Source organism: Patella vulgata, chromosome 2 (assembly GCF_932274485.2).
Source record: "Patella vulgata chromosome 2, xgPatVulg1.2, whole genome shotgun sequence".
NCBI classification, from domain to species: Eukaryota; Metazoa; Mollusca; class Gastropoda; family Patellidae; genus Patella; species Patella vulgata.
In genome coordinates this window covers 50,091,620-50,379,977 of record NC_065880.2, presented here as the reverse complement: position 1 = coordinate 50,379,977, position 288,358 = coordinate 50,091,620, and the positions used below count along the sequence as shown (strand labels likewise).

At 35.1% G+C, this 288,358-nt stretch overlaps 12 protein-coding genes, 1 long non-coding RNA gene and 1 other non-coding gene across 23 annotated transcripts; 7 read left to right on the top strand and 7 right to left on the bottom strand.

Annotated features, from left to right (window-relative positions):
- Positions 1 to 5,459: 5,459 nt before the first annotated feature.
- On the bottom strand, positions 5,460 to 42,802 carry LOC126811975 (5'-nucleotidase domain-containing protein 1). Of its 3 annotated transcripts, none has more exons than XM_050538070.2 (12): positions 22,938 to 23,366; positions 21,952 to 22,043; positions 20,572 to 20,643; positions 20,236 to 20,348; positions 19,806 to 19,888; positions 19,507 to 19,600; positions 17,930 to 18,104; positions 15,236 to 15,324; positions 11,672 to 11,793; positions 9,009 to 9,185; positions 8,359 to 8,545; positions 5,460 to 6,468 (listed from the first exon to the last, which is right to left on the bottom strand). In XM_050538070.2, the coding sequence occupies exons 1-12, from the start codon at positions 23,250 to 23,252 to the stop codon at positions 6,374 to 6,376; spliced, it is 1,614 nt and encodes a 537-aa protein (XP_050394027.2). In that variant the 5' UTR covers positions 23,253 to 23,366; the 3' UTR covers positions 5,460 to 6,373. The 3 variants fall into 3 exon arrangements, with proteins under 3 accessions (XP_050394027.2, XP_050394030.2, XP_050394029.2); XM_050538073.2 differs by lacking the exon at positions 22,938 to 23,366 and adding an exon at positions 42,597 to 42,802 and having other exon boundaries at positions 5,461 to 6,468; XM_050538072.2 differs by having other exon boundaries at positions 5,461 to 6,468; positions 23,274 to 23,353.
- On the top strand, positions 24,606 to 26,422 carry LOC126811979 (uncharacterized). The gene is made up of 2 exons (XM_050538078.2): positions 24,606 to 24,838; positions 25,413 to 26,422. Exons 1-2 carry the CDS (start codon positions 24,793 to 24,795, stop codon positions 26,312 to 26,314), a joined length of 948 nt encoding a protein of 315 aa, XP_050394035.2. The 5' UTR covers positions 24,606 to 24,792; the 3' UTR covers positions 26,315 to 26,422.
- LOC126813714 (U4atac minor spliceosomal RNA) lies at positions 37,089 to 37,215 on the bottom strand. The gene has a single exon (XR_007677039.1). It is a non-coding gene; the product is annotated as a U4atac minor spliceosomal RNA (small nuclear RNA).
- Positions 37,696 to 39,693, top strand: LOC126811974 (solute carrier family 41 member 1). The gene has a single exon (XM_050538069.2). It carries the CDS (start codon positions 37,816 to 37,818, stop codon positions 39,469 to 39,471), a length of 1,656 nt encoding a protein of 551 aa, XP_050394026.1. The 5' UTR covers positions 37,696 to 37,815; the 3' UTR covers positions 39,472 to 39,693.
- Positions 42,803 to 56,195: 13,393 nt separating the features above from the next.
- LOC126811980 (myophilin) lies at positions 56,196 to 67,833 on the bottom strand. The gene is made up of 4 exons (XM_050538079.2): positions 67,673 to 67,833; positions 61,354 to 61,505; positions 60,287 to 60,500; positions 56,196 to 57,106 (listed from the first exon to the last, which is right to left on the bottom strand). The coding sequence occupies exons 1-4, from the start codon at positions 67,724 to 67,726 to the stop codon at positions 56,930 to 56,932; spliced, it is 597 nt and encodes a 198-aa protein (XP_050394036.1). The 5' UTR covers positions 67,727 to 67,833; the 3' UTR covers positions 56,196 to 56,929.
- A 12,411-nt stretch (positions 67,834 to 80,244) lies between these two features.
- LOC126810011 (lysophospholipid acyltransferase 7) lies at positions 80,245 to 87,986 on the top strand. Of its 2 annotated transcripts, XM_050534908.2 has the most exons (7): positions 80,245 to 80,488; positions 83,046 to 83,172; positions 83,726 to 83,876; positions 84,260 to 84,411; positions 85,521 to 85,729; positions 86,662 to 86,835; positions 87,217 to 87,986. In XM_050534908.2, the coding sequence occupies exons 1-7, from the start codon at positions 80,277 to 80,279 to the stop codon at positions 87,560 to 87,562; spliced, it is 1,371 nt and encodes a 456-aa protein (XP_050390865.1). In that variant the 5' UTR covers positions 80,245 to 80,276; the 3' UTR covers positions 87,563 to 87,986. The 2 variants fall into 2 exon arrangements, with proteins under 2 accessions (XP_050390865.1, XP_050390866.1); XM_050534909.1 differs by lacking the exons at positions 86,662 to 86,835; positions 87,217 to 87,986 and having other exon boundaries at positions 85,521 to 85,733.
- Positions 87,987 to 88,097: 111 nt separating this feature from the next.
- LOC126810012 (40-kDa huntingtin-associated protein) lies at positions 88,098 to 107,691 on the bottom strand. 3 transcript variants are annotated; one of them, XM_050534912.2, is made up of 13 exons: positions 107,675 to 107,691; positions 107,248 to 107,354; positions 104,386 to 104,432; positions 102,062 to 102,134; positions 100,943 to 101,102; positions 98,611 to 98,679; positions 98,437 to 98,499; positions 95,812 to 95,869; positions 94,291 to 94,353; positions 93,895 to 93,986; positions 92,040 to 92,121; positions 90,169 to 90,215; positions 88,098 to 89,567 (listed from the first exon to the last, which is right to left on the bottom strand). In XM_050534912.2, exons 2-13 carry the CDS (start codon positions 107,304 to 107,306, stop codon positions 89,430 to 89,432), a joined length of 951 nt encoding a protein of 316 aa, XP_050390869.1. In that variant the 5' UTR covers positions 107,307 to 107,354; positions 107,675 to 107,691; the 3' UTR covers positions 88,098 to 89,429. The 3 variants fall into 3 exon arrangements, with proteins under 3 accessions (XP_050390869.1, XP_050390867.1, XP_050390868.1); XM_050534910.2 differs by lacking the exon at positions 107,675 to 107,691 and adding an exon at positions 107,456 to 107,657; XM_050534911.2 differs by lacking the exon at positions 107,675 to 107,691 and adding an exon at positions 107,466 to 107,657.
- Positions 107,692 to 107,737: 46 nt separating this feature from the next.
- On the top strand, positions 107,738 to 109,709 carry LOC126810023 (uncharacterized). Its single transcript, XM_050534938.2, has one exon. The coding sequence runs from the start codon at positions 107,848 to 107,850 to the stop codon at positions 109,588 to 109,590; it is 1,743 nt and encodes a 580-aa protein (XP_050390895.1). The 5' UTR covers positions 107,738 to 107,847; the 3' UTR covers positions 109,591 to 109,709.
- A 537-nt stretch (positions 109,710 to 110,246) lies between these two features.
- On the bottom strand, positions 110,247 to 117,883 carry LOC126810032 (intraflagellar transport protein 27 homolog). The gene is made up of 7 exons (XM_050534950.1): positions 117,728 to 117,883; positions 116,769 to 116,848; positions 115,824 to 115,883; positions 115,278 to 115,337; positions 115,016 to 115,133; positions 112,785 to 112,894; positions 110,247 to 112,525 (listed from the first exon to the last, which is right to left on the bottom strand). Exons 1-7 carry the CDS (start codon positions 117,762 to 117,764, stop codon positions 112,424 to 112,426), a joined length of 567 nt encoding a protein of 188 aa, XP_050390907.1. The 5' UTR covers positions 117,765 to 117,883; the 3' UTR covers positions 110,247 to 112,423.
- Positions 117,884 to 117,955: 72 nt separating this feature from the next.
- Positions 117,956 to 124,944, top strand: LOC126810029 (putative ankyrin repeat protein RF_0381). Of its 2 annotated transcripts, XM_050534948.1 has the most exons (3): positions 117,956 to 118,103; positions 119,345 to 119,428; positions 119,967 to 124,944. In XM_050534948.1, exon 3 carries the CDS (start codon positions 120,084 to 120,086, stop codon positions 121,035 to 121,037), a length of 954 nt encoding a protein of 317 aa, XP_050390905.1. In that variant the 5' UTR covers positions 117,956 to 118,103; positions 119,345 to 119,428; positions 119,967 to 120,083; the 3' UTR covers positions 121,038 to 124,944. The 2 variants fall into 2 exon arrangements, with proteins under 2 accessions (XP_050390905.1, XP_050390904.1); XM_050534947.1 differs by lacking the exon at positions 119,345 to 119,428.
- A 1,254-nt stretch (positions 124,945 to 126,198) lies between these two features.
- LOC126810020 (serine/threonine-protein kinase/endoribonuclease IRE1) lies at positions 126,199 to 153,525 on the bottom strand. The gene is made up of 21 exons (XM_050534927.1): positions 153,328 to 153,525; positions 152,878 to 152,986; positions 151,006 to 151,042; positions 150,730 to 150,872; positions 146,971 to 147,099; positions 141,744 to 141,845; positions 141,050 to 141,109; positions 140,745 to 140,931; positions 140,506 to 140,587; positions 138,925 to 139,063; positions 138,339 to 138,583; positions 137,777 to 137,885; positions 136,376 to 136,466; positions 134,328 to 134,457; positions 133,218 to 133,374; positions 131,885 to 132,078; positions 131,541 to 131,682; positions 130,660 to 130,787; positions 129,734 to 129,857; positions 129,327 to 129,394; positions 126,199 to 128,608 (listed from the first exon to the last, which is right to left on the bottom strand). Exons 1-21 carry the CDS (start codon positions 153,412 to 153,414, stop codon positions 128,429 to 128,431), a joined length of 2,643 nt encoding a protein of 880 aa, XP_050390884.1. The 5' UTR covers positions 153,415 to 153,525; the 3' UTR covers positions 126,199 to 128,428.
- A 241-nt stretch (positions 153,526 to 153,766) lies between these two features.
- Positions 153,767 to 181,167, top strand: LOC126810016 (testis-expressed protein 2). 2 transcript variants are annotated; one of them, XM_050534919.2, is made up of 9 exons: positions 153,767 to 153,856; positions 157,415 to 157,492; positions 157,879 to 159,058; positions 162,222 to 163,160; positions 163,581 to 163,801; positions 164,156 to 164,254; positions 168,067 to 168,273; positions 169,721 to 169,841; positions 170,287 to 181,167. In XM_050534919.2, the coding sequence occupies exons 3-9, from the start codon at positions 157,892 to 157,894 to the stop codon at positions 170,395 to 170,397; spliced, it is 2,865 nt and encodes a 954-aa protein (XP_050390876.1). In that variant the 5' UTR covers positions 153,767 to 153,856; positions 157,415 to 157,492; positions 157,879 to 157,891; the 3' UTR covers positions 170,398 to 181,167. The 2 variants fall into 2 exon arrangements, with proteins under 2 accessions (XP_050390876.1, XP_050390877.1); XM_050534920.2 differs by lacking the exon at positions 157,415 to 157,492.
- A 2,644-nt stretch (positions 181,168 to 183,811) lies between these two features.
- Positions 183,812 to 204,765, bottom strand: LOC126810014 (trinucleotide repeat-containing gene 6C protein). 3 transcript variants are annotated; one of them, XM_050534913.2, is made up of 18 exons: positions 204,508 to 204,765; positions 203,149 to 203,209; positions 202,230 to 202,287; positions 200,585 to 200,614; positions 199,768 to 199,805; positions 197,400 to 197,440; positions 195,730 to 195,788; positions 194,317 to 194,458; positions 193,988 to 194,116; positions 193,464 to 193,586; positions 190,195 to 191,978; positions 189,954 to 190,067; positions 189,059 to 189,184; positions 188,081 to 188,176; positions 187,899 to 187,956; positions 186,278 to 187,765; positions 186,067 to 186,128; positions 183,812 to 185,919 (listed from the first exon to the last, which is right to left on the bottom strand). In XM_050534913.2, the coding sequence occupies exons 9-18, from the start codon at positions 193,995 to 193,997 to the stop codon at positions 185,467 to 185,469; spliced, it is 4,314 nt and encodes a 1,437-aa protein (XP_050390870.1). In that variant the 5' UTR covers positions 193,998 to 194,116; positions 194,317 to 194,458; positions 195,730 to 195,788; positions 197,400 to 197,440; positions 199,768 to 199,805; positions 200,585 to 200,614; positions 202,230 to 202,287; positions 203,149 to 203,209; positions 204,508 to 204,765; the 3' UTR covers positions 183,812 to 185,466. The 3 variants fall into 3 exon arrangements, with proteins under 3 accessions (XP_050390870.1, XP_050390873.1, XP_050390871.1); XM_050534916.2 differs by lacking the exon at positions 189,059 to 189,184; XM_050534914.2 differs by lacking the exon at positions 193,464 to 193,586.
- A 16-nt stretch (positions 204,766 to 204,781) lies between these two features.
- LOC130010903 (uncharacterized) lies at positions 204,782 to 250,523 on the top strand. Its single transcript, XR_008786193.1, has 4 exons — positions 204,782 to 204,914; positions 231,453 to 231,569; positions 247,518 to 247,678; positions 250,215 to 250,523. It is a non-coding gene; the product is annotated as an uncharacterized LOC130010903 (long non-coding RNA).
- Positions 250,524 to 288,358: the final 37,835 nt, after the last annotated feature.

The following is a 288,358-nucleotide window of genomic DNA, read 5'->3' as shown; positions in this document are numbered from 1 at the left end:
TACTAAAGCTCTGATTATGAAAAGGAAGAGTCGCCACGATATGGCTTTGGGGTTGGGAGGAGGGGTTGGGAAGACACTGTCATCAATAAAAATCCGGAGGTTTCTGAGAATTTCCACATAAAAGCTGCACATTGTTGTGTTAACATCGTTTACAAACTGTCTCTGAATAAAATATATTTAAACCAACAAATTTTGTCGTTATTTTATCTGTTAGGCGTATTCTTGTGGTGCTGGCTTTACTTTTGCTTCCACAGTTGCGATATCGCAGTTTATATCCTAGACACAGCGTCCATTTAACCATAAGGGTCCATATTACCCCGTTTTACTTTACGTATTGAATTTGACCCTCAGTCCATACATGGACGTCGTGTTTTATCGTAGACTCGTGTCTATGTTTTGTTTTCATGTGTCAGTTTGATGAATGGTTTGAACAAATTGAATGTGTGTATTAAATCAACAGACAGTACAGGAACTATTGATGGTTTTACTGAAATGGGGTTGATGTATTATTCTAAAAGTTAAGGTCCCGTGATTTCGTAAGCATAATATACTAGACCACCATAAAACATTGCCCCCTAATGACAGGAATGGTGTTGATCATTTCCCGTATCGATTTCCAAGACAATTTGATTTCAACATTTGATATTTCGATTTGTTATTTGATTCATTGATGCTAATTCAGAGGTTTCGTAAACACGGCGGTCGTTCTATATAGACGGTTTGTTTACTTCCAATGCCAGAGAGAATTGTGTAGGCGTATCGTTTATCAACCGTAATTAAGTTTAAAATCGATCCACTGGCACTGTTCCCCAAAGAGATAAAACAGTCATAAAAATTCATTACGTAACTTTCTTAACTATCTCTTCAATTCAAGGGGAATATCCTATAAAAGAAGTTTTAAAACGCAAAGATATGAATGTGACTTTTCAAAACAACAGTAAATGGAAATAAGGCGTAAATAACATCTTAGTCCGGTGGCTGAAAGGGGAATCGCCACCCGAGCTGTGAATTTATGAGACCAAGTTTTTCTAGACCACGAGAAGGCACTTTTAAGGTCAAGTTTGAACCAAATCAACATGAACTTATTTCCTGCAAATTTCCCCCCCCCCCCCCAAAAAAAAACCCTGCAAAACCCCACCCCACAAATCAAAACAGTTGTCCGGGCCATCATAAACACTTATTCAATATATATATATATATATAACATGATCATCATTTATGTCAACACAATTCCCTCCCCTCCCCCGTCTGTATCTCGAAAACGCCCCCTCAAACGCCTGATCACCACCAAGATTCGGAATCTTCGCAAAAAGTTGGTTTACAAAAACTTAGTCTCGTGAATTCACAGCTCGGTTGGCGATTCACCCGCCCCAGCCCTCCCTTCAGCCACCGGACTATCTTGACTCTAACATCAAAAGGGCAAAGGGGGGGGGGGGGGATTCACATCTATAGGTCACAATAACCTATGCCAGGAACTTATCTGGATTTCAAATGAGGAAGGAACACTTGCTGAATATGATTATAGTGTATAGAATTCTGTTAACTTCGATGTGGTAAAATTGATGGGAAATTAATTCAATGACTGTAATCGATAAATACAACATCTGCAAAGTCGTGACAAAGTAACATCGAGAGCTAGGATATGAAGCTTCACTATGTCGACAGGATACTTTCAGACAAAAAAGAAATCTACAACCTAATACTTCTTATGTCTTCTTAGGAAGTCGACCACTTTTAGAAGAATAAGCATATTATGCCATATATTAATTCAAGCGCTAGATCAATCTATATCATACACTTTTGAAATGACATTAATTAGTTTCATGGCTGAGATAAAATTTTATGATAACAAAATATTCGGTTAAAATTTGGATGTTAAACATGCGCCTAGATATATGTCGAACTATCTAAAAGTAATTGTTTAATACCTTCCGTGCAAAAGCTTTTTCTATCTCCCGTCTCGGTTCCAACATAAGCAGAGGACAAATATAAATTGCACATTTTTCTTTTTGTAAAACATACTTAGCCCAAGCAGAGACTGCTCAAGGTCGAATTTACCCTCTCCTTCTATTGGAATCCATGTTATCGTGTCACAAAGCATTAACCAATCAAATCGCTTATCTCTGCTTAGCGTTGGCGGGAAATGTTTATCATCGAAGTCTGTCAAGACATTCAGTTGAGCCTCTACTCCAAGTCCAAGGTTGAACAAGCAGATTATTTTGTTCCAAAGTTTTAACCAATCAACTCGCTTATCGGCACTCAGTGGGGAAACAGCACATTCTCATCATCGAACTTAGTGAAGGTACTGAAACACTCTTCCAAGTTACACCGCTCTCGCCAAATTAAAATCAAAAGTTATTGTGTTCCAAAGTCTCAACTAATCAAATTGTCTATCTCTGTATAGCGTTAGTGGAAATTCTCATCTAACACTTTACCAATTTAAACATTATAACTCAATTTACAAGGGGCGTTATTGTCTTCAAATGTCTCTACTATTCAAATTGCTTATCCTGAGCAGAAAATATGCTCACCATCAAATTTAATCAAGTTCAAGTTACTGATTATGTTTCATCACCATCACTCAAGTAGAATCAAAGTTACTTGAAATAAGACTGATAGATTTACAGTTATGGATGATCTTTTAGAAATTTTCAGGCGCTCCTGTTTGGTAATGGCTAAAAGCTAAAGCCCATTGCAGATTTCTTCATAGGTCACAAGACGGAATAGAGTTAGGACACGTGAATGTTGACGAGATTGTGCTCTAATCCTAAATGCATCTGCAATGGGCCTTAGCTTTTAGACCTTACCCTCCTGATCATTCAATTAAGGACCTTAACAATACTGCCAGACACTTAAATATGGCGCTAAAACATTGACCACATCAAATTGATTACCTTCCTTAGCCCAAACAGAAAATGCTCATTAATGCATTCACCTACACATAAACACCTACACCCTGTTTGAACATGACAGAAACGTATTAATTAATGTGGTTGTCCTTTTCATCTAAATGTTACCCCATATGACACCGTAATTTGAATAGGGTGTGGGGTCGAGTTCGAGTAGTCCTATGCACGCACTTTAGATCACAAGGTCTATCCTTGAGTCAAGGAGTGAGGTTTCGATCGCAGGCTTTTACGTGACACAGAGTGGTGTCGCCTGTCCAACCTCAAGGCTTTTCTATGTGCCCTCCCACTGCTAAAGACCCATACTCAAAATCAAATTATAGAAATAAAGTTTACCATAAGCTAGTCCCGAAATGACCTTGTTTTGGTTGAATGGACGTTATACTCCATTTATCTCTTGGTTTCAAAATATTGTGTCCACTTAAATATTCACATCAACAAGCAGTTAACTTCCTGTCAAAACAGATCCATAATGTACTCAGATTTCTAATTCATGTCCATTACCCCTTAGCTTTAAAAACTAGCGGCTGCCAGGCAGGATACGCCCACATTTTCGAGAGATGGATAGAGAACAAGCCAAAAAGAAAGTGATTTTTCCTACAATCAAGGGCCATAATTCAGGAAATTACAATTCGATATGCGCGAATATCGAAAGAAACCAAGATCTTTGTGTTATTAACTTATATTTCCAGTTTGAACAAAATCGGATAAAAATTGTGACCTCTATAGGGTCCACAACCTTGATATACCATATTTTTACGCTATTTGAGAACGAACGGCGGCCATTTTGTCTGTCAGTTTTGGTCCGATTTTCACGAAATTCGAACTCAGTCGTCCTTGGGGTGTAACGGTGATATAATAATACGTTTTTTTTTAAATCGGATAAAAAAATATGACCTCTAAAGGGTCCACAAGCTAAAAACGCGATTTTTCGTACAATCAGGGGCCATAATTCAGGAAGTTACGTTCCGATATGCGCGAATATCGAAAGGAACCGAGATCTTTGGGTTATAAGCATACATTTCAAGTTTAAACCAAATCGGATAAAAATTGTGACCTCTACAGTGTTCACAAGCTAAAAACGTGATTTTTCGTACAATCAGGGGCCATAATCCATGAAGTTACAGTCCGATACATGCCAATATCGAAAGGAGCCGAGAATTTAGGGTGATAAACCTATATTTCAAGTTTCGTTGAAATCGGATAAAAATTGTGACCTGTAGACTTTTCACAAACAATTGTGGACGGGCGGACGGACAGGGGCGACGACAATATACGTCCACATGAAAATGTGGGCGTATAAAAACGTCAGTATGATTTCAAAATCAGAGAGGCACTTTCTAGAAAACGACTTACTAAATGGATCAAAGCAATTTTTTTGTGAACAGTATGTCGACACACTAGAAGCGCACTGCTGTGGTGCCGCCCCTCTCCCTGGAACAAGATTTTGGAACACCCACAGGACCCACTCTCTGGTTCAGACCGATTCCACCCCAAACCATTATGATTGGACCTCCCTATGAGTCTCGTTCCACGACACATTGGTCAGAATAACGCTGGCCACGTCGACGCCATATTCTGGTCCTGCCACCTGCAGTTGATACGCAATACCGACTCATCTGTGAACAGAACAGTTCTCCATTGCCCGTGTCGCCAGTTCTGGTGTTGTTGGGTAAACTGTAGACGTTCACGTCGATGGCGAGGGGTGAGGATCGGTCCACGGTAAAGTCTACGGCAATTGATGTTCTCTCTGGTGAGACGTCCGCGCACTGTATCGGTACTGATGGGTCTTCCGTGTGTTCCCACTGTCTGACGTGCTGTCTCAGATGCCTGTGTGAAGGGATTCTGCACGTGCTGTCGCACAACATGAAGGTCTTGTCGCCTTGTGGTAACCCTTGGTCTAGCAATTCGGGAGTGATCATCCGTGGTGTTGGTGGCCCGAAAGCGTTGTTGAAGCCTGTAGATGGTCCCAACATCGACCTGGAAGTGTTTGGCAACAACTTGGCCAGTGTGGCCAGCGTTTGAGTCTTCCAATCGCCTGGTTCCTCTGGTATATCAAAGTCGTGGCATGCTGCTGACGTTACAGTGTGAATGATTCAACAAGGTATGGGGTGCATTTTATAGGGCTGGTCCCGGTGAACAGCACGTGGAGCATGAGTTACATGAAAATCATAGTGAACACATTACCATCTCGGAAGTCACATTGCGTTTTTGAGAACATTTCCTGGGTTCAATTCTGTGTTTGGGAAGGAGCCTTATTGCACTGGTAAAGTTGGAGATGTGGTCAGAAATATACAATAAAAACATTTGGCAAGTTTTATGCAATGCGTCATATACCAACCGGACGTTTCTTTTGCTGCTTAGTATATTATGTTGTTTCTCTCCATTATACTAATTTTATAGGTTTACATAGACGATAAGACCTTACTGATGGCAAGTTCTACTAGTTAATAATATCAACTAAGATCAACATCTGGTAACTAATGACTAGAGTGTCAAGATCAAGTTTATAACAAATATTAATGTTCCTGTATTATTCAGTGTGTATCAATAATGCCAACAAGGCTACAATGATTACAAACAGACTATCATCTAATAAAGGCGGGTTACTTTGTAAAGTTTAAAAGTATTGCACACTTACTTACTTCACATAGACAATATGAAAGCAAAGACAATCTATAAGCTAACATATTGACCATAAATAAATGATAATATGATTGCAACAATTACTTCAACCATGTGACTGATGCCATACAGTCTGGGTCTGTGGCTGTCTGTTATTTAGAGAAATATAAATTGAAAAACACTGGATTGTACAAATATAGCACGACGTTTCTACAAATGTTCTCTTGTCAAAACTTCATGCTGTACGTGTATACAAACCAGTGATTGTTTATGACATAAATTTGTGTTGTGTTTTTTTTTATTGTGCTCAATCGCTAAATGCCACTCAAGGATTAAATAGAAATTGGTTGATGCCGAGATTCCATTACACTATATCTTTCAGTTTCCACACAAGTCTCTGGGGAATTAACATCATAATCATTTATCAGAGGTTAGAGCTGTATATTTCACTTTTTAATTAAAAAAGACAATAATTCAAAATCAAGGTTTAAAATATGGTAATTCTTTTGTGCATATTATAACAAGTCAATGACTAGTTAGGTGTACTAGCCCATTTTCTCTATATATTAAAATTAACAAATATATGTGTATTATACATTGTATACCATGATTTTTTAAAATCAATTAATATCAACAAACCTTTGATTATAACAAATCATATAGATAAATATAAATATCATTTTCATCAAATTTCTGTAAATCAATTACAGTTTGCCTTGGCAAAGTAACTGACAATATTATTCTTTGAGCTTTTCACAGATAGAGCACTTTTCTTGATCTGGGTCTCCTCCTTTAGCAAAACAGTCTAATGAGGAGTCTGTGAACACCACAGTATCGTCTAGTTAAGGTAACAATGAACTTGGAATACCAGGGTGAAAACCTTTAGTATTACCCTCTTCTGTTGTAAACTTTTGAAATTTATGGCTTAAAGGAACACCTGTAAACAGATTGTATACAAATTGACATCTTTAAAGATACATTAGGTAAGGTAAGATAAAGAGCTGGCAGTTCTCACTATAATAGTTAAAAACTAGATGATGTAAAGGGAATTTGCTGAAAATTTCTGTCAAACTGATCCACTCTGAACCGAGAATTTAGCGATTGAATTTTAGGCCTAGCCTCGATCATCATTACTAAAGTCGGTATGATAAAAAAAAAAATAACCTTGATTGTCAATTTTTATACATCCACATTCATAATTTGGATGTATTATGCCAGTGGGTGGCTGTGGGTGTGTGTATGTTTGTGTTTCACCTACAGGGCACAATTCTTATTGGATTCTCTTGAAACTTTGTATACTTATTCCTTATACCCTGAGGATGATCCCTGTTTTTCGTGCATGCCCGACACCCAGGAGCAAAACCACGCCCATTTTTTGTATTTGTTTGTCATATACAGGACCCATTTCTTAACGGATAATCTTGAAACTTTGGATACTTATTCCTTATACCCTAAGGATTATTCCTATTGTTTTTGGTGCATGCCCGACTCCCAGTGGCAGAGCCACGCCCACTTTCTCTTTGTGTGTTTGTGTGTCGCCTACAGCCCACAATTCTTAATGAATCGTCTTGAAAAATTTTCATACTTATTCCTTATACCCTAAGGATGACCGTTTATTATTTTTGGTGCATGCCCGACCCCCTGGCACAGAGCCACGCCCAATTTGTGTGTGTGTCTTTGTGTCGCCTACAGGCCGCAATTCTTTACAGATCCTTTTGCAACATTGCATACATATTTCTTACACCCTAAGGATGATCCTATTGTTTTGGGTGAATGCCCAACCCCTAGTGGCTGAGCCACACCCATTTTTGCTTTGTGTGTCTGTGTGTTGCCTACAGGCCATAATTTTTAATGGATTGTCTTGGAACTATTGATTTTGGTGCATGTCCCGACTCCATTGGGCAGAGCCACAGCAAATTTTTGTGTTTATTGTATACTGGCCGCAATTCTAAATGGTTCATCTTCACACTTGGCATATGTATTCCTTATAGCCTAAGGGCGGCAACTATTAATTTTGGTGCAAGTACCGACCCCATAGGCAGAGCCACGCCCATTTTTTTGTGTTTTGCATCTGAAGGCCACATTTCTGAATGGATTAACTAGCCTTCTTTATTTCAAAAAGTACCATATGAATTGAAGCAGGAATGTGGACGTATATTGCAGCGATAGCCATGCTCTCGTTTGATTTAATCATTAATGAACGTTGAGCTGCAGATAGGATTTCAATCCAGTAAATATCACAGGCTACTGATGACATTGAGAGTTGATTATGGTCTGGATAAGTTAATTAATGTCTAATTAATAATTTAAATAACATTTCAGGTCTAAAGAAAGACCTGCAAAAAGGCAGATTTAGCTCTTGCATAATGTATGTTTAAATGACAATGAATCAGATAGAATGGAAACAATTCTCATCAGAATATTAAATAGATATGGTCCACATATTTCTATATTTAATATAAATAATCAACTTTGAGAAACTTCGAAGCCACACTAAGTTTATAACTGCTTTCATAAGGTCAATGGCAGAACCTGAACAGAGCTAACAATGGTCAATTAGAAAGGGTTAGAGTTCATTTTGACACAAAATAAACAAATCTTACTAAAAACATCTTTTTTCAGCCTAGGGACACCATATTGAAAGATATGGAAGTATTGAGGAGGTCACAAACATATTCCTAAATTAAATGTAGCGCTTGAACAGGGTCACTAACAACTTCTTAATTTTGCCCGGGCAGCACTTTTCAACCTACTCTTTTTTCGATCCAACTGTCAAGGGTTCTTTTATGTGTACCATAAGGATTCTCCATCAACTTTTCCTACCTACCTGCTATATATTCTAGACTAGGAATAGCTATACATGAATATTTCGCTATAACTGATCCCCAAAATGTGTTCATTACTCTAGAACCATTATTTATACTTTTATCCTCTTTTATATCATGATAGAGAAATGGTCCCCATTCTTCTGTCAATAAATATTCAACTTCTTCTGGAGTTACAAATGAACTATGCTGAAAAAATAATTGACTAGTCTAAAAATGAACTTGTTGAAATATTACCCCCCCTCCCCACGACCCAGTCCTTCCTACTGTTTTGAAATAATCAATTGAACGTTTCAGAACTGAATTCTCTCAATCCTATGAACAGTGACTCAGGTATTTAGTGCTACATGCACATGCCAAGGGAAGATCTCATACCTCAACCAACGACAACAAGTGAAAATACAACATAATACCACGCAGGCTACCTCAGAAGTCGGGACTGACACAACTGTGACGGGACTGAATTGTGTGTCACTCGATTGCAAATTTTTTTAAATTCGAATGATCGGGACTAACAAATGGAGTATCTCCATATGTTGACATCTTTATTTAAAGGGAGACAACAGCTATTTACTACAAATAATTTTACATTGGGGGTCACACACACCAGATAATTCTGATGGATTATAAACTCTCTGAATAAAACTTCTACCTCAAATTTTGATCGTTTTTTGGATGGTTCCCCATCATTTTCATGACCAGGCACAGTACCATCAGAACACAAATACCCTTCAGCATCCATTTCTTCTAACAACAACACGGTAGCCCAATCAGCATAATTTTTGGATGGAAAACAATCAGCACATATATTATCTCCAAAATATACAACCTGTAAACAAATAGTCTTAACATAGACAACCAGTATGTAAATAATATGTTCAAATTATAGAAAACTTTCCAAGTGCACATATTCTTAAATCAACAGTATGGACAAATTTGTTTTCTTTTTTGGCCTAGCTTTCAAGTGGGATTTTATGAATAACACTTTGATCACATTCTGACTAGCATGATCTGCCTGATAATAAGTCATTATTCACAAGAAATTGTTTGAGAATATACTATTCAAAAAAAGTAGGGGATATTTGATTTTGGGGGCATAATACTAAAATATGCAAATGACTACGAAAAAAGTCACTATAGAACCTAACAGAAGAAACATTTCCAGTTACATGTGACGCCCAAACGCACCAGTAGCTACCGCATGGAATGCAGGTGATGCTTGGGATCATCATGGGGGTCCAACCCAAGATTTGCACGACTCTGACTTTGAATGTTACAGTCATTGTGGCATTGAATTCCAGGGTGGAAACATCAGTTTAATTGTTTTAGTGACCAGAAAACAAATTTTGATATGCGTCGGCTTACCCAAAATGAAAGGTTCCGTGCCCTTGGCATGCTACAGATCGGCACAACACAGGCGGTTGTGGCGCGGACGATGAATGTTTCTCAGTCTGTCATAAGCAGGCTATGGTCCAGATACCGTGATACACAATCTGTACAGGACAGACCACGCTCAGGTCGACCAAGGGCGACAACTCAAGCCCAGGATTGATTTATCCGTACCTTGGCCTTGAGAAATCGTGTCATCACAGCAAATCAGATCAGCGCTCGTCTTCAAACAGACACTGGTGTGAGAGTGAGTGGCCAGACGATTCGGAATCGACTGCATAGGGGTCACCTTCGCGCCCGACGTCCTCGCGCGATCCCTTGTTTGAGAGATCATCACATTCAGGCAAGACGTCGTTGGTGTAGGGATCGTCAACACTGGGATAATCGACGCTGGAGCAATGTGATGTTTTCAGATGAGTCAAGGTTCACTGTTGATTTTTTGGACAGACGTAGGAGGGTGTGGCGTCATCGAAACGAGCGCTTCCAAGACGTTAACGTCATCAGACATGATCGATTTGGGGGTGGTTCTGTTATGGTGTGGGGAGGCATCACTGTTGCTGGAAGAACGGCTTTACATGTTGTTGCAGGGCGTGTTACAGGCCAGTACTACCGGGACATCATCTTGGCAGTCCATGTTGTGCCGTTCGCACGACGTCATGGCCGCCGTTTCATCTTCCAGGATGACAACGCAAGATGTCACAGGGCCAGGATCGTTACAGGTTACCTCCAACAACAGAACATCACCACATTACCTTGGCCAGCACTGAGTCCCGACCTCTCCCCCATCGAGCATGTCTGGGACATGCTTGGACAGAGGTTACGTCAACGTCAACAACGTCCTGCCAATGTCCAAGAACTTGCTGCTGCGTTGCAACAGGAATGGGACAATCTGGACCAAAATGACCTTAGACGTCTCATTAGGAGTATGCCACGTCGGATCAATGCTTGTTTGGCAAACAGAGGAGGATTTACCCGTTATTGACTTGGTTGTGATGCTGTGGTAACTTTGCTGTTTGACCCCGGGTATCATTTTACCCTTATAATGGTCAGTCTGTGCCTTACTTAGTCTAACGATCATTTGGAATAAATCGATGAATGTGAACTTCATTTCATTTTGTCATTTGTTTCTTCGTCAGTTTCATTAGGTGACTTTAATAACACTTAAAAATCAAATATCCCCTACTTTTTTTGAATAGTATATAATGAGGGAGTCGAAAATTGCAGCTGAACTAAGCCTAGGAAACAGGAATTGTGCCCGAAAGTTTGACATTTTGTTGACAACACGTCAGAACAGTATACATAGCAACCGCAAGAATCCTAGACATCACATAGTTTTATATTATAGGGTATTTTTGAGGATATAATCACAAACTGCAATTGTCTGAACAAGAACTAGCTACAAAATTGTGAAAACGGTCTGCAATTAAAAAAATAAAGGCTAAGAACTTGCCAATGTTATAACAAGACTTTCAATGCAAAGTCCTCTTATTGCTAAGAGTTACGCCTCTTTCGTCTCGATTAGCAGGCCGGAAATATTTTAATCATGGTTGACACTCTGGCCCAAAACAAGACAATAGGACTAATTTGCTATTCTTTCAAAAAATATTGTTTTGGCGATATCTGACAACATTTTCTTTTATAATTCATTTACCATCGACTCAAGACTCAATGCTTGCAGGAAAAGGCGGACCATGTAAAAATGTTTCCTAAATAGTTTCGAAGAGAATTCTTAAATATTTGAGCTACAATATCGATAAACATGTTCCTGTTTCATATTTATCAGGGGTTTATTGTCCATTTAACCATGCTTGAATCATTAGAACAACTTGACGCTAAATGGACAATAAACCCACTCTAAATACAAAACAGGAAGTGTTATATCCTATGTGGGCATATGAAAATTGTCGTAGGTAGATGAATACTTACTTTAGGATGCTTTTTATTGGTTATATTAGCTATAAATGTCTGTAATTCTTTATGATTGCCCTGGCTATAGCATCCATCTTTCTTTAAATCTTGAACTGGTTCTTTTTCTATATTATCATCATCTAGTAAATGAAAACATTCTGTTATTAACAACTTTAATGTATATTTTTAGGCTTTCACGATGAAATAAACGGTGGAAGACTATTGTCATTACTGAAATGAAATTATTCTTCTTCTTCTATATTATTATTATTAATTTTTAATTTTTTTTTTTTTTGGGGGGGGGGGGGGAGCCTATATCTCGGCAACTATAAGGGATAGATATCTGAAGTTTGATTTTCTCTTGGGAAAATGGGTGGTGGTTAGTGCTTAAAGCTATATCAAGATTTGTGTGCATAACGGAAATGCGTTAAAATATTTAATGTGCACGAAAATTGAAAATCGGCCATAATTGTTTTAATTCTCAACTGATTTTTCAGATATTTACATTCTTGGATAGCCAGAGACATAGCTAAGCAGATAGCAATTCAAAAACGTTGAATTTAGAAACATAGAGGGATGTCTGAAGTAGTGTATAAAATTATTTTTGAAATTCTCTATTGACCGGAAGTACTCAAGAAAAGTATCCAAACTTTGACCAAATTCAGAAAAATGGGTGTCTGTGCACAAAATGCCATGTATAAATTGGTTGTTTACTCAGTAGTTAATTTTTTATATGGTTTAATAGCCAATTGAATTGTCTATCAGATGGTACTGAAGCGACAAGTTTCTATGACAAATTAAAAAAGTTACCTGACTTTGAAAAGTACAGGTTTTTTTTTCAGATTTAGACGCCTGTTTCTCGAAAAATCTACCTAATTTTTTTTTTAACTTCTTCTATAGAGAGTCCAATTGATATTCTTTAGTATGAAACCTTTTTACAACAGTCAGAAATATCAGGGGTAGCTCAAAAGGGAGACTGAAAATCAAAAACATTTTTTTTTACTATTTCGAGCAAGTTTAAATGCAATTTCTCGAAAAGTCCACCTAAATTTTTTTTTTATCTTCTTCTATAGAGACTCTAATCAGTATTCTTGAGTATGAAACCTTTTTACAACAGGAGAATAAAGGGATCGAGAATTGACAACAGCGTATTTCATTTATAACAGAAACGTCCCATGAGAGTGGATAAAATCGGTACGTATTGAGCATATTTATATAGAGAGCTTTTTTTTTTCAGTGACAATATTTGAACTACGAGTGTTTTACTGATAACCAAATTATGGAATTGGTTCTTCTAGAGTGAAAATACATCATTTTAGTAAGTAACAGTTTCCCCGGAAATTAATGTCATCACTTTATACCAGTGAATAAAGTCAGGGTTTGCTGCTAAAACTGTACATGGTGCCAACATTCTGCCAAAGTAGATCTATTTATTAAATATAAATTGGGTCATTTTTGACGAACATGAACATGAGACAAAAACTAATCTCAGATTGCCCATATCTCGGTTATTTCTCAACGGATCTTCTTCAGGTTTTCATTCTTGGATTCTTTGGGCGAATCCCATATGGGCCCTGACTGATGGTTTTTCCAAGTTTCATAGTTTGCTCTATTAATATTAACATCAAAAATTTGCAAAAGTTTTCTTCAGCATTTTTTCGACATTCAAGGTGGCATATCTGTGTCACTATTTAATGTATCAAGTTGAAACTTGGTAGGAATATTTAATTCCGATTTTCGAAAACTTTTTTTTGTATTGAACCTACTTTAACCCGTTAAGTGTGTAGTTTTTAAAATGATAACTACCCAATATTGTGTAATTAATTTTGACGAAAAACGTCATTTTTGGACCTTTTTATTCCTGAATACGAATGATAGTAGTCTAAAATCATATTAAAACTAACGGTAAATAGAGTTGTCTCCCTTCAATTAGATTTCCTCGACCAGGCCTACGCATTTAACGGGTTAAAAGGCAACAATTCTTAAGGAGTCAATTTTTGAATTTCGATTTGTTTACTTCCGGTTTCACTTCCAATTTTGTTTGACTTTTCACCTTCTAGATGGTGACCTAGCTTTTAATGACCCTTAACCTTTGTATGTATGATGACCCTAATGTCTACTAACAATTAATATAAAAAAGTTCAGTCATGAAGTATAACTTCCGGTTTTATTAAGAGTTCAAAATGACCGTTTTTCTACTTTAATAGGTATTGGATCTTACAATAATTCATGGTGTAACTTGATTGTTGAAGTGATAAGGCATGACCTGATGTGACATGGCATACCGAAACATGTCAGTACTCCTTCGGAGTTCTAGTGGTTTTTGGAGTTGAAATTATGAAATAAACAGGGCTAGAAATTCATGTGAATCTCCGAATCTAATTCACGCAAGAGCTTACGCTGTGAATCTACAAGGATTCGCGTAATAATTTTATAAAAAAAAAAAAATATCAGAGAATTTTCGAGTACGACTATTGAATGTCAGTTAGGTTCAGTGTTCTTAATCGGTTGTATTTTGTCAGCTATAGCCGATTGATATTTAATCTAGTCGATTGGTAAAACAATGTATTGGCCACTATGGTATCATAAATCAATCTACTTTTGGCTAAATTACAACGGGTTAATTATTACTTGTTAAAAAAAAAAGTGAATCAACTTGCTTGTTGGCTCCAACAACAGTCATACCTTGGTGAGAATCGCCCATATGTGGTTAATAATCTGAGTAATTAGCACATTTAAAGGTGATTTTGATAATTCGGTAAAAAAACAAAACAAGCTTGCTGATAATTCACAATAGGTTCAGTAAAAAATGGCACGTGGCGAATGAAGACGGTCTTGGCATGGTTTGCGAATCGCGCAACTTACATGCTCCGTCCATGTGAATTCCAGGTACCGGTAGATATTAAATAATAACTGGATCATACATCGATGGATTCACTGACCAGTTGTTAGGTAAATTTAAATTTGCATTGAATATAATCCCCTGATAGAACACCGAATACACAGAGAAACAGTGGATATTCCCCTCCCCCCAACTTCTAAATAGTGTTTACCGTTATGATTTTTTATTTTAAACACATGTTGACAGAGGTTTAATTTTTAAAATATTATTGAAGGCTATATATATCATAGTCTAACAGAATTTCAGTTACGTAATCATTGTGCTGTTTGTCTATCATCGACAAATGAATAAAAACTCTTGCAAGTTACGTGACTAGTTACATGATGGACAAATGACTACAAATTGTGTTATGAAGAAATGCTATGGGGCCGTATCAGCTTATTTTGGTTAGGTCATTTTCTGGATATCACTTTTGACACTATTTATTTACCAAAAATTCCATCTGATTGTTTTATATTTATCACTGTTGTTGTATTTTGGTGTTTTAAATTCACACAATAAACACTATTTTGTTTTTTAGACATTATTATTAATTAAGATTCTGAGGATTTGCGCAGATTCCATATAAGAGAATCCTTTTAGATTCTCACAAAAAATGACGAATTTCTAGCCCTGAATAAATGACATATAATTGAATCAAAATAAATAAAAATTTATATTATTCATAAATTTAAACTCACTTATTCTAAGAAATGGATGACCGTCGGTAAAAAATGCTGGTTTTCGGGCACGAAATACAGAGATATCAAAATAGGACTTCCAATCTTTCCTGCAAATAAAATGGAATATGTAAATAAAATACTATAAAATCCCCAAGAAAGTCTCCACCCATATATATATGATGGCATTTTGTCTGCAAATTACTGGTAAAACTTTATATCACACCATACATTAAAGATAGGTTGCCAGGCACTGAAACATACGCCCACAGCAGCTAAGTCGTCCGAGTAGTCAACAAGAGTTATTGCATATTCTTTCTATTGTTGGTAATGAAACATTTATAATACACTAAAATTTGATTAAGAGTAACAACTCATTAAGTAATTATCAGAAAATCATTAGAATTTGTTTGGCTTTTAGTTCTGCCCCATGCTAACATTTAGTATACGAAACATTTAATATCATGAATTTAGCTGTTCAAGTTATCAAAATTCATTAAAAATCAATATACTTGTTCGTTCCAAGACCTTAAACTCTGTGTATCAAGCCAAAGTCAATCGAAATGATTATATATAGCCGTAAACACGGTGTATAAATATAAAATCAATCGGATGACAACTATGGTCATAAAGTATCCATAAAAAAAATTTCAAAGTGATCAAGGGCTATAACTCTAGCAGTAATAATCAGAAATTGTTGAAAATCTATAGGATTCTTAGTCTCATGACCTTAAACACTGTGTATAAATTTAAGTCAATTGGAAATTCATTTTAGCCCCTAGAGCATCCACACGCTTTTTCAAACTGATCAAGGGCCATAACTCTGGCAGTAATTATCGAAAATCGTTGAAAATCAATAGGATTCTTCGTCTCATGACCTTAAATACTGTGAATACATCTAAAGTCAATCGGATATTGACTTTAGCCTCTAGAGCGTCCACAAGATATTTCAAAGTGGGCCATAACTCTGGCAGTAATCATTGGATATTATTGAAAATCAATAGGCTTCTTCGTCTCATTACCTTAAATACTGTGTATAAATTTAAAGTCAATTGGATATTAACTGTAGCCTTTAGAGCGTCCACAAGATTTTTCAAAGTGATCAAGGGCTATAACTCTGGCGGTAATTATCGGAAATAGCTGAAAATCAATAAGCTTCTTCGTCTTATGACAATAAACACTGTGTATAAATTTAAATTCAATCAGATATTAACTTTAGCCTCTAGAGTGTCCACAAGAAATTGCAGATCTTTATTTTGGCTTCAAATGTTATATAAATTATTATTTTGACAATTATTCACATGACAAGCCTATAATCAACTCTCTAGGTCATTGAATGGTTGAGATTTAAATGGATTGAAACACAATAGCCATTCAATAATATAATTTAAAGATAGGTTGCCCACAGTAGGTAAATCGTCTGAGCGGTCGACATGGGTTGTCGCATGTTTTTGTAGGTAATGGGGGGATTTTACAGATCAGTTGTTGTTTGAGAATAAAAAAGATTATAAAAAGTGAAACAAGGGCTTTAACTCTGGAAGTAATTTACAGAAACTGTTGAAAGTCAACAGATTTTTTCATTTTTCTAATTGAAATAATGCATATAAATTTCATACAGATTGGATGATAAGTGTTCACAAGGTTCTTTCTTTCACTAATTTAAATGATTTTCATACAGATTGGATGATAACTTTTCGGGTTTGAGCGTCCACAAGGTTCAACGAACTGAAACAAGGGCCATAACTCTAGAAGTAATTAACGGAAATTGCTGAAAATCAACAGGATTCTTTGTTTCCCAAATTTACATTATGTAAATAAATTTCATACAGATCAGATGATAACTTTGTCTGTTCACAAGGTTCAAGAAAGTGAAACAAGGGCCAAAACTGTAATAGCATACAAATTTCATACAGATCGGATAACTTTTGTCATTAGAGCATTCACAAAGTTTAACAAAGTGAAACAAGGGCCATAACTCTAGACGTAATTAACAGAAATTGCTGAAATTCAATAGGTTTCTTTGTTGCACTAATCCAAATGATGCATATCAATGTCATACAGATTGGAGGATAACTTTTGTCGTTAGAGCATTCACAAGGAGCACTAAAGTGAAACAAGGGCCATAACTCCAGAAGAAATTTGCAGAAATTATTGAAATTCAATAGGATTCTTCATCTCACTAATGTAAGCAACATATATCAATTTCAAAACAATTAGATAATGAATGTAGTCTGTAGAGTGTTCACAAGAAATTGTTGACGACAGACAGACCAAATGGCGAATAGAGGCTAGCTCTCGATTACGACAATAAACAATCTACGCCCCATCTTGTCATAATTACAAGTAAAGTAATTTGAATGAAATTTTCAATACATTCATTTTTCATTATCTATTTTTGACCTATTATAGGAAGCTTACATATTGCATCATTAATATAAATGCATTAACAATATTTATGGCATACCTTACTTGGACTTTTAATAATGACTTTTAATGAGCGCTTGATGTACATTTTAATAAACTTTATGAAGAATTAGACGTACAACACTTTCTGAGATAAAAATCACGGAAAAAGACGCGGGCAGTTGCAACACTTTGAGAAGGATTTGCAGCAAAATTATGATAAATTGATTACTTTGAATATGTTTTTAGTCCAAATATATCATCAAATCACCCAGTTTGTACCCGGGAATGTATCTTTAAGTATATATTTACCCAATAATAGTTTCTAACAGAAGAGAAGAAAAATCAATATAAGAACTTGTGACAAGAAAAACACATTTATTATTTTCCTTTAACTTCTTTAACCATGTTTTTACATCATCACTGCATTTCTCTACATAATTCCCTGGATTTTTCTTGATTCCAGGGAAAAACCCACCTGTGCCCACTAAAAAAACAAAAACAAGCAGTGAGGAAGATTGTGTTCCAAAAAGTGACATCAGCAGCATGCCACGACTCACGACAGCTCAGAGGAACCAGGCGCTTGGAAGACTCAACGCTGGCCACACTGCCCAAGCCATTGCCAATAACTTCCAGGTCAATGTTCGGACCATCTACAGACTTCAGCAACACTGTTGGGCCAGCAACACCACGGATGATCGCCCCTGAACTGGTAGACCAAGGGTTACCACAAGGCGACAAGACTGCCATGTTGTGGAACAGCACGTGCTGAGACCCTTCACACAGGCACCTGAGACAGCACGTCACTACAGTGGGAACACACGGAAGACCCATCAGTGCCGATACAGTGCGTCGACGTCTCACTAGAGAGAACATCCATTGCCGTAGACCTTACCATTGACCGATCCTCACCCCTCGCCATCGACCTTACCATTGACCGATCCTCACCCCTCGCCATCGACGTGGACGTCTACAGTTTGCCCAACAACACCATAACTGGCAACACAGGCAATGGAGAACTGTTCTGTTCACAGATGAGTGTCTGTATTGCATATCAACTGCAGATGGCAGGACCACAATATGGCATCAACGTGGCCAGCGTTATTCTGACTAATGTGTCAAGGAACGAGACTCATGGGGAGGTCCAAGCATAATGGTTTGGGGTGGAATCGGCCTGAACCAGAGAGTGGGTCCTGGGGTGTTCCAAATTCTTGGTCCAGGAAGAGGAGGCAGCATCACAGCAGTGCTTTACATCGATCAAGCTCTCGGACCCCATGTCATACCACATTTAGCATGTCATCAAAACAACGTTTTCCAGCATGACAACGCCCGTGCCCACACCGCCAGAGTTACTTGGGACTTTCTACAGCAAAATGGTGTCGGCGTTATGCACTGGCCAGTCCTTAGTCCAGACTTAAACCCGATTGAACATCTTTGGGATGAAATTTAGAGGAGACTTAATAACGCCGTACCAAGACCAAACACAGCCGATGGATTGCACCAGGCTTTTCTGTGGTTCCAGGTGCCAATGGCGTTCATCAATCGTCTGGTCCACTCCATGTACAGACGCTGCGCTGCTGTTATTGACACTCGCGGTGGACACACCAGATACTGATGTATAGACTGTGTACAGACTTGAAACCTTCTCGTAATGTCTTGGAATTGTGATGAATTAATCATTAATGTGTCAACATACTGTTCACAAAAAATCGCTTTGATCCATTTAGTAAGTTGTTTTCTAGAATGATTTGATTAAAGTGCCTCTCGGATTTTGAAATTGTACTGACGTTTTTTTTTGCTGATTAGTATATTATCCATTGCAATATTTTGTTTTCAGGGTACTAATTTAGCAATATAAATTATTGTTAATGTATGAAAATAGAACTTACATCTGAAAGCTTCATATGTGTAGGTGTTCATCAAGGCTTTCATTATATCAGACCATGTCTCCAGATATGAGTGTTTCTTACTGTCGGAACCTCCCTGAAAATCAAACATTTCTATAGTAGAATGAACAGGAGGGAATAGAAAATCTATTCTAATTTATGTGCTCTTACATGTACGTAGGTCAATTTTAGATTTTCCGGTCCAACATGACTACCACAGTTACCTTCATAATTCTGAACACTGCTATGTGAGTATTATGAACCCATAATATTTCCATGTTAAAAATGTAAATATGAAATACCTTTTCATCTAAAATATCTACAATTCGTGCCATGGCTACCAGACCAGGGATGTCGAAATAATTCTCAAAAAATCTGTAGTCCTCTGCAAAAAATACTCACATACTTAACACATACATTTGTAGCTAATGACCGATATAAAGCTTTAAATTCCTCTATATTGCCATTGTTAAAATTTCTGGCTAGAGATCTTAAATGGGTGATTATTGTTGGCAGTCGGAAGCAGCTGTTTGAAAAAGCTAATTGATAAAACAATAAACCAGCCACTATATGGCATCACCAATCAATTTACTTTAGTCAGTTGCAATCAGTTAATTAGTGTAATTTGTATACTTAGCTAAACTAATTCTTAACAATAACAGGCTACAGGTAATTCACTATTGTACCAGTTTGGGTACAGGTTATTTACCAATAAGAATTTGTCTTACTTACTATTGTTGTTTTTAACTGTTTTTAAAATAGTTTTAGAATGTTCAAACATCAGATCATTACCATAAATATCTATTAATTTATCTTTACTTATTGGTTTGGTACCATGTTTAGCCCTGGAATAACAAGTCACACACAATATGTTACATATTAACACTGCATGAGCACTGCATACCTGTAATGTAAGCAGAGAAAACAGATAGTGTGGACAATGCCTAAGAATAATGCTTCAATATCAGTTGACATTTTAGTATTAGTGTAACTGCAGATTCCTTGATCTTTCACAACTTCCACCAGTCATAAATTACTTACTGTATGTTTGATAATAAATCTACTTACATCAAGATTTCACCTTGTGCTCCAAGTTTTAAAATATTTCCTCTTTCAATATCTAAAACCAAACCTTTCGCTCTGAAAATATTGAACACATCACTCACATAAAACAAATTAGTGTGTTTTTGTTAAGTTCTTATAAGCCTTACATATTTCAACCTTGCACCTTTTGCATGCTTAACGTCTCAGAGTAGGCCTATAGTATGCATATTAACTTTGTACAAAACTTATATTATCATACAGGAGCCGAGGCGCAGTCATTGTTTTTTAAGGCAAGTGATTGCTCTCGAGCACCTGCCGCTCACCTGAATGTCGACCGAGGGAAGTTTTTTTTCCCCTCCCCTTAAAACTGAAAATCGCTCTCCTTTACATATATATATGTAGTCATTGGGGGGTTTATTATCATTTATGAAACCAGGAATGACCCCATTATTTGCAGTTATTGATCTTAGAACCATTTCCCATGCACATAACTAATCACTCTCCTTAATATCAGATCACTTTCCTTAATTTCTAAATCACCCTTCTTATGAAAACTAGGAGAGTTTTTTGAGGGGAGCGAATTTTTCAATTCATTGATTGAGGGGAGCTTTTTTTGGCTCTCCTCTGAAATACAAACAACAACGACTGGAGGCGGCTCGGTGAGTATGGTGCTGGCTCGCAAGTCTGGAGATTGCGGTTTGGGCTTCCTCTGGATTTTCTGGTGTGATTTCCCCATATCAATGTCTTGTCATTTGCATGGATGAATGGGCATGTACGGAAAAGGACCATTGACAGTTGGAATTCAAAATAAGAGTAGGCCATTGCGTCACTGCCCAAGCAAAATCTCTCCCGCATACCACACTGCATGATACATGTATATAGTATATGCCTACTTCATAAGCTCAGATTGAGGAGTAAAGTATTAGGTCTACATTAAACTTGTTACCAGTTTGTTCCAGAATTGACTACAAACGTCTTTGTATTGTTTATACATGTAGATGACTTCATGGTTCCAGTCCTGCATATCTATCAGAGCCAATAAACCATTACGTACCACCCCGTAGCTTAAGATCACAAGATTTGTGCCTATTACACATTCCAAAGTATAATCTACAAACTTTCGGTTCTAGAACATTCCAGTACAGTGCACCTATATTGTGGAATCCTTTACCCCATCACCTTTAAACAGCTTCATCACTTGAATCTTTTAAAACAAAACTTAAAACTCATCTATTTACCAGTGCATTTTAGCTAGAATGGATCCAGATATATGTGTGTAAATAGTGACCATAAAGTACATAGTACGCGTCTAGACCATGCATTTGTGGATGGATTGGCGCTTTACAAATATACATTATTATTATTATTATTATTATATTATATTATCTAGCATACCAAACTTACATAAAGTCTTTATATTTATGTAAATCATGCTGAATTCTTGCATCGTAACCATGTTCATTTACCAAATAATTTGATATCGAATCATAAGACAGCTGGAAAAAAAGCTAAGATTATTCATAAGCTCTATTTAATTTGCATAACATATTTCAAATATAATATTGCTCTAATCCAATACTTCTACCTAAATCAAGTAGGTTTAGCTTCTTAATAATCAACATGCAAATGTTTTGCATTTCTATAATCATAATGATCTTTAAAGTTACAATTTCATATTTTCTAAGAAAGTCAAAACATAATTATTTCTGTCTTTTACTCAATAGATAGGTTGTCAACTCACTATTATACGATCATAGGTTATCTTTCTCACACTTAAAAATCTTCACACCGGAAATAATAACACAATTACTTCCCTTGTTGTCCTATTCCCCACCATGGAATAGCTATCTTCAAACGTTTGAATATGAAGTTGAAAATGATATTTTTGCCAATTTCTCAACTGGCAATAGTGAATTATAGGATTATTCTTTAACAAGGTAGGACTGTTTAAAGATACCCTTTCTATTTTAGGGCTTTAATTATTTTAATACATTTTCAAAATATAACTTAAAAATATGAAATTGTAACTTTAAGAGGGCATATTTGCTTGACAGTTCATAGATAACAAACATCTTTACTTTGCTAAATCTTGACCAATCTACCGGTATTTGTAGGACTAAATATATTAATGCTTCCTATAGTAATAGTCATACATCAATTAACCATTTTAAGAAAACGATTAAGTGTGTGGCTCTTTCTCTTTCTTTTATGAATAACTTTCATAATAGCATTCTTAGATATTATTGTCATGTCAGACACATGACAAAGAAAAAGCTGCCTTCGTAATGTTCAAAAAACAACACTTGCAATCCTAACTATTAACCACGTGTATGCAGTGTAGTAATAGTGCCGGCAAATCGATCGCGCAAAAAATAAATTTAAATATTTACGTTGAAAACATTCACTAATTTGTATTTAGCCAGCGTGTGATCTAAGTCGAATCCATAGGCATCGTAATCGTTCAGACAGAAATATGAATCGATCCGGGGCGTCTGTTGCTGTTTATCCATTCTTGTGCTTATTTGACGTCTTGCTGTCTGTATTGTCCACACGTGCTCCTTCACTTCGATCATGCGTTTCAAGTCACTCTTGTTTACGAAACAGGCCGAGGAGAAATTATTCGTAGTGACTCCCAACCCCCCATTTCGAATCTGTTTAAAGAAATGCACAAGCATTCGAGACTGAAAAATAATCTTGCATAGCATAATAAAAAATCAGAGGTTTACTTTGAAACCAATAATTGTTTTAAGGGAAGTTCATCATTAAACGAAGTTTTCCAAGAAAGCAATAACAGCTCCCTCACGCGTCGGCCAATAAAAGGGAGATGATTCTTTCATGGGATCAGACTACAAATCTTTTGTCTAGTGTGGGTGTGGGGGAGATTAGCGCGTGTAGAGTGCAGTATCATAAGGCCTGTCATTCCGGTTGTAACAAGGAGTAGGGTCGCCTGTCCAACCTCGTGGGTTTTCTCCGGGTCCTCCGGTTTCCTCCTGCTAAAGACCCCTACGCGAAATAAAATAGAACCATGTGTTAGTCCCAAAATGACCTAGTTTGTGTCGAGTGGACGTTTAACTCTCTCTCTCTCTCTCTCTCTCTCTCTCTCTCTCTCTCTTGTCTAGTGAAATTTTACCTAGAATTTTTGTTGGAATATCACAGAACAAAAAATGAAGGGTAGATAATATCTTCACCTCAGTGATTAAAATAATGCAGGTTAAATAATAGGATCTCATTAAATGTGTTATTATATCGAATTAAAATTTAAGTTTATGCCATGATGAACATTATTCGAATATGTTTTACATGAAATGAACTGTAGTCAAACAAAACTGAGAGCTGGTACTCTGGCTTTAGACTAAATATATAACTGGCTACGTGTCCATTAAAAGCATAAGTGAAATAGCGTAAGGTTTCTCTTCAACTAAATCCGGCACAGTACTCGACGTACTTGTAACCGTAGCCCTTCGTCACACCCCACCCCACCCGCATATTTATGGCTAAAGGCCATTACAGGGTGTTCCTTGGTTATTGCGTTGCTATCGTTTTGGTGAATATACGGCCTGGCGAGCGTCTTATTCCTTAAGGGCCACACGAGACAAATAATCAATCAAATGCCTTTGAGGTTTGAGCCCGACCTGAAATAATGTCCTTAATAATCCAGAGAAGGCACCCCGCCAATAGTTTGTACATACCAGGTTTACTATTTAAAAAAAAAGATGGTACGAAGTCATGTGTTGAAATGTGAGTTATTGTAATTCATATAATAAACACTTCCCCACAATCCCCACAATTTAACTAGAATAGGTTATCTATACGAATTACAATAACTACAATATGACATGTTTATTGTCCATCAAGTTATTTGTAACAGCAATTCAGAACACGCCGTTAATTCACATGACGCCAAGACTTCCACGTTGGAGAAAACTGCGTGGATGGACAGATATCTTTTTTTATAATGATTATTTTTTGTAACCCCTGTAAACTGCCAAAACACGTCGCAAAATCCCTTTTTGTTAACCAGCAGATATATGCAATTATAACAAAGGGCCACCCGCAATAATTACTCAATTTTTAGTTGAAGTATTGGTCGAAATATTTTTCAAGTGAACGAATTTAACTGTCTGAAACATTCACGAGAGCGACCATCTGTTCAAGTGGTACTTGATGGTAGAAGACAACCACCATACCTATATATAAATAACACACGCGCTGTAAAATGTCTGTTACAGTTGGTAAAGTGTAGAGATGTTGAACATATTCTGTACATTAATTGCCCTAGCAAGCCTTTCAGGTAAGTACTCTTTACATTCTTGTTTTAGATTTAGTCCACCATCATCATCACTAAGAAGCACATTTAACAAATAAAGTAGGTCATTTCGGGACTAACATATGGTTTAATTTTATTTCAATAATTCGCTTGCGCGTAGGGGTCTTTAGCAGTGGGAGGAAACCGGAGGACCCAGAGAAAACCCACGAGGTTGGACAGGCGACCCTACTCCTTGTCACGTATACCCCCCCCCCCCCCCCCAACAAATGAAGTAGCCTAATCTAACATCTCCAATTTTTTCAACCAATTTTCAATGGTCTGTGTTCGGGAAACCTTTTATAAAAATATGAAAATTTAAGAAGCCTCTCCGTAGTTTAACTTATCAATTAAGGTTGTGCAAAAGCTTTAATTACATAAATGGTCAGACCTTTTCTAATCTCTTTCCGCAAGGATTAAAATTACTGTCACTAAAAACACAAACAATGTGTCTCCATGTTATTTTTTATGTTGATTTGTTCTAAACTGATTTGACCTTTCTGACAGTTAAATGCCGAATGTTTCTAACTACTAGTATATCTGTGATTGACACTCTTTTCAGGTGCTGCTCCGAGCAATCCTAAGGCCGAGTTATTTCCCCTGTCCAACATCCCTATCAGACAGGAGCTGAGAGCTGAATTAATTCCATTATCCAATATCCCTATTGTGAGAGCTGAACTGATCCCGCTAACCAACATCCCAATCAGAGATGAAGTAAAGGCTGAACTCACTCCTCTTTCCAGCATTCCTATCAGAGATGAAGTAAGAGCGGAATTGATTCCGCTTTCCGACATCCCAATAATAGATGGAGTAAGAGCTGAACTCATTCCTCTCTCCAACATCCCCATTAGAGAAGAAGTAAGAGCTGAACTAACACCACTATCCAACATACCTATCAGAGGTGAAGTAAGAGCTGAATTATACCATATCCGCCTAAATGCTGAACTGATACCTCTTTCCAACCTCCCAATCTTGAGAGCTGAACTAACTCCTCTTTCTAACATTCCTATAGTAAGAGCTGAACTCACACCTCTTTCCAACATCCCTATCAGAGATGAAGTAAGAGCTGAATTGATTCCACTTTCTAACATCCCGATTGTGAGAGCTGAACTTACGCCACTTTCCAACATCCTTATCAAAGATGAAGTAAGAGCTGAATTGATTCCACTTTCCAATATCCCGATAGTAAGAGCTGAACTAACTCCTCTTTCCAACATCCCTATCAGAGGTGAAGTAAGAGCTGAACTAACACCTCTTTCCAACATTCCCATCAGAAATGAAGTAAGAGCTGAAATGATTCCACTTTCTAACATCCCGATTGTGAGAGCTGAACTTACACCACTTTCCGACATCCTTATCAGAGATGAAGTAAGAGCTGAACTGGCTCCCCTTTCTAACATCCCTATCAGAGATGAAGTAAGAGCTGAACTCATTCCTCTTTCCAACATCCCCGTCCGAGAGTAATTAAGATGAAATTTCCAAAATAAAAATAAATGGCTATTTAAAATGTAGTAGTTGTCTGAATTAAATATAATCATGATACGCTAAAGATTAATTCAGATGAAATTTCCAAAATAAAAATAAATGGCTATTTAAAATGTAGTAGTTGTCTTAATTAAATATAATCATGATACGTTAAAATGTATGTGCATTGTAATTGGTAATTGGGTGGAGCCAGGAACTATAGGTTAAAGGCAAAGTATCAAAAACAATCTGTTTTAAAATAGATTTACCAGTATCACGAACACAACGACATTGAAGTTAGAGGGGAGTTAGATATTACGCGATAAAGAGCTCCATTTCTAGGAATACACTGTAGTTTGAACACTTAAAACGCATTACCACCCTGCTTTTCTGCCGCTTGCAGAATGCATTGTTATGCACAAACAATATAGTTTGTATAGGAATCCCACACTATATTTGAAAACAAACGGTACTGCTGACGATACACCGATCTGTGTGCTCTAATGATCCAGGGGGGGTGGATGGCTGAATGGTTAGCACGTGCGCGCTGTATCATAAAGCCTGTCAGTGAATCAACTGGCGTGGTTTCGAATCCCCGGTTGTACGTGACAAGGGTCGCCTGTCCAACCTCGTGGGTTTTCTCCGGGTCCCCCGGTTTCCTCCCACTGCTAAAGACCCCTACGCGCAAGCGAATTATTGAAATAAAATTAAACAATATGTTAGTCCCGAAATGACCTGGTTTCTGTCGAGTGGATGTTAAACCCCATTTCACTCTCTCTCTCTCTCTCTTCTCTCTCTCTCTCTCTCTAATGATCCAAATGTTAGAATACTCATTCACATATTTTCATACTATTTGAACTGCAATACAAAGGAACGAACATGTACTTCTACCCCAAGAAGGTCAAATTAATGCACTCTAATTAGTGTACCTGGTTGTAATGAAAAAACGATGCTGCGTAATCTAGACTCTTCAATTTGAAGTAACAACTAACACTCATCCTTTTAGCAAATCTGCAGACAGAAAGGGGAAATTTGTGTACGGCTACGTGGATCATTAAATGCTTAAAGCTACGTTCCCAGAAAAGTATTTATCGGGTGGTTATTTCTAATAAAAGTAATGCATTTTTTGTATATATGGAAAGTAGAAATATCCAATTTTACTAGAAAAATAATGGATTTCCTGAAAAACACTCATGGAGCACTTTCTGAGATAAAAATCACGGGAAAAGACGCTGGCAGTGGATAATCCGAGAATTTCATTAGGCTTCGATATTTGTAATAAATAGTCAGCGATAACGGCAGCATCGTCTTGTGTATGAAATGAATTCGCCTCCGACCTCGCACCCGTTGTGTCACGTGACACAAACATGACCTCTTTTGATCGATTTTTTTATAGCCGGCTATTCCCTGACAATTGCAATGTTTTGAGAAGGATTTGAAGCAAAATTATGATAAATTAATTAGTTTGGATATGTTTTTAGTCCAAATATATCATCAAATCACCCAGTTTATACCCGGGAATGTATCTTTAATGTCAAGTTGAAGAAAATGCACCAAAAATAGCCAAAATATCAAAATGTTCTTTGTAAAGGGAGAGGGGAAGCCCAGCCCCAACTCTTCCGTGATCGACAATGTCGTGGAAGCCCAGCCCCAACTCTTCCGTGATCGACAATGTCCACCACCTCTCCCATCTTAAAATACAGCATGACTTTATGGTGGCTGTTAGCGGCCATTCAAATGAATCTAAATCGTCGCCTTGTGAAGAAGTCGACAAGTCGACAAAATCAACCCGTCAACACGACAAAATAACCCGATGATCGTCGCCTTCATTTCGTCGACTTGTTGGGTCAATTCTGTCGACTTGTCGCCTTCGACTTATTCACAACCCGACAAGTCGACAAAATACAAATATTTCGACTTGTCGTGTGGCGACTTGTCGCCTCGGAAGTCAAACTCGAGCTTGCGCATTTGCTGATTGGATAACTTGCATGCGCACAGATTAACTTCCGAGGCGACGAGTCGCCGCACGACAAGTCGAAATAATTGTATTTTGTCGGCTTGTCGACTTGTCGGGCTGTGAATAAGTTGACGTGACAAGTCGACAGAATTGACCCGACAAGTTGACGAAATGAAGGCGACGATCGTCGGGTTATTTTGTCGTATTGGCGGGTTGATTTCGTCGACTTGTCGCCGTCTTCATAAGGTGACGATTTAGATGACATTTGAATGGCCGCTAACAGCCACCATATGGCGGGTTGATTTCGTCGACTTGTCGACTTGTCGCCGTCTTCATAAGGCGACGAATTAGGTGACATTTGAATGGCCGCTAACAGCCACCATATGACTTTAATATATGCAGCATTTCCGCCAGTAAATATGGTGCAATATATCGTTCAAATGAGCAGCAGTAAATTGGTTCAAAATTTCACACATGCCAATAAAAGTTGATATAATTTACAGGGCGTTAAAAACAAGACATGCATACAGTCCGAAATGACTGACACTTTTCCTAGCCCTATTATTGCTATTTTGAGGACTGACAGCTGGGTGGGGGAAGGGGGGGGGGGGTCAGAACGGTAATCCACCGATTTTTACGTAAGGTCTGTGGTCAGTTTTCCAAGTTTCGAAGAGTGTATTATATAGAGCATGTCTGGGTCGAAGGTAGAGCTTTATCTTTCTGTATAACGCATGGACGTCAACCATAAAAAATCGGATAAACAGGTTTAATTCATCTAGAGTTTTTGACAACATCAAATATACATTCAAAGAGAAAACAAAGCAGTTAGAGTGTTCTACCGTAGGACTAGTCAGAGCTTTACTTTTATACATCCCATCTAGGAGACAAAATATTGTGATGCAGGGAAATTGAAGGAGAAATCTCGTTAAGGGCTGTGCCCATGAAACCCTACATTTGGTTGTTTTATTTTTGTTTTTGTTTTTTGGGGGGTGGGGTGGGGGTTAACGCCAGGTGTATATCTTGGCCTTTCTATCTGGGCCTATGGGGGAAGTCCTGTGGTTAGAGTGGATAACGGGCGATTTTTGTAAAAGCAATGCTGTATTTAGTATAAGCTGTTGGATATTGTGTGGGGGGGGGGGGCTTTAACATCGACTAAATAGACACAAAGGAGATTGTTTCGGTAGGCCTACTAATATTTGGCTAAATTTTATTTAAATAATTCGATTGCGCGCAAAGGTAGTGAGAGGACCCGGAGAAAGTCCGCGAGGTTTGACAGACCACCCTTTTCCTTGTCACGTACAAGCGGGAAATCGAAACCAATACGCCACCTGACTCAATAACAGGCCTTATGATCCAACGTACATGCGTTCATTGTAAAAAGTTAACGTTGGGACACTTCGATCAGGTGTTATCATATTTGAAGTACACTTCAAGTACCATCAAGATCAACATTTATTATGATACTAATTACCAAATGTGCTTTTCACACAATCATTTTACAGTCATTTTATATTAGTTATGACGTGTACGTTTTTCGGCCAACGAAACCGTGTGTGAAATAAATAACTTTGCCCAGAGAGATTTTGTGAAAATTTTATTTGGTCGGATATCTTACACTTTAACATGTTATTTTGCAAAACATTTATTTTCCTTGTACTTATAGGTGAGTTAATTTATTTCACGTCTTTTTATATTGACCCTTAGTCCATGCTCCACTCACTTTTGAAACTATGTTTTTGTTTTACGACAGTCCTATAAACGGTAGTGTTTAGCTTCAAGTGTCCTGCACTGTCTATCAGGCCTATTTAACCATTATAGATCAGTAAAAGTTTGTTCTGTTTGTTTTGTTTAGCAGGGGATATGTTGTGTATAATTGCCCTTCACTTGACCTGTATGTTGCATAGCCTAGTCTATAATAATAGCTCTGGCGCATGACAGTGCAGTCCAATGCCTTAACGGATATGTTTTTCTTCATCTTAAACAATTGTTAAAGAGTCAGAGCACGATGTTATCAAGGCCCCATACCTGCTTTATCTTCTCTTTCCATTTGCTATGTTCTATTCACCAAGTCTTCCACATATCCATAGTTGCTTTATTCATCAACCTTTAGACACACTTAGTCAAGATAGTAGACATGGGGGTCGTGTCTAAGCAAGCGTTTTTCCGCATTACACGCATAACAGTTGCACTTTTTTCTTAAGTTGGCTAGGTGTTATAGTTTATTGCTCTTTTTAAGTCGAGTTCCAAAAAGATATATATATTGCTATCTACGCAATCTTGTACTTGTCAGTATTATATAACACATGGTCGTGTCCACAGAACATAATACCGTTGATAATATAAAACTTAATTTGTTTAATAGTTTCGCTTTCACATTGCGCTTTTGACATCTACCTTTTGTCATTCAACATTTCAAATTAGACTTTTCTCCTTCAACATTAATTGTCTTTTGCATCGTAACATTTTACACAGAACATGAAATCAAGCTAGTATGCAAATTAGTTCACACGGCACCTTTTTTGCCGAAACCAACCTAGCATACAATAAGTCACCACACAATAACCGGCTTACTTTGCAATCAGGCAAACTGATCTGCTGTGAATATTCGCTATAGCCGTTACAATCACTGAGAAGTAAATTAGCTTGCAAGCTTAGCTATTGTTCCTTCTGCAACACCGTGTCTCCCCATTAACACTTAATAGGAAATATGTTTTATCGGTACCCCCCCCCCCTCCATTTCGACAACATGGTACTAGTGATATGGTACGAAATGCCTAAATTACATGGTTGATTCCAGCAATTGGCTGTTGGTGGAGTTAAAGAATTATGGTCGTATATCAGGATGCATTTTCCCAAACGGTGGTTATGTGTATTCCATTTGCGATAACTTTCTTTTTTATAATCTTTCATTTAACTTTATTTAAATTGATATTTTGCAGGACTGTTTAGTTCGTGTTTGGGACAGATTCCTGCTGATGAAGTGGATCCTCTTTTTGGTATTGACGCCAGATTTGGACCAGATGGAGAGCTTTTAAATGAAAGGATTTCCAACATTAACCATGAGAAAGACAGACCTAAACCTACTTTGTATTTTTGGGATTCTGACTGTTACATTGTTGAATATATTAATCCATTTCTTCCTGACAAACCCAAGATTTGTAAAGTTCGCACGGATACTGACAATCTGTAAACTAAAGTACTCCATTTTGTCATTCTGTAACGAAATGATACCCCGATACATTTATGTTTAAAATATACTGTCCAGTCTGCTTCCGTTTTTTCTAACTTTTTAGGACATAAAACCCATTGTACATGAAAACCAAATCAGAGAAATCCTAAGTTTGATTTGTTTTACTAATGTACCTGTAAATGTAATGGGGTTTAACGTTCTACACTTCTGCACCGACTGGGCTAATGAAGACACTGTTCTTTTACGTATATACCAACGTGTACACGAGACCTCGGTATTTCGTCCCATCCGATCGACTATAGACACTGCCCTTTCAGGGCCCTCCGTCCTGCAACCAGAGATAAAAAAAACGAGGTCCGGTGTTCGGAATCGAAATGAAGTCGGAGCTACGTGGCTCCGTGAGTAGGACATGTGCTCGGTAACTTCATCAAATTTGGCAGGATTTTTCTGGTGGGGTTCACTCTTCTTGTCAGCGGTTTTAGGACGGAGGGCTTGACAATGGACAACGTGTAGTCGTTCGGATGGGATTTAAAAAAAAGAGGTCCAGTGTTCGTATTCGAAATGAAGTGAGAGCCACGGTGGCTCAGTGAGTAGGACGTTTGCTCGCTAACTTCATCAAAGTTCATCGAGATTTTTCTGGCGGGGTTCACCTTTGTCAGTGGTGTAGGAAGGAGGGCCTGGCAAGGGACAACGTATAGTCATTCGAATGATATAAAAAAAACAATTGATGACCCGTGTCCGTATTCGAAATGACGTTGAGTTACGGTGGCTTAGTGGGTAGGACGTTTGCTCGGTAACTTCATTAAAGTTCATCAGGATTTTTCTTGTGGGGATCACCCTTTTCAGTGGTGTAGGACGGGGGGCCTGGCAACGGACAGCGTATAGTTGTTCGAATGGGATACAAAAAACGAGGTTCAGTGTCCGGAATCCAAATGAAGTGGAAGCTACGGTGGCTCTATGAATAGGACGTTTGCCAGCTAACTTCATCAAAGTTCATCGGGATTTTTCTGGCGGGGTTCACCCTTGTCAGTGGTATAGGATGGGGGACCTGACAAGGGACAACGTGTAGTCGTTCGGATGGGATAAAAAAACCGGAGGTCCCGTGTCCGGATTCGAAATGAAGTGTTCAACTTCACCAAAGTTCATCGGGATTTTTCTGGCAGGGTTCACCGTTGTCAGTGGTGTAGAACGAAGGACCTCACAAGGGACAACGGATAGTCGTTCGAATGGGACAAGAAACTGAGGCCATGGGTACACAATGGCGTGGAGGATCTAGTGGTTTGGCGCGTACGAGTAAAATCACAAGGTCTGTCATTGATTCAAGTGCCCCGGCCCCTACCCCCATGAGACCGAGTAAGCGCCCACCCCTCCCCGACCAAGTTCCAGATTTCATATTATCTTCTTCTTTTTTTTCACACACTAAAACGTCGCACACTAGACTAAGTGAGCACGCAGAAAAGGGCACGGGCATCAAAAAGTATTCAAACTAGCTTTTTATTTCACAGAATCAAGGGATGAATAAACTATTAAACTGCAATATTTCAGAAGCCTCCTATGTTGTTATGTCGACATATATTACCATAGACATACCAAAAATATGGGAAAATCGTGTTATGTTAGGCTCATTGCGCACATTATAATTTCTAAACTAGCGTTCGTGGCTCCAAGATGGTTATATGTTCGAATTAACAGATACATAAGTTATGAACATGTTGCATTATCGTATTACTAGCAGGATACCCGGTTTCGCTCGCCCTGGGACCAAATTCACCCAGGGCCCAATTTCGCCTAGGGCCAAAATTCGCCCGTGGCCCAAATTCGATGGTCTAAAACATTCACGGGGTCATGCTTTTTAATTTGATCCCAGATACGTGGGGATGGAGCGTGGCGACAAAGCGTGATTCGCCTGGGGCCCGAATCTTTAAATCAATAATAGCATTATATTGTATTAATTAAATTATTAATATCTTTGGCTAATTATTAGATTCACACATTGTATAGAAGTCATGTCTCATATGCACTAAAAAATGATTGATAGTTGATACATAAAAAGAGTTATAATTTGGTAAACATTAGTTGGTTCTGTGGGAATGAGAATATCGTGTTTAACACGTGATTGGAAATTACTAATTGCATAATTTAGCTTGAGTAACCAATCACTATAATTAATTATGTCATCTTTGACCAATTAGATAATTAAAGGTCCAAAAACCCAAAGCTACAAGACCATCATAATTCTGGCCATTCGTCAGACAACAGTTGGATTCTAGAAGAAGAAGATCTCTATCAGCAGACTCGCCCCAGCGAGTCTGGCTGGATGGGGTTTGAGAGAATGACTTTATTATTGTAACCTACTTTGCTTATATCTATGCACCCAGCTTTGATATATAAAATGTAAAAACGAACTGTTGCATTGTTCTTCCTGGTAATACAAACGTCTTAACTGGGATATATAAAAAGAAGTAAATACACAACGTGAAGGGGGGGGGGGGGCAAACAAGTGAAAATACTAGACGATCATAAGGCTATTAAGATGTTAGTAAAAAAAAGATGCATGGGTTATACGCCGGATGTGGCGATCGGCTTTAGGTATAGTTCCGCTTTCCACATCTGACAAACATCCACATGGCGATGCTGGTTAATTTGATACCACATAATAATGTGGGGCTGGAGCGCAACGACAAAGCGTGATAGGCCAACATACACCCTTTGATTTAATTTATATAGATATCACCGCAAAGTTCTCACCAAACGGACACGGGACAAACTTTTTGGGTGGAAAAATTAAAGGATACGTCCACGATTTGGGGATTGAATGTTCAAAGGGTACGTCCACGTTGCATCAAAAACCACCTAAATAAGCCTAGGTGGCAAAAAAGTTATTTATTTCACAGAATTAAGGCATAAATAACTACTAGACTGCACAATTTCAGAAGCTTTCTATGTTGAATTTTCGATATACATTACCGTAAACATATCAATAATATCAGGCTCACTGCACATACAATTACTTCTAAACTATAGTTTTGATGGCTCGACGATGTTTATATCGTCATAGACCGAAGGCTCAGTGCGGGGGAGTGTACATCAATTAGGCACAAAACCAGACCCAACTTTCCTATAGTAAAATTTTGCGTAAAAATTAGCAGTAGGAGGAACCCGGAGAAAACCCACGAGGTTGGTCAGACGACCCTTCACCTTGTCACGTTCAAGAGGGCAAATGAAACCCGGCAACTTGAATCAATGACAGACCTTGCGATTTTACGTGTACGCATTAAACCACTAGACCCTCCCCCTACGTCAATATGTACACCAGTTCCTCAGTTTTTTGTCCCATCAGAATGGCTGTCCGTTATCCATTGCCAGACTCTCCATCCTACACCACTGACAAGGTTGAACCCCGCCAGAAAAATCCCGATGAACTTTAAGTAAGTGAGCAAACGCCCTACTCACTGAGTCACCGTATATAGCTCCCACTTCATTTCAATTCCGGACACTGAACCTCTATATGTTTTGTTTTTTTTATCCCATTCGATCAACTATACGTTGTCCGTTGCCAGGCCCTCTGTCCTACACCACTGACAAGGTTGAACCCCTACCAGAAAAATCCCGATGAAGTTACCGAGCAAACGCCCTACCCACTGCGCCACCATGCCTCCCACTGACAAAGTGGAACCAGGCATGAAAAATCCCGATGAACGTTGATAAAGTTAGAGAGCAAAGAAGGATTCGACTGAAGATTTAAAATCGAGTACAGAATACAATACTTTCCCTGCAAGAACAGATTAAAATTGGTTAAGACTATTAAACTTTCTAGAACCCCAAACATTTCTGTCTATTTGAATCTATGTTCAAATATAAATGCTGATACGGTAGTCAGTGAACATGCGCATACATTGCACTTCCGAGGCGAGAACGCGGAGGAGCGAAAGGTTGAGATTGTGACGAAGCGAGGGAGCGAGAAATCGAGAAATACTCAAAGGCGAGAAAGCGAAAAGTCGAGGATGTTCAAAGGCGATGATAACGCGAGGGGGCGAGAAGTCGAGTGCGAGAACGCGAGAATTTTCAAAGGCGAGGGGGCGAGAAGTCGAGGGACGAGGGAGCAAGAAGTCGAGGTCAAAATAATCTCGTTTCTTCTTGTTCTCGCACTCTCGCACACTCTCCCATTAAGAAATGGCCGCAATAGTCTTCCATAATAAGATTTACCGCCGTGTTAAAATCACGTTAAAGAAGACCGCGGTTGAAAACATATTCCATATTGTAAAAAAAACGTTTCGCTCTAAACCAAATTAAAGATCTATTTTAAATAACTACGAAACACATGGGCCTCAAAGAGAATGAAAGTTAGGGTATCGAAGGAAATTATGTAGAGATATTTACTTGACTAGTAGGCCTATATTTCTTTTGCAAATCTAAGGAAAACTGTAATTCTTTATAGTTTGAGTGTAGTTAAAGTCGTAGTCAGGGAGATGTGGAATAAGATTAAGTAAGACTACCCCTAATCGGATTTGAAACCGATTGTGTATAACAAGGTTTTAGATGTGTAGACTGCTTTCGCATTAGATAAATTTTAAATTTTAAATGAATGATAATATATCAACATACCGGTATCTTATAAAATTTATCTATACACCCATACATGGGCGTCTTACAATATAAAGACCATAATAAAATATTTATATACCAACCGCAATACGTAGCCTACACTATTCAATTTCTTTTTTTTAATTTTGTGGATTAGGGCGCAGTTTGAAGATACATTAGCTAAGAGTTGTATAAAGAGTTGACCATTCTTGCTATAATAATTCAAAAATAGATGATAGCCTATAAAAAGAAAATGTTGAAAATTTCAGTCAAATTACTTTGTTTTGAACGGAATTGTCACTGTTGGAAGTTTGGACTAGAAATAGGCATCAATTGTGTCTGCACCGTCTATGAGAATTGGCGATCGTTTGATTGACAGACGATACCTCCATCCACATATTCTCGATTATCAAGTAACATGCTCAATGGCAATGGTAGCCTCATTTGGCAGGCCTTTCATCACCAGTTTCCGGTGGTGACATCAGCGACTAATCGTAAACGTTAGCTTGGTCCGCCATTTATTGATTTAATTTTAAATGGACGACTGTTTAAATCCAAATTGTATCCAAGGCATCCGTGGGTCTACAATGTTGATTTTGAGCTTATCGTGTAAATAAAGGTCTAATTAATAATTTCTATAACATCTGAAGCCTAAATAAAGACTTGCAATAGGCAGATTTAGCTCTTGCGTAATGTATGTTTAACTACATTTCATGAATAATTTTATTGCATCTATTTTTTTCCAGTTTTAACAAACTTATTGCGACGTTTTATTATGACTAGGCGGGCAAATAATCCAGCGCCTTAACCCCTGAGCCACCATGTAACTGTAAACGCGAGTATGGTTCTTTGCTTGCACACTGTCGTGATAGATTACGATATGAAATGTAGGACTGAATTACGGTAGGATTAAAATGCTTTGCTTATATGGGTAGGAAGGATTTATTCAATTAAACTAATAATTTGACTTTCATAGCAACAATTCCCGTAATATTTGGCCTTCTGAGTGCTGATACTATTATTATATAACCATTCCATTTAATGGTACCAAAAATTGCACCCTAACCCGACAGTTACGTCAGGCGATGCGCTGTTTTATTAATGGCGTCAGCAGTCATGTCCTCACTTAACGTTCCTCGGACATGCTCTCAACCCCAAGACAAAGACGGTTGGTGATACAGGTGCTTTCTTAACCCAATTCTAGGAAATTAGCTTAATGCAATGGGCATTCTCATTTGCATATTACACTTTTAATTGAATAACTTTAATTATAGTTATAATCAAAATTTTAATATGTGTATTTCCAGTCAAAAACAAACATAAAATTATCATTTTATTACTCATAAATGTTTATTTAGCTATGATTATGTTTTGAAAATTACGAAACGTTTAAAGAATAAAGGGATATAACTCTATTTAAGTACTGCTTCAAATTTGATAATAGCTTTTATCGGAAGACGAAACAAAGAGAGACCTGTCTTTAAAAATGTATATCTGGAAACCGTTCAAAATTATCTCATACATATGACTTTCTTTATGATTATAATTACATGTAGTGATGACTATCCATAACCAAAACTTAAGGCAAATAAAAATTGCATGCACCTGTAGACCTCTATTTCGTTTAATGTACAGACTAAATTTGGAACAGCCATATTAAAGTTTGTGACATGGCATATGGTCTACAGACTACTTCGTAACTGTAACATCTGTTGAACTAAAAAATACATATCATTACACATGTAATTGGAAACATGATGTATTACCACTATGGCAGATAACACATACAATATAAGGAGTCGGAAACAGAAAATGGTTCCACATATAACCCATCCGATGACAGAAGAAAATAGTGTCGAGTTGTCAACAAACTTAGCTCAGTCCGACACCGCCCCCTCTAAAGAAGATAACAGTAAAAAGCCCAATAAGTCGAAGAATGGACGTGGGGCTCTTAAAAAATCAGAAACGTTTAGGAATGGAAATCCAAATCAAATTCCTGTGAAAGATTACTTACATTGGAGTGCTAAAAAACAGAGGAATAAAGATGATCAACAACGGCCTTTATTAGCAGACGACGATTCAGATGGGTCGAGTGAAAATGAAATCACAGAACACACCGAGGAAGAAATTCATGGGACAGAAGATTCATTGATTGTCAAACAAGATGAAAGTGCCTTGAGTATAACTCTACAAGTATCCCTTCCATTTATTATTGCTGGCTTTGGTACAGTTGGTGCTGGAATGGTTTTAGATATTGTTCAACATTGGAGAGTTTTTAAAGAAGTTTCAGAAGTGTTCATACTTGTACCTGCTTTACTTGGACTAAAAGGAAATTTAGAAATGACTCTCGCTTCAAGACTTTCAACACAAGCCAACCTAGGTAATATGGATACAAGAAAAGAACAGTGGAAAATGATAGGAGGAAACATGGCCCTTGTTCAAGCGCAGGCAATAGTTGTCGGATTTTTAGCATCTCTTGTAGCAATGGTAATGGGTTGGATTCCTGATGGACACTTTGATATTCATCATGGACTACTCTTATGTGCAAGCAGTATATTTACAGCCTCCATAGCAAGTTTAGCGTTGGGATCTGTAATGGTGCTAGTTGTTTTGCTGTCAAAAAAGTGCAATATCAACCCTGATAATGTTGCGACACCAATAGCGGCTAGTCTTGGTGATCTTATTACCTTATCACTACTCTCATGGGTTAGCGTTTTACTGTATAAATCACTGGGTAAAGAAGTATGGTTAGCACCTCTTATCATTGTCATATTTTTACTTCTAACACCATTATGGGTGTACATTTCAGTCAAAAATAAATATGTGAATGATGTGATATATTCCGGTTGGGTTCCTGTTTTGTCAGCTATGGTGATCAGTAGTGTTGGTGGTCTTATATTAGATTTTACAGTAGCAAACTATCATGGAATTGCAGTTTTCCAGCCAGTAATTAATGGTGTAGGAGGTAATTTGGTTGCTGTTCAAGCCAGTAGAATTTCAACCTTCCTACATCAGAATAGTGTGCCTGGTGTTCTTCCTGGTGGACATACAAAAGCGTGTATAAATCCAATAAAAGTGTTCTTTGGAAAATCTTGCAATGCTCGAGCAGCACGGGTTCTTATATGTCTTGTCATTCCTGGACAACTTTTGTTTATTTATACAATATCTTATATGAAAGCTGGTCATACATCTATCACACTTATATTTAATGTTACCTATCTTTCTGCTGCTCTGTTACAAGTTGCTATTTTATTATTTATTGCGGACTGGATGGTGCATTACACATGGTTGAAAGGAGAGGATCCTGATAATGTGGCCATCCCGTATTTAACAGCTATTGGAGATTTATTGGGAACAGGATTCTTAGCACTGGCTTTCTGTTTCCTGTATTATATAGGAGATCGTGATGCTGATGTTGGAGAATAAATTATTAATTATGTGATTGAATCATTGATCATATTTTGTGCTAAATTCAAGTCAAACATCTGTCCAAACAATTTTAATAATTATTTTATCAATAAGATGTATATATTGTATATGTATTTACATAATTATTAAATAATAAGTAAAATCTCAAAATACATTTGAAAATTTTATTTGTATACCGATATATAAAGAATTTTTTTAGTTACCATTATGTTAAATTAGAATCAAATCTAAATAAAGGATTTAAGTATAAAAGTTGATTATTTGTGATTTAGTTTCATAATATAATACAATGCAGTAGATATATAGATTGGAGGAACCCGCCACATATATATATATATATATATATATATATATATATATATATATATTTATTAGTAATACGATAAAATTCCATTCCAATTCCCCCCCCCCCCCTCCCTGCCGCACCTTCCCTTGAAACAACGTATTTGATGATCTCACTCTTTCTGTTTCATAACATCCACTTACCAAATTAGAACACAATTTATAATCATTTCATTTCACTTAAAAATGACTTGTGACAGATGTGAAAATTATCAGGCCACATTTACTAACAAATATTAAATATTCCAATACACCCAGGAATTTACATATTTATCACTGAAATTATGTATCTTAGTACATCCAGGCATGACACTGTATGAAAGGATACATAATATATTATATTATTGATTTAACTCGCAAAGATAGACAATTAAACCAATATTAAATCATTTCAAACTGCATTTCAAATAATGTTAATTTTACTCTGTTCAGTGCGTCCGAGGTCAATTAGGTTCATTCTTCCGTCACAAAGTTATGGTATCAAACATTTGATATAAATCAGATGATGAGAGTATCTCAGATATCTCAAAAGTATAAAATATGCTCGACTTCACTTTAAAGATTTGTTATTATAATTGATATACGCACACGAGAGGTGCGGGACGGGGGATCTGGCAACTACCAGGGTTTAGCCTTTTGGATGGGTCGAGAAACCGAGGCCCCGTGTACACCTTGGCGTGCACGTAAAAGGAGCATTAGCAAAATTTCCCCATATTGTTCCACGCTTTTCGGAGAAAATAGTTGACTAATTAAAATGGGTTCGTCCGTCTGACAAGTCTGCCAATCACAGTTTTTGGAATACAGTAATTCTTCTTCTTATTTAGGTAGAATTTTCTAACTTGGTGTATGCCGTTTTATTTGTCGAGATTTTGGAACACAATAATGAATGAAATGGTGTTTAACACCTTACTTTTCTGCAACAACTGGGATAATGAAACGGGCATTATTTAACGTCCGCTTCCACCGAAGTGACATCGCCTACAATTTACGTGTTATATATACTCTTTAAAAAAATGTAGGGGATATTGAAATGCAAATACATATGCAGGTTGTGGTATGATAAATAGTCATGGACACTTGACATGCTTTGAGAGTATGTTCACAGATGAAGAACTTATCGCCCCAACAGAACTACTGAGCTGCATGTGCGACACACAATAGCGCCATAAACGTGGGAGGGGTTCATTGTCAAATTTGACACTTTAAGGAAGGGTTGATGAAAACTGCCGCTTGCTGGTTTATCCTATCCATGTTGAATGTCTGAGGATTGGTGGGGCAATTACTCATTATTAAGACAAAAATTAAAAACGTCCATTTTCACTTTTGACATTGTATCTCCTTTGCGAGTGAAATGGGGCCGTCAGATAAGCCGTCCATATGATCTGTTTATGTTCATGTGTAGGCGATTGACCTGTTATTAACATACACTGGTTACCTCTATAAAAACAGCAGTGCATTTCCGCTGTTTTGTATTGTTTCTAATTATCCCCTACTTTTTTTGAAGAGTATATTATTTGCAAAGTGGCTGGCGTTTTCATGCTAAATCAATGAAATAAAGATTCAGAAAAAAACCAATGAAATATTTTAACTACGTCTGTAAGTGTATAAAATTTGATTAAGAAACAATATAATTCTATTACAACTGATGAATTTTCAGTTGACTCACATTAAATAATATTTTAAAATCTAGACAAAAAACATATTCTTAAAAAACTCTAATCGCTAGGGTTCATCCTGTTGTGACCCCATTTTTCCAGCCAAATTGAATAAAATCTTTTAAATCCGACCACGGGGTGGGGTGGTGTGAGGTGGGGTGGGATCGCAGAACGTTGTTTGTAGATATCGATAGGTTTCGTCCTCTAATGACCGACCACGAGCATGCTCAGGGTCGTAACTAGCTCAGAGCAACAAAGGGGGCGGGAAGTGTTCCCAGGGGTGCTGTAAAATTGACGGACAATGTATATCTATTTTTTTTTTTTTTTAACGAAATTTTTTCACAGGGCCTGAGCATGCTTCACATTTTAATTTGAAAAGAATCCATACCCCCCCCCCCCCAAAAAAAAAAAAACCAAACAATTTTATCAAAACGTCAGGTTTATTTGGTAATTTTTCATTTTTTAGAAAAGAAAATGTTGGTGTTCAGTATTGCGTCGCCAGTGTGGTAACTTTGAACGATACATAAAATTCAATCCAAAATGATTAAAATTCATCAAAATAATTATAGAAATAACATTTCAACAACAAAAAATTTAAATAAGAATATGTTTTGGCATAAGAATATTATTTTTTTTTTCAATTTTTAAGAAATAAAATTGGGTGTTCAATCTTGCTTTGCCAGTGGGGTTACTTTCAACGGTTCATAAAATTGCATTCGATAAATTAATGTAAATTTAATAAATTCATCAAAATAAAACTAAATATTCATTCCTTATGGATGATCAAATGCAAGAAACATAACAAATATTGTGAATAAATGTTCAAAGTTGCCCCATTTTACTTTTAAAATGGTCTAGTATTAGTATTTTGTGATAAAATTTTCATTTTTATTCAAAGCCATAAAATACATGTTTGAAATTTAACAAATATGTTTTATCTACATATTAATATTGTGAAACATGTGGAATTATAGATTACGATTCAACAGAGGTACTATTCGATAACATGATAATTTTATATCTGGGGATATTGTTCGTTTCCTTGTGAATTAAAGGGATATAACTCTTTAGAGATTACCAACACCACCAAAGAAACACTTAACAATATTATAAAAAAGCACCAACCTTTATTGACCTTCGGATGACTTTGCTGCCTTGGACGTATGTTCTGTTGTCGGGTAACCGACCTTAGACTTTCTGATATTGTGAAACATGCGGAATTAAAGGTTACGATTACCAACACCACCAAAGATACACCCGACGTTCTCCTTTCAAGTAAATCGAATAAAAGTTTCATTCGGGGAGTCTGAAAGAATATAGGAGACAATTGGCAAGGACAACCACAAACTCCTATATCCTGGGGCTAAATCAAGAACCTGGTTTAAGTAATCATATTTATATAGCCCTCATGGTGGGCAGACCTGTTTTTGAATATATTATAATCACTGGACCAACTTAGCTAAGATAGATCCTCACTTATTCCAGGTTTAACTAATTTTAGTCAACACATAAGCTTTTAATTCTCGGTGGCTAAATATACATTGAACTATCAAGCACATAAAAATTTCGAGTTCGATTGCCCTTTTTGTCCGCCAACAACCAACGGTCCACAATTTGTCGATTCTAATACTAGCTGGCGTCATTCCAGTTTCATTTTTGTTTGATTATTATAATTGTCTAATCGCTAGAAGGAATCACGTAAATTGTTCAAACTCAATAGACTTCTTTGTATCTTTAATTCGAATAATTGCATATAATAAGGTTGACAAGATTCTGCAAAGTTAACAAGACCCTTAACTCTTGAAGTAATTAGGGTAACTGTTTCACTAATTTGACAAATGTCAAAGCGATCTTATCACAGAGGACTAATTAAAATGGGCTCGTTCGTCGGGTAGTCTGTCCGTCACAGCTTTTACAATACAAGCTGTTCAAACTTAGTGTAGCCTACTATTTGATTTGTCAAGAATTTGGAACACGGTCAGTGAAATGGACGGGTCCAGGAATTTTTGTAGGAGGGGGTTTGCCAGGTTCCTGAGATTATGTATCTTTTTTTTCTTTCCCTCCGGCCTTAAATTTTCTGAGAAATACATATGGCCCCTTATCGTCATATTGGCGCATTAATATAATTGGGTAACCAGAGGTTACTTTGACAGAACACAGAAACTGGGATTTTACATAAAAACATACTGTATACATGATGTACCTACTACCCAGTATGACGTCAATTTTTATTATGAATTAATACGATCACATTGTCATTCAATTTCATTGATAGTCTCGGTCACCCAAAACCTCCTAGTCTTCAACGTACGGAGAGAAATTTTACAATAAAGAAAATTAAGAGTGTTGGATATTGAACTGGCAATGCAATCAAACGGATTTTTTGAAATGGCATTCTTAAATTAATTTCATGGGCGTCAACATTTTGTTTTAGGACTAGTTACCTCCCTTAGATTTTATCTCCGATAATGTGAAAGACCGAATAATCTAGCCAATGACCTATTATTCTCAAATGTTGACAACGCATCCAGACTAATATTCGTAGAATATTATTCTGGATAATAGAGGCTGTTTCATTGATGCAACGCATTAATTGCGATATCAGATATTATGTCTATATCATTATCTCGCACACTGAATGCCTATCCCATCCCACAATCTGTTGATAAAGCACACGACCGTGATACTTTTCCCATAAAAAGTGTTGTTTTACCATTTTTTTAAAGTAGAAATTGACACAAATGGGTCGCAACGCATAATATAATGTAATTATATATTAACTGATATACATTCAATCGTTTTTAATCAATTATGTTCGGTGAAATACGCGAAGAGTTCAAATTCAATGACCGTTTTTGGTGTCTGGTTATTTCAGTCTACACCGGTAGCATTCTCCTTGGGGATAAGGTTAGCCTCGTTCATCGAGTCGCGTCCTTACAAATGGCGCTCGAAAGCATTCTCGCACGCGATTCGTGAGCCAATTTTCACGGTGAGATAACAACATCAATGTTGATTTAAATTGACCAATAAGTCTTGTTTGCAATGTCTAAGACTGTGGATGATATTGAAATAAAGACCTGGCTACTTAAATGAAACGGGCGTGATCCATACCGTGTGCTATGAGGAGAATTTTGACCGGACAGCGGCGCTACTGTCTATTCTTGTATTGCATTCCAACTGCATATAAATTTCAAACCGATCCGATTAAAAACTTTTATTATTAGAGCGTTTATACAAGATTCTACAAAGTAATCAAGGGCAATAACACTATAAGTGATTACCAATAACTGATATTCGAGGGGCTTATTTATCTCAGTAATATAACAACACACAAACCAGCATATAAATATTAATATACGTACAGGTGACGGGCTGGCTAGCGGACAGACGGACAGGGGCGACAATACGACCACATTCCAATGTGGGTGTGTATATAAATAAAAAAATCTATGCATTTATTAAACAGATTTAAATCGGGTGTGAATTTACAAACTAGATCTGTCAACGTAAGTGGCATATAAATCCTTATCTATATATTATATTGGATACACTATACCGGTTATATTAATGAGTTCACGTTGTATTTCCAGCTGTCATACAAAATCTTTATATACATGTGTAGGCTTTAAATGAGACTCCACCCTTGTGTCAATATCAAGGTTTAGCTCAGGTCAATATAGTGGTTGCTGGGATAACTGTCTGACCCACAGAAGCCTAGTTACAGTAACAAGAATGTCAAGCCATTGAGCCAATGGAGTGAGGGAATAAAACAAATTTCCATTGTTAGCAGATCAAAAGGCAATACTGACTTAAGTGAAAATAAACAGAAGTACCGGCACTTTAATCTAGGAATATACACCAGCAAAATCAAAAGAGAATAAACCCGGTCTAAAATATCCAGTTGAAATAAATGTAGCTCAATTATTGTAGAGCAAATAAATTTTAGGTCCAACCTTATCTTGAAACATATCCGGTGCAACAAGATGGCATTTCATCCAGTTAAATTTTCTTGGCAAGGGGAGTGTGTTTCAACAAAGAACTCCATTAGAAGTTGACACATTAAACACAGTTGACATTTCTATAGACAACTACTTACTATTTATACATACTATATTTAAACATTAAACCGGTTTTTACATAATTTCATGTTTTACTTTATGTTAGAAAATATATAATTTCATATTTTACTGTATGTTGGGAATACATGTACTTAATTTAATTTATATGCATAATTTTATGTTTTACTGAATGTAAGGACATACATAATTTCATATTTTACAAGGACATACATAAAGTCATGTTTTACCGAATGTAAGGACTAACATAATTTATGTTTTACAAGGACATACATAATTTCATGTTTTAGTGTATGTTAGATATACATAATTTTATTTGTTTCTGTATGTAAGGATGTGATACTGTTTTTTTCTTCTTCTTTTATTTGTGTTTAGGGGATCACGGTGGCTAAGTGGATAAGACGCTGGCTCGCTAGCCTGTAGGTCTGGTGTTCGATCCCTGCATTGGCCGATAAAGTTCATCCACATTTTCCGGCGTGGTTCCCCCTTGTCAGTGATGCAGGAAGGAGGGCCGCTGTTAGTCGTTCGGATGGGACGAAAAACCGAGGTCCCGTATGTAGTACAATGGGCCTTTCTGTCAGACGTGGAAAGCGGACGTTGGAAAACCGGTCGCAACATCCTACGTACGACCCATGCATCTTTTCTTACTACATATTATAGTAGCCCTGTGATCGTCTAGAATTTGTCTCTGGTTGTTTTTGATTTCCCTTCACGTTGTGTATTTACTTCTTACTGTTTTCTTAAGACGTTTGTCTTTCCAGAAATAACAATGCAACAGTTCGTTTTTACATTTTATATATCATAGCTGCTTACATATGGTACAATGCATAATAGAATAAAGGCATTCTCCCAAACCTCATCCAGCCAGACTAGCTGGGCGAGTCTGCTGATAGAAGCTGCTACATCTTTTCCCTTTCAGAATCTGTCTGTTGTCTAGCGATTGCTCACAAATATGACAGTTTTGTAGCTTGGGTTTTGGACCTTCATTTATCTAATTGGTCAAATGACGTCGAAACCCACCCTTATATGGTAATGGAAATTTACTGGAGAAACTTCCCATGAGTTATCTGTTATCAACCTAGAATTGAATGTTTACCACATTATCACTCACTTGCTAACTTGATTTAAGTACATATATGTGAATCTAATAACTTGCCATGTAATACTATACGGTTTATTTTAGCTTTAAGTAAGGTGTTCTGTTTAATATAGAAATTCGTTACCTACATGATGTGTGACGAAAACTAGGGTAATGAAGTAGCTTGCATTATTCTACTTCTACCTTAGACTAAAGCACCGACAGTTATGCCAGTATCCATTGCTGGAAGTCGGGTACTATAGTCTAGTTATCTCGTGCACAGATTAGTACAATTAACTAGAATAGTGTTGACGTAAAATAGATGACGCATTGTAATATTTATATAGGAGAGATGTGGTTTGATTTACCTTCAGATATCATAGAGCGGCCCGAGTCTCCCTGGCTTAGAGGCTAGGGTGAACACATCATCCTAGCGCGAACCTTATGTAGAACTGTCAAGAAGTATGTGGCTCTTGCCACGTTTAAGCCGCTCTGGTCTGAGTTAGAAAGGATCTAAAACTCAGACCGTGGATATTTTAATAACTCACAAAGTACTATCATAACTTTGTAGTTTTGCTGTATTTGGTTAATTATATAAACTTAGTAACAACATAAACGATGTTCCAGAGACAGTTAATTGATGATTGAAATAATTGATCGAACAACGTGAAGTCGAAAAAACGTCTGGACGAAAGTGTCACACATCTACCCCGTAGTGTCACAGTAATCTCTTTTTGGTGCCATGACCAGGATGGCGACCCTGGGGGAAATCCTTACAAGAAGAAGTTTCCAGTCGTTTTTAGGTAGGTACATATTTCCTAATAAACTGACCATGGGAAGCCAAAAAGACAAGGGGTAGAGTTAATGACATTTTAGAGGTTAGGAATTTGCTTTAAAAAAAATAAAGGTTAAAAAGGACGTTAAAATGTTAAAATAATTAAATTAAGAAAATCTAAGTAAATAGGAAAAAAATAAGGTTTAGGTTTAAACATGGGTAATATTCTATAAACGAAGGAATAAATAAGATTCCTAAAATTGAAACAGTAAAGCTAGGTAAAATAAAACTAATGATGTCTCCGGTCTAGGAGGTGTTTTAGACGTGAATTTTGTAAATGAATGTAATGTACTGTTCTGTTCAAGTAATGTGTATTTGTGTTTAACCGGGTAGGGTTAAGGTATGGACCTGTGTAAAATCGCGGTAAATGCGTTTAGGTTCAGGGCAAAGGCTTGCCCAAGGTAAATTTTAAACTGAATGACCCTTTTTAAATTCGTGGGATAGCGTGCGGGTCGGTATAAGGTTCTAATGAAGGTTTTAAAGGAAAGACGGGGTCCAGCAATATAGCGAGTAGCTTAAGCAATATACCGGTTTCCAGATTTTCGTATTGTTTTGTAAAAACTCGCAAGAAAGCATGTAGGTTTAGGGCAAGCCCCAGGAAAATTTAAAACTGAATGTCCCTTTGTAAATTCGCGAGTTGCGTGTGGGTCGGTATTAGTTTTTAAATGTATGGTTTAAAATGAAACAGTGCACCTTGCTATATAGCGGTTAGCTTAGATTATGCAATGGTTTAAACTGTTTCTGGATTTTTCGTGTTGTGTTGTTAAAAATGTAAACAGGAGATAACAAGTTCAAAGTATGTGTTAAAAGCGGGAAAACATACCATGGTAAAATGGGTAATTTAAATTTGGATTCGAATGTGCGGTTAGCTGTCGAATAAATTTTGAATTCTCGGAAATGCCATGCGTAGTGTATACGTAAAACCATACTTAATGACAACGAAAATGTCAGGAACTTATTAATAAATTGTGTTATGTGTGTTGAAAGTAGGGAATATAATAACCTACGGTTGTGTTATATTGACTATTAGAGCCATGAGTAGCGAACAATTTGGTCTTGAGATGAATATTGATCACATTTATTTCAAGATGCTGTTTGTTTGAATTTAGAGAAGAAATAAATTCAGAAATCAAAAACATTTATGATGTTTATTTGGTGTATCTGTATGGTATTTAGAAAAATGGGCGTATACCTGTCAAAAGTTGATTTATGGAGCAGGCCAAAAGAGACGAGAGTGCTCTATAATTTCTAGACGTTGAGAGGTACACCATGTCCGTCCTATATACTCAATGTTAAATCTGGGTTTATAGCACAGCAGGAATGTCTTAAACAATAACCAGATACGGTTAGGGTAATTGATTGAAGATGATTTGTTAATGGGATGAAACTGTTCACTGTTAACAGATAGTACTAATAGGTAAAGAACGTTAGCAAAGTAATGAGTTTTTAATTTATTAATGACTGTAGGTGAAACGTATAATTAATATTATTAGTTTATATTAAAGTGACGGATTAAGTTGTATAGCGTCAATAGTTTTTTCAGTTAAAAGTAAATAGAATTAAGGATTAATACACGTGTATTCACAACGAGGAAAAAAGGTTTTTTTATTTTACATAAGCATAAGGGTATACATAGGATGAAATTATAACCGTATCCAACTAATATTAAAATAAATGTCATAAATTAAGGGTAATGTAATTGAATAATTAGTGGTCTGATTAGGCAAGTAAACTGGTCGGTTACAGGAAGTAATGTATCTTATCTTAACGCACCGCAACGACGAACCAGACAGAGGAATTCCGGCATATAAGCAGATATGGTTCTAAAGAGGAAATGAAAGAAGTGTTAACGGATCACCAAAATTTACAGTGCAAGAAACAGAACGATTCTGAAGAGGACCTGAAATTATGTAGTGTTAGGAACAGTGAACTTATTGACATTGAAACAGTGGGTTTTTTTTTATTGTGTTGGAACGTATAACCGAGAATTTATTTTATATTGACAGTGAATCGGTGAACTTACATTATGGTGGCATGTTTATCAGTATAATGATATTTTAGAATTAGGACTTAAAATTTTAATGGACATATTCAGAGCTTTTAATTATTGATATTGTATTTATTGCATGTGACATAATAAGGTTAATTAAGCGTGTTGTATTACTATAAGGTTTATTTTAGCTTTAAGAAAGGTGTTCTGTTTAATATAGAAATTCGTTACCTACATGATGTGTGACGAAAACTAGGGTAATGAAGTAGCTTGCATTATTCTACTTCTATCTTAGACTAACTCACCGACAGTTATGTCAATATCCATTGCTGGAAGTGGGGTACTATAGTCCAGTTATCTCGTGCACAGATTAGTACAATTAACTAGAATAGTGTTGACGTAAAACGGTGCCTATACGAAACACTTACCCAAAATGGTAATTGTCCCGCCCTAAAAGATGACGCATTATAATATCTATATAGGAGAGATGTGGTTTGATTTACCTTTACGTTTAAGCCGTTCTGGTCTGAGTTAGAAAGGATATTGAACTCAGACCGTGGATATTTTAATAACTCACAAAGTACTATCATAACTTTGTAGTTTGGTGTATTTGTTTAATTATATAAACTTAGTAACAACATAAACGGTGTTCCAGAGTCAGTTAATTGATGATTGAAATAATTGATCCCACAACGTGAAGTCGAAGAAACGCCTAGACGAAAGTGTCACACATCTACCCCGTAGTGTCACAGCCAAAGATATTAATTAATGAAATATGTTATCATTTTTCTCTATTCCTTGTCAATAAATTTGAAAACAATGTCGCAACGACAATATTTCTACACGTGTACACATTGGCGTGCACATTGGAATTCGATATAAGAGTAGGCCGTAGTGCCACTGTCCGGGCAAAATTTCCCTCCTAGCACACTGTATGGCGTATGCCCGTCTTCATTAGCCTAGTTCGGAGCAGAACAGTTGGACGTTAAACCCCATTTCATTTATTTGTGTTTAACGTCCGCTTTCACTGATGGTGATATAGTAGACAAATTGTCTTATGTTACTATGCTTAGCACACGCACAGGTGTCTTTCGTCCGGGAGGAAACCAGAGTACCTGGAGTAAATCTACGAGGTTGAGAAGACATATTATATAATTTCATGTTTTTCTGTATAGAAGGACATGCATTATTTCATGCTTTTCTGTGCGCAAGGATATACACAATTCCATTTTATACTGTATGCAAGGACATACATAATTTTATGTTTTACTGTACATAATTTCATTCTTTATTGTATCTAAGATATACATATATCTGTATATATAAGGACATAATTTCATACTTTACTGTATTAGGACATAAAATTATGACCTGTAGAGTGTCCACAAACAAATTGCTTAGCTCTGCTTAGCTTTAGCTCGAAATGTTAATCATTCACCTAATGACCATCTACATCAAGTTTAAACATTCTACCTCAATTAAAAGCAGAGTTGTTATGTTCCAAAGAGTTGACCAATTAAATTGCTTATCGATCCTTAGCCTAAGCAGAAAATTCTCATCATCGAACTCAGTCAAGGTAATGATATAATGAATCTGTACTCGGACTTTCATCGCTCTCACTTAATTATAATAAAAGTTATGGTGTCCCAAAGCATCAACCAATCAGACTGCTTATTACTGCTTACCGTAAGCAGACAATGTTCATTATCGAACTCCATCAAGGCATTTACCCAATGAACGCCTACACCAAGTTTGAACATTCCACCTCAATTACAAGGAGAGTTATGGTGTTCCAAAGTCTCGACCAATCAAATTGCTTATCACTATGCTTCCCTTCAGCAGAAAATGTTCATTATTGAACTTAACCAAGGTTTTGATGTGATAAAACTATACACCAAGTGTCCTCACTCTCACTTAATTAGAACTAACGTTATCGTGTACCAAAGCATCAACCAATCAAATTGCTTAGATCTCTGCTTACCCAAAGCAGAAAATTCTCATCTTCGAACTTCGTCAAGGCATTCACCTAATAAACACCTACGGTACGCCAAGTGTGAACATTCTAGCTCAATTAGAATGGGAGGTATTGTGTTCTAAAGTCTCAACCATGAGGTCCAATCAAACTGCTTATCGCTCTGCTTACCCTGAGCAGAAAATGCTCATTATCGAACTTAGTCAAGGTATTCATGTAATACTATACACCCAGTTTCATCACTCTCACTTAATTAGAACTAAAGTTGTCGCGTCCCAAAGCATCAACCAATCAAATTGCTTATCAATGCTTACCCTAAGCAGAAAATGCTCATCTTCGAACTCAAGGCATTGACCTAATAACACCTACACCAAGTTTGAACATTCTAACTCAGGAGAGTTATTGTGTCCCAAAAAGTGTGACGGACAGACAGGCAGACGGACAGACAGACAGATGGACGAACCCATTTTAATAGTCCCCCGCTTTCTTAGAAACGTCTGACTGACAGGCAGACAGACGAACCCATTTTAAAAGTCACTGCTTTCTTCAAAATGCGGGAGGACAACAAAAGGATAAACAACGAGAGCAAAAAGATAAACAACATTTCTGCTTTCATTCATATGGTACTTTTTAAAATAAAGTGGGTGTGTCACTGCCCCTGGGGGTCGGGACATGGACCAAAATAAATAGTTGCCATTCTTATGGTATTAGGAATAAATATGCCATGTTCCAAGATGATCCATTCAGATTTAGAATTCCAGCAAGTAGACAACTGCAGAAATTGGGCGTGGCTCTGCCCCTGGGGGTTGGACATTGACCAATATAAGTAGGTACAACCCTATGATGGATCATACGGAATTGGATCCAAATTTCTTAATAATTGCAACCTGTAGATTATTTACAGACAAAATATAAACAAAAAGTGGGTGTGGCACCACCCAAGAGTGACGGACAATGTACCAAAATCAATAGCTGCTGTCCTTGGAGTATAAGGAATAAGTATACTAACTTCCAAGATAATCCATTCAGAATTGTGGCCTTCAGACGCTAAACACAAAAAAATGGGCTTGTATCTGCCCCTGGGGTCTGGACATGCACCAAAATCAATAGTTGCCGCCCTTAGGCTATAAGGAATACATATGCCGAGTTTCAAGATGACCCATTCAGAATTGCAGCCACAATACGATAAACACAAAATTTGGGCATGGGCTCTGCCCCTAGGAGTCGGGACATGCACCAAAATCAATAGGGAATACTTATATCAAGTTCCAAGATGATCCATTAAAACTTGTGGCCTGTAGGCAACACACAGATAGCCTACACAAAGCAAGAAAGGTTGTGGCTCAGCCTGTGGGGGTCGGGCATTCACCAAAAACAATAGGATAATCCTTGGGGCATAAGGAATAGGTAAGCAAAGTTTCAAATGGATCTGTAAAGAATTGAGGCCTGTAGGCAACCCACACAAAAATTGGGCGTGGCTATATCCCTGGGGGTCAGGCATGCACTAAAATTAATGGAGGTCATCCTTAGGGTATAAGGAATAAGTATGAAAAGTTTTAAAGACGATCCATTAAGAATTGAGACCTGTAGGCAACATACAGACACAAAGAGAAAATGGGCGTTTTTCTGCCCCTTGGGGTTTGGCATTCATCAAAGATAGGTTGCCAGGCAACAAAACATATGCCCACAGCAGCTAAATCGTCCGAGCAGTCGACAAGGGTTGTCACATATTTATTCTTTTGTAGGTAATTAGGGGAATTTAATAGACAATTTCATACAGATGACATTATAATTTTCATTGTTTGAAGGTTCACAAGGTTCTAAAAACTAAAACAAGGGCCGTTATGTCTGGAAGCAATCTACAGAAATTGTTCAAATTCGACAGACTTTTTTCGTTTTACTAATTCAAATAATGCTTATAAATTTCATACAGATCGGATGATAACTTTTGTTGTTCGAAAGTTCACAAAGTTCAACAAAGTAAATCAAGGGCCATAACTCTAGACATAATTGACGGAAATTGCTGACATTCAATAGGCTTGTTCGTCTTCATTTCACTAATTTAGGTGATAACTGAAACTCAATAGGCTTGTTCGTTTTATTAATTTAATTGATACATATAAATTTCATACAGATCGGATAATAACTTTTGTCGTTAGAGCATTTACAAGGTACAACAAAGTGAAACAAGGGCCATAACTCATGGCGTAATTAACGGAAATTGCTGAAATTCAATAGGTTTCTTCATTTCACTAATTTAAATGATGCATATCAATTTCAAACAGATCGGATGATAACTGTTGTCATTAGAGCGTTCACAACATTCAACAAAGTGAAACAAGGGGCATAACTCTAGATGTAATTAACAGAAATTGCTGAATTCAATAGGCTTCTTTGTTTTACTTATTTAAATGATGCATATAAATTTCATACAGATCGGTTGATAACTTTTGTCGTTAGAGCGTTCACAAGGTGCAAAAAAGTGAAACAAGGGCAATAACTCCAGAAGAAATTAACAGAAATTGCTGAAATTCAATAGGCTTCTTCATTTCACTAATTTAAATGATGCATATCAATTTCATACAGATCGGTTGATAACTTTTGTCATTAGAGCGTTCACAAGATTCAACAAGTGAAACAAGGGCCATAACTCTAGATGTAACTAACGGAAATTGCTGAAATTCAATAGGCTTCTTTGTTTTACTAATTTAAATGATGCATATAAATTTCATACAGATCGGTTGATAACTTTTGTCGTTAGAGCATTCACAAGGTGCAACAAAGTGAAACAAGGGCCATAACTCCAGAAGAAATTAACGGAAGTTATTGAAATTAAATAGGCTTTTTCATCTCACTAATTCAAACAACATATATCAATTTCAAAACAATCGGTTGATAAATGTAGTCTGTAGAGTGTTCACAAGAAATTGTGGACCATGGACCGATGGGGGCGACGGCAATATACGACCACATTTCCATGTGGGCGTATAAAAACAATAGGGCTGATCCTTGGGGTATAAGAATAAGTATTCAAAAATGAACTGTTAAGAAATGCATCCTGTATATGACAAACAACAAAATACAAAATAAAAAGAGTGTGGCTCTGCCCCTGGGGGTCGAGCATGCACCAAAAACAATAGGGATCATCCTTATGGTATAAGGAATAAGTATGTAAAGTTTCAAGACAATTCATAAGGAATTGTGCCCTGTAGGCGACCCACAGACAGGGGTGACGGCATAACAAGTCCACATTATGAATGTGGATGTAGAAAGATAGGTTGCCGGGCAACGAAACATACGCCCACAGCAGCTAAATCGTCCGAGCGTCAACAAGGGTTGTCACATATTTATTCCTTTGTAGGTAATTGGGGGCCTTTACAAGACAGTTCCATACAAGGTTCTACAAACTGAAACAGGGGTCTCAACTCTGGAAGAAATTTGACAGGCTTTTTCGTTTTACTAATTTAAATAATGCATATAAATTTCATACAGATCAGATGATTACCTTTGTCATTCAAATGTTCACAAGGTTCACAACCGCCATATCTCTAGAAATTATTGACGGAAATTGCTGAAATTCAATAGACCTCTGTTTCACAAATTTAAATGAAGCATATAAATTTCACACATATCGGATGATAACTTTCATCAATCGAGCATTAACAAGGTTGAACAAAGTGAACAAGGGTCGTAACTCTAGAAGTAATAAACGGAAATTACTGAAATTCAATAGGATTCTTCTCTTTACTAATTTAAATGACACATGTAAATTTCATACAGATCGGCAGATTACTTTTGATGTTCAATCAAGTGAAACAAGGGCCATAACTCTAGACGTAATAAACGGAAATTACTGAAATTCAATAGGATTCTTCTCTTTACTAATTTAAATGACGCATGTAAACTTCATACAGATCGGCAGATTACTTTTGATGTTCAATAAAGTGAAACAAGGGCCATAACTCTAGACGTAATAAACGGAAATTGCTGAAATTCAATAGGCTTCTTCGTTTCACTAATTTAAATAACGTATTTAAATTTCAGAAAGATCGGATGATAACTTTTGGCATTAGAGTGTTCACAAGGTTCAACAAAGTGAAACAAGGGCCATAACTCTAGAAGTAATGAACGGAAATTGATGAAATTCAAAAGGCTTCTTCGTTTCCCTAATTTAAATATTGTACATAAATTTCACAAAGATTGGATGTTAACTTTTGGCATTAGAGCGTTCAAAAGGTTCAACAAAGCGAAACAAGGGCCATAACTCTAGACGTAATAAACGGAAATTATTGAAATTAAATAGGATTCTTCATCTCACCAATGTAAACAACATATATCAATTTTAAAACAACTGGATGATAACTTTTGGCGTTAAAACATTCACAAGAAATTGTGGACGACGGAGGGACGGGGGCGATGGCAATATGATGTCCACATTTCCATGTGGGTGTATAAAAATGGACAATCGAGACAATTTTTTTTTTATCATACCGACTTTAGTAATGATGATCACGGCTAGGCCTAAAATTCAATCGCTAATATCTTGGTTCAGAGTGGAGAAATTTGACTGAAATTTCAGCATATTTGATTTACATTATCTAGTAACTGCCAGCTCTTAATCTAATCTTCCATAATGCCCCTTTAATAAAATATGGTGAGGTGAACAAAAATTGTTTTTGTTTTTATCTATTTGGGAGGACAACATACCTTGTAATTATTTATCTGCTATACATATTGAAGCATACATGTATGTGTTAATATAAAGAACAAATATCAAGATAAAAATGTATTTTATTTTAATCTGACATGGATATAAATATAACAATGCCATAAATATGCATAGTGAATTTAGTTCTTTGGACAATTATAATGAAAATATAAAAAGATTCTTGATCAGGCACTGAAAACTATCATCTATATTGCTATATAATGATTATGACTATGAAATAATAGAAGCACATGAAGCTCAAAATTGGTCCTCAGTAAATTTATATTATATTAACATCACGTTCCTCAGCATGGAAAATTAGGAAATGAATGGCTCCGATTTCATATCTTTAACAAACAAAAATAACAAAATTGTAAAAAACAAACCAATCTAGTTTGAAAAGCTTAAAGCAAATCGCAGTGTACACTATTCACAGCAAAAATGAGATAATTGTACAATGAGATTTCTTAGGTCAATATAAGAATTTATCTTTTTTTGTCATATATAATGCCTTTATGTGAATCTAGTACATAGAACATGTCATGGAGGAATGGCTTTCCACATAACTTTAACTAAATAGAGAAAATGACTTTCATTAATAAACAGAACGATCATACCTTCTATGAATCACATTCATTGCAATTCCATTGATCCTCTGAATTGATATGAAGTTACCTAATATAACAAGCATTATGCTAGTATCACAAAGATAAGTCTTATTTATCTTTCTAATGTTTACTGATCACAAGTTTTCTGTCTGTTATTTTTTGTGTGTATCAACTGGTGCACATGTTTCTTTTTAATCCACAATGTGTCTGGCTTTACCAAAACTTTGACCAGCTTGTGACGCACCTTTGTTGCTACCCATCTGCAATCCAATGACACCTTGTCCAGCTTTCAATTGTTCCTCCGAAAAGTTACGGACATTAGCTTCAGATTCTTTAGGTCCAAATCCTTTCATTCCTTTACTTTGAGCCTGTAAAAAATACATCAGATTAAACCAATGTCTCCTAGTTATAAAGGACAGTTAAAAACACAATTTTTGGTTTTCTCTTATCAGCAAAACAACCAATTATTGTAATGAAATTGGGATTTATTCTTTTGTAGGTAATGGGAGCATTTACGACCCATTCCAAAAACCATCATGTGATCACAACCTCTTGAAGTAAGTCGCCTTCTACTAATAAATATCATTATTTACAGGTCAAAATTAGTGTAATATAAGAGAGAGAGAGAGAGAGAGAGAGAGAGAGAGGGGGGTGTGTTTAATGCCTAGGGATACAAACTAGGTCATTTCTGGACTAACATTGTGCAATTTTACTTCAATTATTCCTTGCACATTAGGGTCTTTGGCAATGGGAGGAAACAGGAGGACCCAGAGAAAACCCATGAGGTTCGACAGGAGACTCTACTCCTTGTCACGTACAAGTGGGGAATAGAAACAAACTTTTTGATGCACCGCACACATGTTAACCATTTGGAGGAAACAACTCGCGAGCATGAGAGAGGAAAGACAATTGGCAATGTGGCAAGAGGTGTATAGATCAGAGATTTATGAGGGCTGGCTGAAAAGTTCTAAGCCATTCGGTAATAGACCTGTACAGCGTTGATGGTTTCCACTGTTGGCAAAAACCTATCGTTGTTCCTGTTTCATATTTGAGTCGGTATCCTGAGAAAACACAATGGTGAAGTCCTTAAGAAAAGCGACAGTAGCAGCCCAGAGTCAAACAAACACTTAGACGATCATGCCAAAAGAGAGATATGTGGCAGCGGTATTGCTACAGGGGTACACACTTTTGCAAACAATGTTGCAAGGCCTGGATGCCAATCAGAAAGAAATTATCTTCAGCCACCCTAAAATATCGGTTGCCAGGCGTGAACATATGCCCACAGCAGCTAAGTCGTCAGGGCAGTCAACAAGTGATGTCTCATATTTTTTCTTTTGTCAGTAATGAGAACATTTATAATGCATGAAAATCTGATTACGAGTAATAACACATGAAGTAATTATCAGAAATCATTAGAATTTTTTTTCGATTATCTCATGACCATAAACAATTCATATTACCTTCAGCCTCAAGAGCGACTACAAGATTCTTCAAAGTGATCAAGGGCCTTAACTCTGACAGTAATTATCGGAAATCATTGAAAATCAATAGGATACTTTGTCTCATGACCGTAAACATTGTGTATAAATTTAAAGTCAATCGGATATTATCTGTAGCCTCTAGAGCGTCCACAAGATTTTTAAAAGCGATCAAAGGCCATAACTCTGGCAGTAATTATTGTAAATCGTTGAAAATCAATAGGATTCTTCCTTTCATGACCTTAACCAGCGGCTGCCAGGCAGGATACGCCCACATTTTCGAGAGATGGATAGAGAACACACAAGCTAAAAAGAAAGTGATTTTTCCTACAATAAAGGGCCATAATTCAGAAAATTACAATTCGATATGCGCAAATATCGCACGGAACCTAGATCTTTGGGTTATAAACTTACATTTCAAGTTTCAACAAAATCGGATAAAAATTGTGACCTCTATAGGGTCCACAACCTTGATATACCATATTTTTACGCTATTTGAAAATGAAGGGCAGCCATTTTGTCTGTCAGTTTTTGGTCGATTTTCACGAAATTCAAACTCAGCCGTCCTTGATGTACCATATTTTTACGCTATTTGAGAACGAAGGGCGGCCATTTTGTCTGTCAGTTTTGGGCCAATTTTCACGAAATTTAAACTCAGCCGTCCTTAGGATGTAATGGTGATATAATAATACATTTTTTTAAATCGGATAAAAATTATGACCTCTATAGGGTCCACAAGCTAAGAACGTGATTTTTCGTACAATCAGGGGCCATAATTCAGGAAGTTACGTTCCGATATGCGCGAATATCGACAAGAACCAAGATCTTTGGGTTATAAACTTACATTTCAAGTTTCATCAAAATAGGATTATAATTGTGACCTCTATAAGGTCCACAACCTTGATGTACCATATTTTTACGCTATTTGAGAACGAAGGGCGGCCATTTTGTCTGTCAGTTTTGGGCCAATTTTCACGAAATTTAAACTCAGCCGTCCTTAGAATGTAACAGTGATATAATAATACGTTTTTTTAAATCAGATAAAAATTATGACCTCTATAGAGTCCACAAGCTAAAAACGTGATTTTTCGTACAATAAGGGGCCATAATTCAGGAAGTTACGGTCCGATATGCGTGAATATCGAAAGGGACCAAGATCTTTGGGCTATAAACTTACATTTCAAGCTTCAACAAATTTGGATAAAATATGTGACCTCTATAGGGTCCACAACCTTGATATACCATATTTTTACGCTATTTGAAAACGAAGGGTGGCCATTTTGTCTGTCAGTTTTGGGTCGATTTTCACGAAATTTGAACTCAACCATCCTTAGGGTGTAACGATGATATAATAATACGTTTTTTTAAATCAGATAAAAATTATGACCTCTATAGGGCCCTCAAGCTAAAAATGCGATTTTTCGGACAATCAGGGGCCATAATTCAGAAAGTTACAGTCCGATATGCGCGAATATCGAAGGGAACCAAGATCTTCGGGTTATAAACTTACATTTCAAGTTTCAACAAAATCGGATAAAAATTGTGACCTCTACAGTGTTCACAAGCTAAAAACGTGATTTTTCATACAATCAGGGGCCATAATCCATGAAGTTCCAGTCCGATACATGCCAATAACGAAAGGAATCGAGATCTTAGGGTGATAAACCTATATTTCAAGTTTCATTGAAATCGGATAAAAATTGTGACCTGTAGACTGTTCACAAACAATTGTGAACGGACGGACGCGACGATAATATACGGACGAATGGACGGACAGGGGCGACGACAATATACGTCCACATGAAAATGTGGGCGTATAAAAACCCTGTGTATAAATTTAAAATCAATCAGATATTAACTTTAGCCTCTAGGGCATACACAAGCTTTATCAAAGTAATCAAGGGCCATAACTCTGGCAGTAATTATCTGAAACCTTAAACACTGTGTAAATCGAATATTAACTTTAGCCTCTAGAGCGTCCACAAACAATTGTGGATGCTGGACCGACAGACGGGCACAACATTATTATTTCAATGTGGGCGTATAAAAATTGATTACATGGAAACTCACCTTCCTGGCTGTGGAGCTAAGACACACAACTACTTGATGAAGGTTAACTTGTTCATACAAATCAACAGTTTGAAATATTTCCACATCGGGGACACCAAAGTCTCTGCATTTTTGAGCAAAGATACCAATAAGTTCCATTTGTTTAAAGGCAAGACCTGGAGGTGCACCTAATTTCTTTGGATTAATGGCACCAGGAGCTAATACATTAGCTAATCTGAAAAAAAAAATGAGAAGAAATGTTAACAAAATATATGTCAACTGCAGCTAAGTTATAATCCTTGAGTGACATTTAGCAATTGAGCACAATAAAAAAACACAACACAATTTATATGGAAAACAATCACTGGTTTATACACGTACAACATAATGTTTCAATAAAGTGTTCCCTTATCGTTATCAAGCACAAATGCTTTGAATGCAATCAAACACCTGAAACTAGAAGAGAGTTTTTTTTGTCAAGCACCCCCACCTTGTCCAAACTGGGAAACCAGAAGTCAAGATATTCCGACAATTTCGAACACTGTTTTAAAGGAGCTAAACATCTAACTCAGTATTTTTCATAATATTTGAAATTAAAAACACGAATTAGAAATCAATATTGGTCCATTAAGACTATTTCAATCAATAATGATGTTGTTATTTTGCCGTGAATACATGTATATGGGATCCAAATATCTAGTATTTAAGACATATGAATATTTTATAACCATTACACAAGTTGTGTATTCTATGGGTTTGGGTGCACTGCAGATGAAATTAGTAATGACTGATTCACAAACGACAAACTAATAAAAAACAAGTTTACATAAAGAATGGACTAAGCAGGTGTAAATGACTGTCGTTCAATTTGGACTGTTCACATATTTCATTGAACATAGTTGATTAGAAATTACAATATTTTTTGGGAAAATTTGAGTATAAGTCATTTTACATTCATGTTACATTAATTGTGCTTTTTGAGTCTACAATTTAGATCCATTTTCGCCCATTTTAAGATTCCAAAGAATTGAGCCATACGCCCTTTAAATACAATTTCCTAATCACTAATAAATTAATGAAATATTTACCTTCCTAATAAAAGACCATCTTTTAATTGTTCATATAAATTTTTTTGATCTCCAGATGTACATGTTGGGCCATCCATACCATTGTCCTCTAAAATATCCTTAAGCCATACTAAACATTTTTCAGCTGATTCACTATCATATTTATTGGAGATCTAAAATTAAATTAATCATTTATAATGAAAGTCGCTAATTGTCATTTGAGAGATTTTGAACCCCTTGCAAACTACAACTCGTGGGTTTTCTCCGGGTCCTCCGGTTTCCTCCCACTGCTAAAGACCCCTATGCGCAAGCGAATTATGTAAATAAAATTAAACCATATGTTAGTCCCAAAATGACCTAGTTTGTGTCGAGTGGACGTTAAACCCCATTTCTCTCTCTCTCTTGCAAACTACAATATTGTGAATCTCTAAAATGAATATCAGTCCAATAATGGTATTTACAAAGACATAATGAACAGAAAATTTTACAGCATTCTGTATTCTCAGCACACAACATAAATTTACTTTAGTAAAAACGTCCAAAAAACATATATCACTGGATCCATAATAAATGACAAATATTTAATCGGTCATGTTGATTTATTTCTGGATGTTTTGACTAAAAGTAATGGCAGTTTTTACAATATATTTGAACTGTTTTCGTTCAAGCTTCTTTCTTCTATAACACATGTAAAGCATAGGTTGCCAAGCAAAATACATACGCCCACAGTCGTCCTAGCAGTCCACACCTAAGGTAGGGCATCCACAATATTGAATAAAATGTGATCAAAGGCCGTAACTCAGAGGCTACCAGGCAAGTTACACCCACATTTTACAAGAGATGGATAGAGAACAAGCGAAACAAAGATAGGTTGCTAGGCAACGAAACATACACCACAGCAGTTAAATCGTCCGGGCAGTCAACAAGTGTTGTCGCATATTTTTACTTTTTTCGGTAATGAAACATTTATAATACACTAAAATCTGATTAAGAGTAACAACTCATGAAGTAATTATCAGAAAACCATTAGAATTTGTTTGTTTTTTATAAAGTTCTGCCCCATGCTAACGTTTAGTATACAAAACTTTTAATATCATGGATTTAGCTGTTCAAGTCATAAAAATTCATTGAAAATCAATATACTTGTTCGTCTCAAGATCTTAAACTCTGTATATCAATCTGAAGTCAATCGGATGATAACTTTAGCCTCTAGAGCATCACAAGATTATTTGAAGTGATCAAGGGCCATAACTTAGGCAGTAATTATCGGAATTCGTTGAAAATCAAATGACCACAAACATTGTGTATAAATTTAAAGTCAATCGAATATGAACTTTAGCCTCTAGAGCATCCACAAGATTTTTTGAAGTGATCAAGGGCCATAACTCTGGCAGTAATTATCGAAAATCGCTGAAAATGTATAGACTTCTTCGTCTCATGTCCTTAAACACTGTGTATAAAGTTAAAGTCAATCGGATATTAACTTTAGCCTTTAGAGCATCCACAAAATGTTTCAAAGTTATCAAGGGCCATAACTCTGGCAGTAATTATCGTAATTCGCTGAAAATCAATAGACTTCTTTGTCTCATGACCTTAAACACTGTGTTTCAATTTAAAGTCAATCGGATATTAACTTTGGCAGTAATTATCGAAAATCGCTGACAGTCAAAAGGCTTCTTCGTCTCATGACCTTAAATGATGTGTATGAATTTAAAGTCAATCGGATATTAACTTTAGCCTCTAGAGCGTCAACAAGATTTTTTGAAGTGATCAAGGGCCATAACATTGGCAGTAATAATTGTAAATCGCTGCAATTCAGTAGGATTCGTCTCATGACCTTAAACACTGTGTATAGATTTAAAGTCAATCGGATATTAACTTTAGCCTCTAGAGTGTCCACAAGCAATTGTGGACACCGGACTGACGGCGTATAAAAATCAATAGGCTTTCTCGTATCATGAACATAAACATGACGCATAAGTTTCAAGGAGTACATTATTGTGGCCAAAGGGGATTGACTACAATGCACAACATTTCTTCAACGTGGGCTCATAACAAGGTAGTTGATGTGCCTCTTTTTAAAGATACATTATGGGAGATTTTAATAGAGAGTTGGCCATTCTTGCTATAACAGTTCAAAAATAGATGATGAAAGAAGAATATATAGAACATTTCAGTCAAATTACTTTATTCTGAACAAAGTTATCACTATTGTAATTTTTGACTAGAAATAGGAGTCAAATTTCTATTCACTGTCTCCGAGAATGGACGATTGACAGGCGTTAACTCCACCTACATTATCTCGATTATCAAGTAACGTTTTCAATGGCTGTGGTTTGAGACGGGGTTGCAATTCAATTCATATCACATTTATTTTTACTACAAATTAAAAATAAGACTTTTAATATATAGATAAGAAGCGAAAATTTGAAAGGACTGGACCAAATCAATGAGGCATAATTATAGCCGACTTCTTGTTAGCCTGCGTGTACTCTTGTACTTTAACTGGTAGATCTACGTAACTCCCGAACATTGAGTGATCCAATGGAGCTGCAATTCTACTGGGGTGATGTTAGCTGCGATGTTTGTCAATTTCTATAATTTTTCTGTAAACCCAAGTGATGAAAGAGCGTATAATACGGACATCCAAACTCTCATTTTAACCAAAACTAAACATAATATCAAGGCCGTATATATCAAACTTTCAATCAAATTGACTGACATGCGGCATCAAACAACAGCGACCACGCTTCGTACAATCTATCATTTAGCCTCGATCTAAAATTATTTCCAGGAGTATGACGTTAACGTAACGGTTAATCTCCGCTTACGACGCCATTTAAAAATTTAATCAATCAACGAAATCCTGTTTAAATCCAAGCCGAATCCAAGCCATCCGTGGGTCTACAGAGTTGATTTTGTGCTTGTTGTGTAAATAAAGATCTAATTTATAATTTCTATGACATCTGTAGCCCAAATAAAGACTTGCAGATTTAGCTAATCAGATTTAGCTCTTGCATAATGTATGTTTAATCTGATTAAGCCTGGAGATATCTACATTCTACAGGTTGACATTATAAAATAATCAATTTAAATATGTATTAGTGTATTAAAGATGCCGTCCCTTGAGGTATTTCCCTGCATATACAAAGTTTTGAGAGGGATTGGAAGCAAATTTTTGATAGATTAATTAGTTTGAATGTTTTTAGTCCAAATATATCATCAAATCACAGTTTGTATGCAAGAAAGTATCTTTATTTAAATATTCTCCAAAAAATGCAAGTAATTCAAAATAAGTGCACATTTGTAGTCAATAAATATTATTAAACTAACATTAGCAATTGCTTTAGGGGCTTGATGATAATAATGGATTATCTAGTAATTGAGTTATATCATCTAATGATAACCAGAACAGCATGTATACAAATCATCATGCTATTTATGTTATATCTGTCATTGTTTCTCTTTAATCACAATATAATACACTACCACTGATGAAATATATACCACAATATTGTACATTTGTAATGATTTAATAAAAGAACACAACATGAACATAAACCATCATGTTATTCATGTTAGATCTGTCATTGTTTCTCTTTAATCTTATTATAATTAAGACTATCTTAGATAAAACATACATCTCAATACTGTACATTTGTAATGGGGTTACATCATCTAAAAAATTTAACAAGAACACAACATGTTTTATGCTATTTTAGTACATTATTCGATGCACACATCTCCCAGCTTCATTAAAGATACATTATTGGAGATAAGATAAAAAGATGGCAGTTCTCGCTATAATAGTTAAAAACTAGATAGTGTAAAGGTAATTTGCTGAAAATTTCAGTCAAATTGATCCACTATGAGCCGAGAAAGAAGCGGGTGAAATTTTTGCATAGTCTTGGTCATCATTACTAAAATCATTAATATAAACAGCATAGTCTCGATTATCCACTTTTTTTAATTTAATTATCAATGGCCGTTAGCGGCATATAGGAATCTAATCCAGCCAACATCGAAGGCTAGCCTTGACATCGAGAGTTTATTATGGTCTGGATAAGTTAATTAATGTCTAATTGATAATTTAGATAACATTTCAGGCCTAAAGAAAGACTTGTAATAAGCAGATAATGCATGTTTAAGTGCCAGGTTTTCCAGCAACTGGACAGAGCCTCTCGTTTTGTAGCAGTAAACAGCATTATTTGCGTATTATTTAACTTCTACGAGATAAATCTTATAAATTTTAAAGTCATTGAATACTCTAAAATGCATGTTTTAAGTTTCATCAAAATCGGGTCAAAATTGTTACCTCCAGAGGTCCCACAACATCAAGATATCACATACTTTAAAATTATTTGCATATCGGAGCGACCATTTTGTCCAGCAGTTTAGGTCTAATTGTCACGAAATCTGAACTCAACCATCATTATAGTGTAATGGTGATATATTCGAACGTTTTTTTAAATCGGATAAAAATTCTGAACTCAGAGGGACTACAAGCTAAAAATGCAATTTTTCATACAATCAGGGACCATAATCTAGGAAGTTACGGTCCAATATACGAGAATATCTAATATCTAAATGAACTGAGACCTTTGGGTTGTAAACCTTCCCCCAAGCCAAAATATGAATTCAAATTTCGACAGCCCTAATAAACAAATAAGAGTATTTGTAACAAAACTAGAACAATTATATGGCAGTATTCTACTCTTGTACATGTACTGTAGTAATTGAGTTAAATGATTACAAGACTATAATATGTTCCAGATCATTACATTTGCATTTATCTTCTGAATATTCCCATGCCCCACCTTTATCTCAATTATATTTACCACCAAATAGAATATACAGGATAAATGTACACTCTTATTTAGGTCAATAATCAAGGAATGCTATTATTCACCAATATCTTTCAGTATCAAGTCAGTATTAAAAAAACCTGTATAGGTTACACATTATTGTTCTTATCACTTTAAATTCATTATCATAAGAATGACATATCACAATTCCCTCTCTTATTAATTACATACACAGAATGTATGGACACCATGTGGCCAACAAGATGGATGATTCACTACTTTTATGGTCAAAGGCTGGGTTGAATAGTTCACCCAAGTTCACTGACATTTTCAATAATAAGGATCATTTTAACCTGAATTTATTCTGTTACTAAAAACATATTAACAAACCATTTACTAGAATTTTTTCAGATTTTGTTTGTTGTCACAGTTTTCTTAAAGATGCATGAATGATGAAGAGCTATAAATCTATCTTTTGGATTGAGATTTATTATGTAGACATTTATTCAAATGACAGGCCTATAATCAACTCTCTAGATCATCAGTTCCCCGTGATTTAAAACGTATTTAATGGACAATCAAGGCTAAGTCTTGGTTGTTAAGTACCGTTGCTATAATAATGAACGATTAGCTCAGGATAAAGTAATTTTAATGAAATTTTCAATATATTCTTTTTGGATTCTCTTTTGAGCTATTACAGAAAGAAAGTCCAGCCCTTTATTTAAATCTTACATAATGCATCTTTAACGCCAAAATTCAAATGCATGTACTCATAATTATACCAGTATTATACATGTCTCAATGTTTAAAGGGGGCATTAGCAATTTAGACATCCAATAGTCGATATATACAAATAAGTGGGTCACTGCTTGGATGTTAGATATAGATAATTCGGTAAATTTAATTTTTTGTTGAGTGTAATTCCTCTTTGATTTATGGAAGTTTAATTTGGACAAGATAAACTCTTTTCTTATAAATATCTGGAAACATAGTTTTCTTTGCATTAGGTCTCTACATGCGAACATTTAAAAAGACTGTTGGGTTGTGATAACACTGTGAATTTCATGCCGTATCATTGCCAAGAATAATACAATCTGCATACTTGGGAGTATTTTGTTCTGGGATGACAAAATTCTATACACTCCTTAACAAATACATTTGTATGAACTCAACATTCCAACAAAATCGATTTTATATAACAAGCTGGAATAGAATAAGAAAACATTGTGCCCCGTTACTTAAGAAAATGTAACAGAATAATAATAATGGGGGGGGGGGGGGCGGGTATATAAGATACTATATTACTGCTATATTATTATAGCAAATTATCTCGAATATTTCACAAAAAAGACCGCCATACATGTTGCAATTACCCGGTCCCCGTATGAATGAATGACACGGATATATCACGCAGCATTCCTCAGTTGAGGATAAAGTTACCAGTACATATTTGCCACAAATATTATGCAAATCAAGTTACTGATCAATATGTACAACATAATTTCAACAGTGTGGTAAATAAGTGTATGTCATACCTTATTTTGGCTCTCAAGAGCAAGTCCGGATTTCGTAGCTCTGCTATTTGCCATTTCTATTTGGAATCTTGAACTGCTAAGCTAACTTCAAAAACGTCCACTAAACACTTTATAGCAACCCTGACAGACGACAATTTTTAGGCGCGCCGACTTTAGTCAAAATGATGATTCACCGGACACGTGACGATTTCCTATAGTTTGATTGGTTTTTGAATGGGCGGAGTTTGGATAAAGTTGACAGGAAAGCAAACGGTTTTCCGGCTATATTTATTGAAACCCTACACACTAAGTGAACATGCTTCGAGAAAGCGCGAATGATTCTTTATTGGTCCTCCCACTACTATGCATTAAGTTAATACATACTCTACTATTGTCCTTTAAAGGAAATAATCATGAATAATAGTAATTTATTAAGATCGAACATCTTGAGAATTACAAGAACGCCTAAGTTTGAAGGAAATGGAATGATATTGAATTTAATGGCACGTCAGCACCAACCAGCATATATTGCACCAAAGTGTTCTGATCTTACGCGACACAAATAAGAGAGAGAGAGAGAGAGAGATGGGGTTTAACGTCCACTCGACACAAACTATGTCACTTCGGGACTAACACATGATTCAATTTTATTTCAATTTAATTTATTAAACATACATTATGCAAGAGCTAAATCTGTCTATTTCAGGTCTTTCTTTAGGCTTGAAATGTTATCTAAATTATTAATTAGACATTAATTAACCTATCCAGGCCATAATCAACTGTAGATGGAAGCGCTAGCCTGCGATCTTTAGTGGGTTGTAAGCCGATTTAATGCATAACTTTCCTTCTCGATTAAACGATAATGGATAATCGAGACTATGCTGTTTATCGTACTGCCTTTAGTAATGATGACCGAGTCTTATGGGAATTTCAGTCGCTTAGTTCTCGGTTCATAGTGGATCAATTTGAATGAAATTTTCACCAAATTGCCTTTACATTATCTAGTTTTTATCTATTATAGTGAGAACTGCCAACTCGTTACCGAATCCCCCATAATGTATCTTTAAATAAATGTTAACAAATTAACTGGGGAGCGAAAACTAACAACGTAAAAATATTTCCAGGAATATAAAATATTCAATATTTTGATCTCTCGAAGGCAAGTGGTCATTGTCTGCATGCGATATCATCCTTGGTGGAAGCGTATGTTAAGTCCTAAAAACGAACGATCGCGGGCGGTCACTTTTGGCGGGAAAACTGTACGTAAAACTATAACGTGGGACCCAAGGCAGAGTTGCTAATATATATATGAATTAAACGGATACACCCATGACACGAATGTGTTTAAAGTGTAGAAACAGGCAGATTCCAGAAAACTTGAAATGAAGTCAATTATAACAAACATCAGATATTATGTCAAGAGTTTTTTCCTTTAACTATAGGCCTATATTAAAGAAAAGTTATTATAGCTGCAAAATTACTCTGATTAAAGTTTTACTTTTCGAAGGTAGAAGAGGATTTTCCTAATAGTTGCTGGAATGGCGGAAACTTTTATCAGTAAAGCCAATACTGATGACATTTCCTTCTGACATTTGTTGAATTTAAACCTGTCGTTACCGAATGAACATATAGAATTAACAGTGGATATTTACTAACTTCGACCTTAGCGAAAAAAACTATAACCTTAAATAAAGATACAAGCTATGTACTGAAATAAAACGGGGTTTAACGTCCTACTGCTCTGCACTAACCGGGTAAATGAAGACGGGCATACGCCATGCAGTGTGGGGGAAGACTTTGCACCGAATTCCAAGTGTTTTGGGTTTGGTTTTTTTTACATATAACACGTCAACCGCGGGAACACGGGACCACGGTTTGACGTACTATCCGAAACGCTGTTCCTTACCATGCTCTCTTCTCTGCACCAAGCATCGTAATAGTTTTCTATAAAACGAGGACTGCCCAGGTAAAAAGAGTAACCAACTGGGGAACTAAACATTGTTGTTTTAATTAATGTACATTGCAAATACGTCTTTCAATATATGCAGTGAGAAATATGAATTTCGTTTGGACGGGCAGAAGGACGTATTGTTTAAAGAGAATAAATCGTATTTTAAAATTGCATTATACAATCAACCAGTAACCATATAGATATAATTTTATACAATAGCTGTATAAAATGCAAAAGAAGTGTTATGTCACGTAGAGGGGCATGCTATAATAAAAATCTATTATGTTGGCCACAATATATTATATGTAGCTTAAAATGTTAATCAAATCGCTTTATATGTATGTATTAACTGAAAAGACTTACAAATTGTAAGAAGAACCCGTGTTCATTCTTTAACAATGATATAGAGCCGGACAAAGCATTCTAATAAGAATAATATATATGTAGATCTATGAAGTAAGATATTCTCACATGGAAATACGTCATTCATAAATTCTTAGCTTGGGCCGTGTCTGCTTAAATAGCGCTTTGAAATTTCCCATATTATGTCCTTGTTACTAAATAGTCAAACTGTATCACGTTCTTCGTGGATGTATATATTGATGGACGAGGGATGGAACAAGGAGATTTTCTTTGTTAGCTCTTGTTACTTATCTTTTACAAAGACATGTAATGATGTCACCTTGGTCAGTCAGCGCTTTATAATAATATATGAAAAAGGCCAAAAATAAAAACGTTGTATATAGGTTTTACGCTTTAACTTTCACATTTTTTTTTTAGTTTTAGGATTTTCTGGGGTTTTTTACAAGGACATTTAGCTTGAATGCATATCATCTAAATTGTAAAATCTATTATGCACCAGATGTCATGTATTATAAACTATAGAGTTTAAAAATATGGTCTAATTATATATTTCATTATTTGCTGTGGGGAGGTGGTTGTAAACGAATTTCCCATGCTCGTTTGTTTTATTTGACAGTAAGCTAAAATAAGCCAAGGGTTTTAGTTTTAGCAGAAATAGGTGGTTGACATATATACAGGTCAACATGACGAGATGGATTGTTTGAACAATTACTCCCCTATCCCTCTACTCATTCGGCATAATAGTCTATGTAATGACGTCATTGTCGACAAGCTTCTTAATCTCATTTGACGGGGATGTTCCGATACCATATATGGCAAAGAATACGATGTTAGCTATAACAGTTAGAATGCACGTCGAGGTGATTAGCACACGTTTGTTTTGTCGTATTTTCTAGAATGGCATGATACATAAAATCCACGAAGGTTAACTTCTCACAAAAGCTGTAGTTATAGCAAAATAAGACGTAGATCTAATTTCTACCCATCCAGCTTTTGGTTATATGGTTTAAATAATATTTTATTTTGGAGACGATGAGAATAAACAACACTGATATAATGGATTTGGAAACATGCCAAAGCTTATATAAATCATATGATACAAGTATCAGTCTTTGGTTTATCTTGATTTGATACATTTGGATAATGGAAACATTTGCCAAGGCTGTGTGACAATATTCATACATTTACTCAAATTTAAGTGTACTGGGAATGTATTGGGTGCAACTATATAAAGAGGACATTATTCGTCGGAAGTGACATTAATGTCATCTTTTGTTTTAAATGGATATCAAAGTGGTCAAGCCGGTTATACACTCTACATATAGATATAAGTCGATGGTAACATCACGCGGAAAATGTACAGTAAATCTGCAATACATGTACTTGTCTTTTGGCTGACGGATTTTCAGCACAACCTGTAATGAATGTGTGCCGGGGCGCAGGAACGTCTTAGGGGGTAAAATGGCTGGGATCGGAAGCCTCCCGTCGTGGTTGAGGAGGTCGGAGAGGGATGGGGGACCCCGTCGTGGCTGAGGAGGTCCTGGAGCCCTTTACCGAGAAAATCATTGAAATTCTGTTGCAGAAATAATGCAATCATGGTGTCTTTTGACTCTTTTGACCGGTTACCATAATTCATCAGATTAGACGCAGATACCTATTTCTTTTCGTCAAAATAGGATTAACATTTTAGAGTTATGCCCCTTTTTTGCCGATAACTTTCACACTGCTAACGTCCTACTGTTCTGCTTCGAACTGGGCTAATGAAGACGGGCATACGCCATACAGTGTGCTATGAGGGAAATTTTGCCCGGACAGCGGCACTACGGCCTACTCTTATATCGAATTCCAACTGTCAAGGGATCTTTTACGTGTACGCCAATGTGTACACGGGACCTCGGTTTTTCGTCCCATCCGAACGACTAGACAACTGTCCTTGTCAGGCCCTCCGTCCTGCATCACTGACAAGGGGGGTTAGCACGATAGAGGCCAGAGTTTCTGAAACTTTCATGAAGCTTATATAAGCATTATGACAAGGCGAGAATTCCTATTTCTTTTCAGCAAAATCGGAAGATTCGGAAGGACCCAACCGCGAGGCATGAAGCTAACTTACGCAAGGTACTGACCAAACTGAAAGATGACAACCACCTTGATAACAGTTTATATTACAAACTTAAACCATCACACTCAGTGCCACCATATGCTAGAGCGACCATCAAGATCCACAAAGACCCAGTCAAGGCCCGACTTCTTATTTGCTCCAGGGACTCAGTTTACTACAATACCTCCCAATACCTCTCCAAGCTCCTGTCACCTTTAGGGAAACAGCCGAATCATTTATACAAGACTCTGGTGAATTCTGTAAGAAAATAGAAAAGGTAAACTCCGACTATAAGATCATCTCCTATGATGTAGTGGACCTCTTCAATAATGTGCCCCGTGATCATACCTTACAACTTTTTAGAGACAGGATAAACGATCTTGATACCCCACTAAACACAACTCTCAGTACCGACAGTATTATAGAACTCATAAAAGTATGTATTTCCTCCACCTATTTTAGATGGGGTGACGAGTTCTATGAGCAGATCCATTGCTACCCATGGGTAACTCCCTCTCACCTTTGGTATCTGAAGTATTCATGGCGTCCCTCGAACAAGAATCGCTAGAGACATCAGCCATCAAACCTGTCGTCTGGTATCGGAAGGTGGACGACATCTTTGTTGTGCTCAAGAAAGATGATGACCCCAACTGCCTCCTGCAACATCTCAACAGAAAAACACACAGAATTAACTTCATCATGGAATCTGAAGAAGATGGCACTATTCAATTTTTGGACGTATTAGTTACCAAAGATGGAGACAACCTTAAAACGTCAGTGTATCGTAAACCCACTCATACAGACCAATATATTCACTTCAAGTCAAATCACCCATTGAACATTAAGAAGTCCATTATGTCAACCCTCACAAAGCCCGCCACCACCATATTATGTCAAGAAGATTCATTAGCTACAGAATTAACACATTTACGGGAAGTCTTCATCGAATTTAATAATTACCCAACACAATTTGTTAACCAAGCCATCAGAGAAGTAACCAACGACAAAGATAAAAATCCTAAACCTGCTAAACTGGCTACGAGTGGTATAAGGGTATCCATCCCCTTTATTGATACAAGATCGAACCAAATTAGAAGATTACTTCAACAAGCAGGAATCGAGGTCTGCTTCTCTAGTGGGGAAACAATTCAAAACATCCTGGCAGCAAATGGTAAAAAAAGAACAGACCAACCCACCACCACCTAAGGGTTGTATTTAAGAAATAACCTGCTCCCGCAACAAAAAGTATATAGGGGAGACCAAACGACCATTGGATAAGAGAATCAAAGAACACCAATCCTTGGCAGCATACAACCAATCATCAGTTGCAGAACATCTCAGTAATAAGTATATAGGGGAGACCAAACGACCATTGGATAAGAGAATCAAAGAACACCAATCCTTGGCAGCATACAACCAATCATCAGTTGCAGAACATCTCAGTAATAATAGACGACACCGTGTAAATTGGGACTCAACACGGACGCAGAGACGCTAGCCGTGAACCAGCACCAGAAAACCCCCCCAGGAAAATTCTCGAAGCGATTCACATCAGAAGAAACCAGCAGAACTCAACCGGGATACTGAAATATACCTACCATACGCGTATGACTTGTTGATATTAGCAACTATTAACTAATTCGTTCTTAGTGTAGACTTACTGTGATTACATGCTTTCATCGGCGATAGGACATGTACAAGTGTCATAGTGTAAATGTTCAATTTTTGTTTTGTCGTTCATCATCTTCTTGGGAACGGAATAACTCTCGGTGGAACGTCGCTTTAATTAATGGGATATTGGGTTCCACTATATGGTTTTGTGTTTAGTACTTGTTCAATTGTTTATGCCACTCAAGAAGCTATTGTCGTTCATTTTGGAAGACCTTATGTTTACATGTTTACACTTAATCTTAATCAGTACAGTTGGAGTTTGTGTATTTTATTATTTCATTACTAGTATGTGTTAAGACCCCCCCCCCACCTTTAATAATAATATTAATTGTAATTAGAGTCATATATGGTTAGTTTCTTCCTTTCTTTTATTATAGTTTCGATTGTGTACAGATTGTTAGGGTCCTTGACCTTTATAATATGTTTTGTTATATAGGAGTTGGAGATTAATGAGATTAATGGTTTATCAATATATATGATTTCTTATTTACTGGTTGTTCTTATTCTGTATTCGTAATAGAGATTAATGGTTCATTATTATCAACTGTTGTTTTAGTATAATTGTATATTTTCTTCCCTTTAAGGGTTTCTTATTGATTAATACTAGTTTTTATAGATATGAGGTTTAACTTTGAATGGGTTCTGATTCAAACTGTTAATTAGTTTATTGCTATCCACTTGTATAACATAACCTTCTGTAACATGCTTGATTGTATCATTGCTTGATAACGGTGAGAGTATCCTCATTGAAACGTTGCAGTTAATAAACCGAAAGAATGTTATCCATAAAAGTGTCTGTTTATTATTTATCAGAATAAAGATACATTAAAAAACAGTTCGTGCATGAATGTATGGTGTCTCTCCATTGGTGATTTTAAATTAAATTGGAAGTGGTTTACTTTGATTTTGAGAAGAAGACGCGCATTCACAGTTTGAATATATAAAAGCTCAAACGTATAATAATGTTCATGGTGTTTTAATGCACTGAATAACTCTTGAGGTTGATTAGCCACTTATTTGCATAAAAGTCTTTGTATATAGACCGATCGATATATAAATAGTATTTTTAAAAGCACATAAATGTAAACTTGGAATCTTTAGTTTATAAATTTAAAAAAACAGTATTGCGCCACACGCTGGAGTCCTTTAAAGTCACGACACAAGATGAATATTTTACTTAAATTCATTTTGGTATCATAGAATCACTACAATTTTGTGAAAGGTGAATCTCTAATAGGAATTTCAGTTTAATAATGGTGCAATTCCGTTTAGTATTTTAAAAGATATGTGGAATTGAAATTTTATCGACGTATGCTGCTCGTTATTCAATAAGCCCGCCACAATTTTGTTGTCTGCGAAAATTATTGATAGGCCTTTTTCGAATTCGATTGACATTATTTAGCGTTGGTATTTTGATTTTATGTTCTTATTTAAATGTAAAATAATCAATCTGAGTACACACTTCTCGGCCAACACCAGGAGCGAGACTTGGAGCTCCGGGTTAGCGAGCCAGCATCTTCCTCACTGGGCCATCGCGGAATGCTGAATATCAATATTGTTTGTCATCGACATGGTGTTTCACACCAAAAGAATTCGTCAAACATTCTAGCCTCTGTCGCGTTCTCAAGTTTTTTGGAAAACGGGACATAACTCTAATACGGATGATCGCGGAACGTTGAATATCGATAGGGTTTGTGCTTTCATGGCAACAATACTTCACACCAAACTCGACAGATTCGTCAAAAATTGTAGCCTACAGCTGTATGTATCGCGTTCATAAGACAATTGTTGAAGGGCGGATCGACGGACAGACATGGTGGCGACATTATGTACACACATGTGAGCGTATAAAAATTAACGGATTCTCATGAAACGCGATCTTGGTCTGAAACTGTGATATACAATAAACCATAATATCAATCATCTCTTAGTTTAATTTTTAAAATCAGTGACTTATGAGTTCGTTCGACGTTGAGTCAATTCAGGTAAATTTAAGTCACCAAATATCATTTTAGTGTGTGAAGTGGACGTCAAACCCTATGTCTCTCTCATTTCAGGTAATTAATTTCTCACCGTAGGACTCTTTTACATACCCACTTAAAATAATATTTAGATTGGTTATTGGACCCTAACGTATTGGTAACCAATTATTCACTGTATACAGGACTCTTTGACATTACCGAAACAATAATATTTAGATTATGTTATCAGTCTACGTCTTAATATGACGAAGTGCACAAATACAATAGCGATATAAGAGTCATCAAATTTTTGTCGACATGTAAAGTGATTCCAGGCTATAATTTTGATTTTTTAAAAAAAAATCTAAGATCTTTACTTTAGATATTAAATCATATTTTCTTGCTGGGGAATTTAAGTGATCACAATGTACAATACAAAAGGGAACAAATTGAGAAAGCTGATAATGTGTGTTGTTCAGGCTAATACATGTCTGATTTTTTCTAATTCGTCATATTTGCTACCTTGTTTAGGTACAGGTGGAAACTATACTCCCACGGGGTGAATTCAATAAACAGCATATTTAGAGAGAGCTTTAAAAAAAAAAAAACTTTGCATGGCTCAGGATATTATTCCCTTTAAGGGTCATGCGAATCATTAGTTTAAAGGTACAGCATCCCAAACTATTCACATATTTCAAAAGTCAAAAATATATATTTTAACATAAATGATACCATTGTTCTAGTTATGTAATTCATCTGGGGATTGAACAAAGCTCTATGAAAAATGGGTTAACTTGTATGAAAAACACATGTAGCAGAACTTGTATTCCTGTATTTCTCGAAATAATGGTGACTGTGTGAAATCAATAGAAACCATTGTCAACTTAAATTACCACACCGTATGGATTTCGATCGGTTTGAATAATATTTGAACCAAAATGTTTGTAAATAAAAATACTTTTGATTGTGCTTGTCTTAATGTTTAACCTGTTTGGGCTTTAATATACTTTAATTGATTAATATAAAATGAGATGGTGATTCATGACAGTGGGTTAAAGCAGGGGCGTGGTGACCCATGATTTTGGATTAGGGACAAGATCCCGTCCGGGTCCCCCCAAAAAACAGTATTTATATGTGCATGTGAGCGAGGGAGGGGGTGGGGCGGCAGTTGGACTGTGTGGAACATGCTAGAGAGAGAGAGAGAGAGAGAGAGAGAAATGGGGTTTAACGTCCACTCGACACAAACTAGGTCATTTCGGGACTAACATATGGTTTAATTTTATTTCAATAATTTGCTTGCGCGTAGGGGTCTTTAGCAGTGGGAGGAAACCGGAAGACCCGGAGAAAATCCACGAGGTTGGACAGGCGACCCTACTCCTTGTCACGTACAACCGGGGATTCGAAACCCCGCCAGTTGACTCAATGACAGACTTTATGATACAGCGCGCGCACGCTAACCATTCAGCCATCCAACCCCCCTAACATGCTAGAGTCGATTTGTATCTGACCCACGGTATATGTTTGACACTGGTTAAGCATTATGATTTTGATTATAAAGTTGAAAACTGTATTGAAACCGCGTGATATTTTGCCATTTGCGAGGGGGAGCAAAAACTTAAGGGATCGCAAAAACTCAAAACCATGACGCAATTAAGCGTCCCACTCACTTAGCCCCTGGGTTAAGGTGAATTCATAATAAATCAGTAGATATGACGTGTTATTCAAATTAGATTGTCTGCAGAATTTGAGATAAATTTGTCAAATCACAGTTGAGATATAGACGATCCATACTGTCTTCTGGAAAATAGGTATGAAGTTAAACTCCATTTCATTTCATTTTATTTGCTTTCAGGGTAAGCAAATAATGAACACAGTTGGCGAATTGCTCCTTAATTGCCACCAGGGTGACGTCTATAATAAACTTTCATAAATTGTTATCTATATTAATATCTAATTGACACGTCTTAATGTACTTCTCTTTAGGTTTGTTTTTTTGGGGGGGTTTTTTGTTTGTTTTTTTTTTAAATTTTTTGTATCCAACTAGATTTAAATAGCGACGTAAGAATGGCCTTATAATTCCTTCAGGTCTAATTTCTACTATTTGAGTCAAAGAAGAGTTTTACATCCTGATCCGGAACTTACACTGGATGGTAGTCCCATTCCAGTTGTAGATGAAACGAAATTCTTGGGTTTGATATTTATTTTGAAAAGAAATTATTATTTATCCCCATATCAAAACCCTGAAGAAGAAATGTCTGAAAGCTCTCAACATATTGAGAGTCTTATCAAACACTGACTGGGGGATCACGTGGCTAAGTGGGTAAGACGCTAGCTTGCTAGCCTGGAGGTCGGGTGTTCGATCCCTGCATTGGCAGAGAAAGTTCATCCAGATTTTCCGGCGTGGTTCTCCCTTGTCAGTGATGCAGGACGGAGGGGCTGACAAGGAAAGCTGTCTAGTCGTTCGGATGGGACGAAAAACCGAGGTCCCGTGTACACATTGGCGTGCACGTAAAAGATCCCTTGGCAGTTGGAATTCGATATAAGAGTAGGCCGTAGTGCCGCTGTCCGGGCAAAATTTCCCTCATAGCACACTGTATGGCGTATGCCCGTCTTCATTAGCCCAGGTTAGGAGCAGGTTTAACAGTAGGACGTTAAACTCCATTTCATTTCATTTCATTTCAAGCACTGACTGGGAGCAGACCGTATAAGGTCCTGCTCAGATTATATCGAGCATTAATAAGATCTAAACTCGATTATGGGTGTATTGTGTATGGGTCAGCCCGTGAGTCTTATCTCAAAGAGCTTGACACCATACACAACCAAGGACTTAGAATCAGTTTAGGAGCATTCGGAACATCTCCAGTGCAGAGTTTATACGTCGAGGCGCACGTGCCCTCATTGCACGACAGACCTGATACACTTGCACTGCAGTATGCTACAAAAATTGCATCTCTGCCTCATCATATTTCATTTAACACCATATTTAGACCCTATATCATGAACATCTATATTTACTAAAAACTAATGTTATTCCGTCATTCGGTATTCGCATTTAACCCCTTTTGTCTCAGGCTGGTATCAGTCAAGACAGTATTGCGAATACCCCTTTCTTTGAGACACCAAAAATTGCATCTCTGCCTCATCATATTTCATTTAACACCATATTTAGACCCTATATCATGAACATCTATATTTACTAAAAACTAATGTTATTCCGTCATTCGGTATTCGCATTTAACCCCTAACTTTTGTCTCAGGCTGGTATCAGTCAAGACAGTATTGCGAATACCCCTTTCTTTGAGACACCAACATGGTCCATTTCTCCTCCCAAGATCGATATCGATCTTACAAAAAACAAAAAGAAGGATACTAGTTCCACGGTGTTTCAGTCTCTCTTCAGGGAGTTGAGGTCTAAATTAACTAACTATGGTGAGTATGCTCCAATTTATACAGATGGTTCTAAAGATGGTGATCTGTCACGCCATTTGAGACCATTTCTGTGCGTCTTCCCCTACTGCTTCCATATTTACTGCTGAACTCCAGGCCATCTTTCAGGCTTTGGAGTTCATTAAATCCTCTTCATTTTTAAAATACATTATATTTACTGATTCTTTGTCCTCTTTACAAACAATAAAAAATAAACAGCTTGTACACCCGTTAGTGGCAGACATTTATCGTCTGCTACTATCACACGAGTTTAACAGCAAGGACATTGTCCTTTAAGCTGGCTCCCCAGCCATGTTGATATCAAAGGGAAAGATCAAGCAGTCTGCTTTAGATCTTCTCATATCTCAATTTCTTTTACCTTTCACATATTTTAAATCTTCTATTAACTTTTTTATTTATGAACGCTGGCAACGGTCTTGGGATCTTGCAGGCACAAATATACTTCATCACATTAAGCCTCTCTTAGGAGACTGGCCAAGCTCCTATAGGACCAACAGGAGGGATGAAGTTGTTTTGTGTCGCTTTTGTATTGGTCATACTTTTTTCACTAACATTTTCATATTAAAGCGAGGGCCTCAACCAGAATGTGAACACTGTCATTTTGACTGAGTGCAAGCATCTTAAAGATATAAGATCGCAATTTTACCGTTATCAGTCATTACTTGATCATATGTTTGCCCAACCGGGTTTATTAACAGCGTGTTGTTATGTTAGACTTTTTAAAAGAGACAGAATTTTATCATAAATTTTAATTGTATATATATATATATATCATTTCATTTTTGTTTTTAAATATTTGTATACATAAAAGATTGATTTTATTTTTAGGCTAATTTTACTTAATTAGGCCTACTCAGCTACTGTGATATTGTTTTTATTTATGCATATAATTTTTTCTGTGATATAATTACCATATGTTTGGCTCAATATAAGTATAACCCGGTTTGAGCTGACGTGCTATTAAACATTTCATTTCATTTCATTTCTACTATTTGAAAATAACCGCGGATTTAGAAATTGGGGACGATTGAACTCAGGGGGGATATCCTGGCTATAAATAGTAACCTCGCGTCATGAACAGGATTTCTGTAGAACTCTTCTCTGGATGGAGTCACAAAATTAATATGAAGGAACATGGCTTCTGATGATTTTATTTACGGTTGTTTGTTGATATTTTCAGTGTTTTTTGGAGTGATAATAAAATACTCTAAAGATGAAGGTGTTAAAAGAATAGTAACAACTGTTGTTGGGGTGGTTATGGTCACAATAATATGTCGCTTTCATGCCTTACATTCATTAATAGCGATTTTGGTTAATTGCTTACTGGTGAAATCTATTTCACCGAGGTAGGCTTATAATTTATAAATACTATTTATCTGCTATTGTATTGCTGTGCAATATCTATGTTCCAATATAGCCTAACTTAAAGAAGATGCATGCGAACAATTGGATTGTCTATAAATAATTATTAAGTAGCAATGCAAAAGCTTTTTTAAAATTTGAATCTGGTATTCTGACTAAAACTGAATATTTACTACCATTCCTACCCCACTCCCATTTAAGAAACCAAAAACAAAATACAAAAATTTCCAAATAGTTTAAGAAATAAGAAAGTTATTGCATTAATAACTGATAGACCTTTGCACATTCCAGACATTCATGTTTAAAGCTCGCTGTCGCTCTTGCGCTCCGTTGCTCATCTAGGTGCATATTTGAGTGCCATCCTCAATCCCCCATAATCCCTCTCCCAACTGCGTATTTTATTTCCAAAAAAGTTGTGTAAAATTTGTTCATGTTTATTGCATATTTACTTCCTATTAGCTCCGCCCTGATGTCAATACACAATATATCAATTTGTTATCATTTTCGTTTGTAAGAATCGGTCACGTACATGGTCATCACGCTTTTTAAATAATAATTTTGAAAACAAAGAAACACTCACTGGGCAATTAAATATGCCTAACACACCAACAGTCCAGTACTTTACAGGCTGCCCACCCTAAAGTGCTTCAATTATTAGCTATTGATAAACACCAGTTAACATATTTTCTGTTAATCCATGTATAAGACTCCATTTTGAAATTCTCGTCGATAGCAGCATTATCCAGTGGTTTCACATAAAAATACTACGCTTTGATTACCATATAAGTAAGGCACCACAAGTCTTCATATACGCATTTCATGCTACAAAAATAGTAAAATAACAAACAAGACCTGATAACATGTGGATTGTCATGCCTTGTGACGAGTGATTTTAGTTATCGATTGATTATAAAATACTATTATTTTTATAAAGAATGTAAACGAAATATATATATGGCACAGCTTTTGCTAAGACTCCATTTTGAAATTCTTGGTGATAACGGCATTATCCCGCGGTTTCGTGTGAAAATACTACACTTTAATTACCATATAAGGAAGGCACCACAGGTATTATTTTTCTTTTTTATTTAAAACATAAAAGACACCTAATTATAGTGTTTTCTTCTTCAAATAAAGGGAATTACATATGATTGCGCATGTCATCTCCTGTCCGCAATTCCAGGAGAGTGATTTTCAATTTTTTGCAATCCGAGGAGAGCTTTGTCACCTTTGTCAGTATCGTAAAAATTGTATAGATCGTTAATAACAAGAAAGCGGTTGTGGCCTGCACCCACATCGGGTAGAGTTATCTTTCCTTTTCTATGGTTTGTTTTCCCGCATTTTGTCACTAGTTCCATCTATAGGTTGGTGAATGAAATATGGGTCAATATGACAAGAAAATGGGTCATTCTACGAGAAAATACATTTACTTCCAGTGCCGAGCATGCTTTTGCATTGCATTATATTATATCTACTCTAGGGTTATTTTCAATTAATTACATGTACATTTATTTTCTTATTTAAAGGCCCTGTTTTCACAGGGTCTCCAAAAAAAAAAATGTTTAAAGATGCATTATGCAAGAGCTAAATCTGTTGATGACAGGTTTATTTCTGGCTTCAAATGTTATATAGATTATTATCTAGTATCCACACATTCATTCACATGACAAGCCCAATATCAACTCTCTAGTTCATTGTATTGCTGAAATTTTGAATGGATTACCCGATTAGAACACTTGCGGCACTTGCGCCATATAATAATTTAACGTTAACATGGATAATCAGACTTTATTATCGTAGCAATGCTATTTGAGAATTAAGATTATTTACACTACCGGTATATCTTGTCAAAACTTCAAACACACGCAATTTTGCTTAGAATAAAAGTAGTTTGACTGAAATATTCACCTCTTTATCTAAATCTTACATAATCCATCTTTAAAGTAGCTAAGTCTCTAACTTAAAATCATCCAGTCTTCGATATTGTCAATTAGAATCAACATTGATGTTGTGATCTTACTGGGAAAATATGGGCTTCTGATATCCAATATTTAAGTCAAAATAAACATTTTACTACTGGTATACGAATCATGCACCATAATGCTTTTCAGCACCATTTGTAACAAGGGACTCGAAGAACGGGGCTAGACATATTAAAATAGCGTCACATGTCAAACGGTGATGCCATATTCTTATCTGGAGAGCATGCACAATAAATACTATCGGTGTAGACTGAAATAACTAGACGCTAGAGATTGCTATTCAAATTTCAATTGAAACTTCTGGTGTATTACGCCGAACATTCATATATGCGTAGCAACCATTTGTGTCAATTTCTAGGTCCCAAACATTAGCGATGCAAACATGTCTTCATCTCCACCTGGCAGCTGAATGTTGTTTATTTCTTTCAAAAAGTGTCACAGCGTATCAGATAGATGCTTGAGACAAGAATAAAGGTTTTGAAAAGTCTTACACTCAGAATTAACCAGGTTTATTCTCTGAAAAGCATCTGATGTATCTTCTTTAAATTTTTCATTGCAGGCACATCCATAAAGTAAGCTTTATTTGGGCTTTTGGTTATTTGGCCTTTTTTCGAACTGTTCATCATCTTGGTATACCTGCACCACCGCCATTATCAAATGCTGTTCAATTATTCATTACATTAAGGGTATGGTTGTATTCGATAGTTATATTTTACTTTTAAAGATTACCTTTTAAAAGTTCACAACAGGCCAGGGAATAATGATTTAGTTGTCAGGCATTAATGAACTTGTATCTGACATTTTAAACTTTGTGCCGGACATGTATTATAATTACCATTAAAAACACAGAATATAGGCAAATTTGTGTCAGGCACAATAAGAGACACCAGAGGCATGGTGCCTGACAAAGCCTAAATTTGTTCTTGACAGTATCTGTGACAGATGCCTTTATTTCCCGGCTTGGTTCTCAAATCCGTAAAACATGTTAAATTTTCAAATAACAGCTAACAGTCAATAACAGCTGATGTATGTTGGCAGTTATTATCAGTTGAGTCGTAATATCAACATAAGGCAAGATTTGTTCTTTTATGCACATACTTAAATTATCTGATTGTACTTTCTCCAAATATTATCAATTACACAACGGTTCTATGGTAACATAATGTACCAGCATGGCAACAAGCAGTGGTTAATTTGATATTATATCCATCCTAAAACTATTTTTTTTCAATACTACAGCTTGTTGGGTTAGCATTTGAAATTCATGATTCCAGTAAAGTGACTGAAGATACACAGGATTGTAAATTATTAAAGAAATATAATAATGTACATCAGTGTAATATATGGGAGACATTTAGTTACTCCTATTGTTATATTGGATTATTAACAGGTTAGTACACCACAGGATAATGTTTTTATAAAATATTTGCTGATTTATGGAATTGAATAGCCCTGCTCCCTAATCTTGTTTAAATGTAAGCTGATTGGATTGGTGCCAGTTAGTGGTCTGGTTGTCTTGATTACTTTTAGGTTACATTTTACCAGCTGTTAGTTTGCATCCAGTCACTTCCAAGTTGATAAGAAAAAGATGCAGATGTATTGTTTATTACTTTAATATTAGTGTGTATATATAGTTCTCTCTGGAAGATGCTGAAGTGAATCACGTTGGAATTCAATAAGTGAAACTGTCAATTTTTTTTTATTTAAAACGATTGATTATTGTTATTCATTACACTGCTGTTGTATATTGAGTACCATTATTTGCTTTTCTAGGTCCTTATTATAGATATAGTGTTTACTCATACCTGCTTAAACAACAGAATAGTGATAAAATACCAACATTTCAACCACTATGGGAGAAAATCAAACCACTTCCAGTTATCATGGGAACATTTTTCTTCCTTTCTCATTACCTTAGTGTAGAGGTTTGTATCATTTACAATGCTAAAACAAACTAACATTTTAAAAAGATATAGTATCTAGTTTTTTTTTACAGTATTTAGATGAGCCGAACTGCACAAGCAAAGTGTTTGTGAAACACTCTACATGACAATATCACAATAGTTTTTATATGCCTGGAGCCACGGTGGCTAGGTGGTTAAGGCGCTGGCTCGCTAGCCTGGAGGTCGGGTGTTCGATCCCTGCATTGGCCGAGAAAGTTCATCTGGATTTTCCGACGTGGTTTCCTCTTGTCAGTGGTGCAGAACGGAGGGCCTGAGAAGGACAGCTATCTAGTCCTTCGGATACATTGGAATGCACGTAAAAGATCCCTTGGCAGTTGGAATTCGATATAAGAATAGGTGATAGTGCCGCTGCTCAGGCAAAATTTCCCTCATAGCACACTGTATGGCGCATGCCCGTCTTCATTAGCCCAGTATAGGAGCAGAACAGTAGGACGCTAAACCCCATTTCATTTCATTTTATATGCCCCCCCCACTCGTCCGTCCATCCAGCGTCCACAATTGCTTTTGGACGCTCTAGAGGCTAAAGTTAATATCTAGGTAGTAATATACCCAAAGAAGACCGGGGTGATTTCTGGATAAGGTATGTTTGTATGATTAACTTACCTCTATCTAAGTCAATATAGAGCTGGACCAGAGGAAGATAACAAACCAGAAACACCGCTTTACCATAATAAGTTTAGCAATGATCGAAAAAGCTAATGCTCATAACCATTGCTTCAGAAATATTAAGTAGATAGATCCTTAAATCACATAGTAGAACCACATTCTTTATGTCCTGCATATGATTGGTTGATACTCTGCGGATTATCTGCTAAACCTCAGTCATTCTTCCGCTGAGAATTGTAATAATGGAAGAAAACCCTGCCGTATATTTGTATTTAAAAAGAAAAGATACTATATCAGCAACATTAATAAAAATCTCTTTCAGAGTAGTCATTTTATTTACCTATATATGTATATAGGGAGGGATGATATGTTTGACAATACCACAGAAATCAAGTGGTCATTTCATGCTTACACCCTTATCATGTAAATAACAAATTTAATTCTCATTTTTTTTATTTCTTTAGTATGCCAAAACAGATGAATTTTACGAAAGATCTTTTTTATACCGACTTCTATTCATGGTTCCAATGTTTATGATATTCCGTACTAGACTGTACATTGCATGGATACTGTCAGAATGTATGTGTATGACATCTACACTAGGGGCTTTTCCAGTTGAAGCTAAAGCAAGATGTGGACAGGGGCCAACAGATTTAACAGGTTTAGCAGAAAGGTAAGCATGAAAGAAACAGGATTATTGGCTATCATATTTATACATGCATGTAATGATTTTTTATGTAATTAATAAAACTTAAGTTTCAAAAGTATTTTATGATAATATCTTTGTAAATATACATACTAGTGGATATACAATATAAGAATAATAGTAGCTTGTGTTTTTGTTCATAGTGGATTGTTTCATATAGATTAGCAATTTGTTTCCAATACTAATAGATTAGGTATTTGTTTAATATAGATAGACTTGTAATTTCTGTATCAGTTTCATATACATAGACTCATAGGACTAAGAATGTGATTTGTTCATATTCATAGACTAGTAGATTGTGTATTAGTTTAATATACATAGACTACTAGAGAGTGTATTGTAATAAGTGCAGGGGACTGCACCACACACAAACAAAACCTATAAGACAAAACTACATACAGGACAAACAAACTACACAGACATTTGATCTTGGGCAGCCGTAGGCATCCATTGTGCTGTATAGCCCCAAGTCTGTGGTGATACAGGGCTTCACTCAAAATGAAAGAAAATAACAGTAAGGGAGACAATCCATGAACAAACATACATACTTGAGTCAAATGTGTATTTGTTAAAGCCTCTGAACGTCAGTTGAGGGATATTTCTTTCTTTTTTTCTGTTGATTTGAACACAGTTAATGATTCTATCAGCACAGTAATTTAGCCAGATAACTCTAGGGGTCAGTAATATAGGTACAACCAGAACATGTTGCTATGACTACAAGAGGGTTAAAACATAGGGATCAGTAATTTAGGTATAACCAAAACATGTTGCTCTGCCTACAAGAGAGTCAAAACATAAAGTATTTAAATGACTACCAGTGGCAGTTAGGCACAAATTTTTAACAAACTGTTTCCCTCTGGGAATGGTTTAAAGCAATGTTATCTGTACTATAATTACAGTGAAAAGAAAGAACAAGAATCTTTAGAATATGATTATGAAACTGTTCATAATTTAGATATTTATGGATGTGAATTGGCTCCTAAAACCAAAGATGGTTTAAAAGCGTGGAATATGACAGTGCAGTACTGGTTAGCTGCGTATGTTCATAAACGGGTAACAATAAAGTCACTTAAGTAAGTAAATACTGTTTTGAAATTGTGGAACTTTATTTAAAACATTAAAGGGGTAGCATGGAGAGAGAGAAATGGGGTTTAACATCCACTCAACACAAACTAGGTAATTTTGGGACTATTTCAATAATTCGCTTGTGCGTAGGGGTCTTTAGCAATGGGAGGAAACCGGAGGACCCAGAGAAAACCCTTGAGGTTGGACAGGCGACCCTACTACTTGTCATGTACAACCGGGGAATCGAAACCACACCAGTTGACTCAATGACAGACCTTATGATACAGTGCGCACGTGTTAACCATTCGGCCATCCAACCCCCCTCGTAAATAATAGATCAACAAGGTTTTTCTCCTTTAATCTAGCGGTTTTAAACTTTTTTGTTTCAGGGTAACATTAACAATGGCTGTGAGTGCGTTTTGGCATGGTATACATCCAGGGTACTATCTATCATTTCTAACAGTACCCCCGATTTTAATGGCTGAACAAGCTATGATTAATGCATTTAGAAAAGATGCTTCTCCAGAAAAACAGGCCCGCTTCGATTGGGCATGTTGGTTTTGTAAAATGCGTGGGTTTGACTATATGTGTATGGGATTTTTATTACTTGGTGCACGAGAAACCATACGCTACTGGTCATCTATATACTATATAGTACATGTAGTAACTTTATTATTTTTTATCATTGGATCTCTTGTAGCATTAAAGAAGCACAATACAACTAAAAAAGATTAGCATTCAAGTAGACCCATATTATAAAAGCAGTGGTAATAAGCATTCGTAACTTGTTAACCATTGCAACACTTGATAGGTCAACTTAGTAGACTAATCTAATCAAAACTGTTATGTGTTGTGTTAGTACTTTGATCATTCAAACAGTCATCGACTATGCTTTTCATATGAATCAAGCTGTATGGGTTGAATTCTTGTGGCAATTATGTCAAGTCATAGTAATATACCTGAAGAAGACTGGGGTGATTTCTTCATAAGGTCTGTTTGTATGATTAACTTACCTCTAACTAAGTCGATATAGAGCTGGACCAGAGGAAGATCACAAACCAGAAACACCGCTTTACCATAATAAGTTTAGCAATGATTGAAAAAGCTGATAATGCTCATAACCATTGCTTCAGAAATATTAAGTAGATAGATCCTTAAATCACATAGTAGAACCACATTCTTTATGTCCTGCATATGATTGGTCGATGCTCTGCGGATTATTTGCTAAACCTCAGTCATTCTTCCGCTGAGAATTGTAATAATGGAAGAAAACCCTGCCATATATTTGTATTTAAAAAGAAAAGATACTGTATCAGCAATATTAATAAAAATCTCTTTCAGAGTAGTCATTTTATTTACCTATATATGTGTAGAAATCTTTCTATGGATTCAAGCCTCTGCCAATATTAGCTGATCATGTGCAGAACATGGGGCATGTAGGATTTGATTATACTGTCTGTGTTTATTTGTTACAAGATGTAAATCTATGATTTTGACCTAAATCAAAGAGGCTCTGTCCATTTAAATTAAGCTAGGAACGTGGGGGCCGGGGGGGCACTTTTTAATAACAACATTATCAATTATATATTTATAGATTTCTTCTATGTCAATCAGGCCTAAACTTTATATATTGCATAATTTATGTGAACAAAATATTTCCATCTAAAAAAATACCAACAGCAATGCGACATACTCACAGATGTTAAAATTAATTATATCTTAATTTGTTTAAATATTTTAAGCTATATGTATTATTGTCTTTCCTATATGTTTATATTAGGATTATATCTTTATTTTACTCATAAATATATATAATAATGGACATTTTTAAGACTTAAAAGGGCTTTGCCAGAATAAAAGATAGTCTTTTGAAAATTTGTATTGATAATGCCACATTAGCCCTGAAATTACTTTTCAAATTGTACTAAACAAACAAATCCATATTTTTTGTTTTTACAAGTAATCCAGGGAATTACAATAGCTCAAGTTTAGAATTATAGAGTGCTTGCCACAACACTGCCAATAATTTATTCATTTAATTTATAGTAGAAAGTGCAATGCTACAGAAGACCTTTCATTTTTCTGACTTAACCCTTTTAAAATTTATGTTTTTATTTTTGTTTCAAATAATAAATGTTATTCATTACAAATTTTTCCTCTTATTATGCATATGGAAATGATTGTCATAGCTGTGCTAAAAAGTGAGGAAGCTACTTCGTTGCCTATGCATATAGATGAGATAATAAATGTTGTCTCTAGAATGATCACAAGATATTGCGTACAAAAAATGTACCAACAGACAGGGGGGATGGCAATAAGACCACATTTCAAATTAGGATACACAATTTATTAACATATACAGTAACAATTATTAACATATTTTCCTACTTATCATTTTTTGGCATATTGCACATATTAAATATTATACATTCTAATTTATGGAAAAAGACCACATTTCAATATGTTCACAAAACAAAATATTTTAAATTAGGATAACATATTTTCCTACTTATCATTTTCTGACATATTGCACATATACATTCTAATTTATGGAATGTGGTAAATATATCCATTGATTGTCTGTGACCTCATTTCATCTGTTTTAAACTCCTTCACCAGAAGGGTGAGATAACTCCTGTATAACAAGATGCAGAATCTGGTTCTGTTCTGCTGTTAACATTGGCCAGATTTCTGTTTGTAATGCTTGTAGAGATTCTATATCCCGTGACTGACAGGCCATCTGAAAAGCAATGATATTGTGTAAGCAAATGAAATGGGGTTTAACGTCCTACTGTTCTGCTCTGACTAAGCTAATGAAGACAGGCATCATAGTATGAGGGGAAATTTTGTCCTGATAGCCACGCTATGTCCTACTCTTATATCGAATTCCAACTGCCAAGGGATCTTTTATGTACATACCAATGTGTACACAGTACCTCGGTTTTTCGTACCATCCAAACGACTATACGTTGTCCCTTGGCAGACCCTCGGTCCTGCACCACTGACAAGTGGAAACGTCAGCTAATTCTGATGAACTTTATTGGCCAACGGCGGGATCGAATACAAGACCTCCAGGATAGTGAGCCAACGTCTTACTGAGCTACCGTGGCTCCCGAGATAGCTTCAAACTACAAAACTGCCAAATTTAGGTCTCGTTTTATCGACAAAAATTGAAGCTTAGGTTACAAATACTATATTATGTTTAAAGCATAAATGCGTGGAACCCAGGGAAAAGAAGCAAGGTTCTTTTCTCCTGTTATAATTGATTAGTAACATTAATAAAACTGAGTAGGTAATTAAAATATATTATTAAAAGATTATTATTAAAAAAGAAAACTTACTACAACCGACTGTAAGAGCAAAAATAAATCTTCATTTAGATATTGAGCTGTAAAATAAATAATTTATGATGATAGAGACACTGATAGACTATAGAGACAATTAAAACAAGTTGAATTGTTGATCTATTATTTCGAGGGGGGTTGGATGGCCGAATGGTAAGCACGCACGCGCTTTATAATACGGTCTGTCATTGAGTCAACTGGCGGGGTTTCGATTCCCCGGTTGTACGTGACAAGGAGTAGGGTCGCCTGTCCAACCTCGTGGGTTTTCTCCTGGTCCTCCGGTTTCCTCCCACTGCTAAAGACCCCTACGCGCAAGTGAATGATTGAAATAAAATTGAACAATGTGTTAGTCTCGAAATGACCTAGTTTGTGTCGAGTGGACGTTAAACCCCATTTCTCTCTCTCTCTTTGATCTATTATTTCAATAAAGATTTAGACCTTACAAAATACCCCAACTGAACAGAATAGCACTATGATCATTATTCTTCATTTAGTTTTAAATACCAAGTATCTATGGTTTAATTATTACAGTACATAATTACAGAAAGATAGGTTGCCAGGCAACAAAACATACGCCCACAGCAGCTAAATCGTCCGAGCAGTCGACAAAGGTTCTCGCATATTTATTTATTGTAGGTAATTAGGAGCATTTAATAGACAATATCATTCAGATGACATTATAATTTTCGTCGTTTGAGGGTTCACAAGGTTCTAGAAACTAAAACAAGGGCCGCAATTCTGGAAGTAATCTATAGAAATTGTTGAAATTCAACAGGCTTCAAATAATGCATATAATTTCATGCAGATCGGATGATAACCTTTGTTGTTCAAACGTTCACATGGTTCAACAAAGTAAAACAAGGGCCATAACTCTAGAAGTACTTGACGGAAATTGCTGAAATTCTTTGTTTTACTAATTTAAATTCAATAGGCTTCTTCATTTTACTAATATAAATGATGCATATAAATTTCATACAGATTGGGTGATAACTTTTGTCGTTCGAGCATTCACAAGATTCAACAAAGTGAAACAAGGGTCATAACTCTAGATGTAATTAACGGAAATTTGCTGAAACTGTAACTGCGTAGAGACCTAGATAGACTTGTTCATTTTACTAATTTAAACGATACATATAAATTTCATACAGATCGGATAATAACTTTTGTCATGAGAGCATTCACAAGGTACAAAAAAGTGAAACATTGGCCATAACTCAAGGCGTAATTAACAGAAATTGCTGAAATTCAATAGGCTTCTATGTTTCACTAATTTAAGTGAAGCATATAAATTTCATACAGATCGGATGATAACTGTTGTCATTAGAGCGTTCACAAGATTCAACAAAGTGAAACAAGGGCCATAACTCTAGATGTAACTTAACAGAAATTGCTGAAATTCTTTGTTTTACTAATTTAAATGATGCATATAAATTTCATACAGATCGGTTGATAACTTTTGTCGTTAGCGCGTTCACAAGGTGCAACAAAGTGAAACAAGGACCATAACTCCAGACGAAATCAACAGAAGTTATTGAAATTAAATAGGCTTCTTCATCTCACTAATGCAAACAACATATATCAATTTCAAAACAATCAGATGATAAATGTAGATTGTTCACAAGAAATTGTGGACCGACGGACGGACGGGGGTTTAACATCCAACTTTTCTGTACCAACTGGGCCAGATGACAGCACTGCAGTCTACTCTTTATTTCAAATTCAAACTGTCAGACACTCCGCCTTGCACCACTCACTGAAAAGAGGAGGCTGCAAAATCTTTGGGAACTTTCTCGACCACCAGGGCCGACACCTTACTGAGTCACCATGGCTCCAATCCAAAATTGACATTGAGAAAAGTTATTATCTACCTGATGAATTATCTTCAGTGGTCACCCAAGCATATTTGTCCAATGTCTGAGCATGCTCTGGTCTTATACGTTGTGGCGTTGGCTACAAAAGAAATTATAGAATAAAGGCATGGTTTATGAATAACCACTAGTTGTTTCAAAGCCTATAACATTTTATCATAAGTTGATGATGATTTAGGAGACCCAATTGAAATAAAATCAGTTTTGCTACATAATAAAATCAATGAATCTGCGAAATTCTGTCTACCCTACATTCCAGTCACCAACAAGGGGATGTAACTCTGTCCATTAGTCCCAACACAATATTATCTCCCCTTTGAATACGAGCTGCAGCAATATCAATACCTAAATCATTGTATTTGCTTCAGTTCAGTAAAATATATGTAATATTGATAGCACGACTTACATGAGTTAACAGGTTTAACCAGAGGCCGTAGGCCGAGGTGTTAAACCTGTTATCGAATGAAGTGCGCTATAAATGACTTGTAACATTGACACCATCCTCGGTATCCCCAGTGTACTCGTTCCGTTCTACTCCACTATACCCTGGATTAATCCATAGGGTTTCCACGATTTCAAATTATCTGCCCTGGCCTTGCTTGTAGCTATAGTCTACGAACCAATCAAAAAACAGTTTACAAACCTGTCGTTTCGCCTTCGTTTTTATAAGGGTAGATAACCATTTACTGAAGATTTATGTAAGTAATGTATATATTTCTAATTTATTTTTATTTAATTGTATTATCAAAATATGTAGTATGTTTCGCTGATTTCCAGTATGCATAACATCTATATGTTATTTACGATCCCAAGACCAGCATTTACTAGAAGTTCCCAAATTTAACCTTCAAACTTCTGGATACAAATCTTTCCGGTTCAGTGCTCCTAATTTGTGGAATTCCTTACCATTAAGTGTAAAATGTGTCCCTTCCCTGGAATCATTCAAATCGAGATTAAAGAGTCATCTGTTTGAATGTGAATACAGTTGTATTTGACCAAATATACTGTTGTGTAAATGGTGAAAGATACACAGTGTACATAGTTTTTGGCACTTTGAGCATGCATACCTGTATGGAAATTTGCGCATTATAAATATACACTATTATTTTTATTATTATATGTTTGACTTTTGTTATTATTATTACTATTCGTTCTTGTCTGAAATGCTTCATTCTGTTATGTTTATTATTATTGAACTTATACTTGGCAATTTGATTCACAATAACTTGTCTACGATATCAGGTGGACGTAAAACTCGGCTAACGAACGATTCTCAATAAAACTCTTCAACCTACCTAAACACACGGTCTTCATTGATATAATATTATGTAATTTGTTGTTAATAAATACGCATTAGAATAATTTGGACTTCTCTCATTTATGCTATGTCCTAGCCTTGTCTGTTGAGAGTTACTTCCCTTTTCCAACTTCCTTTACAATTAACGATTTATGAGAATGGTCGATAAAAATAGCACAACCATCAAGGGCGGATAACTTGAAAACGTGTCTCCCCCATAGATTAACCCAGGGGTTAGTGGAGTAGAATGGAATGAAACCACTGGGGATACCGAGGATGCATTGACACTTGCTCAACATGCTTGTTGTTATTGCACAGAAAACCCACCCCACTTCTCTATATGATTTCTACTAAAACTAGTGTAAACCAGCAAAAAGTGTGCAATAACATTGAACATGTCTAGTTATTGCATGGTTAAGCTCCACCCAATCTACTCTAGAGGGGAAACAATCTGCTTATTCAACGAAATGAACAAAGGAAGATTTCCCGTTCATGTTACAATTTATGAACAACTGATAATTTTATTTCTACTCATAAAATGGATATACTAGTACATACCTGTAATAACATCAATAATAATACTCTAGCCACTTCACATTTAACTAATACATCTACATATGGTCCTAATGGTTTACCAGTTGTTGATGAACCTACATTGAAACAAATCATAATATGTAGATTTAATCTTCAAATTCATATTTTTAAATAAATTAAAATTCAATATAAAATAAGATCTCAAAGATATTTGCAGCTGGTATATAGTGAAATGAAAACTTGATAGTAACTGAACAGAGAACACAAGGTATAATTTTATGGATACAATATTACTGATGTTTGGATGAGGTTACTCTCGTCTATATCAAGAATTCTGCTGTGATATCGATTTATCAAAGGCGATCAATGTATTCACCTAAATTAGCCATCAAGTTTTCATAATATAATCTATTTTCTCACCTCCACGTTCTTGTGCTAAATATGTCATCTCTGTTAAAACAGCTAATGCCCCTTCATAATCTTCTGTAAGTAAATATAAATATTGAGTGAGAGAATGATTATGATATTCAAAAAACTATAACACATACTTATGATAGAACAATTATTAATTTATTTGGGCGATGTTTCGAAGAGTATTTTTTAAATTTTTTTCAATGTGTGGGGCAATTATATATAGACAAGCCATAAAAACAAATCAGAAACAAGATACATATTCATAGAGGATTAGGCACCGGTTAATTGTTTGTTTCTCATGACCCGCCTGCATGTCCGTTTTCATCCGTAATAATTATGCACTTCCATAATTATTTGGTCAAATTTAGGGAGGTCACAAATTCGTCCTGTAAAATTTGTAAAACTATATTTGTTTTCCTTCAAATATTAACAATGAATTGACACATTTATCGATAAACATGACACTGTGGGTGATAAGTAAAGTCTAGTAGGCTAGAATGTGAAAAAATATACAAAGTCCATACGTGAAACAGGAAGTTAAAAAAGCTGTATGATATCTGTTATTCGGCAGCATTTTCTTTCAACAAAGACGACATACATACTTCATAAGGCACTTGTCAATTGGCATAAAATTTGCGTAAAGATATAAATGTCTTTAAATTAGTGCTAAAATATTTTATTTACGTGACTAGCACTCTGTGACCAGTTCCAAACCTGCTGCCATGAGATAGCCTCCATCACGAGGTAAGCCTACCGACTGATTGACACAACTTCACAGTATTTTATTAACCACGACACTCTATAAACTCAGTCTCAAAAGGACACAAAGATACTAATAAATGTAAATACTTTAATGAAGATAGACAAAATCATAAAAGTATTTATATTATCACGATGCCATATGCCTATGGGGTCAAAGTTGAAGACAATTAACATACAGGTTATTTGTACTATCTTCCATCACGGTTAGAGAAACAAACACGTGTGTAATAAATTCTTTGGACTGACATGTTAAATAATCTAACTTATGTTGTATTCAAAAATCCAAAGGTATGCTTTTAAATATTTATGTCAGAACAAATCATCAACCTGATTGGAACAGGTCATTTCGTAACCTGTCAAAGTAGGGGAAGATAAAGAAATGAAATGCCAAGAATGGATGAATTAACGAATGGTTAACTTAGAAGCGTATCACTAATAATTTAGACCTATTATTATGATCAAGTCTTCAGTTACCGTTGGGTTTCAATGACCAAGTAACTGACATTAGTTATTGCTGAAATAGAAACAGCATTAAACTCAAAAATTTTAAATTCCATCTCAATAATTAATAATTACTTCATGTAGCATGTATATTTCACAAACACAGGTCATGAGAAACAAACAATTGATTAACCTCGGCCTTAGTTATATTCATTATGCCCTAAACTACACATCATGAAGGGGTATGCCCAAAGCCGTGATCTTTTGATTGGTCAAACTTTGCTACCAGTTACGTGAATAGTTTTTTCATACAGCTAAACTTACTTGTTTCTATTTTACACACTGATACCAAATCAAGTGCCTCCAAACAATCTAATGGACTCTGAAATAAGCAAAATGAAATAGTTGGATACTGTACGTGTACTCAGTAGACATTACAAACAAATTTAATATATCAATTACATTAAGTCTAGTTTCTTGATGACAGTAACAATTATGTTAAAGAATTTTAAATTTCTCACATTCTTGTAATTACAAGGACTAGTTGAAGAGTTCTAAGCCTATCTGCGAAAGACTTGTACAGAGTCAATGGTTTCCATTGATTTTTCTACAGTCCCCTTCGATGGGTGTACACACTTTTCCTAACAATGTACAAGGCTTGGATGCCGGTCAGGAAGAAATTTTCTTCAGCCACCCTAAAAATGTCATGACTTCATCATTACTAGGAAAATGAAGACCGGCTAGTTCATTTTTCATTTTTGGAAACAAGTGGAAGTCTGACGGGGCCAAAAAATTACCAGGATCTGGTTCAAAACGGCACAGATTGTCTGACACGTTTCTGAACCGCAGCCAAGAGCTTTGGCACCCATCTCGCAAAAACTTTTGTCATTCCTAACTTGTTGGCAATAATGTGCTCAACCCTCATGAAAGATGCCCACAACACTGGCAATATGTTCAATGGTCAATTGTCGATCAGCCATCCCCATGTCATGCAACCGGGTAATGTTTTCTTGAATGGTTTCTGTTGATGGCCTTCCAGGACGCGAGTCATCGTCAAGTCTCTCTCTGCCACGCTTAAATTTTGCAGCCCAATTCTTTACTGTGGAAAAGGAAGGGGCATCATCCCTAAAAGCCGAGATCATGTCGGCATGTATCTGTGTTGTGTTAGTCCTTTCAGTTGCAGTTACTTGATAGCTGCCCTGTAGCCATTTTTGTCCATTTCCGGTGATTTCAATGGGTAGGTTCACAAGATGGTCTGGTACAGTAGTGGGATTTTGCCCGTATATTCCGGACATGTCGGACGCAATTTTCCAAACGTCCTAAATTGTCCGACCAGGAATATGCCCAATCGGACATCAAGACATGGTAAATAATATTCAAAATTCCAAAATTAATATAGTATACTGAGTGCATAACTACCACTCAACCCGATTATTGTTGATAATAGGCTGGATTGATTTGGTAATTAAGTGATCAACATATTTATCGTTTTATGCCGTCAATACACCTACCTTGATTAACTACTTAATCTGCCTTGATTGGCTGACTTAATTCTTTGTCGGACAATTCATCAATTCAATCCTGAACAGAAGTCATTGCTTCTCTTTGTCGAACTATATATCAATCCAATAAACTTAATCTATGTGATTAACCCGTGATTTCTCCTTTGTCTCACGTTTTAATCTCCTTGATGTCGGCCGTAGACATTAGTCATATATGTCACATATCCTAATAGTATATAACACCCCAAATCAATATACATTGCGTCCGATAACTTCTCTGTGATATTTCTTCAGTGGAAGCCGAAGTTAAATAAAGCTATTTCACACACACGCAAAATGAAAGTAGAAATCTCGCGAGACACGTGGAATTAAGAGGTGTAAACGTGCCAAATGTAATACGTCTGATATCGACAGAAAAGATTCTATTTTGATGGCATATTGTCGGATTTATGATAATATTTTGGATGGGGTTTATGTTTTTAAATAAATAAATAAACACGCTAAGAAATGTTGACGAATATTTCGATTGGAATAATGTAAGTAGTTACAGTAATTGTTTTTAGACGATAGCGCGTGCTTAGAGTCGAATGGGGTTATTTAGCAGTTGGTGTCACTAGCTCGATCTGTTAGAGCGAAGTTTACTACGGTTTACGGCCAAATAAATTTCGGGATGTCATTTTTTTTTTACCTTCCGCATATAAATCGAAACGGAGCATAAGACGACTGCCGGACTTTGCTGAAAAATGTATCGACTTATGACCCGAAAAATCGGTAATTTTGGGGGAATTTGAAACCGGTGGGGATGGGCAGTAGTCGGCACGCTTTCAATCTATGGTATTACGATGTCATGTAATTTTTTAGGAATATTATCGACATAAATTTGAATACCCTACAGGAATTAAATATGAAAAATTACGAGGTGCATCTAATTTTTTTTTATTACGTATGAATTTGACTATTTTGTTTACACGTGATTCTTAATTGTGGTTTGAAAACGCCTGCTTAAATAACGATAAGAGTTATGTCCATCTATTTTCGGGAAGAAAATGTCCGACAACTAAAATTTTGAAATCCAATCACTGGTCTGGTACGAAGACAATAATAACACTACAGCTTCAGTTCTATGTCTATGATTCATTCAATGATTGTACTTGTTGGTGACAAAAGTTTGTTTCAACCCAAATGACCTATCCTATTCAGGCTCAGAACTTTTCAGCCCGCCCTCGTACCAAACAAAATTTAACCATTTTTGGAGTTTGGACTGATATTCCTTTTAGAGATTCAACTTGCACAATATTGTAGTTTGTAACAGATTAAAAATCCATCTCACAATGATTAGCGACTTTAGGTAGTAGTTAAATTTGATTTTGGAGTGAAGAAACAGTAAAATGTACATGGCCGTAATTTGATCAAAGTACATTATGTACCTTCCTCTAAATTTACTTACCTGTGACATAAGTTCAGCAGCTCTTTGAAAATGGCCTACAGCTTCATCTGGTTTATCTAAATTCTGAAATTAAAATTTAAAACTTGTCAACTCTCAGATCTTAAGATGACAAGGGGAATTAGTGTTTAGCAGATGCATCATGATTATTCAATCATCAAATGATATTCAACTTACCTTGAGTGCATGTCCAAGTTCTAATGATAACGAAGCAGCCAATGATATCTGTTTATTTTCTATGTGAACCTGTTTAAAAATAAGAGTTAGACTATTCTAGCCCAAATTGTCTCCACTTCAACTAAAACAAATATTTGTCAGAACAAAATAGTATGAAATATCTACACAGTGTCAAAGGTCATACAGAGATTTGAGTATGTCTTTTGATTAGCTGAAAGAAAAGGTTAACCTTCAATCACAGAATGCATTGTGGTGAATTGAGACAAAATGTTCTGCAGTATATAAGTTATTGCAAACGATCTGACAGTTACCATATACACAAGTTTTAATATGTCGAGAGCAACCCTGTGGTTTCCAACGAGATCCTAAAGTTACATTCATGAATGACTGATTTCAGTACTAAACTGTCCACAAGAAGAGAAAGAGGGAACATGAGCAACAATTAGACCCTGTATGGGACTAGAACCATGGGGTAACAATTCACACTATTTTATCCAGATAATCATTCATTGTAACTGAAGCAGAGACAATTTGAGCGGGAGCAATCAAGGCTACAAACCTTGAAATGGTTAAAACTATCCTTTTCCAAGATGTAACCTTTTTAAAATCATCAAAATTCTCAAATTCAGATGTTACAGTAAATTTGCTGTGTAATAAATTTTGCTACTATACTATTCAAAAAAAGTAGGGGATATTTGATTTTTAAGTGTTATTAAAGTCACCTAATGAAACTGACGAAGAAACAAATGACAAAATGAAATGAAGTTCACATTCATCGATTTATTCCAAATGATCGTTAGACTAAGTAAGGCACAGACTGACCATTATAAGGGTAAAATGATACCCGGGGTCAAACAGCAAAGTTACCACAGCATCACAACCAAGTCAGTAACGGGTAAATCCTCCTCTGTTTGCCAAACAAGCATTGATCCGACGTGGCATACTCCTAATGAGACGTCTAAGGTCATTTTGGTCCAGATTGTCCCATTCCTGTTGCAACGCAGCAGCAAGTTCTTGGACATTGGCAGGACGTTGTTGACGTTGACGTAACCTCTGTCCAAGCATGTCCCAGACATGCTCGATGGGGGAGAGGTCGGGACTCAGTGCTGGCCAAAGGTAATGTGGTGATGTTCTGTTGTTGGAGGTAACCTGTAACAATCCTGGCCCTGTGACATCTTGCGTTGTCATCCTGGAAGATGAAACGGCGGCCATGACGTCGTGCGAACGGCACAACATGGACTGCCAAGATGTTGTCCCGGTAGTACTGGCCTGTAACACGCCCTGCAACAACATGTAAAGCCGTTCTTCCAGCAACAGTGATGCCTCCCCACACCATAACAGAACCACCCCCAAATCAATCATGTCTGATGACGTTAACGTCTTGGAAGCGCTCGTTTCGACGACGCCACACCCTCCTACGTCTGTCCAAAAAATCAACAGTGAACCTTGACTCATCTGAAAACATCACATTGCTCCAGCGTCGATTATCCCAGTGTTGACGATCCCTACACCAACGACGTCTTGCCTGAATGTGATGATCTCTCAAACAAGGGATCACGCGAGGACGTCGGGCGCGAAGGTGACCCCTATGCAGTCGATTCCGAATCGTCTGGCCACTCACTCTCACACCAGTGTCTGTTTGAAGACGAGCGCTGATCTGATTTGCTGTGATGACATGATTTCTCAAGGCCAATTTACGGATAAATCGATCCTGGGCTTGAGTTGTCGCCTTTGGTCGACCTGAGCGTGGTCTGTCCTGTACAGATTGTGTATCACGGTATCTGGACCATAGCCTGCTTATGACAGACTGAGAAACATTCATCGTCCGCGCAACAACCGCCTGTGTTGTGCCGATCTGTAGCATGCCAAGGGCACGTAACCTTTCATTTTGGGTAAGCCGACGCATATCAAAATTTGTTTTCTGGTCACTAAAACAATTAAACTGATGTTTCCACCCTGGAATTCAATGCCACAATGACTGTAACATTCAAAGTCAGAGTCGTGCAAATCTTGGGTTGGACCCCCATGATGATCCCAAGCATCACCTGCATTCCATGCGGTAGCTATTGGTGCGTTTGGGCGTCACATGTAACTGGAAATGTTTCTTCTGTTAGGTTCTATAGTGACTTTTTTCGTAGTCATTTGCATATTTTAGTATTATGCCCCCAAATTCAAATATCCCCTACTTTTTTTGAATAGTATATTTTATACAAGCCAGATTCAAAATTTTCATTAAGAATATAATTTATTTGGCTCTAATTTCATTTACAATTAATGTCATATTTAATTTAGTTTATAATCCAATCCAATGATTCAGAAAGTATAGGCTTACCCTTATAGCATGGCCATAACAATTGATCGATGCAATCAAGTGTTCCTCAAAACTCACACATTTTAGTTGTCGATTTTTGGTTTCAGCTTCTAAAAAAGATCTGGCAGCATTTGTTAAAGCCAATGCTTCACCTGAAGGATTTCCTAATGTATGTTCACATCTATAAACATAAATTAAAGACTCCATGTATATAAGTTTTCTAGTTAACTGGCATCATGCCTCAAAATAATTTGCAATATCAAAGTACATGTACTCTAATACAAAACTTAAAGGCTCAATACCACTCTTGTTGTAACTGAATAATATGTCCCAATCTTTATTCTGGTCAACAAATTGTACTATTTTACAATATTTCATTTAATTGATGATACAAATTTCATCTTAACACACCTAATTTAAAAAATTGGAAAAATTCAACTAAATGACGTAAAGCTTTTCAAATGTGACTTGGATTTAACTCTTGATGCCATCGCTAATCTGTGATATATAGCAGACAGGAATACATTTTGTGAAGGATAATTAAACATAAAAATGGATTATCGAGACTTTGTTTTTTATCGTACCAACTTTAGTAATAATGATTAAGGCTAGCCTAAAATTCAAAAGCTAATATCTTGGTTCATAGTGGAGCAATTTGACTGAAATTTTCAGCATATTCCCTTTATGTTATCTATTTTCTAACTATTATAGCGAGAACAGTCAACTCTTTATCTAATCTCCAATAATGTATCTTTAAGTTTAATGTCTATTCATGTAAACAGTAAATCTTTACATTAAAGCGTTATAAATATACTTGCGATACCAAACAAAACTTGAGAGGTTAGACAGGCCAACCTTGCTCTATCAGTTGCTATTACCGTATAGCTCTTTATAAAATATCAAGAGGTAAATTACTTATTGTTCTTAACAGTGATTTTGATTGTCAGTTACTACAGCATCAAAAAGTAACCTACCAGTAATTTATCAAATTTGTATAAATAAAGATTTTCCTAATCATGCTATTAAATTTCCTATAGCTGCAATAATTGACAAAAAACTACAATTTATTGTCCATTATGGGGACATTGCAATTGTAATATTTCTACAAGTCAGCTTAAAAAGAACAATATATACATATACCTTGCTTGGGCCAAACAGCAGAATCCAGCATATTGTGGACATTCTTGTTGCTTCAATCCTTTGGCAAGATTTCCTAAAATAAAACAATAATCTACAGATAGAGTGTTTAAAAGTGACAAGGGCATTATGAGAAAAGTGATGCAGGACGGAGGGTCTGCCAAGGAACAGTGTTTATTCTTTCGGATGGGACGAACCCTTGACAGTTGGAATTCAAAATAGTAGTAGGTTGTAGGCTTGTAGCGCCACTTTCCAGACAAACTTTATCTCATAGCACCACGGCAAGATTTATGTCCATCTTCAGTAGCCCAGTTGATGCAGAATAGTAGAGCACTAAACTACATTTTTATTTCAACTATGGGGAAAATTATTGAGACTGTAGAGTATCAAATTTCATTACCGTACATCAAGTATCGACTGTTGAACACAAAATCAGTTACATTTCAAAATTAACCAGCGGCTTCCAGGCAGGATACGCCCACATTTTCGAGAGATGGATAGAGAACAAGCTAAAAAGAAAGTGATTTTTCATACAATCAGGGGCCATAATTCAGGAAGTTACGGTCCGATATGCGCGAATATAGAAAGGAACTAAGATCTTTGGGTTATAAACTTACATTTCAAGTTTCAACAAAATCGGATAAAAATTGTGACCTCTATAGGGTCCACAACCTTGATGATATACCATATTTTTACGCTATTTGAGAACGAAGGGCGGCCATTTTGTCTGTCAGTTTTGGGCCGATTTTCACGAAATTCGAACTCAGCGTCCTTAGGGTGTAACGGTGATATAATAATACGTTTTTTTAAATCGGATAAAAATTATGACCTCTATAGGGTCCACAAGCTAAAAACGTGATTTTTCGTACAATCAGGGGCCATAATTCAGGAAGTTACAGTCCGATATGCGCGAATATTGAAAGGAACCGAGATCTGTGGGTTATAAACTTACATTTCAAGTTTCAACAAAATCGGATAAAAATTGTGACCTCTAACGGCTCTACAACCTTGATATACCATATTTTTACGCTATTTGAGAACGAAGACGGCCATTTTGTCTGTCAGTTTTGGGCCGATTTTCACGAAATTCGAATTTAGCATCCTTAGGGTGTAACGGTGATATAATAATACGTTTTTTTAAATCGGATAAAAATTATGACCTCTATAGGGTCCACAAGCTAAAAACGTGATTTTTCGTACAATCAGGGGCCATAATTCAGGAAGTTACAGTCCGATATGCGCGAATATCGAAAGGAACCGAGATCTGTGGGTTATAAACTTACATTTCAAGTTTCAACAAAATCGGATAAAAATTGTGACCTCTATCAGGTCCACAACCTTGATATACCATATTTTTACGCTATTTGAGAACGAAGGGCGGCCATTTTGTCTGTCAGTTTTATGCCGATTTTCACGAAATTCGAACTCAGTCGTCCTTGGGGTCTAACGGTGATATAATACTACGTTTCTTTAAATCGGATAAAAATTATGACCTCTATGGGCTCCACAAGCTAAAATCGTGATTTTTTGTACAATCAGGGGCCATAACTCAGGAAGTTATGTTCCGATATGCGCGAATATCTAAAGAAACCGAGATCTTTGGGTTATAAACTTACATTTCAAGTTTCATCAAAATAGGATTAAAATTGTGACCTCTATAGGGTCCACAACCTTGATATACCATATTTTTAAGCTATTTGAGAACGAACGGCGGCCATTTTGTCTGTCAGTTTAGGGCCGATTTTCATGAAATTCGAACTCAGCCGTCCTTAGGGTGTAACGGTGTGTAATGATACGTTTTATTAAATTGGATAAAAATTATGACCTCTATAGGGTCCACAAGCTAAAAACAAGATTTTTCGTACAATCAGGGGCCATAATTCAGGAAGTTACCTTCCGATATGCGCGAATATCGAAAGGAACCGAGATCTTTGGGTTATAATCATACATTTCAAGTTTAAACTAAATTGGATTAAAATTGTGACCTCTACAGTGTTCACAAGCTAAAAACGTGATTTTTTGTACAATCAGGGGCCATAAACCATGAAGTTACAGTCCGATACATGCCAATATGAAAAGGAACCGAGATCTTAGGGTGATAAACCTATATTTCAAGTTTCATTGAAATCGGATAAAAATTGTGACCTGTAGACTGTTCACAAACAATTGTGGGCGGGTGTCCGGACGGACGGACAGGGGCGACGACAATATACGTCCACATGAAAATGTGGGCGTATAAAAATTTTAACTGCTGACAAGATAAAATACGACATTTTGAGATAAGTGTGCTCCAAAAGTATTTCCCTTGACATGATGCTTTAACCTACCAAATTGTTCAATTCCTTCAGCAAGATTTGGCTTCTTCAAAAACCTCCTTAAATACAAAAAACAAATGAATAATATAATGTTTAGTTATTAAATAAAAAAGATTTTTAAAAACTGTTTTGGGTCACCTACAATTGATGCTAAAAAACTTAAATGTACCGGTATTCAGTTTAATAATATATTCAACATAACCCTAGACTAACTTGTTAAAAATCAAAGCACATGGGCTGCTTATAACAAAGTATTTTGCATGTTTGTTCACTTATTTCCATAGTGTTTGAACAGTAATATAAGATAAATTTTAAAAAATTGATATCTTAGTCATGGGTAGGCACAGTGGCACGGTGAGTATGGGGCTGGTTCAATATCCAAGAAGTCATTTCGGGACGACCCAGAGAAAAATCTTACTCCTTGTTATTATTGTGACTTGCAAGTACATATTACATAACAGCCTAGGTCTTAAGTAAGGGTGTGACGATTAGTCGGTTTAGTCGGAGTCGGTTCGGTTTTACCTACAAACCGGTTCAAGTTTCGGGAAATCGATAGTCGTCTAAAAAATACAGCATGATATAAACCAGTCGCCCGAATATTATAACATGTTTTTTTTTATGGGGGCGAATAAGCAATAAGCTACATCATTGATAAATTGTCGACAATAATAATAACGAGACAGTATATACTATATTCCGTATATTGCATACCTAATGAAGTTATTTTAAGAATACGTTATTTGATTGGTCGGTCGCTAAGGTCAATGGTTGAAGTGCCCAATCAGAAACAAGCAATCCTCCAGGTTAGGTCAATAGGCATGCGCACTGAGCTGAGGCCCAGATACGCTTTCTCGTCGGTTTATCACTAATATTATTGATCAATACATCATTGTTTGAAGTTTTTTATATGTTGTATTTATTACTTTTATTAAAAAGGTTAAACAGGAGATTTGAACAAACTACATAGTAATAGTACAAACAAAACCAAATTTTTAATGTACTGGACACATAAAACATAGAACTGTATGTATGTCGCCATTACAGTTTTAAGCTCGTATATAAAGTCCAGTATATTAGCGTGTATTGTAGACTATGGAAGACTAATATTTTTCAGTTAGTTTTCATTACCGACTAAATCGAATCGGTTCGGTTTTTTAGCCGCCGACTAACCGGTTCAAGTTTTGTTTAGTTGTCACACCCTTAGTCTTAAGGGTGTCTCACACAACCAGAAATGGGTTCTAATAATATAAGTTGAATTTACTTCAGTGAATCTCCAATTTAAGACAAATCTTCCATTGATAGCACGACAGACTCAGCATAGGCATTATCAGAGGAATATCATATTTATTTTCTGTAAACAGCCATCGCACATGACATTTTCTATACATCTATCAAAAGATCCAAAAGATCTAATGATAACGAGTTTGAATTACAGCAATATTTAATTTGTTGGTTGTGACCACAACTAAGAGAATTACATTGGGATTGTTTTCCAATTTCTTATTTTATTAACTATGCTGTTGGAAGCAGCAACTTTGGTTTAGCGGTCATCAAGAATAGAGTACTGGTAGCATTTTTCTTTTGCTTTTGATAAGGTTCCGTAAACATTGGTTGAATGCTGCGTTGCCAATCTCCTGAATTCAGATTTGTTTCCAAGCTGTATGTAGGGTTTCATGTAAAACCGTCTGCATAATTAAGGCCTGAATCAGATGGAGAACAGTCAGTCGTACCAACCAAGGGCACACGTGACCTACTTTGCACTTAGAAATGGAGGTGTGTGGTGCTGGGTTGTTGTGTACGATTGTATATTTTCATGGTTATAACTTACCTGTTGAAACATGACCGATTATTTAGTGATGATAAATGGTTTGTTCTATGAATGGACAATAGGGGCATAATTGGCACTAGCACCTCTATTTATCAATTATTTGGAGTTATTTTTTTTTATCTTGAGGCACATCTGATCTTAGCTACAAGATAATCACTAAAAATGTTGAGATATTCTGAATGTGTTTCTATAGCTATTATAGCTACGTTTGGATCCCTTTAGTTTCACCTTGCAAACTTATTTTATTATGAATGCCTTTAACATCTTTAAAATAAGATATGTTATAGCCTACTATTATGACTAAGTAAAAATACCCAAAACGGCTAGTGCTAGATGAAACCATGTATCATTCCTACTGTTGAGATCATTCGGCGAGTCGAAAGATGAGGTTCCTAATGCTTAGGCCCTTAGGACACACTAAGTGAATTTTTACGATTCATTTGGGCGAACTCTAAGCCGACAAATTTTCGTCTACTGTTTCTGGACCTGCAACATTCGCCAATATCAAACATGTAAATTTATTGCTGTTCCCTCATTCACAAGTGTGCATGTCCACTTTGTCGAGGAGTATATTATGCATCCTAAAATTCTACAGCAGATCAAAATCATTCATTATAGCTTCACATGGCCAAAAGCGCATCGGTGCATGCATGCATGAATTAAGTTAGTTATTGTTAATGTTATTTGCCAAGAAATAGGCGTTCTGCAATGTGTCTCCACTGCGTTGCCCAAACTATAGCCATTGGTAGGCCCGGCGAACTGGGGGGGGGGGGGCTAGGGGGGGCTTTAGCCCACCCAATAATTTGGCCACAAGTACTCTTTTCTCCAGGTTATTGCGGCAACTGGACCTAGGGTGGAAGCCCGAACCCCCTAATCAAGAATTGCTTCCGCCGGCCCTGGCCATTGGTGAACATTAGCGAATATAATTTGCATTCATTATGATCATTTATTTATAGTGTGTCCCAGCCTCCCAGTCTGGGCCAGGCTGTGGCATAATTTATGTATAATTTATTAGTAATTAGTACTATTACCACTACTCTACTTACTTTTTTAGTTTATTTGACACTGTTCTATAGCGATTTAGAACGTCATTGTCTTTCTCCATTTTGACAGAACGAAGTAGAATCTAAATAGGTCTCGCACTGCACCGTATCTAAAATAAATAGAATCTGATTTGTTTCATGTCATTTTAATTTTCACAACAAATCCGCATGCCCGTTTACCAAGACACACAATTTCTATTGAATAGCCTACCACTACGTACTACCAATCATATTCACGATTTATTCACATTGCTACTGTTGTTTCTTTTTGTGGTGATATAGAATATCTGTCCATTCTATCTTACTCATAATGGCTGAGTTTAATGGTGATGTTGTGTAACCATAGATAATATGGTGTAACGAATGATTATCGGGAAAATACGTAAAAGAAAAATCCACAGCCCATCAGTTTTTTCCACTTAGCCCTTACTTTTATTTTCGTCTGGTTGATCAAGTCTATATTTGTAAAACTGTATGTGCCTTCAAGATAAAAGAGTTGATAAGAAAGATAACTGCAACTACCTGGACTGGAGATGCAAATTGCATATCGTGAACTTTTATGACTAGTTTTGTTAGTCTATACACACATTAAATTTTGTAACAATGTTTGATTGTGATGGTGGAATCCCCCCATCTGATTCTATACCTGAACTCCTCGATATTGACAAGGCAATCAAGAACCAACCATGTGAACAAGAAGTACGCATGGACGTAACAAAATCTATTTTACCAGAAATAGATGATTCTGAAGATGTTAGTAATACTAATAATAAGCAAAACATTGCATCAGACTTAGTTCTAAATTCTGAGAAAAGCCTGAAAACTAACGAAAAGCATCCTGAAGACAAAACCAGAGGTTTGTCGAATAGGGCTTTGAAAAGACACAGGAGAATGCAAAACAGTAAGGAAAGAAATCGGAAAAATAAAGTAAGAACAGTTGAAGACAGAGGATATTCGACAAATATCTTTTCACAAACAGAGTATTATTTTGAAAATGGACTAAGAAAGGTTTACCCCTATAATTTTACTTTCTCAACTCATGCTAAAGAGAGATGGTATAAGAAGACAATATTGGACGTTTTTACTAAAGAATTTGTGGCTGGAACTCCAGAATTCTACCGTCGACACATTGAGTTGGGGAAAGTTGAAGTAAATGGAAAGAGAGTGACAGAGAATTACATAATAAAGAATGGTGATGAAATTTCACACACCATCCACCGACATGAGAATCCTGTACTAGGAGGCAACATTGAAATTATCTCCGACACAGACGATCTTTTGGTGATTAATAAGCCTGCCTCCATACCATGTCATCCTTGTGGAAAATATAGATTTAACTCAATTGTATTTATCTTAGGGAAGGAACTTGGTTATTCTAATCTTAGAAATATATATCGTTTAGATCGACTTACTTCTGGCGTGCTAATTTTGGGAAAAACAGTTGCTAGAACAAAACAGTTAGAAGACCACATTGTAAAAAGGCTTGTTCAAAAAGAGTATGTTTGTCGTGTTGTGGGTAAATTTCCTGATGGTTTAATCAAAGTAGATCAGCCATTAGCTTGTATGCGACACAATTTAACCTTATGGCGAGTTCAAGAAGGTGGAAAAGAAAGCCAAACTTCTTTTGAAAGATTAAGTTATAACGGTTATACTAGTGTTGTTAGGTGTTTACCTCATACAGGGAGAACACACCAAATTCGTGTTCACCTTCAGTATCTTGGACATCCTATTGTTAATGACCCATTTTATAATAGTGAAGCATGGGGGCCAAATAGAGGAAAAGGAGGCATCATAGAAAATACTGAAAAAGAAGTGGCGGATGCAATTTTGAAAGAACATAATGTTGGACAGTGGGTGGAAGGCGAAAATCCATTATACACTAAAAAGTTAAAAGAAATGAAAGCCAAAGAGAGTACAAAACACACAGAAGAATCAATCAGTGAAAGTCAAGAAAAAAAGGGTGATGATGATACATCTGAACCTGTCACAGAATCTAGTGATGCCAATAAAAATCTGATGAGTGATGATGGTACATCTATCACGTTCACAACAGTCAAAGAATCTGATACTCTCACAACTTCTGATACCAATAAAACTCTGATAGACGAAAGTGGAGAACCTCCAAATAAAAGAGTTAAATTAACCAATCCTGAACAATTAGATTTCAGTGAAGAGAAATGGAACGTTGATCCAGATTGTGAAGAGTGTAAACTGAAGTATTTAAATCCATCTCCGGCAGATCTTATTTTATATCTACATGCTTATAAATACAAAGGTCCTGACTGGGAATATGAAGCTTCACTTCCTGATTGGGCTTCTGAAGACTGGAAGGATATTAATGATTAGGATTTTATAACTGTCTTTAATATGGGCAATATGGCACATGTTACATATTCATGAATTTCCATTTTTGTCTACATAGGAAGATTGTTGAAATATGTTGATCAATAAACATTCAAATTTTAGTCAAGTTGATTTGTTAATCCCATTTCATCTCATTACAGTTGACTTACTGTTGACAATTTGTTAACAGTCTCAATTTGAATAATAAAACTAAGAGTTGGATTCTCATTTTGACATGGCAACATCTGGATGTAATATTGTAATACTAATAGTCAAATTACATGAAATAATACTTTTTACTTCAAGTAACAAAGCAAAACATATCCCAAAAGTCAATGCATAAGTAATTAAACTGGGCTGATCCACAAAAAACAATAAGATAAACTTGTAGACTGGATTAACCAGGTACAACAAACAACTGCCATTCAATCTGGACTGCTCACATATTTCGCCGAACAGAACTGAAATCAGTTCATCTAAATTAATGTTATATTAATATGTGCTTTTCGACCCATTTAATGGTTCCAAGGAATAGAGCTATGAATAGTCATTCCTATTTCCCTAACATTACCAAAGCCCCATAAAGATCAGAGGTTAACTGTCATCTCTAGAGCTTGTTGATTAAATCTGATATTAGCTAAAGAAGAATACTGGAACAATTATGTTATAATAATATTTATTTACTATAAGTCTTTATATCTACAACAAAACAAAGTCATATACATGTAGTTGGACGGTTCATTATATCACAGTTACACAAAAAGAATAAATAATGTATGGAATGATTCTTTAAATGATCTATCAATATTAATTTAATAATGGATGTACATATAGTATATACATTTAACAACTTTTCAGTAAAATCCTTGACATTAAAACTAAGTGGCAAGCCAAAACCTATATGATTTCTTGGATATCATGAATATCAAATATTATAGACCTATCCATCAACCTCTCATGTTGTCAATTCAGCTAAATATTTTTAATTTCGTGGGGAACAAAGTTTATTTAAATTTCTCTCTGAAGAAATGCACACATGAATTATTTATGTTCTTTAGCTGTTCAGTATATTCATGTTTAAGCAAGTTTCTATGCCAATAACATTTATAAACAAGCCAACAATGAGGCTGATGTCCCCCGCCGAAATCCCAAAATAAATAGATCACACATATTAATTACATGTAACAGCACATTTAATTTTTTCAAAAGTATCAAGCAATCAAACTGATTATCAACTATACGCTAAGTTTCATCAATCTCTATCAGATAGAATCAAAGTGATCTTGTCCCAAAGCATCGACCAATGAAATTGCTTAACTCTGCTTAGCTTTAGCTCGAAATGTTTATCATTGTACTCAGTCAAGACATTCATCTAATGAACATCTACATCAAGTTTAAACATTCTACCTCAATTAAAAGCAGAGTTGATATGTTCAAAAGTCTTAATTAATCAAATTGATTATCACTCCTTAGCCTAAGCAGAAAAGTCTCATCCTCAAACTTAGTCAAGGTAATGATATAATGAATCTATACTCAGAGTTTCATCACTCTCACTTCATTAAAACTAAAGTTATCGTGCCCCAAAGCATCAACCAATCAGATTGCTTATCTCTGCTTATCTAAGCAGACAATGGTTATCATCAAACTCCTTCAAGGCATTCACCTAATGAACGCCTACACCAACTTTGAACATTCTACCTCAATTAGAAGGAGAGTTATTGTGTTCCAAACTCTCGACCAATGAAATTGCTTATCGCTCTGCTTACCCGGAGCAGAAAATGCTCAGTTAATGCTCATTATCGAACTTAGTCAAGTTATTGATGTGATAAAACTGTACAACAAGTGTCCTCGCTCTCACTTAATTAAAACTAAAGTTATCGTGTCCCAAAGCATCAACCTATCAAATTGCTTACCGTAAACAGAAAATTCTCATCTTCAAACTCCATCAAGGCATTCTTCTAATAAACCCCTACACCAAGTGTGAATATTCTAGCTCAATTAGAAGGAGAGTTATTGTGTTCCAAAGTCTCGGCCAATCAAATTGCTTATCACTCTGCTTACTCTGAGCAGAAAATGCTCATTATCAAACTTAGTCAAGGTATTGATGTAATGAAACTACATGCATACACCAAGTTTCATCATTCTCACTTATTTAGAACTAAAGTTATCATGTCCCATAGCATCAACCAATCAAATTGCTTATCTCTACCTACTCTAAGCAGAAAATGCTCATCTTTGAAGGAGAGTTATTGTGTCCCAAAAAGTGTGACAGACAGACGGACGAACCTATTTTAATAGTCCCCAGCTTTCTTCGAAAGGCGGGGGACAATAAGTCAACAGTGTGGCATTGTCGCCAGTATTAATGCCAAATTTATAGAACAGGAGGGTCTACATAGGACAAATATCAAGTTATTGTGTGTCAAATAACTTTCATTAATTACTTGCACATTTACCTTTTCACCAACGGTCAGTGATTATAACAGAAACTAAGTAATGATATTTTATAGACAGTGATTATACCAAAGCTTAGTCCATTTCCAGCCTAGTAAGTCAGAAACCCAACACACAATTTAGAACAAAGTTATAACATGGCCGATCTGATATTTACTCTGTACATTCTGCTTTGGTTTTTAAAGATTGATGTCTTCATATATTAACATAATAAATACACAACTAAAAGAAGGGCATTGTGGTAATTAATTTCATGTTAAAATAACTTTCATGTTAAATAAACCTTCAATATTTGTAGGTTTTCATTTTTTCAGGTTAAACATTAACTTTAAATATTATGTTTTGGTACAAACTGATCTATAATGATGATCTACACAAAGAAATGTTATGCAACAAAAGCTTTAAACAATTCCACTTTTTCTTGATACAGTTTGTAATATTCACTGGCTAAGAAGTAAAATGGTGTGTCCACATTTTGCATTTCTTTCTGTAATTAAAAGAAAATATATTAAAACAAACCAACACCGAAAATTTAATAGCTAATCTTATTAACCTGTGAACATTAGATATTGTCCAAAAAAAGCAAATGACGATCAGCGACTTAAAGCATAATATTTTCTGTGTAAGCATAAACCAGGCGTGAATTCCGTAAGGGTTATTTTTGGACTGTAAACACATTACTTATACATGCTTTAACAAGATAGGCGCTGTGATCATATTGTGTTGCAATACAATAATATACTTACAGCTGAACATTCATAATAATCTAACCCAGTCTTCATAGCTAATTCCTTTCCTGCTTTAGGACCGACAATTCTTCTTTGATCTAAGTCTATTTTGTTGGCTACTAATGCTCCTAATAATACAATTAAACACATTATATAGTAACTAGATGCATCATTCAATAAAGAAAAATACAAAAAGTTCCATTCAACAAGTTTCTTAAAATAATTCTTGGAAAATAAATCAATTTATAGAACAGGAGGGTCTACATAGGAAAAATATCAGACTCACACTGGGGGGTTATTCTATGTCAAATCACCCAATTGGGTAAACCATACCTCCTTTGATTATGGTGAAATTTGATTTCTGTTTTTATTGTTATTTAAAAAGTTGGTATTCCAAATTTGAGATTGTCGGAGTAACTGTTCCCGAAATAAGGCCCATTGAATTTTGACGATTTTGGTTAAAATGGGAGTGGCTGCCAGTATTCAAATACCGGTAGCTCAGTAACCAATTGGTCCAAAAATGCTGAAATGGTTTTGCTGGTAGGACATTAGGACAATTTCACAAGAATTCCTACTTAGATATTGTATTTGACATACGGCCTGATACAGGTGTTTTAAAGGGTCATTCAAAAAATTGGTTTTCTACCAATATAAAAAAAATTTGGGGTATAATTTTTATATTTGTAAAATCAAGTCAATCAAACATATCGGATGGCAAAATTCAGTGTCTTTGCCCTTTAAGATGGATTATGCATCTACAGAGCCACCATGACCATATAAGAAATAAATGGAATGACCACTGGATGTCTCCTATCCAACAAAATTATAAGGAGCTGTCCCACTTTCACAGGATATTTGTTTCTTAAAAACTATATGCCAATATTTGAAGAAATGGTGTTATATACATGTAACCAGGGGCGGATTGGGGCCCGAAACCAGAACGGGCTCCCGTGTCGAAGCGGCCCCTTTTACTGACCGCGGAGCCCGGGCGGGGGGTCCGGGGGCTCTCCCTCCTGAAAATTTTGAAAAATGAACCCCAAATATGCGACTTGGTGGCATATCTGATTATAATCTCTGTCAAATAATATATCTCATAAATCGATTAATTTAGGCCAAAACCCCGACCTGCAAGTAATTCACAACCATCAACCTGTGAAATTATCATATCGTCATGTTATTAATTAACGTACAGTGTATTATCATTGTATCGTCAAGAGTAAAGAGCCAAGAGAATTTAACTGGTTAAAAAATGGGACTAGTTGAGAAAATTTTGACCATTTGATTAACCAGTTAGGAATATTGAATAAGTAGGAATATTTTCATTGAAAAATGTCTCATTTTTGTTGCCGGGAGCGCTAGTTGATTCCTCCTGTGATGGAAGGCCATGAGACACATTGGTACAGAGTGACGAAAGTAAAATTCATGAAAGCTGCTTTTTGAATTTTGGATTTGTTGTTCCAGGTAAATTATTTTACCTTGACTCCGAACTTAAACATTTGACACACTACATATTGATTAATGAACATAGCATTAGTTCAGATAATGAATATTCGAGTATAAGACTACATAAATTTAATTACGAGAATTGCAATAGCCTCTACATTTTTGTCAGGAGCGGCGGGCGGAAATAAAAATAAAATTTGATCTTGGTCGCAAAAATATAGCTACCGCGAAAGTGTCGGGTGAATCCGATGAAATTTTCGGATGAAATTCGGAATCCCCATTGCAGGATTCCAAATTTCGGCTCACACCCAGCACACCCGGCCCAGAAAGTCTATTATACCAGTCCATTCCAGACTCGAGTGATGGCGTGGCGGCCCGTTAAAGCCACCGGACACATACAACATGATCATCATCATACCCCCCCCCCCCCCCCTATATAATGTTCAGCAGAAATTATTTTTTTAGACGAATTGGACAAAATTATTTTTTTCATTTATTGTCCGACCGGCCTTTCGGGCAAACGCCCAATCCGCCCCTGCATGTAACTCATTTAAGAAAATCCACTGTATGAGTGATTTAGCAAGTAGTATCCAGGTACTTGAGAATAGTGTGGAATTTGGGGACTTTTCACCAAACTTATGGGAATGAAAAGTTTGTATCTATATGAAAATGTACTACAGTGCTTAATTTAATACAGTAATTGGATAACACAGTCCTTAGCAGGGCCTTAAAATTCAGATCTTTTCCTGGTCAGATTTTTCTCACAACATTTTCTATAACTATATTCATAAAATATATCAAATAACCTGGGAAAGGAACATCAGGTTTCTGTGATCTAACTCGTTCTATCCATTTCTCACAACTAGAAAAAGATGTTTCATTAGTCACATCATAAACTACTATCATCATTGATGGGTGATCCCACTGAAAATAAACAACCATATTCATTTATTACACAGAATTCAAAATTGCTTTTCTTGTTTAATATTACTCGACCAATTGTAACTTTAGTAGATAGTACCCTTTCACAGGGAAAACTACTAATTATCTTTGTACTTGTTTACTTACAAATTTCATAACCATATCTGTGAATATTTCCTTTCCTGCAGAATCATACATATACAGTTCCTGAAAAGAGATTTACAAAACAATTGCTGATGTGCACTCAAAAAATTCATGTTATATAATAACAAGCCAACAGTGAGGCTGATGCTCCCCGCCCCCACCCCTCCCTCATCTATTATATTTCATCGAGTAATCAATTACTTACAGATGATAAACAGACCCATTTTAATAATCCCCTGCTTTAATTAAAAGGCGGTAGACAATTGTGTAAATACAAATTTGTACAAATTTAAATGAACTACCTCATTTCAGCAGTTGCCGAGAAAATTGCCTTTTTATACATTGTTATGCTTCATTAATTAAAAGTGCAAGGTATTTGCTAAAATATCACTTTGGTAAGCATTGAAGTTATTAGATCAGTCAGAGCATACACATCATACATAATAAATAACAATTTACAATTTACAAGATCTAATAATTCTACTTTTATTTCCACCAATCACGATTATGTTTAGACATTAAAATTGATTTTATCTTATGATAACTTACTACTGTGTCTTGCGTATCTGGAATAACAACAGGCTTTACCATAAATTCTGCGCCCATTGTCTGAAAGTAAAAACAGTTAAAGGAATATTACCAAATATTTTAACTGTGTCACCAAAATTGGCATTGCTCCTTTCACAATTTGACTATCTAATATTAAAATTTTTATCTATGATTTTAAAACATTAAGATAGGTTGCCAGGCAACGAAACATACGCCCACAGCAGCAAAATCGTCCGAGCAGTCGACAAGGGTTGTCGCATATTTATTCCTTTGTAGGTAATTGGGGGCCTTTACAAGATAGTTCCATAAAAGGTTCTACAAACTGAAACAAGGGTCTCAACTCTGGGGCCATAATCCATGAAGTTATATGGTCCGATACATGCCAATATCGAAAGGAACCAAGATCTTAGGGAGATAAACCTATATTTCAACCTATATATGAAATCGGATAAAAATTGTGATCTGTGGAGTGTCCACAAACAATTGTGGACGGACAGGGGCAACGACAATATACGTCCACATGACAATGTGGGCGTATAAAAATTGTGATCTCTATAGGGTCCATAAGATAAAAACGTGATTTTTCGTACAATCAGGGGCCATAATCCATGAAGTTACGGTCCGATATGTGCCAATATCGAAAGGAACCGAGATCTTAGGGAGATAAACCTATATTTCAAGTTTCGTTGAAATCAGATAAAAATTGTGACCTGTGGAGTGTCCACAAACAATTGTGGGCGGACGGACAGACAGGGACGACGACAATATACGTCCACATGAAAATGTGGGCATATAAAAACCCATGTAGGTTGGCCGGAACTGTACAATGGAGAAAAAAAATGTACAGTTTTCACAGGTATAAGCTGATTTTACTAAAATTGTTGTTGAAAATGATATATAGTATTTACTAATAATTAATAGTACATCTAGCTAAGCTCTACTTACCAATGTGTAGTTTTTAGGAAAGTGTGATCCGTCACTAGTAAATAATTGACAAATAGAGCTTTTCCCAACACCTGCATCACCTGAAAGTACCATAAAGAAATACAAAACAAGAATAAGCTTATCTCTTGTGAAGAGCTCCAACAACAATAGAGAAACGAAATGGGTTTATTGTCTTACTGTTTTTTTGTTCAACTGGCTAATGAAGACAGGCATATGTCATTCAATAAAATACTATACATACATTGTATCTATATAAGAGAAATTTTGCTCAGACGTTTCCACCTACTCTTCATCAAATTCCAACTGTCAATGATTCTTTCATTTGACCTATGTCCTACAACACTGGAATAACTTTCTTTATTCATTGGTATATTCAGTTGTACAAACAGATTTTTTTTAACAGAGATGATTTCAATCACGCGAGGTTTCAATAATTAGGCTACCGGTAGTTTAATTGTTTAATACACAGGACAAAAAAAAACACTTTTTTTTTAAAACCATACCTCAGACAGTACCATATTAATTTTTTTATCTTCTAAGTACATTATACACTGTTTAATCATGCCTTCCTAAAAAAGGGCTTAATTTTAATTTGCCATTCCCATTTGCATTTGGGATAAATTGGTTCACTATTTTGCTGTGCTGGCAGTGGCACTTTCTAATAAAATCCCCTTTCTAACTTATTCTAAGTATTAATTGACAACCTGCAGAAATATCTATTAAAAAACCCCCAAAGAATATAAATGCAGAATAACTCTAATAAAAATAGCACATAAAACAAAATAAGACCCAAAGAACCCAAAACAAAAATGTAACAAGTGGTCGGAGGAGAGTCAAAAGTGTCTCTGACTCTACTGACTTGACTGTTTTGACAATTACTAGGCCTATTATTAGTATTACTTATTAGATCTAGATCTAATATTGCACGTTTTTCAATGAATATGAATGAATAATCTTACCAACAATGATGCATTTTGCTCTAATAACAGCCGGCATCTGGAAACAAAATTTTATGTAACTTGTAAAAGAATAATTATTATATAAATTACTGAAAATCTAGAATTTCTGTTAAGAAACCATCAATCGACAATGAGAGAGTCAAGAGATACTCAGAAATGTTGTTGTCAGGGCTTAAGAATATCTGATCATTGATTGGATAAAATTATTTACGTCGACAGTCAGTGCTCGATATCTTTTCTGAGGAGGTGTGGTAAATGATGTTGTTGTTAAAATTGTTTTACATTATGTACCTCGAAATCGTACATCATTTCATGTTTAGTTTGTTCTAATATTTAATTCATTATGTATGCATACTAAATGGACTGTTTACTTCACGTAAGTCGACTTTATTAGGCTATTTGATTGAATCTGTCAGTTGTGTCATTGCACTTTTAGCAGACATCTCAAAATGGTGGCTTGACATTAAATTTATGTTGTTATTGATAACCATATGCAGTTACAATTGACTACAGAGGAATGTAAATTCTTTTTAAGTTTAGACACCAAGGGAGAAAGGGTTATATAATTGTATTAAACATCTATAACATAGTAACTTTGCATTTGTTAGACATAAGGCAAGATCACACTAATGTAAAAATAAGAGTCATTTATTATAGACTTCTCTAAATCAAATTGGATACTCTTCTCAATACCTTGACTTTGAGGTTGAGTTTATGAGCAGCTTCTAGTCTTTCGGATAGTACAAAAAAACCAAGGTCCTGTGTACATGTACATGATGACGCGCACCTAATAGAACCTTTGGAATTTAAAGGACAATATTGGTGTCAGTCATTATCACATATGTGATAGAACTGGTTAAACATGTTCCAAATATAATTTTAACACAGAGATCATTGCTACGATAGATACATTATGAAGCTTTCAAGAAAGGGAAGTTTCGAACGCAATAGGAAAACACAAGTATATAACTGACTGAAGTGACAAGTGATAAACAGATATATATATACATGTACAGGCGAATTTCTGATAATTTATAAAAGTAATTGAATGTCACTAGATAAGGGAAAACAAGAAGAATAGAAATAGTCCTGCACTCCCTTGTTTTTATTCAGTCTATACTTAATAAAAACATAGCAATGCACAAATGTTTTTCTATTTTTCTCTTGTCTAATGACAGTCAATTATTTTTTTGAATTGTCAGATAACCTCCCACAGTCTCATATAACAACATTTGGAAATCTGTTATCACTCGTCACTCCAGTTAGTTATAAAGAACTCATGTTTTCCTTTTGCGTTCGTCACTTCCCTGAAACACTGCTAGTGCTCTCCCATCTCCCTCATAGCACACTGCATTGTGTATTCCCTTTTTCTTTAGCTCAGTTGGTGCAGAAAAGTAGGATGTCATTTCATTTCAGTTACCCTATAACTCTGGAGCAATTTTATTTATGCTAAAAACTTCCTTAAAGCAAACTACACAGTTGAAATCATGTGTAGATTCTGTCTAAAATCGGATTGGAAGATCATCCATTGATTTGAAAGGTTTCTCTCTAATAATAACACTATTTTAGAAAATTTTGTTAATACATATGTACAAGATTATTTAATACATTCTTCAGTGTTTGGTGAGATCATCTTCACTATGAAGTCTAACTCACAAGTTGATTTATACTGAGGGAGTTATTTTAATGCATAGACCAGTGGTGAGCAAACTTTTTACTACTTGAAGGGCCAAACACAAAGTTTTGAAACAAAGCGAGGGCCAAACAAGGATTATGAAATGTCATCTTATTGAATAAAGTGATACAGAACAAATCACTTTTTCTGTGCTTTTTATTCGGCTCCATAGTTATATTTAGAGAGAAATCAAAGCATGTCAACAAATCAAACAATTACGTAAAATGAAAACAGGCCCAAGTAAGTGACGTCAAGTAGCCAACTACGTCATTAAGTGACGCTGCAAGCTATAAATCGAGCTACAAAGATTATTGATCTACAGAGAGTAACGCCTGTTTAGAGTTTGGGCCCAACAATAAGCAATTTCGTCTTTTTATTTCATTTAGAGATAAAATTACTCCTAAATTTTAGATTTAGGAAACGTCCGGCGGGCCAGATGACAAGGCTTTGCAGTCCGGATTTGGCTCGCAAGCCGTAATTTGCCCACCACTGGCATAGACGATAGATAACAAGTGCACAATTATTAATATATATTTTGAAACCAATATTTTAAATCTTTTCCAGATAATATCAATATTATAGAAGTAATACATGTATAATGAAGAAGTTGCCTGATAATTTTCCTGTATTTCAAGAATCATTGTGATATGTTATTAAATTGATGATAGAAAGTTAACTACTATGTCTCAAGTGAGCACATTCCTACCAAAAATATTCCCACACAGAGAAATGCCGTGCAAGCCAGCAAGCAGTGTTCTCACAACCTTTGAAACATCTAATAGATATGTTCAGTCAAACCTTGCTTATGATGTGTTCAGGGCAGTGGAGAATGGGTCATTGACATTGGTACGCAATGTTTTGTTATCTCGTCCAGATCTGGATTTAAATTTTCACATCAAGGATGTGACTCCACTCTCTCTGGCCTTGTATAAACGACACTTTGACATTTTTAACATGTTGATTCGACATCAAGAAAAAACACGGCGAGTTGACCTGGATGTAAGCAGTAAAGACACGCTAGGGAGAGTTGAGCCTCCAATTATAACAGCATGTAGAATGCATTTTTTAGAAGGAGTTTTTACATTGGTTGGTGCTGGAGCAGACATTAATTCAGTAGATAATTTGGGACACACAGCCTTGTGGGTAGCAGCTAGACGACAAATGCCAGATCTTGTGGATTATTTGATTATGAATGGTGCTAGTGTCAACAAAGTGAATAAATTTCAATACACCCCTTTATTGGCATCATTAATGTACCATGTTAGTTCAATTATTGTAAAAATGTTGATTGTTAATGGAAGTAATCTTGGTCCACATTCCCCTATCGAACATTGTGCTTTGTTCTGGGCAGCTAAACGTGGTAATATAGAAATTGTTCGACTAGTTATAGCTGCTGGTGTACCCCTGTCACAGATAAGAGCAGTTAAAATGGCACTTATGAACAGTGATATAGATCCAGAAATAACAACTCTATTAGACATAGATTCAAGAACCCCGCCTACTTTACAACATCAGTGTAAACGAATAATAAGAACTTACATTGCTAATAAAAGTATGGGGATTTACTTCACAAAGCATATTGATGGTCTGCCACTTCCGTCGAGTCTCAAAAACTACCTTGCTCTTGTTAGGTGACCTGTATGGTGTCATGACCTGACACTATGTGTATTATGGTAGCTACAGAATGTACATTATATAAATATGGTTATTATCATTTATTACATCAATTTTGGAAGTGATTAAAGAATGTGTCCACGATTTGTTTCTAACACTAAACCAGATGTTCACTATACATGTATGTGCAATACAGCTAACTAGTTAATCTATATGGTGGATAGATTCTTAAGTCCGGTCCAATTCAGACCTTGGTCTGCAAGAAAATATTTCAAAAATGAAATATGTTTTTAAGTTTATATTCTAAGATCTGATTTTATGAGCGTGTGAATGCGTTAGATTTCCGCAGTGTCCATAAATTTAATGATTTCTAAAGAGTGTAATATGTGTATGAAAATGGACATTGTGAAAGAAATTCAAAGAAAATTGACATGGCTTCATATTATTATTAGAACAGAACTGAATAAATTTTAATAAAGACTCAAGGCATCTTACATATTCATGTTTTGTATTTATTTGTTTTTCCAGAAAACATGATGGCATAGTGAATCAGATAAATTATGAAAGTTTTTTCTGCATGATTGATTAGATGTGCACATTGAAATAATAATTGCAGGCATCAAAGCTTCTTTCCTTCTAAATTTTCAAAGCACTGTTAAACTTTTAGAATGTTTAAATCATGTCATAAACCATTTGAAAGTCATTGCATGACACTGAATAACCCCTAATGTAATTAAAGGGGAAGATCAACAATTTTCAACCAGGTTTCCATGAATCTTAAATATATATTCATACATAATCCCCTCTGTAACACAAGCAAAAATGTTTTTGTAAGCGAGAAATTAGTTTTTATTAAAACCTGAAGTGGTGTAGTTTGTTCTATACACTCACTGGTCCCTATAGTAAACATAAAAATTAATTCTCGCTTACAAAAACTTTTTTACTTGTGTTACAGAGGGGATTATTTATCAATATACATTTAAGGTTTATGGAAACCTTGTTGAAAGTCGTTGGTCTTCCCCATTAATTATATTGTAGTAGTCATTCCTATGAGCTTGATCTTTCCCATTAATTATATTGTAGTAGTCATTCCTGTGAGCTTATCTGTGAAGCTTACACTACACTAATAAACATATGTACTATTATTTATGAATATTGAAACGTACAATTTTTTTTAACAGAGATATATCAATCTGAATTTGATAATAAATATTCTATGATAATTTTCTTAATGCCTGAGAATAACCAATTTGATTAAAACACAGATCCTATTTCGTTTCGTTTTTTTATAGTTCAAAACTTTGTTTTACTTGTCTTTACTACACTAGGATCTGGAAGAGTTGTTATATAACATTACCCGTGTTCTGGATGATGTGAGAGATTAGTCAATGAAACGGTCTGTTACAGAGAGTTTTTTGCGCGAGGTGCACAGAACTTTGGGTAAACCACTAGAAACGTCAACGCTGATGTCATAGTCATAAGGTCGAAAGCTGCTTGTATGACACCTGAAGCGACCTTCCACTAGAACTGGTGAGATCTTCATGTAGTGTAGGCCATCGGAAGTATAAAAAAACAAAACAAAATATAGATCTGTATATTAATCAGATTTAGGAATAACTGAATTATCATCTTATTGAGATTTCTCTTAGATTTGGATAGTACCGTACCAGACCTATTTCTAAAATTATCTTCTTATTCTAATTGATGCATCATTTTAAGCAATAGGAATCCCTTGCAAACTACAATGAAATCAAGTCAGCTCCAGAGAAACTTTTGATAAATATATATAATCTGTTCTCACAAGAATGAAGAAACAAGACTTTTATTATTAGTAACAGAAAAAGTGTAGGAAAAAAATAATAGGACCATAAATCGAAATTTTAATTTTAGAAAAAATTCTGTTATTGACCAAATGTGATTCTACTTATGTAAAATCGGGGCACAGATCATAGAGTTAGTGTTTTATAATTTTATTATAATTTTTATGAGAGAACATATATCTGAGAAATATTTGTGTGACAGATATATGGTGCTGGTACAGTACAGACTATGTATAATGATGATGTCCTACAGCTTTTTCTTGTGTTAGATGAGATCAGATCCTATCATAAAAAATGGAAACATAATATATTTATTTAAATAAAATGTAAAGTGTGTGAAGGGTGTGTGCATAATTCTTATTTAGTATCAGAACATTGCTTTAAAAATTTTACTTAATCGCTTTAAATTTACAAGTGCTTTGAAAAGAATTGTATACATCTTTTCAGTTAATGTTCAAATTGGGGGTGGGGACAGTTTGTCGTAGACACAATCACAGAGCATGTCCACATTTATCTGTGGGACATTATCAGTCACACATTTAAGACTGTATTGTATAAGATGGTGATATATATTTTTATTATATGAACATTATTATTTTATATTGTGTATTAATGTCAGATACATAGGCTTATATGTCAATGATTTGTATTTCCATTCCACATAAATAAGTGGAAGGGTTCACATTTTTGTGTTTGTTTTGTGTAATTTTTTGTTAAGATTACTTGTTATTGTTTTACTAATGAAAAAGTTTACTATTGTTAATACTGTTACAGACTAATTTAAGTTAATGAAATTGATTTTCTTTATATGTATAGTTGTCACTTAAGGGTACTAAACAGATCTGCTTTTAAAATAGCATGATATAACTTTACTCACATTCAGGTTTTCAGTACAAAAGACAATATAACAACTCACTTTGTGATAAACTTAATGGTATATTCTCGAGACTAGATTTAAAGTTTTCTCACTAACCCTTGTCATTACTTCTATTTGGTTTTTTTTTTAACCCAATTAATGTAGCAACATTAATCCTGATATCACAAAGTTACATTTTATTTGGTTTACTTTAATGTCCATTTAACACACCTTTAATGTCGGTGTTTTTATGGTTGGCTTTAAATGGCTAGTATAGGCTCGTCAGCTAATCAAATATTGGCTCATGAATGGAATGGTATAATTGTGATGATACAATTTACCCATGTAACGGAGAGATGATCTAATGGTGACATTAAGGAGACTTGAGAAACCTGTTTGATGTCCAATTGATGACCTAATAGAAACATATAGGATGCCTGCGAAACATGATCGATATCCAACAACAGTTTGACATTTTATACACAATTAAAGCTCCAGCATATCAGAATAAAGATTAAATATCGAATTTAAAACCAAACATAATCAAACGAAAAAGGTAGGAATATTTTCAAATTGGATTGATAGCTTAATAACTCATCAAGAGACATTGCAGACTTCCACATGCTAAGTTGGACAGTACCAGAAATTAAAAACCCGAGATCTATATTGAAATTAATGCGACTGTTGGACTTTAAAAGTTTTGCTTTATGATATAATTTAAAAAAAAAAAAATCTTTTGGCAATAACCATAACGTGTTAATTTCTGTTGCTACAGCACTAACATTTATATTATTAAACACTATTTATCTGATAATTAATCGAAAATGCAACTAAACTTAATTAAGTACTATACATCTTTCTTTAGTTTAATTTGCCAGTTAATCTTTTATTTCTTGTGGTATGATTATTTTAAAATATTTCATATTATTGTCTCCTGTTATGGTTATTTTTCATCATTTCATTGGTGTTAAGTGTGATGACAGACTGTTGTTGAATTGATTCTCTATAAGATTGCCTTTAGAATTGTGAACTTGTATGTATTATGTAAACTAACTGTGAAGGCTATGTTTTGTTTTGTTTTTTCAACAAAGTATACATGGTATTTTGATCTTGCTTAAATGTATTTATGCATTCCGACATGGAGAAAGATATGGTACAGTATGTATGTATGTATTTGTATGATATAATATACTATCTCTCATGGGTGCTTTTGTGCAGTAATTATTAAAATCAATAAAACTTTCAAATAATATTTATATTGTTTATGTCATTAATAAATAATGCCTGGATGTCCCTCAATAACTAACTTATACTTCATTCCCTCAACCGGTTGTACATGACAAGGAGTAGGGTTGCCTGTCCAACCTCGTGGGTTTTCTCTGGGTCCTCTGGTTTCCTCCCACTTCTAAAAATCCCTACGAGCATGCGAATTATTGAATGAAAATTGAACCATATGTTAGTCCCGAAATGACCTAGTTTGTGTCGAGTGGAGCTATGAATGATTTACCTCTTTTGAGATGTCATTTGTCTACAACATACAGAATGTTCATGTTGCATTAGATTTGTTTTGCACTATCCTGCCAGTGCCAGAGGATCAAGTACCAGTATGCTACTGTGTTTCTACAGATTTCGCTAATGAACCATTGTGTCTATTCCTTATGGTCATACTGATCAGAGTATATTTGTAGTTTACCATATTTTATTATATGAGTTGCCATATGTGCCTTAATATTAGGATTATTTGCCCCATTTGTCAGTATACAGTGCCCCATAATAGTTTTTGTTTTGTTTATCCCACTATCAATCGATAGTAGTGGGAGTTAAAATGTAAAAGAGATGTATTTATGGGTACAGGATTGTTTAAAAGTAGTCAAGTTTTAATTTTTCATTTCTGTGTAAGCTAAGCAACTGTCTATGGAACACAATAACTCTGCTTTTTATTTAGGTAGAATGTTCAAACTTGGTGTAGATGTCCATTACATGAATGGCTTGACTGAATTCAATGATGAACTTTTTTCTGCATAGACGAAGCTGAGTTAAGCACTTAAGAACTTGGTAACTGCTTCTCATTAAGAGGGAGTGATGAAATTCTGTGTAAAGTTTCAATACCGTCCTTAAAGTATCTAAGTCTCTAACTCAATATCATACAAAGTCTTACATGTTGAAAATACGAATTATTGGTCAATTCAAATCAACATTGATGTTGTGATCTTACCAGGAAAAAGTAGGCTTCTGATATCCAATATTTAAGACAAAATAAACATTTTACCAGTGGTACACGAATCGTGTACCGTAGTGCGTTTCAGCGTCATTTGTAACAAGTGACCAGAAAGAACGAGGCTAGACATATTCCACAACTCATGTCAAACAGTGACGCCATATCTTATCTGTAGAGCATGCGTAATAGACTGGAATAACCAGATGTTAGAAATTGCTATTCGGTTGAGACTCATGCCGTATTTCGCTGGACATAACTGATTTGAAATTAGAGTCAAAACGGAAACAGTTGAATGTAAATCAGTTTATATACAATCAGATTACATTATTATATGCGTTGCGACCCATTTGGGTCAATTTCTAAGTCTCAAATATTAGCGATTTAGCTCCTTTAACTAATATAATTTCAACAATGAGAATTTACTACTAAGGCTTATACTGCTAGATGCTTTATAAAAACCATCTGTTTATTTTGGATCGAGGCCGGTCCATCAACCTCACTGTTGGCTTGTTATTGACAAATAAAAAAGGAACACTTATGTATCATAATGAGTAATATACAAATGAATATATACATATATTTGTATTATACAAAATTCTTCATTATTAGAAATAGGAATGAAATTGACTTTTTACTGGCATAAAGTAAAGAAGATTTCTGGACATCAATTATGATCAGGAAATATTTAAATATTAAATGGTCAACATTCCAGACTAAAAGGCAGATGTAGACTTTTAAACAATTCACAATAAAAAGTTCTCTTACCAAAAAGCATATTGGTCCAAAATGTTATGGCCATCCGAAGTTCACATTACTTTTTACTCTAGTGATTTCACGCCGCCAATTTGAATTTCTTCTAATCATCTGAACAATAACTCAATTCTACACATAAAAATTTAAAGCAATGACTGCTATCTTCTATAGCAGTACACATTAAAAATTGTTGTGTCAAAGTGACATACTACTGATATAAACAGATGAGTGAGTTAAATTACATCAAATCAAAAAACAGATAGATTTGATTATCAACATTACAGTTCAAAGAACTGATACCATTGGGAATCAAGCTTTAGAAGATGCGTTCTAAACTTTATTTTAACTTCATAACATCATTTGAATCATCAAATAAGCACTTTTCAAAAAGAACAGTAAAAGATCTTCTTTCCTTGTGAACTAATTACTGTACACAATATCAATGAACTATATTTACATGGGTATTTACACAAGTGATTTGGTCATGGTGTAATTCTGAGGTACTGTTAAAAGTCAGAAACCACAGTGTTTCATTTCTGGAATGAATATACTGTAAAACAACACATTAATGTCTGCAGCCAATTAATGCATAAGATCTCAGACGTCATACATTTCTGGTCTGTAACAAAACACACACACCAAAAAAGATAAATAGTAACAATCCCCTCACAATTATTGTGTGGTGTCATCATGGATGACCCCCCGTCCCCTTTAAAGTAAACCAATAATACTATACTGAAATATTTGCAAGTAAAGTAGCAGCTATTCATGATATACTACATAGTAATCAATAATAATAATAGTAATAATAATAATTAAACAAAATATTTACCTAAATAAATACAATATACAACACTAATGATAAGTACAGTAAGTAATAATAAGCAGATGGATTGTTGAATGGTTCTAGCAGAGTTTTTTTTATGAAGACACAAAACTGAAGCAACATGATTAATCAATTCTCAGCAGTTATAAATTAGGAAACTGAATAGGTATGTTGATGATACAGGTTTAGACAAAGTCACCCGGTATGACAGTGGTTTTTGGTACATAATTTTATAAAGTGTAGAGTTTTTGTTATTCAGGAACGTCATAGTATAGCACTTTTTCATTAATTTACATAATGAATTTCAAAATGAATAAAAACAATGATTTATTTGTGTTTTTTTCGATGTGATAAAAAATCAAAAATAATGACATAATGAAACAAGATCAAATCTTCTAAACAATATGTATTACTTATAATATGTACAATTTTGTTTTTGGCCTGTATAAAATTACAGTAATTTGTTTAGATTCAATTATTGTCAAAAAAGACCAGCTACAAAAATAAACAACAATAACATATACATGTAATCTCACAAAAAACACAAATCCAGACCCTTTTCATCAAAAATCATAACATACCTTGTTTATACTCCAATGAGCAGAATTATGAGCACAGTAAATTTTATAATTCAAAATATGCTTATATGAATGCAATATTATTACATATGATTTTTTAAATTCTTTTATATGCGTCAAAACATTCTAATATGAATCCAATAATGTACAATATCATTTTATAATATGAATCCAATTATTCTCATATAAATCCAATATTTTATCATACCATTTTACATAATATACAAAATAAAAAGGCAGGAATGTTTTCTGTATAAAAATAGAATTTTCAAAATGATATACTCAATAGACACACAAATTGCACTTAGAGTCATAGTTTTTCTTTCTCTTAAAAAAAAATTACAGCAGGCTTTGTACTTTTTCATCCATTTTCATTTTCATAATATGTGTGAAAGAGCCTCTCTGTTTGACAACAGCGCATGGCATCATATGTATGCATTAAAAGATGAGGAAAACGGGATGTAAAATAATAAACAAAGTTATCAGGAACTGATCCTAATGATAATTTCACAGGATCCGGTAATTCTCTATAGTGGTGTTTCTGAAATTATTTATATAATAAAACATTATGAGCTAATTATCTCTAAAGATTACTGCACAAATAGAAGTCTATTGTGAATATCAAAGTATTTGTACTATTTTGGGAATTCACTGGCCGTTGTTTAGATTTATCTAGGAGTGGGAGTGGGTTTCTCAGAATAGTCTTAACACTGGGTGAACATTGATTCAAATAAACAACAAATCATGTAGCTGTTATTTTTTGTATCAATGTGTAGTGATAACAAACAGTAACCTAGTCTTTAGCTAGACAATAAATGTTAAATAATCTTTAATTGTTTACTTAAACAAGAGAGTGCATTGGACAAATCATATTGAAGAATGCCATAATCATGACATGTTCTTAAATTTATTGTATTTTGCCATTTTGAAATCAAATGATTTTTCTTGGATTTGATAACCCAGTTGTGGTGTAGTTTCTTATATGTTAGTGCTTGGCAGTATGTGGTTTCTGTTTCATCATTAGTCATCAATACATCACACCCTTGTCCCTTGTATACCAAAAACTAAGTCAAACTGGTTTTAATGAAAACCACAAAACTATTAAATCCCAGAAATTTCAAGTTAGCAAATGGTACAACTACTAAAAGGAAGGTTAATGTGTGTTCAGAGTTTTAAAGATATCTGAAGGGTGGACAAAGCCCATTTCAATATCTCTCCATTAACTTCATTTGATGAGGGTTAATAACTAAGAAACGTACCTTATTTCTCATAGCTCGTAATAAATCTCTCACAGACTTGCCTTTATAACTACGAAACTTTTTCAGATCTGAAAATAGTAGCATCTTAGGATGAGTAAAGTAAAAGTATTAAAAACAAGTAAATTACCGTATTAGATCAGACTGGATTGAGCTATTTATATTTAATGTTGTTTTGTATTTTACTGCCCTATATGACTCTCCTATAATTCAGTGACAGCTTATGTAAATCTCAACTAAATAGACCATGTCATAGGCTAATCCCACCCACATCAAACAGAATGAGGTTATTGCAAAACTCTTCAAGCTGCATGTGTAAATTTGAACTATAAAAGACGAAATAAGATCTGTGTTTTAATCAGATTGGTCTGAAGATAGATTATATTTTATGACAATAATAAAATTTTAACCTTCCTGTAATTCTGAAGTAATATTTTTACGCCAGTCATATTTAACTACCACATAAGCATCATTTTCTAATCTTTGTACAGCTTCACATTCTTCAGTTTCTTTCTCTATTCTATCACTTACATCCTAAATAACATATAACAAAAGCTATACTCCAAGTTATAATATGATCTCAGTAGTCATGCGTTTAGAGAGAGAGAGAGAGAAATGGGTCATTTTGGGACTAACATATGGTTTAATTTTATTTCAATAATTCGCATGCGCGTAGGGGTCTTTAGCAGTGGGAGGAAACTGGAGGACCCGGAGAAAACCCACGAGGTTGGACAGGCGACCCTACTCCTTGTCACGTACAACCGGGGCATGCGCTTAGATCATTGAACTCTCCAATAGAATGTACCAGGATCAAATCCAGTGTAAGCCTGGTTCTCACTTGTTCAGGGTATGGTCTATTTATTTGAATGGGAAGGTCTATCCATGATGTATACACTGGCATGTATATAAAAGAAACCTTGAATTTAATGAAGAGTAGTCTGAAAACAATAATGTCCAGGCAAAAACTTTCCTCCCTAAGCATTCATTGCACAACATAAAAAACCAAAAAAAAAACCTTATGTTAGTCTGAAAATGACCGAAGTATTGTAGGGATGAAACATTAAAACTTCATTCAATTCCTTCCCCTTTTCAGTAACAAATATGAGCTGAAAACAGTTTTAAAAAAATGATATGAATGTAAAATACTATAAAAGACCAAATTCCATAATTCTATAATACCTAGACTCACACACATATAATTTGTGTATTTATATCCTGTCATATTCTAGTATAGCAATAAAATCATATTGTACAAATTACATTCTATTATCAAACATATAAATTCAAAAGACCCTTTTAGTATCTTTGACACACTTCAACTAAAAATTACCAATACCTGGAAGAACATTAATTGCTTTTCTCGGTTCCAGAAGAATGGGTGTTTTAATACAGCTTTGGCACTTGGTCGTTCCTCAGGTTTATATCTGATCATAGATTCCACAACAGATCTTAAAACCACATAATCTATATAAAAAAAATACAATTTTCTAAACATATTTAAATACTTTCTTACCTAATTTGAAATGGAACAAGGACCCAAACTTATATTAAGACCACTAGACAACACTACATATTTTTACAACATCATGTTTCAGAACTAAAAGTGGGAAAATGTAGCAATGAATATAAAAGTATGTTGTGTATGCAACAAAAATACACAGAATTTTTAAGCTTTCAAGTATTCATGGTCAAGGGCAATAACTGTTCAAAAAATCTTTGATCTCCTCCTTCCTTAGGAGTTAGCACTAGCTGAACAAACCCAAAATCTTTCAAAAAAAGTTTCATAAATTCTGACCTTTCAAGTGTTTAAAGATGTATTATGTATAAGTTAAATCTGCCTAATGCAGATCTTTCATTTGGCCTTAAATGTTACATAAATCATTAATTAGACATTTATTCACATGCCAAGCCCATAACCAACTCTCTAGACCATTGAATGGTTTTGATTTTCAACGGATTTAAACATGATTGCAAGTTAATGATTTAATTAAAAAATGGCTAATCAAGATTTTGTTCATTATCATAACGGCCATAACTCCGCTCAAACTGAAGTAATTTGACAGAAATTTTCAACGTCTTCTCTTTTCATAATCTATTTTTTTAACTATTACAGCAAGAATGGTGAGCTCTTTATCTAAATCTTACATAAAGCATCTTTAAATGTGGGTGCATAAAAATTGTTACTTTATTATACAATAATAATGAAAGCAATCTTACCATCACCATGTATGTGAACAAGACTGGATTCTCCATTTAAAATATTAGATTGTCTTCTTAAAGTTTCTCCAAATGGGTGTTTACCTTGAGCCATCACATAATAAATAACACAACCTGCAGAGAATATATCTACAGCACATGTCTGAAATTATCAAATATTTCTAATCATTAATTTATTAACTTTTGGAAATAATACAATAATAGTATTGTTACACTTACATGTAAATACTATTAATAAAACAATAATATTAGTATGTAAATACTATTAATAAAACAATATTATTATTAAGTAGATACAATTAATAAAAGAATATTATTATTAATTAAAAGAATTTCCATTATACCGTCCGTTGTTCTTCATCTAACATTTCAGGTGCTATCCAACCTTCAGTACCAGCAGCACCAGATCTACGAGAGAACGACATTCTGCCAGCTGCCAACTTCTTACATAAACCAAAATCTGATATCATAGCTCTAACTTCCCCTTTACTATTAGGATATGATATTAAAACATTCTGTGGTTTAATATCTCTATGTACTGAAATCATTTAAACATGTAGAAAAGATAAATAAAATATTTCATACTGAAAGATACTTTTACCATTACGAATTTCACCATGTGGGATATCACACTTACTGAATAATTATGACACTCAATGTACTGAAATTGACATTATTATTTGTCACACATAGAAATCAAAGAATTTTGTTTCTGTTAAAGAATGTACTAGATATTCTATTATGATATAAAAAGACAAATTGACAGTAGACATGAAAGGACATTGTTAACATATTTGTTGTGTGACAATTTGTACTTGATAAAGTCTGTGACAGGTGCCTTATGTCTAGGCTTGTAAAGGGTCCATCTGTTTCTACATGCTAATGAAAGATAGATAATGATGATAGCTTCTTGGATCAGATTTAAAAAAAAAAACAACTTGAGATATCTCAGTTCAAAGGTACAATTTTTTAGTTAAAGATACATTATATAAAATTTGGATAAAGAGCTGACCGTTCTTGCTTTAATATTGCTTTAAGATATTAGCCTTTGAAGGTTTGGCAAGATGTGTGCAGATTGTAACCACGGTACTGGTTGCTGAAGCTTTGCTTTGCTTCACCATTTTTAGATTAAATCATTAAATGGCTGAACCGTTCTAATCTACTTAAAATCAGACCTATCCGATGGTCGTGTCATGTTAATAAATGTCTAATTAATAGTTTATATAACATTGAATGCATAAAGAAAGACCTACATAATGCATGCTTAAGTCATCAATAGTATCAGATCTTTCAATACTGTGTCCAGTATTTACTAAATCCATCAAATTGTTTACTTTGTGAGTTGAAAATAACTATTACTTGTGTTTCTACCCTTTTCAATTGACAAATATTAGTTCTGGTTCTACTGGTGGGGATATGAAAGCAGTATTTAATTTGGAAAGTTGATTCCAGTAGCTATCAGTATTATCTATCTATTGTTAGAAATAAGTGGACCATTTCTAATAAGCATTGACTTTTGAGTGTTCCTGGTATATTGAAGGCATCGGGGATTAACTTAAATAGTCTAATCCTTCATCTTCATCTCAGGAATTAATATAATGGGCTGAGCAGTAGATGTACTATAAAATATATATAAATATCATGGTATTTATATCATTGAAATAAATGAATTTGTACCTATGTCTAAGGAATGAAGATGAGCTAATCCAGACATAGCTTGATATAATAAATGTCTAGGATCTAAACCATCTATAGTTATTTTATTTTCAACAAATACTTGTACTGTAGCTGCACATAATTCTAATGCTATATAACGAAACTGACTATCTGCTTCCTGTAAAAAACAATATATCAATATGATTATATAAGATCCAATCATATCTCAACATATTTCAAGACTTGCAATTTTTTTTTATTTCATGAGTGGCTTTTTATGTGAGACTCTTTAGCTAAGGAAGAAAACCAGCAAGGTTAGACAGGCCCCCATTCTCTTTGTAGCTAGTGTACTATCTCATGATGGAGATAACATTAGAGATTCATAAAATATTATTATTGACTGTTTCTCGGTGTGTTCGGTGTTCTATCTGAGGATTATTTTCAACTAAGATTTAAATTCAACTAACAACTTGTCAGTGAAACATTAAACTATGATCCAGTTACTATTCTAATATCTACAGGTACACCTGGAATTCATGCGAGCGTCAAAGGCACGCGCTAGATGCACAATCCATTCTGAGATCGTATCATCTTCCTTTGATTGCCACATGGCCTATTTCCTCAAGGCAACTTACTGAACCTGTTATGAATAATCTGCAAGCTTGTTTTGTTTTTTTACCGTTTTATCAAAATTACCATTACCTGTGCTAATTACTTCGATGAACCACATGGCCGATTCTCACTGGTATGACTGTTATTGTAGCAGACAAGCAAGTTGATTTACTTCTTAATTAACAAGTAATAATTAACCCTTCGTAATTTAGCCGAAAGCAGATTGATTTATGATACCATAGTGGCTGGTTTATTGTTTTAAGAATCGACTAAAACCAACAAAAATCAACTAATTAAGATTCCTGGTCAGAGTCCACTCAACCATCCAAAATTCCAAATATACAGATATATTCCGAGATCAAAAGAAAAAAACTGGAACCAAAATAACATAGGTAACGGTGAATGTCACCAAAACAGCCGCTGAACAAAATATAACAAATATTACCTATACATATATAAGTTTATTTTTCATTTTCTTAATAATAAAATTTGTCACATTTTTTTATACAATTAACTTACCATACAGAAATAACGAATAACATTAGCATGTTGATCAGATTCACGTAATAACTCCACTTCTCTATCAGCAAAACTAAAACATTCTGGTAATAATCTCTTTACAGCTACATTTCTTCTATCAAACTTACCTCTATAAAATAATACATAAAATCTTTAATACTCTAGAACAAGATGGTACAAAACCAGTGGCTGCTAGGCAGGATACACCCACATTTTGCAGGAGATGGATAGAGAACAAGCTAAAAACAAACACGATTTTTTGTACAATCAGGGGCAATAATCCAGAAAGTTATGGTCTGAAATGTGCAAATATCAAAAGGGACTGAGATCTTTGGGATATAAAGATACGTTTTAAGTTTCATCAAAATCGGCTAAAAATTGTGACCTCTAGAGGGTCCACAACCTACGTATTACATACTTTTACATACTTTGCGTACAAACAGTGGTCATTTTGTTGGGCAGTTTCATTTCAATTTTCCAGAAATTCGAATTCAACCTTCATTATGGTGGAATGGTGATATATTTAAACGGTTTTTAAAATCGGAAAAAAATTTGTGACCTCTACGGATCTGCAAGCTAAAAATGAAATTTTTCGAACAATCAGAGACCATAATCAAGGAAGTTACGTTCGGATCTGCGCGATTATCAAATGGAACCATGATCTTAGTGTGTAACGGTGACACGTTTTTTTTTAAATCGGATAAAAATTTTGTACAATCAAGGGCCATAATTCAGGAAGTTACGATCTGATATGAGCAAATATCGAAAGCAACCAAGATCTTTGGGTAATAAACATGCATTTCAAGTTTCATCAAATTGTGACGTCTAGAGGGTCCACAACCTTGATATACCAGATGTTTACACTATTCGCGTACGGCAGTTGTCTGGCAGTTTTGGTCCGATTTTCACGAAATTCGAATTCAACCGTCATTAAGGTGTAACGGTGATTTATTCAAATATTTTTTTAAATCGGCTAAAATTGTGACCTCCATAGGGTGCACAAGCTAAAAAACGTGATATACCAGATGTTTACAATATTTTTCAAACAGTTTTTCAAATCAGATAATAATTGTCATCTGTAGAGAGACCACAAGCTAAAAACGCGATTTTTCGTACAATCAGGGGCCATAATTCAGGAAGTTAAGATACGATACGCGCGAATATCGAAAGGAACCAAGATCTTTGGGTTATAAACTTACATTTCAAATTTCAACAAAATCAAATAAAATTGTGACCTCTATTGGGTCCACAAGCTAAAAACGCGATTTTTCGTACAATCAGGGGCCATAATCCATGAAGTTACGGTCCGATAATGCTAATATCGAGATCTTAGGGAGATAAACCTATATTTCAAGTTTTGTTGAAATCGGATAAAAATTGTGACTTGTAGAGTGTCCACAAACAATTGTGGACAGACGTCCGGACGGACAAGGGCGACGACTATATACGTCCACACGAAAATGTGGGCATATTAAAATGGGATTTAACATATAGTAAGCTCAACATGGTGATTTCGTTTTTAACATTATGTAAAATCTCATTATTTGGCAAACGACACCATATATTATTATCATTGAATGGAACTCAAGGTTGCAGGAGAGACAGACCCCAAATTTTATAGCAAAAAAAATTAGACATCTAAGCCTTTTTAATAGCCTAAATACTGATTAAGCGATGTCATTGTTTTTTAAATCTTCATGGGTTAATAAAATAATAATTTTCAAATTGACGTGATATGACTAAAATTAAATTTGTGATTGTTCATATTTGATTGCATACAGAGATCTATCCAACTATCACTGAGATGTTGACGTTTGGACATTAATTATTTAGTTGTATAGATTTTTAATGTTTTTCAAACAAATAACACTTGCCATGGTTGTTTTCTTGTTGAGAGTGATAATGCCCCATTGGGTTCAATACAACAAAAAGTTTAGAAATGTGAAAGTTTGTTTAGCACAGATTGTTTTTAATGCCTTGGTTTAAATATCAATAACCGATCAAGTATTTAAAGTGGAAAAAAAAAATGAGTTAGTCTTCAAACTTACTTGTATACAAAGGTCCCTTCACAGCCATGTCCAATAATTTGCTTTGGATCAAAATATATTTTTCCTATCTGGATATGTCCTTTCAATTCATCTAAAATAATAAATTCATTATTGTAATGGTTTTTATCACCCAATAATACATTCTACAGTAGATATCGCTTGTGTGATATATTTCATAATCTTCTGCGATATCTACTTAGAAGATATCGCTTTACATCGACTACTGTTGTTATTCAGTTGACCTTGATGGAAACACTGGGTCAATATAAAGGACTTTTCAATGGTTGAATTACTGTCAAAAAATGATGTATCACTACGCCGCAATGTTCAGTAAAAGTGAAATCTACAGCAAAGAATTATATTTATCTATTTGTGCATGTAAGAAGGGATTGGGTGATAAATAAAATCTCCTACTCGTCTTTTTTTATATCAAAAAATATCAACACTCGTTGATAAAGTAAAAAAAAAACTCGGCAGAGCCTCGTTTTTTGTTACTTTATCAACTTGTGTTGATATTTTTTGATATCAAAAAAGACTGGTAGGAGATTCTCTATTTATACAGGGAGGATACCATATATATTTTATGCTTTTTAACACATCAAAGGCCAATTCCAGTTTATATAGCATAAAAACACAGGTTTATGACATATAACCTCGATAAATAACAAATAAAACTTGCTTGCATCAAATATCAATTTCTATTACAAACACGCACCAGTGTTTATTATGATTTTAAATTCAATTGATTTGTATTCACTGAGTGTAACAAATGTTGGCAAAGGGTCATGATTTAGATACTACATAGTTAGATTAGTGATAATCAAAACATCCAATGTTATGATTTAGTAATGTATTCATTTCCATGCATACTAGAAAGATTTGCAATGACAAGGCACCCAATGTTCATAATGCATTCACTACCAAACATACTAGTTTAGATTTACGATAATTGAAACATTAAAGTTCAGAATTATTGAGGGGATTGAAAAATTATGTGACCAATATCATATCCAGTTCCATAAACCTGATATGTATTCAGATGAATCAAAGGTTGATGTATTTTCTATAGAAACTATTTTTTTTTCATACCAATCTAAAACTTATCAGCACAATCAAACATGGATAATGGCTTTTATTGCATCTGAAATCTGAATACATTAGCAGCTATCTCAATAAATAAATCAATACATTGAATAACAAATTTATATCATATTATTTTCAATTAAAATCCTACACAAATTATATTGCTATTTGATATAAAATCAATACTTTTATGATATTCCATGCATTATTGAAGTTACAATATAGGTAACAAAGCTCCGATATACATATATCTACTATATATATGTAGAGTCATGACTAGACAGACATATTTGTAATTTATCACAAATTTTAACTAACCATCGATTTCTATTGTTGCAGTTGTCAATGGACTCTTCTGTTCTGCTTGCTGCCGTCTGTTCTCTTCTATTTGTTTTTGAAGCATTAATTTAATTGACTCCTCAGTTTTCTACAATAAGAATATCAATTTTTATCTAAATACATAATAATACTTTAGAGTTATTACAACCCCTTGAGATTTTGCGACCCCTCCTCAAATGCAAAACCGTGTGGTTTCAATGTTTTTTTCAACACTATAATCATAATCTCTAACCAGTGTCAAACATCTACTGTGGTTCAACTGTATAATTTTCCACACAGCCCAAAATTTATCAGCGTCAGAGAATATCACACCCCCCCCACCCCAACAAAGATATAAATATTGGATCCTGTTCCTCATGCAAAATCAGCAATCGTTACGGCCCTTCTGAAATGGACAGGAATTAATGGAATTCAACACAGTTGTAAATTTATTTATGTCACATCACTGTTGAACAGTTGAAGTAACAGAAATGGGACTGTAGCAGTTGCAATAATAATTTGATTTGGCAAATTAAATCTATAAAAGATAAAAGATACGTACTCTAGGAAAATAATACACAATGGCTACAATAGTTCCTAATGATAAAAATACTGATGTGAGAAATTTATAATCTTTTGTTATATAAGCTGCTATGCCTTCTCCTTCTGCTGAGGTATTATTTACTTGTGGTGGTGTATGAGTTCTTTTATGGTCTGGTATGATTTTTTCTGCGTGACTGGTTCTGTCAGTAATCTGGAAAGCTGGTGATATTCTAACAATAGATGCTTCTGGAACTTCATGATATCCTATAAATAAGTTAATGTATTTTAATATGGTGGTGAACTATGTTTATGACAATAGCAATATTGCGATTTTTGAACCTGGTCCATCAAATGTGACAACAACACAGAAGTAACCACAAAGTTGTTCACATTTGACATTTTGGATGTTTTTGATCAATTTCTACAAATAATGACAGATTGTGTTTATAAGACACTAAACCTTAGTCCATATTTAGTGGAGTGTCTTAGAACTTGACCAAAATTCATTAGAAACATTATCAATTTAAACGACACAAGAATTTTATTTTTTGACCTTTCCAAAGTATTATAAAGGAAAAGTATTATAATAAAAGTTTACAACAAACCTAACATAAGTATACCACGACCTCTTCTGATTGTTGAAGCTTTTATTTTCTGCTCATGTGTAGATTTATCTTCAGATTTAATAGGCTCTACTATAGAGGCATCTGGTCCCTCTAACAGCAATGGACCAAAATTTCTTGGCTATAAAAATAAAAGGTTTCAATGTCAAAGAATGGAAGATACACAAGCTATCCTGGGACTTGTTTATCTTTGTTACAAAGCTATAGGTTTTTCTACAAGAGTACAAGCTTTGTAAATAGATAGGCCTCTCTAATATATGAACCCAAAAAACAAAATCATTTTGCTCTAGTAAACTAAAAGATAGGTTGCTAGGCAATGAGACATACACAAGTCGCCCTAGGAATCTACAAAGTATGTCACATTTTGTTTCTTTTGTAGGCATTGAGGGCATTTAAAAAAACACTAAATAGAGTGTCCACAAGATTTTTCAAATTAGTCTAGGTCCTTAACTCGGAAGGTTAATATCATAAATCATTGAAAATCTATAGACTTCTCCAGATAACTTTAGCCTATAAATAGGATGCCCCATGCAACCAACATTTCCCCTACTGAAAGTTGAACTTGACACGGCAAAAGTGCACACTTCAGTGGCCTGACTCGAAGTTATTTCTGGCTGGCCACGCGCTGTGATAACACTCAGCACAAGAGTCTATGACTGAGTCTATAAATAGCCATCAAACATGAAATTCTCTACACATCTATCAACTATTACAGGCGTAAAAAATCTATTGTTGACGATTCTGAATAGCAGTAATATTTAGCTTTTTGGTTATTATAGAAATTACGTTCGTTTTATTTTCTAAATTGCTTTATCATTAGCTATATTGTTAGGAGTGGCATCTTTTGGTTTAGTACAAATAATATCTCTGAAACACTTGGGTTAGGCAAGAACATGATACTAGCAGTAGTTTCATTTTACTTTTACAAGGTTCTGTTATGTTTTGCAAAAAAGTAGTATTGATTATCCCGGCTTGTTAAACAGACAGAGAATGGTAGGTAGACTGGTTAAGCAAGATTAATTTCAAAACAAGGGCACGTAACCTATTTTTTACTCAAAAGTGCCCAGATGTTATGGCCGACACTCTTAACCATTTTTCAGTCAATTATTTATTGATAGTTAAATGGTCATAGCTTATTAAGTATAACATGACCGTTTATTTAGTGACTATAAATGTGCAAAACTAATTTAAGGCTTGGTATATATATAAATATTGTGGTGTAATTGTTGAGATATTTATCTATGGTGGGGCACCCTACTATATAAAGTTTCCACAAGATTTTCAAATTGATCAAGTGCAATAACTCTGACAAAACTTATCGTTCAGAAGCAACAATTGTGTTAACAAAAAGTTGATATTGTTTTGAATTGAATATTTTACCTTGAGTGCTATCAAGCAGTGATTGAAATTTGAGTAAAACATAAAAATAATTTATGACCTTGGATCTAGATTTAATGGTTTGAATGGTTTTTAAGTGTGAGAATGATACCTATGATCGTATAATAGTGAATTGACATCATAACATTGTTATTTCATTGCATGCAGACGATATTTAAGACTTACTGAAATAGTGACTGTTTTTTCATCAACCATTGATGCCAAAGCATAAGAACCATACTCATATTCTCCAACATATAAAGTAGGACTACAAAACAAATATACTTAATTTTAAGAAAAAACAAAACACATTTCCCTATCAATTATAATACAATATTTTCTTTCTAAATTACATTTGCTATTTAAAAGGAATCACTTTTCTGAGGTAACGTTATCATTTCAATAGCAAAATAAAACATACTTACTAAAAATAATGTTGTTTTCCTTGATTCAAGAAACGTGTTCGCCAAGCTGTCGATGACACTTGTCCAGAAAGATGTTCCAATGTTTCAGGAGCAAAACTAAGGAAAGGGATTTTTTGTAGGCCATCTTGATGCAGTTTATACATTGCCACAACTGGGGAATCAAATTTATGATGCCATAAAACATCTCCTGAAACAGATATAATTTGAAAAGCTTCAGCAAATGTTATTTTCTAGATCCTCCATAGAGACATAAATATCATTTCACAAGATTTTGAAAGAAATGAACTTTAGAGATAAAATCTTACCTGTTTCGCTGTCAAGTGTCACAGTCATCCCATTAGAACTGGCTGTAAAATGTTGTAAATCTACAGAAGAAGAAAATAGATTGTAATATATTAAAAAAAACATTGGGAATCTTAAACATTGAATGTTTAAAGGAAAAACGGCAAAATTGGTTAATTCTGTGTGGAAGGCTCTTTCAGATCCCTTTAATCAAGTTTCAAGCAACCATCTGAACTTACACACCTCTAGGTTTATATCTCCTATAGCAAGTATTTATGTTTTAAGGGGTCTATTCCCTTTGCCAACCTTCTGTAAAGTCTTTAGGGATTAATATTGGGATAATATTAATCGTCGATAACCACATACTTTGAACTTGACTTGTACAAGTTAGCAGCAACTGATAAATTTACAAGTGCCCTAAATACATGGCAACAATCTTTATAATTTGTGTTAATGTGTAAGAACCTGGAAAGTGGTTGCTGTCTACTAATTCTGTGTTAGATTTTAAAAGAAATACCAACTTTCAGTTATAAGGTGGAGTCGGAGACGAGTTTCTTGCCTAACAAATAACCTTATTAAAGATAAAGTAAGCAAGAATTACATAGAGAAAGATCTACCTGTTCATGCAACAATAGTTCAAAATTTCATAATTCTTGATTGTCAAAAGGCTTTAAAACTTAATATGAATATTTTACACAATAGTTTATAATAACTCACTGTATTCTGTAGGATCTGGAGCAACATGGGAACTATAATCCATAAATGTTGCATTCCATCTTTTTATTCCTGTTTTACTGTCATACATCATGATGGAATATTCTTAAGTATAAACAAAATTAAAATTACTGGCTAAAGCAGATCCATGGCAAGAATTTCTAAAATGCTTTACATTATAGATAAGACTAGCTTTTTTTTTCTCATTATATCAGTTTTGAATAACATCTACAGAAAATCTAAAAGTATATACAATTTAAACAATGGGAATGTTCTAAGTCTTTAACTGATTGAAAACACAAATTATTTGTCAATTTAAATCAACATTGATGTTGTTATCTTACCAGGCAAAAAAATATTTTATCATTGGTACGCGAATCATGTACCACAATGCCTTTCAGCGCCATTTGTAACAAGGGCCTCTAAGAACAAGGCTCGATATATTCTACATGTCATGTCAAACGGTGACACCATACTCTTATCTGGAGAGCATGTGCAATAAATACTATCGGTGTAGACTAGAATAACTAGATGTTTGATATTGCCATTTGATTGAGATTTCTTGCGTATTTCGCCGAACATAACTGATTAGAAATTACAGTAAAAACAGAAACAATTGAATGTATGTCAGTTTATATACATTCATATTACATTATTATATGCGGCGCGACACATTTGTGTCAATTTCTAGGTTGAATTGCTGTCAAAAAATGATGTATCACTACGCCGTAATGTAATCAGGTTCAGTAAAAGTGAAATCTACAGTAAAGAATAATATTTATTTATTTGTGCATGTAAGAAAGGATTTGGTGATAAATAAAATCTTCTACTCGTCTTTTTTGATATCAAAAAAATATCAACACTTGTCGATAAAGTAAAAAAACAAATCGGTAGACCCTCATTTTTGTTACTTCATCGACTTGCGGTGATATATTTTGATATCAAAAAAGACTCATAGGAGATTCTCTATATATCTCTGAAAATAAATGATATAATATATCATAATTTCAATTATCTAGATACCAAATCAATAAAAAAAATACAATTTTAAATAGCTCTAGTTTACTGACAATGCTTTATTAAGGATAATGGTACATTACAGAAAAAAGTATTTTTATTGTCCATTTAAATATTCATTCTAGAATCAAATAAATGATCTTAGTTATTACATGGACATTAGAATGTTATTAGAATATTAGTTCCACTAGACTGGTGTATTTATATTAAATAAGATTCATTCTATCAACATCACTCTGTCAATTATTTACAGGTAAACAGCTTTATTAAATTACACCCAACAGTGAGCAACCAGGTGTTTATAATCTATTGGGGTATAAATCGTAATTTTGAAAGAGAGCAATGGGCTAATAAAAAGTAATAAAATCACTGAATAAAACACCAGTAATCGTAATGTTTTACACCATTGTGTTTTTAATGCCCAGATTTGATTTTGTGATAACCAGTGAGATTTATCTGTAAATCATCAAATTTTACTCTTTACTCTAAAGAGAATGTACTACAGCACATTTTATTTTTTTTTGGCCTAACAAAGTATCCCATTTATCATAATAAGTTAATTTCATCTAGTTTTATATAATCAATTATCCTTTACTAGATCACTTTTCACATAATTAGCTATTCTTATCAAGTTTTATATTATAATTAGTTGTTTTTATCCCTTTTTAGTATGCTAAATAGTTGTTTCATGTACATCAATTATTATTTCTCACATATAAATAGTTGTTTTATCTTGTTTTATAAATTAATTGCCCTTTAGTGTATATCATGTAGATTCATTGCTGTTTACTAATTCCGTATTGTCTCTACTTGAAATATCAATCATCACTGCTACTAAGGACACTAAGGTCCATATACATGTATTTATTTTCATATCGACAACTACTCAGTGAATATTATTCACCAATCTTGATGTCCGATTGGACATATTCCTGGTCAGGCATTTGGAAAATAGCATAGGGCATGTCCGGCAATATATACGGCCGAAATAGCATCCATGCTCGGTGGCCATACAAATCCATTAAGTTAATTAGGTCCTTTGAACTTGTTATCACCCTATCAAGTCACCAGCATTTGTTTTTATCTGTATTTGCCTCACATTTTACTGTATTTGTTTGAGATGCTTTCCATAAGTATAGTTTATTGCTCTATGGAGTTAGTAAAAACCTATAAAAGATTACATTTTACAAGTACAAATCATTTACTTGTACTAAAATATATTTTATGGTCCTAACTTCAATTCGAAATGTTAAGAAGTTAGTCTAAACAGCATTCCAAACTTATAATATGTAACTTCCAATATATAAAAAAACATAGTATATTTTATTAGGTCAAGTATGAGAAAGGAAAATAAATTGCTAATGTCACAGATGTTTCTAGACATAATTTAAGCTCCACATATAATAGAACTGTATGATTTACTACAATCTATTATATGCACACATGCCCTGTTTCACAGTCATCAAAAGCAATAAAGCAAAGGGACAACAGGACTAGTATCACACAATATTATTATTTTAGTGTTTGCCAATTTGATTGAAGTAAGCTAAGACCATGGTCAAATGTCCATTTAAATATAAATAGTTCTCGGTTTGATTCTAGACAGGATGAAATCAATGTAACAAAGAATTGTAGCATGAATGAATATTTGCCATTAAGGTCTTGATAACTAAATAGTCACACAAATCTTGTGTTTAAAATTTCAGAACTTAAAAAATTTGGATTTTCTTGTAAAAAATAGAGTGAGAACTTTTTTGTTATTAAAGTAATGATTCGCCATTGGCACTTGTCACATATCAATTTCTCATGGATAATCCACACTAATGTTATGTACTCCGGTTGATTACTTAACATTTACTTAAAGTAGCTAAGTCTCTAACTCAATATCATCCAAAGTCTTTAACTGATTGAAAACACAAATTATTTGTATATTTAAATCAGCATTGATGTTGTGATCTTACTAGGAAAAGATGGGCTTCTGATATCCAATATCTAAGATAAAATAAACATTTTACCATTGGTACACGAATCGTGTACCATAATGCGTTTCAGCGCCATTTGTAATAAGGGACTCGAAGAACAGGGCCAGACATATTCCACAAGTCATGTCAAACGGTGACGACATATTCTTTTCTGGAGAGCATGCGCAATAATACTATCGGTGCAGACTCGAATAACCAGACGCTAGAGATTGCCATTCGATTGAGACTTCTGGTGTATTTCGCCAAACATAACAGATTAGAAATTACAGTAAAAACAGAAAGGATTGAATGTAAATCAGTTTATATACATTTATATCACATTATTATATGCGTTGCGATCCATTTGTGTCAATTTCTAGGTCCTAAATATTAGCGAGTTAGCTCCTTTAAAGAAAAGAAAATCAGAATATCAATGCTAGATAATGTCCCAGCTTGGATTCCATCAGATTTAAAACAGGCCTATCATTGAATTTTTGTAGACAACAAAAGGGCAGTGGGCTTATTGCATAGCGGGTAGCATAGATTGATGAAATTTCAATTCCACATATCTTTTAAAATACTAAACGGAATTGCACCATTATTAAACTGATATTCCTATTAGAGATTCGCCTTTCACAAAATTGTAGTTTGCAAGTGATTCCTAAAGCTTAAAATAATCAAATAATAATATACAAGATGTATTCGACATTGTCACTTTTTGTAGTAAATTTCCCCTCAAAGCTATATTTTATGACTCATTTCAAATCAAAACCTGTTCAGATTACTGTTGATAAACATGGGTAATAAAAAGGACTTTAAACTGCCTCAGGAATAATGCATATTATAAGAATTTCTTAATTAGTATATAACATCACCCTCATATGAGATTGCAAATGAACAAAACTGATATAAATTGCACATTGCAATAATTTTCTCTAAAAGCTCATGGAGTTAAAGGGCATATGGCTATATCTTTGTAGTCTTAAAATAGATGTAAATGGGTCTAAAAGCACATATCAATGTAATATGAATGTATGTGATTTATATTCAATTTGTATAGTTCTTATTGTAATTTCTAATCAATTATGTTCGGTGAAATACATGAACAGTCCAAATCAAACAGCAGTCGTTTAAGCATGCTTAGTCCATTCTACATTTTACTATTATTAATTTGTCGTTTGTGAATCAGCCAATACTAATTTTTTCTACATTATCTTGTAGGATATGTTTTTCTTTGCTCATTACAAATGACACTGAAACTTTAGAATACATGACAAGTATTGTGATTTTAAAATGTTTATGTCTTAAATATTTGATATTAGGATCCCATATATTCACGGCAAGATAACAACATTAATTAGTATTAAATGAAATGGACCCTTATTGAATTTTAGCTCCTTTAAACTAACACATGCCAGTCATCATTTTCATGCTTTTTATCTATTATGCCTTATTTATTCTTTACATCTAAGGTTAATCTTCCCACAACAATAAATTTTCAAAATAGTTGGGGTTAAGTTTAGTATTGTATACTTTTAACAAGTAAAACAATCTAATCTATTCTATTTTTTTAAAATTTTAATAGCTGTTGAAGGGTACAAACCAGGGATCTTAATCCATTTTAAAACGAACCGTTCATAATTGGGTCAAAAGAGGTCCCAGTAGGACATAGGGTACATGTAACTATAAGCTCCCAATCCCCTTAATATAACAAGACTTCAACAAAAATAATTCTTGGTAATTTGTTATGTAGAATGTCGTATTCAGAATAGGCTAATATATGTGATTACCACAAAAAATAATATTTCTGAATAAATTACTGTCTTCTTAAATTAGACAGTTAATGCGAAACGCTGGTAATAAGATAGACTATAGTTCATTAGGCGATCCAAATTAAGATTTTTCTACTACAGTCAGTATCAGAAAATGCCATAGCCAAAATAAGCTGCTCATATTTAACACGAATTGTGTTTTTTGTCTATCACGTAACTTGCACAAAGTTTTTATTCATTCGTAGATGATAGACAAACGGCACTATGATCAAGTGACAACTGTAATTTACATTGCTTCATAAATAAAATTCCATTCGACTATGCCACAGTCTTCAATAATAAGGACAATATTTTGAAAATTAAGCTTCTGTCAGACTGTGTATAAAATAAAAAATTATAATGGTAATTTAATTTAAATCTAAAAATTCCAAGGCTTGCAGATAAAAGCTCTTTAACACATTACAGCCTTCAAATTCTTACCTGTTCTTCCAATGTAAAGTAAATGTTCACTTGAAGAAGGACAAACTTTTTGGGAACCTTCCATAGACAATCGCTGCATCTTAGTTCCTGTCAATAAATCAATTGCTATCCAAACATCTCTCTTGTGACCTGTAACATAGTATAAAATATACGTAGACTGAGCCTTGTCAGATCTCCCTAACATTAAATCCCACCGAGCAAGTTTTAAAAAATGCAAGTAAGTTCGGAAAATTCCATTGAGAATTCTTTCTAATGCCCAAACGAACAACCTAAAAAAGGTTAAAAATATCTTATCAAAGACTCTTGCTTCAAGATAGTTTCCAAAATTGACAATCAAAACTATCTTACTTTCAAAATGCCAACATACATGAAGCACTCCCTACAAATCGAAAGACAGATCAATTAATATTATCGTTCTTTCTAATGATCTGAATTGGAAATAAATATTAACATTAAGTGAAGCAGCCAAACACTTAAGATGGAGACCCCTCAATTCAAAACATGACACTAAATTTTACGTAGACATCAATACCAATATAATTCAAGATTATGAAATGAATAGAACCAATTCAAGCTTTAACCAACTATAGTTGATAATTATCAGAACTAATTAATTTGAATATGACTATTTTTCAACTTATGTTTTTTATGAAATTAATAAAATGAACACTTACATGAAAATTATATCAAACAGAACAAGATTTCTGCTTTCAAAATCTTTTGAAAAATATTACAAAAGATTTAATATCCAATGTTTTGAGAAAACCACTGATTTTCTTTCCATTAAAGGGACAATAACACTCTTGCTGGCTTGAAAGCTCCAAAAAATAAATAATATCTCTATCTAAGTACTAGATGTTTAAGTGTCCTACCTGTTGTGTAAATTATCCATTACATCCTATTTTACTTGTCCAGAGGGTTCGAAAATATTTTTAAATCGAAGTTTCATTTGAAAAGGTTTACGTTAGACGTTTCAAACCATTATGTTGAATTTTTCAAAATTTTTAAATAAGGTGTGTTAAGATGAAATTTGTATCATTAATTAATTGAAATATTCTAAAATAGTACAATTTGTTGACCAGAATAAAGATTGGGACATATTATTCAGTTACAACAAGAGTGGTATTGAGCCTTTAAAGCTATCCTATGACACAATTGTGACCTAACAAACAATCAAAATATTTGAGAAAACAAGCCAACAATGAGGCTGATGTCCCCCATTGAAATCCCAAAATAAATAGATGACACATATTAATTTATCGCACTTTATTTTTTTTCAAAAGTATCAAGCAATCAAACTTATTATCAACTATACACTAAGTTTCATCACTCTCTATCAGATAGAATCAAAGTTATCTTGTACTAAAGCATCGACCAATGAAATTGCTTAGCTCTGCTTAGCTTTAGCTCGAAATGTTAATCAATGAACTTGGTCAAGACATTCACCTAATGAACATCTAGTTTAAACATTCTACCTCAGTTAAAGGCAGAGCTGTTATGTTCCAAAATCTTGACCAATCAAATTTTCACCATCTATACTCAGAGTTTCATCACTCTCACTTAATTATAACGAAAGTTATCGTGCCCCAAAACAATAAAGCAATCAGATTGCTTATCTCTGCTTAAAGTAAGCAGACAATGTTTATCATCAAACTAGATCAGGGCATTCACCTAATGAACGATTCCACACCAACTTTGAACATTCTACCTCAATTAGAAAGAGAGCAATTGTGTCCCAAAGTCTCAACCAATTAAATTGCTTATCGCTCTGCTTACCCTGAGCAGATAATGCTCATTATCGAACTTAGTCAAGGTATTGATGTGATAAAACTATACACCAAGTGTCCTCACTCTCACTTAATTAGAACTAAAGTTATCGTGTCCCAAAGTGCCAAAGCATCAACCAATCAAATTGCTTATCCCTGCTTAACCTAAGCAGAAATTCTCATCTTCAAACTCCATCAAGGCATTCACCTAATAAACACCTACGCCAAGTATGAACATTCTAGCTCAATTAGAATGAGAGTTATTGTGTTCCAAAGTCTCGATCAATCAAATTGCTTATCTCTATGCTTACGCTGTGTAGAAAATGTTCATTATCAAACCTAGTCAAGGTATTGACGTAATAAAATCATACACCAAATTTCATCACTCTCACTTAATTAGAACTAAAGTTATCGTGTCCCATCAACCACTCAAATTGCTTATCTGTGCTAACCCTACGCAAAAAATGCTCATCTGCGAACTCCATCAAGGCATTGACCTAATAAACACCTACGCCAAGTGTGAACATTCTAGCTCAATAGAATGAGAGTTATTGTGTTCCAAAGTCTCGACCAATCCAATTGCTTATCACTCTGCTTACCCTGAGCAGAAAATGTTCATTATCAAACCCAGTCAAGGTATTGATGTAATAAAACTATACACCAAATTTCATCACTCTCACTTAATTAGAACTAAAGTTATCTTGTCCCATCAACCAATCAAATTGCTTATCTCTGCTTACCCTACGCAAAAAATGCTTATCTTCGAACACCATCAAGGCATTGGCCTAATAAACACCTTCACCAAGTTTTAACATTCTACCTCAATTCGAAGGAGAGTTATTGTGAGGCAAAAAGTGTGACAGACAGACAGATGGACGGACGGATGGATGGAGTCCCCTGCTTTCTTCGACACAATGATGGATATGAAACACAGGTAACTGAATGAATGAATGAAATGGGGTTTAACGTCCTACTGTTCTGCTCCTATACTGGGCTAATGAAGACGGGCATACGCCATACAGTGTGCTATGAGGGAAATTTTGACCGGGCAGCGGCACTATCGCCTACTCTTATATCGAATTCCAACTGCCAAGGGATCTTTTACGTGCATTCCAATATATACACGGGACCTTGGTTTTTCGTATCATCCGAAGGACTAGACAGCTGTCCTTGTCAGGCCCTCCGTCCTGCATCACTGACAAGGGGAAACCATGTCGGAAAATCGGGATGAACTTTCTTGGCCAATGCAGGGATCGAACACCCGACCCCCAGGCTAGCGAGCCAGCGCCTTACCCACCTAGCCACCGTGGCTCCAACACAGGTAACAACAACATACGTTAACACAGGTAACAACAACATACGTCCACATTAAAAATATCATTAAATTTAATAATGTCATATTAAATTTTTTTCTTGTAAATTTTTTTTACTGTACAAAATACTATATAAAATCAATAGTTTTCTTTTATCAGAGAAAATATATACAAAAAACTAAAACATAGCAATATGCAAATCTACGCTTGACTTCTTTAACCTATTCAAATGAATATTTAAAAGTACTTTTATCACAAATATTTTGGTCCAAAAATTATTTAAAGTGGTCAGTCATAACTTAAGTTACAGTCATTTAATAATATTGAAACATCAAGATTATGTATTGATTTCAATTCATTTAACACAACCATCTTCATTAGTAAGTGCAGAAGGACTGCACCACACAAAAACCAATTCCACAAGACGAACATACTGATATGGCAAGCAATGAACAACAATTATAATTCTATATCAAATCAAGTAAATGTATATGTCTAGTAAATTAGTAATAATAATTCAGCTATCCTCTTCCGAATCATTCATCAAGGTTTTTATACCTAGGCATAATTAGCCAATAAATACTTAAAACAGCACATATTTATGACTTCTGTGTTGTATGTGTACATGCATATGTTCTCCCTCTACATAGTAAATACCCTTCAATTCAATCATAACATACCTGTATATAATATACCCTCTGTACTTTTACATGGTGAAGCTGTTACTAATTCTGGTATAGTAAATGGCATTTTCTTAATACCTTCAAAATCAACACTGATGGCATACAAACTTCCATCTTTTGGGTCAGGTAAAAAATTAGGTCTGAAATAAAAAATCAAATAATGTTCTTATTAAATTAATGCACATCAGTTAAAAGCATGTATATTAATAGTCAATCTTACTATAATTTATAAACACATAATATGAAACACCATACTTTAAAGTACAAACTTACCCTGTGTTGAAGTCTAATGGTACTTTCAATACTGGATCTATCAAAATTAAAACATAAATATATTTGATTAATTACACGCATAATTAATCTGACACAAAATACTTCTCACTCAGAATTGAATGGGAAAATCAATCACATATGATTATTTAAGAGAGAGAAAGAGAAATAGGGTTTAACATCCACTAAACACAAACTAGGTATTTCGGGATAAATATGGTTCAATTTTATTTTAATACCGTACTTCGCTTGCGCGTAGGGGTCTTTAGTACTAGTAGGGGAAATCGGAGGACCTGTGAAAACCCAAGAGGTTGGACAGGCAATCCTACTCCTTGTCATGTACAAGCTGGGAATTGAAACGGGATGTAGTCATAACAGCCCAATGCCATCCACTAAACACAAACTAGGTATTTCGGGATAAATATGGTTCAATTTTATTTTAATACCGTACTTCGCTTGCGCGTAGGGGTCTTTAGTACTAGTAGGGGAAATCGGAGGACCTGTGAAAACCCAAGAGGTTGGACAGGCAATCCTACTCCTTGTCATGTACAAGCTGGGAATTGAAACGGGATGTAGTCACAACGGCCAAAAACAGGTTTGGTCAAAACGGCCCTACTTTAGTCATAACGGCCAAACAGTTTGGTTAAAACGGCCAAAAAATCAGGTCATAACGGCCAAAAAAATGGGTCATAACGGCCAAACATTTTTAATTTAATGAAAAACAATATATCTGAGCAAATATTGTTGTTGTTTTTAAAAAGATCTAACGTCCAATACATTATTTTCACTTAATTGGTTGAAAATTGGTAAAAACATACAATACAAACGTCCGTGTATATCAAAAGTCTCCTTAAAATTGGTTAACACACAAAATAAAAGGTTCTTGTATATTAAAAAGTCAATTTAAAGCACATATATACAATGTGGTGCTACTGTTATACAAACCATGTGTCGTGAGCCAAGCCAACCAGCAAATTACATGCTGTAATTCAAAGGGAAGAGGTGAGTACTAATTAATCAACTGATTGGATAATCCCTAATTTGGTACTTCACACCCTCTGATCTGATTAGGTAATATGAGATAAACATTAACCATTTATTTTTTATCAAATCAAGGTAAAAGACATAGCCATCGCCAATCCAGTTAGACAAGCCAGTGTAATTTTTGAAGAAGTAGCGAATAAAATTTTAGAAGATCAGCCAATTTACTTATGCCACTCCAATCTGCTCTGATGTTTGAGGGGAAACTTCTCAGGTATTTGATAAAAAGTAGAACAGAAAGACAAGATGAAATTTTCAATTCGTGGAACGAGTACAAAGAAGGTAGTATCAGTGTGTCGACGCTGCTAGGGATATGTACCAGAGTTCATGGTCCAGTAGTGTTAAGGAGATATGTTATATTTATATGTAATGTTTTTTATGTAATGTTTTTTTTTTAATGTATTAAATTAATGTTTATGTAATGTATGTATTTATATTATCTATTACGAAATATTTTTGTTAATAAATATCATTCCCTACATGTAAAAAATGTTTTGGGTTTTTTGGGCCGTTATGACCAAATTTTTTGGCCGTTTTGACCAAGTTTTTTGGCCGTTTCGACTAAATTTCTGGCCGTTATGACCAAATTTTTGGGCTGTTATGTCTATAACCCATTGAAACCATGCCACTTGACTCAGTGACAAACCTTCTGAACCAATGCACACATGTTAACCATTTGGCCACCCAAACCCCCCTTATTTTATAGTAAGTTTATTAGGCTTAGTCTTTTAATATGGGTCAAGAATTTGAATGTTGGAACATTTTGTCACATAAGACATATGGACACACAATAAAAATTATTTGACAATTTAGTGCACCCTTTAAAATTCTTACCTTCTTTCAGGTGCCATAAATTTTTTCCACTATTTTTACTCACAGCGTAAAACGATCCCCTCAAAGTTGAAACAAAGATCATAGGATCTTGTGGTGTCAATTCATTCACCTGCATGGTAATATCAGATATAATCAAATTACAAAAAAAAAATATTTACTTGTTTGCTTGACTTACATTCTAAAGTAGCCTACAGAAAACAAAACTGATGAAGTGATGTAACTTTTATTTATATTAAACTTATACAGTACATTTTATCACTAGGTCTACTGTACTATTACTAAAGGTCAGAAATACTAGGTCGGAACACTAAAAGATATATATTCTTTTCAGTTAAATCTTATTATTTTTTTTAATTACACCAAGAAATTCAACTCTCCATTCTTAAACTCGGACTAAATATTGCCAGTTATGATTTAGGCCTACTCGTAATTAAAAGACCACGGACTGACCTGATTACTGTCACTAAATGGTAGTTGTACTAACCACCCAAGCAAAATCATCCACAGAAGTCTTCGGCAATACATGACAATATACATTATTGTCAACAAAATGCAAACATGATTTCGTTAATAAATATATAAGCCAAGAGAAACTTGATAAACACGCACTGCTTAACATTTCTTGTTCTCAGGAGCCATGTTTGTTATGATTTTAAGCCCACTCCGGGAAAAATGTTTATACCCAATTTGATTGGTTGAATATTTATGGACCTAATAAGCCATATATTTATTTTCTAAATTTTTCTTCTATATATGAATAAAATCCTACGTCGAAATCAGTTTTCCTGTGTTGAATATCTCATTTGCATTTATATTTCATAGATATTAGATAACATACGTAAAGTGCCCTTCGCAGTCTCTTTTATTTTCCTCATGTCATGTAAACAGGAAGAGAATGGGTGTTTGCGAAGTCAATTTTTATTTGCATTTTCGGACTAAATTTATGTGACTTTTTATTACATTTTGATAGAAATAGAAGGTGATAATTTTATACATAGGCCTAGACAATTTTGCCATTGTTGTTATAATGCAATATCATTCAATATGTTCTTTCAGGATGCTTTCATGCATGCTTATAAATGGGGGGTTGGATGGCTGAATGGTTAGCGTGCGCGTTGTATCATAAAGTCTGTCATTGAGTCGACAGGCGTGGTTTCGAATCCCCGGTTGTACGTGGCAAGGAGTAGGGTCGCCTGTCCAACCTCGTGGGTTTTCTCCGGGTCCTCCGGTTTCCTCCCACTGCTAAAGGCCCCTACGCGCAAGCGAATTATGTAAATAAAATTAAACCATACGTTAGTCCCGAAATGACATAGTTTGTGTCGAGTGGACGTTAAACCCCATTTCTCTCTCTCTCTTTCTCTATGCTTATAAATTTACCAGATTGTCAATTTTACAGATTAATATTGTTTTTTGGGTTTTTTTTTATAAATTATATGTAGATCTAACTAAGCTTTCTTTGGACTTTTGATATCCCAATCTGATTAAAACACAGATCCTATTTCGTTTCGTTTTTTATAGTTCAAAATTTTGTTTTACTTGTCTTTACTACACTAGGATCTGGAAGAGTTGTTATATATTATAACAGGCATTCTACTTTAGTTGATGTGAGGAATTAACCAATGAAACTGTGGGTAAACCCCTAGAAACTCAATGCTGATTGATTAATCAATGTCTGACATCATAGGGCCAAAAGCCGCTCGTATGACCCCTGATGCGACCTCCCAGTACAATTGGTCAGATCTTATAGTGTAGGCCATCGAAAGTATAAAAAAAAAACGAAACCAAATATAGATCTGTATTTTAATCAGATTGTAGATTATATCCATAACAATTAGGGATTTTGGCTTGCTGCTGGTGCCTCTTAGGGCAAAGACAACTGGCAGGGTTTCAATTCCCCGGTTGTACGTGACAAGGAGTAGGGTTGCCTGTCCAACTTCGTGGGTTTTCTCCGGGTCCTCCGGTTTCCTCCCACTGCTAAAGACCCCTGCGGCAAGCGAATTTCTCTCTCTCTCTCTCTCTACGGCAAAGACATGTAAAGTGTGATTTTAGTATAAAACTATATTAACAGTTAACTATATGATAATAATATTAAAGGGGTAGACCAACGTGTGCTATGATAGTATGAGGGAAATTTTGCCTGCCCTTATATTGAATTCCAACTCACTGCCAAGGGATCTTTTACCTGCACGCCAATGTGTACATGGGACCTTATTTTTTTGTACCATCCAAACGACTAGACAGCTGTCCTTGTCAGTCCCTCCATCTTGTACCACTGACGAGGGGAAACCACACCAGAAACTCTAGATGAACTTTCTCAGCCAATACCGGGAGCGGACCCACAATCTCCACGGATAGCAAGCCAGCATCTTATGCCCCATTGACACTTTCACGCAATTGTGGTACGCTTTGGTACGCTAAAGTTCGTACCAAGACGGAAACTATGCGTACCATCGCGGGAAACAGTCGTAAACTATGTGTACCATTGCGTGCCATGCGTGACAGTGCCGACCCAAAACCTTGGATTTGTCCAAGCTCATGCCACGCACTCCAGGGCGTACCATTTTCGTAAACTATGCGCAAACTATGCGTACCCGGTGCGTAAAAGTGTCAATGGAAATTATGTCACGCACTGTCACGCATTGAGGGGTACTCAATGTCACGCATTGGTGCACAAGGTTCATCACTGGTACGACAAGATCAGCAATGGTGCTCATGGGTTGATGTAGGTATCTGCCAGTGGTCAGGAATTCTTCCCGCCACTTGACGTGTGTCACTCATTGGTGCTCACAGTTTACTCATTGATCCTCACAGTGTACTCACTGGTGCTCATAATTTCATCACTGGTGCTCATAGTTCACTTTCATATACTCATTGGCAGGTTTGCTTCACTCACAGACGCCGCACCAATCAGAGGCCTCCACGTTTTCACAACGTTTTGTATAAATAACCAGGTTCATGTGATTTCCATCTCATTTCATAATGTCACCTAAAGGAACAAGGAAGAGGGGACGAGTGTCCAAACCCATGAATGAGTCGACAAGCAGGACAAGATTAAAACCAGCCAATGAGCCTGTGCCCACTACCAAGCCTCAGCCCGGACCCACTAACAAGTCTCAGCCTCTAGACCCAGTACCAAGCCTCAGCCTGGACCCAGTACTGAGTCTGACATTGAGTCACAACAAGAGGCATCAAGTATGGCCTCAGTTTTAGTTGATCAGGAAGAGAACACACAGGCTTTGAAAAAAAAAAGAATCTGTGTGTCAAAGAAGGATATCCTGATTATACATGGACTCTGGAAGCCAATCTTCAGCTGGCTTGTAGACCTTGACGATAGCTTTACATACTTCTGGTAGAAACTTGCATATAGTGCTAAGTTCAACTCTGAAATTGTATTGGAGACTTGCATAGGAATCGCCACTGGCTACGAAGCGGAGTGTGATTGCTAACTTCAGGCCAACTTCAAGAGGTTCTCTCATAAATGTTTTATTCTTCTTCAGGTGTGGGGTCAACTTTTCAATCATCTCTTGAAACAGTTGGGGGGTGATACATTGGAAGTTCCGGTAACCTCTGTGATCTTCCTTGTGTAGTTCCGACAATAACTGGTCATAATGGCCAAAATGTTGTCTCCTTGTCAACCATTGCCTCACCCAGAGTCTCCTGACTTTTCTTTTCTTGCTGCAGGCAGACATTCTGTCGGTGTCAGGTTTTGATTGTAGAACAATATTTCGTTCACTTTCATCTTCTTCCAAAAGTAGTAGACCAACAGTTGCTGTAAGATGTACGTTTTGCAAAGTAAGGTTCCTTTCTTCAAGGTCTCTGTGGAATTCATCATTTTGAAGAGTTGACGACGAAATGGACCATATCCCAATACCTTTCCTTTATATATACTATTTCTATGAAGCGTGCCAGTGCGTGCCACAAAATGACTCACAAAATGGTCACGCATGCTTAAAACTGAGTACACTAGCGTAACCAATACCTGACAGTGCAGGAACTGGCGTACCATAGTGCAAGTGCGCGGTCACCTGAGCAAACTGTGAGCAAACTATCCGCAGATATTGCGTACTGTAACGGGACAATGATGGACGATGCGGGACACATGAGAGACAACTAACATGGTATGAATGCGCACCAGTGCGGACAGATTTTGCATACTATGAGCAAAGTTTGGTCAGCAACGGCACGAACTATTTGATTGACAGGTGAAATATACATGATATCCATCCGCATTGGTACGCATTAATGAGATTACCATTGTGGATTCAAAATGCGTGAAAGTGTCAATGGGGCATTACGCACTTAGCCACTGTGGCTCTGAGTTATAAAATATAATTTGGAAGATTGCACATATAGCCTACATTTTACAGGATAAATCATTGATTGACCTTTTTGTCATGTGATAAGTTTATATCAGTGAATGTTGTTTCTTCTACGTAACAGATGTGCTGACTGACTTTAGTTTATCATTGTGTATTAGTCATAAAAAATCAATAAACAAACAGTTAATAATTACAAATTATTTTTATCTGAATTTCAGATAGATTAATCTGCTAGCTATAAATATAAACAAGTAAATCCTATAAACATTATCATATGTAATGACATCCGAAATTTTGTAAGTGATATTTTATTTGGTATGAATTTATAAAGAAAACTGGTGATTTTTTATCAATAATGAATGCTACATTTACTTTGCTGAACAAATAGGAAATAAATTTGATGAAATGTTAACTGGTAGCACCTTATGGTTTATCAGTTGTGAAGCATACCATATAATGGTAGGAATGTCAAGTTAAGCAGAATGTAAACTTACACATATCTGAAAATTTCTTGTACGTAGGTCTATGGATTGGAATCGCAAGTTGTGGAATATTTATGTTTTGGTCATTACAAAAAGTATTGCTAACTTTTGGGGGTATTTTGGTGATTTTATTTTGTGGCTGCAATATTTGGTTTACGTAAATTATTAATTGATTATAATAACTGTAATTTATTTTCCAGTTGAACAGTAAAGATGGGCTCTCGAAGGGATGGCAGTAAATCGGGCAAACCTGCCTCACCAAAGCAGGCATCTGGTAGTAAGTTCTCATCATCGTTGTCAAGTGGTTTTAGTTTTAAAGCATTAGAAGAAGTGGAAGAAGACAGCAATGAAGACTTGACTCTTTTTACTGGTAAATTTGACAAAGTTGTGGCTCAGGCCCATAAGCAAAAGAGTGCCAGCAGTGAAGCTTCTAGTTCTAGTGCTGTTTCCACTCCCACGTCAGAAGGCCCACTATCGAAACTTCAATCTTCCAAATCCTTGGACGAAGACAGGTCATCTCCCTCTAAAAAAAATAAAACCTCGGTGTTCGAATATAAAGGAAGTATCACTGGTTTGATAAAAGACAAAATTACAGACACAAAAGACAAAATAACAGAGTCTATCAGTAAAAGATTAGAAGAGTTTTCAAATGATTCAAGTCCGACATCAGAAACTGGTAAAAGTTTGGCAGAAGTCACCAATCACCCTTTAATTCCTGATAAGGTAGATAAATTTGATGAAGATGAAGCAGAAGAGGATGACATTGTTAAAGTACACTCTGCTCCTGCTTCATTATCTGATTTAGCATTGACTAATGAAGATGACGGTATTGAAGTTATTGAAAGTTATTTTGGTGATGAACCGATGGAGGATTTTACTGGAGATTCAGGGATCTCATTTCGTGGCACGGCCGTACGTAATAAATCTAAAAATTTGAAAAAATTAGTTAAGAAGTCGTCTGCTACTGTTTCAATGTCTGACTTAGTAACCACACCGGATATGGATATGAATACAGAAAGTGATCTTATGAAACCAAAGCATTCTAAAGAAGAATCAGGGGTTGCTAATTCAGATGGAAATATAAAAAGTGGTTCTCATAAAAGACTAACCCGACAAAAGAGTTCAGATTTTGGTGTGCCATGGCAAAAAATTGCCACCTTTGCCGTTCTTTTGTTTGCATTCCTAATAATTCCATTGCCATCATATATATCCGGATTTATAATAGGTATTATGTTAGCTTCAGCAGGCTGGGCTATATATATTTGGATAATAGAACCACCGATTCCCAAGCCAGTAATAGAAATACCACCTCTGGATAAGTTACCAAAGATGGAAATTCCTCAAATGAAGGAACCTTCGAAAGAAAAGGGAATTTATAAGGTAATATTTTAATTTTTACTCCTACAATATCAGTCGAAACATTCAATTTAAATAAAAACTTATAGATCAAAACTAAAATTCTCCACAATGAGATGAGATATATTGCAGATTCTTAATATTTTATTTATTACCAGTATCTAGTAAGGCAAGCCTGGACATAAGGCACCGGTCATAGACTTTGTCAGGCACAAATTTTCACACAATCATTTTATTACACTATGATATAAACACTGAGTAATAATTTGTGCCTGACAAATTCTATAACAGGTGCCTTGTTCCAGGCTTGTATATATTGTATGTTGTGTGATAATTTGTACAGATGTCCAGACTTGTAGTAAGGTGGTCCATGCTAAAATTAAAATCAATGCAATACATACTAGGGCCTACATGTCACGCAGTGTGACTAGAAATATGACCATTTATAATCTTCCAAATATTTAGCTGATGATTTTTTTTCTGTTAGTTTTTAGTTACCACTGCAATACTGTCAGATTTCAAATAGTAGGTAGTATAGCATGGACAGTGACCAATAGTTACCCTAATGACATCACATCTACTACTGTCTGATTCATCGTAAATTTTAAACGGATTTCTTCGATTATGAACAAACTACTTAACTTTGGTTATTATAAACTTACCTGTGTGTTTGTAATGAACTCCCGTTCGATAAAATCCATTGCACAACTAATTATCACAACGATGAGAACAATTTCTCTCTTGAAAAATTTGAAAATTTACTTGTAATTTCGACAGAGTCGATGTCAACAATGTCTTCGTGACGTATTGGTCGAATCCAATATTCCTGTTGCGGGGGTTGGTTAACATTGAAAGATAGTTTGACAGCGCGATCATTTTGATCGTATATGGGTTTGGGCGACGAAAAATATCAATTGAAGGCAATTACATAGGAGATTTATATGGAAACCACTGATCGCCAGTCTATCAAATTTTCTTCACAATTAAAATATCACTGATTGCACGGATACTCGTAAAAATAAAGTCATGAATAAACTATAAATATCCTATCTTCTTTATGTTATAAATAATTTAACAAGGATCATGAAGCTTACCTCCGAATTCTCTGAGTGTATTTTTAATTTTATACGCATTCTTTCGATCGAATAATAACCGCTTCAGTAACATCTTTAAGCGTGTTGCGGCAGCCCTCAGCGTGTCTATTGCCGTATTGGGTGCCCGGGTGGGTATATAATGCTACTAAGCCCGTATGACCCCGTAAGAAGCGTAACATTAATTCTCGATTCGACAGTTTTGACCGAAGTGTGATAAAGCCCGTAAAACGAATGTATAGTTGTGTTTGTGCGGCATGCGTGTTCAAAAGTAAATAATCCCATCCGAGTCGCTAATCAAATAATTAGAACAAAATATTTCAAAAAGTAAAGCTATAAAATTTGCAGAGATTTTACTAGAATGTAAAAGACGGTAACTAAATACAGGAATGCGGGTAGTTATGTGTGCGAACGCTCAAACTCATTGCCAATTGTCGTAGGTATCCAGACCACTCGGACCAAAGACTACTCGGACTAAGACCAGTCGGACCAAAACAAGACCAGTCGGACCAATTAAATTATATTATAAGGCTAGACAATATGCTATTTATTTATTATTAAATCACAATACAAAGAAGCAAATAATTCTTATACGGAATTCTTATATTTAGAGTTGTTTGGTTCAATTTTGTGTACGTAAATAAATCAACGATTAGTTTTAAAATTAATTAATAATGGTGCCAAAAAAAAATATCAATCTAATTTTTCTTTACTCTTGCAATGAGACTCGGTATGTCCAGACTTTTGACAGTTTCTAAATATACGGGTATACTGTTCTTGTCTGATAGCCTAATTTTACTTTTTCCACATTCGCGGTATCCCCAGTGGTTTCATTCCGTTCTACCCCACTAACCCCTGGGTTACTATATATGGGGGGGGGGGGGTGGAGACACGTTTTCAAGTTATCCGCCCTTGATGCGTTAATATAAACAGCACATAATAATACGAAGACCGGACGTTTATATGCCCCTTTTTAAACGTGACTACAAGTGTGGTTCTCGATATTTTGCGATTTGGAATACAATTATCAATTTATTCAAACAACACGTTATTATTAGTTCGAGTAGTCATATTAAAACACACACAATTATCAATTTATTCAAATAACACTTTATTATTGATTCGAGTAGTCATATTAAAATAAACACAATTATCAATTTATTAAAATAACACTTTATTATTGGTTGGAGTAATTATATTAAAACAAACGCAATAATCAATTTATTAAAACAACATTTTATTATTGGTCCGAGTCGTCTTTCTGTTGTGTCCGAATAGTCTTTTTGTATGGTCCGAGTAGTCTATTTGTTTGGGCTGAGTGGTCTATCACTTGGTCCGACTGGTCTTGAACCGAGTGATCTTTGGTCCGAGTGGTCATGGATTCTTGTCGTAATTGTACTTGAATTTCCTATGCTGTCACCCCTAATACGAAATGATATCTTCCGCAGAGTGACGTAACCATCTTCCATATTGGTATTTTTCTCTGGGAAAAGTTTGTGATATTTCAATTTTTCAAGAGAGAACTTGTTTTCATCGTTGTGATAATTAGTTGTGCAATGGATTTTATCGAACGGGAGTTCATTACAAACACACAGGTAAGTTTATAATAACCAACGTTAAGTAGTTTGTTCATAATCGAAGAAATCCGTTTAAATTTTACGATGAATCAGACAGTAGTACATAGATTGTTAATTTCCTAATTAAAAGCGAAATAATTTGTACTTAGGTTCACCATTTTGGAAACTTGTTTAATACTAATAATGGCACATAATGAATAAAATATAAACAATCTGCAAGAGCTGCAGCTGAACTTCCTCTTTAATATTTAGATTGATGTACACATTTTACACATTAAGATTAATAATAAAGATACATGTAATGTACATGTACTATGGAGATCTTTTCTAAGCTTATGTGTATATTATCAGCTTTTGTTTTATCGATTACATTATCTACAACAAATTATATGCTCTTTTGATCCCATATCAGTATCCAAATCATTGTGCAATTCTTGATTGCATTTTATAGTATAATTATATTATATATGTTTTATCTATACTATAGATAATAATCTATTATATTTTTATTATTTTCAGGGATGGATGAATGAATTAATGGAATATAATCCTGATGATTACCATATCAACCAAACTCATTCAATCTATGTTAAGTTAGAGGGAACTCATTTACGACTACAGAGACCAAAAGTCAATATGCCAAAACGTGCCATGTGGGACGAATCTTTTCCTGCGCCCCAGTTTATACACCAGCGTCATCTAGAAATTAAAGACAGTCGTATATTTTTAATGCCACAAGGGCTAGTTGCGAAAAGGCTGTGGAGTAAAAAATATCCTATCTGTATAGCATTAGCACAAGATAGAAAATCTGGAAAATCTAAAACCACTGACTCCCTGAAAAGAGTCACACCTGATGATGATGGGTTTGAAATGATCACTGATGAAAAATGTTTGAATAATATCTTATATTTATTTGCCAGAACTGGCCAAGAGAAGGAACAGTGGTATCGCAGATTTAAATCTGCTGCAAGTGGACAGCCACTGGGAAATCACATATTAGATATTTATAAAGCATTATCGTTTACAAAAATAAATCGTAAGAGTTCTGATAGCTCATTAAAACACAAGCGTCAAGGTTCATCAGATTCTATTTCATCTATTTCTTCTCTGCCAGAACAACCCCCTAGTCCAATCCAAACTACAGATACAACTACCGCAAATGCATTTGATCTTCAAGCATTTGCTCAATATATGGGACGTTTGATGCCATCTCGCATAGACATTAAGAAAGATGCAAATAACAAAGAGTCAGCACCTTCCAGCTCATCGCCTCGTAGACCCCAACACTTTCAATATGATCCCACAGATATTAGGCAATTAAGTGGTTCCTTAATATGTGACCCCCAGTTGATATGGCTAAATTCATTGATAGGTCGAATTTTCTGGGATTTTTTACGTGATGTGTGGTGGGCTGAAAAAGTGAGAGAAAAACTGCAAAAGAAACTTAGCAAAATACATGTAAGTTTTAGATACATGTACAATTAATATCTTTTTTCTTAGTTAGGGTATACAGATTTGTCAAGGTGGTACAAAGAGCCAATTCCACCTGCACATAGAAGAACCATTGACTGTTGGAATTCAAAGAAGAAACACTGATGTCTGTGAAAATCTTTCACCCTCACATTGCAAACCTGAATGGCCTCTGTTAATTTGTCATGAATCTCCATTCCATTGATTTTATTGAGCTCACAGAGTAAGATGCTGGCTCACTAAGCAGGAGATCTTGGGTTCATTCCCAGGTGTTGGCTGAGAAAGTTCCTCAGGATTTTCCGTGTACTTATTGGCATGCAAGTAATATGTGAAAATGTCATCATTTTATATGGATTTTTTTTACAGTTATAGATCTGATAACTTGTATATCATCTGGATTATTTACAGGTGCCATATTTTATAGAAGAACTGAAAGTTACTCATATAGATCTAGGAGATGAAATACCTGTTATAAGAAGAGCTGGCATGCCTTATATAGATGAACAAGGTTTCTGGGTAGATCTAGATGTTGTCTATAATGGAGGATTTCAGATGACTATAGAAACTAAAGTTAACTTAATGAAGTTACGTAAACCATCTTCAACATCTTCTAAAGAGGCAGATTTAAGGTGATTATAAATTGTAACACTAACAGATTTATGTTTGAAGAGTCGTTCAACTCATTGAATTAGCAGATACCAAAACTGATCATCATTTCGTTATGTTAGAGTGTCTTATATGTTTACTTTAAACTTGGAAGCAGTAATGGGTTAATTACAGCTCTTATGAGTAAACATACATCAAGTTCACATTAATATACCCACAGAGCAAAATATCTTGCTTAGCTATCAAACTTATCTTAACCAGCTGTGAACATATGTTTTATTATTTATAATAAATGTTACAATATTTAGGTAGTTGAATTTAAAAGTACGTCAAATATTATGATTAATTATAATGAGTATTGATGTTTAATTTTACAGTGTACACACATCACCTGTAACTGATCCAGATGAAGAAGATAGTGCTGAATCATCTACTGATGATGATGAGGACAGTCAGGTGCCACCAGGCAGTGATGGGTGAGATACTAAAATATAGACTTAAATTAAAACATTCTTATACCGCGCTTTCATTTAATTCTAACAAGTGTTCTTGGAAATATGGATGACGGTCTTTCAACTTCATTCTTAGTTTGAATAAATAGTCTTAAGAGATGTATTGTAAAAGGCGAATTCATCATTTAAAGATTCATTATGCAAGAGCTAAATCTGCCTATTGCAGGTCTTTTTTTGGCACCAAATGTTCTATAAACTATTATTTAGATATTTCTTCACATAACAAGCCTTAATCAACTCTCTAGGTCATCAGACAGGGCTATAAATTCGTAATTTTTTGCGAGAATTTAAAAGGATTCTCATATATGCAATCTGCGGGAATCCTCCGAATCTAAATTAATAATACTGTCTAAAAAACAAAATTGTGTTTATTGTGTTCTTTTATAGTGCTTTCGGCACATCTTGCACACAGCGTGAATTACGCGTTTATTTTCAGAATCAAACGTAAACTCATAGTTTTCATTTAGTTCCTTACTCCATTTCGTAACAGTTTCTTTAGATACAGTTTTAATTTTGCTTCCAGAAGCCATGTCAATGTCCGAAAAATTCTATTGATAACTGCACAAAGTTTTATAATAAAGGAATATAATTTATGTCCGCACAAACAAAAGTGAAAAAAAACAAACAAGTGGCTGACCTTGATAGTGACAATAGAATTGGAATGACCCAATCTAACCGCATTATATTTATGTGGAATTAGCAGAATCAAATCGCTAAAGCAGTTTCTTTTAAATTTTATTTAAGAGGGATTAAAATAAATAATTAGGAAACAAATTTTTTTATTGTAACTGAAATTCAATGCATAAATACAATGTAAATGGTGTTGCACCTTTATAATACATATTTCTTTCGGTGCTCTACTTTTACAAGATGCCATGTCGTGATTGGGGAATTTTCCACACAATTCATTACATAACACAAACACAAAAGCAAAAGACCAGGCAGAAACCTATCAAAATTATAAGTTAGAAGCAAACAGTAAAACAAAAACACAACAAATATTTTATTTTATTATACATGTAGTATTCTATAAAGTAAGTCATATAAATTTGATTCAAAACTCCCTGACTGACATTCAATAGTCGGACTCGACAATTCTCCGCGATTTTTTTTTTTAAAGACCACGTAAGATCAAAAATCTAAATTGCATGTATGTATAGCCCATGGTTACTATATCAACTTTACGGCAAGTTCACACCAATCTGATTAAAATTAAGTCCGCTGTTAACGTTTAAGTATCCGACACGCCAAAACGCTTTTCGATTTTTCAATTAGTACCTTAATCCGGTTGATTGGCTGGTGACGTCACAGGCACTACACATAGGATATACATTATCTATACAATATCTCACTGTATGTACAATATCGCACTATCAATACACACGGCAACTGGACAAGCGTCTATTGACGGTCCAATTACCACGTGACTGGCCTAATCATAATCACCGAATTATCGTCTTTCATTGGTATTGATTAGACATTTGTGATTGGAATATTTTAGAGTGAATTTAAAATGCCGTATCATGCCGTAGATCAATTTAAGCTGCCTTTGTTTAAATAGGCCACGTGTCAAATGAAGATGACTCAAGAAATTAGCGCATTTACCGGTAATTTGGATAACCCCTTAATACTTGATATCCCAAACTTAAGTACAGAAATACAAATGGTGCCAGTCATTTGTCGATATATTCATTATTAGCTATATATAAATGAAATGAAATGAAATGGGGTTTAACGTCCTACTAGCTATATATAATGATAATAACCATTCCTATACATAAAGAACAACTACAGTGAATATGGAATTTTCCGATGACTATACATAACATGTGCAATAGATCGCACTCATTTCTCTGCCAATCAACGCTTGGTATCTTATTATCATGTACCGTTCCATGTACTACGGGTGTAGTAAATAAGGTTAAACTTCGTCGCAAAAATTGCACGGGATCATTCGTGGAGTTCATGGTGCCGTTTGGTGAGTGATTAAACTGTCAATGCTGTTGTTGTTACAAATTTAACGTCCAATACATAATGCATGATATTATGGACAGGTTGACTTATTTACTTAAATAAAATATAGAAGTTAGGTAAAAACACTAAATAATAAAAAGTTCTTGTATATCTAAACGTTACTTTAAAACAGATTTAAAATAATTAAAACTTCTTGTATATCTAAAAATCACTTTAAAACATGGTTTTAAAAATGGTTTTAAAATCGTTGTCGTGGGAAGAAAGGGTGGGTCATCTTCTCACTTTGTCATAATGAAAGTTAAAGATGCAATTGTAAAATACATTTATTATAAAGAAGATAACCGATGTTAGACATTATAACCTAATCGTATCAAAAACATTAATCCATCCATCAATTAAATGTTGTTTAAACGCCAATCAACAAATAATACGAGGCTACTTGATTACAAAAACACCGGTGAGCAATAATTATTGGGTATATAGTAATTTTAAAAAAACTTATTAGTAAAACTTAATTATTTTATACAATTAATGTGTGTGTGTATGATTCTACCATTAGTTCGTTCGTGAGGTATTACGCACACGTTCCACTTAGTGTGATGTCTTTGATCTGGCTGGCGTAAAAAAAGATAATTACCTAATCAACATTCCTAATCCCACTAACACTCACTGCTAACACCAACTTGAAATTAATTTATGACCCATGCCTGTATAACTTTTATAGTCGGATTGATTAATAATGACAGATATTAACGACACTACACTTTATGTTGAAAAGCGAAGTGCTCGTAGTAAAAACCACATAGCTGGACCCGTATATTATTTACATGTTAAAAGTGTTCGTCCAATAAGTTCCATATTGTAAAAAATTAATTAAGAGTTCAGGACTTCAAAGTTTAAAAGTTGTAGGCACTCTAAATTGGATCTTAAATTAAAATGAATTACAAAACAAATTATTCCGTAGTCAGTTGTTTTATTTAATTAGGGGGATTAAGGAATACTTCAGGCGTTAAAGAATACACACGCCGGCTGTATATAGGTAATTAAGGAATAAACATTCCGAATATGCATTCGGTCACTATGACGTCACTGGCGTCTGAGGGGATTAAGATTGTTTTCGATAATTGGCAAAGCCGTTTTTACGGAAGGTCTATTTTTACGACTTTGAGTGAAGATAACTGAATTAATTTCAACCAGATTGGCGTGAACTTGCCATAAAGTGGATATAGTAACCATTGGCTACACATGTCTCAAAGTTTCCGGGACCATCTTATGTGCACTTTAACAAAAATTCTACACAAATCCTTGTAGATTCGCAGCGTAAACTCTTGCGAGAATGCTTGTGCGAATTAGATTCGGAGATTTGCCTCAATGTCTATCCCTGTCGGATAGCAATGATTTAAATAGATTTGAACACCTGCAAGATTTTAAAATTTATCAATAAAATGGATAATCGAGACTAAGTATCGATGCTATCATAGAACACAATCTGCGTTAGATCTTGTCAAAACTTCAAACACTGATAATGTAATTTGAATGAAATTTTAAATATCTTCATCTATTTTTGAACTATTATAGCAAGAACAGGCATTTCTTATCTAAATCTTACATAATACATCTTTAACATGGCCAAAGTTTCACTGTAGTAAAATATTCTCCAATATTTCTAACATGATTTGCAACTGCAATAATGTTGGTGCTTCCATTTTGTAAATATGATATTTGGAATGGCATACCACTACCGATTTGCCGTTCCTTATGATTTGAAATTGAATAATACATGTTGTTTTAATTTGTTTCAGTTCTTCGGGAGGTGCCAGTAGAAAATTCCTGAAATATATAGATAAAATAGCACAATCCCGTTACTTTCAACAAGCTTATGATAATAAATATTTTAAAAAAGCCATGGAAGGTGTATCTAAAACACCATTAGAATTAACAGTAGAAGTAAATGCCTTAGTAGGTTGTTTAGCTCTCAATATACTACCACCACCTACAGACAGATTATGGTAAGAAAGGAAGAAAATGGTGTCCCTTGACCCCATTTGACAAATACTTGTCCAGCTCTGTTAATAATAAGGATAATAATAATATGTCTATTTATATGCTTCAAAGTCAGTTAAGCGTACTAATAGCGCATTGTTGATCTCAAGTGTATGTAACTATACAAGTTTTGTTATTTGTATATTGATCCCAGATGATCTAGACATGGTGTATGGTGTATGCCTGTCTTCACTAGCCCAGTCCGAACTCCATTTCATTCAAATTTACACAAACTAAATCAGCTATTTAAAGTAAGGATGTAACGAGTCAAAAAAAATTGAACCGGTTAACCGATGGGCAAAAAACCGACCGTGACCGGTCAACCAATTCACATTTTAGTTGCGGAGTTATTAATCGCCGGACCGTACGCAGGATTAAAGTTTACTTTTTCACACTGTTTAACTTCGTTTTGAATATAAGAAGAGTTTATTTATTGCAGCTTATTTTGTTTTTCATTCAAATTTCTCGGAAGGAAACATTGCGTCGTCTAACAGTCAAAAAGGTCATGGTCTCACGTGGTCGTCACTCGCCCAGTAGCACATGCCGTTGTGTGACAGATCGGAAAATTGATACAATATTATTAGTGTTCGACCCGTTATAAATATAGGAATATTCTATGGCCCCACCTACCTCCATCTCAATGTGCAATGTTATAATGTAATCCATTAATAAAATATTTAATTCGACGTCTTTATTCGCGCGTACGGCATTACTTTCATTTCCATACGCATTTAATAGTCAACCTGTAGTCAAGATTACCCAGCCCGAAGATACAACGCAATAAGTCGCTCTTTTCTGGAGAGTCTTAGATCACGGTCAAAACATTATTATAACTTACATAATTTATATTTATAAATATTGCCGTATTAAAAGCTAATACTATAAAATTTGTATGTTTACCACACGTGACTGAACATGTGACCCCATCGAGCCAATGAAATGACGAAAAGATTATACCATTTGGCCACATGCCAGAGGGACGAAAGATACTTTGTTTACGGCATAATTTTTCTACTACGTTTTCGAGCAGCGAACACGACCGTTTTATTACCGGGAAATTTTTGTATCAACGTGTAATATGAACAAGAGAGCCTGGGCTAATGCTAGTTTACTACTAGGTCGATATACACTGACATTGTTATATAGAACGAATAACGGTCACAGGAATATCGAACCGGTCTGGTTGCAGAACCGAACCGTAACCGGTCAACCGAGTAACCGTTTACATCCTTAATTTAAAGTATATTGTATAAAAATGATCATTGCTCAATGTGAATACAATCATGTATACTGTGTATGAAGAATCTAACATTCAGCATATTTTTATATTTAAGCAGTAAAAAGTGATTAATGGAGTACAGTGTATAGCTTTTGATATTTTATATATTTGGGTTCTGTTTTTCAATTTTGAAGGTATGGTTTTAGAACTAATCCAACTCTATCCTTGTCAGCTAAACCTAAAGTGGGAGAAAGAGAAGTAACTATTACACATATTACAGAATGGATTGAGAAAAAACTTAGCACAGAATTTCAGGTGGGTTTTAGTGTTGTGCTCAGTGATTGAACATATCTGTTCACTTATTTCAGTAACAAACACATGCTTGTTTCAATTCTCCAGCTATAGGCAAATATTTCCTTTAACCCAAGTCAATCCAAAGCCTGTTTTTAGAAATGCAATTAATATTACTAGAAAATTATATGTTCATAGATATAAAGTAAACTAATATTAATTACAAAATGTAATCCTACAACTTTACCAAAAATTTCATAGTTCATTAGCCTCAAATAATTGTTCATGTCATTTTGGGTAAGGTGTACCATAAGGATAAGACTATAAGTTTGGAAAACCATGCAGTCTGTCTGTTATAGTTCTAAACATTCAGCCGGTTTACCAGTGAAAATGTATTTTAGTTTTTAATGAGTAAATATAGTTGAAATGTTAAATTTTGATCTTTTGATTATCTTTATTTATTTTACAGCGTGTTTTTGTGATGCCTAATATGGATGATCTTATTATACCAATTCTGCTAGCTGATTTTCCAGATGAGGCAGTACCAACAGTATCCTCTACAACTGGTTCCAGTGTTTGACACTTGTTGTCATGAGTATTACTACCAACGATATTTAACCATTATGTACTATATTTGATGTGCAAGTCCCTCCCCAGCAGTCTTAATATAATACAAACCCATAATTTACCCCAAACTAACTGTGGATCATTATGACTGAATATCAACTTGTGAAGTAGGGTTAATCACTTTGGGGATCTTTTTGACAATGATATTAATTTCATTAGACAAGAGTGTCACAATTTATGGGTAAAAACATTTAAAATAAAAAGTGTAATACCTCTTTCAGCCATAGTGATGAGCAGATAGTAGTGATAATTTATTGACTATGATTATACACAGATGCTTCCCAGTGCTAGACTCTTTTTATTTATATAGCGGTGTATCATAACCACATTATCTTTTTCTATTGTGATTCATATTCATTTCTATTCTGATTCATTCACCCTATTGCTCTCATTATTTCATCTTTCTACAACATATTCATGCTTTAGTGTAAACTGTCTATATTCTTATCATGACATCCTGGCTTAAAACATTTGTTTTCAATTACAGTGAAACCCACATGACAGAAATCAGTAAATATAGGATACATTTTTAAGGTCTTAATATTTTTTCAGACCTTATTCAGGTAATTTTGGAACTCTGGTTATTGTTAAGATATTCTTTTGTTACAAGCTTCAACCGAAAATGATAGAACAATGACCCTTCCCAATTTGGTATCAATCTATAGATATTTGTCCTTCCTCAATCCGTCTTCATATCTGTTTAAAAAAAATTAACATTTCCAGTATCTGCTGTGTTATAGATATTCATGACTGTTTTTGTCTGAAAGTCAAGGCTGACTTGATGGATAGGCTCTTGTCTTATAGTTATGTACACAACCGGTTTGGTGCAGAAAAGTATAACATTACACCTCATTCTTTCATTTCTCCATTGCTGTGGGCATGTTTTATTGCCTGGCAACCTATCTTTCTCTACATATAACAAGGTACTTATTTTAAATAAAATTTACCGTAGTATAACCAAAATATCTACGCTTTTAAACTGTAATTGTAAAGTTATTTATACAATAATCAAAGCCAGATCATTACAATCAAAATATACATACATGTATACTTTATATATAATAATTACAATGACTCAATGGCTACTTGCTTTTGTATTTTGTATTTCTTTGTCAATTGACCATTTTATAAAATGTCATGACATAGTAATTTAAGTGGGGTCAGTTTAACTACATTATTGTCAATTTTATCGACAAGAAAACATAAAAATTAAACAGAAATGTAATTCTATAATAATAGAGGTAGAAAGTGGCCTTTAAATAACATTGACCATTGACGTGACCCATGATCATTTTCACTGAAGAGTTTGAAATTGTGAAATGGTCAATTTTTAATAATGTTAATATTATTACACAGTAAAGTAATGTATGAAACTGTAAGACATGAATGTTATGAGGTTTTTATTTTCCATTAAAATTATTTCTTGTGTTATTATTTAATTCTTCATGGTCAATTCAAGTAAATTATTGGAATAAAGATGCACCAGTACATTATGTTAGTCCCAAAATTACTTTCTTTCTTAACAGCCATTGCCCTTCATTTAGAAATCCTTTTGTGGCTTTATACATTGGTATCAACAGCCTTTACATTTTTCTCGATCACTCTGCTTTCACAGTGAAAAGATAACATCTCAACTTATTCTGCTGCCATGTTTGTAGGTTTGCTTTCCCATTCTTTAGTAGTATCCACTCTTTTTGAAGTAAAGATGTAATTCATAACATTTTAGATTGTTAGATCTGATTGCATGCCTTGGTGATTTAAAATAATTGCTTTTGAACTGTTAAAGCAATATTGTTATTCATAATATTATAACAGATGTCATTAAAATGTGTAATTAATTGGTATAAAATGTTTGGAAAGGCTTGATCTCTACCAGCTTAATATGTCTAATTTCATAATATCTAATGAATTGGGAGACGTTAAAGGTTATTGTTAAATGTTTTGTTAAAAGTTAATTTGATTTGTTGTTATTTGCTGTAGATATTAATTTTATATACTTTTAAGATGGTTGTAAGTTTTTGATATTTATATATTATTAGGGTAAAACGTTAATTTTATTGTGATCTATTTTATACTTTCATTTAACAGATTGCACAATTAGTAAACTTGTTACTTACTGTGTTCTGTAAATTCAGCACACAAATATTCTTGGTTTACTAGTGCTGTGCCATTAAAGAGTTAATTACTGTATGCCATAAATTTTGATGTAATTTATTGTCCTCCACCTTTCGAAGAAAGCAGGGGACTATTAAAATGGGTTCCTTCGTCTGTCTGTCTCTCCGTCCCTCTGTCTGTCCTTCTAATTGAGCTAGAATGTTCAAACTTGGTGTAGGTGTTTATTAGGTCAAGGTCTTGATGGAGTTTGAAGATGAGCATTTTCTGCTTTGGGTAAGCAGAGATAAGCAATTTGATTGGTTGATGCTTTGGGACAAATTAACTTTAGTTCTAATTAAGTGAGAGTGATGAAACTTGGTGTATAGTTTTATTACATCAATACCTTGACTAAGTTGATAATGACCATTTTCTGCTCAGGGTAAGCACAGCATTAAGCAATTTAATTGGTCAAGACTTTTGAACGTAACAACTCTGCTTTTAATTGAGGTAGAATGTTTAAACTTGATGTAGATGTTCATTAGGTGAATGTCTTGACTTTGAGTTCAATGATTAACATTTCGAGCTAAAGCCAAGCTGAGCTAAACAATTTCATTGGTGGATGCTTTGGTACAAGATAACTTTGATTCTATCTGATATAGAGTGATGAAACTTGGTGGATTCTATCTGATAGAGAGTGATGAAACTTAGTGTATAGTTGATAATCAGTTTGATTGCTTCTTGATACTTTTGAAAAAAATAAATGTGCGATTAATATGTGTCATCTATTTATTTTGGGATTTCGGCGGGGGACATCAGCCTCACTGTTGGCTTGTTATATACAATACAGGCCTATTCAAGATACTGTTAAGATTGTTTAAAATTTGAGCAAATTATATGAACATTTGCAGATCAACTGAAAAATTCTATAGAATTTGACAAGTCTTCATCCTCACAAATGGCAGATACTCAGTATAAAAATGTATCCTATGAAAAAGCTACAACATTGTAATGTCTTTCCATTCTTTTCGAGGGTAAATACTTCATACAGTATACCACTTGACAGTTTATGTTTTACTTAAGAATCAGTCGCTTGTTGACAAGCCTCAAGATGTGAAGTTCAAAATTGTGTCAATGTTTTTCATTTGAAATGTTAAATGAACTCAAATATGTATTTTATGCATGGGTTACATAATTTGAGTTATTCCTCAGTATTTTATATATAAAATATTGCTGTTAGATAAAGAACTTATGTATTTTATTAATAGAAATTATTATATATTGTTGTTTTTCTGCAATCTGATTGAAATACAGATCTAAATTTTATACTTTTGATTTAATGGGAAAACTTTGACTGAATGTCGTAAACTATCTATATTTAACTTTTGTTTTGTTCTCTACTGCTCCGTAGATGTTTTCCATAATTCAGTCCACACCTTACCTAAAGCTTGACTAAACAGACCATTTCATTGGCTAATCTGTTGTGTCAAAAGGATCCTACTGCCATGAAGACATATAAAACTATATTTGAACTAAAATGAAATAGCTTCTGTGTTTTGATCAAATTGCTTTTTCTGTAGAGAAACCAAGTGTAGTAAAGTACACTGTAGCCTATTTATTTAAAGATGCATTATGTAAGAGCTAAATCTGCCTATTGCAAGTTCTATTTTTATTAAAATGAGACCGTTTGTCGATCCGTCCATCCGTCACACTTTTTGGGACACAATAGAATGTTCAAACTTGGTGTAGGGGTTTATTAGGTCAATGCCTTGATGGAGTTCGAAGATGAGCATTTTCTGCTTAGGGTAAGCAGAGATAAGCAATTTGATTGGTTGATGCTTTGGGACACGATAACTTTAGTTCTAATTAAGTGAGAGTAATGAAACTTGGTGTATAGTTTCATTACATCAATACCTTGACTAAGTTCGATAATGAGCATTTTCTGCTCAGGTTAAGCAGAGCGATTAGCAATTTGATTGGCTGAGACTTTGGAACACATAACTCACCTTCTAATTGAGCTAGAATGTTTAAACTTGGTGTAGGTGTGTATTAGGTCAGTGCCTCGATGGAGTTCGACGATGAGCATTTTCTGCTTAGGGTAAGCAGAGATAAGCAATTTGATTGGTTGATGCTTTGGGACAAGATAACTTAGTTCTATTTAAGTGAGAGTGATGAAACCTGGTGTATAGTTTTATTACATCAATACCGTGACTAAATTCGACAATGAGCATTCTCTACTCAGGGTAAGCAGAGCGATAAGCAATTTCATTGGCCAAGACTTTGGAACACAATAACTCTCTTTCTAATTGAGCTAGAATGTTCAAACTTGGTGTAGTTGTTTATTGGGTCAATGTCTTGATGGAGTTCAAAGATGAGCATTTTCTGCTTTGGGTAAGCAGAGATAAGCCATTACATCAATACCTTGACTAAGTTTGATAATGAGCATTTTCTGCTCAGGGTAAGCAGAGTGATGATAAGCAATTTGATTGGTCGATACTTTGGAACACAATAACTCTCATTCTAATTAAGTTAGAATGTTCTTTTGTTGTAGGTGTCCATTAGGTGAATGTCTTGATGGAGTTTGAAGATGAGAATTTTCTGCTTAGGGTAAGCAGAGATAAGCAGTTTGATGCTTTGGGACACCATAACTTTAGTTTTAATTAAGTGAGAGTGAGGACACTTGGTATATAGCTTTATTATATCAATACCTTGACTAAGTTTGATAATGAACATTTTTTGCTGAGGGTAAGCAGAGTGATAAGCAATTTGATTGGTCAAGACTTTGGAACACAATAACTCTCCTTCTAATTGAGGTAGAATGTTCAAACTTGGCGTAGGTGTCTATTAGGTGAATGTTTAAACTTGATGTAGATGTTCATTAGGTGAATGTCTTAACTGAGTTCAATGATTAACAATTCCAGCTGAAGCTAAGCAGAGCTAATCGATTTCATTTGTCGATGGTTTGGGACAAGATAATCTTGATTCTATCTGATAGAGAGTGATGAAACTTAGTGAAAAAAATAAATGTGCGATTAATTAGTATGTGTCATCTATTTGTTTTGCCATTTCGGCGGGGTATAAACTTAAAGTAAATCAGATATTAATTTAGCCTCTAGAGCTTCTACAAGATTTTTCAAAGAGGTCAAGTGCCATAACTCTGAGGATTCATCGTCTCGTAACACTAAATGATGTGTATAAAATTAAATTTGAACTGATTTCAACTTTAGCCTCTAGAGTGTCTGCAAGGGCCATAACTAGGGCGGTAATAATTGGAAATTTTTGAAAATGACTAGGATCCTTTCGTCTAATGATCTTTAATAGTGTGTATAAATTTAAAGTCAATCAGATATTAACTTTAGCCTCTAGAGCATCCACAAGATTTTTCAACATAATCAAGGGCCATAACTCCGGCAGTAATTATCAGAAATCACTGAAAATCAATAGGCTTATTTGTCTCATGATCTTAAACACTGTGTATTAATTAAATTCAAGTGGATATTAACTTTAGCCTCTAAAAGTTAGTTTGTTGGTTCGGCGCCCACAATTGTTTGTGGACACCTGACAGGCGACGACAATATACGAACTAATTTCCATATGGGCATATAGAAATGGATAATCAAGACTGTTTAATTATTGTGATTATAGCAAGAACGGCCAGCTCTTGATCAAAATCTTACATAGTGCATCGGTTCTTTAAGAATATTTTAGTAGAGTTGTTCATGTAGCGTGTTTATATTGTTGTCATATGTCTGTTCATCACAAATACTCCAGTTGTGTTTCGATCGTTGTGAAATTGTTATATATTCATTCAAATTAAAATGGTGAGGTCAAGAATCAGGAAGCATTTTGGTTTTCATCCTTATTTGAGACAATATATGGATTTCGTAACCTTGTGTATACTTTCATTACATCAATACCTTGAAAGTTTGATAATGAACATTTTCTGCTTAGGTCAAGCTGAGTGTTAAACAATTTGATTGCTTGATGCTTTATGAAAAGATAAATGTGCAAGTAATTAATTGTCTATTTATTTTTGGTCTCACTGTTGGCTTGTTAGAATAGCTATAACGAAAGGGTTAATATTTATAATTATTATTTTAGAGTTATTGCAATTGCTTTACAAAAATAAACCAGTGATTATGTAAAATTGCCATGCTGGTTAGGGTTGATTAGTTGTCTGTTTGATAACCTAATTTATTATCCATTAAGTATGAGCTTTTTTTTCCCTTCGATTTAAACAAGGGTTGCTAAACTAATATCTAGTCTGTGTATCAGTATTTACTAGTTTGTTCAATAAATATCAAATACTTATAGTATACCATGGTTGGCTTAGTTTAATTATTACATATTATGTTGATTATAATAGAAAGATTGTTATCTATTCATTAAGTATTATTAAGAATATATTTAAATGGATAGTTTGTGTGATTTCAAATAACCTTGCTCTGGAACATTTTTTCTGTTTTGTATCTTCAATGTCTTCCATATATATCAGGCAAATTGTTGCAATTGTTTTATTAGGAGATAATTAACTATTAGTTGTTAATAAATGCCAGTGTTCTTGCTAACAGATTTTACTAGTGTCTGATATGGTTCCTTCAATGAGAGTTCATGTAAGTTTGAAATAGGCAATATACATGTTACAGAATATAGAAGTAAACTACTCTGTGACTTCATGATTTTATTCAAAAGTTTGACAGTATGTTTAAATTTTGGTCTTTGTTATAAGCCCACATTGAAATGTGATTATATATTGTCGTTGCCCCTGTCCGTCCATACATCGGTCCTGTGTGGACGCTCAAGAGGCTAAAGTTAATATCCAATAACTTTAAATTTATACACAGTGTTTAAGGTCATAAGAAGAAGAAGCTTATTGATTTTCAACGATTTCCGATAATTACTGCCAGAGTTATGGCCTTTGATCACTCTAAAAAATCTTGTGAATTCTCTGGAGACGAAAGTTAATATCCGATTGACTTCAAATTTATACACAATGTTTGAGGTAATAAGACAAAGAAGCCTATTGATTTTCAATTATTTCCAATAATTACTGCCAAAGTATAGGCCTGTGATCACTTTGAAATATCTTGTGGACACTGTAGAGGCTAAAGTTAATATCCGATGATTTTAATTTATATAATTAAGGTCATGAGACGAAGAAGCTTATCAGTTTTCAATGATTTTCGATGATTATGGCAATTGATATTAAATGTTTTGTACGCTAAATGTTAGAATGTGGTAGAACTAGATTTTAGCGTGTTTTCACTTCCAACAAAAGAAAAAAATATGAGACAACCCTTGTTGACTCCCCAGATGACTACCCAGATGACTTAGCTGCTGTGGACGTATGTTTCATTGCCTGGCAACCTATCGTTTTGCAATATTAAAGGCAATCTAATATTTAAGATATGTCTGTTGTATGCCTTGTGAAGGCTATCCATTGACTACTTAAATCTGTTTTTATTGTTATGTATCAAAAGTAAGTAGAATTAGAAGTGTGTATTATTTGCAATATATAGAAATTGTCTATATTATATTATTGAATCGTTAAAAATTATCTAGGAGCACTGAACATTCAGTCAGTTTGTGTATCAAATATTGCAGTCACACAAATGTACCATTTTGATGATCTTTTTCTGGTAGCTAAGCAATTTGATTTGTGTATGCATTTCATTTTATTTCAATCATGTGATGAAACTTGGTGTATAGTTTCATTTCATCAATACCTTGACTATTGATTAGGGGTGCACTAGATTATGAATACAGACATGTAGTTGATAGCTTGACTGTCTGGTCATACCATCCAGATAAATTATCTTTTGGAAAATTAATGCTTAATGTCGGATCAGAAGAATCTCAAGTTTAGGTCTTTTAACCAATAAATAAGTTTTTCCTTTTATATAACTTAATCATCCAGCTTTTAATACAAAATATTTTACAAAGTTGTTAGGGTTTTTTTTTTTAAGTGATATGTTAAATTATTATTGTAAAGAAAACACAAGACAGCCCTACAGATATATTGTTAGTTCTTTGGGATGCACTGTCAAAGTAAATGTGTTTATGATTTGTTACTAGCTATAATTTAAAGTGTGTTCAGTTCAGAATTACATGATATACAATTTTTGTAATAACTTACCAAATTTTTCTTATATTGTGGTAAAATACATTATATGCAACCTAGCCATAACCATTTTTATACGTCCACATTCATAATGTGAACGTATTATGCCGTCGCCCCTGTCTGTGTGTGTGTGTGTGTGTATGTATGTATGTGTGTGTGTGTGTGTGTGTGTGTGTGTGTGTGTGTCTGTGGTTCGCCTACAGGGCGCAATTCTTCATGGATTTTCTTCAAACTTGGTATACTTATTCCTTATACCCCAAGGAAGATCCCTATTGTTTTTGGTGCATGCCCGACCCCCCGGGGCAGAGCCACGCCCATTTCTAGTATTTGTTTGTTTGTCGTCTACAGGCCACATTTCTTAACTAATAATCTTGAAACTTTGCATACACATTCTTTGTACCCTAAGGAACATCCCTATCGTTTGGGGTGCATGCCCAACCCCCAGGGGCAGAGCCACGCCCATTTTCTTTTCGTGTGTCTTTGTGTCGCCTACAGGGCGCAATTCTTACTGGATTTTCTTCAAACTTGGTATACTTATTCCTTATACCCCAAGGAAGATCCCTATTGTTTTTGGTGCATGCCCGACCCCCAGGGGCAGAGCCACGCCCATTTCTAGTATTTGTTTGTTTGTCGTCTACAGGCCACATTTCTTAACTTATAATCTTGCATACACATTCTTTGTACCCTAAGGAACATCCCTATCGTTTGGGGTACATGCCCAACCCCCAGGGGCAGAGCCACGGGCAGAGCCACGCCCATTTTCTTTTCGTGTGTCTTTGTGTCGCCTACAGGGCGCAATTCTTACTGGATTTTCTTCAAACTTGGTATACTTATTCCTTATACCCCAAGGAAGATCCCTATTGTTTTTGGTGCATGCCCGACCCCCAGGGGCAGAGCCACGCCCATTTCTTGTATTTGTTTGTTTGTCGTCTACAGGCCGCATTTCTTAACGCATCATATTGAAACTTTGCATACTTTTTCTTTGTACCCTAAGGAACACCCCTATCGTTTGGGGTGCATGCCCAACCCCCAGGGGCAGAGCCACGCCCATTTTCTCTTTGTGTGTCTGTGTGTCGCCTACAGGCCACAATTCTTAATCGACCGTCTTGAAAAAATTTCATATGAATTCCTTATACCCTAAGGATGATCCCTATTGTTCTTGGTGCATGTCCGACCCCCAGTGGCAGAGCCACGCCCATTTCTTATATTCATTGTTTGTTATCTACAGACCGCATTTCGTAACGTATCACCTTGAAACTTTGCATGCTTACTCCTTCTATCCTAAGGAACATCCCTATTGTTTGTGGTGAATGCCCAGCCCCCAGGGACAGAGCCACACCCATTTTCTTTTTGTGTGTCTGTATGTCACCTACAGCCTGCAATGCTTAATCGATCATCTTGAAAACTTTTTTATACTTATACATTATACCCCAAGGCTGACCTCTATTTTTTTGGTGATTGCCCAACCCCCAGGGGCAGAGCCACACCCATTTTTTCTTTGTGTCTCTGTGAGTTGCCTACAGGCCACGATTCCTAATGGATTGTCTTTGAACTTGGGATATGTTTTCCTTATAGCCTAAGGACGACAACTGCATGTCACGACCCCCAGGGGCAGTCATGCCCAATTTTTATGTATATCGTTTACAGGCCCGAATTCTGGATGGATCAACTTGGTATTTGGCATATGTATTCCTTATAGCCTAAGGGCATCAACTATTGATTTTGGTGAATGCCCCAACGCCCAGGGGCAGAGCAACGCCCAATTTTTGCCTTTAACGCCCAAAGGCCACAATTCTGAATGGATTATTTTGGAACTTGGTGTACTTATTCCTTATACCCTAAGGACGGCAACTAGTGATGTTGCCATTTCAATAACAGGATGGTACCTGTTTATATTGTTTCCATATCCAACCCCCATGGGCAGAGCCACGCCCAGTTTTTGTATTTATCGTCTACAGGCTGCAATTCTGAATCATCTTGGAACTTTGCATATTTATTCCTTATACCATAAAGACAGCAACAATTTATTTTGATACTTGCCCGGACCTCTTGGGGCAGTGTCACACCCACTTTACTGTTAGTATTTTGTCTGTAAATTTGGCAAAACAAACCCGACGCCTAGCCTTCTTTGCCTCTGATCATATTACAGCCATTTCATATTTCATTTTCTTCATTTTAAAAAGTACCATATCAATCAAAGCTGGAATGTGGACGTATATTGCAGCGTTAGCGATGCTCTTGTTCAAATTGTGTTCATATTATTGATAAATCAAATCATGCTTGTTTCTATGCTTCCTCATATTTTACATGTAATTAACCACTAGTCTCTGAATCTTCCCCTAAATCACTGGTAAAATTCATTGGAAAAAGTCTGTGCTTAATAATTGTTTCACAATAAGCCTATAATATTTGTAAACTGAATTTTGTTTTATTTACCACATGATTTGTAGCTGTGTGAAATGACTGATGCATTGTAATGCTGTGTATTGAAATAAAATCATATAATAATCATCTTAACGATATATTTCCACCACGTCAAGATGTCGGAAATCATGAAGACTCAGTGGGTAAATTGCTGGCTTGCTAACCTGGAGGTTGGAGGTTCTGTCCAGGTGTCAGCCAAGAAAGTTACTTAGAATTTTCCAGCGTGGTTATTCCCCTCCCACCTTGTTAGTGGTACAGAACTGTGGGTCTGGCAAGAGAAGAATGGGGTTTAACGTCTACTCGACACAAACAATGTCATTTTGGGACTAGTGTGGTTCAATTTTTTTTAATAGGGGTCTTTAGTAGTGGGAGGACCTGGAGAAATACCACAAGGTTATACAATTGACCCTACTTCTTGTCACGTACAAGCGAGGAATCAAAACCATGCCACTAGACAGATATTATGATGCAACGCCCACGCGTTAACCTTTTGGCCACCCACCCCGTCTGGCAAGGAACAGCATCTAATCGCTTGGTTGGGATGATAAACCGAGGTATCGTGTTCACATTGTATTGTATTGGCATGCATGTAAAAAAACCTTGGAATTAGCATTGCTGTTCGGGCAAAATTGTCCTCAATCTTCATTCACCCTGAAGGAGCAGAAAAGACATTTCATTCCATGTGAAGCTGTCACACACTCCATGCAACGTCGCAGCAGTGCAGTGCTGCTTGTAGCAGCCGTGGCACTCAGGCCCACTTGAATTGATGCAAAGATGCATTTTTGGTGTTTAGGGGTCAACCTTCACATATCGTAGCAGTTGTACTGTCTGAACTCTGAACAGTATGTGTGAATTCTGTTGTTTTAATGTAAGAAACGCATTAATCAGAAACTATGTGCAAAGTTTTGTGTTTCTGACATAGGCGTCCGAGCCAAGGGGGCACAATCTGACTTTTCGGGCATACGGCTAAAATGAAAAAAAAATATTTCATCTAGTTTGCAATATAAAGTGCCCGATATCTAAGTTATTTTACTTTTCTTTTAATTGAATATCACGAATTTGTACTGAATTCACTATGTATTAAAACATTTATGTGACATTTTTCGGGCATTGATTATTATTTCTATATGCAATTGATTGGATGGTTGGAATTCAGGTCAGCATTGAGTGGGTTTCGGTTACATAACCATGCATTGCACAATTTTGGAGTTGCTTAACTCATGGGCTAGAATAGAAGAAAAACGCATTTCCGGCGATTAAATTTTCTCCGGGACACCTTGATTGACGCTTGTTTGGGATTCAGGTCAGCCACTTAAGGTAAGCTATAATAGACTACATTGAAGTTGTGAAGTATTCACGGGCTGAAATAGCAGGAAAACGCGTTCGTGGCTAGTTAAATTTTCTCCCGACCTTCCCGTCTCCATGGACTGTAAACGATTGACTGGTTGATTGGAATTCGATCCAGCCATCTTAATTAGGCTATATCAGACCACTTTGAAGTTGCTCTATTCGCAGGCTGGAATTTTCCAAAATTTTCTTGGCGGGGTCCCTACACTCTTCCGTTCTCGCAGAAGACTGGCGCGGCCGTCTGTAACCCGAAAAGATTTCGGACATTTCGGGTTCTGCCCCCCTCTAACTGTCATCGAGCCCGTAGCCTATGTTCCTGGATCAAAGATATTTCTCATAAACAGTGATTTAAAGTTCAGTAATTTTTTTGAAATTCTGACACCCAAGTTGTGGATCGCACTGCACACGAAGGGTAGATTTCCCAACCTAAACTTTCATACGAACATATATATAGAGAGAGGGGGAGCGAGAGCGTGTATTAGATCTTACATATTTTCTAGTCCCCATCCATTGAAAAGTCTAGGCTTTCCCTGCACAAACGCATGCAATAAAGACAAAAGGAATGGTGTTAACCATTTTGTAAAAACAGTAACTTAATCATTTTCAGATTAGGGGTTAAGTTTATTTGCTATGATCTATGCCCTGGAGGACAAATGTTTCTGTCTTGCATGTATGTTTTCTGTACCATGCCAGGATATAAAGTCTGGAACAATAAAGTACAGGGCATCGGCCAAAGAAAAAAAATATTTTCCTGTAGATTATAAGGGACACAGTCAGGTGGAAGTTGCACTCAATAAGCTGTGAGCAATGCTTTATTACACTCTATGTTATCATGCATTTATTTTGGGCCATGTTCAACAATTCACAAATCAAAGCTCATCAATACATATAAATGAAGGAAGAAATGAAAGGCCCAATTTTAAATTTTCTCAAACTTGTCAGGTGGAAAATAACGGGAGCTATGACTGCCTTCTATTTAAGGGCTTCAAACTACCTTGTGAAATGTCCTGAACAATTAGACAAATTACCCAGCCAGTTACACAGATGACACCAAATTCTTTTGAGTGCCAAGTCTGCACCTATTTTCAGAATTACTGTAAATCAAGAAATGATGTACTCAACTATCAGTACTTCACATTATTACTGTAGAGAATAGAAATGCCTAATGAAATTAATGTGTTTGACCGTAGGTCACATTTAATATATTAATTTCTTGCTCGCATGAATTTCTTGGTTTACAGAAGATATTAATTAATGCACAAATCATCCTTCAGTTTCTGAGAATCAACAATTGTCATTACATCATCACATACTGAAATTTCACAGATCATGCACTGCCATCCAACTCCCTGTAAAAGCCAGAAGAAACAAACCAAGCCACATCTAATGAATAAGGACTTTATTCAGAATACAATTCAAAGCAAGCTACGAGCACAATATACATGTCATGTCAAAAAAAATCTATCACTGTACTGATAAAAGGCTGCCCAATCCTAGAATAAATGGTGCTTTGGCAAATTGTGATGGCTTTATATCTCATCTTGGTCACATTTAAAATGCAGTAAGTACGGAGTCTGGACAACACAGAGGCATAGTAATATATATCTATGTATATAATAATATATATAAATCTATACTGTCTGTAATAGCAGCACTTTGGAACACTTTGTGCCCTGCCTGGAGAAAAAAAAAATCACAGTATGCTTTATCCTGCACTATACTGCATCTTGTGAAAGATATTATTAAAGTCTCATGGCCATCATGAGGTGAGAGCGCCATTATTAACTTCACAGCCCAGATATTTGGAACAACAAATGATTAAAAATCTACGACACATTTTGGTAAATTGACACAGATCACAACAGGCTAGAACAGGTTAGCAATAATTTCCAAGTCTGGGCGGGAATAAATACTATTACAGACAATACAGCAGTTTTAAAGTATTTTAAAATCGGCAAACTCCACAGTTCATCTTGGGATGATTCATTAGTATGCTCAATTTTCATTATTTTTTTTTTTGTATTTTTTTTTCATATATTATTTTCTGGAAGAATTATTTAACAGCACTAGTAGAATGCACTTCTATTCCTGATTCACACATTGGACAACAGACACACAAATGAGAAATTTCATTATCACAGGTTTGTCCTACCACTCAACAGATTCCAATTTCAAACATGAGAAAAATATTACACCACGATTCATTGTCTTATATTGACGAAAAAACAAAAAAGAAAAAACAATTTTTTGCACACTTTTGCTGCAATACAAATATTGATTATTTGGAAATCAGTCATGAATAGACTATACAATTTGTAATAATATATAATATATATATATATATAATTCTATGTGTCTTTTTTTCATATTTTTTCACATTTTATATTTTGAGGTTTAATTGTATCAAAGGCTCAGATACCTTTTCCAAATGGACATTCTGCACCATGAAACTGGCCAACCCACCTGACAAGACAAATTTGGAATCTGAAAGACTTAATACTTCATTGTCGAAGTATACAAAAATAAAAATATGTGCTTTACTTCTTTGAAGCATTGAGCACCAAGTTTGCATGCACTTTGGTTGGTAGACCAGGCTTCTGAGTGCCGATATAATCCACGGAACACATTTATATTAAGCACACTACTTAATCCCACCAAAGGTGACTAACAATCATAGTTTTACCAGTCTTAGGAACAGGGGCAAATCCCTTTGATTTTTTTTTTTTATTTGATTTTTTAATTAAGTTAAGATCTAACAATATTTCATGATAAAGCTTTCTAAACAGTATGCTTAAAACTTATCCCAATTTCTTTTGGCACATAACAAAAAAACATAACGTTCAAGATTATAAAGAACCTAATTTTTTAAAAAATAATTTATAAATACTGTTTAATTTTTTTTTAAGGTTCTTTACAATCTTATCACCATATTGGAAAAAAAAAATTGATGATGCCCCTATTCCCGTGGTGGTAGGTAATACTATATCTGTCAGTATTAGTAATACATATAAAGAGATCATAACAAGGGTACTATGCTGATTACATAGATTGCCCTCCAAGAATATTGTTGACAAGGGGATTTGAGTTGTGATCATCCGATGCGCCTCCCCAAAGACTTGAGCCCCACATGCTACCACTTCCTGAGCTGGGTAGGTAAGGAGTTGGGGCTAAGGACCAGGGTGAAGCAGGGGCAGCAGCATTATTAAGCTGTGATATTTGCTGCTGCTGTTGCTGTTGTTGGTTTTGTGACCACTGCTGACTAGGTACATTCATGGCACTGTGTTTGGCAAATCGGCTTGCATCTTCTTCTGTGATAAATTCAGCAAAGATTGTAGTACCGCCGAGAACACACTGGTTTAAGGCTCTTTGGGCCTTGGCAGCTTCCTCTTTAGACGAGTAGCAGACAAGAGCTGATCCAAGTTGTTGAAGTGGAACGAAACAACTGAGGGGGCCATGTTGTTGGCACAAGGTTTTCAATGTAGAAGAATCAATCTGAAATACATCAAGAGGTTCATAAGATATTTAGAACAAATTATAAAACTATGTTGAAATTTAATGGACTTTGTGAATTTGTCCTCATTGGAGATAAACATAGAGCCATCATATATGAACTATATAAATGTTTAACCACTAACTCACCTGATGTGAAATGTTCTTTAGGATAAGCCATTGCATTTTGGGGGATTTATCCCAGTTCCCAACTGAAAAAGAAAAGGGTATATCATGTATAAATAAGTACAGATTTCATGACATGATTTCCTTTAAATACATTTTCCGTCAATGATTTCTTGTGACTGTTATACATTATCCTTTAATTCTACAATCATCATAATTATATTCTTTTACTTACCTGGTGTAAAGGCTGAGTTGTCTGTGCGACCAGCCCACGAGTTTTGACGTTGCCAGTTATTGGATCTATTGCCATGTAGGGGGAATCCTGGAGGCTGTCTCCCACTACCCATGGCATTTTGCATGGAACCGCTGCTCCATTCCGGCATTCCAGATTCTGGATTCCAATTTTTGGATGAGTTTGGCCCTTTTCCCCAATCAGCAGCAGAAGTACTTGGAGTTTTTAGGGAAAGATTGTCCAAGTAATCATCTTTCACAACATTTACACTGAATGAACGGGAAAAACTCCCTGGAGTGATATGTGGATCATCTTCAACACTTTTATTATTAAATCCCTGCCATGGTTTGCCTGGCACAAATTCAGGAATCACATCAGTCAGGTTTACACTTGAGGCTGTAGTTAGTGCTAGAGATTCTTTAGTAAGGTCGGAACTGTCTTTCCCGTCTGTGGTTCCCTCAATACTGGCGCTCGGCCAATTTTGCGAGGCAGTGGTTGCTATTGTCGACCAAGTGGTATCACCTGATATATTCAACATACTCAGATCCTCAAATCTGCCCAAATTAGGTGAGGACTGCGATTGATGCATTGGTTTGCTTCCAACCGCTTTATTAAGATTGTCAATGTCGTTTTCTTTGTCACCATTTCCACTCTTCCACTGGGTGAGTCGAGACTGAGGCTGTGGAGTTACTGTTGAAGCATTCATAGATAGGTTATTTAATTCTGTTTGTAGAGGTAAAAGTGGGTCCATATCAGGATTTGGTTGCTGCGTATTTTTAAGTCCGGGTGGTTGGGCTTGAGAGATCTGTTTCTGTATGTTTAAGATCTGTTGTCTGATATTGTTGATCATTTGCTGCAGTTGTTGTCTATCATGGGGTTGTAATGTCACCTTGTTCTTGTGGAACATTGTCTGGCGGTTCACCAGTTGTTGTAAAGCATTTTGATACTGTAACAGTTGCTGTAAGAGCAACAGAATATTGTGGGGTAGTTGTTGATTGAGTAGTTGTGGACTAATAAGACCTGACTGTACAGCCATGCGCAGCTGTTGTAATATCTGTTGTTGTGCCATTTGTTGATGCACGACATTCTGACCAGGGTTTTGCCCAGGTACTTGACTACGTGTCAGGGGGCCCTGGGTGGGACTCAAAGACTGGGCTTGTTGTTGCTGCTGAAGTTTCTGCGGCATAAATTTTGGTTGTAATGCAGGATTAATACTGGAGTTCATTGGATTTGGACTAGATGAAGGCAGACTAGCGCCAATTTTGGACCGGTCGTACATGGACATATATGGCTGATTTGGTACTTGAGCATTTTGAAATGGAGGAGTATTTTGTATGGGAAAGTTAGGCACATGCGGATTGCTATCCAAGTGAGTATCTGATATGTCGTTGAGGCCACCGTCTGGTAGCATTCCTGTTTTAGCTTTTACACCATTTGCCTGGAAAACATCCATATCAGTATCTTTCTTGGCACCGTTATTACTTAATTCAGCTGCAAAAAAATAATAAAAAATTATATTTTCACGTTCAAACAAGAGAATGTATACTTACATATGATAAAGAGCATAGAACTAAATTCACATTCACTGGTATTTACATAATTTTTAAAACAATAGACTACTTACCAACGGCTCCTTCAAAGTTCATATTGTTGTTAATTAGAGCTGTTTGGGCATCGTCCTTCTGTAAGATAAAATAAAAGAACATTGTTGAAATCTTTTTTAGAGCTCAATTAAGTCTTCCATTCAGTCCATTAGAAACTGGTTTTGTGTTAAAATGTAGAGTTAACAACAAATGTGATGATTACCTTATATCCCATAGCAATAAGTTGCTCAAGAAGTCTGACACGCATTTGATTAGGTGGATGGTAACCACTTGATGGGGGGAATTTATTAGGAGGCATCTGAAATACAATATTTACAGTAATCATACAGGATCAGGAATCATATTAAAATCTCAATACTGTTACGTTAATCTTAATTTATTACTTTTCTTACTTTATATATCTTAAAATAATCGAAATATATTCAACATTTTATATTTTAAAAAAATATCTATAAATAAAACTTTGGTAAACATGTTCCGTTTAAATTATTGATCAATTAGTATATACACTAAACTGTTAAAAAATATATATGACTATTAGTTTCTAATTGGCACTCTATTTTTTTTAAAAGAATTTTATTAATTTAGACAGTTAATCATTAGTAAAAACTAGAATTTAGAAAATATATTTAGTTAGAATTATTATTTCAGAATACAAAGAATTAAAACAAAAAGAAAATAAATTTTGTTCAGTCAATGAACATGTGCTAAGGAGATACCCCGAAGATAGTTTCATAGAAAAAACATTCAGTGTGTTACGATAACATCGCATAGCAGTTGGATTATTTCTCAACGTGTCTTTATGTAATACTAATTAAGAAATACTTTGTGCAACATAAGGTAAAATTCAAAGCCAACAATTATTGAAACATATAAAACATTACAAGTAATACAACTGGCTTTCCTATACATAGCAATATTAAAATCATTTTTTTTTTTTTAAATTTCAGCTACACACTACCTATTCCACATTTAAACAAGCATGAAGACTGAAGTTATTTGATTAAAGTAAAAACATCTAGGCAATGCTCCTACAAATTATATAAAAAAACCTATAGCTTAAGCCTCTGATCCAAAGAAAATGCATTAAACTGAATGGCAAATATGTAAAAATACCAACAGTGCAAAGGGAGAAAAAAAAAATACCAGTGCCAGCTTAATTGATTTTTTTTTTTAATACCTTCACCATTTGCTGTTTGTTTTTCCAGCCTGACGCGCTGCTCCACGAACTATTTTCTTGTGAAATATCATTCCAATAGCCCACGTCCATTGACCCCCAGCCACCTCGCTCATCTGTCCAGTCTTGCTGCAAGCATACGTCAGTCAATTCACTCACTCACGCTTGTGTCATACGGCCAAATAGGGCATTACATTAGGAAATTTCATCTATGGATGCACAGTGCTTGTTCAACATTCAAACATAAGCATTAGAATTATGGATTACAGATTAATATTAGGATATTATAACCGACATAACATGCTACTATCCACTAGTTAATCATTGCGTCTTTTTTATAAATCATCCCATGACACATAACAAAATTATTTATATACTTTGTTATGAAGGTTACATTAGTAGTAAATCAAATATATATTTACATTAGTAAGACAATAATACTATTTGGTCTACTAAATGTGTATGTATTTTTTCAATGATATTTACAGGTACAAGCACTGTGCATCATAGAATCTAATCCAGAATAAAAATCAAAATATGAAAAGAAATTTAACTGATATTTCCAAAGAAGAATCAGGAATTAAAAAGATGGGGGAAAAAAATCAAACTGAAAACGGTCTAGGAAATTTATGACTGTAAATCTTGATAAAAATGGAAAATTACTTTTCCTTAACTAAGTGCAATTGAGAATTACTAGGATGGATGCGATATCTGTATAGATTACGATATAATTTAATGCCAAAAATAACTAAATACAGCCTTAAAGGACCAAGACCCAAAGAAAATGGGATTAATCCAAAATAAGACTAGACAAATGAGTAGTGAGGAAAGCAGCAACCAAACCCGCAACAATGCATTACACATCGCAAAGCACAGGCGGCGTGCAAAAATAGCAAACCTTTCTATTCGCTGAATTCCAATTATTTTCTCCTTCATTCCAACTAGATTTGTTTTTGGCACCAACAGTGGGATTCCACTGACTACCTGTGTCTCCCCATCCACTAGCCCTGGCCTGAAGTGGAATTTCATATCAGAGTTAGATTCCTCATTTTATAATTAGACTAATCATTAGGAATTAGCTTCAACTTTAAAGAGTTTCAGTACAATAGTATTTCAAATAAAAGTATTGTAAAACTTACTTGTTGCTGAGCATTTCCTGCCCAAATACTGGTTCCATCATCTACTCTATCTCCACCATTGGACGGGTTACCCCAACCGACTGTTGGTCTATTGCCACTACCATTACCACCTCCTACACCACCACCTGCAGGACCAGATTTCATCCATTCTTCATTTTTCTGCAACATACCATTACCTGGGGTAATGGGGGTGGAGGGAGTACTAGGGGTACTACTCCATGACTTCGGTTTAGTCATTTCACCATGCCACTGACCAGTACCCTCTTGTTGTCGAGGATCTTCCCAAGAAGAAGTATCTTTCCACTGACCCGTATCCGTCTTGCCTCCCCACATGGCATTATTAGAATTATCTGGAACGTTCCAGTTCCCAATAGATCCGTCTGAACTACCCCCACCCATGTGATTATTATCAGGACCTGGACCAGGTCCATTCCATTGATTTGATTCTTTCTCTTTGTTCCATTGTGGCCCACTTGTTGCTCCATTCCAGCCACTTGGGTTTCTATTTTGGTTATCACGGGATGCTTCCCATATAGCTGTGCCATTATTATTATCCCAAACATTAGCTGCTCCACCATCATCCACTCTTGTAGCTTGAGATGACTTTGAAAGTTCCAAATCCCAAGATGAATTTTGACAGACTGGTTTACGCCCCCAACCTTCATGACAATCAATTGCACGAGAGATTTCAGACGGGGGTTCATGAGACATCTGTTGTTCAGATGGAATTTTGTCATTACCTGAATTACCAGAAGGTGGGAGGCCTTTACAAGCGGCCTGAGCCCAGGAAAGATGCTCTGGATTATTGCCTGATCCCTGACTTTTAGCTGCACCACTAGGATTATCTCCCCATTGTGACTTAGTATTTCCACTATCCCACTGAGATCCAGAGGTGGGTGGTTTAATGTTTCCAGGGTTTTGATCCCAACCAGAGGCACCAAAACTACTGGATTTACCCCAAACACTTGATTCTGATTCAACATTAGGCTCATTATTATTGCCACGTTTGTCCTTACCGGCACTTGCACCATTGTTCGTCACAGCAACAGTATTATTCCATCCAGATTCAGACGCTTTAGGAAATCCGCTTAGATCTCCCATGGAATTACTTGGCCATGGATTCGAGCCATTTAGACTTGAGCTTACATTAGGTCCACTTTGTTGAGCACCACTAATGCTTGGCAACATACCATGCACATTGTTGCCGTTTGAGGTTGATTGCATGGAATTTTGTGGTCTATGAGCACCCAGTCCTTGGGTACCACCTGACCCCCATCCTAATGAGGATATAGGAGGGTTTAAGTTTTTACTATTTGATATATTATCACTACCAGGCGAACTGGTACCAGTTTGCATATTATGTCCTTGGTTGTTCACAGAAAGACTTGGATGCGGATTAGATGAACTCCAACCTAAGGAGTTCTGGTTGGCAGCGGAGGGACTAGGGGAGTTTCCAGACCCCCAAGGATTTGATTCGATTCCACCAAAGGTGGATGATGTTGCACCCCATGGACTGGAAGCACTTTGACTCTGCATGGCACTTGACACTTTTGTGATGTCGATATTTTGCCCTTGGTTACTTGAGCTGGATATCACAGAACCAGATTTAGCTGAACCACTATCATCACCTGCGTCAGAGACAGATTCACCCGGTCTTATTGAAGGCCACGCTTCTTTATCCGTAGAATCAACAATAACACTGTTTATATTTTGATTCCAATTTTGGTCAGATCGCTGGGGGTTTTGCCAGGTACCAATATCCTGGCTGTTTTCTGAAGATAGACCTGGAAAGATACAAATATTTCATTTGTACTATGTCAATACTAAACAAATTCATTTTTTGTTTTTCAACCTGGGAGTTGGAATATAAGGTATAGTATTGAACATAAAATGCAGTACACTGTGCTCTTTTGATAAGTCACTTTCTTAACCTATTTAATCCTAGAGCCAATTAAAAGATTAGCTACCCATCCCTACTAAGCTCATTAAATCAGCAGGGCCCATCTCCTTAAGCCAATTATTAGTGGATTATTGTTAATCCTAATACCCTCTACAAAATTGCAAATAACTAAAAAAAATATTTTTGATACAAAGAAATACTCTGTTACAAAAATGTACAGATTGTGGTGTTCTTTCATTAACTATGAGAAAAAAATTCACTTGTACAAAGTGGCAATTATATTACTATAAATAATATTGAAAAGTCAGTTCCACTAAAATCATGACTTTCCTCTGTCATAATGGTAAAATAACGTGAACAAGTATTCCATAAGAATTTAAAAAAAAAAAAAAAAAGGATGCAAATATAGTCCCTCACGTTGGCAGGAGTGTTCAACGTAAATATAACTTTTAAAAAGAAATATCGCCCCAAATGACCGTCACTTCATTGCTATCAGCATTTGACATTTCTGCCTTTGATGGTGGGAATTGTCGTCTTCTTTGCTTCATTGCGTCGAAAATAAAAATATATAGTTGAAATCTTCGACAATGTAGCTTGTATCAAATCCTAAAAGTTTTGATTCAATTTAGCTTTTCAAAGTCTAGAATTATTATCCGTCTGTAAGTTTTGTGGTATCGTCGGTCTGGAAGCGTGTCCAAGATGGCAGTCGACATGCGTGATTTCGGCTGGAGTATACGTATTCTTCGCATCATAACGTCAAAAAAAAAAAAAAAAAAATAGTTTATTCCTTCGACATTATCATATTCCACAATATGCCTGGAATATCATAAAATTATCAGCCGCAAGTGACAACATGAAAATATTGGAATAATGCCAAAGTCATTGACACAGTATGAATTTTCACCTCTGACCTATTATGTAAATACCTATTACGTAGATCCTTTGTTGAAACGTATGTTTTTTATACGATAATTAGCGAATGTAACATTCCTTTTCACCAGGTGTATTATTTTTATTACTCGATCACCATTAATTTAAGAAATAAAAATAATAGAAATCAGTTGATTGATCTGGCGCTTTCCTATTTCGCAGTGTTTACCAGCACAAACAAATTTAGCTTAGTAGGCTTGGCTTGTACTGCATACGTTCAGGAAAGGCACTGATTGTTGCATGTTTCCAATACTCGTTTGATACTACAATTGATTTGTATCTTATCCTGTGAGTGTGACTGAACAGAAATACTATCAAACTGGTATTTTCTAGTGTAGAATTTCTGATAAATTCACATTTCACAAGAACTTTACGACATAAATTGTTAGAAATAATTCGGAGCAGGACAAATGCATAGCAACATGTACAATCTATTTACCGGTTTCTGTCCAGCCACTACCCGTAACCTTTGGTCCCTGACTCCATCCTCCGTCTTCTCCCCAGCTGTTATGATTATCACCTACTCCACCTGCTGCCCAATGAGTGCCTACTCTTGTTCCAGCTAAAAATATACCATCAACCCGTTTATACAAGCTTTATACACAGCTACAGCATACATGCCATTTATAAGATACAAGCATTACATAGTTATATATTTCAACTTCTCCACCACTAAATATTGACTCAAATATACATGCCAGCCAATGAGTCAATGGGCAAATAGGTAAATAGGTACTTAAAATTATTCTAACATATTGTTGAATGTCAAATTGTTGACTGCATGAAATTTAAAGCAAAACTTGCAACAGATTTACAGCCATTTCAATCAGTTTTATGATCTGATGAGAGCTAATACTTTGTCATGCTCTCCTGTGTACCTTTTCTATAGCCTTAATCCCATTACACATTATAGTTGACCATTTCGGGTACCATAATATATATTGTGAATATTTAAATACTTACCCTGTTGCATTATATCTACAACTTTTAAAAGCTAAAATACGCTCGTCTAAATAAATTCGTTGCTTAAGCAAGTAGCTAACAGCTATTCCTGCTATCAGCGATTGATCACCAGTTAAATATTTGTTCAATCTGAAATTAAAACATTTATAGTTCATCAACAACCTTTATTTTATTATTTTCAATTTGTAACAAGAAATTCACTAAAGCTAAATTTGATCAGTATCGATTTTGAAATCCTTTTTAGATTCAGTAGGCGCAAAGTTAAACAAACCCTTTTCTGGAATCAAATTAAAAATATTTGAAACATATAAATATAATATAACACTCACCAGCTTAATATTAATAATGCTAAACCTCCCGTTTTTTGGAAGGAATTAACAACTCCCATTTCCTGAGAGCTAGGCACTTAAATAATATCTTTATCAGCCGTAAAATGCTTTAACATAAACTGCCCTGTCTTTGGAATGCAATCTGTAAATAAAAGACAGTTATAGATGAATATAGTTAGGGCAGAGAGCGAAACATATAAGTAAGAGACTATCTAATCACATTTAGACAAATGGCAATTTAATAAGAGTTATTTCCCTTTCTATCTAAACTCTGCAATCTATACTGAGAAACTGTTGTTCACCAATTACAATTAATCAGACTTAAATTTACTCAACTAGGGGGCAACAACAGGCACATGTATTGGTTGATCAAGAAAAATTAAATAAGACAAAAACAGGATTGGAATCTGGATAAACTACTAGAAACAAGAAACAAGGAAACAGTGAGGCTCAATCCAAAAATAAATGGACGACACTCACTAATTACTTGTACTTTTATCTTTTTATGAAGCATCAAGAAATCCATACTCCTCGCAGTGTTTCGTTTGATTAGAGCTAATCCACTTAACACTGTTGTAATGGAAGCAAATTTCTGTTCCAAATTATGACTGGTCAATAGTCTGATTAACAACCAATAGCTAACTGCGTAACAATATCATTACGCTTTAAACAGAGTTCCAAATTGGACCAAATATGTTTACATAACGTTACGTCATGACTCACGATTTTATTACGCCCAATTAACCCTTGCATAGCAGAATATTACAGATAAACTGATTGCGTTACAAATGAGGCTATCAAAACGGATACAATGTAAACAATACTGCTTGCAGACTAACCATACTTTCACCATTTTTAATACCTTAAATCACTGTCCAATGTTTTAGGGAAGATCCCAGATTAAACGAAGGGCTGTCATGCTGTTGTACTTGGGTTAGATTTGATTGAACGGGAAGAATAGACACACTCCCTCAAAATCTCAAGAATCAGAAACCAATCCAGCAACGGTCAGAGAGGGATTTCTCAGGCCACTGCTTCACGAATATTCAAGAAATCAAAGGATTTATACATGTAGCTCTGCTAATTGTATGCAGAAAATGCTCATTATCAAACTTGGTCAAGCTACTGATGTAATGAAACTATACGCTAAGTTCGGTCAGTCACAAGTTAGTGTGTTCAAAAACATTGACAAATCAAATAGTTTATCTCTGCTTAGGCTAAGCAGAAAATGCTCATCATCGTATTCTGTCAACAGTCAATACATTCATCTAAAGAGCACCTGCACAAGTTTGAACATTCTATCTCAATTAGAAGCAAAGGTATTGTGACAACCAAGCGGACATCCTTATTTCAATAGTTCACTTTCTCTGAAAGGTGGGGTACAACAATAATAAGAATCATAATATTTCTTACCTCACATATACACACAACCAACAATTAGATATATTTGCATTGTACATCTAAGATACTATCTGTAAAATATAAATTCACAAACAAACATAATTCATTTTTCAACTTTATCAAGATGCTTGCTTGAACTTGAAGCTACAGTTGTGTAGACTTTAGATATTTAAAATATATGATTAGTTAGAAACATATTAATCTAAAATGTTATATAAAATAAACGGTCAAAATAATATAGTCCCATAAAAGTAATATACAATTAACACAAGCCAACAGTGAGGCTGATGTCCCCCGCCGAAATCCCCAAATAAATAGATGACACATATTAATTAATCGCACATCTATTTTTTTCCAAAGTATCAAGCAATCAAACTGATTATCAACTATACACTAAGTTTCATCACTCTCTATCAGATAGAATCAAAGTTATCTTGTCCCAAAGCAGGAAATTGCTTATCTCTGCTTAGCTTTAGCTCGATATGTTAATCATTGAACTCAGTCAAGACGAACATCTACATCAAGTTTAAACATTCTACCTCAATTAGAAGAAGAGTTGTTGAACTCAGTCAAGACGAACATCTACATCAAGTTTAAACATTCCACCTCAATTAGAAGAAGAGTTTGACCAATCAAAATGCTTATCACTCCTTAGCTTAAACAGAAAATGCTCATTATCGAACTTAGTCAAGTTATTGATGTGATAAAACTATACACCAAGTTTCATCACTCTCACTTAATTGGAACTAAAGTTATCGTGTCCCAAAGCATCAACCAATCAAATTGCTTATCTTTGCTTATCCTAAGCAGAAAATGCTCATCTTCACACTCCATCAAGGCATTGACCTAATAAACACCTACACCAAGTTTGAACATTCTAGCTCAATTAGAAGGAGGGTTATTGTGTTCCAAAGTCTCGGCCAATCAAATTGCTTATCGCTCTGCTTACCCTGAGCAGAAAATGCTCATTATCGAACTTAGTCAAGGTATTGATGTAATGAAACTATACACCAAGTTTCATCTCTCTCACTTTATTAGAACTAAAGTTATCATGCCCTAAAGCATCAACCAATCAAATTGCTTATCTTTGCTTACCCTAAGCAGAAAATGCTTATCTTCACACTCCATCAAGGCATTGACCTAATAAACACCTACACCAAGTTTGAACATTCTAGCTGAATTAGAAGGAGAGTTATTGTGTCCCAAAAAGTGTGACGGACAGACAGACGGACGGACAGACGAACCCATTTTAATAGTCCCCTGCTTTCTTCGAAAGGCGGGTGACAATAAATACGAAGTATCAAGACATTTATAATGGAGACAGGAGAATTAATTAAATGTGTAAAGTAGAAATGTACTGAGCATTATCCAAATCAGTATCTTTACAGAAAATAATCTGTCTTATGATTATATTTTACATTGTAAAGATAGGTTGCCAGGCAACAACATACAATCCACAGCAGCTAATTTATCTGAGCAGACCATAAAGATTGCTGTGTTGTGAATCTTTATTAAATTTCGGAGGGATCAGATGATTATGTTTTTATTAAGAGCATTCACAAGATTCTACAATGTGAAGAAGGGCCGTAAGTTTGGAATTATCAGAAATATGGACTGATGGGACCGGGGCAATATATTATGTCGGCGAATAACAGAAAGGTGATATTTAGTTAGATACTTACAAGGAAATACTTTGAAAGAATATGGCATGGACCCACGAGATCTACAAAATCAAGATAAACACATAGTTAAAGAAGCATTATGGGAGATTAGATAACGAGGTGACTGTTCTCGCAATAATAGTTCAAAAATAGATAATGTAAATAGAATATGTTGAAAATTTCAGTCAAAATGCTACAATCTGAATGGAGATATTAGTTTTTGAATTTTAAGCCTAGCCTCAATCATCATTACTAAAGTCGGTATGATAAAAAGTCTCGATTATCCATTTTTGGATTTAATCATCAATGAGCACTACACAGCAGATCAGATTCAAATCCAGTAAAAATCCAACACATAAGATGATATCGACAGTTGGTTATGGTTTGGATAAGATAATTAATGTCTAATTAATAGTTTATATAACATTTCAGGCCTAAAGAAAGACCAGCAATAGGCAGATTTAGCTCTTGCATTATGTATGTTTAATTATCCTCTAATTAAAATTGGTAGTATTCGTTAATCAAAGTCAATCAAAACTAATTAAGTGTTTCAGACCTTCAGTCGAAACGTTTTTTTTAAAGTGTTTTTATTTATTATTTTTTTTGGGGGGGGGGGGAATTTAGTCAGAATTTGCAGCCAAAACTGTGCATTGTGCAAACATTCTGCCAAAGTAGATAGGGGTTGGCCTCCGTAGATCTATTTATTAAATATAAATTGGGTTATTTTTGATAAACAGGATGTGTTTTTCGGATGGGACCAAAAATAATCTCAGATTGCCCATATCTTGTTATTTCTCAACGGATCTTCTTCAGGTTTTCATTCTTGGATTCTTTGGGCAAATCCCATATGGGCTCTGACTGACGTTTTTTTTAAATTTGGAAGTTCTCTCGATTAGATTTAGCTTTAAAGATTTGTTAAAGTTTTCTTCCACCATTTTTTCGAGATTTGAGAAATCAAAGTGAAACTTGGTAGGAATGAAGGACACACCGATGCCTTCAAAATGGCATACTCAAAAATTTAGTGATGGATTCCGGAAACTTCCGGCGGAAATTATCGAGGCCTTCCAATTCTTCCCAAACATGAATAGTTCTCTCCATTTTAAAAATCGACCAAAAATGACATAATGACGGTGTTAGCCCCAGGTATCTTTAATTGTCAGAGACCTTGTTGGATAATGTTTTCAGCCATTTGGCCGCCATATTGGACTTCCCAAAATATCTTCAAGACGATATTCAGTCAACAGTTTGATTCAGATTTTCGAAAACATTTTTGCTTTGCTTGTTGGATAATGTTTTCAACCGTTTGGCCGCCATATTGGACTTCCCAAAAAATCTTCAAGATGATATTTAGTCAACAGTTTGATTCAGATTTTCTAAAACATTTTTGCTTTGCTTTGAACCTACTCTAAATGGCAACAATTCTTAGGGAGCCGATTTTTGAATTTCGATTTCCCTTTGAATTTTGTTCGACTTTTCAACATCCACCTGGCGACCTAACCTTTTAATGACCCTTGACCTCTGTATGATGACCCTCATGTCTACTAACAAAGTTTGGTCTTAAAGTATAACTTCCGGTTTTATTAAAAGTTCAAAATGACAGTTTTTTCCACTTTAATAGGCATTGCATCTTACTATACTCAATATTGCATAGTGTAACTTAATTGTTGGCGTGACAAGGCTTGACCTGACGTACCGAAACATGTCAGTACTCAGTACTCCTTCGGAGTTCTAGTTGAAATTGGATCTATTATTTGCCTCTTATTCTGATGAGATGTTTTCCTATATTAATTCAAGCAAATTGACATATATATACAAACAGATGGAGGAAAATTCACTGTTTGTAAAGATTGAAAGTTTCTAGAAATCTGAAAATGCTCATAAAATGGTCCAATAATGGTCATTTCAACTGAATTAAATAGTTGAATAGTAAAATCAGCATTGGATATGAGGACAAACAGCCCATGGTATTAACAATAAAAGCATATCAAGGTTATCCTGTTGCACCATTTGAATGGAATTCTATGTCACATGAACTGTTAACACATTACTTATGAGATTAACATTGTAAGTGTGCAATGCCAGGGAGAGAAATTTGCCCAAGTATGCAATGCCAGGGAGAGAATTCAGTCGAAGTGTGCAATGAACAAGAAAGACTTTTGCCCAGACAACAGCACTTCCATCCACTCTTCCATAAATTCAATCGATTTATGATCACATCTATAAATTCAATCCATTTATGATCACATCTCAAGAACTATCTAGAAGTGGCCACCCCTGACAGTGAAAACTAAGAACCTGGCTTGAAAAATCTTGACACTTCCTCTTGAGCCACTTCAACATAAAAATCGGGGAAATTCTAGAGCTAATGTAATAATCAAAAATCACATACCTTTGCACAACAAAATATGACAAGCAGATCAAATGAATCTGAAAATAAATCAAAATGAACAAAAATTCAATACAAGAGATATCCATTCAAATTTAAAACATAATTGAGGAGAGATGTTCAGGCTAATCTATTGCTAGATCTTGAAATGGCCTTATGATCAAACTGCTTAAAACTTAACAGGACAACAAATAGGCCCTCAACAAGTTACATTACCATAGCAAGTCAAATTAATGATTTCAATTCAAGACATAGAGACAATCTGATTTAAACACAGATCCTATTTCGTTTCGTTTTATTACCAGCATTATATTACCAGCATTCTGGTTGAAGCGAGGGATTAGCCAATGAAACAGTCTGTTACGGTGAGTTTTTGGCATGCGATGCGTGGAATTGTGGGTAAGCCACTAGAAACATCAAAGCTGATTGATTAATCAATGTCTGACGTCATAGGGTCAAAAGCTGCTTGTGGAACCCCCGACACAACCTTCCAGTACAACCGTTCAGATCTTCATGTAATGTACTGTAGGCCATCGTAAGTATTAAAAAAAAAAACGAAATATAGATCTGTATTTTAATCAGATTGTAATCTAGACCTACCATAAATACTTTTTTAATTGTCGATATCGGTAGATGGAATTTTCGGACACATGTTTCAGAATATTGTTTTAAAGATAGAAATAATATCTTGTTTTAATCTATAAGTACCACAATTTCTATTAGTTATACAAATATCAATGTCGAATGAGATTACATTACACAGTTTAGTCAACCACAATATGCTCAATATTTTTCCTGGGCACGTGCTGAATCTACTTACCTCATTTAATTAATGACTTGATTTTAGTATCTGCAATAAAATATTAATAGTTAATAATGATCAATTGTCAGTAAAATTATAATTGAACACTTGTTCAACTAACAGTTCATATTTTCTTATAATACTCAGTCAATAATTTTAAGATTTGAAATCACAAGCCATTCGGGCCAGTAATTACAATTTTTTACAAGCCCAAACCCATTTCACTGGCCCAAATATTTAAAAGGAGTAATACAAATTTTGTTTTAAATTCTCTATTCTCTTGAAAACAAATATAACAAATTTTCATGTTTGTTTAAAATGGCGTATATTTATCTTCTTTTTTTTTTCAAGTGATTTACAAAAAAAACACATACAATTGGAATAAAACTGTTGAGGGTTTCAAAATTTTCCACAAGCCTGGTCGTACTTGTGGTTTTTAAATTTTTACTGGCCAGACCAAAAATCTACTAGGCACAGAAATTCTGCCCAGTGCTAATTTCGCACACTGATACATCAAGTCAACTTATGAAAAATAGTAAATACAGTCATTAAAAAATCATGTGTTAAATTTTGTAGAACAGTTTACTTTGCAATGCGAGGGACAAGCCTGGAAATAACTTTCAAATGTATGTCTTGACACCATGTTAGGCTGGATGAACATTCTGCCCAACATTCTAAAGGCAGGGTGCTATTTTATCTCAGGAATCAAACACGAACATGATGTTTAATGAATGAATAATTGGGTGATGCTTCCTACGGATTTAAAATAGATACCACCCATTGAGAACTTAACTATTTTTTTTTATGATTAATAAATAAAGTAAGAGCGATTTATTAACTGTTCATTACAATATAAATCACTAATTTCATCGGCACATATCATACATGATATAGCCAAGCTTCCCGTCTTTTACAATGTTGTACTAATCACGCAACAATTTCCCGTCTTTTCTATAGGGTTGAAAATACGATCTTCTTTTGGGAACTTATTTGTTTGTTGTATTATTAATTGATAAAGTATTATTTAGATTATCAGTCAATAAATGTTGAAAACAATACAAATCTTGACCAATCTCCTAATTTATTTTTTTTTGACATCGCAAATCTTAAAATATAAATCCTGTTTATAAACTGTAATGGCTACACAATCTATGTAAATGTTACTGTGAAAACATGCAGAGATTAGGAAGTTTCACCTGACAAGTTCTAGAATTTGGTCGTATTTTGTCTATGTCCGACTAATCATTTCCAGGCGTGGTGAAAGAGGAGAAAATGTTGCCCAGATAACTCCTTCACATCTAAACTGCATGCCAGTGTGTACAGATGCAGACTGATATTTTGCAATCCCATTTGAATGACTTTACAACTCTACAAATGTCATCCCATGGCAAGTAAGAACAGGGCTTAAAAATCCTAATTGTTCTTCTTACCCCAGCACAGCTTTGATCCCAGTAACTCTAGTAAAGAGTTATTACCTAAACTGCTGGACTTTTTGTGTCGGTGAGCTAAGTCTGCATTCATCAAATATATGTGTTATTAAATCCTTTACAACAGCTGACAGCTCAAGATCTGTTTAACTAAGATTTCAACTTACAATTTTGGACATAATAAATAGAAGCAAGTTCCATAAATAAAAATGTAAGAAACATGCTATGAAACTTACTTGAGATTTGATATGAAAGGCAGTGCTTCAACTCAGATTTGGCAATGGAATTTAAACCCTGAAAAGACAAAAACATTTCAGACAACTTAAAATATTGGGACATAACAGCATAAATAAACTGTTAAATTATTGGTTTGATTATTATAAATTTATTTTAAGTCGTCGTACAAGTTAACTGAGCTGTTTGGAGCAATTAAAGTACCGATATGTGAAAGATTAAACTCATTGCGCAACACCACTCCCCCACCCCCACCGATGAAAAGAAAAACATTGATAAAGCTAACAGTAAGGCCGATATCCAAACCCTAATCCCAAAATAAAAATCTGCTAATTAAATACTTGCACATTTATCTGTTTGACCGTATCAAACTTAGTTACAGTTCTGATGTAATAAAACTATACACAAAATTTCACCAATCTCACTCAATTCAAATTATATAGTGTTCTAAAGCATCGACAAATCGATTTACTTTTCTCTTAAAGTAGCTTAACTCAATATCTTCGGAGGATAAAAAAAAAAAAAAATTTTAATCAGAAAGTTTCAAGAATGGTATGGTATCATATCATCAATTATCAGTCAGTTGGCACAATAGAGACACATTAATCCATGATCTTTGTGAAATATGGTACCGGTAACGAAGATGATGGCTTTTAAACACTTCCTTAAAGTAATTGCTAATACAACAGCATGATATTGATTTAATCATCAATACAGACATATTTTTAAACAGTATCACAATTTTTTTGTAAAAATTACAAAAACATGAATTTTCACAAGGCTTTTCCTTTCAGCATTCTGAAAGTCTACTGCAATCTCTGTTGAAATCATATCTTCAGCACATAATGTTTGAAACACAAAGCACAAAGAGAAAATAAAAATATTAAAAGTAATAAAAGAGATAAAAGTCAAGCTACTCACCTTAATAGGATAATATGTTGATTATACTGCAAGGCAAGATGAAAGATCTTTGGATTATTAGCTGAAAGATGATACAAGTTAGACAAAATTAGAACAATTTGGTAATTAATATACCAATATCATTTGTTTTATTGTTCAAACACAGCTGATTGACGAACATAACAAAATGGTACGAGTACTAGTTCAGTATAAAATACTAGAGGGTAATTGGATAAATGTATACTATAAGCTCAAGCTGTGATAGTATTTCATATAAAAGTTGCACTAACATAGGTGACAAAGTCTGATTTTCAAATTAAAATTCCTACAATAAGATTATCGAAAGTTTGAAGCATCGACATCCGAGTTAGGAGTGAACCAAAATTAAAATTTAGAAAAATGCTTGCAGATAATAGTGTTGTTGGATAAGCAGGGGTGCCTAATATTGAAGAAAGCTCATTCTTTAGCAACCTGAAAGTGAAACATCAAAATATTTCACAAATTTGTTTCAGACCTACCGCTACATTTCATGCTACATTTCATGCTACATTTCATTTACGATACAAATTTTACTTTCTTCATCAATCAATGATTCCAATTAGGCTATAGGTACTACTATGTGATGCATATGAGTAAGATCGAGGAGACAGTTGAATGATACTAAAAGTACGAGGCTTCCAAGGACTGAAGGAACTACATTGTCATTGATTGTTGTTATTAATATGCCCAAAGATAGCCTAATGTATGTTGAGATTAATGTATTCCTCATAATTCCTCAAAAAAGTATTTGATTCAGCTGGCCTTCCACACAGGTATAACCCGACACTGACATAATTTGATTAAATATAATTTTATATCGAACTTCTGCTTCTCCAAAAACACCGACTACGCCCAATAAGTCTGCTGTATAGGAAAGCCTCCATCTTGAATATTCAATTAGAATCTACCTTCTTTAGCAATGGCCGACAAACAAAAATGGCGACCAGTCTATCTGCAAGCGTCACTTTGAACGACCTAATTATGTCCTTTCATTATAAACAACGAATAAAAAAAAATATCACCACAAAAAGACTGACAGAGTGGTGGTATTTTTGTGCTTAATGTACACATCTTACATGTGTTTATTATTAGAAAGACACCAAATAAATATTTATGTACGCATCATTACATTGTTACGCACTCCACTCCGATAGCCTGAGTTGTGGACAGGTCTAAAAAAGAAGGTCCCCTAGTGGATTGTTCTTGCTTAATGAAGCATTTAATCTGATAAACCCCCGTGGTCTTATATATATAAATCAATTAAGATTAATTAAAAACATGTTTATTAACAAAACAATAATTCAGACAGAAGATTTAGTAGTAAAAAAAGTGAAAACGTACCTTTTTTACACGGAATTCAAACGGTCGAGTTTCCTACCCTGGAAAGATTGCACTTGTATCACAGAAACTGCTTTGAGGAATAAGCACACAATAATATTCAAAATAATGTATCTACATAGCACCGGTGCCGAGACATTGTTATTGCCCGAATACACTAAATTTCGCAATACAGCTGAACTAACGGGCCTTTTTAGAGGCCAAGTTAGGCAGCAGACTCATCTCTTCGACTGGCTTCGTATAAATGCCGCTAAATTGCGCATGCTTGATAGTCACATGACCGGCATGGTGAAGTGCTTGCGCTGCAAAACGATCTTGCAAGCTAACCGTATCAGTGACCGTCGAGATGAGGGTAAAGTTAAAATTGTCAAACATGTCCAATGATGTGGATTTTTTGAAAGCTTAAAAAGGTAATATATTGGCAAACAACTAATAGATGCCCAAATATATTTTTGATATCACTTTTATAACTAGTAGTATTACGAGACGAACCACTGTCATTCCAGAGCTAGTGGCAGTGTGATTGTACTGTCACGTACTACTACTACTGACACATGACTGCAAGAATTAATAAGTCAATGACAGCAGATTGCCGTTGGATCTAATTTACAATGCATAAACATTTATGTACTCCCTCAATGTATATAAATGTATATTTCATCCACTTTTTATGTAATTTTCATTCACTTTTTATAGGCCTATTTTTCATCCATTTTTTTTATGCATTTTTCATCAACTTTAGTTTTAAAAGTATTTTTTCATCCATTTTCTTAATGTATTTATCATGCATGGTCAGTTCTCAAAAACATGATTATAATTTGATAATGAGTTAACTTTGTGTGTTAAATAAAAGTTTTGTGGTCTTGGCTTCCACGGCACAGTAATATCGCAGACTACTTGAAGGGTTAATTTGCTTGAAATTTACATTTAATCGGTAGGTTCCAATTGGTGTTTTCTATGAAATCATGCATGGTAATAAAATCAAACAGTTGTTAATTACCCTACAGAAATTGAACTCTCAAAACCATTTTGATTTTTAATTTTTGCACCAGGCATGCGGTGACTCTACAGTGACTTTGTGGATCGTAATCTATGGGCAATAACTGAGTAAAATGTAAAGTGTGCATTGTGTAATATTGTTTTTTTTTTTTGTCCCCCGCCTTTCGAAGAAAGCAGGGGATTATTAAAGTGGGTCAGTCTGTCTGTCCATCTGTCCGTCCGTCCGTCCGTCACACTTTTTGGGACACAATAACTCTCCTTCTAATTGACCTAGAATGTTCAAACTTGGTGTAAGTGTTTATTAGGTCAATGCCTTGATGGAGTTTGAAGATGAGCATAAGCAATTTGATTGGTTGATGCTTTGGGACACGATAACTTTAGTTCTAATTAAGAGAGTGTGATGAAAATTGGTGTATAGTTTCATTACATCAATACCTTGACTAAGTTCGATAATGAGCATTTTCTGCTCGGGGTAAGCAGAGCGATAAGCAATTTGATTGGCCAAGACTTTGGAACACAATAACTCTCCTTCTAATTGAGGTAAAATGTTCAAACTTGGTGTAGGTGTTTATTAGGTCATCTCATTGCCTTGATGGAGTGTGAAGATGAGCATTTTCTGCTTAGGGTAAGTAGAGATAAGCAATTTGATTGGTTGATGCTTTGGGACACGATAACTTTAGTTCCAATTAAGTGAGAGTGATGAAAATTGGTGTATAGTTTCATTACATCAATGCCTTGACTAAGCTCGATATTGAGCATTTTCTGCTTAGGGTAAGCAGAGCGATAAGCAATTTGATTGGCCGAGACTTTGGAACACAATAACTCTCCTTCTAATTGAGCTAGAATGTTCAAACTTGGTGTAGATGTTTATGAAGTCAATGCCTTGATAGAGTGCGAAGATGAGCATTTTCTGCTTATGGTAAGTAGAGATAAGCAATTGGATTGGTTGATGCTTTGGGACACGATAACTTTAGTTCTAATTGAGAGTGATGAAACTTGTTGTATAGTTTCATTATATGTCATCAATACCTTCACTAAGTTCCATAATGAGCATTTTCTGCTCAGGGTAAGCACAGCATTAAGCAATTTGATTGGTCGAGACTTTGGAACACAATAACTTGATGATGAGAATTGTCTGCTTAGGCTAAGGAGCAATAAGCATTTTGATTGGTCAAGACTTTGGAACATAACAACTCTGCTTCTAATTGAGGTAGAATGTTTAAACTTGATGTAGATGTTCGTCTTGACTGAATTCAATGATTAACTTATCGAGCTAAGCAGAGATAAGCAATTTCCTTGGTCGATGCTTTGGGACAAGATAACTTTGATTCTATCTGATAGAGAGTGATGAAACTTAGTGTATAGTTAATAATCAGTTTGATTGCTTGATACTTTTGAAAAAAAATAGATGTGCGATTAATTTATATGTGTCATCTATTTATTTGGGGATTTCGGCAGGGGACATCGGCCTCACTGTTGGCTTGTTTTTCTTAAAGAGTGTAGGCCTACGATTAAAGTTAATGAATATACATTGTTGTATGGTAGTATTAGAATATGGGTTGTTAAAATGGCACACAATGTTAAACCTTACTTTAATTCAGTCATGTGACGAAGGTAACAAAACACACTTGTAGTTGTGGCAGCTGCTTAGATAATCAACAAACAAAACTTGATTACCCAATCAACAATCTTAATCTCCTGACTAATGTGCTAATTAAGTGGTGAGATTAACAGAAGTCATTCTCATAAAAATTATAATAAACAAAACATAGATTACTAATGTATGAAAGTAAATGGACTTTGTTCTAAATCATAACACTACTAGAGAAAATGTGAATATGCCGCATGTTTTGTAGATTTTTTGTTACAGGAGGTCTATATTTGCAACTTTGAGTGAAGATGGTTCAATTAGTTTTAATCAGTTTGGTGTGTACTTGCCGTAAAGTGTATATAGTAACTAGTGCAGGGGCATTTCCTGGAGTTTTTGCAGGATGGGATTTGCCAGGTTCCTGTTAAGGAAATTCAACAGTTGACAATGATGCCATCATCATTTCCAAATTACATAGGCATTCATACACATTGAGCTTTTTAATGAGAGAAATCCAACACCCTGTTTGACGTCAAGTTTTGTTATGAATTAATAGGATCACATTATGATTCAATTTCATTGATGCAAAGCATTAATTAATTGTGATATCATAAAAATGTTGTTTTACAATTTTTTATTTATGTAGCTGAGCAGTGGGGGGGGGGGGGGGCGTCTGTGAACCTGGGGGCAAGAGGGGCAGGAGCAGTGGCCCTAGCTGCTGGCCCTCTCTCTGAGATAGTTTTTCTGCTTAGAACTAAGTATATGATTTCCTGCCAGGGATATACTCCACAGACCACCATTTGAGGTCGAAATTTCAAAAAATTTCTCAGAGTTGACGGGGAGTCCCCTGGACCCAATAACCCCTGAGAGGAGAGAGAGCCTGTAAAAATAACAAATGCTAAAAGCTTTTGTATATGGGGGGTTGGATGGCCGAATGGTTAGCATGTGCGCGATGTATCATACAGTCTGTCATTGAGTCAGCTGGCGTGGTTTCGATTCCCCTGTTGTACGTGACAAGGAGTAAGGTTGCCTGTCCAGCCTCGTGGTTTTCACCGGCCCTCGGGTTTCCTCCCACAGCTAAAGACGCCTACGGGCAAGCGAATTATTGAAATAAAATTGAATTATGTGTTAGTCCCGATATGACCTAGTTTGTGTCAAGTGTACCTTAAACCCCATCTCTCTCTCTCTCTCTCTCTCTCTCTCTCTCTTGTATATGATCATGGTCTGATATATGTATTGTTGTGGAAACATTGTTGTTGGAAAGTTCACTGTTCATAGGGAACAGACAAGTAAAAAAAATTGTTGGACGAATGCAGTTGATATCAAGGAAAGAAAAATAAAGGTGGTATATATATATTTTGTTTCTGACCTTTTTCAATATTTCTACTGATAGAGAAGCGGTTATTTGCCCCCGAATTTGATAATTTCACTTACATGAACATCAGCATATAATAGACTTAATGTTATTTTTGACAGACATTTTCCATGTTAGAAGCCTCTGCCGGATAGTCTAACCTTAAAGGGGCATTATGGGAGATTAGATAAAGAGGTGGCAGTTCTCATTATAATAGTTAAGAACAAGATAATGTAAAGGGAATTTGCTGAAAATTTCAGTCAAATTGATCCACTCTGAACCAAGATATTAGTTTTTGAATTTTAGCCTCGATCATCATTATTAAAGTCAGTGCAATAACAAACATAGTCTTGATTATCCCTTTTTGGATTAAATCATCAATGAGCATTGAGTAGCAAATCGGATTCAAATCCAATAAATATTGCAGGCTAGCGATTGCATCGAGAGTTGATTATGGTCTGGATAAGTTAATGTTTAATTAATAATTTAGATAACATTTCAGGCCTAAAGAAAGACCTGCAATAGGCAGATTTAGCTCTTGCATAATGTGTGTTTAATGTAATACCAGTGAGGGGTGATAACATTTTGTGTAATACATATATGTACAGGAACAGCATTTAACAAATAACAATCAGGTAAATAAATATAAGAATTCATGCACTAAAACTAAAGTATCTCTTCGTAGAAATTTATGAAATTGATGTTAAAATATTAATTAGCTGACATGATTTTGTATATATATAGAGTTATGCCTCCTCAATCATTACCTTTAACATTTATATTCACGAATTTGTAGGATTTCAAGTCTTTGGTAGATTTATGTTTAAAGATGCATTATGTAAGATTTAGATAAAGAACAGGCCATTATTGCAATGTTAGTTCAAAAATAGATAATGAAAAATGAATATTTTGGAAATTTCATTCAAGTTACTTTATTTTGAGCGAAATTCAATCTCGGCTCCCACTTGAGGTATCCTTCCATCAGTCGCTTCACAAAGATCAAAGATGGTGGCTCAAAAAACTTGTTTCTTCAGAAATTTCACATATTTAGCTGAATCACTCATATTGTGTGCTATAAATTAAACTGTTCCTGGTAAATCATCAAATCGGCTGTTCTCGAATGAACTTTTGATGTCAAGATGTGGAAAATGTTCCAAGGATCACTATCATGCAACGAGCCGATGACTAATTGTCCAGAAATCGGCAGCATTTCATTCTAACAAATCCTGCCAATCAGGAGCCACTGGGGGCAGAGCTTGGGAACCGATTTAAGACTGATTAATGGCTGGCGAGTTTTCCCAGAGATAAACGAAGGGTAAACTTATCTCTGGGAGCCGAGATTGAGCAGAGTTATCATACTCCTCGCAGTGTTTTGTTTGATTAGACCTAATTCCACTCAGCACTGCCATAATGAAAGCAAATTTCTGTTCCAAATTATGACTGCTCAACAGATTAACAACCAATACCTAACTGTGTTCATTCAGGTTGAAACAGAGCCCCAAATATGTTTACATAACATTACATCATGACACAAATCTCTTTACATAACGTTACATCATGACTCAAGAAATTTTTTTACGACCAATTAACTAGTGCATAGCAGAATACTGCAGAAAAAATAATTGCTTGACAAACGAGGCTATCAAAACAGCTACAATGTAAACAATACTGTTTGGAGACGAACAATACTTGCACTGTTTTTATACGCCCACATGGAAATGTGGATGTATATTGTCGTCGGTCAGTGCATCGTCCACAATTTCTTGTGAACGCTCTGTCGCTAAAAGCTATGATCCAATTTTTTTAAAATCGATATATGTTGTTTACATTAGTGAGGTGAAGAAGCCTATTTAATTTCAATAATTTCTGTTTATTACGTCGAGTGTTATGGCCCTTGTTTCACTTTGTTGAACCTTGTGAACGCTCTAATGCCAAAAGTTAATCTCCGATCTTTGTGAAATTGTTATGCATTGTTTAAATTAGTGAATCGAAGAAGCCTATTGAATTTTAGCAATTTCCATTCATTTAGTCTAGAGTTATGGCCCCCGTTTCACTTTATTGTCCCCCGCCTTTCGAAGAAAGCAGGGGACTATTAAAATGGGTTCGTCCGTCTGTCTGTCTTTCTGTCTGTCCATCCATCTGTCTGTCCGTCACATTTTTTGGGACACAATAACTCTCCTTCTAATTGACCTAGAATTTTCAAACTTGGTGTATGTGTTTATTCGGTCAATGCCTTGATGGAGTTTGAAGATGAGCATTTTCTGCTTAGGGTAAGCAGAGATAAGCAATTTTATTGGTTGATGTTTTGGGACACATAACTTTAGTTCTAATTAAGTGAGAGTGATGAAACTTGGTATAAAGTTTTATTACATCAATACCTTGACTAAGTTCGATAATGAGCATTTTCTGCTCAGGATAAGCAGAGCGATAAGCAATTTGATTGGCCGAGACTTTGGAACACAATAACTCTCCTTCTAATTGAGCTAGAATGTTCAAACTTAGTGTAGGTGTTTATGAGGTCAATGCCTTGATGAGCATTTTCTGCTTATGGTAAGTAGAGATAAGCCATTTGATTGGTTGATGCTTTGGGACACGATAACTTTAGTTCTAATTCAGTGAGAGTGGTGAAACTTGGTGTATAGTTTCATTACATCAATACCGTGACGAAGTTCGATGATGAGAATCGTCTGCTTAGGCTAAGAAGCAATAAGCATTTTGATTGGTCGAGACTTTGGAACATAACAACTCTGCTTCTAATTGAGGTAGAATGTTTAAACTTGATGTAGATGTTTGTCTTGACTGAGTTCAATAATTAACATATCGAGCTAAAGCTAAGCAGAGATAAGAAATTTCCTTGGTCGATGCTTTGGGACAAGATAACTTTGATTCTATCTGATAGAGAGTGATAAAACTTAGTGTATAGTTGATAATCAGTTTGATTGCTCGATACTTTTGAAAAAAATAGATGTGCGATTAATTAATATGTGTCATCTATTTATTTGGGGATTTCGGCAGGGGACATCAGCCTCACTGTTGGCTTGTTGAACCTTGTGAATGCTCCAACGCCAACAGTTATCATCTGATCTTTGTGAAATTTATATGCATTATTTAAATTAGTGAAACGAAGAAGCCTATGAATTTCAGCAATTTCTGTTAATTACTTCTAGAGTTATGGCCCTTGTTTCACTTTGTTGAACCTTGTGAAAGCTCTAACGCCAAAAAATTATCATCCAATCTTTGTGAAATTTATATAATAATAATAATAATCAATTTGTATAGCGCGGAGTGCATCATTTAAATTTGTGAAACAGAGGTTTATTGAATTTCAGCAATGTTTGTCAATTATTACTAGAGTTATAGCCCTTGTTTTACTATGTGAACCTTGTGGGCGTTCGAATGACAAACGTTATCATCTGATCTGTATGAAATTTATATGCATTATTTGAATTAGTAAAACAAAAAAGCCTGTCAAATTTCAAAATTTTCTGTGAATTACTTCCAGAGTTAAGGTCCTGATTTCAGGTTGTAGACCCTTGTGCACCCTCCAACGACAAAAATTATAATCTGATCTATATGAAATTGTCTTGTAAATGCCCCCAATTACCTACAAAGGAATAAATATGTGACAACCCTTGTTGACCGCTCCGACGATTCAGCTGCTGTTGGCGTATGTTTTGTTGCCTGGCAACCTATATTTAATACCTTAAATCACCGTCCAAAGTTTTAGGGAAGACCCCAGATTAAAGGAAGGGCTGTCATGTTGCCGTACTTAGGAGAGATTTGATTGAATGGGAAGAACAAATACACTCCCTCAAAAGCTCAAGTATCAGAAGCCATTCAAGCAATGGCCAGAGAGGGATTTCTTGGGCCATTGCTTGAGGAATATGCTGGCTCGCTAGCCAGGAGGTTGCAGGGTTCGCTCCCAGTTTTAGCCAAGCAAGTTCCTCAGGATTTCCCGGTGTGGTTTCTCCTTGTTAATGTTAGTGGTGCAGGACAGAGGGCTTGTACGTAAAAGATCCCTTGTCAGTTGGAATTCAATATAGGAGTAGGCCATAGCGCCACTGTCTGGGCAAAATTTCCCTCATAGCACACTGTATGGTGCATACCCATCTTCATTAGCCCAGCCGGAGCAGAACAGTAGGACATTAAGCCCTATTTCATTTTATTTTCACTTTATTTAACCATTACTCTTCATTAAATTCCACCTGTTCTTTTATGTGTATGTCAATTTGTACATGGTTGGACCTCATTTTTTTTTGTCGCATCCAAATGATTAAGAAATAGTCAGTACTACAGGCAATACCCTGTACAGATGAAAAACAGGCTTGTACAATCCAGTTTCTTCTTGGCACATGCAGGGACATTTTAGTTATAGAGTCAAGTTCCTTAGTCTCTCTTTTTAAGGTACTTATTGACTGTATGTTTTGTTAACTTTAAAAAGGTACCAGTAATTAGTTTTCTGTACAAGAATAAATTAAAACCTTGTGATTTTAATTTATTTACTCACTTTTCTATAGTAATTCATCATTGGCCTAAACATTTGTGTAACCCATAGGTTGCCTATGGTCATCACCAACTGAGTTAGTCACTGCATTTCTGTCATTTCATCTCTATTCACTAGTTCAACTATGTTGCGTTCATTTTCAGACTTTCAGTGTTACCCAAGACATGCACATCTCTAATTGGAAAAACAACCTGTGGAATTTGGGAATTGTTCCAACTGAAAGTTTCTGTGGTTTGTTGTGCAAAGCTGTCTTTATGGTGAATTAAATTTGCATTAATATTCATATTGAACACACAAGGAATGTATTTCATCACACATAATGCATAATAATACCTCCAAAGAATTGATTTCAAAACAGATTCCAAGATTTGTGCTAAAATATTTTGGTCTTGATTAATTATTCTCCATTGCCAAAATATTAGCAATGGTATAAGTTTATTCTGAAACGCAAATTAAATTGTTTATGAAATATTGTGACAATAACGGGACATGGGGTCTAAAGACAAGTAATGGAGAAATATGATGGCTGAAACAATATTATCTTTCATAGTATTGATTCTAGCTTCATAACCAAAAATATAGACAGTATATGCTGGTTATTTTGATACGTTAACTGAGCTATAGATTAATGAACATGTTGATCATTTACATGTTTCTTTGTTATAAAACATGAGGGCTAGAATAGTCAGACACGGATTGTGTTCTTTAGACGACCATCTCACGATGTAGTGGTATCCTGAGTCTAACCAAGCTGGTTAGACTTTTACAGGAGTGGGGTTGAGAGAAAGATTTTAATTTTTAATATTGTAATGTGGACTACTGTGTAACTGTTGTGACCTAAAAACGTTTAGCGAAAACCAATCGTTGTTCCTGTTACTTATTTGATTTGGGTATAGTGAGAAAAAACAAGAGTGAAGTCCTTAAGAAAAGAGATACAACAGTAGCTGCACAGAGTCAACCAACCCCTAGATGATCAAGGGCTGCTCCAAAATATGTAGTAAGAAACGATGCATGGGTTATACGCCCACTGTGGCGACAGGTTTAGCGTCTGCTGCTCTCTACATATGACAAAGTGTATTCCTTACTTTTAAGAAAAATATTATAATGTCCAGGGATCTGTTTCAAGAAATTTTAATTAAGATAAAATCCAAATTTGATTTGATAATATTAGGTTGATTTTAGTGCTTAGCCAATCAAAATTGAAGTATCTACTAAAATTTGGATTTTATCTTTAGTTAAGGTTTCGAGAAACAGGGCCCAGATTATGACACCTGGTGTCATTCATTAAAACTGTAAAATTTAAAGTGATGTGCACAATATTTTCATAAGCCTATTGATAAGAAATGCAACAGGAGATACATCTGCTCACATAGGGTCCACCTAAATATTTTCATAGATAGGGAATCAGGTATGTAATTATTACCATTATAAAGGAATGACATTATTTTAGGTTGATTGATGTTTTTGCAGGAAAAATTCACTAAGAAATCAACATTTTATCAGTGTTTTTTTATTCTGCGAAATATTAGTCAAGCAATATATATTAGTCCACAACTCTACTTTTTAAATAGAAGTTGGTTAAAATGACACTACATGGTGTTATTTTATATTGGTTACAGCCTTCGTCAATTGTACACGATATTATTAGACATAACATAATACTGCAGTGCACTACAATAATGCGGATTTAGAAACCTTTCATTGAGTCAGAACTAGCTGACCTGGCAAAAAGACAAAATTTATCAAAGTAGCAGAAGACCGATAAGAAGCCAAGTTCCAGACTTTAGATAGTCGTTGCAACCCTTGATCGATGTTCTGATTGAATGTGTCTCTAGCAGTCTGCTAAATCAGCAGATAAAAAAACACAGCTAGTGGCAGCTCAATGTCAGTCGCAGTATGTTACTATATATAGATACTAGTATGATTATGTCATGACGACAGTTAGTATTGATCTGTGGTATTTGACCATCATCTGGCACCCACATGCATGTAGATATCAGCGCTTCCTGACATTATAACAGAATATAATGTATAATGATGATAAATGACTGACAGGTGTGTGTTACAACCTTGTATTATATCAAGTCATTTAGACACAAGCACAACAATTTTGTATCTTGACAAAGTCGCAAACAATTCATCATTTGTTGGATCCTTTTCGAACAATCACACTTCTACAGTGTAAAGATCATTTTAAATATATGCAAAGATCATTTTTCGAGTATATGATATTTGATAGTGCTGTCTTGTGTCTTTGAATTCAATTGCTTTGGGTAAATTTTGTCCAGGTAATTAGTCTGATTCATATCAAGAGTTTTGGAAACTTGAAAATATGAGCATGTTTTCATTAGCCATGTTAGAGACTACCTTTCTCTCTTAAAGCTGCAATATTTCAAAGCCATATACGAACTAATCCATGTTGTCAGTGTGTTATTGCAAACCAACTTGCAATGTATACAGTTGGTGTGAACACAGGCAAGGATTAGGTAAGATTCATTTGACAGTCGTGGTATGTGATTAAGAAATTCACTTTCAAGCAGAGAGTAAAACAATATTTGTGTATTCCATCTGTTAGCCTGTTAATTTCTCTTCATCCTTCATATAATTATTTTAAGTAAGGCAAATGTACATGATGAATTTTATGCCAATATTCTTCAGCTATTGCCAATTTGTTTAAAATGATTTTCATGTGAGTAACCAGTAAAGGATCAATTTCTTATACTTTAAATTACATTTCCATGTTCCTCTTCGTGCCTTCCAACATTCAGTATACATTTGACAAGATATGGTTTAGATATTGTGTTTTCATACCTCTGTTTAACAAACATTTTAAGGAATTAAGAACACCGCTAAGAATGTTTGATATCAACATGTTGAGATTCTAGTCAGAATTGTTATATTTTACTCCTTAAAAGTTATCGTTGAAAAGCAATTACTTAGACTAGAATAAGAGAAATAAGAGTTTTAATGTATTGTTTTTATATATATTTTTTTTTATCTAGACGTATTTTTTATTTCTATCACTGTGTCTCCGATACCTTTACTTCATTAAAGATAGGTTGCCAGGCAACAAAACATACCCCCACGTCAGCTAAGTCTGGGGAGTCAAATACGGTTGTCGCATATTTTTTTCTTTTGTCAGAAATAAAAACATTTACAACACACTAAAATGTGATAACAAGTAACAAAACATTTGTCTTCTAGTTCTGCCCAATTCTAACATTTAGCATACAAAACATTTAATCTCATATGCCATAATCATCAGAAATTGTTGAAAATTGATAGGCGTCTTCGTCTCATGACCTTAAGCACTGTGTATCAATCTAAAGTTAATCGGATATTAACTTTAGACTCTAGAGCGTCAACAAGATATTTCAAAGTGATTAAGGGCCATAATTCTGGCAGTAATAAGCGGAAATAGTTGAAAATCAATAGGATTCTTCGTCTCATTACCTTAAACACTGTGTATAAGTCAATCGGATATTAACTGTAGCCTTCAGAGCATCCACAAGATTTGTTAGAGTGATCAAGGGCTATAACTCAGGCAGTAATTATCAGAAAACGTTGAAAATCAATAGGCTTCTTCGTCTCATGATCTTAAACACTGTGTATACATTAGGGCTGCAACGATACGCCGGGCCACGATACGATGCACATCACGTTTCAATTTCTACAATACCATTAATAATGCGGTATAGGAAATAAATAAGATGCTGTTAAAGTTTGACAGTCTTTCACTGTGAAAACTCAAAGGCCTACTTTTATGATTTACTTTAAAGGAGCTAAGTCGCTAGAGTTATGCCCTCTTAGTCCAAACCACTGTGAACATCATAGAGGGTACAGTTTTTAAAAGATTTTTATTTCAAATTTGCTTTAAAGGAGCTAAATTTCTAATATTTGAGACCTAGAAATTGACACAGATGGGTCGCAATGCATATATAAAAATGTAATATGAATGTATATAAACTGATTTACATTCAATCATTTCAAATTTTACCCTAATTTTAAATCAGTTACGTACGGTTGGCGAAACACGCCAGAAGTGTCAATCGAATGGCATTCTCTAGCGTCTGGTCATTTCAATCTACACCAGATAGTATGCTCTCCAGATAAGAATATGGCTTACCATTTGTCATGACTTGTGGAATATGTCTAGCCTCGTTCTTCGAGTCCTGTGTTACAAATGGCGCTGAAACACATTATGGTACACGATTCGTGTACCAATGGTAAAATGTCTATTTTGTCTTAAATATTGGATATCAGAAGCCCATATTTTCCTGGTAAGATCACAACATCAATGTTGATTTAAATTGACAAATAATTCATGCTTTCAAAGTCGAAGACTTTGGATGATATTGAGTTAGAGACTTAGCTACTTTAACTGATTAAAAACCAGCCAGACCTTAGTGATTACACACTATCACTGGCTAGTTTGTATGAAAATGTCTAGTGTTTTATGGAACTTGGCAAAATCATTTTCTTGGGTATAGCTATATTGATTAATTTAGATGAAATTTGTTTTAGCACCTTTAAGCACATACCATGTTTATGTATTTATTTTATGTGCTTTAAAAGGCCCATTAGTACCTGTAGATTATGTGAGTATTCATATTGCAATGGAGATTTCCCTTACTTTGACAACTAAAAGCATAATCTAAGATATATATATATATGAAATCAAAATACATAGTTGTTTATTCTTGATATAATTGGATAACATTCAATATAGCTGACAGATGATCAGCCAATCAGCGTATATAGTTTGTAAAGTGTTTTTATGCTCTATTTAGTCTGGTGAAAAATTTCTTACGTTATATTTAAAGTGGCTCTTATGTTGTATATAAAGTGGCAAAAAATTTCTTATGTTATATTTAGTGAGTTGCAAACATTCTTATGTTATATTTAAAGTGGCAAAAACATTCTTATGTTATATTTAGTAGTTGTTTCAGTTAACAAACATGTTTGAGCCTCTTTATTAATTGATAGTAAAAGTCTGATATTTCGCTTGTTTAATTGATTCTAGGATACTTACAGTGTGTCTACTTTTGTTGGCCGCATTGATCTCGACACAACAAGGTAGACAAAAATCAGGAAAATATTTATATTTATCTTTTTTTATAATCATCTTTGAAAAATCTTTGTTGGACATTGATTTTCTTTACTTCTCTTTGTCGTAGATAGATAGATCAGTGATCAATATGATATAAGAGGGTTTGCGATTCTGTTGTCATGATGTTTATCTCCCTATTTTATCTTTGAATACAATAATTATTCGTTTGTCAATAACCATTTTAAGAAAAGTCAATAGTCGCTGAGTAAAATTGTTTTAGTTGATAGTCAGATTATCTATATAATAATATTATTTACAGTGTACATATGGTGAAGGGAAATAAATTTTGTTCTCAATTTTACACAAGATAAGATTATATTTAGTATTGTGCAACAATCTGAAGCTTTACATGTGGGTACCCAAATTCCAAATAAGTTCCTGGATAACCATGCTATAATCTTGACTTTCGCAATTATCATCTCACTTAGTCTGTTGAGGAATCAAGCTCTGAGTTAAACATCATAAAGCAAATCAAGTCATCATTTCCAAAGGAAATAAAAATCTTATTTAAAATTTTAAGACATGGTAAATATGTTATATTGACACATTTTTAAACTGATTTACATACATGTATATGTAAATCCCCTTTTACTTTTATTTAGTCTTCTTTAACCCCTCTAAAATTCTATAAAGTGATATGGTTATGGTAAGTAAAACGATTTGAAAGGTATGTAAGAATTGAACTTTATTTTCATATTTTAAATACCACATGAAAGCAGTTACATATTGATAATGTTACATATCTGGTTAATACAACATGTACTGAAATAATCTTTAAGTGGCATTTAGTGATTGGGGTACACAATAACAGAACACAATTTTTATGGGAAACAATCACTGGTTTTATTCGACGTTTCGACAAGTATCCTCTTATCGTTATCAAGCACAATGACATTTAGTAAACTTGGATTTAATATATGAGTTCATGATGAAGCCATTTACAAAAATTAAATAATAATAACATTAAGAAGTAAAAGATTCATTGTTAGTCAACATTATCCTTTGGTTGGACCGTGGGTCTATTATATTGTGTTGTTTTTGCTTAATCTTTTACTTCTTAATATATGTACTGAAATATATGATTCTTAAAAATGTATTTGTTGGTTATACCTTTAGTCTTGGTGCTGGTTGTTTCAAATGCCCTCTTTAATGTTAAGTAAGGTTATAATCTTATCCCTAACCCTGGAATTTTATTGGTCCACAGTTACAATATATTGTGTTGTGAAAATGATTTTGTGTCATATCACTGTTTGCACTGAAATCACTGATGACCCACTCTACATTTTTTACACAATTAAGTGCATAATTTAATCCAATTTAATTTAATCCTTGAACTAGTATAATTCATAGTCATGTTGGTGTATGGATTAAAGTAATCTATTCAATATGCATAAGAGTTTAATAGGATTCAATAAATTGTGTATATTATAAATTAGTTTGTGTATATTTATTATATTGAGCTTTGTGGACACTATTTTGTTTGTGTATTTGCAACTTGTGTATTTTAACTGTGTACTGTGTATGATAGTCTTCTGTGTAATATACATAAGCTATTATCTATAGGATTATTGCATTTTTGTAGAATATTGTACCAGAGTTGAATATAGGCTACACATATGATTTTGTGAATTTTTACGTGTTCGACTGTCCAGATTGCCCATATCTCGGTCATTTCTCCACGGATCATTTTTGGATTCTTTGGCCGAATCCCATATGGGCTCTAACTGACGTTATTTCGAAATTCGGAAGTTCACTCGATTAATATTAGCATCAAAGATTTGCGAAAGTTTTCTTCATCATTTTTTCGACATTCAAGATGGCGTATCTCCATCACTATTTGATGTATCAAGTTGAAACTTGGTAGGAATAAGGAACACATCGATGCCTTCAAAATGGTATATTCAAAAATTTTGTGACAGCTTCCGGAAATTACCAAGTCCTTATGATTTTTCCCAAACATGAATAGTTCTCTCCACTTTAAAAAAAGACATAAAATGACATGGTGGTGTTAGCCCCAGATATTATCTTTCATTTTCAAAGACATTATTCAATAACATTTTCAACCGCTTGGCCGCCATATTGGATTTTACAATTTAGATGCTACTATACTTAATAATTCATGGTGTAACTTGAATGTTGACGTTACAAGGCGTGACATGACATACCGAAACACATCAGTACTCTTTTCTGAAATCAGTTAAGATTCCAGCTCATCACTGTAAATAATAATTATGGGAGCAATATTAGAAACTGTCCTTTAAAGAGACAATAACACTCTTGCTGGCATGAAAGCTCCAGAAAATAAATAATATCTCTATCTAAGTACTAGATGTTTAAGTGTCCTACCTGTTGTGTAAATTATCCATTACATCCTATTTTACTTGTCCAGAGGGTTCGAAAATATTTTTGAATCGAAGTTTCATTTGAAAATGTTTGCGTTAGACGTTTCAAACCATTATGTTGAATTTTTCAAAATTTTTAAATAAGGTGTGTTAAGATGAAATTTGTATCATCAATTAATTGAAATATTCTAAAATAGTACAATTTATTGACCAGAATAAAGATTGGGACATATTATTCAGTTACAACAAGAGTGGTATTGAGCCTTTAAATAATTTGTAAGACTATAACTCTAAGCTAAGCTTACCTAATCTCTAACCCTTAGGTCTAACTGGTGCAAAATGAAATGAAATAGGGTTTAACATCCTACTGTTCTGCTCCGACTTGGCTAATGAAGACATGCATACGCAATACAGTGTGCTTTGAGGGAAATTTTGACCGGACAGCGGTGCTACAGCCTACTCCTATAATATATTGAATTCCAACTGCCAATGGTTGTTTTACGTGCACGCTAATGTATAGACAGGACCTCTGTTTTTTGTCCTGTCCGAACAATTATATGTTGTCTCTTGCCAGACCCTCTGTCCTGCACCACTGACAAGGGGGAACCATGCAATGCAGGAAAATCCTGATTATCTTTCTCCGTCAACAACACAGGGATCGAACACAAGACCTCCAGGTTAGTCAGCCAACGTCTTATTCACTGAGCAATCACAGCTTCCACTACAGGTGCATTTGCGATAATACAAGTAGTGGATGAACTGTAATATCTAACCTAAGTTTAATTTTTGAAGATATTTCCAAATTACATTTTAATTTAAATGATTAAAAGAAGGATTGTGCAGGTTTATTATAGTTTTTTGTAGTTATTCATTCTTTGTCAAGACATTGAGTTTTATTAAAAAAATAAAAATTAAAAAAAAATATTTAGACCAATTAAAACAAACCTAGTGAAATGTCGTCTTGGGGTTTTTAATGACACCAAATTCATTTCATATCTATTTAATCTTGTAGAAGAAGATTTGTGATCTTCCTCCAACAATAATCCTCATTATATGTTCATGCATTTTCAATAGATGTTTGTCGTCTGCAGAAAGAAAAGACATCTCTTGCTAATGTTTACTAAGGTAATAATTCTCCTATTCTTTCCTTGGCTCTATATCGATTTCCTTATATACCTTTATCCTGGCATTAATGTGATGTTTCGTTGAAAATGAGAATTCTTTTGTGATTAATGATTTCTTTAGATATCAATTGTTTTTAAATCTGTGAAATATCTCTTGTGGTGCTAGCTTTATCTAAAAATTCATTTAATATTGATGATAGTAATGGCCTATATGGTTATCAACATTCAATGACATATTTAATTTTAATCAGTATATTATAGTTAAATAAAGTTCACCTCTATTATGAAACATTTTATCTTCCTAATATTGGACTGCAATGTTGAGTTATTGCAATCAAATGTTTTTGAAAGTGTGTTTATCAACTTCAATATATAAAGTAGTGCCATAGAGGTCTTCTCCAGGTGATAACAGAATAATTATATTGTATGCAAAATGTGAGACAAATTAGACCAGCCACTGCTAATATATAGATGTTTTACCATAGTGGATTGGCATGGTCGAAATTAATGGGAATGGTTTTGGTTTAGGATTAGATTTTTAGTTTCAGATTAGGGTTTTTATTTGTGGACTGCTACTGACAGACAACCTTAAAGGAGCTAAACCTATAATTCAATATTATGCATAATATTCAAAAACAAAAACACAATTAGAATTTGATATTGGTTCATTTCAATCAATATTGATGTTGTTATCTTACCTTAAAAAAATATGGGATCCTAATATCCAATATTAAAGATACAATGAACATTTTAAAATCAGTAAACAACGTCTACTCAATGGATATAATGGTTTCCCAGAAGACAATATGGGATTAACAAAATAATTACAAAACACAAGTAGAATGGACTGAGCTGGCACAAACGACTGCCTTTTAAATGTGGACTGTTCGTGTATTTCATCAAACATAATTCATTAGAAATTACAATATAAAAAAATAATCATAAATCACTTTATATACATTTATATTTTATTAGACCCAATTTCATCTATTTTAATGTTCCAAATAATAGAGTTATATGTCCTTTAACTATAGTTAGTTTGGTAAATAATATACAGATTCCTTGAAAGAAGTACAAGAGGAAGTCAATAAGGTCATAGAAGTGAGTATTGATACACCCCTGAAGACATCTCGTTGATGTCATTATTGAGATAGGCCATCTGTGTAACACTATCTTAGTGATAACAGAGATCAGTTTAGTAAATATATGATTTATTTACATCAGGTATATAAAACAGCTACAGTTACATACATACAACATGAACTAATTTACATCGGAACTAGACTACGATAGGAACACATATAACTATATTAAATCCACCATACCGCCCCTTTGGCAGACACCGGCTGAACTCGGGTGAGTCCATACGCCGGTCTCTCCGTCTCTGCTCGTCTCTAGTCGTCTTAAGTCGTCTGCCTAACTGTCCATAAACTCCTGATTATATAGCACCGGTGAATAGATAAGGCATATGGTCATACATGCAATTGTCTCTTTATCACGTCATGGTATGCTTAGGCTACTGACCAGTGCATATTCATTTGAAGTCATGGGGGGCTTGAACACAGATCATACGTAGTTTGTAAATGACATGAGATTAATTACATGTTTAATTAGATCATAGTCAGTCTGTGCCTTAACAGAAGTTTATACAGAGTTGAAAAGTCAATATCATATATTATCAAACACCAGCTGAGGTCATAAAGTTCTAAGCACCCAAATGATCGTTTAATTTGATGAAATTTATAGAGTACTTTGTTACATCTGACGACAGTTTACAAACATAAACAACCCTTCCAGATCATTTACTTGAGATTTACAGCCTGTTGAACACAGGTACCCTCCTGTAATCATGGAAAGTTCTAAAACTGAGCATCGTGCAGTTATCAAGTTTCTCACGAAAGAAGGAGTGAAATACATAAACGTATGACCAATGTGTATGGGAAGGAAGCCCCTCAATATTCTACTGTTGCAAAATGGTCAGCTGAGTTTAAGTGGGGTTACAGCTCCTTGGACGAAGACCCACGGTCAGGAAGGCCTGTTGAAGCTATTACAGATGATATTCTTACACGGGTCCAGGGCTTAATCATGTCCAATCGTAGAATAAAGGTGGACGAGATATATTCAGAGTGTGGTATTTCACCTGGAAGTGTTTGCACCATAATTCATGAGCACTTGCACATGTCCAAGGTGTCTGCAAGATGGGTGCCACGAAACTTAAATGCGTAAGATCGACACTAGAGAGTTGAATCCAGTCGTGAGCTGGTGGACATCTACAATGCTGATTCCGATAACTTTCATGCCCGTCTGGTTACAGGGCATGAAACGTGGATTCATTTTTAGGATCCTGACACCAAACATGAATTCATGCAATGGAAGCATAAGCACTCTCCTGCACCCAAGAATTTCAGAACTTGGCCTTCTGCTGGCAAGATCATAGCGACCATTTTCTGGGATTCAAGGGACGTGATACTTATAGACTATAAACCATCCGAAAACTACAGGAGCCTACTAGTACTATGCTGACTTGTTGAAGCAATTGAGAGTGGCGATCAAGAGGAAGAGGCGCGGCATGTTGACTGCTGGAGTTATGCTTCTTCATGACAACGCTCCAGTGCACAAGATTCATATTGCACAGGGTGCACTTCAACAATGATCACTATGAACAGTCCCCTGGACCAGCCAGTTCAGTATTAAAGGAGCTAAATCGTTTCCGCTTTTACTCCAATTCCAAATCAGTTATGTTCAGCGAAATACACCAGAAGTCTCAGTCCAATGGCAAACTTTAGCGTCTGGTTATTCCGGTCTATACTGATAGTATTTATTGCGCATGACTCGTGGAATATGTCTAGCCTTGTTCTTCAAGACCCTTGTTACAAATGGTGCTGAAATGCATTATGGTACACAATTCGTGTACCAATGGCAAAATGTTATTTTGTCTTAAATATTGGATACCAGAAGCCCACCTTTCTCCCGGTAAGATCACATCAATGTTGATTTAAATTGACAAATAATCCATGTTTTCAATGTCGAAGACTTTGGGTGATATTGACCCTCCAAATCTGTGGGATAGGGATACATATACAGCCTATTCTAAAATGGGGGTGTCAGTTTCATACTTCATATATTCAGAAACATAATAATAACTAGAACTGCGACGCAGTAATGACGGGTTTCACCGGTGCCCCGTTACCCTTGAACACATGTCACTTCCTGTACCGATGAAACTATTAAACAGGTTTCCATGTAAGCATTTCACACATCAAATAAAATGTACGCAGAATCAACCAAATCCGGCAATATCAATTCATTGTATACATTTGTTACATGTAAGTGATCCTGATAAAATTATATTACTTCCGGTGATAATGAAAATTCTAAATAAGTTTTATGAAATTATAAATGGCATAAGGCATCACATGGTGAAAATTTTTATGTAAATCGAATAATAATTGCCACTTTTATAGACCAAAAACCTTGAAAAGTGACCTGTAGAAAATCGTCCATTTCTCTGCAACCGTACAAGTTAGAAACCATTTTTGGGTATCTGTATGATCGTGTGGGTTCAATCTATTTGTTGATTGGAATCAAATATCATAATTTTAAAAACAATACAAATCGGACTCATTTGAATAAAATATCTGTTTTGAAGGCTAAAAATACAGTTTTTGCCAAAATGACGTTACTTCCGGTGACAGAAAAAGTGTTAAATTACTTGTATGAAATCGTTAATGGCATTAGGTATCACACACTGGAAATTTTATGAAAATGGAATAATAATTGACACTTTTATGGAACAAAAACCTTGAAAAGTTACCTGTTGAAAATCGTCTATTTCTCCGCAACTGAACAAGTTTGAAACCATTTTTTGATATCTATATGATCGTATGGTTTCATTCTATTAGTTGATTGGAATCAAATATCAAAATTTTAAACAAATAATAAATACGACTCGTTTGAATAAATTACTGGTTTGAAGGCTATAAATAAATTTTTTGCCCAAATTACGTCATTTCCGGTGACATTGAAAATGTTAAATTGGTTTGACCTAGTTAAAATTGACATTACGCATCAAATGGTGTCACTTTTATAAAAATCGAATAATAATTGACACTTTTACAGACAAACTAGCGTAAAAAGGGACTCATGCAAAATTGCCCATTTCTCGGCAACTACTTACATTTTCACACACATTCTCTTCGTATGGATTATTGCTACTAGTTTATGAAAGTTGCGAAAAAATATATTAAAATATGAAAAGCCTGAATGGGTTGTAAATAGCTTATTTTTTCACCCTTTTTCACCTTTAAATCGGAATTACCCGAAAACGAAATCAAAATTAAAAAAAGTGAGTCCGATGTTTTCTGCGCCTTTACAGGGCACACCCTTTCAGTCATACCAGATTCAAAAAAAATAATATTTGCTTTCAAAAAGTGGTACCGAACTCTCAAAATTGTAGTTTTTGCTAAATATACGTCCCTTCCGTTGCCGAAAGGCAATTTTACCGGTAACAAAAAAAATGACATTTTGGACCACGGAGCATATGAACTTTGTTTTATACAAATCGAACAATAAATAATTAATCCAGGACTGAAAAACTGAATTAGCCAATGGGGGCCAAGGAAAAATACGGTGGCAAAAAATGTTGCCATTTTTGGTCAAATCAGATGACTCTTTAACCCGAAGTAAAATACCACATAAAAATATTCATTAATAAAAAAGTTTTTTGTAAAAATTTAAATTTTCAAAATTTGGCGCCTAATATCTTCTAAGATTCGTCGAAAAATAAAAAATCCAAAGAACTGTAGCCATGTGCCTTGTCTCTGGCTATGTAAAAATGTATCAAATATTACAATCCGACAATTATTGATAACATTACGGAAAAATATTGAAAAACGACAACTTCGGTGATTTCGGACATTTCGCATTGTCGCAGAACGTTGGAAATAGGTTTAAAATTTAAGTCAAACCCACTTTCCCAGTAAAACCGAAGACATCGAATCGATCCGACAAGTAGTTTCTGAGATATGCTCAAATGGAAAAATAATAATAATAATAATAAGAATAATAATCCGAACAAAAACAATAGTGTTTCACACTGGCTACGCAGTGTGAAACCCTAATAATATAATATACCAGTCTAAGGGCAAGGGTTCATGAGCAGAGATAGACACAGTAATCACTATCCAAGAATCAGATTATCAGTAGACATGTGACTGCCCATAATACTTAATTATAATAAAACAAAGTGGGCACTGATTAAGCTGGAGACAATATATAATGGCTGGGAACTTATTTATTTATTATTTAATTCTAAATTATGATAGACTAATTTCTACCTGGTCATACAGTTGACCACTAAGGTCACTCGTTTTGATCCTCCCTCACCCTCAATGATATATAGGGAGATTGCAAATGATGACAGTCAACTTTCTACTAGTCAAGCAGAGTGTTCTTATTTTGAAGCTACACCTACAACTGACATCCCCATTGCAGTATAGGCTGTGTATGTATCCCTTATCCTCGGAATCTAAACCTCTTAAGGTCTCTCGTATAGCCCCCTGATGATATATCGTTCGAAAATGTAATGATTTCAGAAATTTACTATCAATAAACAATGTTTTATGATATTTCCAGCATATTTGTCCCCCGCCTTTCGAAGAAAGCAGGTCCGTCCGTCTGTCACACTTTTTGGGGCACAATAACTCTCCTTCTTATTGAGCTAGAATGTTCAAACTTGTGTAGGTGTTTATTAGGTCAATGCCATGATGGAGTTCGAAGAAGAGCATTTTCTGCTTAGGGTAAGCAGAGATAAGCAATTTGATTGTTTGATGCTTTGGGACACGATAACTTTAGTTCTGATTAAGTGAAAGTGATGAAACTTGGTGTATAGTTTTATCACATCAATACCTTGACTAAGTTTGATAATGAGCACTATCTGCTCAGGGTAAACAGAGCGATAAGCAATTTGATTGGTTGAGACTTTGGAAGACAATAACTCTCCTTCTAATTGAGGTAGAATGTTCACACTTGGTGTAGGCGTTCATTAGGTCAATGCCTTGATGGAATTTGATAATAAACAATGTCTGCTTACAGTAAGCAATCTGATTGGTTGATACTTTGGGGCACGATAACTTTGGTTATAATTAAGTGAGAGTGATAAGATTCATTATATCATTAACTTAGGCTAAAGAGCGATAAGCAATTTGATTGGTCAAGACTTTGCAACATAACAACCCTGCTTTTAATTGAGGTAGAATGTTTATACTTGATGTACGTGTTCATTATGTGAATGTCTTGACTGAGTTCAATGATTAACATTTTAAGCTAAAGCTAAGCAGAGCTAAGCAATTTCATTGATAGAGAGTGATGAAACTAGTGTATAGTTGATAATCAGTTTGATTGCTTGATAAATGTGCTATTAGTTAATGTGTCATCTATTTATTTTGGGATTTCGGCGGGGGACATCAGCCTCACTGTTGGCTTGTCTTAGTTAATTTTGAGAAAAATAAAAAGTGAAGAGAAAGGGTGAGGGCGATACATGGACTTACATAAATGTGATAGTATGGCCCATGTATGGTATATATAAAATACATGTATATCTATATATAAAATACATGTATGTTTATATATAGTATATAGAATGATAAAGGTCACATATGGTCAAGGACGATAGATTAGACTGGTGTTTTGATGAAAGGCTGTAAAGGCAGGTAGTTCAATGATATGGAAATGTCTGAATATAATGAAAAGTGTACATTTGTAACTGTTGAATTACAGTAAATAAGACACAATGCAAATACAAGACCTGACAACATTATTATTTGTAAATAATGAAAAACAATCAATAGCTTTTAAATGCCAGCAATTGATATCCCTGAAATTTTCCATAGAGAGGAAATTGTCATGCTCTGATAAACAACTAGATACATTGCACTAATGAATATGTCACAAGTTTTATCAAGCTGTTTATACAGTGTGTATGATGCTCTTATAGTAAAAATTTTAAAAAGCCTAATAATGAAAGAAAATCCTCTTGTTCAGAAGTTTATGATCTAATATTAAGAATTTTCTTTTTTTTTTTAAAATGATTTTGTTTTCAATGTCATTCAAAATCTGAATCTTGCTGAATCTTAGGAGTTTGTGAAACTTGTAAAATCTTATAGTAATTACTCTTCCTTTGAATGTAGGTTTATTTGATAAATATTCTTTATTACACATACTTCATGTTTTTATCCCCCATTTTTCGAAGAAAGCAGTGTTTGACACTCTAGAGTCTAAAGTTAATAATCCGATTGACTTTAAATCTATACGCAGTGTTTGAGGTCATGAGACGAAGAATCCTATTGATTTTCAATGATTTCGGATGATTACTGCCAAAGTTATGGCCCTTGATCACTTCAAAAAATCTTGTTGACACTCTTAGAGTCTAAAGTTAATAATCCGATTGACTTTAAATCTATACGCAGTGTTTGAGGTCATGAGACGAAGAATCCTATGGATTTTCAATGATTTCTGATAATTACTGCCAAAGTTATGGCTCTTGATCACTTTGAAAAATCTTGTGACGCTCTAGAGGCTAAAGTTATCATCCGATTGACTTCAGATTGATACAAACAAATTCTATAATTTTCTGATAATTACTTAATGAGTTGTTACTCGTAATCAGATGTTAGTGTATTATATATGTTTCATTACCAACAAAAGTTAAAGTATGCGACAACTCTTGTTGACTGCCCGGACGATTTAGCTGCTGTGGGCATATGTTTCGTTGCCTGGAGAATCCTATTGATTTTCAATGATTTCTGATAATTACTGCCAAAGTTATGGCCCTTGATCACTTTGAAAAATCTTGTGACGCTCTAGAGGCTAAAGTTATCATCCGATTGACTTCAGATTGATACAAACAAATTCTATAATTTTCTGATAATTACTTAATGAGTTGTTACTCTTAATCAAATGTTAGTGTATTATATATGTTTCATTACCAACAAAAGTTAAAGTATGCGACAACTCTTGTTGACTGCCCGGACGATTTAGCTGCTGTGGGCATATGTTTTGTTGCCTGGCAACCTATCTTTATCATCTATTTCTGAATATACCCAAGTCATGTGTTGTCATAGTATAGTGTTGGGTTAATAAAAGTTAAGCTTACTCTTTTTGAATCACCTAATACTACTTTGTCACAATAGTGCCTGTTATTTTGATATGTTCACCATGTAATATCCATCTTATCTTACACTAATTTGTCACTTTGTATTTTTTGGCTTTAAGTTTGAATACCTTTCGAAGCAATGATACTCTGTTTTTTTCTTCTTTTTATAATATGGTTGATGATTCATAAAAATGCCATATTCAATGACTCCCACATCACTACACAAATTGATAATTAGTAGACATCCCTCAGGCAAGCAATTTGTTCAGCTTAAATGGAGCTTCTAATCTTGTTTTATTTTGTTTACTTTCGGACTGTTATAAAATTTTTATCTGTCTGTCTGTCCAACACTCTCTTTGTGACACAATAACTCTGCTTCTAATTGGGCTAGAATGCCCAAACTTGGTGTAAATGTTTGTTAGGTGAATGCCTTGACCGAGTGTGATGATGGGCATTATCTGCATAGAAAAAACAGAGATATGCAATTTCATTGTTTGAGACTTTGGGACACAATAACTATTCTTCTAATTGAGGTAAAATGTTCAATCTTGATGTGGGTGTTTATTAGGTAAAAGTGTTTGATGAGCATTTCTGCTTAGACTAAACAGAGATAAGTAATTTGATTGGCTGACACATGGAACATGCAAGATTTCTGCTTCAAAAAATATCCACCCAGTCTAACTGTTCAATCCAGTTGAGTATTTGTTTCATATTGGTTTAAATTATACAAGAATATATATGTCTATTCATTCTGTTTTTAATATGTCTATCAACATCAAGGACTTTCTAATTTGTAATTATTGTAAAAAAAACGACAACAACCTTGAATCTTGCATTTTCGTGGTCCTAGGTTGTTGTGACCCCTGTCAGTCCGTCTAACACAAACAATCTAGGGGCTGAAGTTATCATATGATTGACTTGATATTATACTATATGTTCATGAGTTGAAGTTGCCTATCTATTTTCAACAATTTCTAATAATTACTGTCAGAGTTATGACTCTTTATTAATTTGAAAAACCTGGTTGAGGCTGAAGATATTATTAAATTGAACTGCAGGTGAAAAGGCCGCTGTCCAAGCCAAATTTCTCATGGCATAGCATATGCCCGTCTTCATTAGTATGGTATGTAAAGATCTTTGAATACAGAACTTGATTTTATGCATAGATATTTTGATTCTTTGAGCTACATCTTGTCACATAATGTCATTTCACCATATTAATTCATTTTAACATTGTAAACACAATTTAGGCAGTAGAGCTTTACTGATTTATTTTTTTTAATATAACTGTTCTATTTACCAGGAATATTTTATAAGATAATACAGTAGTGAATAAAAGGAGAAACCTATTTGGATTATTTCAACTGAAATGTTGCAGGCCTCTCTCCATTTATAAGCCCGAATTTAATTCCCATAATAAACATCAAGAAATGGACCTCACTACAAGTCTTTTTGCGTTTTTATTTCACATTAATTTCATCATGTCTGCAATGATGAAGCTTTTTACTGTATTGATAATGTAGAGCTGTGAAGCAGACGCTATGTAAATGTGTGTGTATGTACATGTATATACATACTCCCACACAGTTGTACCATTACTACTACCTGTTCTGGCTTGTATATATGATGCTCTATTATCAAATGTCAGTAAAGATGGCAGTTAGTTGTTAGCATATAAACTGACATGTAAATAAACACATGTTAAACTAGCTCATCATCCTATACCCTCTCTGTATATATATATATATATATACACTATTTGCTTTATTTTACAGGTTTCCTCACCAGCTATGTGCAGTAGATATACATGTACCCTATACAAAATATAGTTCCTTCATCGGAGAAGTTTGTAATTTTGTTTACAAGATTTGCCAAATCTGGAGACTTGCCAGGTCAGTGGTGTATGTTATTTTGCCATTGGGGAAATTGCCAAATGATGTGCACAGTGAAGTGGCTTCCCAGTAAAAAAAAAATGTAGTTTTGATTGAAATTTTTTGAGCCATTTGATATAGACTTGCTTGTTGTTTTGACGCACATGGTCCCTAATTTAAAACAAATCTATGCAAAATGTTTTAGGCATGACCAAGTGTGATGGTAGTGGAAAAATACATTCATGACCAAGTTTGCACACATGGTTTCAATTTCTGAAAAACATTGTTTAATAACAGGCAGAGGACTTCTAATAGCTGTGAATAAATTTGATAAATATAGAGATTACTCATTTATGGGAGAAGAATAATTTGAATACAAGTTATTTATGTCTGAACTACATACCAGGATCAGATATGTTTTCTTTGCCATCTAAGCTGTTTATTTTCTTTATGTCAAGAATTAATACTGAGACATCTCTCTCATCTTATCAATGGAGCATTATTAAGCATATTATTATAATAATTATCACCATTGAAAGTCGCTTTCTCTTATGATAATCAGTGTTGTTTTAAGTAGATTTATTTTGTTAATTCTTTGTAGGAATCTTGAAATCATGTTTAAGTCAATGATTAATTAATTCATCAATACTTTTTATAAGTATAATTACGCATTTATTACTTCAAAGATTGCATGGAATTTTTAAGGGAAAGTTTTTTTGTCAGAAGAATAATATCTACTTAAAATTCATATCATACTTTAGATTACATTTCAAAACCCCTTCATTGATGAGGATCCCGTTTTGTTGTTCGTGTTGGTTTACTAAGTTATTAATTTTTGAATTTTCTCACATATTTATTAATTTGAAAAACAGACCCTTGTGGTTTATCTTCAATTAACAATTTATACATTTTTTCAAATATTTATTAATGTCAAAAAGAGATAGTATTTATTAATTTATTTAAAGGAACAGGAAGCCATGGTTTGTGTACATAATAAAAGCATTTGTTTGTTTATGTCTGGTTATAAAAAAGGAAAACTTCCCTGGCAGTCTCTAATATAGATTTAGTTATATTTTTATGCTTGAAATGTTAACTATTCAAACATTAATTGACTGATATTTCAACATCGGCCAATTCTTTTAAGATAATATTTTGATGTGCTTACATTGAAATATGGTTGTATATTGCCATATACATTGCATTCTGTATGTCTGTCCATCTGTCACCAATTTCTATAGAACGCTCTGACAATTGTATTTACCACTTAATTTTAAGAAAAAATTATACATGTAACAAAACTAACATGTTGTTTATATTAGTTAGATAAAGAAGCCTTTGCATTTCAATGATTTCTCTTCATAACTTAAAGAGTTACTACCCTTTTTTTACTTTGTAGAAGTTTGTGAACGCACTAATGTCGAAATTTACCATCCGGTCTGTTTGAAACTTGTATGCATTATTTAAATTTTCAGTTGATTGCATTAAGAGTTATTGTCTGTGCTTGATTTGTACGATCTTATGGATGCATTATTTATTTTTCAAAATTTTTTAATAATTACTTCTAGTGTTAATGCTCTTGGTCATTTTGTAGAATCTTGTTAATAATTTGTTGGCAAAAGTTATCACCCAATATGAAAAGATCAAAACCATGAAAGAAAGAAGCATATTTAATTAGTCCTAGAGTTATTGCTTTGCTCACTTTGTAAATACTCTAGCGAAGAAAGATACCATCAAGTTAACTGTTAGAATTTGAAAAATTCTAGATAATATTTATGGTTTGTGAAGACCCCATTATTCCCATCTATAGCAATGAATGTCCAGACAAATTGTGTCATGGTCCATATAAAAGAAGTAATAATTCACCATAATAGTAAGAGCACGTTTCACAACATCTAAAAACTGGTGAAAATAACCTCTTTATTTTGCTTAGCATAAATAGACTAATCCTCAGGTAAACAAGCTTAATATGTTTACTTCCGTAAATACAAAACTACTATGAGTCATATAAACAGAAAACAATATACCAGTAATATGAAAAAAGTATATTATTTAATAGATGTGAGCTAAACAAATGAAATTTTTTTTCTTGTTCAATATAATTAAATAAAAATATGCTCTGGATTAGTCTGAATTATTTTTTCACCATCAGATGATAAATATATTTGAACGATGTTGGCCTGGGCTAGAGTAAGAATGGTACATGTATGATTGCATATCCAAGTATGTGCTGTGATTATTGTTTTGGAGGTCAATAAGAAACTCAAATCCCTTCAATGGTTTTCCCAAAACTATGACCGTGGCTCCTTGGTAGAAAGGGACAAAATTAATCATGTATTTTGTTCTAAATTGATGTCTATTTGAAATCGTCTCATCAAAGCAATTTTGTTTGTGCACTGTAGGGAACAAATAAACTGTTGAACTTATAATATATTAAAATATTTTCATAATAACTATTATTTTTTTTACACAGAAATTTAATGGTGCTATTTATTTTGTATTTTGCACAGCATTTAATGATGAAATAGACAATTGATCATTATTGTGTTATGGAGATAAACTACTGGACATATTATTCACCTGTAACACAGCTAGTTATAGTTATTAATAATTCTGAAAGTAAACAAAAAATATATTTGTCTGCATTCTTGTTAATACATGATAATATTTCTCTGGATATATTTGAAAGTTGGTACTAGTGAAGCCCAAATCCCATCACATTTGAATAAAATATGATTTATTCTACTAATCGTACATGACTGATCCTCAACCATTACCTGTAATCACCTTCAGCAGACGTACCCAATCCTCAAACTCAAAAAATAATTTATAGTTGTCATGAAATGATTTAGGTGATTGTATGTGTTATTAGTGCTATGGCAGTGATAATTAGAAAAGATAATGGATAATAGCCTCGTGTTTACACAGCTAATATAAATGGTAAATTACATTATTAACAAGGAAAGTTATGATGGCTTGTTCGTTTATCTTGATCATTGTTTGTTATATTGGTACTCAAGTGAATAATACATACGTAACTATGTCATGACAAATAGCTTACTACTTTCAACCATTAATCCCATAGTTTTCTGTACGGGAGGTGGGTGTAACACTGTCTGTACATAGAACATCTTTTGGACTGTGCACTCAGACTCAACATAATACATCAATAGCAATTTCGTGAAAAATGGCTTACTAATTGGAACGATTGATTCCAGGGTTTTGGTACAGGGTCAGGGTAACATTGTCTGCATAGAAATGAGCGAGTTGAAAGTTGTTTTTGGACAGTGCCCTTCTAGACTTTAAAAGACTAGACAGTAAAAGGGCATATATTCTTCTAAATGACTGATTTATGTAATACATTATACTGAGTGAAATAAAATGCCAGTCAAACACATGCAGATACTAACATGGGACTAAGATGGTTCAATTTTATTTCAATAATTCGCTTGTACGTAGGGCGCTTTAGTAGTGGGAGGAAATCAGAGGACCCAGAGAAAACTCATGAGGTTGGACTGACGACCCTACCCCTTGACATGTACAAGCTCGGAATCATGCCACTCAATGACGGACCTTATGATGCAATGCGCACACGTTAACCATTCGGCCACCCAACCCCTGTCTACAAAACTATCCGTATACTTAAAGCTTCACTATAATGTTGATGTTATCGTCCACTTTTTAAAAAAAAAAATAAAACAAAAAAAACCTACAGCTGTTACTCCAATCTTTGATGCAGCAGGATGGAGGGTCTGGCAAGGAACAGCATGCAGTCATTCAGATGGGACAGAAAAGAACGAGGTCATGTGTAGACATTAACATGCATATAAGAACACTGACAGTTGGAATTCGAAATAAATACTAGGTCTTAGTGCCACTGTCTAGGCAAAATTTCCCCCATAGAACACTACATGACGCATGCACGTCTTTGTTAGCATGGCTAGAGTAGAAAAGTAGGACATAAAACCCAATTTCGTTTCATTACACCCATCTTCTATTGAAACCTGGCCTATTAGCAAACCACACCAATTTTCTGTTCCAGTGTATTTGTTTTGTGATGGTAATAAACAGCGGTGTTAGCCCACAACAATGTTTGATTTTATAGTTTAGTCACTGGTCACAGCACTGTGTAGCTGATCAAACTTTATGTTTTATGATCAATTGCAATATTTCTAGCTGGTAATATTGATTAGGTTTCACAGAAATTGTGACATTTCTTTATGAATGAAAGAAAGAGATCAAAACTACTAGTTCACCTATTTTGTTTTGAACAGTGAATTAATGGCTATTAACAGGACATAATTTTAATAGTGTTTATAGGTGTATTTTAATTACCATATGCCAGGTTTATGACCATTTTAAATCATATCAAGACCGCCTGCATATCACCTTTATTATCTACAGCTATATAAATATATTACCTTAGAAAATGTTTTATTTATATAACATATAAGCTTAACCTTAAAAAAATTTGTTGTTCATGGCTTGCTTTAAAAATAAAAATTAATATGACTTTCTCTGCATATAAAGACTGGTTGCCTTTGTCACAAACCTTCTTCTTCTGCTTATCATTATTGAGTACATACACTAAAAACTCTTTCAAATCTTTCACCAGAATTATGATTTCTTCTTTTAATTCCGATATAATTAGAATACTAACTTGTGTGTAACTTTTTAAAAGTTGGATCTTCTTTGACTAGGTTTTGTAATCTATACACCAGTGAGATTACAGTACCTATAATGAACATCCACATTACCAAGGATCACACTGGCTTTCAATATTTTTTTTGGCAAAAATGGATCATAATTTTTATATAAAAGGATTGTTTACATTCTTTATGGTATTCTGCCACATGATTGTGATTGGCATTCAACATATTAGTCAATCATAGATAAATATGCTTAGAATTTTAAGATTATTTTCCTGTCATTCCTCAAAAAGAATTTCCAATACTCCCAGTAGTTATAGTAGGGTGACCCACCATAAATAAATATCTCCATATATCTCGACAATTACGCCACAATATTTATATATATGCCAAGCCTCAAATCAGTTTCACACAATTATAGTCACTAAAAAAACGATCATGTTGTACTTAATAAGCTATGACCATTAATCATGTATAAATAATAGACTGAAAACTGGTTCCAAGAGTCGTCCATATCATCCAGACACTTTTGAGTAAAAGATAGGTTACGTGCCCTTGTTTTGAAATTAGTCTCGCTTAACCAGCCTATCGACCATTCTACGTCTGATTGACAGGTCGGGATAATCAAGACTACTTTTTTACGAAACATAACAGAAAGCTAGAACAAGAAATTGAATTTAGAAATAAGCACGTTAGGTAGCTCAACAATCGTTTTAAGAAGCTTGTAAAAGTAAAATGAAACTACTGCTAGTATCATGTTCCTGTCTAACCCGAGTGATTCAGAGATATTATTTGTACTAAACCAAAAGATGCCGCTCTTAACGGTACAGTTAATGATAAAGCGATTTAAAAAATGAAACGAACGTAATTTCTAAATCTGCTGTAATAACCAAGAAGCTTAATTTTACTGCTATTCAGTAGAGAATTGCACGTGCCATGGCTATTTATAGTATCATACTGTCAGAAAGTTGGTCTCGGCACGGCGAATGTGCACGCTTCAGTGGTAGTCTCGAACTATCAGCGGTGGACTGTATTTCTGTGAGTACATGGGTCACCCTAGTTATAGCCCAAATTATTGCCAAAATCAAATTTTTATCGCCACTTTTATTGCAAAATGCCACTTTGCTGACCGACAGTGTTAGCCCTGCAAGCTAGCTTTCGTTAGGTATAGTGTAAGAAAGGCTTGGTATACAGATTCTGCTCTACTTCTTTTTCTATAGATAGTTAAAATGGCCATTTGTAGATTGGAAGAGATATTAAATTTCTAATGATATTTTAGATTTAATGATATTTTTTGATTAAATGAAGTAAATTGATTTAATCATTAGTGACAAATATAAAGTTCAAATTAAAATGTCATCCAAATATTTCTTGGAAAATGTTAAAACCTCTCTAATTTTCCCCGTTTTATTTCACCAACTGTGTCCCAGGGTAAGAATTTATTTACACATTATATATGCCGAGATGATGATCAGTTGATCACCACCAACTAAGCATGTGAACTTATGTATGACATTTGGTGGAAATCACTTAAATCGAGTAGTTCAGCATTAGCATTGCTTTGGTCGTATTGAATGATACTCTGCTTTCACTGTGTCAGGGATTGGATTTTTCGATAATAAATTGAACAGTAAGAATATTTTGAATGTATTTCAAAAAATTAATTTTACAAGTGGAATGTGGTCTATAATGTGTCAGCAGTGTGAGAACTTTGAAATTGACCATATAGGAGTTTAACAAAAATATGTCCATAATTATTTTGTAGTTAAAGCGACACGCTTGATATTGGGCATTACAATGTTATATAAATCGTGAGCAGTATGAGATGATATATTATAAACCATAAATTAAATACTAGTGTATCAGCAATGAAATTTTAAAAAATGTGATTTAGAATAATAGTTCACATTGTCTAATTCAGTTATTTTGTCAAGAACAATTTACATAACTTCATAGTAGATTTGCCATTATTATACTGAGAAAACACTGAAAATCAAAATATTTATGTTATTTGTGGGTAGACTGTTAAGGATTCTCTCTTTTTCAAACAATTGGCAAATTCCCCTGCTGCATGTAAACTATCCATGTTTACCCCCTATTTTTACACTTGTCTGACAATAACAAATGTCAATACATACAACAACCAATCAACTATTGTTTGTGGTTTAGGTTCTTAGCAAAGCTCCAGAACAAGAATGAAAATTGCCAAGAACCATTAAAGCTAATTTAGCGTAATAAATCTTTCACTTAATTCCGATATGATTTGCCATATAAATTGACAGCTTGTCAATAAATCCTCCTGCCAAAGTCCTTTCTGGTTGAGGACTCATAAACATTTCTAAAGGTTAGTGAGTTGAACAAAGTTCATTTAAGGCAAAAATTACTACATGTACATAATATACCAACTTGAAAGGCATTTAATCTCCAGATCCTCCCCCTAAAAATAAAGGCTATTTGTAAATTTATAACTGTACACTATATATTATCTCTATAGATAAAATAGCTGTAGTTGTGGTTATAGCTATGAGTGATTTAGCATATATCTGATAATGTATCTATATCTTTATATAACCTACTTATGGTTGATAAATAAGTGGTTTTAATCACAAAATAAGGTGTAAAAACCTTATTTTGTGATTAAAACTAATATATTAAAGGCACAAAAGTTAACTCATTCACACATATCTAAATAGTACCTACTATTTAAATGTAAAAAAAAGTATTATTATTAATAAAGCACGATACGGAGAGAAAAAAAAAAAAAAAAAAAAAAAAAAAGTAGAAAATATGCAGTCCACTGTACTGTTTAAATGTGAAAAGTATTATTATTATGTAGTGAGGTGTGGTTTGGAAAAAAAAGGTAGAAAATATGCAGTCCCCTACTATTTAAATTTGAAAAGTATTATTATTATTATGTGATAAACCACAATATGAAAAAAATAGTAACAAATATGCAGTCCCCTACTGTTTAAATGTAAAAAGTATTATTGTTATGTAATAAGGTATGGTATGAAAAAAAGGTAGAAAATATGCAGTCCCCATATATTTAAATGTGAAAAGTATTTAAATGTAATTGTAAAAAGTGTTACTATTATGTAACAAAGCATAGTATGAAGAAAAAAAAACGTAACAAATATACAGTCCCCAACTATTTAAATGTAAAAAGTGTTATTATTATGTCGTTAAGTATACAGTTTGGAAAAGAAAATTTCACAAAGATTGGCCAGGCTTGACAGGGAGACCTGGGAGACCTAGCTTAATTTCTCAGTAGTGACAAGTTGATCAGTATAATTTAATTTTTATTCCACACAAAAACATTGTGGGGTCTTTCCCTTTTTACTCTATAATCAACATGGTAGACTTGGTTGACAGTAACCATGTATTATTAAAACATAAATCAACGGATGTCTGGCAAGATACAGTGTTAAAACACTAGCTTATAAAATGCTACAAGGGTGGGACATATTTTTTAAATGTGAAAATATAAACACATCAAAATAGAAATGTAAGTGTCAATTCAAGGCTGAAAGTTTGTTGCATAAGAAATGTTATGGAGACCTCTTCTGAGTTATGTGTCTGTGTCATGCTGTTCTTGAAACGCCTATTTTCTACAATATCTGACAAAGTTAATCTTTTTAATGTAATCATTTTATATTATGACTCTTATTAAATAATAAGTGAAGAATGTAAGATTATAATAAATGTCGGCCCTGTTTACTTTGTTGCTCTGTCCTATGAGAATTGATTCTTGATTCATCATCATATGCTTTATACAGCCTAAAGCCCCAGACACACAGGTGGATTCTTGATTCACATATACCTTCTACAACCTGAAGTGCCAATCACACAGGTGCATTCTTAATTCCCCAGACACACAGGTGCATTCTTGATTCACTATACACCTTGTACAGCCCAAAGCCCCAGACACACAGATGTATTGTCAAAGCCCCAATTACACTGTTGGATTTTTGATTCAGTACATACCATTTACAGTTTTAAGATAAAACCTAATAACAAAATTATTGCAATTTAAATCCTACAGGTTACATATATCACAGTTTTACTACTTATACAGTTGGGTTTCGTTCCTTGTGAATAATAATTGGGTGTCTACATGTATTTGATTATCCCTATTCTTATAGAAACTATTTTATAACAGTACTAAGTCAAACCACAACATATACAGAACCAGGTGGGTAAAATCTTATAGGTTATATTGACTTGTCTATAATGTTCCAGATGTAGATATCAGTTATCAAAATGTGGGAATAACAGATAACCTTACAGCTTCCCAATCACTACCTAAATCTGATGATTACATTATTAGCTTTATAAATCATGCTTTCAGCTACAAAGAATATCAATAAAAAAACATTTGTTGGCTTTCCCTTAAAATGATGTTATCACATATTTTGAATTGCAATTTAAAAAAGGATTTAACTCTATATGATTTCTTTATGGCTGACATTGTTCTGCAAAGTAAGAATGTAATTGCATGAAGTTGCAAACCCTTAAAAGCTATCTGGAAATCAACATTCAGTCTCAAAATGACCTAAATATACTGTAAATGGGAAATTAAATCAGCATTCAACATTCTTCAGTGAAATATCTCTTACTAGAATATATTTAGACTGAATAGAAGCCATTTATTACTGCACCTTTGTAAGATCAATCTTAGGTTAGACCCTACATATTAAAAGTAAGGTTAAATGGACATTTCATCAAGATATTGTAGTCATATAATTAATAAAATATGCTAACAAAAGTATGTTATCTTTTTTGAGTGAGATTAATATGATATGCTATACCTGCAGATATCTAGTAACATTAAAAGTTAGTCACAAACGATTTGATTTCTTCGTTCAATTCTTGTTGCTATGCTTTGCATGAATTTTGTTCTCTTTGTATTTGTCTCACTTGTGGATATGGGCGAAAAAACTGCGAAATTGTCGCCTTGTCTGGCGTACATCACCTTCTTGACATCTCTTCTTTAATCTGAAAACTGTAATGTACATATCGAGAAGTTTATATACTTTCATACTTATTTAACAAACATGCAACATTTCATTAAAGGGGCATTATGGGAGATTAGATAAAGAGTTAACAAATAGATAACGTAAATAGAATATGCTGAAAATTTCAGTCAAATTGCTCCACTCTGAACTGAGATATTAGCAATTGAGTTTTTAGGCCTAGCCTTGATCATCATTACTAAAGTCGTCACGATAAAAAACAATGTCTTGATTATCCATTTTGACGTTAAATCATCCATCACAAAATGTATTCAAATCCAGTAAATATCGCAGGCTAGCGATGGCATCAAGAGTTGATTATGGTCTGGAAAAGTTAATTAATGTCTAATTAATAATTTAGATAACATTTTAGACCTAAAGAAAGACCTGCAATAGGCAGATTTAGCTCTTACATAATGTATGTTTAACATTTTATTATATTGTAGACTTTCAGTGGTTGGCACATCAGCTCAAATAAATTCCACTAAAAAAGACAAGATATTCCCCTTGACAGAATGTCTATTTAAAATTACAAGTACACGTAAGCTTATATATTTGTTATTTAAGGTGACATGTGACAGATATATTATTAGACCAATACTATTCTTAGATTAATGTTATACAGGTTGTCTCTTCTTAACCGTACTAATTATTACTACTTTTGTTTTGTTTTCTCCCAAAAGGAATTCTGTCTATGTGCAACAAGAAGTAGGAGGTTAGGACTTCTGAGAAAATAGACAATAATTATTTTTACATTAATGAGGATGGGGAATTGGTGGTATTAAAGATCACAATACTTTTGTCTTGGTCTATCTATTCCTGTCTCAGGCCATATTGGTTCAACTTGGGAATTTCAGGTTAGGTTATTAAATAAACTGTCACAAATCCTGACAGATTAAATTTGATTCTTGTGCAGTCAACTGTACACTGCTGGCTTCTACATTGATCTAATTTCTAATGAGAATAGAGCTTATAAACACTAAGTCTTTATATTTCATTAGATGGTAAACAACGCATAGTTACTTAATGATGTGATTGATGATAAGATCTATTTTATAAATCAACGAATTCTGAATCAAAGAGGTTTGTAAATCTGTTTGAACCAGGAGATTTACATCTGGGTTGTGTAACATGATGGCTTCAGTAATAAGGCTTGACATTATCAAGTTTTTTTTAGATGTACACATTTAGATGGGGTGATACTGATATATGTGACTGGTGACAGCCAAATGAGTCACTTGGGGTAAAAAATAATAATTGAGTTATGCATATATTCAGAAAGAACATGTTATAAGCTTTTCGATGATATATAAAATGTAAAGATTGAATGAAAATTAATAAAGTTATGCACAAACAATTTGGCAGACGAAAATGGCTAATTTTTACGAAAATTCTTTTGTTTTTAGCATTGAATTTAATGACACTACTTACAAAACACCCAATTTATACACTATATTAATTAAATATTTAAATATTTCTGGATTACTCCAATAATAGACAAGTTAAAGCATCGGATTTCGCAAAAATAGCTCAAGTAGCTATTTTACATCATAGCGTTAAATGAGCATGTCCGACTTCCGACTCATTTGGCTGTCACCGGTCACATATTATCTTATATTTCCAAAGTAATGGTAACAGCAACAGGCATTCTCAACTCACTGACCACTGCTTTCATTGGTCTACTGAGTTTTTATTAGTGCTCAGATGACAAAGCAGCTGTTGATAATAAGTTTAGTTGCCTGGCAACCTATCTTTATACCATAGTCATCATTGTAGATATTTTTTTATTATCATGAAAAATAACTTTATCAAACCACAAATAACTGTGTCATCAACTAAAGTTTTAACAGTCATGGAATTTTCTATCATTATGAAGCCATCCTATGGACATTTATTAAGTTATGAGCTCTGCATTATAAAAAAAACCCATTATCTAGGACTTTTGGATTTTGATATATTAATAAAACATAATTTGTTTTCTAATTTAAGTCTATTGTACCGTACATAAACATAACATATGGCGATTATATGCACTGAATTTGCATTGATTGGCTGACTGGGGGGTCATCCATAGTACATATATAAATAAAAAAGCTCATTTTGAATTTTAATGAATTTGATTTTTAATTTATTAATATACTCTTTAAAAAAGTAGGAGATATTCAGAAACAATACAAAACTGCGGAAATGCACTGCTGTTTTTTATTAGAGGTAACCAGTGTTTGTTAATAACAGGCCAATTGCCTACACATGAACACTTATGGGCGACTTATCTGACGGCCCCATTTCAATCACAAAGAGATATACCATCAAAAGTGAAAATGGACGTTTTTGATTTTTGTCTTAATAATGAGTAATTGTTCCACCAATCCTCAGACATTCAGTAATTCGTGGTGGCATGCTCCTAATCAACCGTACAATCACGATTTGGGGCAATCTGACACACTCCTCTTGCAGTGCCACGGCCAATTCTTGCAGTGTTGACGTTGACGAACACGTCTCCCGATCAAATTAAACGTAACACATTAAAGCAAGGTTACGCTAAATAGTAAATTTATGCAAGAACCGATAGGAAAGCAAACATGGATAGATAAACCAGCACGCAGCAGTTTTCATCAACCCTTCCTTGAAGTGTCAAATTTCTTCAACGAACCCCTCCCACGTATATGGTGCTATTGCATGTCGCATGTGCAGCTCAGTGGTTCTGTTGGGGGCGATAAGTTCTTCATCTGTGAACATACTCTCAAAGCATGCCAAGTGTCCATGACTATTTATCATATCACAACCTGCATAGGTATTTGCATTTCAATATCCCCTACTTTTTTTGAAGAGTATACAACATGATTAGTTTTCTAAGCCTAACATTAAATATAAATAAAAAATTCTTATTTCTTATGTACCTTTTTCATTGTGCTATCGGTCATCTATTATAAATATATGCATATGTGAGATGTTGAAAATGTATTATGATCATGAATACCCATTGCTGTAAATATTATTACCATATGTGTTCTCTATTGTGTATTGAGTGAAGTTGTCAAACATATTGCATTTAGCTTTCAAATGCAGTTTAACTTTTCAGTAGCATTTTATGACAATGTTGATGAAACTACTGTAAAAAGAGAGCAAGTGTGAGCTACCTTCCTGTTCTCTAGGTTAAATGTACGGGTGTCATGAGTTTGTAAGGAGAGCTCCGTGGTTGTAAGTGGCTATATTTAGACACCTTATACACATGGTAATTTTAAATTACACATGAATGGTATGGACACGATTTTACACAGACTATTGCACAACACGCATACAGCTATGTGTACTTTATATATGTCTTGGTAAACATGTATATAGCTTACATTATCACATGATATTTATTCACCAATAATATTCCCCGACTATTGGATTTCTCTTCTAGTAGGTCGGTCTCCCAGAATTTCAATATTTTTCCTAGCATTCATGTATGTCTGGCACTATACAGCAACAATAAAAAAAAAATCATGATGACTTCTGAATATTGTGATTTCCAATGCACATACCTAGAATTTTTGTTGGTTATGTATGTGGTGAGAGCATTTGAACTAATGTGTTTTATTATTTAGTGTGTGCGCCTTTTGTTGAAATTTATTTCTAAACTAATCCGTTAGAAAGTTTACCTAATGGACTAGTCTGGAAGGATGACTTAGAGATAAATAGAATAATAATGAAAGAAGCTAGACTGGGGAGTAATTCCAAATGCTGAATACATTAATACACTTTAAGTCATATTCACCATGGTCATGTCACAGTGACACCGTTGTGACCCAGTTTCATTAAAAAAAAAAAATTAGGCCCATGTCTGTCTTGTCGTGTTACATGCTTGGAAGATATTGGTCAGCTACTAAGGCTTAATATCAGCGATTGTATTTCAATATGGTTATTAGGTGCATGAGAACACCCCACAAAATGTTCCTAAATATATTATATCTTTTTTGAAACTTTGACAATATTCAGCTGTTTAGATTTTTTGTGTGGGTAAATTAAAGAAGGTATTTGTAACCCTGAATTGACAAAGGATCTTTATATCACCCATTTGTATCATGACTTGAACAAGATATGAATGATGATGTATAGTATGATATTTGACATTTAATTACATATTTGGCACATTGTATGGAAGGTATATAATTTATCAAGTATAAAACATCTTTATATATTACAAACATGGTTTGAAACTGGTTATACACTGAATAATAAATGCACTACATGTGTGTATATAAGTAGGTTATGTGATTAAAAAGTTATGTCATTTGATCAAATAGATATCGAAATTGATTTATTTGAAAGTGTTAGCTAAATGTCTCTTTTGAAAAAAAAAAAGTCATTTATAATAATGCTGCTGTAGAACCAACTGGGGGGCAAATGGTTAATGCGTTGCATCACAAGGACTGTCATTGAGTCAAGTGGAGTGGTTTCGCCTGTCCAACCTCGTGGCTTGTCTCCGGGTCCTCCGCTTTCCACCCACTGATTAAGACCGCTACCCGCAAGCGAATTATTGAAATTGGACCATGTGTTACTGTTAGTCTAGAAATTACCTAGTTTGTATCGAGTGGACATTAAACCCTAGTTCTCTCTCTTTATTAGGTGAATGCCTTGATGGAGTTTGATGATGAGCATTTTCTGCTTGGGCTATATAGATAATGAGTTTGATTGCTCAATTCTTTACAAAAAGATAAATGGGCATTTATTTATTTTGGAATTGACAGGGTGATACATCAGATTGGCTGTTGGCTTGGGATTTTTTTAATTCAATCAAACATATATTAAAATGGACTGAACAACAGTCATATAGCTTATATTATATAAGTCAGCTTTAAAGCATTCTCTGTATTAGATTCATTAATACATTAGATATCACGTCATCAAAATCTGATTTCCTGGTATGTGTATACCACTATTTTAAAATGGCTTGACATTTTTGAACTCAAAAGAAAAATAAAAAATAAATATATGTTTTTTTGTTTTGTGGGAATTCAGTCTGTCTTTGTTGAAAATTTGAAGTTTATAGATAAAGCCAGTGTTGAGATCTAACCGATTTTGTGTACCACTATCAACACATTACAGTTAGCCAAAGATTCAACTACAATTGGTAATCAAGCCAACTTCCACTTAATATTTCATAATGTAAATTTAATTGTTAGCGGTTGAACTAACATATCTGATCAACCCAATTCAATAAATGGTCTAAATCATGTAATTCCTTTGGTTCAACAGATGTTACATTGTCTAGGTCTTAGTTATAGTTGTATTCTAATAATTATCAATGCAAAATGTCTACTTAAAATGTACCATTGTGGGTGGTCTAACATGTTTGCTTTAGATCATAAGGTCTGTCATTGAGTTTATTAGTGTTGTTTAGATCCCAAGCTTGTACGTGAGGTGGAGTAGGGACAGATGGGTCGCCTGTCCAAACTTGTGGGTTTTCTCCGGTTCCTCCTGTTTTGTACCACAGTTAAAGATCCCCATGTTCCATATTAGTCCCAAAATGACCGAGTTCATGTTGAGTTGACGTTCGACCCCATTTCTCTCACTCTGCTTTCTATGTAGAAGTATCTTTATCTGTCATATAGCACATCAGAGACCAGAGTAGTACATTATATGTATATTTATGTTGTAATTGTGTAAAAGAAAGTGTGTGTTATATTTCCATGGGAACCACTCAACTGTCCTTGGAAGCAGAGAAACATGACTATGATGTTAAATATTGAAATACCAACTACATTTCATAACAGGAAATGGATCCGAAACCAGGGGCAAGAAGGAGAAGTTGTTTGCAAGGGTGATCAAGGAAGGCAATGGACCCCAATTTGAAATGAAATAGAATGAAATGAAATGAAATGGGGTTTAACGTCCTACTGTTCTACTCCGAACTGGGCTAATGAAGACGGGCATACGCTATACAGTGTGCTATGAGGGAAATTTTGCCCAGACAGCAGCACCACGGCCTACTCTTATATTGAATTCTAACTGTCAAGCATCTTTTACGTGCACGCCAATGTGTAGGCCTACACGGGACCTCATTTTTCCATCCCATCTGAACGACTAGACAGCTGTCCTTGTCATTGTCTCTGTCCTGCATCACTGGATGAACTTTCTCGGCCAATGAAACCTCCAGGCTAGCGAGCTAGCGTCTTACCTACTTAGCCACCGTGACCCCCTCACTTTGAAAGTCCAATTATGTGTAATTGCAAAATAACAAAATTTTGATAACCTCTATACTCTAGCCCCTATACAGTGTTAATACCAGAAGATATTCAGTCTATTTATTGCATATATTTCAGGTATGAGGCTGGTAGTACAAGAGGAGATAAAGTGGATTAACACAACTATTGATTGAAGAGAAGAAAAAAACTCAAGGTCTGGCCCGAGGACTATAAAAGTGTTCATTATTTATTAATAAGACAACTTATCAGGCGTTACTATTTATTCTGGTGTGGGAAAGGTAGGTATGGAAGATAAGACTCTTAAAGGAGGTGGTCGCACTTAATTCACATACATATTTAACAAGGTCAATTTTATTTAACACACCTAGTACACGTTTGATCAATCATTTACTATTGATTTGATCTTATTGATTAAAAACAGTGATGTGATAAATGTGATAGAGATGTACAAGAAGTAGGTGAAAAGTATTTAAAAAGCAATACACTATATGTATGAAAGCTCCAGTATGCCAAAATCATGATTAGTATAGATCAGAATTAGCAGTTGTCCAATAGAAAGACTGTACACATGATTTACAAAAAAAAAGAAAAAAGCCATTTTTCAGCGTGGGGATGCCATATTGAATGATTGGGCAGTATTGATGACACCATATTAAGGGTATTGCTTGAACGGTGGCACCAATATGTTTTCAAAAAATTTGATCAGAGTCAAATTCGTCATCACCTTTTGTTAGAATATAGAACCAGGAATAAAATAATCATTCCATCTTTGTTTGTGGTATGGTCTCCCTGTAACTTAATGTAACTTGTTAAATCAAACTTAGTAAATTTGACCTTAGTATACATTTAAAATGTCTGGTGTTGCTAAGTGGGAATTTCCCTCTAGTTATGTTGACATATTATAGTAATTGACCTTGGAGTCTGAAGGCAGACAAGATGAAATATGACAAATTGATTCACTTGATTCGCTCCAACTATTCAATTTCACGGTGCTTGAAACTAAATTGGTATCCGTCAGAGATAGATATGTAATTTTCAATTTCAAACATGTGATGTGATTTTAATACATATATTAAAGAAGTTTGTGTGCATAGTGTATAACGAATTTAGAATATTTATACAGTAGACAGAATTGAATTTAAATTTCTAAACTTCTGTATACATAATTGTTTACACACGCCCCCTTATATTACCATATAATTTAAACAGACAGACATATTGATCAGCACTACAAGTTATATCTATATCATGTATTTGTGTTTTTATAAGCCCACATTTTCATGTGGATGTATGTTGTCGTCGCCCCTGTCCGTCCGTCCACAATTTGTTTGTGAACACTCAACAGGTCACAATTTTCAACTGATTTTGACAAAACTTAAAATATAGGTCTATCTCCCAAAGATCTCGGTTCCTTATGATATTGGCATTTATCGGACCATAATTTCATGGTTTATGGCCCCTGATTATACGAAAAATCACTTTTTTTTAGCTTGTGGGCACCCTAGAGGTCACAATTTTGATCCGATTTTGATGAAACTTGAAATGCATGTTTATAACCCGAATATCTTGTTTCCTTTCGATATTCGCGCATATCGGACGTATATGCCTCTGATTGTATGAAAAATCGTGTTTTTAGTTTGTGGTCCCTCTAGAGATTACAATTTTTATCCGATTTAAAAAAACATTTTAGTATATCACCATTACACCCTAATGATGGTTGAGTTCTAATTTCGTGAACATCGGATCAAAACTGCTGTACAAAATGGCCGCCCACTGTACGCAAATAGTGTAAAATATGGTATATCAGGGTTGTGGACCCTCTAGTGGTCACAATTTTCATCTGATTTTGATGAAACTTGGAATACAGGTTTATATCCCAAAGATCTTGGTTCCTTTTGATATTCACGCATATCGGATTGTAACTTCCTGAATTATGGCCCCTGATTGTACAAAAAATTGCGCTTTTAACTTGTGGTCCCTCTAGAGGTCACAATTTTTATGCGATATAAAAAAAAATGTTTTAGTAAATCACCATTAGACCCTAATGATAGTTGAGTTCGAATTTCGTGAAAATTGCACCAAAACTGTCAAACAAAATGGCCGCCCCATGTAAGCAAATAGAGGCCACAATTTTGAAATCGATTTTGATGAAACTTGAAATGCATGTTTATAACCCAAAGATCTTCGTTCCTTTCAATCGTAACTTCTGGAATTATGGCCCCTGATCGTTAAAAAAAATCGCATTTTTGACTTGTGGATTCTCTAGAGGTCACACTTTGAAATATATCACAATTCCACCATAATGAAGGTTGAATTAAAATTTTGGGAAAATCGAAATGAAACTGATTTACAAAATGGCCGCTTTTTGTACGCAAATTGTGTAAAAGTATGTAACACGAATGTTGTGGACCCTCTAGAGGTCACAATTTTTTTCCGATTTTGATTGTACAAAAAATTGCTTTTGTTTTTAGCTTGTTCTCTATACATCTCTTGCAAAATGTGGGCGTAACATTTTATAGTACATTTGGGCATAATATACTAAAGAAAGCACCACAGTCTTCATTAGCCAGGTTGGGGCAGAAAAATAGGGTGTTAAAGTCATTTCCATGTGTTCTAGAGAAGGGTAAGCATACCCTGCCTCATTGACCTTTTCCACCACTACTGTAAGCTAACCGGAGCAATATTTTGGTCCAAGATTTCTAAAGTTGAACCAACCGGTTGAAGAGTTTTCAATTGCTTTTACTTTTATATTTGTTTTAACACGAAGGTGTTTAATGTTAGATATGTAAATGGGGCTGTTGATTTAAATTTCAGATGATGCCTGATGAGGATGTTAAGATGAATTATGATATGATGTATTATATTCTAATGGTACCAAGTACAGCTATTGTTTTAGGCATTTGTTTATTTTTTCGATGGCTTGGACTGAAATTTTTTGAACACAATTAAATCAATTATGTGACATTAATAGGACTAAAAAGCAGACTTGTGTGTATCTGTGGAGTTGGATTATGTGAATGCATAAATTAAATCTAGATATACAAACAATGTAACATATCTTTTTCATTATGTACATATACATTCCTCATTGTGTTTTAACATTAAATTTTTATATAACTATAAGATATATTTCATTTCTTTAATTGTATATGGGGCTCTGGTGGAGATGGCAGAGTGTTGGCTGTAGATCACAATGCCTGTTATCTATCTAAGTAAGTCAAGGCTTCTCTCCTGGGTTTTGTGCTTGACAGTGAGTGTTATTGCCATTCTGCACACAGAGATCCATCTACTTCATACTTTGAAAATAAATCTCTGTTCTGAAAGGCCGCCATATCGCAAATGTGTAGGCCTATACAGTTTTGTAATGCGGTTCGAATCTTTTTCGCATTTGGCATACACCCAAAGACTAAATAAACCAAAAATACTCAATTCCATTAAATAGAAGTAGAATATATACTTCTCAAAAGACTCGAAGTATACTTAGTGTTTTCGACTAAAATTGTCGATTTAGGACTTAAAATGTCGGTGAACTAGCTTAGTGTCTGTTCTCAAGCGGAGCTAACTGTAGACAGACAGCCTTAGTATCATTGCCTACTTAACATCATTTTCTCCAGGGTCCTAGATTTCCTTCCATATCTAAATAGCCTTTATGTGCAGGGGGTTGGGTGGGCAAGGTCTGTTATTGAATCAAGTGGTGTGGTTTTGATTCCCAGATTGTAAGGAGTAGTGTCGTCTATCCAACCTTGTGGGTCCCATTTCTCTCTTTCCCTCTATTTTAAAATTGTAAACAAATTATTGTCCCCCGCCTTTCGAAGAAAGCAGGGGACTATTAAAATGGGTTCGTCTGTCTGTCCGTCACACTTTTTGGGACACAATAACTCTCTTCCTAATTGAGCTAGAATGTTCAAACTTGGTGTATGTGTTTATTAGGTCAATGCCTTGATGGAGTTCGAAGATGAGCATTTTCCGCTTAGGGTAAGCAGAGATAAGCAATTTGATTGGTTGATGCTTTGGGACACGATAACTCTCTTCCTAATTGGGCTAGAATGTTCAAACTTGGTGTATGTGTTGATTAGGTCAATGCCTTGATGGAGTTCGATAGGTCAATGCCTTGATGGAGTTCGAAGATAAGCAATTTGATTGGTTGATACTTTGGGGCACGATAACTCTCTTCCTAATTGAGCTAGAATGTTCAAACTTGGTGTATGTGTTGATTAGGTCAATGCCTTGATGGAGTTCGAAGATGAGCATTTTCCGCTTAGGGTAAGCAGAGATAAGCAATTTGATTGGTTGATGCTTTGGGACACGATAACTTTAGTTCTAATTAAGTGAGATTGATGAAACTTGGTGTATAGTTTCATTACAGTAATACCTTGACTAAGTTTGATAATGAGCATTTTCTGCTCAGGGTAAGCAGAGCGATACGCAATTTGATTGGTCGAGACTTTGGAAAACAATAACTCTCCTACTTTGATTGTCCCCCGCCTTTCGAAGAAAGCAGGGAACTATTAAAATGGGTTCGTCCGTCTGTCTGTTTGTCTGTCTGTCCGTTCCGCTTATGGTAAGCAGAGATAAACAATTTGATTGGTTGATCTTCGAATTGAGTAAATGTTCATGCTTATTGTCCCCCGCCTTGTGAAGAAAGCAGGGAACTATTAAAATGGGTTCGTCCGTCTGTCTGTTTGTCTGTCCGTTCCGCTTAGGGTAAGCAGAGATAAACAATTTGATTGGTTGATGCTTTGGGACACTATAACTTTAGTTCTAATTAAGTAGATAAACAATTTGATTGGTTGATGCTTTTATTTTTTAATTTGCAACCTAGAACTGTTGTCAACAAAGATTTTCTAGGTGGGAATTCCTTACCACTGCTTGTTTAAGAGTTAACTGCACTCCGTAAACCCATCTTCATTAACCCAATCGGGGCATAAAAGTAGGATGCTAATCACTATCTCATTTATCATTGGGTATCATGTTGTTATATTTTTTTTTTTGTCCCCCGCCTTTCGAAGAAAGCAAGGGACTATTAAAATGGGTTCGTCTGTCTGTCACATTTTTTGGGACACAATAACTCTCCTAATTGACCTAGAATGTTCAAACTTGGTGTAGGTGTTTATTAGGTCAATGCCTTGATGGAGTTCGAAGATGAGCATTTTCTTCTTAGGGTAAGCAGAGATAAGCAATTTGATTGATTGATGCTTTGGGACACGATAACTTTAGTTCTAATTAAGTGAGAGTGATGAAACTTGGTGTATATTTTCATTACATCAATACCTTGACTCAGTTAGATGATGAAAATTGTCTGCTTAGGCTAAAGCTAAGCAAAGATAAACAATTTCCTTGGTCGATGCTTTGGGACAAGATAACTTTGATTCTATCTGATAGAGAGTGATGAAACTTCGTGTATAGTTGATAATCAGTTTGATTGTTCGATACTTTTGAAAAAAATATATGTGCGATTAATTAATATGTGTCATCTATTTATTTGGGGATTTCGGCGGGGGACATCAGCCTCACTGTTGGCTTGTTGAAATAGAAAATGCAGATTAGTCTTGAAGAGACCTGGTAATGGTTAAGTGGATGTTAACCCCATTTCTCTTTCTATCTATTAATGGTACATATATTCCAACAGACTCCAGAGAGATAAATAAATATATTTTATAAGTTTCTATGGAGTAGTAGAGATTTATGTTCTATTTATTCCCTCCCTCCTCTCTTTCTTATGCATGTAAACATCCTGTCTGGGTTAAAGTATATCGATATCCCTATTATATCAACCCGAAAAATGTTGACCATGGTTGAAATTGATTTCTCCATGATTGCAGTTTCCCGAAAATATACAGATATATATTGTATGGTAGTTTTCAAAATGTGTCGGTGAAAGCTACAGACATGTACTTTTGATAAGAGAGTGACATTGTATATATGTCAACCACTAAGGACTTTAAAACAACCCAGTTTTACTGTGTCTGTGAGATTGTAAAATCAATACAGTAAAATGATCTTCTGTTCAGTTATTAAGCTACTTACTCTGTGCAGGTGCTAATTTATTGACGTGTATGACTGACAATATTAAATGCTCTGCTGCTAAAATGTCTTTTCCACTGAGTAAAAATAAAAAGTGAAATGTACAAAGTCCTACTACCGATAATGATCAAGTCAAATTTTAAAAGTCACATGTAATATGTCAAATGAAAACAAATTTATTGTCTAATGAAATTTATTTATTACATCGCAACCATGTTTGATCTTACACAAGATATTTCACAGATACATTTAACATTTTCACTCAAATTGTTCTCTACGCTTTCCACATTGCATCTTATGCATAGCAATTAGCAATAACTTTGATATATGGAGGATGTCACATGAATACCAGTCTCCAATAAGGCTCTGTCAAGCTAGCAGACATCAGTGTAGCAGCCAATAAGAATGCAACTTGCCAGAAGACGAGAAATTGGGTCATAGCGCATGTAGGATAGAATACCTTTCGTGGACACCTTATTTTACTCTTTAAGTCACAGTCTTTCATGCAGCTGATGAATGGTTAAAATGAAGAACAGAACAAATAGGAAGGTTACTACACAAACAAATTCAAAGAATTTAGAATAAAGAGATTATAAAATATACTTGTTATGTCCAATTTTGGACATAAAATGATGTAAATATCTCTCTACATAGTAAATGTCTAATATGCTTGATACGTTTTAATGTCAAAGTCTGCTTTGTTTTGTTGTGCAGAACAGTCAAAAAAGTTCATGCCGGTAATACCATCTTGCCTTTTTATACATGATCGGATTAGAAGTGGGTCTTTAATAGCTTAATTCAATAGTAGACTTTTTATAATATAATTGAGATCAAATTAAAACAACAAGCTGGCAAACTTTTTATTCCATAGATCAAATAATACATACATTTATATTGTCTAGACATTTCAAAGATATAATATTGAATTTTTGATTGAACTACCCTACATTCTTTCTGTCTTATCCTGTATATTAACATATACCCAGTCATACTTATGTGCTATGTTATGCATCATATTATTATGTTAATATAGTATTGTCTATAGATATGTCCTTGTCTTGGTTTCTAGAGCGGAATAGAAGATAAGCAGCATTAAACAGTGATCAGCCCGAGGCAAGTTAGCTACACACTTTTTGATCTCAGCTCAAATAATATGATCATTTAGCCATATATGATAGAATACCAGTATGTATATAGATTCTAATAATTCTTAGCTGTGGTATATTGTTATGTCTGTTATTTTACAGTATCTTCATTTTACTTGATTCAAATAGAGTTTGTAAAATTTATTAGTGGAGAGTTATTTCTTGGTTATTTCAATTAAGCAGTTCAGTAGCAGTATATTATTTAAAAACCCACATACATATAGACAGAAATAAGGAAGAACCCTATTGAAATTCATCATTTTCTTCAATTAAAGAAAAACAAAGGATATATAATATGCTGTTATTGGTAACGGCTTTATCTATAGTCTATTTATTAATTCTTCCTATTCTTTCACAGAAAGCATGGACTATTAAGATGGGTTCATTCATCTGTTGGTCATATCTAAATAGCAGTGAATGCTTACAATGTCGGGGGGTTGTATCATATTGTCTGTCATTGAGTCAATTGGCAGGGTTTCTATTTCCCGGTTGTACGTGACAAGGAATAGGGTTGCCTGTCCAACCTCATGGGTTTTCTCCTGGTCCTCCGGTTTCCTCGCACTGCAAAAGACCCCTACGCGCAAGCGAATTCTTGAAATAAAATTGAACCATGTGTTAATCCCGAAATGACCTAGTTTGTGTCAAGTGGACGTTAAACCTGATTTCTCCCTCTCTGCTTACAATGTCTGTGATTTTGTCTTGATCTTGTTCATTTCTGCACTTTGTATTTAAACCACATTAATTGGCTCGGCTAGGATTTTATTGAACTTTGGTCATAAAGCAAAGCTGTAAAAAAAAAAAAACATTTTGGGTTTTAAATTTATTATTCTTGTTTTAAATAGCTAGAGTTTTCTCTTTTTTACTTAGTACCTGTAGATAACACCCCTATATTTTGTATTAACAATTACATCGACAGAAAAAAGAACATTTTTAAATTGATTTTCAATTTTGATGAAATGAGTCTCACTTGTCTAATCAAGAGCATGTAGTATGTCTATCCAACTTCCTATATATATATTGCCAATACACGTCTGGCATGGTGAGAAGTTTCAGATTATATTTATCAATAATTCATACATTCTTTTACACCAATTACTTCTTTTACATCCATCAGCGACAAGTTGATATGAAAGGTGACAAGATTTTTTTTCTAATTTGGGAATAAGACCTTGTTTTGTCTCAAACCAACGTTAAATCAAATTTAAAGAAAGAAAGCATCACTGCAACCAATTTAATCAAATTTTAACCCTTAAAGTACCAGACTTTTTGATTGTTGCATCTTAATGTAATGTTATATTTTTATGGGCTCATAAAGTTCCAGACTTCATAATTATTGCATCTTAATGTAATGTTATATTTTTAAGGGCTCATAACTTTAAAGTTATTACGTATCGAAAATTACACCTTACCTTTATTTTGTAGACTTTATGATTGTTGCATCTTAATGTAATGTTATATTTTTATGGGCTCATAAAGTTCCAGACTTCATGATTATTGCATCTTAATGTAATGTTATATTTTTAAGGGCTCATAACTTTAAAGTTATTACGTATCGAAAATTACACCTTACCTTTATTTTGTAAAAAATTGAAAGGGGTTTGACAATGGGTTTGAAATACAAAATTCAAAACCAAAATTGCCCTTGATTTGTTTTGTCTTAAAACACTTGAAATAATATTAATCTTTTCCAGGATTTTCAAATATAATAAAATGCTTTTTGCGAAATTTAAAATTGCTGTAGATTTAGTTCAGTTTTTTATGCATGCCTTGAGGCAATCATCAGTCATATAGCACTGCATGATTTGCCCATGAATTTTATTGTAAATTTTCGGTTAAACTTAAAGATACATTCCCGCGTACAAACTGGGTGATTTAATGGTATAATGGACTAAAAACATATTCAAACTAATTAATTTGTCATAATTTTGCTTCAAATCCTTCTTAAACATTGTAATTGCGAAGGAATGTCCTGCTATAAAAATATTGGATATCAGAAGCTCATAAGACCACAACATAATGTTGATTTAAATTGACATATAATGTTTTCTGGATGATATTAAGTTAGAGACTTAGTTACTTTAATCTAGTGTTATTCTGAGATGACTGTGAATGGTGGTGTGGCTATTAAATATAAATGAGAAATAGATGATTGCATGACAGTGACTGCCCTTGTAGTAGTCTGTGATGTCATCCTCATAATGTGACGGCAACTGCCTTGTAGTAGTCTGTGATGTCATCCACATAATGTGACGGTGACTGCCTTGTAGTAGTCTGTGATGTCATCCACATGGTGTGACAGTGACTGCCCTTGCAGTTGTCTGTTATGTCATTGACATGGTTTACATATACATGTATATATAGTTTGTTTTTTCTGTTGTTTTTTATACGCCCACATTTTCATATGGACGTATACTGTCGTCGCCCCTTTCTGTCTGTCCGTCCATTCGTCCACAATTTGTTTGTGGACACTACATAAGTCACAATTTTTATCCGATTTTGACGAAACTTGAAATCTCGGTTCCTTTCGATATTGGCATGTATCGGACCGTAACTTCATGGATTATGGCTCCTGATTGTAGAGGTCACAATTTTGATCCGTTTTTATACGCCCACATTTTCATCTGTCCCTCCACAATTGTTTGTGGACACTCTACCGGTCACAATTCTTATCCGATTTTGACGAAACTTGAAATATAGGTTTATCTCCAAAAGATCTTGGTTGCTTTAGATATTGGCATGTATCGGATCAAAACTTCATGGATTATGGCCCCTGATTGTTTGAAAAATCACGTTTTTAGCTTGTGGATCCACTAGAGGTCACAATTTTGAACCGAATTTGAAATGCATGTTTATAACCCAAAGATCTTGGTTGCATTCGATATTCACGCATATCGGATCGTAAAAAGCCATTCGAATATATCACCGTTACACCGTATTGAAGGTTGAGTCGAATTTCGTGAAAATCAGACCAAAAATGCCCTCCTTGTACGCTAATATGGTATATCAAGGTTGTGGACCCTCTCTAGAGGTCACAATTTTAATCCAATTTTGATGAAACTTGAAATGCATGTTTATACCCAAAGATCTTAGTTGCTTTCGATATTCGGGCATATTGGATTGTTACTTCCTGAATTATGGCCCCTGATTGGTTGAAAAATCACGTTTTTAGCTTGTAGCCCCTCTAGAGGTCACAACTTTTATCTGATTTAAAGAAACGTTTGAATATATCACCGTTACACTATAATGTCGGATGAGTTCAAATTTCATGTACAGGTTGAGTCGAATTTCATGAAAATCGGACCAAAACTGCCGGACAAAATGCCCTACCCTTGTACGCTAATATGGTATATTTAGGTTGTGGACCCTCTAGAGGTCACAATTTGAATTCAATTTTGATGATACTTGAAATGCATGTTTATAACCCAAAGATCTTAGTTGCTTTCAATATTAGGGCATATTGGATTGTAACTTCCTGAATTATGGCCCCTGATTGGTCGAAAAATCGCGTTTTTAGCTTGTGGCCCCTCTAGAGGTCACAATTTTTATCTGATTTAAAAAAACGTTCACATATATCACCAATACACTGTGATGTTGGATGAGTTCGAATTTCATGAAAATCGGACCAAAACTGGTATCTGGTATATCAAGGTTGTGGTCTAGAGATCACAATTTTGAACTGATTTTGATGAAACTTGACATGCATGTTTATAACCCAAAGATCTTTGTTCCTTTCGATATTCGCGCATATCGGTCCCTATAGAGGTCACAATTATTCGATTTATAAAAAAACATTCGAATATATCACTGTTACACCGTAATGTTAGTTGAGTTGTGGACCCTCTAGAAATCACAATTTTGATCCGATTTGGATGAAACTTGGTTTATTTCGATATTCGCGCATATCGGATCGTAACTTCCTGAATTATAGCCCCTGAATGTACGGAAAATCATATTTTTAGCTTGTGGATTCTCTAGAGGTCACAATTTTTTATTTTCCGATTTTAAAAACCATTTAAATTCATCACCATTCCACCATAATGAAGGTTGAATTCGTATTTCGGGAAAATCGAAATGGAACTGCCTGACAAAATGGTTGCTCTCCTTGCACGCAAATAGTGTAAAAGTATGTAATACCATGGTTGTGGACCCTCTCTAGAAGTCACAATATTTATCTGATTTTGATGAAACTTAAAATATATCTTTATATCCCAAATATCTCAGTCCTTTTCGATATTCTCACATTTCAGACCATAACTTCCTGGATTATGGTCCCTGATTGTATGAAAAACCACTTTTTGTCTTCAGCCTTTCAAAGAAAGCAGGGGACTACTAAAATGGGTTCGTCCATCCGTCCGTCCGTCCATCACACTTTTTGGGACACAATAACTCTCTTTCTAATTGAGCTAGATGTTCAAACTTAGTGTAGGTGTTTATTAGGTCAATGCCTTGATGGAGTTCGAGGATGAGCATTTTCTGCTTAGGGTAAGCAGAGATAAGCAATTTGATTGCTTGCGGATTCTCTAGAGGTCACAATTTTTTTCCGAATTTTAAAAATCGGGAAAATCGAAATGAAACTGCCCGACAAAATGGCTGCTCTTTGTACGCAAATTGTGTAGAAGTGTGTAATACGAAGATTGTGGACCCTCTAGAGGTCACAATTTGTATCTGATTTTAATGAAACTTATAACATATCTTTATATCCCAAAGATCTCTGTCCCTTTTGATATTTGCACATTTCAGGCCACAACTTTCTGGATTATTGCCCCTGATTGTACAAAAAATCGCGTTTGTTTTTACAAGTAGCTTGTTCTCTATCCATCTCTTGCAAATTGTGGGTGTATCCCGCCTGGCAGCCGCTGGTTGAGCTATTATAGCAAGAATGGTCAGTTCTTTATCTAAGTCTTACATAATGCATCTGTAAACATACATTATGCAAGAGCTAAATCTGCCTATTGCAGGTCTTTCTTTAGGCCAGAAATGTTATATAAACTATTAATTAGACATTAATTAACTTATCCAAACCATAATCAACTCTTGATTTGAAATTATGTGTCGGATTTTCGCTGGATTTGAATCCGATCTGCTGGTCATTGATGATTAAATCCAAAAATAGATAATCGAGACTATGTTTTTATCATATCGACTTTAGTAATGATTATCAATGCTAGACTTAAAATTAAAAAGCTAATATCTTGGTTCAGAGTGGAGTAATTTGACTGAAATTTTCAACACATTCTATTTACGTTTTTTTAACTATTATAGCGAGAACAGTCATCTCTTTATCTAATCTTCCATAATGTCTCTTTAAGTCTGGGGGGGGGGGTTGGATGGCCGAATGGTTAGCATGTGCGTGCTGTATCATACTACCTGTCATTGAGTCAACTGGCGTGGTTTCGAATCCCCGGTTGTACGTGACAAGGAGTAGGGTCGCCTGTCCAATCTCGTGGGTTTTCTCCGGGTCCTCCGGTTTCCTCCCACTGCTAAAGACCCCTACGCGCAAGCGAATTATTGGAATAAAATTAAACCATATGTTAGTCCCGAAATGACCTAGTTTGTGTCGAGTGGGCGTTAAACCCTATTTCTCTCTCTTTAAGTCTGAGATTGCTTTGTGAACTCAGGAGCCAGATGATTAGAGTTCTCAGGTACAAATTTTTTCAGTACAAATCATGTAAATTATCTATAATATTTCTGCTTTCTTGCATAATATGATTAATTGTAGATTGTGTAGTGTCTATATTATTATATGAGTGATATTGGAATCAAAAAAGAAAAGAGACGATTCAACATGATAAGATATAACAAACACAATACTCAATCTTTATTAGGTTAATAATAAACCATATATACTGGTATTAACATTGTACTAGTTTCTATTATGTTATAAGAAACAATTAAAGACATTTACATTTAGATCTATACAACCAAACACTATATAGAAAGCTTTATAATGGTTAAAATGGAATACCTAATTTTACTTCATATTTTTTTATATATATATAAAAGAACTATATGTATAGTCATTCTGAATGAGCTGCATTGGCAGTTTTGTGGGCTTTATAATCGGTAAAATGGAATACCTAATTTTAATTCATATCCTTCTGAGATAAAAAGTATTATGGTAATATGATCATTCTGAAAGAGCCACATTGTCTGTCTTTCTTATAATCTCTACCAAAACATACACAGCATTTTTATACGCCCACATTGAAATGTGGTCATATTATTGATGTTGGTCCGGCGTCCACAATTGCTTGTGGATGCTCTAGAGGCTAAAGTTAATATCCGATTATACACAGTTTTTAAGGTCATCAGATGAAGAAGCCTATTGATTTTCAACAATTTCTGATAATTACTGCCAGAGTTATGACCTTTGATCACTTTGAAAAATCTTGTGGACACTCTAGAGGCTACAGTTAATATCCGATTGACTTTATATTTATACACTTTGTTTAACGTTATGAGACGAAGAATCCTATTGATTTTCAACAATTTCTGATAATTGCTGCCAGAGTTAAGGCCCTTTTTCACTTAAGAGGGTAAAGTTTATATCTGATTGACTTTAAATTTATACACTGTGTTTACTTCTATATACAATCGTTTCGATTGACTTTAGATTGATACACAGAGTTTAAGGTCTTGAAACGAACAAGTATATTGATTTTCAATGGGTTTTGATAATTTGAACAGCTAAATCCATGATATTAAATGTTTTGTTTACTAAACGGTAGCATGGGCCAAACAAATTCTAATGATTTAAAGATACATTATGTAAGATATAGATAAAAAGCTATCCATTCTTACTATAATAGTTCGAAAATAGATAATGTAAAATGTGTAATTTGAAAATTTCATTCAAATTACCCTATTGCGAGCGAAGATATTTGCCTTTGAAGGTTTGACAAGACGTGTCCAATAATTTCAACCACTGCACTGGTTGTTCGAAGCTAAGTCTCGCTCCTCCATTTTTAGCTTAAATCAAAATATGGCTGAACTGTTCTAATCTATTTAATATCGGAGAAATCCAATGCCAACGAGAGTTGATTATCACCTGGATACGTTAATTAATGTCTAATTAATAATTTAGATAACATTTCAGGCCTAAAGAAAGACCTGCAATAGGCAGATTTAGCTCATGGCTGAACTGTTCTAATCTATTTAATATCGGAGAAATCCAATGCCAACGAGAGTTGATTATCACCTGGATACGTTAATTAATGTCTAATTAATAATTTAGATAACATTTCAGGCCTAAAGAAAGACCTGCAATAGGCAGATTTAGCTCATGCATAATGTATGTTTAATGAGTTGTTACTCTTATTCAAATTATTAGTGTATTATAAATGTTTTGTTTCAGACAAATGTTTCATTGTTGACTGCCCAGATGATTTAGCTGCTGTGGGCGTATGCTTCGTTGCCTTGCAACCTATCTTCTAAATACGAGCCAGTATGTTTTTTACCTGAGAGTTTTGATAAAAAATGCTGGTACTTTAATTCCTCAATATTCCAGATATTTTTCAATTTTCAAAAGTCTGATTTCTGCCTTAAAACAATACCGGTAATCTATAATTCTAAACCAGTAACAAACAGAATATATGAATATTCTTACTGTATGGGTATTTAAGAAAATTATTAAAGGTTTATATTTGACATTTTGACTTATACTAGTATTTATAATAAGATCTAAGTCCAATGAGAAGAGATAGGCACAGTAATCACTATCCAAGAATCAGATTATCAGTAGACATGTGACTGGCCATCTCGCCTGTCCTTAAAATTACTGGCAGTAACCTATCCTAGGTCTCACTTCATGATTTTCACACAACCAAATTATTACTGACAAAAATAAACATTGTTTATTTGTTCATGGGGCTTAACACCTGCTTCCACCTTCCACCTAAGATGATGCCATTATTACATTAATATCTAATGGATTAACTGAACAATAGATTATAATTTATTAAACAATGACTCTCTAATATAATTACAGATCTAGAGCTGACATTAATTCAGCTTCTGAGTAACCTGTAATGACTGGCCATGGGGTATAAATTTTATTATTATGTAATTCTAAGTATGGTAGAATAAATTCTACCTGGTTATATAAGGTTCCCCTTCGCAATATTATCACATAATAATCTTCACATAATATGAATCAAAGGGATTAATAAAATATTAAAGCATCTTATATCAGTGAAGTATAAAAAAGTCATGAAGAAAAATGTCTCTTAAATCGAAATTAAACTAAATAATTAACTGAAAGTTGTCTTTGGAGTCCATAACCTTTTTCACATATTCTTCTTTTGTGGGTAATGTAAGTACAAGACACCAAAAGTTCATTGAGAGTTTCATGAAGTAATTATCAGAAATAATTATAATTTGATTGGTTTTTAGTTCTTCCTAGTGCTAGCCGTTGTTATTATACAAAAGATGTACCGATAATCAAATGATAATATTAGCTGTTCAGTTATCAAATATTGCTGAAAATTCTTTGTTTCATGTTTAAAATTCCAATCAATTAGATAATCACTTTAGCCACAATAGGGCTCATAAGTAATTAAATTAATTATCAACTTCTTCAGCGTTGACCATTGTTTGGCTTTTGGTGGATAAAGTCGGAGCTTGTCCATTCATTATCTTGAAAATGTAATAATGGCAAGGTATAGAATTTGTAGATGGCCAAAAAATATTTTCTTGAAATATCTCAATAGATAAGTTTTTGGCAGCTAATTTCTCTTTTCGTTTAATACGTCTTCCAATCAGTTGAGACTTAAGAATGTTGTCGAAATATTTATAATTTGACATAGTAATATACTCGGAATAGCTTGGAAACACACATATTTCAGCTCTGCACATAAATCTCCATACAGGTTGTGTATTAGAAGAACTACGAAAAACATTGTTATCAATAATACAACCAGAGACATACTTTTGTAGGCCTATTGTTCTGGCAAGTTCACTGAGGCAAACCATATTCCAATACTGACTAGAAACTAGGCTTAACCAACCTTTGAAGTTTGAATCTCAATCTGAACATCCTATACATGTGGTTTGACAGAGTATGACAATAACATTGTCTTACATCTCTAGAGACGAATCGGTCAATAATTGCTTATCGACTATTGGGACATACATGTATTTAAAATCTAAATATCCTGACAATCTTCGAAGTAAAAAGTCAATAATTCAATTATAATGTGTGAATTTCAGCAGGGTGGTGACCCCACAAGATGATTAGATGAATGAAGAGAGAGAGATATGGGAAAGAAAGATGTCATTGTTGTTTGTATGCATAGTAGAATGTGGGACTCTAGGCCAGATTAAACTTGCATGGAGCCCCAATCTGATTAAAACACAGATCCTATTTCGTTTTGTTTTTTATAGTTCAAAATTTTGTTTTGCTTGTCTTTACTTCTCTAGGATCTGGAAGAGTTGTTATATCCCGCTTTCTGGATGATGTGAGAGATTAGCCAATTAGAGGGTCTGTTAATCAAAAGTCTGACGTTATTGGGTCAAAAGACGCTCGTATGACCTTCATGTAGTGTAGGCCACCGAAAGTATAAAAAAAAAAACGAAACGAAATATAGACCTGTATAGTAATCAGATTGATGGGACCCCATCAGCAAATGTAACTGGGGCCAAGCATCAACAGTGAAAAGGTTGCATATTCTGATCATTTTTCACAAATGCAATTTGTATGTCAGTATATATATAGATTTATTTGGCACAGACATTATACAACATAATAAATAAAATCAAAAATCAAACTTCTAGACAATTAGAATCTGTCACCAATCCTCGGGTTACAGAAATATACGACCAAATTGTATTTGTAAATGAAATTGCATTTATTATCTTACTCTGCTTCATCAACTGGCCTAATAAGACAGGCATATGCCATGCAGTGTGCTAGGAAAGAAAAGTTTCACAACCTTTCTGCCTTCTCTTCAAATTCCATGAAACCAATAAGTACCCAGATAGATTTTGGATTTTTATCCGATATGTACAACTAGACACTTTTCCTTGTCAGGATCTCCATCCTGCAGCCTTGACTAGTGGAAACTAGGCTGGGTAAAGTCATTGAACCCGAGATCTCGTAGTTAATGAACCAGCGTCCAGACTCACTGAGGTACAATATTAAATCAACTAAGACATTATAAGCCATTTATGTTTGTCAGTAAAATATTACATGAGAATGATGACTTGTTATAACCACCTTTGTTGACATGGAGGACAATCTATATAGATGAATCAATTAATGTAATGTCACCTCAATATATAATAATAAATTGTATATGAAACAGACAAGATATTAAATAGTCGGTTACAAATACATTCCATTTAATACATCCACATACTTTACGTTTCCAACTGACCACAAAAACTATGAACATTCTGGGCCAATCTGTTGGACCCATAAGTAAAACATTCCTTTCCAATTGTTGAGAATTGACAACAAATTAATGTCCTTTGTTCAAATTTTGGCTGTCAACATGTACATAGATTTACAGAAGTTTTTTTTACATTCAACGTGCTTTTCATTAACCTGCCATCGTCACATGAGGCTTATGACATACTCAGTCGTGATGTATCCACCTTTTAAAAAATCGACATCTACCAAACCTATGGAAAAATTTCAATAAAATGTTGTAGGACTGTTACTTGTATGTACTTAATTAGATTTGTTCTATCCTTAAATGACATTTAGAAGTGGAGGTATTATATTCATAATAACACAACTTTATGGATTTACTACTTCTTAGTTTATTACATGCAAGGTTTCAATAAACACCACAGACAAAATAATAGGCACCTATAAATAAGATGGAGTGAGGGCTAGAATAGTCAGACATGCATTGGGTTCTTTAGACGACCATTTCACGATGTAGTGGTTTCCTGAGTCTAGCTACCTGGTTAGACTTTTACAGGAGTGGGGTTGAGAGCACAAGATTTTAATTTTAAATAGTGTAATGTAGACTATTGTGTCAATGTTGTGACATAAAAACATAAAGAAAAAATACTATCATTGTTCCTGTTACTTATTTGAGTCGGTATCGTAACAAAACACATTACACTAAGAAGAAAGATATAACAGTAGCCAGTCCAGAGCCAACCAACCCCTAGACGATCAAGGGCTGTTCCAAAATATGTAGTGAGAAACGATGCATGGGTTATACGTTTAGCGACTGCCGCTCTCCACGTCTGACAAACAACCCATGGTGCTACAGACGGCCCTGTCTATAGTTGCCAGTTGCGACTTTGAGTGAAGATGGCTGATTTAATTTTAATCAGATTGGTATGAACTTGCTGTAGAGTGCATATAGTAAACATTGGCTACAAGTACAGAAAGTTTTATTTTTTCACTTGATGTGCTCTTTAACATACACTAACAACATGTACTTGTAATCACAGATTTTCCATATAACTAGTCACTGTTCCTTGCCAGGCCCTCCGTCCTGGAAGTGGAGCCGACCCTGGAAAATCCCGACTGACTTTCTCTGCAGCTACATGACAATATTTGTCTTTAATTGAACTCATGTCACATATAATTTATATCTTAATAAGGCAGCAACATGCTTACCATATGTGTATCTAATCTGTAAATAACCCACGGTAGTCCAGTTCCACATGTTTAGATATTAATAAAACAGGAATATGATTAGAATTCTATAAATAACAAATGGTATATATACTAGTATTACCTGTATATATGGAGATTATAAAGTTGTAACATATGTTCTTAATACATGTAGATATTCCATATTTAATACCTTTCTAATCTAGTAGTTATATTTTCCTTTCTTGTTGCACACATGATGGTTTTGACATCGATGATATAAAACCTACTATGAGATGCCCCGAAGTTGTAATGATCTCAGGATATTGGTCAATGGAAATGGAATGAAATGGGGATTAATGAAGACGGGCAAGTGTCAGGCGGTGTGCAATGATGAAGATTTTGCCCAGTTCTTTTACATGCACACCAACGTATACATGAGACCTTGTTTTTTCAGAGATGCTTTTCCTGGCATGCCCTCATACTAAACTTAGACTGTCTGTCTACAGTTAGCTCCGCTTGAGAACTGACACTAACCTAATTAACCGACATTTTACACCCTAAAGCGACGATTTAGTCGAAAACACTAAGTATAATTTGAGATTTTTTTTTAGGAATAAATTATTCTGCTTCCATTTAATAAAATTGGAAAAGTTTATTTAGTCTCTTTGTGTGTGTATCGAAGTATGAATTAGAAGGATCTGTGTGCAGAATGGCATGCATTCTGTCCTACACCACCGACGAGGAAACCAGGCTGGATTCTGAGGAACTTTTTTCTACCAACCCAGGATCAAACCCCGGACTTCCTGGTGAGTGAACCAGCACCTTACTCACCGATTTGATTGTGGTTTTAAAGGGACTATCCCGATTAGAACAGATTCTCAAAAATTAAAGTCCGAGTACGTATGAAATTTAAGCACCAAAATTTATAGGAATGGTGTATTGACCTTGTCTCAAAATTTCAGCTCAAAATATTGAGTCGTTTGGACGTGAACGTCAAAACTGCTTATCCGGACACGTAACCCTTTTAAGATTTCGGGTCAATTTTTTCGTTGGGTGACCTGATGATCGATTCCCGTTTCTTGAGGTCTATAAAGTGAATGACCCATGTGTTGTACTTGATAGTGGACGGTAAATGTCACCTACACATTATTTTTATAAAAAAAAGGTCTGGTTTTATCCAGACGCCGTATAATACAGTTTGGGACACTGGTCTCCATTTCTAGATGAAGACTTAGGGGTTTAAGTGGTTTGCAAACGGATCACAAATATTGAGTTACTTGCTCGGCCCATAGGTAGAGGGTTTTAAGGCATTTTAACACAAAATTAAGCTGTTTTATTCTCCAAAAAATTATCGGGATTGGCCCTTTAAGCTAGTCATAGTTAATAAATCTGCTGGTACTCCGAGATAAGTTGTTACAGAAGTCGTTGAATTCTTTTCTTGCAATTGGATTTGATTTCACAAGAATTAGTGGATTTGAGGTACCGATATCAGACTCTGAGACAGATATATAGGTAGTCTACTTTCAAGGTTCGGTATCAGCAATATATTTGTCATCATGCTAATGTTAAATAGGCATTATCACTTTCATAAGAAAAACAGTATTATATTCAAATTAACCATACAGACTCGTATATCCTAAGATATGTAACATGCATGTAACCCACTAAAACTTCTGTGACTTGTAAACTGAAATTGAAAACATCAGCTTCTGGATTGACAGATTTTTCTCAAAGTTTTGTTAATACAATATAATCTGAATATTCCTTATTTAACTGTATAATCAAATCACTTGAAATCAGAAATATTATTTTACTGACAGGCGAAGATCACCAAAGTGCTAGCGCCTTTTTTGATGCTGGGCCAAAGTTTAGGCAAAGATAGTTGATCAAACGGTAAGCCTGCCGGAAAGGTTCACATGAGGGTTTGTGCAAACTCCTAATACAAATTATCAGTTACACAGAAATAATCTTCCATGGAGCAGTGCATATATAAACTGAGCGCCATGGAAAATGCATCAGTTAGTTTTTCGTATAACAAAATGATCTTGTAAACATATCTTATTTATTTTGCTTCTTATTGTGAACAATATTCAAATGAGAACACATCAATAACAACACATGTGTACACTTATGGATGTTTAATCTGTAATCAACGGTACAAAGTCAGAGGGGTCAAAACCAAAAGTACGACACAGATGTCAGTAGCGCGTGTGTCCTCTACGGGCTCTTACGCACGCTGTGCAGCGACGTCGCATGGAATTTTCCAATGTTTGAAAGAAGGCCTGGGGCAAATTGTTCCATTCTTGGACAAGAACAGCTTCTAAAGCACCAATGGTGTGCATCTGTGGTCTCCGATACAGACGGCGTCCAATCTCATCCCAGACATGTTCTATCGGTGCCATGTCCGGAGACATGGCTGGCCAGTCCAAGACATTGATGTTGTTAGCAGCCAGGTAGTCCATACTAAAACGGGCGGTATGCGTACGTGCATTATCCTGTTGGAAGTGCTGAAGTTGTGGGTGCGCTAGAAACATCGGAACAACAATTGGTTGCAAGACATCATCACGGTAGGGTGCAGCATTAACGCGACCCCTGCAAATATGTAGGGCGGTCCAGTGATGAAATGTGAAGCCTTCCCACACCATTACACTTCCCCAACCCCACCGATTCGTTTCGAAGACGCAGCAGTCTGCAAGACTTTCCCCAAGACGTCTCCACACACGTTGACGGCCATCAGCGTGATAAAGAAGAAAGCGACTATCATCACTGAAGAGCACACTTTGCCAGTCTACTCTTCTCCATGTCTGGTGTCCTTGAGCCCATATCAAACGCCGCTGACGGTGGTGATCCCTGAGGATAGCTCCAACACAGGGTCGTCGTGCACGGAGTCCTACTTCTCTTAGACGACGTCTTACGGTGTTGGCACTTACTGGTCCTTGTCTTCCGACGACTGCTGCACCTGTTCGAGTCGCTGGGCGGAATCTGTCACGCAGATGAGTGACCCGGATGTAGCGGTCTTGAGCCTGGGTTGTAACGCGTTGTGGACCAGGACGTTGACGTCACGTATTGAGCCAGTAACTCGAACACGTTCCACCAACCTTACAATAGTGGACTGATGACAATTGAAGTGTCTGGCAATAGCACGTGTAGACATGCCAGCCCTGGACATTCCCATGGCTTCATTCCGTTGATTTTCAGTAAGTCTCGGCATCTCTAGCTCGATTCCTTCACACGTCCAACAACAAATTACGACAGATTGACGTTTCACAGTTCATGTACTGCACATTAAGTTGAAAACATGCTTTTAAAGGGCTCACACACAATGCTGCACGTGAATATTGGGTTTTTCATGTGCATCTCGTGCAATTTTTTTTGTGCACACGGGCCGATATTTTTTGCGTTTGGGAGCATTGTGTGAAACAATAGTTCATAGTATTGCATAATATTATACATACAAAACCACCTAGTAATAAAATATTTGGGGAAAAAAAGTGATGCGTTTTCCATTGCGCTCATATCCTAGTATTTACCATAGCATATTAGATATACATTGTTAGTTAGTTGTATTTTACGTCCGCTTCCACCGAGGTGATATCGCAGACAATGCGTTTTCCATGGCGCTCAGTATATGAAAAGCTTAAATTCTAACATATCCTAGTATTTACCATAGCATATTAGATATACAATCCTACTGTTCTAAAAATACCAACTGTTTGTTATAGACAGCAGCCAGGGATGATCATGTGGAGTATTGATTTGGGGACGTGGCACCTTGCACCCAGTCTCATATTAGCCTATTGGTTATGTTCTGACATCTATCTGCCATATATTTTGTACTGAATTGTCCAATGGTCCACTGTCGTTGGGTCCCTGTCTTGTCAATATATTCATTGTTCAGAGTTTGCTATAGAACGGTATTCTGAGCTGGAAAACGCGTTTGCGGCCGTCCAATTTTCAAAATTTTCCGGGGGAGGAGCAGTGACGGATTATGTCGAGGGCAACATAGGCAAATGCCTTGGTCCGGGTTCTGAAGGGGCCCGGCGATTTGGTGACAAAAAAATATTTATTTTATGTTTATTAGAAAAAAATAATGAAGCCCCATTTCCCAAAAATCGTGAAACATAGTGGCCTTTTTTCGATGAGTTCTGAAATTATTAGGCAGTTGATATCAGAAATGTTTCCATAACCCGAAACCCGAAATATTATTTCTGGTTGACATGTAGCGGTCTTGTTAATAAAATTGTCCAATATTTCCGTCGGATCCCCGTTTCTCACTCAACCAGCTCGCATGACAAGAATCGCGAACAGATATCATCGGGCCCGGACTGGCAGTGAGATCCCCTTCCCACTGGCCCCATTTCTGCGATGTATATGACTCCAGCCCGGGATATACTCCACAGACCACGATTTCAGGTCGAAATTTCAAAATATTCTCGGGGGGGGGGGGGAACCCAAACCCCTTACACCCCAAAAGGAGAGACCCCCCCCCCTTTGGGTGTCATCTTGTCACTGAGGCCCGGCAGCTATCCTGCCTCACGGCCCGGCGACCTTATAATCCGTCACTGGGGAGGACTCCGGTACCCCCCTTCATACGGGGGGAGAGAACCCCCGCCACCTAAAATGTTCACTGCCCCTCCGGAGTCAGCAAGCTGGCTACGGGCCTGAACGAACGTACATTGACACAAACTCTCAATTGCGGCCAGTTGCTGACAGTTCTCGGCAACTACCGGTAGTTGTCTCCAGTTGCAAGTGTTGGTGTACGCTGAGCTTTAGGCTGTGCTTACATTGAACAATGAAACTTCGGTTATGTTCATGTTGGACAATGACACTTAGACTGCTTTCCCAGTGGACAATGACATTTCGGCGGCTTTCACATTGGGATTAGTTTCCGGAGTTAACTTTAGACACCCAATCAGCTGAAAGTTTCCGGAGTTAACTTTAAGACACCAAATCAGCTGAAAAGTGGGGTCTATATTCATAAGTTCATATTGCAACTCGGTATGGAATGTATTACTGTCCCAAGCTTTAAAAGTCACAATGGCAATGAAAAGACAACTGCTGATACAATTTATATATTTTAGCAGACATGGCCATACTGGCGGCTATTCTGTGGTAAAGTGGCGTTTCTTATTTGTTATCTGTCCATATGTCTGGTTTCAACATGAACTTAAAGGTAGGCTAAACATGAGCATGAAAGCATCGTTCTAATTCGCCAGTGATGCAGATCAGACAACCTTGTGGAAACAGTGTCAAGTCATTCCGAAGAGACGAGAACCCACGATAGTCCGAGTTCCAAATAAGAGTAGACCATAGCCCAGAACAGATTGAGGGACAGTCCTTTCCTGTCGGATTTTAGATTCAAACTTGAATAAACAATTTCGATGACGAAAAACAAATCTTGATTGTACTTCAAACATCTGCCATTTTCTGCACTTCATTTACAGACCGCAGGAACCCCTTAGAGCTCAGGACAATGGACCATGGCCCCAGGATAGCCTGTTGAAGAGTTTTATATATATAGCATTCATGAAAAATGATAACCATATGTCTTCTTCACATAAATATCTATATAATTCCTATGCTATACCTGAAAAATAAAAAACCTACAAGCCAGTATGAGACCTCATTTGATAAGATTACCCATTTTTTCAGCAATTGGGCTTTTGGGAGGTCTAATGGTTTAACGCATGCGTAGGGTCGCCTAGCCAACCTCATGAGTTTTCTCCGGGTCCTCCGGTTTCCTAACACTGCTAAGCACCCCCCCCCCCCGAAAAAAAAATCGTATTAGCCCCGCCCCCTCCCCCCAAATAAATATTTCGCCAACAATAATGATTTGTTAGGAGTGCTTAAATTGGTAGGCGACCCGTAGGCTCGTAGCATGGTCCACCAAGGCCTGCCTGTCATCAACACCTCCTAATCCCCTCTTGATTCCATACGTGCGTTGTACAAAACTACCAGAGACTTTTGGCAAGCGTAATTTCCTGGTCCGTATCGCGTATCCGTATGGATTTTGCGTGTGACGTCATCAATGTCTGTGTATTTCTCATACGTGATACGGCACACGGATACGGCAGCACGTATGGAACGGCTTTCATACAGAAATAGTCCGTATAACACTGTCGTCTTTTTACCGTCTTTTTTGCTACTTTTAGACGCTGAAATGTTGCATCATAGCGTTTTTATGAATCTATGTGTATCCTGGAACACGAAGGTGTATATTTGATGTGATTTTAACAGTGATAACGACTGCAATTTAATCATTTTTTTTATGGGTTTTTCTCGGAATTTTCATATTTTTCCCGCCTGTCTGCATACTGGTTGATCTATGGGCTAAACTTTCTGAAATGATACATTAGTGTAACCAAAAATTGCTAAAATCTGCCAAAACTCTAAAACTACATTGACGCAACGTATCACGTATACGATACGGATGCGGGACACGGATGGGAAAAATCCGCTTGCCAAAAGTCTCTATTGTCACTGAACACGTGTACTCGCTCATCACACTCACGTACTCGCGGCTCCTCTCGTCTCGCGTAGTCCTACCGGCCTAGCATCCGACTCGTGTTCAGTGTTAACATTTTTGAACGTTTTGAGATTGAGAATTCGATAACGACGAAGACAAGACGATGATGCATTTGTGATTAGAAAGAGACCATCGTCTTCTGATGACGTGTCTACATCGTCTACCACACCGGCACCAGGATCAGCACTAAGGAAGGGGTTGTCCACCTCATTACGCGTATAGTTCAAAATTAGCTCGAGCTCTTGATGGTACCAGAGGCTGCATAATTTATTGCCATTTTCCTGGGACCTGTCCTTTTATACCCGGGTTACGGGTTTAAAAGAGGCCCTGGTTTATTTGTTCGCCTACAAGGCGCCGGTTCAAATGTTGGCATTTGTCTACACCCGATATAGGGTGCCTAAGGGCGCCTAAAATGTAGGTGCCTAATGCCTATTGTGTCTAACATAAGGTGCCTATTGTGCAGCCTATAGTGTAATTCTGTGAATAGTCTGAATAGAGTACCTATAGTTCACTTGAAATTTGATACTACAGCTGTATTGCCCGGCCTAGAGTTCTCCGAATAAATCAAAAGACACTTCAATCTGAGGCCCAGAAATGCACTCAAGAGTCAGATGCGAGGAGAGAGCACTAAATTTTCAAAATTTTGTGGTGGAGGACCCCCCTCGCACCTTCGGCCCTTCGCGGTGACCGACTTCGCCGGCCACATCCTCAGCCCCTCTAAAAAATTCCATAGCCTCACCAAATTTTACGAGCTGGCTACGAGCCCGTACAGGCCCCAACGTGCAAGAATTTTATTGAAATAAAATTGTCCCATATGTTAGTCCCAAAATAATCTAGTTTGTGTCAATTGAGCGTTAAACCCTATTTCTCTCTTTCCAGCAATTTTCTTGGGGCCTGGTAACTGTCATAATGTTTCTAATTATCAAATACATGTACCAAATATGGGACGAAAAATATTAAGTAGACCGGGTTCTTTAGGTCAAACTCTTATAGCTTACCGTAACCATATCAGGTATGTCGAGAATTAGGGTCTACTAACCTTTTTGTTTTTGGCATTTTAAATACACGTAACATCTTTTATTTGTTTCTATATTTCTCAATCAAAGGGAAACAACTCTTTTTATTTACAAATGTCTTCTGAAGCTTTATAGAATTGAATAGGGTACTGAAATTAATGCAGTTTATTTTATTTTACAATGAGATTTTTGACGAAAATCGATCATAACAACAATTACTTGGTGGAGTGCGCACTTTATTGATGTTGAGCAATCTAATAATGTCAACTATAAAGAAAGGAATGTTGAAAAGAGAGGAGGAAAGTGCACCGCCTAGAAAATTTAAGTATAGTTTTGATGATAGAAAATATGTTCTTGAGTGATCGACATTTAATGAAATAACGTAACCATTTGTTTACTACTTAATTAATGAAGATACATTTTCCGGGGTGTTATCATATGGATATAATGCATAATACAAATTCCAACATACCAACAGGAACAATTTTGAGAACTAGCATGAAACATCTTGAGCGGGGTAGATTCAGATAGGTTACAGGATTAGCCTACATTGTATTGTATAGAAAGAAAAGTGAATATCAGAAATTGGTGATTAACCTTCTTTGTAATACTAATACACCTGGCAAGTAAAATTGTCTAGTCATCTGGATGGGACATGAAAATGGGTTCTTGGCAGTTGGCATTTGACAAAAAGAGTAGATGAAAATGCCACCGGTTGGGTTTAATTTCACTCATAGCACACTGCATGACATATGCCCACCTTTTTAAGTCTGGTCGGTGCATAAAATAAGGATGTTAAACCCCATTTTATTGTCCCATGACAATCTGCGCCATTTTGAAGCAAATCCTGAAACTTTTTTGGCCAGATTGGGCCCGTCAGACTTCCACCTGTTTCCAGAAATGAAAAAGAACTAGCCGGTCGTCATTTTCCTAGTAAAGGGACTATGTAGAAAAATAAATGGAAACCATCAACTTTTACAGGTCTTTTACAGATAGACTTAGAATTGTTCATCAAGTCCTCCATTATTTCAGGAAATGGCCTATTATACTTTGTAGAATCTGAGGGTTGACTCCGCTTTCCCCCAGGGCAAAGGTTCCTTGGGATAAATTCTGGATTTGTACACTCTTAAAGAGAAAAATAATAATAATAATAAAAGTAGCTGAGAAGAAAACAAGTGAAATAACCCATCACTTATTATGATAGTATCTTTATTGTTTGTTACTTGGAATGTCTGTGCGTGTCTTATCCGCACGTTTTTCTTCTTAGTTTATGTTTGTTCTCCTTAACACACCATATGTGCTATTATTATGGTTGTTGTTATTTTGAACTTAGAATAATGTTAAAAACAGTATTTTAAAAATTTCCCCATGGTCAGTTGCTTTATTATTGATGAAGTGTAAATTTACTTTCGAGACAAGGTTTATCATAGTGATTATTGAATGGATTAGTCAATTTTGTGTACAGTTCAACATTTAAACTAGGCCTATCAAAACAGCCATTATATTCTTGTATGCTACAGTTTAACATTTTAGATTGGATAAAAAATACATAGTCTATGCTACAGCTTAGAGAATTGAGATGGCTTTAAATGTGGTGTTTTTCTTACACTGAAATTAGACATAGCCAACACTGAGGTTTCAGTGACATGGTTAGCCCAATTTGCACATAATTGACAAGCTTGCAAGTCCCCAGACACAATAATAAGCTGTTTCAGTCAGGGATTTGACAAAGATGGAAGTTCTAATTTTCCAATTTATAACCTGAAATGACACATTTGCCGTTCGAAATTTACATGTAGTCTAGTAATCAAGGTGACATTCTACTATGGAGAATATATGTTAAGTCTCTGTAAATTTCCAAGCAGTCGCTTAAACATGGAGACATTTTTTCTCATGAAATACTGATAGCTGTAGGTTTTAAAAGTGAATTACAACTTGTCCCGAATAAAGTGGGGGGAACCAGAAATATTGCAAAAGTTGTCTGTCTGGACTTTAAATATGTGTCATTTTTGGTGGGTCCGTTTGTCTGTCTGTAACACTTTTTGGTTACAAAATAACTCTATTTTAGGGAGAATGTTTAAACCTGGTGAAGATGTGTATTATGTGAATGCGTTGGTGATGAGCATTTTCTGCTCAGATTGACAAGTGGAAGTAACACTGAAAAAATGAAATGAAATGAAATGGAGTTTTATGTCACGTCAACACTGAAAAATACCGGGGAACTTTCTCAGGCAACATGTGGTTCGAACCCCGGGCCCCAGTTTCACAAAACATGCTCAGACTTCAGTTAAGAATTTATTCAAAATTGTTCGCCTTATTTTAGCTAAAATATAGCCCTTCATAAAACTTTTGTTGTTTTAATGTATCAAATACATCAATAAGAAAGTATGTGCAAGGTTTTGTGTTTCTTGAGCAAAGATATTTCTCATAAACCGTGATTGAAAGTTGAGTAAACTGAGAATAATTTCTGAAACTGGGGCCAGATCTCATGGTTAGTGAGCCAGCCAACACCTAACTCGCTGAACAATCTTGGTTAGTCGGGGCCATTGAGAGCATCCCAACATTATGGATATATTTTTAGGGTTACTTTTTGTGGGTTTTTTTTAAATAGTTCAGTTTGACTCAGTCTTGTTTAACCATTAACATGCGTATGGAAGGGTGTGTGTGTGGGGTAGCTGGACCATAGAGATCTTTTCAGTGCCAGACAGAAATATTGTTCCATTTTGAAAGATAAAAATTTATTTCACAGATTGCTTACTGAATTGTACATAAGGGGGCACTAAAATCCTTTCTGTACTTTGGGCCTCTAAATTCTTGAGCCTGACTACATGTACATGTATTTTGATATGTGAAAAATTCAGTGAGCAGTCTGTTTGAAAACTAGACAACTTGGAAATAATGTAACAAATACATCAAGAAAAGTAACTTTATTCTCGCCTGATAAAAAGAAATTTAATACCAGTCATATATTTTAATCTTATTTTTGTTCTGAAAATATCTTTCGATCAATCTATATTTTCTGCTGTTTTACAGATTAGTTTTAATAGAAGAAAGCATATTTGGTGAACCGATACGGAGTTGTTTTTCTCAGCCAGAGTGACTTTGATGTTTTTCTTGGCCTATGAAATGACTATTGATTCTAAGAATCACTTAACACGTGTTCAAAGATAGCGCTAGTCTTTTTACACCGAGGAAATATGTCTCGACTAGATCACAATGACCTTTGCTTGTTTAGCCAGACATAAATATTTCTAAAATTTTATAATATCATATTTACCACTGACATGCTGATAGAAATATATACTTCCTATCATTGACGTTAATCTGAAGTCCGCGTATTGAGGTCCATAATGATTTCCTGAAATGAAGTTATCACTAGTTTCATCTCTTATAATACTTATTTTAATCTTAAAGGCACACTGCCATCGGAATGGAGTGAGACTTAACATGTCGTCAACACAATACTTAGGTCAATTTTAGACTAACGTATGGTCATTTTCTTTCAGTTGTTATCTGTGTCATTCGGGGTGGTTTTGGTGGGAGACTGTGTGGAGGATATTGCACAGGTGGAGTTGGTGGGGGACTGTGTGGAGGATATTGGACTGTTGGGGTTAGTGGGGGATTGTGTGGAGGATATTGGACAGGTGGGGACTTTATGAAGGATATTTGACAGTGTATTTCCACCTACTCGTCTTCTAATTCCAACTGACAGATATTGTTTTATGTGCACTCCTGTGTGTGCACAGGTGGACCTGGGTTTCTCATCCCACCCAAAGGACTTGGCACACCCATGACAAGTGAGAAGGTTCTTCTCGTCCCACACCTTGATTCCTTCCTGGGACATGCTACAAGTTATTAAATATATCAAATTATGTCATTATTTCCAAGAAAGTTCTTTGATTGCAAAAAAATCACACTTCTATTTGTATTTACTTTAGATTGGGCTAATGAAGAAGGACTTTGGAATTAAAATATAAATGAAATGAAATGGGGTTTAATGTCCCACTGTCTGGTTAATAAAGAATGATTTTAGATATGAATAAAGCAGATAATGGGGAAGCTTTCAAAAGGGTATTTTAATAAAATTGGATGTCCTCATTATGAAAATTAAATTGCCAACTAACATACACCAGCAGCAGCTCATTATGGCATTGACATTACATCTTTCAGTAACTTATTTATTACCTATTTTCTGAATATACTTCAACAAATACATGAACAAGTTATTTAAATCAATTCTAAAGAAAATGAATAAGTTGGTTGGTATATCAATTCGAAAAGATCAAATTGATTATGGAGATTTTGATTGGCCGTATTACCGTTGCCAGAATTACAGTCTGGTAGCGTGGGTGAGTAAATGTAAACTTCCAGATGTGTGAAAGACAAATGCATAAAATATTTAAGACTATCGCATTTTACCACGTTAGGATCTCTATTTGCGTATCAAAGGACAAGGGGATGTACTCTCCTCATGGGATAGATACAATTTTCTCTTTTTGTTTGGGGAAGTCACACAATATGATCGGTTCAGAAATGAAATGAAATGAAATGGGGTTTAACGTCCTACTGTTCTGCTCCAAACTGGGCTAATGAAGACGGGCATACGCCATACAGTGAGCTATGAGGGAAATTTTGCCCGGACAGCGGCACTACGACCTACTCTTATTTCGAATTCCAACTGTCAAGGGATCTTTTACGTGCACGCCAATGTGTACACGGGACCTCGGTTTTTTGTCTCATCCGAACGACTAGACAGCTGTCCTTGTCAGGCCCTCCGTCGTGCATCACTGACAAGGGGGAACCACACCGGAAAATCTGGATGAACTTTCTCGGCCAATGCAGGGATCGAACACCCGACCTCCAGACTAGCGAGCCAGCGTCTTACCCACTTAGCCACGTGATCCCCATGATCGGTTCAGAAAATAATTTTGATATTGATACTCTGAAACATAGGGGGATAAGGTGGCCAAATGGTCTAATGTATAAACTTTAGATCATAAGGTCTATCATTGAGACAAGTGACTTGGTTTTGATCCCACACTTGTGCGTGACAAGAAGTAGGGTCGTCTGGCCAACTTAATGGGTTTTCTCCCCCCCCCCTCCCCGCCACTCCTCACTGCTAAAGACACCAATGAGCAAGGAAATTACTGAAATAAAATTGAACCATAACTTAGTTCTGATATGGCCTAGTTTGTACTGAGTGGAAGTTAAACCTCATTTGCCTCATTGATATAACTTGATAAAATATGTTAACCCTATAAAAAGTATTTGAGAAAAGAACAGACTTTCTCTCCCTATGGGATAATCATTGCTTTTTCAAATTAAAGACCTCAGGAAGTAGCCTACTAATACACCTTTAATGACCTTAGGACTTGAGCTAAAATTTCAATTTGCTTCGATGGTTCAAGTTCCAGACGGTTTTTTTTCACCCAATTATCCTTCTGGTGGTGAAGTGATCTATGTCTAACATTACCGAGTATTCCTTCCAGACAGATTTCTAATAGTTTCCCAAGACAGACATTTTGGATTTTCAGGATGATGAAATATAAGAGATTTAAGGCAGACTTCAAATTAATGTCATTGATTTAATAGTGCGTCTGGCCACAATAGAGGTCCTTTGTGGCAAGTGACATTAGACAAACAGAACTTGCCAGACGTCATTAAAATGGTTTTATTAGTTTCGCATTTACACATTCATATTTGTCATGAGCTTACACAATAGATTTTCATATATATAGCTGATATTGTAGAGATCTCTGTATTGTATGAGGTTTTCGGTCAGTCACATAAATTGAAATTAGTTCATTAATTCCTAATAATTGGAATAGTTTACTCAGAAGGGGCTGATTGTCATTCATTAACAAATTGTAAATGATCCCACTGAATGCAACAGAGTTGCCAGGTATAGACCTAAGTCAGTAAACGTCCAAATGTATCATTTTCGAGGTATAGAATTCCTTGCAAACTACAATATTGTGAAACACGAATCTCTAATAGGATCGGTTCAGTATTTACAAAGATATGTGGAATTGAAATTTCGTTGATCTGACACAGTTTTGTTTTCCACGAATTTTATTGGTAGGAATGTTTAAAATTAAACACAAGAGTTCTATGGAAAACAATTACTGTATTAAATCGGAGCTTCGTTTCACCAATGAGTATATTGTCGTTTTCCAGCACATTTTTTTTTGTAGCTTGTGGACCCCTCTAGAAGTCATAATTTTTATCCGATTTAAAAAAAAAACCTGTTTAAATATATCATCATTACACCATAAGGATAGTTGAGATCGAATTTCGTGAAAATCGGACCGAAACTGCCTGTTTATAATCCAAAGATCTTTGCATATCGGACAGTAAATTTCTGGATTATGGCCCCTGATTGTTTTAGCTTGTAAACCCCTCTAGATGTCACAATTTTTATCCGAATTAAAAAACTGTTTAAATATATCATCTTTACACCATAAGAACGATTGGATAAAAATATATAATACCAAGTTTGTGGACCCTTTAGAGGTCACAATTTTTATCCGATTTTGATGAAACTTAAAATGTATGTTTATATCCCAATGATCTAGGTTCCTTTCGATACTTGTGCGTATCGGACCATAAATTCCTGGATTATGGCCCGAGATTTTTCGAAAAATCGCTTTTTTACGCTTGTTATCTATCCACCTCTTGTAAAATATGGGCATATCTTGCATGGCAATTGCTTTTACTAATAAATATCACTGAAGCATTGACAAAATTCTACATTATCATAGGCAAAAACTTACAGAGTAATTACTGGAATCTGTTTTTATTGAAAGGCTTATTTGCTGCTATATATTTACTTTTCAAAAAAAGTAGGGGATATTGAATTGTAAATACCTATACAGGTTGTGATATGATAAATAGTCATGGACACTTGACATGCTTTGAAAGTATGTTCACAGATGAAGAACTTATCGCCCCAACAGAACCACTGAGCTGCAAGTGCGACACGCAATGGCGCCATACGCGTGGGAGGGGTTCATTGTCAAATTTGACACTTCAAGGAAGCCTTAATGAAAACTGCCGCGTGCTGGTTTATCCAATCCATGTTTGCTTTCCTATCGGTTCTTGCATAAGATTTACTGTTTAGCGTATCTTTGCTTTAGTATTTTACGTTTAATTTGCAATGAGACGTCTTCAGCATAATGAACGTCTAGGCGCTATTGGCATGCTTCAAATGGGTTCTACACAGCGAGCAGTAGCCAACATGCTTAATGTGTCACAGTCTGTGATCAGCAGACTGTGGAACCGGTACCAACAAACACACAATGCTGATGATAGACGTCGTTCAGGTCGTCTTAGAGCCACTACACAAGCCCAGGATCGATACATTCGTACACAGGTCTTGCGAAATCGAGGACAAACGGCCAATCAGCTTTCTGTAAACTTGTACCAAGTTACAGGAATTCAAGTTACACCCCAAACGATTAGAAATCGACTACATGCAGCCCATTTTCAAGCGCGACGACCGCGTGTTGTGTCTCCATTAACTCGCCAGCACATGGCAAACAGGCGCCAATGGTGTAGGCAGCGTAGAAAATGGGGTAATCGTCGATAGGCGCGTGTAATGTTCTCAGATGAGTCTAGATTTACTCTGGATTTCACCGATAGGCGTGCTCGCGTATGGAGGCGGGTAAATGAACGTCATGCTAACGTGAACGTCATACAGCATGACAGATTCGGGCGTGGGTCTGTTATGGTGTGGGGAGGAATCACCATGACTGGCAGAACCGACTTGCATATTGTTCAAGGAATGGTAACTGGTGTGTAATACCGTGACCACATCCTGACACCGATAGTTCTGCCCTTTGCCCAAAATGCAGGTCGACGTTTCATCTTTCAAGATGATAATGCCACGAGTCCTGACCTTTCCCTTATAGAGAATGTCTGGGACATGATCGGTAGACGTCAACGTCAACCGACAACACTGCAAGAGATGGCTGTGGCACTGCAAGAGGAGTGGGCCAGATTGCCCCAAATCGTGATTGGACGCTTGATTAGGAGCATGCCACGACGAATTGTTGAATGTCTGAGGATTGGTGGAGCGAAAAAACTTTCATTTTCACTTTTGACAATGTAGGCCTCTTTGCGAGTGAAATGAGGCCGTCAAATAAGCCGGCCATATGAACTGTTTATGTTCATGTGTAGGCAATTGGCCTGTTATTAACATACACTGGTTACCTGTAATAAAAACAGGTAATTTCCGCAGTTTTGTATTGTTTCTGAATATCCCCTACTTTTTTGAAGAGTATAATATATAAACCAAATGATATAAGTGATTTGCATTCAATCAAATTTTTATCTTTAAAGGGACAATAACACGCTTGCTGGCTTGACAGCTCCAGAAAAAAATAGCCTTATTCTAAGTACTAGATGTGTTAGTGTCCCACCTGTTGTGTAAATTATCCATTAAATCCTATTTTACTTGTCCAAAAGGTTCAAAAATATTTTTAAATCCAAGTCACATTTGAAAAGCTTTACGTCAGGCTTTTCAAATCATTTAGTTGAATTTTTCCAATGTTTTAAATTAGGTGTGTTAAGATGAAATTTGTATCATCAATTAATTGGAATATTGTAAAATAGTACAATTTGTTGACCAGAATAAAGATTGGGACATATTATTCAGTTTACAACAAGAGTGGTATTGAGCCTTTAACGTCCATCTAATTCAAATTGATTCCCTAATCAACAAATTTATCCTAACCGATTTCCGAAGCGATGACCACAAATCGCCAAAACACTTGTAGGTGCGATTTGATCGGGTGATCATATGTGTTTTTTTTTCAACTATGTCCATCTAATCGGCGCATTTAAGAAACTCGTCAAAGAACTTTGGAATCGACTACACTGTCACATGACATCTCCACTAATTACAAATCGATTTCGCCAAGTCGATAAAACCGCCTTAAATTTCAAGTAGATCAGAAGATGACTTTTGCTGGGGTTACATGTTTTTGTGGTGCACCGTGCTGAAAAACAGAATTTATTTTCTGATCGGATTAATATAGGCATCATTACGGTTGGTTTGGTTTTTGCATTCTGTGATCAAATCGTCGTGTTATTGTGGAACTGGCAAATATTCATGGCCATTTTCGAACAATAGACTTTTTTTTCGTTTTCTTAGCAACCCTTTTCTGCTCTCTCTCTATATAAATGATGTTTGTATTGTGGCTCTTGTTCGATAAATACCAAGTTTTTCATAAATTCGCCATGTCTTAGTTATTATATGACACAATGGGTTTGGGGTAAACAGGTGTGGGGGTGGGATATACTAGAAACAGATCGATTGTGCTTTCTAAATGGAAACAATTCAAGAATTTCCAGTTTTTATTGAATAAAAATGTTTGTACAGAGTAGCACAGCAGCAAAATGGAACACATATATCTATCCCTCTGCTATCCATTCTTAGCATAGACTTCATAATTCATAATTTTCTAGTTTCTGAATTAAATGTGAAGCATTTCTAAATTCTGACACCCTTAAACGAATAATATGTTTCGCAGCAAAGAAACGAAATTTAGTTCGTATGGGGATTCCCATTTAAAGATACATTAGTTAAAAGTTTAATAAAGAGATGGCCATTCTTGCTATAATAATTCAAAAAGGGATGATAAAAAAATATATATTTAAAATTTCAATCCAATTACTTGAGTCTGAACGGAGTTGTCACTGTTCGAAGTTTGGACTAGAAAGGCATCAACTGTTTCCCAACGTCTACGAGAATTGTCGATCATTTGATTGACAGACGATAACTCCACCCACTTATTCTCGATTATCAATTGCCATGGTACCCTCGCTTGGTAGGCCTTTCGTCACCAGTTTCCGGTAGTGATGCCAGTGACTGACCGTAAACGTTAGCTTGCTCGACCATTTCTTGATTTAATTTTAAATGGACGACTGTTTAAATCCAAGCTGTATCCAAGCCATCCGAGGGTCTACAGGGTTGATTTTAAGCTTGTCATGTAAATAAAGGTCTAATTGATAATTTCTATAACACCTGAAGCCTAAATAAAGACTTGAATTAGCTCTTGCATAATGTATGTTTAATTGACCTGCTTTTTGTATATCCTTTCTGATGTAAAATAACCAAACTTTGCCATTAAAATAGAGTTTTCTTATGGTTGGAAATTAAGTAAAACCGAAAAGTTTGGGAAAATGGAGGTAACTCGAAGAACGCTGAACATCGATCGAGTTCGTCCTCTCATGACCCCCTTGAAATCAATCTGTTAAGAACCTTATCCTCTATCTCGTTTTGAGAAATGGTGGGTAACGGAAGGTCGAAGAACGCTAAATAGTGGATATATATAGGGTTTTTCATGCCGTGACCCCAGTGAAGTCTCTAATTTAATATCATCCAAAGTCTTCGACATTGAAAACACAAATTATTTGTCTATTCAAATCAACATTGATGTTGTGAACTTACTTACAGGGAAAAGATGGGCTTCTGATATCCAATATTTAAGACAAAATAAACATTTGACCATTGGTACACCAATCGTGTACCATAATGGGTTTCAGAGCCATTTGTAATAAGAGACTCGAAGAACGAGGCTAGACATATTCCACAAGTCATGTCAAACGGTGACGACATATTCTTATCTGGAAAGCATGCGAAATAAATACTATCAGTGTAGACTGGAATAACCAGACACTAGAGATTGCCATTCGATTGAGACTTCTGGCGTATTTCGCCGAACATAACTGATTAGAGTAAAAACGGAAACGATTGAATGTAAATCAGTTTATATACATTCATATTACATTATTATATGCGTTGCGACCCATTTGTGTCAATTTCTAGGTCCCAGATATTAGCGATTGAGCTCCTTTAAAGCAACGTAAGTTCGCGGAACGCTGGATATCGATATGGTTCGTCCTCTCACACAAAATTTGAAACTGTATACTCTTTATCGTGTTCACAGTGATTTCGGCTAATAGGACATATCTCGGGATCGAAATGTCGCATGAGGCTTTCAGAAGGTTTTCAGCAAATGGGGTAACTCCGTAACATTAAGGCCGTGGAATGCAGATTACCGATAGTGTTCGTCCCCGGCGGACAGTCGGGCCAACAAAGAAGTTCCACTAGAGTGCCCACAAGCTGGTTTAAGCATTTTAACCAAAGGGCGGGTGCCATAGTCCCGGAGGCTACGGTCCGGCCCGCACCAAGATCTTTAGATCCTTAACATATATTGTAAGTTCATCTATATCGAACAAAGAGAGTCCACAAACATTGTGCATCAGTACTGAACTCATCCAAGGCCGTTGATCATGAATATAAATGTATATTTTAAGAATCGAACGTTTTCGGCCTCGCCATGAAAAGATGGCACAAACTCAATCAATCTGCTCATGTTAATAGAAAAGTATCCCAGCATTTGCTTGACATTCTATGTAATATATAGCTATAAACACCATGACCCTATCATTTGCTCTCAAAATGAAGAAAATAGAATGCTGACTCGTGATTAAGTATTTGCATTCTAAAAAGTTGACGGCCAAATCAAATTAATGATGACATGACACCAACATAAGGTGACAGACAATGCTCCTTCGTACAATACAAACAGTTAATTGTGTGCTGAATATACAAGGGGCGGAATCAGCACTGAAGACGAGCCACGGTCTGGTCGCCCTTGTGAAGTGACCATCCAAGATCTGTGGGGTGCCTTTTCCCGGAGGGCCGCCCATAATGACGCCTTATGATTGTCGGGCTGCGCCCCAAGTAGCCCTTGCCCCCCCCCCCCAAACACACACATTTTTGGGCTAACTACGCGCCAGCTATTAGATTACAAAATCAAATTTATTTTGTAGATTTACTTCTAATCAATAGATCTAATATTTTTGTAAACATCATTTTAACATCATTAGATACAAATTATAATACAACTTGCATTTAAATTTAATTTAGAATACCTAGACATAACTCTCAAAACTGTTGGGTAGCGTAACACAAATAACCGAGACATAATATTATTTCAAAATAGATGAGGATGGAAAGTGAAAAATGAAATTTATTGCCCTAATTATGTGTTGTCTAACTACTGTTTATTCCTATAACTCCTTACGTGGGATTTCGGTAAAAACTACAACAGCTAGGCTATATTGCTAAAGCAGAATGCAGAGGATGTTTCGATCAATTTGTTCGCCGTCTGTGGGTTAGAAAAGCACGAAAAATGTTCGTGAAATCAAAGGTGTTAGATATTTGGAACTCTGTTTATTGCCTGCGTTGAGCCGACATTTGCGGAACATTTTTATACGCCTACATTTTCACGTGGACGTATATTGTCGCCCCTGACCGTCCGGACGTCCGTCCACAATTTGTTTGTGGACACTCTATACAGGTCACAATCTTTATCCGATTTTAACGAAACTTGAAATATAGGTCTATCCCCCAAAGATCCCGGTTCCTGTCGATATTGGCATGTATCGGACAATAACTTCCTGGATTATGGCCCCTGATTGTACGAAAAATCACGTTTTTAGCTTGTGAACACTCTAGAGGTCACATTTTTCATTTTCATATCGGACCGTAACTTCCTAAATGTCCCCTGATTGTACGAAAAATCGCGTTTTTATTGTATGGCTCTAAAGGTCACAATTATTATCCGATTAAAAAAAACATTCGAATATATCACCGTTACACCGTAATGTCGGTTGAGTTCGAATTTCGTGAAAATCGGACCAAAACTACCGGACAATATGTTTGCCCCTAGTATGCAAATAGTGTGAAAATATGGTCTATCAAGGATTTGGACCCTCTAGAGGTCACTTTTGACCCCGATTTTGATATTCCTGAATTATGGCCCTTGATGGCATGACCCTATCACTTGCTCTCAAAATGAAGAAAACCAAATGCGGACTCCGTGATTAAACATTTGCATTCGAAAAAGTTGACGCCAAATCAAAAGAATGATGATGACATCAACATAAGTTTACAATGCCCCTTCGTACAATACAAACAGTTAATTGTGTGCTGAATATCAGCACTGAAGACGAGCCACGGTCTGGTCAGGGTCGCCCTTGTGAAGTGACCATCCAAGATAAAAGCTGTACTCAATACAATAATACAGTTAACTACTGCACAGGACATCAGCAAAAATTCAGTGGGACGAATAATCCATTAACATTTGCACACAAATAAGGCTTCAGCCCGCTGGGTTCCCAGAATCTTGAATGCGGAACAAAAACGTCAGTGCGTCAAAGTTAGTCAATGGCTTCTGTAGGACAATCGGAGAGATCCGCGTGATTTCTTCAGTCACATTGTTACTCGGGGTAAAACAAGGGTTCGTCACTTTGACCCAGAGACAGAAAGGTTTGCAGTGGAAGTTTAAAAGAACGTCTTCCATTGGCAAGGTCATGGCCACCGTTTTCTGCGAATGAAGGCGTAATCGCGATAAATTATCTAAAGAGGTGTTCCGCCATAAATGGTACATACTACATAGATAAATGGCGCAGACTGTGTGATAAAATCAAAGAAACGCGCGAAGGTAACCTTAGCCGATGTGTTTGGCTGCTCCAGTTCACACCGCCCAATAGTAGCAGTGACCGCTGCACATGACTGTGGCTTCGCGATTCTCCCCCCCACCCAGCCTTTTCTCCAGATCTAGCTCCCTCTGACTTCTTCCTCTTTCCACAACTCAAATCTGTCCCCAGGGACCATCGACTTCGGACAGATAATGCAGTAACACTGCTGTAGAGGAGTTGTAGGGTCACATGACAAACGGTGGTTTTCGGACGGGTTAAATACATGTATGCTGGAGAAACAGTTGTACATGTGCATTATAAGAATTTTTTATAGACAGCATATTAAGGGGGGCTGGAACTTTTGGGAGACCCCACGTATCAGCTTCAATCATTGGCTCAATGGCGCGTGCATTGTTTACATAAGACGTTACTGATTCGAGCAGAATGGCACTTTTTACTCATTTTAATACCCATTTACCTACCAATACTTCAAACGTCTTTATTTATTTTTCTAATAGACCTACATAAAAAAAAATGTTTTAGAATTTAATTTTTCGGAGGAAAAGAGTTAATATTTGTGGCTCATTAAGTCGCATCGATGTCATCCTTATCAGTGATTGTCGCGGCCTAGCGAATATTCACTGCAGATCAGTGTGCCCTCGTAAAACAAATATTGGGGCCTTTGGAGGGTCCAAGAAATTCGTATATAAAAGATTTTACATTATTATCCCCGAAAGTGCAACATCCCCAATCGTCTCAATTGAAGTATAAAAATACTTTATAATCCATTACGTCGAAGATTTTCAGGTTTTAACATTTTTAATATATTGCTACAAAGAGGCGAACGAATGGTAAATATCATATGCTTTTTTCTGACAGACAAAGTCGCGAAAATGTTCCAATTGGCAAAATTTTGGAAATTTGTGGGTGGCGAATAAGTTGCCCTTTTTCGAACCCTAGCTACGCCCCTTAATTAACAGGTAGATGTCAAATAGTTTATATAATAATAACTTGGATTTATTGGACATGTAATTCCTTATTAGAATTATCTCGGTCTTCTTTCCCAGGACATCAATCAGGAAAAAACTTCAAAGTCAAAAACTCGATATTCGCCAGTTCGACAATAACGTGGCGAAATGACAGTAGGTAATATGTACTTGCTGAGACAATTCTGATCAGTCATCATTGAGATTTCA

Bases quoted from the DNA above. Each gene is read 5' to 3' on its own strand.
- LOC126811975 (XM_050538070.2), bottom strand. From the start codon at position 23,252: ATGCTATGCAAGATTATTTTTCAGTCTCGAATGCTTGTGCATTTCTTT. The intron at 19,889-20,235 runs GTAAGTAAGACA...TATTTTTTGCAG, and splicing joins AACAGTTAAAAACAACAATA to AGGACTACAGATTTTTTGAG. The intron at 15,325-17,929 runs GTAAATATATAC...TTTTATTTGCAG, and splicing joins CTGTTAGAAACTATTATTGG to GAAAGATTGGAAGTCCTATT.
- LOC126811979 (XM_050538078.2), top strand. From the start codon at position 24,793: ATGTTGAACATATTCTGTACATTAATTGCCCTAGCAAGCCTTTCAG. The intron at 24,839-25,412 runs GTAAGTACTCTT...CACTCTTTTCAG, and splicing joins TGCCCTAGCAAGCCTTTCAG to GTGCTGCTCCGAGCAATCCT.
- LOC126811974 (XM_050538069.2), top strand. From the start codon at position 37,816: ATGGCAGATAACACATACAATATAAGGAGTCGGAAACAGAAAATGGTT.
- LOC126811980 (XM_050538079.2), bottom strand. From the start codon at position 67,726: ATGGCAAATAGCAGAGCTACGAAATCCGGACTTGCTCTTGAGAGCCAA. The intron at 61,506-67,672 runs GTATGACATACA...ATTTAATTTTAG, and splicing joins CTCTTGAGAGCCAAAATAAG to ATCTCCAATAAATATGATAG. The intron at 60,501-61,353 runs GTAAATATTTCA...TTTTTTTTTCAG, and splicing joins GATGGTCTTTTATTAGGAAG to ATTAGCTAATGTATTAGCTC.
- LOC126810011 (XM_050534908.2), top strand. From the start codon at position 80,277: ATGGCTTCTGATGATTTTATTTACGGTTGTTTGTTGATATTTTCAGTG. The intron at 80,489-83,045 runs GTAGGCTTATAA...TTTTCATTGCAG, and splicing joins GTGAAATCTATTTCACCGAG to GCACATCCATAAAGTAAGCT. The intron at 85,730-86,661 runs GTAAGCATGAAA...CTATAATTACAG, and splicing joins TTAACAGGTTTAGCAGAAAG to TGAAAAGAAAGAACAAGAAT.
- LOC126810012 (XM_050534912.2), bottom strand. From the start codon at position 107,306: ATGGAGAAAGACAATGACGTTCTAAATCGCTATAGAACAGTGTCAAAT. The intron at 98,680-100,942 runs GTAAGCCTATAC...ATTTTTAAACAG, and splicing joins GTTATGGCCATGCTATAAGG to GTTCACATAGAAAATAAACA. The intron at 95,870-98,436 runs GTAAGTAAATTT...TGCTTATTTCAG, and splicing joins CTGCTGAACTTATGTCACAG to AGTCCATTAGATTGTTTGGA.
- LOC126810023 (XM_050534938.2), top strand. From the start codon at position 107,848: ATGTTTGATTGTGATGGTGGAATCCCCCCATCTGATTCTATACCTGAA.
- LOC126810032 (XM_050534950.1), bottom strand. From the start codon at position 117,764: ATGCCGGCTGTTATTAGAGCAAAATGCATCATTGTTG. The intron at 115,884-116,768 runs GTAAGTAGAGCT...TTTTACTTTCAG, and splicing joins TTCCTAAAAACTACACATTG to ACAATGGGCGCAGAATTTAT. The intron at 115,338-115,823 runs GTAAGTTATCAT...ATCTCTTTTCAG, and splicing joins CAGATACGCAAGACACAGTA to GAACTGTATATGTATGATTC.
- LOC126810029 (XM_050534947.1), top strand. From the start codon at position 120,084: ATGTCTCAAGTGAGCACATTCCTACCAAAAATATTCCCACACAGAGAA.
- LOC126810020 (XM_050534927.1), bottom strand. From the start codon at position 153,414: ATGTATATTGTCATGTATTGCCGAAGACTTCTGTGGATGATTTTGCTT. The intron at 130,788-131,540 runs GTAAGATTGCTT...TTTTTTATATAG, and splicing joins TGTTCACATACATGGTGATG to ATTATGTGGTTTTAAGATCT. The intron at 129,858-130,659 runs GTATTGGTAATT...TATGTTATTTAG, and splicing joins AGCAATTAATGTTCTTCCAG to GATGTAAGTGATAGAATAGA.
- LOC126810016 (XM_050534920.2), top strand. From the start codon at position 157,892: ATGGGCTCTCGAAGGGATGGCAGTAAATCGGGCAAACCTGCCTCACCA. The intron at 163,161-163,580 runs GTAAGTTTTAGA...GATTATTTACAG, and splicing joins AGAAACTTAGCAAAATACAT to GTGCCATATTTTATAGAAGA. The intron at 164,255-168,066 runs GTGAGATACTAA...AATTTGTTTCAG, and splicing joins GTGCCACCAGGCAGTGATGG to TTCTTCGGGAGGTGCCAGTA.
- LOC126810014 (XM_050534913.2), bottom strand. The intron at 189,185-189,953 runs GTTTGCTATTTT...GTATGCTTGCAG, and splicing joins GGAATTCAGCGAATAGAAAG to CAAGACTGGACAGATGAGCG. The intron at 186,129-186,277 runs GTAAGTAAAAGA...TTTCTTTTTCAG, and splicing joins CAACTCAGCCTTTACACCAG to TTGGGAACTGGGATAAATCC.